Below are 285,103 nucleotides of genomic sequence, written 5' to 3'. Positions count from 1 at the left end.
GCTTCTGAAACATTCAGCAGTCGAGACGTTCGAAAACTGAGGTTCCACTGTATCTGAAACACTAGAGCATGCCCTCCAACATTTCTCTGATGAAAATAGAGATGTCCTATTCCATCATCATAATAATAATTTTACTGCTTATACCCCACCCATCTGACTGGGTTGCCTCAGCCACTCTGGGTGGCTTCCAGCAAAATAAAAGGGTAATAAAACATGAAACATTTTTTTAAAAACTTCCTTATACAAGGCTGCCTTCAGATGGCTTGGGGGTCAGATAACTCCATACCCTCCAACATTTCTCCAATGAAAATAGGGGCGTCCTAAAGGAAAAGCGGGATATTCCAGGATCAGATAAAAAACTGGGATAGCTTCTGTAAATCTGGTACCATCCCTGTATAATAGAGACACTTGGAGGGTCTGCTAGAGAGCTGCTGTGGAGCAGACAACAGTGAACTACAGAGACAAATAATTTGACTAGGTATAGGACAGCTTGTTATTTAATATCTGAGCAGGGAACAGACAGGAGAGGTCCAAGATCACACCATGAGTTCCATGGCTAAGCAGAGATTGGAACTTTAGTCTCCCAGATCAGGGCCTAGTCCAGCGCTCTAACCACTACACCATCCTAGCTCTTTGCTGAGCATCCAGACAAGCCAGAGCCATTATCAACATTCTGGGGCACATATCAGCCAGGTAAAAGCACTTGAAAAGAGTGCAAATCAGAGCCAATGAAGGATGTGGCCAGAAAAATTTCAAGGGCCACAGAGAGAGGCCTGAAGGGCCGCATTCGGGCCCACGGTTTCCCATACCTGATTGTAAGATAAGGGGACATTCCAGAGGAAATCAAGCAAGAAGCTTCCTAGACAGATTTTGGAAGTGAATCTTGCCATTCAAACTGGGATAACTTCCCAGATACGTCTTCCTGGACCGGCAAGAAATCTTCCTTGGAAGATTTCGCCTGCTCACTAGGCCAAGAGAAGACATCCTTTGCCTGAAGGAAACTGTATTTCCATAGCTTAACTTGGTTTCTCTTTTCTTTCTTTTGCTTTTTGGTTTTGGCCTTGAATTCCTTTCCCTCTTCTGCCCCAACAGCTGCTTGTTTTCCTCTGCTCTTTCACTAGTGGTGCATTTCAAACCTTGCGTTTAGATTTTACAAATGACAAACACAGGGGACTGCGTAGCTCTTCGCGGGTGGCGGGGAATGTGAGTGCTTCCTTTGCCTTGCTTGTTTATGAATTTAATTTATACTAAAAATGAAGACCCCAGGGGTTGCAGATTAGTAATAGATTTAGAGGTTAGAACTAAATGAACATAATAAAGACTGGAAAATGTAAACTCTTAACAGCAGGGGGGAGGGGGAGAATACTGCAGGAAAGGGAAAAAATGACTACCCAGCAATGGGGATTGGAGATGGATGCTGGAGAGACATGCATTTGAATTGCAAACATCTGACGTAGTTTGGTCAGATATTTAATGCAGCTTGCACGTGCACACGCAAACTGTAATATCTGTATCGGGATGGCGAGCCCAGTTGTGTAATGGTCCAAGGTTGTGAGGGGAGGGGGGCATCAAAGTCCTGTTACTATTTGTGCAGCGGGGTCTGTGTATCCAGCATCCTAGAGCCATCCCATCAGTGTGAAAGGGGACCTTTTTAGCCACCCTGAGTTCCAAAACTAAGCATTTCAGAACACTGAAAACACAGAGGCTTCAGTTTTAAGAAAATGATGTGCAAGTTCTGTTATGTACAGTGGAAGACACAGCTTAAGTCACTCCAAAAGAAGGTAAGGGAGCACTCCATATCATTTGCCCACGTATGTGCATAGAAAACGGTAGATCTAGCTGAAAGATGACATGTGGATCAATGCATCGATAATAATAATAATTTTATACAATGGTACCTTGGGTTACGAACTTAATTGCTCCAGAGGTTCATTCTTAACCTCAAACCGTTCTTAACCTGAGGCACGCTTTTGCTAATGGGGCTTTCCGTTCTCATCCTGGGGCAAAGTTTGCAACCTGGAGCAATTACTTCCAGGTTCGCGGAGTTTGTAACCCGAAGCATTTGTAACCTGAGGTACCTCTGGTTAAGTACTTAATTCGTTCCAGAGGTCCGTTCTTAACCTGAAACTGTTCTTAACCTGAAGCACCACTTTAGCTAATGGGGCCTCCTGCTGCCGCAGCTCCAGAAACATCTGACCAAATCAGAGCACCTTGTTTCTGGGTTGCTTTAATCTGTTTGCAAAGAAGAGGAGTTTGGATTTGATATCCCGCCTTTCGCTCCCCTTCAGGAGTCTCAAAGCGGCTAACATTCTCCTTTCCCTTCCTCCCCCACAACAAACACTCTGTGAGGTGAGTGGGGCTGAGAGACTTCAGAGAAGTGTGGCTAGCCCAAGGTCACCCAGCAGCTGCATGTGGAGGAGCGGAGACGCGAACCCGGTTCCCCAAATTAGGAGTCTACCGCTCTCAACCACTACACCACACTGGCTAGTGAAAAGAGGGTTAGAGGTCCCCCTTTCAGTGTCAATTTTGCCACTGGTAAAAGGTGAGGTGATGGCGGTGCTGGGCTGGGAAGAGAGCCCTTAAAAGGTTTTTTTTTTTGTCCCTCTGATCTGCTTCTGGGGCTTGGGGTTATTTTTTTCTATTCCTGAGAAGTTTGAAAGGGTGGGGTGGGGTGGGGTGGACCTTGAAAGGCTTTCCATAAGTCCCACTGCCCCCATCCATGCTAGAACTCTAGATCTGAGTGGGGATGATAGGGTAAGGTAGTCTCTGTGTGCCCATGTGGCAAGCTTGTGGTTTGAATAGTATGCAGCCATTAGAGGATTCAGCACAATTCTTGGGCCCAAGAGGTTAGGCCCCTCTGATCTATGGCATAATCGAAAGAGGGTGATAAAAACATGTAGCTGATGATAGCAAAGGCAGGAGTAAACAAAACGACCTGGCAAAATCTTGCTAACAGAAATGCACAGATTTATCGTAGCTTCACAAAACATGGTGCTAAGTTGGTGCAAGGCATAAACAAGTTATGCCAGTCACAGCTGCTGCACGTGGCTGAAATGGCAGTCCACCAAAACGTCATTGCAATAGAAGTGGTGCTGGGAAACATGCAGAGACATGTTGGGAAGGGCGAAGGCTACTGGAAACCCAGTTGTGACGTACAAAGCTGGCAAGTTGGAGAGAGGCTTTAGAGTTGCAAGTTCTGTCGCAATGACTGGGGTTTCCCAGTAGGTGTAGGAAAGAGCATAGGATGCGGACTTAAACTAGGTCATGTTACTTGTTGATTAGGCTCAGTGGTGTCTGCTCTGACTGGCAGCAGCTTTCCAGGGTCTTGGGGAGAGGACTTTCCTTATCATTTAGTACCTGATCCTTGCCGCAGCCATCGTAACAAGGGCAAAGGGTTAAGCTCACTTGCACTCGCACCCAAGGCCCAGTCCAAGGTTCTCTCTCACTCTCTCTCTCTCTCTCTCTCTCTGTGTATGCATGTGCACCTGCCATTTACTTAAAAACCACTAGATCAGTTGCTCCTTGTGTGAATGTTCCTCAGTTAGATCACCTCCTGTAGACCCTGGTATTCTCTCCTAGATGTCGTAGGTCAGGGGTCAGCAACCCGCGGCTCCGGAGCCACATGTGGCTCTTTTACACCTTTGCCGCGGCTCCGGGGCGGATACTAGCGAGGGGAGGAGGCGCATTGTGCACCCCGACACTCCCCACTGTGGCGGGTGCTGTACTGGCTGTGACGTCACATGGGGGTGGTGCGTGCGTTAGTCACGCACCGTCCCGACGTTACCTTCCCGTCTGCTACATTGTAAGGGGCATGTATGCTGGTCACTGCATTGAAAGGGGGCATGTACGCTGGTCACTGTTTTGAAGGGGAGTGAAGAACACACACACACACAAAAAGGTAACTTGTTAATGTTTATTTCTATGAGGAAGAGTAATTCTGAGGGGTCAAACAAAGAAATAATTAAAAAAAGTGACAAAAAAGTTATTTTTATAATGACGAGTTTTGCGGCTCCCAGTTTTTTTTCCCTTCGGAAACGGATCCAAGTGGCTCTTTTTGTCTTAAAGGTTGCAGACCCCTGACGTAGGTAATAGATCAGGCCAGTGGCGCATCTAGTCTAGCATTCTGTACTCACAGTGGCCGATGAGATGCCTTTGGGAAAACCACAAGCAGAACTTAAGCATAACAGCCCAACTGCCCTGTTTTAAGTGGGGCATCCTGGATTGACAGAAGCCACCCCGGCTTCTGATTCTATTCCCTGATGTCCCGTTTTGGCTCACCTTGTTCCTGCGCACCACCCACTCCTCTTCTTCTTCCGGACCCAGATACCTGGAAGACCACCTCCTCCCCAACTGACCCCCTTCAGGTGTTTGGATCAGCAGAAGGGGCCTGGTTTTGACCTGCAGCAGAAGTATATGCCATACAAATGGACTTAAGTCAGTGCACAATGATATGCCCTCCAAATAGATGCCACTGAAAAGGACTCCATGAGTTCGGCAAGTCATTTGGAGCACATCCTCTGTAACCATTGTTCATCTTTTGGATGGGTGGAAGTGTTGCTGAACATAATCTGCCTGGGATTTTGGAAATTTACTGCTGGTTGGAATTGTTAAGACTTAGGTGGATGGATTATAAGATTGATGTGGTGTAAGGCAACTTCATAGATCCATCTGAAGTTACTGGTACACTTTGTTTTTCCTAAACCTCTTTTTTAATTTTGGTTTTTATTGCTTCCTATCCTCCTGGTTAAATATAGATGTTTCTTATTTATAATCTCCACTTTCCAGAGAGGAGAAGCCAAGTCTAAGCAAGAGCAAAACTTGCTTCTGAAACTATATAGTGATGGTTCTTGGCACATATGAATTGTCTTCTATCTGGGCCGGTGTCTCTGATATTTATGTGGTTTCTTAAAAGAGGAACACCATACTTTACATGGGCCAGAAGCCTTCTGGTTGCTCTGTAGCAAAATAATAATAAAACAAACCAAGAGATGGATAATTCTGGTGCGAACAATGTCTCTTATGAAAATAGAACAGCTTTCAGTCTGATTTGCCTCATTTCCCTTTTTGGAGTTGTGAAAAGATTAGAGCTGCAATGTTTAGTAGAGCAATTGGATATATGCAGTGCTTTTTTCTTAAAAAATGTTTAGGGGTACTCTCATTAGGACTCAAGAAAATCACCATTTTATAGTTCAGATCGGGGAAAAAGAAATACGAAGTACAATACAAAAGTACAAAGATTCACAAAAAGTTTAGGGGTATGCGTCCCCCAAGAAAAAAAGCACTGGATATACCAATGTAAGAAACAGGCTGCTTCAGAAAGTGGTAGTTTCTCTTTTACTGTAAATATTTAAGTATCCACACCATATGTTCAAAACATCATACGTTGACTCTTTCTTATTTTTTTATAGACAAAAAAGATCCCTCTGTCATTAACAGAAAAAAATTACAAATATCCAACACAGGCAGGAGACAATGTTATATTAGAGTCAACGGCATAAACCTCAAAACTTGCGCATTTCAACCACTGTCGACCTTATAAAGAAATGTATACGGTCACAAAAAAACCAGTCAAAATAGCATTGTTCTTGGAGAAGCAATTCACGCAGTAAAATATACATTATGCATTGAAGGTTATTTATTTTATTTTAATTCTCATTATTTATAATTTATAATTCATTAGTTGCCTAATATTGCAACATCTGGGTCCGTGCTTCCCAAACATTTCTGGGGCACATTCCAGCCAGGCAAAAACACGCAAGGAGGATGTGAAGCAGGGTGCATGGAGGGTGTACCTTGGGGAGAGCCCTAAGGGGCTCCTAGAGAGTCCTGGAGGGCCATGTCCTGCACCCCACCCCAGAGGTTCCCATCTTTGACTTAGGGGGTCTGTGGGAGTGTACAGGCTGCTGTGCTGAGCTAAGCCAAGGTTTGGTTTAGCACAGGGGTCAGCAAACTTTTTCAGCAGGGGGCCGGTCCACTGTCCCTCAGACCTTGGGGGGGGGGCAGACTATATTTTGAGGGGGGGGGATGAACAAATTCCTATGCCCCACAAATAACCAAGAGATGCATTTTAAATAAAAGGACACATTCTACTCATGTAAAAACACGCTGATTCATGGACCGTACGCGGGCTGGATTTAGAAGGCGATTGGGCCGGATCTGGCCCCCCGGCCTTTGTTTGCCTACCCATGGTTTAGCCTGTTTTCTGAACCAGGGCTTGCGGCTAAGCCCTTTCCTCACTAACCATAAGCTGTAACCTTGCTCCTCTTGGGGAGCCTGCATACTTCTGTATGTCCCACTAAGCCACTGTTTGGCTTTGCGTGATGTACAAACCAAGCCAATATAAATGAAGATTTAACATGCCTGAGCAAACAAGGAAGCCTTACCTTGGCGCTGAAAAGACTGTAATGTTGGTGCCAGTCTTCTGAAATGGAGCCTGTTGCAACATGCATGCATATCTAAAAATAAGTATAGAAAAATAAGTATTTTCCTCTTCTTCTGCACTACAGTATTGGTTTATTTCTTCCAATACAGATTTAAGCAGAATTAATCATAGGCACTTTAGTGAATTCATCAAATACGGCTTTAATCAAGTGATAGCTCTAGGAAAGATGGCTCATAACAACTTGATTCTTATTTTTTAAGGAAGAGGCTGTATTTGGCTTGATTCTGACATGTGCCAGTGGTTTTCTCCCCATTGAGTTAAATTTGTGATTGACAGCACAGTCCCAACCATGGCTACTCAGAAGTAGGTCCTATTGAATTCAGTGGGGTTTGCTCCCAGCTGATTGGAATAGGATTGCAGACTAATTCTCTTAAACCAAGGCGGGGGAACCTGGGACTCTCCAGTTGTTGCTGGACTACAAATCCCATCACTCCTAGCCATTGGCCGTGCTAGCCAGGATAACAGCACCTGGAGGGCCAAAGTTTCCCCGCCAGGAGACATTTGCAGGGAAATCGCAGCCGTCACTTTTGCAGCTGCCTGTATCTGGAGACCTTGAGCATCGTCTTGGCAGCATCACCAGATGCTGCACTTCATTGTACATTTTGTCAGAATAAGTGCAGCAGGCGCTGCTGCCCTGGCACAGCCGCACGGCTCTTCGCCTGCATGACGTGTGTGCACCTGTGAAGGGCAGATGGTTTCCTGAGGATTTTGGTTCCAAGAACTCTGGAGGCTGTTTTGGACCAGGCACATTCTGTTGCTATTAAGGCGGGTGGAGGGGAGGCCGTATGCATTTCGGAAGTGCAGTTTTCACATTTTATCTTTGGCCCATATGGTGAGCAGGAGATAAGAGACCCTGAGCTCATTCACATATGCCTTTAACCAGAAGTGGAGACAGATGGGTCATGCAACTGAGATTCTGCTCTGGAAGAGGTGTAGCTCAGTGCTTTGCATACAGAATGCCCCAGGTTGCATGCAGAAGCCCTCTAGCTTCTCCAATACCTTAGTCTGAAACCTTGGAGAGAGATGCCAGTCCGTGCCAACAAAAGCAAGCCAGGTGAAACAATGGTCTGATTTAGGGCTTGTGCACACTTTTGCTTTTGTCCTGAGCTTAGAAAGCATGGGTCTGGTTACGGTATTTTTCTGAGCAGTTTCCCCATGCTTTCTAGGCATGGATCTGAGTGGTTCTGACTTTGCCACACCATGCCATCCCCCCCCCCCGATAAACCTGAGATTCAGGTGCTAAATCAGAACAAATGATGATCCACGGAAAACTTGATTGCCATTTGTTCCGATTCAGCACTAAAACGTGGGTTTTCCCCCTAGGGAAAGTAGCGGTGGAAGTGTGGAGGAGCCCTTAGTGAACCAGGGCTCAGCCAGATCCCTTTGCTCCCATCTTTGATACTGCCCACATTTTGATATGATGATAAACCATGCCTACTCTGCCTCCTTCCTCCTTGGCATGACTGCAAGGCGGGGTGTGATGTTTAATTAATTACACGTGACAAACTCTGGTTAATGTTAATTCTGTTCTGCTTGAAAAAAGTCCGCTGTAGTTGTGAAGCTGGCTTGTTTCAATAAACTGTAGCTAACGTTAACCACAGTTTGAGGTGTGCATGTAACACTAAAATGTGGCTAGTTAAAATTACCTAATCCTTATGTAGCCAAAATGAGGCCATCCACATAGAAAAGGGGGAGATATTGTTTTGCAGAATTCAGAGGCGAAAACTGAAAGGTGTGGAAAATGCAAAAGCAGCCAATAAGGATTGTTCTTGTTGAGTGGCCTTGGAATGCTGATGGACTATTGGTGGGAGAGGTAGATGGAGTTGGAATGGGAATGGAATGGAGTCTCCTGGAGCCGAGCTTGGAAAGTTGATACCCTGAACAGGAGCTTCCCATCCTGCAATGTTTTGAAGGTCCCACTTGAACTCTGAATTCTCTTTTCTGGAGGGTAAGCTGCTGGCAAGGGCTGTCTTCACCTTGTTCTGCCTGTGAGCTTCCTAGTGGTATCTAGTTGGCCACTGGTGGAAGAAGAGATGGACACTTGGTCTGACCTCTGCAGAGGCTGTTTGAATGCCTCCTGGCGACCAAATGCGTAAGAGGTTTAGCTGTGCGAAATGAGCATCTTTGGTTGCTTGTTGAAACTTTTCCTGCCCGAACTGAATTGCATTCCTTCCTGGTTCTAGTGTGCTGTGAAAGAACATGGCAGCTGTTCCTTATGGTCCTCATTGCCTCCTGTCCTGACACCTGTTCTCTATATTGCTCATTGCAGATTGGCAGCCTGGAAGACTATTACCACTTTCACCACAGCAAGACGATTAAAAGGTCAACGTTCAGCAGCAGAGGCCCACACAACTTCCTCAGAATGGATCCAAAGGTACAGCAGGAAGCTACTGGTGTCAGGTCTACTTTGCAGACTTGTCTTGCATTAGCAAGGGGAAGTTACAAAAGGCAAAGGGAACTCGGTGAAAGCCCAAAGTACGCTTGGCGGGAAATCACCTTTTTTATTTAACTAGCTTTTGGGTGTGTGGGTATGTGTCCTTAAAACCAGCAAGATTAAATATATGATTACCATAATCCCAGAGTTAAAGGTAGGCAGCATGAAATGATGATGGTATATATCCCCAAATATATTGCCTATGAAGCCCCTTAGGCAAATGCCATCTTGGCAGGGGCATCATTGGGTCAACCTTGATGGGCTACACCAATGATAGTCAACATGGTGCCCTCCAGGTGATGTTGGACTCCAACTCCCATAAGCCCCACCTCACATGGCCAGTGGTCAGGAACGATGGGAGTTGTAGTCCAGTATCTTCTGGAGGGCACTGCTTTGGCTATCCTTGCAATATGCCTGCCTGCAAACTATACTCTCCAGAAGTCCGTGCAAATGAAAGTCAAACGAAAGCTTAACCCACCATAATGGCGGATGTTTTGCTAGACTATAAGATTGGGATAACAGTGGGCCCCTAGGTTTTGCAGGGCAACTTTATGTGGGGTTTACTTTACGTCATTTATTTGTATTTGCTTCAGTTTGTAGTACAGTGCTGTAAGTTGCCTTGAGGGGACATTCCTCTCTACAAAAGCCCTTTTAGTTGGCAGAATGAAAGCTTTCCTCTGGGCCAGAACCATTTTAGTGGATGATTAAAACTGGGGGCATGAAACTTGTGTACAGACATTGGGCCTACCCTGAAACAGTGTCATATAGAATGCATTTTGTTCCAGTGTGCTGGCTGGGCCCCATTTTTATCCAAGGTGGCAGGCTGAACCTTTCGAAACTGCATTTGATTTTTTGATTCTGCAGAACACTGATTATGAAGGCTGCTGGTCTACAATACAGCAGAGAATGGTGCTCTCCGACCAATTCCGTATTGCCAAATGTAGCTTCCAGACGTGTGCACATACAGCAAACAAATCAACCCATGTGCCTTCCCATTCAAATATTTGAACTTATTCGCTCACTGTCTAACAAGCTGTAGATAATTCTTGAATGTGCGCCCATATTGCATCAATAATAGTTGACGATGGCGTGGGATTTGGGGGGTGGGTGGAAGAAAGAACAAGAATAAACAAACTGCAAGTGTCTGAACATCCCACCAATTGCGAGAAAAACGGGTGGCTGGTGGTTTTTTTGGTGTTCTAATTAAGTTTTTGAGCCCTAGGGGAGCTAGGGCGAGGGAAGGGTATGAATCTATATCTGAAATGGAAAAGCACGCATTTTAAATTAGTCTACTTGATGCAAACCAAATGGTTTTTTTAAAATTTAGTCTATTTACCTAGTCGTATTGATTAATACGGCATGCATACCAGACATTTAAAGACCCTCCCCCCAAAAAAAAGAATAATGGAGAAATGTGATTTCTTAAGGGTGCTGGGAATTGTAGCTCTGTGAGACGTAAACTACGGTTTCCAGGATTCCTTTTTTGGGGTGGGGTGGGGATGCACTTCAGATGTATGGCATGTATGCAACCTAACAGTTTTCAAAATAGAGCACTGCTGTATTTTGGGCGCTTGGAGCTAGGCTGGATTCGTAATCCATGCCTTGGTGTTCTCCCTTAGCAGATCACTTGGGAAGTGTTTTGCTACTTGACTGGTATACCTAATGTGTATGCATGAATATGCTAATAGTGGTGCTAAAGCAAGCCTTTAAACAAGTCATGCCGCCTTGAATTTAACTGGAAAAGATGGAACTGCATAACTTAGCGATTTGGGGGGGTGCGTGCGTTGTTTTTAAAAGTTTAAAGCTCCTAGTCAACTAAGTGACTTGGTGCTTTTAAAGCTGAAAACTTCTCAAGTTTATTTTTGTTTTTATATAAATCTGTATCCTATTTCAGAGGCTCCCTGAACTGGGCGATCTTTTGCCAATGAAACTTGGTAGATCAAGTGGCTTTTCCCACAAGCTTTGCAGTTTGTCTCTTTCAATTTACCTAGACTTCCTTGATGAAGGGAGGAGAAAATGTTCTCAGAAATGTGTGGAACTTGTTAGCTTTAAAATATTAGGAAATGTCTCTAGTGCTACTTACTTCTTTTTTTCCAGGTCAGTTGAATCAAGTTCTGAGGGTGGGGCACGGCATCTATATCCCACAAGTTCTATTGTAGGGCCAAGCTGTTGCAATACTGCATATAGACACAGAAAGCAAACACAGTTGGGGATATCTGTTAGGGCAGCTGATCGTAATGCTAAAAAGCACCAAAAACCTTCAGATTTCTGACAGGCGTGATGAAAAAAGAAGAAGAGTTTGGATTTGATATCCCGCTTTATCACTACCCGAAGGAGTCTCAAAGCGGCTAACATTCTCCTTTCCCTTCCTCCCCCACAACAAACACTCTGTGAGGTGTGTGAGGCTGAGAGACTTCAGAGAAGTGACTAGCCCAAGGTCACCCAGCAGCTGCATGTGGAGGAGCGGAGACGCGAACCCGGTTCCCCAGATTACGAGTCTATCGCTCTTAACCACTACACCACACTGGCTCTCAAGAAGAGGGAACTAGGAGGGAAGAGGAAAGCAAGCAAATACTGGTATCAGTTATTAGAGCAGGGGTGGTAAACCTGTACACACCATAGGTCAATATTGGGCCCGAATTGGCCCATGTAGCTATTTCCCATAAATCATGCCCACCTGTCCACTGCTGGGTGACATCAGCTTCACCAGCACATTCCCTGCAGCCAGCAGGATTGAACCCTCCACTCATACTTGTTCTAGAAAATCTTGCTCAGTTTGGCTGTGCCCTCAGGCACCTGTAAATTGTGACCCCACCCCCAAGGGTGGAGAGATAAGAAGCTGACCTGCAGGCCAGAAAAAGTTTCCTGCCTCTATAACTGATCTTATAGTGACCCGCTGGAATGGCCACCCAGATGACGGGAGACCAGATGACCACTGGCCCCAGATGATGCAACGGGTCAGCTTTGCTTGCAGATGGAAGCATTTCTGGAAGAGCTATCTATTACTGCTCTTTCTAGTAATGATCTCAGCTGGTGAGTGGCAATGGGAAGCCGCCCAGAGCAGCTAGGGCAACCCAGTCAGATGGGCGGGGTACAAATAATTTAGCCAAAAGAAGAGTAGGATGTAATAAGGCATTGTTTTTCCATCCCGCCTTGTGGTCTTTGGATTCAGTGCTGTTTTCGTTCCACTGCATTTAGTCTTCTGCCAAAAGCTACATTATTTGTCCCGCTGTTGGCCATGGCAAGATTACATCATTATGTTACCCTATCCATGTCAATGCAAAGAAAACACCGTGAACAGATTGTTTGTGGACTGAAAGGGACAACAACTGATCATATTTGCTGGATTAATTTTTGTTCTGGACATGGGGGCAATTTCTACTCCTGTTTCCATTGGAATTTTGCAGCATCCCTAGTGAGGAGAGTGGGGGGTGGAACTGGTGTCCTTTTCCTTTCCCCACCCCCCGGAGAATTGTGGGAAGAAAATAATGCCCAAACAGCCATCTTTCCCTTGTCATTTACATGCAATGAATTGCAAAAGCCTAAAAGCATCAAATCGGATGATCGTTCTACATGCTATTCTGCTGCATCTTCTGTGTTGGAAAATCATAACAAATAAAGACATCCCAAAGGGATACCCTTCATTAGCATTACATCATGATGAGGGCATCTTGTTTTAATGACTAGGCTGAAGTTTTAGTCAAGGTTCTGGGTTGGATCGGCTTGGCATTTTCGTTGTTTTCCCTCAAGTGAATTGAATCACTTTCCTGGTTTATACGTGTCTCGGCCTGCGTCTTGCAACATTTAGGCAGGGTTGGAAGTAGCCCAATAAACCAGCATGCCAATTAGCAAAATGCAATTAGCCATGCAAGATTTCGTTCACTTCCCAGTGGGCGTCGCTACGGATGCATCTGGAGGCAGTGCCGGATCTACACATTTTGCCGCAGGGGGCAGAAGTCTGTACGGTCTGCTACCCCTTCTCTTGCAGATTCACATCCTCCCCTCCATCACCCCTGCGCTGCCCCATGGGATTCTGCCACCCAAGGCAGCTGCTTCAGCCTGCCTCATGGGCGATCGGCCCCAATGGGCACCAGCCTCCCCTGGAACTCTCTCCCTATGGAGGTGCATCTTGCCTCACCTTTTTATAGCTTCAGGCGTCTGGCCAAGGCTCGTCTTTTTGGGGGGACATTTTGAGGAGGAGATATGAGGTTGTCGCTGCTGTCAGTAACTGTCAGTCAGTGTGGGCCTGCTCAGTCTTCCTTACACACAACAAAATTCAAAGCCACCATCTCTTGTTCTGCATTTATTTACAGTGGTACCTCAGGTTAAGTACTTAATTCATTCCGGAGGTCCGTTCTTAACCTGAAACTGTTCTTAACCTGAAGCACCACTTTAGCTAATGGGGCCTCTTGCTGCTGCCGCACCGCCGGATCATGATTTCTGTTCTCATCCTGAAGCAAAGTTCTTAACCCGAGGTACTATTTCTGGGTTAGCAGAGTCTAACCTGAAGCGTATGTAACCCGAGGTACCACTGTATTACATTTTTACCTTGCCTCTTCTCCAAGGAGCTCAGAGCGGCGCACACAGTTTAACTCCTCAACTTCACGTTTATCTTCTCAACAACCTTATGAGATGCTTCTTAGGTTATGGGGTTATAATCCAAAATGCGGCTGCCAGATCAGTGACTGGGAGCGGCCGCCACGGCCATATAAAACCCATCTTGAAAGACCTACATTGGCTCCCAGTATGTTTCTGAGCACAAATCAAAGTGTTGGTTCTGACCTTTAAAGCTCTAAATGGCCTCAGCTCTGTATACCTGAAGGAGCCTCTCCGCCCCTCTCATTCAGCCTGGACGCTGAGGTCCAGCTCTGAGGGCCTTCTGGTGGTTCCCTCGCTGCGAGAAGTGAGGTTACAGGGAACCAGGCAGAGGAAGGCCTTCTCAGTAGTGGAACCTGCCCTGTGGAATGACCTCCCATCAGATGTCAAGGAGATTAACAACTATACAACCTTTAGAAGACATCTGAAGGCAGCCCTGTAGTGGGAAGTTTTTATTATGTTTCTGTAATTTATTATGTTTCTGTAATTCTGTGTTTATTATGTTTCTGGAAGCAGCCCAGAGTGGCTGGGGCAACCCAGTCATATGGGCAGGGTACAAAAAAATGGAATTATTACTATTATCAGTGGTAGTATTCATATTATTAGTATTATAAGGTAGTGACTAGCCCAGTGTCACCCAGTTGGCTTCATGGCTGACTGGGGATTTGGACCTGGGTCTTCCTAGTCCTAGTCGATCACTGTAACCACTACGTCACACTGCCTCTGCTTTGTTGTTGGACATGAACCCCACTCCCTATCTGTGAAGCTGGTACCCAAGGGGTGTTGGGCTGAGAGAAGGTTTACGTAACGTATCCACCGCCTCTGGCCAAATGGAAGAAGGGGACAGCAGTAAGTCCTAATAGGTCAAGTGGTTTTCCTTGCCAAATAAAACCTTCTGGGTTAGGCTTGTATGCTAGGCCTGATTAATTAGACAATTGTGAGTGCCTTTTAGCAGACTTCAGACTGCCTTTGCTTTGTACTGTACTAACCATCAATTTTCCCAGTCCCATCCTGCTCCCCAGCTTGACAGGAGCTGTGTGTCTTGGCAGGAAATAACCTAGACAAGTGTATTATGGAAATACTATATTATTCTCATCATCTTAAACAACATTAAGAGAGAACCCCCAAACCCTGCTTTTAACGCCCCCCATCAATCCTTTGAGGTTTCTTATATTTCTAAGCTTCTGAGGCTTGAAGGGGTGAAAGTGCCGATAATCCTTTAAAACAATAACTCAAGAGTTGGTTGAGCACATTAAATGTGTGGTTCACGTTGTTTCTCAGCTCTTGTGTTTCAAAAGGTCACAACCGGCCTTCCCCCACCCAGGGATTCCTATTTATTATTACAGAAACTTTAGGCTAATCCGTGTGTCGGAAATGTTCTCCCTTGCTGAGAATCCACTTCAGATCCTTTGACTCCCCTCGGGGATTCTTCCTACCTTGGAGACTAATCCCAGATTTTCATGACTCCATTCCTTGATGAAACTGTCCTTGTAAGAAGCTGGGGATGTGGAGGATTAATTCTCTTATGTACTTGAGCAGGGAAGTTTGCATTAATTCAGTGGAGTTGTATTATAATTCCGATCTGTTCCGATGAATAAACATTTGCTTTAAACCTCATACTTTTGGTATACAGCATGCCTATAATCTAATTTATCTTGTTAATGTTCTGTGGAGGGGTCTGTACAGCTGTGGAACATCTGCTCTATCAAAAGCTACTTCAGAGCAAAGGGGAGCATTCTAGAATTTTTATCTCGACTTTTGTTATCAAAACTCACTGAGGCCCTTTTAACCGACTTTCATTTTTCTTCTGTGGCGTGTGTTTGAAGTAGGGTTTTTTTGTTTTGTTTTTTGTTTTGGCTCTAAGCACCCGCTGCTCTAAGAATTACGTTGGTGCTTCTTTGTACTGGGATTTGTTTAGGTTTAAGAAGAGAAACCCATTAAAAAATGGCAAAAACCAGAAAAAGGCAGACGGTTACTTAGAAAAACAATATTCACAGGATGAGGAATTATTCATGTGCTTGAAACTGCTTTTAATTAGATAAATGGCCTTGATGTCTAGTGTCATTCTGATGAGGTTAAGATAGGCACCTCAATAAAATGGAAAGGCGTTTTCATTCCAGGCAATGAAGGCAAAGGAAGAGAGCACTTTCTGTGGCGAATTTTTGTAGAATTCCCTACCTCTAGTAGGCCCACCAGACCTCTTTTGTTGTTTTGAACAGATTAGTAGCAAACAGTTTTTGGTGCTGTTAGGGCTTGTGGGTAGGCATGAATAAGTTAGGCTTTGTTAATTAGTTAGGTTCATGAAAAGAAAAGAAAATTCTCGAAGGTTTATTGCTCGTAGCATAAGAGTACAAGAATAGTTAAATCAAACAGAATAGAGAAAAGCCTGGGTCGAATTATTCCCAAGAACAATACAGTATTAAGATAGGGAGATTAATGCAACAAAATTATATCTCTATATATTTTGCTTGCAAAATCGTCATACTGTACACAAAAAAAGCCTATAAGTCTAGACAAAGTCAAGTTTCAAAACAACAGATACTGATTAATTCAATTGGAGAAAATGTTGTTAGTTCGTATTGAATGCTTGTTGGGTGAAAAAAGATGCATATTAGGTTGTTAGGTTCATTTTTGATGTTTTAAGGTTGTGTGCATTTGTATGCATATTATTACTTTCAACAACCTGGATGATACACAACGTTAGTGAGAGTCAGAGTAGACCTAATGTAGAGGGCATTGATTTCAATGGAACTTCTTTTGATATGATGTGTTTTCATAATCTGGGCATCCCATTTTTCTGATTTGTGCCGCCTTGTTTAATTGCCAGAAAGAACAATTTGAATGCTTCCTTTATTGTATTTTTAATGTTACAATTTATTCTCTTAATCTTTGTGAGCGTATGTTGTTGGCTGGTCGTACAAACAGAGTTAATAAGCAATTTGTGAGCCATATGGCAAGAACTGGGATTTAGATGTCAAAGCAAACAAATATTTTCTTATTGATGCTGCTGTTAAAAAAACCCAAGCATTCCTGTGAAACACTGCTATTTAAATTTTTTTTCTAGGTAAGGTGGCTGCAACAACAGGAAGTTAAACGAAGGGTCAAAAGACGCGTTCGGCGTGACCACCATTTTGTTTCCTTCAATGACCCACTCTGGCCTGAAATGTGGTACATGGTAACTATACATTCACTCTGTGTGTGTGTGTGTGTGTGTGTGTGTGTGTGTGTCTGTTTGTTTGTTTTCGTATTATGCATATTTTGGGAATCTTGTAAAAGTCTTTTGGCATCACAGAATCACACATTCCCTCCACCCCCTTCCTCTGCTTTTCAGGAGTGGCAAGACTGTGAGGGTGAATGTGTGTCCTAACGTGGCCCTCCGAGCTTCTGTATCTGGCCCTTGCAACTCTATACCTCCTCTTCCCAGTTTGTGCTGCATTAACACGGCAGTTTATTCATTCTTACTTGATTCCAGAAAAAGTGGCTATTTATCTTTAAAAATATATTTTATTCATTGAAAATCAGGATAGTGTATACAAAATACTCTAGATCAGCAGAATGCAGTCAATAAATTCAGCCTGATACAATATCACACTTTATACACATTGCCTTTTAGAAAAGATACAAAGAAGAAAAATAAAAAAGGAAAAAAAACTAACAAATAAAACTACCGACATAGTAAGCAGGCTTAAGTACAAATTAAAAATAATCGTAACGTAAATGTCGACCCAGGTCAATTTCCCATTTTGCTCATAGTATTTCTTATATATAATAATAGGATGTGAAACCTAATCTTAGATGCTTCAAAATGCTTAGATTTGTGTGCATTAAGTTGGGTTACAAGTTAAAAACCTAAGCAGCTGGTTTTGAAGACTTGGCTAGTTGCTGTTTACAAGGCTGACTTCGATTGATGGACAGAGCACATCACAAGGCTGGATGAGACATTTAAACCTCCCCTGAGCTTCTAGGAGTAGCCTTGGCAAGAATGACCAATCCACTGAATTTGGCTTTCTGCCCAGGAAGCTGTCTTACACTGAGTTAGACCATTGTTCCATCTGATTCAGTACTGCCTACACTGACTGGCAGCAGCTCTCCAGGTTTTCAGACACGGTTCTCTCCAAGCCCTACCTGGAGATGCCAGGAGTTGAGCCTGGGAGCTTCTGCATGCAAAGCTGATGCTCCACCACTGAGCTACAGCCCTTCCCCTATCCTAGCTTTTAAACTTGCTTGTTTAGCCGTGCGGAGTGTTGCTTGCTGGTCTGTGTGAGGAAGAAACGGCTAACCGACTGCTGCCTTCGCCCTCAGCACTGCGAAGACAACAACAGCGACTGTAGGTCAGAAATGAACGTCCTAGCAGCCTGGCAGAGAGGATATACTGGCAAAGATGTCGTGGTGACCATTCTCGACGATGGCATAGAGAAGCACCACCCTGATCTTGTGCAGAACTATGTAAGTAAAGCTAGAGACCTTTGGATCACCTCTTTTACACTAGCCCTCAAGACCACAGTCCTATACAGTGGTACCTCAGGTTAAGTACTGAATTTGTTCTGGAGGTCCGTACTTAACCTGAAACTGTTCTTAACCTGAAGCACCACTTTAGCTAATGGGGCCTCCTGCTGCTGCCGTGCCGCCAGAGCCGGATTTGTGTTCTCATCCTGAAGCAAAGTTCTTAACCTGAAGCACTATTTCTGGGTTAGCGGAGTCTGTAACCTGAAGTGTATGTAACCTGAAGCGAATGTAACCTGAGGTACCACTGTACAATGGTGTTTGGAAGTGAGTCCTATTGAATGTGCTTCTGAGCAAAGGTGGCCTCAGGTGGAAATTGGTAACTTGGGCTTTGATTTGATTTTAGCTGGAATGGCAGTTATTGCTTTGGGATGGAAAGAAAAGGCCAAATGGAATATGGAGAAATGGAATGATTATGTTTTTGAATACGTACAATCAGAAATATTCGCACAGATAGTGGCAGAGGATAGATGAGAAAATAAATGTCAAAGAATCACAAATAAATGGGCATTTTACAGGAACTGGATAGAAAGAGGGGAAGCCAACCCTAACATACAAACTCGAATGAACAGACTGTATACATGGATAAAGATATGAAGAAGGAAGGCCTGACTGGAGGTGGGGAGGGCTGGAGTGGGGAGGGAAAAAAGTAAACCGGATGGTATTTTGAATTGATTTTGTTATGTAAGCCTTTTTTCAAAAACCATATATATCAATGTTATGTAGTTATGCATTGTAGTATGAATGAATTTTGTTTTGTATTCTTTGTTTTATAGAATACATATAATAATGTTACGTTACTAAGCAAATTTAATAAAACAGAAAAAAAACCTTGGGCTTTGATTCAGTTATGTTCTGCATTGACAGCAGACTGCCTATGGGCCACAAAGAATCATAGAACTGTAAAGTTGGAAGGGACACTGTGGATCATCTAGTCCTCCAACCCCCTGCAAAGCAGGAATACGCAGCTGTCCCATCCAGGGATCGAACCTGCAACCTTGGTGTTATCAGAACCATGATATTTGAATAAATCAAGGGCATGGGAACCTGTGGCCTTCCAAATGCTATTGGACTCCAGGGGTCAGCAACCTTTTTTAGCCATGGGCTGGTCCACTGTCCCTTGGACCTTGTGGGGGACCAAACTATATTTTGAAAAAAATATATGAACAAATTCCTATGCCCCACAAATAACCCAGAGATGCATTTTAAATAAAAGGACACATTCTACTGTCCTTTTACACGCTGATTCCTGCACCGTCCGTGGGCCAGACTGAGAAGGCGATTGGGCCGCATCTGGCCTCCAGGCCTTAGGTTGCCTACCCCTGATCTAGATTATCAGAAAGACTGACTTAAGGGCATTAAGAAAGGAACCCTGTTGGTCTTCCCAGGCACCCTCCAGCAACACCCTCCACCCTTCAGAAGCAGAGAATAGCCATTGTAGCCACCGATGGCTTTATCCTCCATGAAATTGTCTGATCCTTTTTTAAAGCTCTCCAAATCGCTGGCCATGGGAGCAAGTTCCACAGCTTAACTATGCATTGCACAAAGAAGTGCTTCCTTTTCTCTGTCCCAAATCTTCCAGCATACAGCTTCATCGGATGTCCACAAATTCTAGTGCTATGAGAGAGGAAGAAAAACTTTTCTCTATCTACTTTTTTTCCACGCTGTGCATTATTTTATAAGCTTCTGTCATGTCACCTCTGGCTCACTTTCCTCTCAACTAAAAAGTCCCCGTTGCTGCAGCCTTTCCTCGTTGATCATTTTGGTTGCTCTTTTCTGAACCTTTTCCAACTTTGCAATATCCTGCTTGAGATGAGGCAACGAGGACTGCACACAATATTCCAAATGCAGTCACGCCATAGATTCATCTGATAGGTATCTCTCCAAGTACAAAATAAGGGAGTGGCTCAGAGGCCTCTGTGTTATACATGGGCCCTCCAGAGCATAATCTCATTTCAGGATTTTTTTTTAAAAAAAATCAACTAACCAACTAATTTAATAAATAAAATGCCACAGCCCTAAATGAATAACTCAAAACAATTTCCTCCCACCCATACTCTAAATGCATTGTATTGTCTATTGGCTTCCATAAAGGAGAAAAAATATTCTGTGAGGTGAACTAAGCCGCTGAGGAGAGTTGGGTTTTTTTTTAAAAAAAAAACATTTTGTTGAATTTGCACGCTTACCTGCTTTTAGAATTGGGCTGGACATCTGTGAGAGCACGATGAAGTCAGCGCTCTGGAATTGACATTTGCTTGATGCTTACTGGCTCCTTATAGCCTCAGATGAGGAAATGTAAAAAAATAGGAATGCCCGGTTATCAGATTGAATCCCTGGCGTTTCTCATTAGTGTTAATGGGGCACCTCAAGAGGCTTGTGGGCTCTTCATTAAAAGTGCTGTTGTGCTTTGTTTGGAGAGCCGAATGTGCTTTAAAAGCCCCGCTTGAATTTGTTTCTTTCTGGGCAAGCCCTCTTCATCACCTAGAGCAGAGATGTCCATGTCAGCCCAAGCAAGCATAGCCAGTTCTCAGGAGTGGTGGGAGTTGTAGTTCAGCAACATTTAGAGGGCCACAGGAACCCTACCCTTGTCCTAGAGTTTTGCTTCCTTTTCAGGCAGAAAAAGAGGCAGAATGGGGGACCTCATAAGAAGCTACCTTTACATCAGGCCCAACCTTTTGCCCCATACAGTGGTGCCTCGGGTTAAGTACTTAATTCGTTCTGGAGGTCCATTCTTAACCTGAAACTATTCTTAACCTGAAACACCACTTTAGCTAATGGGGCCTCCTGGTGCTACCGCGCCGCCGGAGCACGATTTCTGTTCTCATCCTGAAGTAAAGTTCTTAACCCGAGGTATTATTTCTCAGTTAGCGGAGTCTGTAACCTGAAGCATATGTAACCTGAAGCATATGTAACCCGAGGTACCACTGTATAGCCTAGTAATATCTGTTGCAACTGATAGTGACTTTTTATTAATTTAATAACATTTAGATCCTATAAACTGTGTTGTTTGTAAGAACCTCTGTCCTGCCAGAGTGTCTCTTGTCCTGGTACAAGCTTGTTCCTGGCAATCACTTCTTAGTTTTTCTAACGTGAACAACTCCCTCTGTTTCTTTCAGGACCCTCGTGCAAGCTATGATGTCAATGGGGATGACGAAGACCCAACTCCACGCTATGATGCCAGCAATGAAAACAAGTAGGCCTGTTTTTTAACACTGACTTAATGCTTTAAGGGGTGCGGTCTGCACTTAACCTGAACCAAACACCAGCTGCCACCTGTGCTGTATGACAGCATACGGGCACTTTGCCAAATTACATTTTGATATAGATTATAGTCCTTTCTGCACAGATTTATAAAAAGAATGGATGGAATTCAGCCTTGAGCTAACATGATTGTTCCATCAGTGCAGGCATTTTTGCTTTGCTAGCCGAAACAATCTCCCCTCTCCTTCCCCGCCACATGTTGCTCTGGAGGTTCTTTTGACCCGCCAGAGCAAGATGGGATCGTGCAAGAGTGGGGAGGGAGACCATGTTTCACTAGCAGGAATTTGGGCTAATATGACAAATAATTGTGCAGCCTTTGAGTATATTTTTGTCCTTTCAGAGTCTGCTTTCCCCATTTCTATAAAGAAAATTGGCCAATTATCTTAACTTGAAAATGAGTATTAAAATGATATATACAGTCGTACCTTGGAAGCTGAACGGAATCCTTTCGACTTCTAAAATGTTCCGGAAACCAAGGCGCGGCTTCTGATTGACTGCAGGAAGCTCCTGCAGCCAATCGGAAGCCGCGCCGAACGTTCGGCATCTGAAAAATCATTTGAAAACTGCCTTCTGGGTTTTGATCGTTCAGGAGCCGATTTGTTCAGGAGCCAAGGCGTTTGAGATCCAAGGTACGATTGTATATTTAGAGGCCACTCATCTTCTGAGGCCCTAAGATGTTGTTTGCTTAACGTGTGTGTAAATCTGGCACTGAGAATTATAGTGGAAAACACCTGGGGCCATCAAGGTGCCAGGAAGATTGTGGCCTCTTTGAAGGCAGGGCTCTGGTGCCTGTGACAGATCTCCAGTGACCGGTTGCTTCCTTTTTGTGCTGGCAGCAGCTACTTCTGCCTTTGAGGCTCTGAAACCCCCACTAGAAAAAAGGTCATAACCCTATCCACACCTTGCCCCTTTAAAGTTAGTGATCCAGTACAGACATGATCTGACAGCTGTATGGTTGTCGCTGCTGGGCCATCTATAATACATGGTACATTACAAAGAACAAAAGTACTGGTCCCTTACCTGAGGGGCTTGTGAAACAGAGGAAGTGGAGAGAAATAGAGGCAGGATAAAGAGTGGAATAAAAAGAATAAAAGATGGTTCTAGTTACATGTGCTTAAACCCAAACCCCACCTGCACTGTATATTTAAAGTTACAGATAGGTAGCCGTGTTGGTCTGCCATAGTCAAAATAAAAAATTCCTTCCAGTAGCACCTTAAAGATACCTGAAGAAGTGTGCATGCACACGAAAGCTCATACCAAGAACTAACTTAGTTGGTCTTTAAGGTGCTACTGGAAGGAATTTTTTATTTTGTATATTTAAAGTAGCTGAATATACTACTTTATTTTTTTAATAAAGTATTTTATTGTTTTTTAAGAAAAATACAAAAAACAAACCAAGTGCATTCAGGCCTGGAATACAACTTATGGTAACCATACAATCTTGTGTATCATACCACTTAAACAGTCCTGGCTTCTCCCCAAAGAATCCTGGGCACTGTAGTTTAAGGGTGCTGAGAATTATTAGGAAGACTCCCATTCTGGTCACAGAGCTACAATTCCCAGAGTGGTCCAACAGTCTATCCTTCTTCCTAGGGAACTCTGTAGTAGTAGTAGTAATAATAACAACATATCTGAAGGCGCCGAAAAACGCTGCATTCCCCTCCCCTTTCCAGATAACTTGACCAGTGTTTAACACCTATAATGCTTCTGATTGGAAAGAAGGGCGGGATAAAACTGTTAACCATAAATAAAAATGAATAAATAATAATAATCTCCACTATCACGTGGAACTCAAACCATGGTTTCAGCTTCCAGATGTAATGGCAAACCATGGTTTATGGCCACATGGTTTGCTTTGCGCTCCAGCTTTAGGCCAAAACTGCTCAGTCAAACCAAAACTAAGCTTTAGACTAAACCATTAACCATGGTTTGGTGTGACATCTAACTTGGGATGCTATGATGGCTACATCAAGTGCAGAGCTCCAGCTCCAGCTCCACTGCTGCATCCCACCTGGTATGGAGAGAGTTGCCTGTGATTCCCTCACAAGAGCAAGTTGTGTGGTGGAATTCACAGATGGCTGGCTGCAGTGCAAAATCAGTTTCCAAACCGGCAGAATCCAAGCCAAGAATTCATTTTTATTTGTATTTATTATGGAGGCCTTCAGTGAATTTCTCTCTTTAATGACACTAATCCTCTGAGCACTTCATTAATTCGGGGGATTAGTTACCAAAAACTCCTGCACACTTCTGAAAACTCGCAAGAGGCGAGGGTTTCCATACAGAGTCTCTACTTCAACACAGAAAATAGAAGGGGTATTTTCATCATGATTTTTGATAAAGAACTTTCCCACTCTAAAACACTGTAATTCCATTAAGGTCAGGGTACGTATATTAGGCGTTCACAGTGTACAAACTGTGTACACAAGGTGGTTTAGCTGTACACTCATACTATTATTCACATGTAACGTTCAACTAGCATACAGTCTTGTGTACCTGTGTACACAATATTTGAGAGATACAAATCAACAAATGTATACTCTTTCACTCAAACACTTGTATATGTGCAGAGATAGCATTCTTCAGAATGGAGTGGTAAAGCTTTTTCTGAACTGAATCGCTTAAAGATGAAAATCAGGCTGTTGCATATTTCAATGCGTACCCATTTTTATTTTTATTTTAGAAAAAAAGACAGTTCAGACACCACCATGTAATTTTGAAGTGGTCTGGAGTCATGGCACTATATATATATATATATATATATATATATATATATATATATATATATATATTTGCTTTCGTAGATTTTCACGGGTACAGGAATGCAGGTTTTGGTGTCTTCGGGTGTCTTCCCGTGTAAGAGTTGGGGTGTCTAGGCGACGTTTCGACGAGGTCTCACTCGTCATCTTCAGGCTGGTGCTTTCGGCTTCTTGTTACTGGAACAGAGCAGGATCTCAGTGTTTGAGTTCCTATAAATACTGTTGAGGGGGTGTGGTGTATAGCCTCCAACGTTCTGGGCAGAGAGGAAGTTCCCAGGTTAGTGTGCCTTTTCTTCTTTTGTTCCTTAATTACTTGAGGGATATCTTGAGTGATTTCTTGAGTGATATTCTGAGTACCACTTAGGTGGGTCATTAGGTGTGGATTAGTTGCTAAAGCTTTCGTGTCTTGACCTCTTGAGCTTGTGAAGAGTTTTTCTGAGAAGATGGCTGTACTGCACTTAGTTGTGCTCTGGCTTGGCTTCGTGTATAGGGGCGAGCTGTGGTTTTGTGCCCTGTGCCAGCCAGATCTGTGTAGGGATTGCAGGGGGGTGCAGCATCCGGAGGTGCCACTATGGTTTGGCTACTGGATGGTGTCTGTAATTTATCTGTGGAGAGGGTCTGGGTTTGGGTCTGGTGTGGTTGATTGGTGATGGCGTTCTGTGTGCCTCTGGTTCTGGTGTCGGTTTTTGTGGGGAGGGCTAATTTCCAGATGTCTGGCAGGCGGGACGTGTCGTCACGCTTGTTCATGTTGTGAGGGTGTTTCTCTATCTCGATGGCTTCCATGATTATTCTCTTGTGGTGATGTTCCATGTTAAAGAGCAATTTGGAATCTGCAAAATTACTCCAAGACCCTACCTACCAACCTATAAAAACAGATCCCACCACCTATCTGGAAAAAACCACCAAATCCAAAATAAAAGCCTCTCCTATCAGTGAAGAAATCCAGCTAAGAATCATCCCCAGAGAAAAATCATCCAGATGCCCCAAACTCTACGGTCTCCCCAAGATACACAAAGAAGGAACACCACTCAGACCAATAGTCAGCTCCATAGGCTCACCTCTACAAAATCTCGCTAAATTTCTCGCTAAGCAACTTCAGCCCTATGCAGAATCCATCGCTTCACACGTTACAAACTCCTTCCAGTTCATAGAAACAATAAAGAAGCAAAACCTACATCCCGATGACCTACTTGTGAGCTTCGATGTTGTATCTCTCTTCACACAAGTGCCCATTAATGAAGCCTTGACAGCCATTCAAAACAAATACAATCCCCCCGAATACATCCTGGACCTGACCAACCACTGCCTAACCAACACGTACTTCATCCACAATGGACAAAGATACAAACAGATAGAAGGAGCACCTATGGGATCACCCCTCTCACCGGTCATCGCAAATTTGTACATGGAACACTTTGAAACCAATGCTTTAGACAAGTCAGAACACAAACCCAAACTTTGGCTCAGATATGTTGACGACACCTTTGTAATTTGGCCACACGGGAAAGAAAAACTAGATAGCTTCCTCACACATCTCAACAGCCTACACCCCAAAATACAATTCACTATGGAAATAGAAGCCAACAACCAACTTCCCTTCCTTGACGTCCTAATCTACAAAAAACCTGATGGCTCACTAGGACACACTATCTACCGGAAAAAAACACACACCAACCGCTACTTACATGCACAATCACACCACCACCCTGCACAAATAAACTCCGTAGCCAAGACTCTCATCTCCAGAACCAAACGCCTGGCTGACAAAGACCACTTGACAACTGAGTTACAGAATCTCTCAAATGTGTTAATCGCCAATGGATACCAGCAAAACAGGGTTACGAAGCTAATCCAAAAAGAAACACCCCCCAGATACCAAGACACAGAAGAAAACAATGGCATGGCCCTCCTTCCTTATATCAAGGGCACTACAGATAAAATTAGCAAAATCCTCCATAAACACAATATCAAAACAGCCTTTTGCACCAACCAAAAAATAGCCAATATCCTCAGAAACCCCAAAGATAAAATCCAGTTGGAAAACCAAGGGGTCTATGAAATACCCTGCAAAGTCTGCCCAGCCACGTACATTGGACAAACAAACAGACGAATAAATGCACGTATCGCAGAACACAAGAATGCCGTCAAAAAAGAAGAAAAAACTTCCTCTCTTTTCCAACACATGAAAGAAACAGGACACGAAATTAATTTTGCAGATTCCAAATTGCTCTTTAACATGGAACATCACCACAAGAGAATAATCATGGAAGCCATCGAGATAGAGAAACACCCTCACAACATGAACAAGCGTGACGACACGTCCCGCCTGCCAGACATCTGGAAATTAGCCCTCCCCACAAAAACCGACACCAGAACCAGAGGCACACAGAACGCCATCACCAATCAACCACACCAGACCCAAACCCAGACCCTCTCCACAGATAAATTACAGACACCATCCAGTAGCCAAACCATAGTGGCACCTCCGGATGCTGCACCCCCCTGCAATCCCTACACAGATCTGGCTGGCACAGGGCACAAAACCACAGCTCGCCCCTATACACGAAGCCAAGCCAGAGCACAACTAAGTGCAGTACAGCCATCTTCTCAGAAAAACTCTTCACAAGCTCAAGAGGTCAAGACACGAAAGCTTTAGCAACTAATCCACACCTAATGACCCACCTAAGTGGTACTCAGAATATCACTCAAGAAATCACTCAAGATATCCCTCAAGTAATTAAGGAACAAAAGAAGAAAAGGCACACTAACCTGGGAACTTCCTCTCTGCCCAGAACGTTGGAGGCTATACACCACACCCCCTCAACAGTATTTATAGGAACTCAAACACTGAGATCCTGCTCTGTTCCAGTAACAAGAAGCCGAAAGCACCAGCCTGAAGATGACGAGTGAGACCTCGTCGAAACGTCGCCTAGACACCCCAACTCTTACACGGGAAGACACCCGAAGACACCAAAACCTGCATATATATATATATATATATATATATATATATATATATATATATATATATATTTGGAGGGGGGATAGAGGGAGCAGATTGCATGTGGAATAAAGCTCAGTGTTCCCTACACATGCAGTCTGCTCCCTCTGTCCCCCCTCCAAATAGATATAGATATAGATATAGATATAGATATAGATATAGATATAGATATAGAGATAGAGATAGAGATAGAGATAGAGATAGAGATAGAGATAGAGATATATCTATTTGGGAGTTGAACATAATCCATTCCAGAAGTCGACTTCCAAAACGTTTGGAAAACAAGGTGGAAGCTCCTGCAGCCAATCGGAAGCTGTAGAAGCCACGCCGGACGTTTGGGTTCCAAAGAACATTCGCAAACCGTAACACTCACTTCCGGGTTTGCTGCGTTTGGGAGCCAAAACATTTGACTTCCAAGGCGTTTGACTTCCAAGGTATGACTGTATTTGTTTTCTGAAAGAGAAATAACATTCTCTGTATTCTTTCCCCAGGCATGGCACCCGTTGTGCCGGGGAAGTGGCAGCGTCCGCAAACAACTCCAACTGCATAGTGGGAATTGCATACAATGCAAGAATTGGAGGTAAGGAAGACGTTTCTGCAATCAGTGGTCTGCAATCAGCTTTTCTGGAGGGTTGATTTGAGAAAGTAGCACTGAGTGTTGGCCCTCATCACACCTTTCCGAGGGCTTCTGGCTAACCCCCTGGCTAACAAATATTCCTCATCCACAAGTCTCTTTTTTGCCTCTAAATCTGGCATTTGGGGGTGGGTCCTAAATTTTTACCTAAGAGACACAATTCTCTAAGCTCTGCTATAAATCCTCCATGGCTTTTTCTAAACCACCCTGGAAGTTTTGCTGGAGGGCAGTATATACAGCTTCCCAATAAATGAACATAGAACAATACCCACAATTTTAGTTTCTACAGGTTAAGTCCTCCTCTGCCTACACCATAAGGTCCTTAAGTAACCTCAAAGCTTTCCTCATGCTGTAAAATCCCTTATTAGGGCATTTTTGTTCTTTTCCTGTGTAAGAATTGTGTGCTGTTCTGGTCCCTTTCTTGTGCATTTTAAGTTTCGTAAAGATGTCTGTATTTTTTTCCACAGCAATTCCCCCTAAAACAAGGCATTTCTGTGTGCTGTTTTCACCAACATGTGCATTTTTATGGACACTACCTGTATATTTATTTTTTGCACACATCACTTGGCTGGAGAATTGTATTGCAGAATTCAGAGTAGTGTGGATTTTGAAGGATGCTTGTTTTTCGCTTCTCACATTGTTTTGGAAAGTGTGGATTATGTAGGTTCACCTTTAAATTCGAATTCACTTGAATTTCTCCCCCACTGGTAGTGGGAGTGCTTTTGTGCGTTAACTGAATACGAAATTATTGTATTTTTGCAATGCTGAATTCGCTTGCTCTTAGATCTTTTGCACAGTAAAGGAAATTGAAACCTCTTCTGTTTACATCTGTTGACTTCCACTGACCTCTCATTCCTCTCTTCCACTGGACTGGGAACATTTTGGAGGTGCAAACTGGATGAATGTTGACAGGGAAGTTCCCTTCCAGCTAGGCAGCTATCTAACTTGTTGCAACTGAATAACTTCCGCCCCTATAATCCTCTTGTTCCACTGCACAGTGCCAGAGGAGGGGCTGAAAGGGCATGGTTGCGCCTTGGTGAGAACTCTGAGATGGAACTTGTTTGATGTATCCAGAGGAGGATTTGTGTTTCTTACTTGCTTTGCGTCTTAGCATTTGCAGTTGCATGCTCAGCAGAAACTGCATGCAGAACCCCTGTTGGAGCAGCACACTTTGCCCTGGATACAATCCCACCAAGTCTCTGGGTTTAGGAAAATAAGAAAGCTATGTTTATTAATGGAAATACATCTTTGATAGGAAATAGCTTAGTTCCGTCTAACAATGGTAGAGATGCTTTGGCACATGTTTCCTCTTGCATCTAGAGAGCTTAAAGTATGTCTGCTCTCATGAGGGAGGGAGGTGTGGAGAAGAAGAAAATAAATATGAAGTCAGGTCAATTGTCTAACACTGAAGGAAGAGCTACAGGTCAGCACAAGGATGGTCTAGGAATCTCAGATGTTCCTCTATCTCTCCTTTCTTATGAAGATGCATCAACTTATATGAAAGCTGAGTTGCACACTGGCAATCCAGAGCATGTTGAGCTACAGAAGTAGCCACTGCAGGCAGTTTTCAATCCCCTTTTCAAACAGCCTTCTCAACCTGTTGCGCTCTGAAAGCTCTTATATGATTTTGCTTGTCCTGCCTGTTTCCTGCAGGAAAACCAGTTGTTTACCACTGATTTGGAACACACATCAATTGGACTTTCTGCGGGTTGCCATTTGCTCCGATTCATTGGTAAAGAGCAGGTTTTCCTGGGGAAAGTGGCATGGCAAACAGAAAACCCCTCGGATCCATGCGGAGATAGGGTTGCCATATTTCAAAAAGTAAAAATCCAGGACCCCCCTCCCCCCCCAAAATGTTGAGTTTTTTGTTTTGTTTTGTTTTTTGCAAAAACACCAGACAAACAGGGCAAAGCGCCGCCTTTCGAAAATTCATCCTGTACGTCATTTCCGCCTTTGAAATCCCGGTAATGTCTGGAAAAATTTGGATGTGTGGCAGCCCTATGAGTAGATAGCATGGGACAAGTAGGATGCATCCTGAATATTGCTGGACTACAACTCCCATCATCCCTGCCCATTGGCCGTGCTGGCTGGAACGGATGGGAGTTTAAGTCCCACAACATCCAGAGTCCTCTAAGTTGGGGAAGCCTGTTAAAAAAATAATAATTACCCAGCCAATTTATTTATTTTTAAATAGTGATTTTTTTTAAAGGGGGCATGGGGAGCATTGTACATTTTGTGGATTCACCAGAAGCGAATCTAAATAGATTGCTAAAAACTACAGCTGGTAAGAACTAGGCTTGCCAGATCAGCAGCATACCAACCCTGAGATATTGGGGCTGAAACGTGAGACGTAGGGTGGCCCCTGGTGACTGGGGTTAATTGGGAGAGGTGAGCACAGGAGGGCAACCCCAGCCCAAGTGTCTACACTATAATTTATAGCCAGGTCCTGCTGGGCTAAAGCTGGACGCACAGCGCCTTCTTAATATATATATAAATTGAAGGCACCCTTGGGCACCAGCAGATTCACCTGGAGGGGACCAGGCAAACTTGGAGACTTCAGGTCAGACTGGTAGCCCTTGTGAGGATTGTGCTCAGCTTGACGGGGAGTCCTATCTGCCACAGTCCAATTCTTTTTCTTTTACTTTCCGATCTCTCATTGCCCTTGCATTTCCTTCCCTCTTCTTTTTGCTTCTGCCGAGGGCACAATACATTTACCGCTCAATAAACAAAAAGGGGATGCCAGCCCATCTTTCTTCCTCACACTCCCTCCTTTAAAGCTGTGCGCCTTCTGAAGCTTTTATTGCTCGCACCGTGGGAAGTGGCTGATTTATTCCTTCTCCTTCCCATCTCCTCTCTTTAACCTCTACTTCACTCTGACAACCTATAGATTCCCCCCGCAGTTTGGGCTTCTACTCCGGGCTTTGATTGTTGGCTCTGCTAACTGCGTCGGATGTTATGTGCTTGGGAATTAAGGTGATGCTTTTCTCGCTTTTATGCGTGCCCCTGTTAACTTTAATAAGCCTGATTCACAGGCATTGGCAGGTTGATTCAGAGAAAGAAAAGTCGGGAGTGTGGGAGGGGTAAGGCAGCTAGCCACAGACCAGTTTTAAACTGGAATACTTGAACTGAGCCTTCACCAGACATGCAAAAGAAATTGTGCTAGCTTAAAGTAGGGTCCTAATGTCCCTGGGTACACCAGATCCTTTCTTGATCTTTCAATGTTATTTATTTCACTGCTTGATTGTTTTGAAGAAAGTCCTCAATGTGGTTCAATTCGCAGGACTGAATGTGGATTCTAGCTATATTCAGCTGGATCATGGCTAGAATCCTTCCCAGGATTGGGAAAAACCTGCAGTCAGGGTTTCCAATTGAAGAGAGGATTAGGTACATAGGAAGCTGCCTTATACTGAGACTTCGTCTATCTAGTTCAGAATTGCCTGTACCATCCTTTCTCAAGCTTGAGCCCCCAGAGGTTGTTGGACTACAACTCCCATCATCCCTGACCACTGGTCCTGCCAGCTAGGGAAGATGGGAGTTGTAGTCCAACAACATCTGGGGACCCAAGCTTGAGGAAGGCTGGTCTACACTGACGGGCAGTGGCTCTCCGGGGTTTCAGGTGGGACATACCCAGCCTTACCTGGAGATGCCTGGGACTGAATCTGTGATCTGCTGCATGCAAGGCAGATGCTATACCACTGAGCTGTGTCCCTTTCCAATGCAGTTAGAATCCTCCCTGCAGTTCAGCCCACAGGTCAAGAGAAGAGAAGATAGGTTTGGAGTCAGTGCACGTGTCCCAGTTCTCTCTACCCAACTTGAGCCCTCATGCTTGAAGCAACTTCCATTTGCTTTTAATCCAAGATAAATTTGGGCCAAACTCTGCTAAAAGTCTCAAAATAGTTAAAACAGCTATGGATTTGTCCTGAATAAGTTCACATCTATGCTGCTGGGAGAGAGTTGAGTTAACCCTTCCCCTTGTGCTGTTTTCCTGATCTAAATCTCGCACCTCCAGCGCCCAAGCAAAAGCACAGCCTGGTGGCAGTGCAACCGATGTGGGCATTCCTAGCCGCTTGCTGAAGCTCACAGTGTCCTAAGTAATGGCACCACCAGCCCACCCATGCCAAATCCATATCCTGTTATAAAGCTTCTCTCTTTCTAAAGGGACTTCCTGTAAATAGCTATGAAAGCAATCGGTGGTGTCTGGATCTGTGAACACAGCCTTGATCCACCAAACACTCAAGGCCAGAGTGACTGAAATGGAGGTTTCATCCTCCCAGGTGCGTATCTGCAAGTCACTTTCAATGCTGAGTGCATTAGCACCGCCTTTCATGAAGAATAGATGTTCAATCCCTCATTAATGTCAGCAGTGGACTCCTTCTCTCAGGTCAAAAACAGTAGAGGGTGGCCATCAACATTTTGGAAGCATTTGGCTGGCAGATGTTGGCAGTAGAAAGCTTAACTAAATGAACCTTTGGGCTGATCTGGCGTGGAAATGTTTATGGTCTGGCTTAATTGGGTTTGTAATAGCATAAATGCTTTGGCGAAAGGATCAGACATTGATTGATTTGGTTATTTCCTTCTGTCTTGCTCATGTGACTTTATCCCCCTCTGGAAATTCAAATACCACTCCTCTTTGTTTTGCCCTCCTGTTAGGACCGGGGTGGGGAACTGGATCTGACTGGTCAGTTGGGTCCTTATCTCCTGCACACCCACCCATGGACCATGGGCCAAGTTTCATAGGTGGGTGGGGCCAGCCACCTGTTTATCACCTGATGTCAGGTGACCCGTTTTTGCCTGTCTAGACGATCAGCTGATGGTTGGAGAGCTACAATTCTCAGAGTGGTCTAGGAGTCACTCTTTTCTCCCTAGTGAACTGTAGGGTTGCAGCTCTGTGAGGGGAAGGGTGTGTGTCTCCTATTAACAGTCAGCACCCTTAGCAAACTACAGTTCCCAAGATTCTTTGAGGGAAGCCATGACTGCTTAAAGTGGTATGATGATGCTTTAAAAGCATAGTGCACATGTCGCCTAACTGAGGAGATCTGTGACCTGCCACAGGACCATCTCAGCAATGGCTGCCTGGTAATCGAATTGCCTCCCCAACCTCCTGCTGGTGCCAACTCATGTCTGTTTTCTGGCACCAGTTGAAGGCAGTTCGATTCCTCCAGGCCTTTGAGCAGACCTGCATCTGAATATTTGCGGACTTGAGACAGATGGATGTGTTAATGATACGTTTTGCGTTTTATTCCCTTTTTATGTTTCCTTTTATATTGCTGTGATCTGTCCCTGAGCTCACTCATGATGAGTGGTCAAATACAAATTTAATAAATAAATAAAATGTGAGAGGAATTGTTTTGAGAGCCAGCTTGTGCAATAGATTTGTACATGACAATAAGAGCTTTGAAAGAGGCAAAGGGATAGCTCACTCTGTAGAACAGGAGGCCCTTAAGGTTGTGGGTTCGAGCCCCACGTTGGGCAAAAGATCCCTGCATTGCTGAGGATTGTGCTAGATGAACCACATGGTCTTGTCAGGAGCCGGAGTCAGCAGTAGGTCAGCAATAAAAAATACCGGTGTGGGTGAACTCAACTCTTTATTCAAATAAACAGTGCAGGCCTAGTGATCACTGCAACTCTTCCCAGTAGGTCTTGCCCCAATGTGGTCCCCACCGCACCCTAAGGCTTCTCCCCTGGTTCCTTCTTCAGCTCCTTCATCTTGTCTCTCTTTGCTCTGCCTTCTTCATTTCTCTGTGTGTTCTAGGAAACCAGGGAGGAAGGACCCTGGTCCCAGAAAGAGGGGGAAGTTCCCTGGCTTCTTCAGCAGCCTGCCCCCACTCTGCCCCTTGGTATTCCCCGCCCCGCTGCTGCCTCTCAATCTGGACTGCTGTCTGCCACAGCCTCTTCCTGCTCACTAAACACTGTTTCCTCTTCAGCTTCGGACACCTCCTCCCCCCAATCTGCTTCCTCCTCTCCTTCTGACCACTCATTGTCGTCCCACCACCAATCCCCAGGCTGTGAGCCTTCTTCCCCACCACTCCTCTGCATTCAGCCAGTCTATGACATGGTCCCTTCCAACTCTATGATTCTCTGTTTTGTCTCTGGTCAAACATGTGGGTTTGTAAGAACATAAGGAGAACCCTGTGGGATCACACTGCAGACCTATTTAACCTTTCCTTTTAGCAGGCACCCCCAAACTCGGCCCTCCAGCTGTTTTGGGACTACAATTCCAATCATCCCTGGCCACTGGTCCTGTTAGCTAGGGATGATGGGAGTTGTAGTCCCAAAACAGCTGGAGGGCCGAGTTTGGGGATGCCTGCTTTTTAGCCTACCCTTTTAGAATTTTTGCCACCTGTTTTTCTAGTATATATTTGTTACCATGAGACCTTGAAACTTGTTTAAAGTAAATAAATAAATTGCAAAATGTAGAATCTTCAGAATGCTACTAAACTCCCAAATGCATCACGTGTATCTCCCAACTGTTGCAGCGGTCATGGATTATAGATTTTTCCATCCCGAGTTTGTGCAATCTTTCTCGTATCTCCCTTTTCCCTTGACCAGCTGTTCTTGTTAGGTGGCAAGGCCCGGCAATGAACTTTTTGTATCAATAAACTTGCTGGGAAATGCTTCTGAGAATTCAGCTCGAGGGGAGGTTGTTGCTAAACAACCTTCTCCATTCCCATTATATTTAAGAGGTATCTTTGCGAGCAGAGAATAATGTTAGAAAGGAAATCCATTTAAGTTGACTGCTGTCTACCACGTAGCCGCAACCTTAATTTTATTTCTGTCTCTCGATTTTTGTTTTTCTTAAGTAAAAACGTACGAAAAAATAGATACGTCACGAAAAAAGCAAAAGAAAGGAAAAAAGGCTCCTTGCCTTGCTATATTAAGCTCTAAAATTATAATCCACTGTGCTTCCTTTTCTGCCACCCACAGTAGCCCTCTATACAGTGATAAATAATCAACCTTTCCTCTTTACAAAAATGATGAGTCAAATGTCCCAAAACCTTAAGATTGCCTCATGTGCATATGAGAGTTGTTATATATATATATATATATATATATATATATATATATATATATATATATATATATATATGCTTTCGTAGATTTTCACGGGTACAGGAATGCAGGTTTTGGTGTCTTCGGGTGTCTTCCCGTGTAAGAGTTGGGGTGTCTAGGCGACGTTTCGACGAGGTCTCACTCGTCATCTTCAGGCTGGTGCTTTCGGCTTCTTGTTCCAGTAACAAGCTCTGTTCCAGTAACAAGAAGCCTGAAGATGACGAGTGAGACCTCGTCGAAACGTCGCCTAGACACCCCAACTCTTACACGGGAAGACACCCGAAGACACCAAAACCTGCATATATATATATATATATATATATATATATATATATATATATATATATTCGAGGTTGGGCACTCTGCTGTTTGTACTTTTGTCTTCCTGTTTGCTTGGCTGTATTTCTGTCTGTTTGAAAAAATATTTTCAACTGCAAGTAAGATTTTGGGTGCAACCCAACACGAGCAGCTGCTGCATGAATGCCATTCATTTTGATCAGGCTTGCGCTGGAGGCTTCCCAGCGGATCGTGCCCCTTCTCATCCTCATCCAGGGGAGCTAGGGCCAGTTAATCGCTTGATCATGTTCAAAGTCAGCCTCAGAGATTTAGACACCCCCCCCCCCCGGATTTCACTAACAAATGGCTTTAGCCCCCTGTAGAAATTCCATAAATCTTTTGGTTTCCTAAATGAAGGAATGTATCTTCCCGCCACCCCCAGCGATTTCTTGTTTATTCTAATTTTTGAAGGCGTTGCCTGAGGCATACCAGAATTAGGGACAAAGCCATCGTCTTTTCAAGTTGCAGATATGGCCAAATTGCGATTTGCCTGTGGTTATTTAAGAACTGGAAATCTTATTACTGGGAAGCATTTTATCTGAGGCCCCTTCTCAAGACTGTGTGGAAGCTGTATCTGGTCCAAATTTCAGGCTGTGTCTTCTATCTTATCATTTTCTCTGGAATGGTCATTGTTAGCTCACTCAGTTATGGTTGGTTGACTTTTATTATTGCGTCCTGTAGACCAAAACTAGGAACATTGCGGTCCCTCCTAAAGCCCTGTTCATTGAGCATTCGTCCTGATTTGCTTGCACAAAGCTCATGCAGGTATTGGATTATATCCGGTCTTTATTAAGCATCCGTTCTGATTTGTTTGCCAGGCAGTTGTACAACAATGAACATTCGTCTTGCATTTATCCTTATTTGTTGGCAGGCCGGTTATACATCTTCTCCTTGGACATTCATTAATCCCACACTTTTCAATGCTTTTCCCTGTCACTCTCCAAGCCTGATTCTTTTAAAAAGAGGGTTTTTTGCACTAAGGTGCCAGGCAGAGCCCATTAATCCACTTGGAACTGTACAAATCTAAAATTCTGGTATGTGCTTGAATCCCTCCTACAAAATAGTGACAGTCTGGAGGCACCCTGCAGTTAAAGATACAACTACTGGCCTTGTTTGCATATGGTTTGTTAAGCCTCAATGTTTGTTTGAATGACTGAACCCAACCCATCAACTTTACTGTAGTTTGTTTTCCATCAACAAAGCACAATGTGAAGTTTTTGGCCTATGAACCATGGCTTGTCAACTGTGGTTGGGCCAAACCCAACAGCCTTGCTTAACCGTGGTTCGTTTTGCTACCCCCATCCCAGATGCTCGCCAAGCTACAGAGCAACAAGGCAGCTAGAAAACAAAACTCAAGCGTTGGAGAAATCAGCCATGCTTTGGTTGCTTGTATTTGTGGCAACTTATGGTTTGTTGAACTAAACCATGGTAAAAGCAACCCACCCTGCCTACATGGCTGCCTGCAAACTTTCCAACTTGCTTCTGAGCTGCCAGCCCAGACAGTTGAAGGCAGTGGTGAAATGCCGATTTTGGGTGTAGAAGACAGCAATGTAGTAGTTGCCATTTGAAGAAGAGTTCTGTGTCACCTGGAAGTGGCTTTCATAGTTTTGAAAGAAAAGTCACTTGCGTCACTGGCTTTGTGTCGCTTTTTCCTGTTGTGCCAAGAAAGCTACTTCCAATATGCAGTTGAATCAGGAACTCTGGGGGGGGGGGGGGAGAGAGAGAGAGCGCATCCAAAACAAGCTGGCAAACTGAGAGCACAAGTTGCAATTGTTTTGGGCTATTCAGGATTGAAAGCATCTTTTCATGCCTCAGAACAAAAGCCTTTGATTGCAGTCCTCCAGCTCTTCTGGAAAAGAAAAAAAAAGAGGGGGGGGACCTTGAAGCTCTAACGCCTGATACATTTTATTTTTTTAATTTGGGGGGGTGCTTTTAGGCATTCGGATGTTAGACGGCGACGTGACAGATGTGGTGGAAGCAAAGGCGATTGGCACCAAACCTGAATACATCCACATCTACAGCGCAAGCTGGGGCCCTGACGACGATGGGCGGACAGTCGATGGGCCTGGCCCTCTGGCCAAGCAAGCATTTGAGCAAGGCATTAAAAAGGTGTGGGGGAAATGCAGCGCATTGTGCATAACCTTCTTCTTGGGTGTTTTTTGTTTTTGGTCCGCATTTCGCATAGGGATCTTAATGTTTCTGGCTGCTTTGACAGGGGGTTGCCAGCCGATTCCTGCCTTCTCCAACCTCTAGTCAGCAGCTACCAACCACAGTGACGATGCCTAGCCTTCAGAGGTGGTATGCCTCTGAATACCTCTGGGCACAGCTCTGAATCCCTCTAGGATACGCAGGAAGGCAGAGCTCTGTTTGGTCAAGTCCTCCTTGAAGACTTTGCATGATCACTGTGAGAGCAGGATGCTGGTCTAGATGGGCTTACTTGATCCAGCAGGCTCTTCTTACGCTCTTCTGTTCATGTTCTTCGTATCCTCCAGGTGTTTTGTGCTATAACACCCATGATGGGAGTCAAAAACACCTGGAGCGTCTATTCAGACAGTCACTGAACGCTGTGCCCCTAGCCCAGAGTTTGCAAAGTGGTCAACTTTGGGTTAATTATTGGGAGGGTGGTGATAGCTCCACTGCCCCCAGCCTGCGGCGAGTACACCCCTCTGAGCTTGGGAACCCCTCGCTCATTGAGGTATAGGTCCTAGAAAACCAGCCGCCAGTGGAAAACATACTCTGCCGCAAGCCTGCGAGACAAAGTTTTGAGGCGACACCATACTGAAGCAACCACGTTGAAAGGCAGGAAAAAAACCAGACAGTTGTTAGTAGCCCTTATTTTCACTGAGAGTGACCCCCCTTGTGGCAACAGTGGGACCCACAAGAGGGAATGGGGCCAGTCATTTCCTGATCCCTGAAGTTGCGGAAGGAAGTTGTGGAAGATGCATCCTTCCAAAACTTAAATCTTGCGGAGATGTAGGAATCCAGGCCAGCACCAGCCAATGAACGTATTGCTTTCCATTTCCATTTCCTCACTCCAAATACTCAGGGCCGTAGAGGAAGGGGTTCCATATTTGTCTGGGCCTCTGGGAATGGCGGAAGAGAAGGGGACCACTGCTCTTGCGATGGATACACCAACAGCATCTACACCATCTCCGTCAGCAGCACCACGGAGAACGGGAACAAGCCGTGGTACCTAGAGGAGTGTGCCTCCACCATTGCTACCACCTACAGCAGTGGGGCTTTCTATGAGCGGCAAATTGTAAGTAGACAGTGCAGCCAGTTGACTGCCTGGGCTGTGGGAAACCTTACCCACCCCCACCCCCAACCAAAACTTGGGATGTGAGTTCTCCAACTCAAGCGTCCCTGAGATTGACTACAGACGTACCTTGGAAGTCGAACGGAATCTGGTCTGGAAGTCTGTTTGACTTCCAAAACGTTTGGGAACCAAGGCGTGGCTTCCGATTGACTGCAGGAAGCCCCTGCAGCCAATTGGAAGCTGCGGACGTTCGGGTTCCAAAGAACGTTTGCAAACCAGAACACTCACTTCCGGTTTTCGATTGTTTGGATTTGGATTTTTGGATTTGATATCCCACTTTATCACTACCCAAAGAAGTCTCAAAGCGGCTAACATTCTCCTTTCCCTTCCTCCCCCACAACAAACACTCTGTGAGGTGAGTGAGGCTGAGAGACTTCAAAGAAGTGTGACTGGCCCAAGGTCACCCAGCAGCTGCATGTGGAGGAGCGGGGAATCGAACCCAGTTCACCAGATTGCGAGTCCACCGCCCTTAACCACTACACCACACTGGCTCTCAGTGGGAGCCAAAACGTTCGGCAACTAAGTCATTCAAATTCCAAGGTACGACTCTACTGGAGTCAGAACTAGGAATTAGGATGGAGCAAATCCTTCATATTTTTGAAGGCATGAAGTTCACCAGGTGACCTTGGGCCAGTCACTAACTCTCACGCTAACCTGCTTTGCAGGGTTGTTTTGAGGATAAAATGGGGAAGAGAACTATGTATGCCCCCTTGAGCTCCATAGAGAAAAGGTGGGATATAAATGTGATCCATCAATCAGGAGATGGTCAATGTCTACCTTGTAAAATCTTGCTCTGACTTACTCTTGAGGGCTACAGACTGCCTTGGCCTTGGCCAGCTGTACAGAAGCTGGGCACAATGGAGGTTGGTCCATTATGACAAATGGGTCACTGCCCCAATAAGTTTTAGTCTGCCTTCAGCCAGCATCCCCCCAAGTGCCCACCTTCCTTTTTTCATCCAGTCCAGAGGATGGCACGGACTGTCAGCTTCACCCTCCTCCTTAGTCTCAGGGTTGCACTTGTAGAATTCAAGCAGGGAGCAGGGTGCAGACAAACCTGGAATGAGCCGGCCCTGCTTGACATTAGCTCTGGCGCCACCTGCTGTTGACCTCCCCACCTTCTGGCCTTCCAGTCCCAGTGGGCCTGAATGTGAACCGCTCTGTCACCTCCACTCCCTGCTAATAGCTGCACTGACTTTCTCCTTAGGTTACCACTGATCTGCGAAAACGTTGTACAGATGGACATACTGGCACCTCTGTGTCTGCCCCCATGGTGGCAGGGATCATCGCTCTGGCTCTGGAGGCCAAGTAAGAGCTCCGTTTCTTTCTCTGACAGTTTGTAGATTTGTTGTTAAAAGCAAGAGGCTTCTCTGGGGAGCAGGACACAGGGGAGATGGAACGTTTGAGGAAGGCAGCACAACAAACCATTGGTTTTCAAGTGTGCTGCTTTCCATGAATTGCATATAATTGCTTTCTGAAGTTATGTACAAGAGCACAAGAAGGAGCTGCAGATTGAGACTCTCGTAAGCCTGCCCTCCAGATGTTTCAAACTACAGCTCCCATCTGGGCAGTCTAGGGCCAATGACAGATGTAGCCCCAAACATCTGGAAGGTACCAGGGGAAGGTTCCTGTGGTGCCTTAAGCAGAAATGAACGGTCTCTGATGCTCTGGGCCAGTTGGAGCATGCCAAGCTGTCACTGATGAAGTTTGTCTGCAGCCTGGGTAGCTCAGTTGGTTAGAGCATGGTGCTGATAACGGCAAGGTTGCAGGTTCGATCCCCATATGGGACAGCTGCATATTCCTTCCTGCGTTGCAGGGGGTTGGACGAGATGAACCTCAGGGTCCCTTCCAACTTCACGATTCTATGATTTCGTTGGTTTATTTTATTTCACAAAATTCATATACTGCTTGATTGTAAGGGGCAAAAAAACTCTCAAAGCAAGAAAGAACAATGCGATGAATTCATCAGTAAAAACAACAATTTAAAACATCTTTTTAAAAAATGATTGAAATCAACGATAAGCTAAAAAAAAAACAAGATTACGACATATGTCAACATTCTACGTGTCTGGATGGACTTGCCTAAATCGTGAACCTCCTCATTGAGCAACACACCTTCCCTGGATAGGCTTGTGTGGAACCCCTGAAAAGCACTGCCCCATCTTCCACTAAGGGGGCAGGCATCAGCTTCCATAACTTTGCTGCATCTTCAGTGCCACCAACCTGGATAGCTTTCAAAGTGTGTTAGAAAAAACCCTTGGAAGATAAGGCTACCAGCAGCTCCTTGTCGTGATAGTGATATGCTCCCTACAGCATCAGTGTCTCTGGGTGTGCCTCTGAGTACCAGTTGCTAGGAGTCACTAGCGGGGAGAATGTTGTCGCACTCGGGTCCTGCTTGTGTTCTTCTGGTTGGCCACGTTGAGAACAGAATGCTGGACTCGATGGGCCTTCGGTCTGATCTGGCAGGGCTTTTCTTAAAACCTCTCTCCCTGGTTTCTTTTGCATAGCAATAGACTTTTTTCCAGCTTTGTTTTATTTTTAGAATTAGGAGGGGTGGGGAAAATGAACCCCCGAGCTCAGACTGCTGACTACTTTTAATACTCCCATGCTGTGAATTTGGCTCTCGTCGCTAATATATTGTCGGCTGCTGTGAGCTCACAGCGGTCGAGACGGTTAATTTGTTACATTATTGTGACTGGGGATGTGGAAGTGTCTTGCCAGCACAAAGAGAGCTGGCAGCAGTGGCCTCGCTCCCCACGCCCTGCGTTTTGGGGTGGGTTGGCTCAATTCTTAAACACTTGTGTGAACGCAGTTTGAAAGGAGTGCAGTGTTCGTGACCAGTACATTGGAGAAGGTTAAGCCTGTAAATTTTGGAATTGTTTAGCTCTTGACATAAAATGCACCATTAAGTACCCGGGATCAGGCGCGTTAAGCGATGCTGAGTGCTGAGACGTTTCCTTTTTTATTGCCGGGGAGCAAATGAATTAACATTTTCCTGTTGCTAAATGCTTTGCTATAATTACAAATCTGTCTCTCCAGGTCAGGGAATGGGGAAAACTTTTCACCCAGAGAACTGCATAGGCAGTAGTGGAGCGACCCAGGGTCACAGGAATCCAAAGAGCTATTGCTATTTCTGCAGCAGGGTCCCCGTCTCCAGCATCCTAGAGCTGCCGAAGCATCGTGACAAAGGGAGCTTTTTCAGCCACTGGATGCTCCAAAGCTAAGAATTTAGGAACACTGAAAATACTAGGGGCTTCAATTTCAAGAGAATAGTGTACAAGTTCTTTTAAATACTCCGTGGAAAGCACAACTTAAGTCACCCCGGAAAAAGTTATGGGAGCACTCCGCATCATTTCCTATATGTGTGTGCACTGATAATAGTAGATCTGGTCAAAAGGCAACACAAAGACCTGCACTGATCATTGCAATGCATCTCCAATGATTATTGTATAGTTAACAGATTATTGTATAATCTTAGCAGGGCTGATAGGGCTGATAGGGATAGTTCCAGAGGCTGTGTGAGAGCACAGGGTGGGGCCAGAGGCAAAAATGAGTGCAACGTTGGATGTGACTCTGACCTTTGAATGGAAGCTACATTCAAGCCTTGCAAATGCCAGAGGTTTCTATGCATGCATGCATACCTCTCTCTCCATCTAGGCAAGCAAGAGGCATTGTCACAGCTGAAGGATGCATTTTGGGTTTCGGACCAAGCAAAAGCACTTGAGGAAGGCATGGAGCGGAGCATTCCAAACTGTGTGTCATGACACGTTTGTGTGTGGGCTGCTGTGTGTTGGTGTCATGCGAACATTCCCCACAGGGCTGGAAAGGGGTTAGTTTAACCTCTGGTTTGATAGTAAAACTGAATTGCTGTGTCACAAAATTACACATGTCTAAAAAGTGTGTCGCCGACATGAAACGTTTGGAAAGCTCTGGCATAGAGGGCCAGGTAGGAAAGAGGGGCTGTGGCCTAGAGAGTGTGTCCAGAGGGCCGGATATAGAGCGGATATAGGGCCTAAGGTTCTCCATCCTTGCTCCAGGCACTTTAAGGAACACCTGCTGGGCAAAAGCATCACAGGACCATGTGACAGCTTGTAACTGGAATTCTTCTAAATATTTTGGCTTATACACACATAAACACATTCTCAGAGGCAAATGTTTAGGGTAGCTAAACTACTTAAATCAAAAAGGTACATACCAAAATCTTCATACAAACTGCACTTATCTAGCTGATATAAACAAGCACTTCCATTTTGAACCCATGACAATGGGTTATTTTATTAGAAACCTATTCTATTACTTTGATATTCCTCTATACCAGGGGTTGCCATCCTTTGGGGGTCACTGGACACATTTGGAATTTGGATCAAAGTATAGTGTGTGCCAGTCACAAAATGGTTGCCGGGGGCGTGGCACAACACAAAATGGCTGCCACATCCAGAACAGCAGAAAAGAGACTGGACCAGAAAATGGGTATGGTCGTGCCCCATCAGTAGGGAAAAGATACCTACACCGCTGCCAATGTACACAGAAGGAAGCTCTTTGCACCCCTTCTCTGTTCAGAACAGATGGGAGAGTGGGTGTGCAATCCTGATGTTCTATGGGGCATATTTAAGGGGGTAAATTCAGTGTAGGAGAGACTGAGCCTGTGCAAAAAGGAACTGAGTGGGAAGAGCAAAGAATCTTTTGTGAAGTCTGCATTTTTGAGAGGATGTTTACTGAGACCGTTTCATGGGCACCGTAGGAGATACTGGCAATGCTTGCTATATATACTGACTGATGTTAGAGAGTTTTCTGCTGTTGCCTTAGCCGTAGCCTAGCCATTTCAAAATCCTACCAACAGAACAAGAGAGATGTTGTCTTATCCTTGGCTTGTTCTTCCTTCCTTGACTTTTAGCCCTTTGCTGACCTGGCGAGACGTTCAGCACCTTCTCGTTAAAACATCTCGACCAGGACACCTTTTGGCCCCCGACTGGAAAACAAATGGAGCTGGACGTCGAGGTGAGTTAACATGCATGCTTGGGGGCTGGGTTTGGTTTCTGCATTGCTGAATGGAGGTGTGTCAGTCAACAAATGGGGACAACACTCTGCAATAGCTGCAGTCTATGGATCATCTTCAAGGAACAGCCCAATGTAGAACACATTGCAGTAGTCTAAATGTGAAGAAAGCATTTATCCTGCACCTGCCTGACCTGGCCATTTGAAACTAGCATTAAAAATGGCAAAAGTTCTTTCTCTGCTGTTGAAGCTCCATATTTCCAATGGTTAACAAGATCACCTACAAAGATCGCCTTGTGGGTCCCAAGTCTGTGTGCAACACATTCTCAGTTAGGTTCCTTCATCTGAATGTTCCAGCCATATCAGTTGCAGTCTATGTACACTCCTACTTTTTAGAGGAAAACCTCGCCACTAGGTGATAAACCTGTATGATTCTTCTGTTTCTTACTCTTAGCAATGAATCTCCCCATATGGCGCTTGTGGGATTAAGTTATAAATCCAAATCAATATCCACAGAGATTTCTGAGCTGGAGATCTCATGTATCCATTTCAAACAGCTCCTTCTATTACTTGCCCCACAGACCTGCCAAGAAAAATGATTATTGGTTGTTCGGAGGTCTGATAATCCCCTTAGAAGCCTTTTTTATCAATGGGTATTTGCGAGCTCCTGTCTGTTTCAGGAGACAAAATCCAAGCAGCGGTGACAGATGCAAAAGGAAATAGCATTTTGAGAAGGCTTAACTTCTACTGGATTGGAATAGTGATTCGATGTGGGAAATCCTGCCTTTTTCTGTTTTGTTTCATTTTGTTTTCTTAGTTGTGACAAAAAACTATTGCCAAGGTGCAAAACAAGCCTGGGTCAAAATTAAGTTCTACCTCTGGGATTTCCTTTCAGTGACTTTAAAGTAATCCTTACCGTAAGACTGTTGGTTACTTCTGAAACAAAATAATCTGTAGGTTCTATGTTATTTTTCCTCCCAGAAACTGTTTTTATTAGGGATGGGTATGTATGCAAAAGGAAGGACCTTTCAATTGTGTGTGTGTGTGTGTGTGTGTGTGTGTGTGTGTGTGTGAGAGAGAGAGAGAGAGAGAGAGAGAGAGAGAGAGAGAGAGAGAGAAAACCAGATAACAACACTAGTTTTCCTTTGCAGTTTTACAGTCAAACTGAAAATCCTCAGGTTTTATCACAGATACTGGTTAACTTCTTTAATATAAAATACATTACCAAAGTCTGATTTGGACACATGTTGCAGATGTGATTCCATTCCAGTCCTCACAGGTTAATAGGTGGGCTGAGTCATATATCAACTATTGTGTCAGTTCAGTGGCCCAAATCATTTTATTTGTCTGGCCTGTAGGCAGAAGAGCTTGTATAAACATTTAAGATGGGCAAAGCAATGCAAACCTCATAGGAAGTTAACACACTCCACCTTGATTTGACATTAATTTCAACCACATAAAAAAAAACATTGAAGAATCAATTATCAACCCCCCGCTTCAGATGGTTTCCAATGGTCTCTACGCATTACAGCACAGCTGAAACCTCAAAGTAATTATTGAGAAATGTGTAGGTTTTGAAGCCAGGAATGTAACAGCTAGAAAGCCTTTACAAACTTTTTCAAAATTAGCAAATGTGAAAACTGCACTTGCAGTCTTGCATTTGTGGAATTCCTTGCTCTGCACCTTGACTTTAGTTCTGATTCCTATGGTGTTTTGAGCATTGAAGCTGTTATGTTTTTAAACGTGTTGTAAGTCACTTGGAGACCTTTGGGTAACAAATGTCTAAAAAGTCTAAATAATAATAGTAGTAATTAATAATAGGGCAATATGGGATATTAGAGACAAGTCTATGAGGCTGGCTTTATCTTTTGCATTTTGCCTCTGGATGCTGTGCATGAAGTTAGATATCTGGTTCTGTTCCCCATTTTTATTTTAAATGCTGTATTTATTTCTATCAACAATTTATATAACAGTACTGTGGCTTCTAAATCATGTATCCAAATCATTGATACAACATCATTTAAAACTAAAGCAGGGGAGGGATCAGAATATCTAAGCTGATGGCACAAGTGGCGCAAAATACACAACGTTTTGTTGGTTTTGAATGGAGGAAAATTAAAGCTGTTCTTTTGTGAAAGCGTTGCACAAACACATGAACAAAGCCCACAAGGTGCTGGGGCAGGGGAACAGTTTTGAGAGGCTGTGAAAAATAAGGGTTTGTTTAATAAACCAGTGAATCTCTGAGACACCTGTCTTTTCAGTTAGCCATTTGTATGGATTCGGCCTGGTGGATGCAGAAGCGCTTGTTGTCGAGGCAAAGAAGTGGCGAACAGTCCCCGCTCAGCACATTTGTGTTGGGACCTCAAATAAGAAGCCTTGGTGAGTGTTTAAATGTGTGCATCAGAAGTGGCTCGTCTGGTGGGGTGGAAGCTATGCTGGCTTCCTGGTAAGTAGCACACTGTTGCTTACCTGTGGAAGGGGAAGAGGGGAAGGGAGGCAGTCAGCTCAGTGCAAACAAAGTAGTGGAACCAATTTAGTATGCCCCACTAGTGCGTTTGCACAGTGTCGACCTTGCCCTTTTGAAGCCATCCGAGTTGGTGGCAGTGTCTGCTTTCTGTGGGATTTTGTTTCATAGTTCAATAATGTACTGCATGAAATAATTTCTTTACGTGTCCCAAATCTTCTGCTTTATTGCTTGTCTATGAGTTCCAGTGCTATGAGAGAGGGGAGAAAAAATACTTTATCTACCCATTTTCTGCACACCATGCATAATATTATCAATTTCTATCATACCACCTCTTGCTCGCCTTCTCTCTAAACTAAAAAGTTCGAAATGCTGCAGCTTTTCCCTCCCTCCCAGAAGATGTCAAGGGAGGGTAGGGAGCACGCCACACTGCAACATTTTGTTGCAGGGCCCACTTGTCAGTAATAAATCTCTCTCTCACACACAAAACAGGGTACGTTTTAGAATGGAAGTCCAATGAGTCTGAGAAACACTGGCAAGAGATGAAAAGCTATATCACCCCTGCTGTGGTTTAACAGGCTTCCTTGTGTGCTTTGGCTCATTTGCAGTGTTTATAATCACCCAGTCATGGAGTTGTCTGGAGTTTGTTAGTACAGTTTAATGTGTTTACTCCTTGTGAGGCTGCAATGACAGATCCATTCCTAGATCTCCTCCAGTATTTCTTCCCTTCACGCATTATGGTGGGTTTTTTTTACATTTCACCCCCCCCCCCTTTTAAAAGTTTGTTTGCTGCTGGTATAACTTGGTGTGGCTTCCATGTTGACAACTGTTTCTAATTACTGAACTGCATAACCTTTTTCTGAACCTTGAGGATGACTGGAAGTTGGTTCAGTTTGGCCTTGATCCCTCTCTTTCCCCTTCCACCCATTTTGGGGTGGGGATAGGTTACAGCATAAAACACACACACACAGAGAGAGAGAGAATTTATAAATATTGCCAAAAGGTTCTGATTTCTGTGATCCTGAGTGAGTGTTGCTTAAGTATACGTTCACAAGCTGTGGCAAGACTACAGAGCCAGTGTGATGTCATGGTTATGTCACAGCCCGTCCCAGTTAAGGAAGACATGTGTCTGATAATTAACACTTTATTGGCAAGAGAAACACTTCCAGCAGCTTCCATGGTGCTCTGGATACACATGCACACATGCTTCTAGTCTCTAGGTAGCCGGCCACAGGTCTGGGCCCCTTGGAGCAGTTGCAGCAACAGTGGGACCCCTCTCCTCCTCTGGGTTAGGTACCCTCCACTGACAGCTTGCCTGCCCACAACCTGAGGCTTCTCCTGCACAGAAGTCATCACTGCTGCTTAATGATAACAACAACAACAACAACAACAACAACAACATATGCCGCCCATCTTACTGAGTTGCCTCAGCCATTCAACAAAAAATAGTAAAAACATAACATCAAACACTAAAAACTTCCCTGAACAGGACTGCCTTCAGGTGTCTTTTAAAAATCACAGAGCTGTTTATCTGCTTGACATCTTCTGGGAGGGAGGGCACAACTACCAAAAAGGCTTGGTTCCTCTTTAAGCCCCTCCTGGTTCTAGGAGACATTGGGGTGGAGGAAGTGAGGAATCTACTGACCTGTCGCTCGTCCCTTTTACCTCCGCCTCAGACTGCCTTGACTCTCCCGCTCCCCTGGCTTCTCCCTTTTGGGTGGCATCACACCCCATAAATCACTGGTCCCCTCTCCTGGGTCACTCCCCTGATCCCCTGCCTCATCCACACTCTCTTCGGAGCCCTCCCCCCAATCTTTGAGAGGTTAGTGTTTCAGATGAAGAGTGGGAAGACCTGGCTTCAAATCCCACATCAGGTATGTAGCATACTAGGTGACTTTGGTCCAGTTACTGTCTACCTCACAAAGTTGTTGTGAGGATAAAATGAAGGGAAGACCCTGTAGGCTGCTGTGAAGAGAAATTAAAATGCAGTTAATTGAACCTCCAATAGGTGGAGGACCAATACCCATTTAATAATAATAATAGTTCATTAATAAAGCACCTAAAATTGTTTGGCACTGTATAAAAACTAAAACTAACACTGGCTCAGTCTACTGGTTATGGTCTAAAGCCAAAGTAGGGAACCTCTGGTTCTTCGGATGTTGTTGGACTACACCTCCCATCATCCCAAGGTAGGATGGCTGATGGTAAAAAATAATAATGATGATGGGATTTGTAGTCTAACAGCATCTAGTGGTAGAGGGACACAGTTTTCCCACCCTGATCTAAAGAAATACTTACTGTTTATTAGAATCCTGCTGTTCTGCTCAGAGCATCCAAACCAATGTTTAAAGCATAAATAGATACAATACACAACGAAATAAATGACAGAAAGTTGCATGTTGATAAATACAACTTTAAAAGTGGCCATCTCAGTCTAATAACAGCAAGCAAAATATAGTATAAATTAAAACAGCATTTTACACATTAGTGTTTGTAAACCTTATAACTGTGGATACATTAGCATCACTAAACTTACAGTATGTGTACATATAACACACATTATCTCAGTGATCATTACAACAACCCTGTAAAGTAGGTCAGGTTGGGCTTGAGATAGTGGTTTGCTTGTGTGTGTGTGTGTAGATGTGCAACTGGGTGTATATGTATATGACTTTGGCCCTGCCCACATTTGTCGTTCGTCCCACTCACTCTTGGTATGTGCCTCCTGGAAGGTTAACCGCATGGAGATGCAAGCCTTGGCTTGAAAGTTGTCCCCCACCCCTACAGTAACACATCTCCAGCTTGCCTTGTGTTGACTAAGGGCATCTGGAAACTGGTGTTTAACATTTGCTGGAATCTTACAGTCTGCAGCTGGTCAATGAGGATAACCTAATTTCCTATCCTCCTCCTCTCCATTTCTCCTACCCTGTGTCAGTATTTTCCCCTGTGGAGTGAGGTGGTTGAGGACTTGGGTCTGAGGCTTAATTCAAGCTGATACTCTCCAGTGGAACTTGTAAAAAGAGGATGGAGTTTATAGCCCAAGCAAGTAAAGGAAAAGGGAAAGGGACCTCTGACCATTAGGTCCAGTCGTGACCAACTCTGGGGTTGCGGCGCTCATCTAGCTTTATTGGCCGAGGGAGCCGGCGTAGAGCTTCTGGGTCATGTGGCCAGCATGACTAAGCCGCTTCTGGCAAACTAGAGCAGCACATGGAAACACCGTTTACCTTCCTGCCGGAGTGGTACCTATTTATCTACTTGCACTTTGACATGCTTTCAAAATGCTAGGTTGGCAGGAGCAGGGACTGAGCAATGGGAGCTCACCCTGTTGGGGGATTTGAACCGCTGACCTTCTGATCGGCACGTCCTAGGCTCTGTGGTTTAACCCACAGCGCCACCCGCGTCCCAGCCCAGGCAAGTAGCTGCTCAATAAGAGGCTGTCTGATTGCCATGATGATGATGATGATGATGATGATCATTCATTCCATCTCTATACCACTTTCTATTTTAAGGAGGGGAAATCCCAAAGCGGTTTACAACACATTAAAACTTCAAATAAAACAATCCAGAATAAAACAAATTCAAGCTTCAAAATATTTCAGATCCTTCTCTAAGTGACATTTTGCTTTCCCCACTCCTGGACCAGATCCCATTGACCCAGGTGTCTGATGAGCAGTCATCTTGGATGGATAAGCGTCTAGAAGCATGTTGAGTTAGGCCACCAGGGCGACTCCAGGCAGGTGTGGAGATGCCTTCATTGCATCCTCAGCCATAAGAATGAATGTTTCCTTTCACAAAGACTGGAGCAGGAGGAAACGGGCTTTGGGCTAGGATCTGGGAGGACTCCATGCCAGTTGTAGGTGGGGCCAAGAGCAAAACTGTGGAGCCATAGATTTGGAGCCATAGATACAGACAAATAAGAGGTTTCTGTGTACAGACGTCGTTCCATCCTCCATCTAGGCAAGGAAGAGGTGTTATCGCTGTTCCGGGAGACATTCCAGCCAGGCGAATGCAGTCAGTGAGAGTGCAGAGCAGGTTTGGTGAGGAGTGTAGCTTAGGGAGAATCCTGAGGGCCACACAGAGAGGCTTGCTATGGGGTATTCGGCCCCAAGATTCCCCACCCCACAGCAGGTTCACATAGAAAGAAGATTTTAGCTGAACTTTAGGAAGCATTCCTGATGGCACAAGTTGTTCAGCAGTGGACCAGACCACCTCGGAAGGTGGACTCTCTTTTGTTAGGGGACCGTGCAAGTCTCTGCTTAAAAACCTCTATCGGGAATCCTGTAGTAGCCGGCTCCCTGTATAGGCTGGGGGTTGGACTAGATGACATTGGAGAGACTCTTCCAACTTGATTATTTTAAGCATTACGAGCCAGACAGAATTCACTTTGTATGACATCCTAATGGTGAAGTACCGGTATATTGTTTTCCTGAGACTCCCTGAGGATAGATTCCATTATATTCATGGGGAATCTAGGTATTGTAGTGGCTAAATAGTAAGATGGATACATCAGGCAGAAGAGGTAGCTGTGTCGTTATGTCCCTCTCAAACACTTTTGTCTGGCTCTAGCAATCTGTTTTATTTATTTAAAAATCCTCTCCTCCCTTCCCCTCAAAGTTGTGATCTTGAGGTAACAGCAAGTCATAAGAACGGCAGGCATATAGCAGTAAGTTTGCCTGTAAATGGAAGAGAAAATCTAAAGATGTTAAAATGCTGTTCAGTGAAGTTAGTATTAAGAGCAAATAAAATGGGCTGTCAAAATAAAAATGTCTTAATCTGCTCTCAGAACAATGTAAGTATTACTGTTGCCCGCTTATCTTTGGTAAGGGTATTTCATGAATGAGGTGCCACCACTGAGTAGACCCTGTCTGTTTGCCACACCCTTAATCTCTCCAAATGCAGGCACTCAGAAGAGGGTCTCTGAAGCAGAACTTAATTTTTGGGGAGGCTCATTTGGGAGAAGACTGTTCTTTAGATGCTCTGGTTGACCAAAGCTGTCTTTTAAAATTGGTTCCTTGAACTAAGCCCAGAAACTTACTAGAAGCCAGCACAGATCTTTTAAGATGGGTGATAAATATTCAGATACAGTGTGCGCATGGGAGTTGTGATCTACACACAGAGAAATCTTCATTGTTCAGATGTCCCCATTCCTTTTAGCAAATGAGTCAACCTGTATAGCAGGTTATCAAAATAATCTTTGATCCTCCAGATGCTGTTGGACTCCAGTTCCCATCATCCCTAGCCAGGATGATAGGAGTTGTAGTTTGGCAACATTTGGAAGGCCACAGGTTCCCCATCCTTGCGTCACAGGCTTGTGCTTAAGCGCTCCGTTGTTCCAAAGGGAAGTCCATGCATTCAGGAACATATGGGGCTCCAGTTCTGGAGGTAAGCCCCGCTGACTTCAGTAGGAAATATTTCCACACAATTGACTGAGAATCTGGCTGAAAAACATTGCTTTCTTGGCCTTATGCGATTTGTCGGTGTTTGCGATCAGGACGCTAGAGCTGACGCTTGCTTAAACTGAAAGTCGGGAACATTTGGCCAAAACAGCTTCTTTAAATCAGTTCATGCTGCATGCAAATAATGTTTTGAAGTCCCCTTGTAAAAATCCTGTTCTCCCCGGGAAATGACATCACTGTTTATAGCTTTCATCGATTCTCCCTTTATGACTAAGGCAAAATAAAAGACCGGCGATGTAATCCCCACGAGTCTCTTCCACCATATGCTGAGAAGCGTCCCTAGAGCAAGTCTGGGGACTGGTGAGCAGCTTCCTCCCAATAAATTAGACATTAACAACATGCTCCAGACCCTGTGCTGGGAGTTGGTTCGTTGCTGGTGGGCGGTGACTGTGTAGGAGAGACGATGGTCTCTGAAAGCATGAAATCCTCAGCTGAACGAGATCCAAGACTGCTGTCGAGATTGGCTTCTCGCTTCAAGAAGGCTGTTAAGAGCAGTTGTAGGCTGACCCGATTTTTTCTTGTGAACTAAAGTGGCAGTACCAAGAACCAAGTCGTCAGCATCCCCACCTGACTAAGGTAGCATTCCCAGGGGCAGGCCAACATACAACTTGGTCTCATGGCACCAAATGCACCCCCTTTGCTGTAGCTAAGCAGGTCATGGTCTGGTCTGTGCTTGGATGGGAGACCACCAGGGAACGCTGCCTATGTGACCGTGAGTTCCCTGATGGAAGAACAACAGGATATATATGCACTTACTAAATAAATATAAACACGTTTTTAAAATCCTCTAGGCTGCAATACAAATTGTTATTGGAGCAGCATGTGGTGGAGTTTGGCTAACTACCAAAATGTGCTGGTCCCGTGGGTTACCCGAGAGGCGTGGTCCAAGTCCGGTCCGTAGTCAAAGGTGCAACGTGGAGGCAGTCCATAGTAGCTGAAGCTGGGTGCAAGGCAGGGAGTCGGGTGAAGTCAGGAGCAGGCAAGCAAGCAAGCAGAGAGCCAGGGCAGGTCAGGAGCTCTGGCAGAAAAGCAGGACAGGGTTCAGACAGGAACTATCAACCAACAATATTGCTCCCACAACTTGGGACTGGGGCTGGCCGGCTTTTATCTGCCCCGAGGCATAGGGCGGCCCCGATCCTCTGATGACTCTCCTCTCCTGGCCTGGAGGCGAGCACTCCTCCTGCGGGAACTTAGTTCCCTCTGCCCTGAGCCTCTGTAGCTCAGGAGAGGCTGGAGGGTTACCGGACCCAGAGACAACCTCTGCTTCTTCTGACGGGGCTGAGAGTGGAGCACCTGCAGGCAATGGGTCCTCCATCACCTCAGGAGCCAGAGCAGACTCAGCACCTGAGGACCCAGCACAGGTGAGGACCCTTCCGGCTCATGCCCCAGCCCCGGCTCAGCTGGTTCTGGAGGCAGGGAATACTGTGCAGGCTGGGATCCCTCAGGTTCAGCATCCGAGTCCAAATCCCAGGCCATCACACAAAATGTCTAAAGTGTTCCACTTTGACTTAGGGCAAGGCTGGGGAACCTGGGGCCCTCCCTTCCACATGTTTTTGGACTCCAATGCCCATGAGCCCCATCCATCATTGCTGGTAACCAAGGATGATGGGAGTTGTAGTTCAGTGTGATTTGGCAAGCGAGAACAAGTTCAGCTCCAGCTCAGAACGAATGCTGCAGGCTTCCTTGGCCAACGAAGGAAGAAAGGAAAGCATGGTCTGGATATTATAGCTGTTTTTCCAACAGAGAATTGGGAGGTAGAAAGAGAAACTGGCGAACCACCAGAGCTGGGTGCCACCTCTCTAATGCGCCTCGCCATGTATAAAAGAGCTGGAAAAGATAATAGAAAGGGGCTGTCTAAATGAATGAAGGCTTGGAGCCCATTTCATAGGCTGGGGATGGGCAAGCTGTAGCCTTTCTAGTGGACTCCTATGCCTATCAACCCCAGCTAGCATGGCCAGTAAGCAGGGATTATGGGCAATGCCATTCAGCAACATCTGGAGGGCCAAAGATTCCCCAGCCCTGATTTAGGGTGAACCTATTCTGCCAGGATTCTGGACTGCTGACCTCTGAAGGCTTCCCTTTATTTCCCGTTCTCTAGGTTCATCCCCACCAACAAGACGGTGCGGACGGCAACTCTAACTAACGCCTGTGTGGACCACCCTGACCATCACGTAGCCTATCTGGAGCACGTCATCGTGCGGGTTTCTATTGCACACCCGCGCCGGGGAGACCTGCAGATAAACCTCACCTCTCCCTCTGGTACGAAGTCCCAGCTCCTGGCTAGAAGGTAAGCCGTCACACAGATGCCCTATTGAGAGTTTGTAGCCCAGCTGCACTGAGGTTGAAAAGGCATTCTGGGTCTGCTCCTCATGAATGCCAGTAGGTGGTACAGGGTGAGGACAGCTTGGATTTTGCAGGTGGGATTGCAACTCTACTAGGCCTGCCCATTCATATGCCTATTTTTGGCATTAAATGGTATGGGTTGTATTTAGTTGGGGGGGGGGGGTTCTGAGAGGAGACCCATTGAAATTAATGGACCTAAGTTAGTCCTGGCCATTAATTTCAATGGGTCTACTCTGAGTAAAAGTTGGTTGACTGCAACCCTATGTAAATAAATAATATAAAAGCCTTCCCAAATTACTCAAAAATTTAATAAATATATTATTATTACATTTATACCCCACTTTTCCACCAAGGAGCCCAGGGTGGTTCTCTCCCTCGCCATTTTGTTCTTCACCCAGTGAGCTTCATGGCTGAATGCGCATTTGAACTCTGGTCTCCCGTCACGCTAACCACTACACCACACGGTCTTTCTGCAGTTTTATTTTTTTATGTTTTAATACTCTTTTCTTCATCTGTATTATGCACTGTATTCTTGTTATGTACTGAGTTGAATAGGATCCAAACTGCAGCAGTCTGATTGATCCTAGAACAATAGGATCCAAATTGCAGCAGTCTGATTGGTCCTAGAACAATAGGATTCAGAATGCAGCAGTCTGATTGGTCCTAGAACAATGCAGCAGTATGATTGGTTGGCAGGAACCACCCAATCATGCTCCAGATATAAGTGAATCCACAACCTGATTGGCTTACAGTAGAATTCCGGGATTAGCCAATCATGTGCAGCCCATTGTGTAAATAATGTATATAAAGCAGATACTTTGAGGGGACCTTCATTCATTCCTCCTCACCACTATGAGCTGAACAAAGAGCATGAAATCACTTTGCGACTCTGAGTATATTTCAATTCTGTTTCTGTATTTCATCTTTTATGCTGGTTTATTCTTTAGTGGTTTGCATTTTGTTGTCAAGCAGAGTTGTTTCAAGGTTAGAGATTGTGAGTTGGTTTCTGGGGGGAGTTCCTCAAAAAGCGGGGTAGACATTTTGCTCTTTAAAAATAAAGAACCAGGCAAAGGATTGAGAGGGAGGAGAGTGGAACGTGACCTACCCCAGCAAGACTGCAAGCCCATGAGCTTCTAAAAAAGACCTGGAGTGCGTGGGTTTATTTATTTCACTGAAAAGTATTTCTTAACATTAAAAAAAAAAAATTCTAAGCAATGTGCGATGACACAAAACACAAAAACAATTTAATTACAGTGAAAATATTTTTTTAAAAAACCACACAAGTTCCAGTCTTATGCAGGAAAAGCCTGTGCAAAAACAGCCTTATGAACAAAATGTGTTCTCTGGAAATCATTCGTTAGGTGAGCGTTTGCATAATGAGTAAACAATTTCTGTTCACAATAACAAGTCAACAATTTCCACTGATTCCTATTGATTCCTGGCCACAGAATCTGCAGTGTGTACAGTCATACCTCTGGTTGAAGTAGCTTCAGGTAAAGTATTTTCAGGTTGCGCTCCGCGGCGACCTGGAAGTAACGGAGCGCGTTACTTCCGGGTTTTGCTGCTCGTGCATGCGCAGGCGCTCAAAAGGATGTCACGCGCATGCGTGGAAGCGGCGAATCTCAAGACGCGCAGTCACGGGTTACGCTCTACTCAGGATTTGAATGGGGCTCCAGAATGGATCCCATTCACATCCAGAGGTACCACTGTACATGTAAGGAGCTTTGGGTGCTAATTCCTTGTGTTCTGATAAATGAATATTTGCGTAGTGAGCATTCGTAAAGCAGGACACGTCTGCCTTTAAAATTCAGAGGTTTCTACACACACACACACACCTCCATCTTCCATCTAAGCAAGCAAGAGGTGCCACAGTTCAAGAGCATCTTAGAGCCCTGCAAAGGCACTTGCTGGGCTGGTGAGGGGTGTGATGTTGAGGGAGGGACTTGGCCTGGAGAGAATCTTGAAGGCCAAATAGAGTCTCAAAGGGCCACTTGTGTGGCTCCCACATCCGATGTCCCTCACCCCTGCTGTATAGAGAGCAGGAAGCCAGGTGGTTGCTGGAAGATAGGCAAGGTAGCCATAAGGAGGTTGGGAACCAGTCAAAAACCAGGGAGAACCTCCCTCCTGACCCCTGGAGGACAACAGTAGAACTGCACCCTTTCTCCTCAAGGCTGAGGCTCTGGGGAAGAATCCCATGGCAGTTTCCTGGTGCCTCCAAGATCCGGTCCCCCCACCGAGGGCAATGTAATCAAGACCAGGTTGCACACTATGTCCACACTACACAATCATAGAATCATAGAATCATAGAGTTGGAAGAGACCACAAGGGCCATCGAGTCCAACCCCCTGCCAAGTAGGAAACACCATCAGAGCACTCCTGACATATGGTTGTCAAGCCTCTGCTTAAAGACCTGCAAAGAAGGAGACTCCACCACACTCCTTGGCAGCAAATTCCACTGTCGAACAGCTCTTACTGTCAGGAAGTTCTTCCTAATGTTTAGGTGGTTATAGGTAGCCACTGAAATCCACTGGCACTTGAGAGCTGGCGTTCATCATTTTACTGATACCTGCCCTCATTGGTCTCTACTTCCAGTTGGACCTGTTTTGCATATTTGCAACAGGCTTTTCGGCCATGCTGCTTTCTACTTTCTCCCCTCCTATTAGCACTAGGTGATTTGGAAACCAGAGAGCCAGTGGGAAACAGTGCATTTTCGGGGAATTGCATGTCCCTCTGCCAGCTGCAACTTCACGTACCGTGAACACGAGCAGGAGGCCGTTACTGTCCTTTTGGATTTTCTTTTATAAAGATGCTGACAGGGCTTGTGTTGCCAAGTCAGGGTCTGCTAATCCGGGAAAAGCAACTGATGCCCTCTAGATACAAGCTGCTCTATGGCAGCGGAGCTGAATCAAAACAGTTAAACATTCCAGGATGCATGCTGGCAGAAAGCAGCCGAGTGTGTCCAGAGACATGCATGCTGAAATAAGTGCTCGCCTAGATATCTTCTCCCACCCCACAACTCCTCCTCTCCAGTTTTTTATGGCAGATATTAATTCATTGTTCTGTCAATGTGTAAAAGGTTAAGGTAAAGGGACCCCTGACCATTAGGTCCAGTCGCGGATGACTCTGGGATTGTGGCGCTCATCTCGCTTTATTGGCCAAGGGAGCTGGCGTACAGCTTCCGGGTCATGTGGCCAGCATGACTAAGCCGGTTCTGGTGAACCAGAGCAGCGCACGGAAACACCGTTTACCTTCCCACCGGAGCGGTACCTATTTATCTACTTGCACTTCGTGCTTTCAAACTGCTAGGTTGACAGGAGCAGGGACCAAGCAACAGGAGCTCACCCCATTGCGGGGATTCGAACCGCCAACCTTCTGATCAGCAAGCCCTAGGCTTTGTGGTTTAACCCACAGTGCCACCCGCTGTTGAATGGTTTCTTTAAATGTAAAGGTTCATCATTGTTCCACCCGATGTGTATGTCTTTAAGGGGCCACAGCAAGGGCCAGAGCAAAATAACGAGACCCAGCTTTACAGCTGTGAAACATAGCAGGTGCTGCTGAGTTGTATTGATTAAGCTGTGTCAGCAATTGGGTGTAGTATATAAGGAGCAGCACCTGGCTCTCCCATTACCCTGGGGGATGGGTTGGTGGTTGGGTCATGTTTGATGTATTTAGTGTAAATGGAGTTTTTGTTTTTGTAATTAAAACCTTGTTTAAGTACTTTTTGAGTCCCTCTTTTAATGCATGGTCTCCCCAGCAAGCTCTCTGCAGCACTACCAAACTGCAAAAAGCCAACACCCGCATCCCTCTGTTGATGTGTAGATGTTCGCAAATAATTCCTATTCCTTTGGTGCCAAAAAGGAGAGTTTTCAGGGTCAATGGCAAAGTCGAATTTGGAGTTCTGTTCTTAGCTTTAGTATAAATGGGTAGAATCCAACCAGTCCTACTTAGAGTAGGCATGGGGAACAGGGTCGGATTTAGGGTTTGATGAGGCCCTAAGCTACTGAAGGTAATGGGGCCCTTTATATGTCCAGCTGTCCTTTGTCAACAACAAATTGTCGCTGTTTTTTGTGTTGAATATATGCTATATGGTAATTTATTGACCAGTCCATGCAGAATGTAGGCACCCTATATATAGATATGAGCAAACCAGTGATATTTTAGGGAGCAGGCTAGCAGGCGGGGCCCATTACTTACATCATAGGAGCCTACTCAACACAAAACACTGTTGCTGTATGTAGGTTTTATTTTATTTGTTTTTTATCTTATATTTTGGAAATGTACATCCAGTTTCCCCCCTTTAATTTTTTGGGGGGCTCCCAAGAGAGTGGGGCCCTAAGCCATAGCTTGTTTAGCTTATACGTAAATCCGGCACTGATGGCAAACCTTCAGCCTGTGAGCCTAAATTAGGTGGTTGAACTAGATAGCCCACCAGTTCTCTTTGCCACCTCTTGGTGTGACCTCTTGATGTCTGTCATCCTATTAACAGACAGCACGATGATTCTAGTAATGGTTTCAAGCACTGGGAGTTCATGACTGTCCACTGCTGGGGAGAAAGGGCTGCAGGAGAATGGACACTGGAAATCCAGGATAAGCCATACCACGTGCGAAACCCAGACATGCAAGGTAAGTGCCTCTGGATTGTGTCGTCTCTTGCGGCGAGAGGCCCAAATGTTTGGTGCAGGTGAGACATGTGACAGGCTGCCACCCTACAACTCCCTTCCCTCTTTTCTCACCCCACAGCCATGAAAACGTGAAAATCAGCACATAAAACTCAAGCTTCCCTGCAGTGTTTGCATTGGCAATGTAGGGATTTCTTTTAACGCCTCTTGCGTGCTGTTTTTAGCTCTGGACGGGGCTGTTCTGTAGGTTGCGTCATACGGTATAGATCTATATTTATTTCTCGCCGACTGAAGCTTTGCAGTGTTACAGAGAGATGACATATTAACAAGTGACGGTGTGTGTTTTTGTGCTTGGTACGCAGGCCTCTTCATTCCTTAGGAGTCGCTCCTTCTCCCTCTCCAAGATTTCTGGCCCCTAGTCTCTCCCCCAACCCCCAACCCATCCTGCTCCCGGTTAGAGTCATGAATGGTGTTCAGAAACATTTCCCCCCTGTTAATACAAGAGGAGACAGTGTTCTCAGGAACTGGCTGCAGTTTGGGCAAAACAGCATGAAATACCTCTGATACAAATGCCATTAAAAGGCCTCAAGTTGACTTTTAAACACTGAACAACGCATGTCAGGAGTCTGTGCCTTTACAGCAGGGTGTAAAGGGCTGGCGTAAGGACAGGATTCTTGTCCTTTTCTTTCCTTGGTGTGATTCTGGGTCTCCAAGCCTTGGCAGTGAAATAAAGGGGCACAATTTCCTCTCCCCCCCCCCCATGTGACCTTTGCTATAATTTTCCATTGAGGCTCTCACAGTTGACATACCAGCTTTGGCTTAGCTTTGTCGAAGGGCTGAGAATATTCAGGTTATTTGGGTGTAGAAATAAATGGCAGTGCTGCAGAGGGGAATATTGCCACCTGGACAAAGATGGGAGTCTTTGTCAACGTTTGGACACCAGGCACCATTTTGAATCAAGATGGCGGTCCAAAACGTGACTTCACCCTTCTTTTGGCTTAGATTCTGCTGCTTCTGGATATATCCTTGCCAAACTTTGCATGAGGGTTTCCAAAGTAGGGTGCAATGGTTTTCTTTGATGCTTGGGTGCTGGGTGCCATTTTAAATCAAGATGGCAGACCAAAACACGACTTTGGCCTGATTTGGCCTGATTCTCAACCCGACAGTTCAAAATGCACAAATTATGCTATTCATTTTAAAAACACAATTTTTTTTTGGTTTATTCAAATTCCTGGGCTGCTCCTGGCACTCCCTGCCACTTGTAAATAAGTGGGAGAATTGTTATTATTATTGATCATTGCTTTATCACTCTCCTCCTAAACCACCATCTGAAGGCAATTTGCACATCATATAATTTTAAAAAGTTAAACACAGAAAAACAACGCACACATTTAGAACAAAACAGATGTGAAACTAAAAGACTAACATGGGGCAGAAGCTCCCTGTGATGTTCAAATGTGTGCCCCTCACGCTTTCCATGACATTTTGGGATTCCATAACATAAATTTGATGGATTGAAAGTCATGATCATGTGAGAAGTCGGTAAAAATAAGATTTAAGTTTTAAGTTTTTAAGGTTTTCTATAAGATAAGATGAAAATAGATCAAGCTAATGTAATGACAGAATACTATGAAATATGGAAAGGATTTGCTGCATAATTATTAACCAGGATACAAAAAAAGGGAGGAGGAGGAGGTCATAGAAAGAAGGTAATGAGAGTTGAGGATTTGAGAATGATGGATTTATTTTTGTTTGTTTGCAGTGTATTTTTGTTTTTTGAATTTGTATTGTTGGATGTGGTTTGTTTTTTCTTTGTTTTTTCTATTTTCTTTTTCTGCTTTGTTTTTTCTTTGTAATTTCAAAAATTTTCAATAAATATATATATAAAAAAAAAATGAAAGCCATGATCATCTTGCACCCAACAGTGTTACATTTCTGCACTCGGTTTAAGCAAATCAGTGCAACGTAGTCTGTTTAATGCTGCACAGGCATGTTAAATGTGCCTGCTTTGCTGCTCTTCAATATTTACATTTTGTCGATCTGGAATGTGATGTTCCACCACCAAGAAGCACTCTGGAAGCAGGAGGACAGGTCTGGGCCAGGGCTGTAGCTCAGTGGTGGAGCATGCTTTGCATGCAGGAAGGTTTAGTCTCCAGAATCCCTAGGGTGGGCTGGGAGAGCTCCCCGTCTCCTAGTCTGCATTGCTGCGCCGGCTGCAAAGAAGTGGGGTTGCACCAGGGACACACAACACACATTCTCTTCCAGCCACCTGTGGCCCTTCCCCAAGCATCTACCTGCTAGACTTGGAATGGTCCCAATCCAAGATCTTGGAGAATTGTTGCCGGCCAGTGTGGACCATATTGAGCTAGTTGGAACAATCGTCTTACCTTTGTGTAAGGCGGCTTTCTTTGGAAAAGCGACAGCCAATGGGGCAGATATGAGCCCCTTAAAGGAAAGGAGAGATAAATGGCGTACCTGCAACTTAAGTTATGTTCTGGGGATCATGCCTAAAGCCAAAATTGTGCATAGTCAAAATACATTGAGTGCAATGGTGGGTGGGATTGCCGAAGTCATTTTTTCCAGATGCCTGCCCTCTTTTCTCCTCCTTTTTAATTTTTTTAAATTATTCTGCCTGAATGTGCGTAAGTTGCAGGCTTACTGTAAATAAATAAAATAAATATAATAATAATAATAATAATAATAATAATAATAATAATAATAATGTGCTCGTTGTGGGTGCTGCTTATGATCGCTGCACCCACTGGGAATGAGTTACTGCAGCTTCTTTTCTGAACGCCTCCCAACATATATTAACCACGGGAAGCAGCAATAAATCCCTGAGAACAGATTCCTCCTCATGCCCTTCCTGGAGCTCTTTAGAGCAAATTTGTTCTGGGCTCAGGTGGATTACTTCTAATGCCCTTGATATTTGTTTTGTTTTTTATAAAACCCTCAAAGCCCACCCCATTCCCGAGCTTTTATTGGAAAGGCAGCCCCCCCTTCCCCCCCTTTTGCTTCTGTGATACCATTGCAGCACAATCCTAACCATGTCTACTCAGAAGGTAAGTGGAGTTAGGATTGCGGACTTGAATCAGGCTGGTTGATACGTTTTAGGTTTTTTTCCTTTTAACAACAACAACAACAACAACAACAACAACAACAACAACAACAACATGCTTATGAAAAGAATGAGCAAAAAACAAGGAATTGTACATGTTAGCAAATCTTTAGCCCCCTCTCCTGAGAATGATTTAGTGCTTCTGCTTCATAACAAATGTTTAAATGCTTGAATAGCCAGCCTTTTTGAGGGCCATTTGTAAATCTTGGACACCAGATCAAGTTGCAGTCTTTACACTGGAGAAGGGTGACCGCACAGACTTACAAACTGTCTTCCAGGAAGTCCTGAAGTCACTCAAAACTTGTCTGGAACTCCTCCAATTAAAACAAAGCTTGCCAAGCTTTGGGGGCACATTTGGAATTTTGAGAAAGCACTATGAGCACGTGTCACAAAATGGCTGCTGTGGGAGTGTGAGAACACAAAATCTGGTGGGCGCACTGGTGCTCACAAGCACCACGTTGGAGATCCCTCAGTTAGAAGACCATCAAAAGCAGACCAGCAGTTTTGATAGACAGCTTTCGGGCCACTACTGATCTTCCTCAGCAATGTACATCCGCCAGGGAATGAATTATATTTATGCTGTGGTGGAAGCGTTGAAGAATATGATTCACCCTTCTGTAGTTTTAAGCACTAAAGGCCATTCAACTGTCTCATAACTCTGCCACCTCATTCTGAGGTATGTGTCAATGAGGTCTTAAAGGATGAAGGAGAAACTAAATTGTCAATCCCTGCATTCCCTTGTTATCTCAAAAAGTCACTTATGTGTACATTAGTTTCCTCATAACCAGTGTTGCTTGGGAAATATTGGAAACAAAAAAATCAGTGCAGTTTTGAAAGGTTCAGTCCACCATCTTGATTCAAAATGGCATCCAGGTGTATCCAAACATAGATGAAAACCTGCTTCTTGACCTCAGGAAGCATCATGCAATATTTGGTTAGAGTATCTTAAGGTACTCCAAATTGGTTCATTCCAAATGTGCATGGAATGAACCAAGAACTTTCCAAAACATATAGTAGACTTTTGTAATTTTCACACTTATTTAATTTGAATTGATGTCTCAACCACTTTATTTGAGCATTCAAACATTTCAAAAGAGTAACACATTTACCAAGATTTCATTAAGCACTCATTTCAAACGTAACTGCCAATTTCCTCTTCCACGTTCTCTTTTCAGAGTCATCAAGGATCAAATTCATTAAAACAGATCAACATCAGAATAGGATTAGTTCTAGCAAGACTTTTACACATCTCCCTTTTGGAGCGAATATTTACCTGAAATAGGGATCATTTTCGCAAGAAATCACCCTTGAAATTAGGATGCAAAGCTGCCTTAATTTGCATAGGTGTTTTATCCATTTTAAGTAATTGTGTCCATTACAACCTTGTCAAATAATCCATTAGTAGGTGGTACCGGGGAGCATTTCCATCAGTTAAGGCAGATGACTGATTATTAACAGTTAATAGACTTAATGACCTGGATCATACATAATGCTAAGCGTTGGTTCATTTAAGGCAGCCTTCCCCAACCTGGTGCCCTCCAGATGTTTTGGACTATTAATTCCCATCATCTCTCACCATTGGCCATGCTGGCCTAGGATAATGAGAGTGTAACCCAAAACATCTGGAGGGCACCAGACTGGGAAAAGCTGTTTCAAAAATTGTTTAAACTATGGTTTGTTTAACAAAGCATGAGTTAACCATGATTTGTCCCACAGACAATCAAACAAACAAACTATGGTTTGTTCCTCCAAACTTGGATTGTTTTTTAGCTGCTCTTGCCTCGTGCTTTTATAGCTTGGTGAATACCTGAGTTGGGGCGGCCAAGCAAACCATAGTTAAAGAACAGTGCTAGGTTCACACTTCAATGCCAAGTAATCATTTTCAAAAAGTTGTAAGGTAACAACAAGCTGTGGCTTACGATTGTGGTTTGTTGGGAGTAAACAAATCCCTGGACAGGCTCCAGACTATCATATAAACCATAGTTTAATGCACTGTTGCTTAGTATTAATGTGCAAACCAGGGCAATATTTATGAATGCCGAATCTTTTGCAGGAAAGTTAAAAGAATGGAGCCTCATTTTATATGGAACAGCTGAGAGCCCATATTCCAATTCCAGCTCCCATCACTCCAGGTCAAGGATGCTGGAGATGCCATCTTCTGACATGGAAGCCTCAAAAGCAGCTTTCTTCCAAACTCAGATGGAGATCCTGGAGGATGAAGAGGAATACACAGGTAAAGTGCCCAAATCCCATTTCTCTGTCTGTCCCTTCCTCCCTACCCCGCCTCAAACTCCACTTCCTTATGCAAACAACCGGAGCTGTCACTCCCCTCATCTTGGAAAAACTAGGAGATTGTTTGTAATCCAGTACACCAAGCCGTCTTATTGCCATATCCACCACAAGTACTATGAACAAAGATGGTGCTCCATTGACTTCCAAAAAAATTGACCCTATCCCAAACTAGTACAATGTTTTGTCCATTCTCCCTTGGTGTTCAGCGAGTACAAGAATCCGTTCAGATTCCTGAAAACATTGGGATTTGGTGTCCATGTTTCTAATTCCAAACTGGTTAATCCCAAATGCATGATGCGGCCCCTACTAGCATAAAGGAAATTAAAACCACATTACAACAGGAAGTTTCCAAGCCTTTTGAGGTTATACAGATAAACTTCTGACAGGTATGGACAATGCCTGTTAAATTTCAGAATGCAAATTGATTTTGATTTATTGTATTTCTATGCCTCTGTCCATTTGAATGAATCCCAGAACAGTTTACAAACAACTAACAATAACATCATAGAACATCACAAAGGCAGCATAATTAATATAAAATAATTGACGACCATCAATAAAACAATTGCTGTCTATGAAGCACTGTTAACAAAGCAGCAACTAAAAATAAGCTGAGCGTCACAATTACAGGAAAAGTCATAATATATGATTAACAAATCAATGTGGTGTTCTACAAAACAGTATTAACAACATTAACAGATTAGCAACTGAAAAGATAAGCCCTGCTAAGTTTATGCACACACTCCCCACACCCCCATGACTCATTATTCAGTTCATTAAAGTACACATGAATACATACATATAAAGTGGGGATGCAGAAAACCACACCACCAGTCCTTCCCCTTTTTCATGACCAGGGCATGGCAAATCTCTCAGTTTCATTTTCTCGGTTTTTCAGTGTTATGCTCAGTTCTCCACCTCAGCTTGCTTTTTCTTTTTTAATTATTATTCCCTCATGAAATTTCATCAGTATCGTGTTGCTAATTTATCCTAATATACATAGATCTGTATGCAGTTTGGTGTAATATGCACAGTTTTGCAAAGCAATTTCTCCTCCTCGTAGAAAGCATTTTTGTATGTTATTTTCACGCCTTTTTGCAAACTGTAGCCTATACCTTTTAGTACACATTTCTTCGCTAGAGGACTGCATAGCAAAATCCAGAAAAAGTGTGAATCTCGAAGGATGGCTGCGTTTAAGTTCCTGTTATTTGCTTTGTAATGGATGAATTATGGTGGTTTGTCTTTAAATGTGAACTGAATCAAATTTACCCCATATCCCTTCCGGTGATTGGCAGAAACCAAAACAGAATGTTTTGGAAAACAGTACAAATGGCAGAATGAGAACCACAATACAAATGTACTTAATTTGGCTATCTCCTACAGAGCCCAGAATTAACAGAGGGGATCTGGCTGTGCAGTTTAGGTTGCTTTAGCACAGATTTCTGATTTGTATCTCTTTGTGGGGTGGGCTCATGCACCACCCTGCGAATTATGAGGATATAACATCATGCAGCAAAGCACTATCGTATGATATGATAACTCCACACTGCATGTCAGGGTGCGCTGCTAAGAAGGACTGAAGTGTGCCTTGAAAAGTGAGGGATATTTTATTCATGTACTTATTCCATTTCTTTCCTGCCCCTCTTGAAGGAGCCCAGGGCAGCAAGACATCTGCTACTCCATTCTGTTCAACATAGAGAGGCGCCATGCAGTTGATGCCTACTATCTCCGCCAGTATATTGGCAGTGCCATCATCTCAAAGATGGAGTAAAAATGCAGTGGGATTCCAAAATGCACCGCTAAGCTATAGCTGACCCATGCTTCAGGGGGGATGACGCAGAGGCTTCAAGAAAAGCAGAGTTTCGTATCAGTGTCATGATGGACCAGGTGATGGAATAGGAGTAGCCAATGTGGTTGGCATCCAGATATTGTTGGACTAACTCCCATCATCCCTGACCATGGCCCATACTGGCTGGGGCTAATGAGAGTTGTAACCCAACAATATCTGGAGGGCACCACTTTTACTACCCCATGTTAGAGTTAGTAACTTTCCTGTAGTTTTGCTGGATCTTTAGAACCCTCCCCAGGAACGTTGGCTTAACTGCTTTCCTCTCAATCTTCAGAAAACCAGAAATGCCTGTCTTGTTTCAGAGGGGTCCCATGCATCTGTGATCCCTCTCCTTTCTTTGAAAATATGTGGGCAGCAACCTCATCCTAAGTGAGGGGGATAAAGATGTGCAGCAGCTGACACAGCCTTGCTCAACACAGCAGGGTTGAGGATCTTGTGGCCTTCCAGCTGTTTCTGGGCTACAACGCTCATCATCCTTGATCCCTGGCCATTCTGGCTGGAGCCAATGGGAGCTGAAATACAGCAGCACCCAGAGGACCACTGGTTCCCCGTCCCAGAACTACAGCATGACAGGTGTGAAGCACCGCCATTGCCTAGAAACCATTGCCTTGATAGTCCGGGAGTACAGAATGCCCAGGAGGCAGTATTAACTTCTGTGTTGGTACGAGGAGCTACTGGAGCTGCTGTTGCTGCTGGTTTCACTTTTGTGTCTCTATGCCTATCTTTCTATATACATAAAAATGTAAGGCTGTCATCACGCAGCCCTTGTTGGAGGATTTGTAGTGGTGCATCACAATCCTAGATTTCATGAACTCCGAACAGGAGGAGGGAGCAAAACAGAAGGAAGGTTTAAAATGGCAGCTTTGAACAACAGCAGAGGCTGTGAGGAGATATAGGTTAGGTGAGATGTAAAGGGAGAGGGGTGGGGTTTGGTGGGATTGGTAAGCAACACAAGCAAGGGTGGCAGTCCCTAGTAAATTTAGATGCATCTTTAGGGCTGAACTGTGTCTCCAGTTTTAATATAAGGGGGAAAACGCAACCACCCAACATCACGGATACCAGAAGTTTCAGAAATGCGCATGCTTTTTTAAATGGACACCTCCTTGAGACAATTAAGTTGACAAGCTGTATTTCCAGGGCAAGACATTCAATTGGCCTGGTAGCTCCACTTTAGGCCTTGTAACTCTAAGCCCCATAAAGAAATGAGCAAGAAATGTGAGTTGCTGCTGCTGGCTTGGCTGATATCCTGTATACTAATATTATGGCTGCGAGATAAATGTTAGGCTCTGTTTGACTCTTGGTTTATACAGCCTCTTCCTGTGAGCCGAGAATTCAGGAGTAGGTGAATGGGTTTCTTTGGACAGAGCCCACTCCTCCTGTTAAAAACCGGCCGCAGATGCAGCTTTGTTGTCCTTCCAAGCTCTGCCCACCCCTCCCCAGCGCTATTAAATTATTCACACAAAATTTATTGTGGCATTTGGAGTCTTTTTCCAGGTGGTCTCATAAACGTTGGCAAAACCCTCAAAAATGTAGAATCGTACACAGCTGCATAGCTCAGCTCAGCTTTGAAACCTGTCCCAATATTGGACCTCTGTGTTTTGTGGGACATGCAAGTTCTTCCGCTCATTTATGTCATTTTGGGCTGTGCTTGCCATACTACCCTTGACACTTTTTGCTGGCAGTATCTGGATTCTAGAAGTAAACAAAACCAAGCTTAAGGGTACTTATACCTCTGACTGTATATATCAATACCAATAAAATCTGGACCCCAAACGACATTTTCACAATTCAGGGATGGATTCCAGACAGACCAAAGCATTTGCACAGGGACAGTGAAGGGTGTGGCCTGGAGACAGTCCTGGGACTCAGCTATACAGCTGCAAATAAAACGTTTCCATGCTTTGGGGGCATTGGGGGGCACCTGGCCCCTACCCCCAAAATATTGGGGAAGGTCCAAAGGGCTCGGCCCTCAGGAGCTGGTGGCCCTTCCTCCGTGTGTTGCCTTTCAGCTAGATCTACTATTTTCTCTGCATACGGTAAAGGGACCCCTGATCATTAGGTCCAGTCGTGACCGACTCTGGGGTTGCGGCGCTCATCTCGCTTTATTGGCCGAGGGAGCCGGCGTACAGCTTCCGGGTCATGTGGCCAGCATGACTAAGCCACTTCTGGCGAACCAGAGCAGCGCACGGAAATGCCGTTTGTCTTCCCGCCGGAGTGGTACCTATTGATCTACTTGCACTTTGACGTGCTTTCGAACTGCTAGGTTGACAGGTGCAGGGACCAAGCAACGGGAGCTCACCCCATTGCGGGGATTCAAACCACTGACCTTCTGATCGGCAAGTCCTAGGCTCTGTGGATTAACCCACAGCACCACCTGCGTCCCTATTTTCTGTGCATAGACATGGGCAAATGTTTTGGAGTGGTCTGTATCTTCTTTCAGAGTGACTTAAGTTGTGTTTTCCACAAGGTTTCATTGTTTGCAACAGAACTTGAATGCCATTCTCCTGAAACTGAAACACCTTGTATTTTCAGCGTCCGCAAATGCTTAGCTTTAGGAGCATACAGTGGCTAAAAAGCTCCCCCTTCATGCTGATTGAGCAGCTTTAGGGTGCCAGAGATAGGGACCCTGCTACAGAAACGGTAATGACACCCTCCTGACCACTAAACCACCGATCATGGTGCAGTCTGAAGCAGAGCACCTAAAGGAGAGCTAAGCCATGGACCCCCTTTTTAAAACCTAAGTCAGTTTCGTGCTCCTCGTGCCAGGCATACACCAACTGAAAGAGCCTTGCTGGCTTTTGGCTCTCAGTATGATTATGGTAAACCTTTGGGGTTGGGGAAGGAGGGAAAATGAGTGCAAAGTATTCCCATCATTTTTGGGTTGGTTGTTGTTGTTTTTTAATCCTACTGGTATGTGGTACACTTGATAGACTGTACACCGGATGCAATTTTGTGGGTTGAACTAGGAGGAGTTTTATATCTCTTCTTTCAGCAGAACTGTCTGTCTCTCTAAGGTCCGTGCCATACGGAATGTGGCGACAAAGGATGCGACGGCCCCAACGCCGACCAGTGCCTGAACTGCTTCCATTTCAGCCTCGGGAGCCTTAAAACTGGCAGGTAAAGTGGACAGAAGTCTTATCGCACATGTTAGCTTTCCAAAGGAGCAGGTGCAGTGGTTTAGTGGTGGGAGAGCTAGGTCCAAAATTCCCACTCAGCCCATGGGTGAGTGACCGTTCATTGTCTCTCAGCCTAACCTACCTCACAGGGTTGTTGTGTGAAGCTGAAATAGGGAGGGGGAGAAACAAGTACACCACCTCAAGCTCCTTAGGGGCAGGGCAACTGGGATATAAATGTAAAAAAACAAAACAAAATATTCCCATCATATCTATCTTTTCTAAAGTTAAGTTGTATTGATTTTTTAATAGTAGATAGGTAGCCGTGTTGGTCTGCCATAGTCAAAATAAAAAAATTCTTCCAGTAGCACCTTAAAGACCAACTAAGTCAAAATAAAAAAATTCTTCCAGTAGCACCTTAAAGACCAAGCCGTGTTGGTCTGCCATAGTCAAAATAAAAAAATTCTTCCAGTAGCACCTTAAAGACCAACTAAGTTAGTTCTTGGTATGAGCTTTCGTGTGCATGCACACTTCAGGTATCTGAAGAAGTGTGCATGCACACGAAAGCTCATACCAAGAACTAACTTAGTTGGTCTTTAAGGTGCTACTGGAAGGAATTTTTTTATTTTGATTTTTTAATGGATGCGAGCTGCAGGCCTGGGTGGGTGCTTGTCTCCCTAACTCTTCCTCTTCTGTGGCCCCTTCTGTATATTATTGATATAATAATAATATTTTATTGTTTATACCCCACCCATCTGGCTGGGTTTCCCCAGCCACCCTGGGATGCTCCCAACAGAATATTAAAAACGTGATAAAACATCAAACATTAAAAGCTTCCCTGAACAGCCTTCAGATGTCTTCTAAAAGTCAGCTAGTTGTTTATTTCCTTGACATCTGGTGGGAGGGCGTTCCACAGGGTGGGTGCCACTGCTGAGAAAGCCCTCTGCCTGGTTCCCTGTAACCTTGCTTCTCGCAGTGAGGGAACTGCCCGAAGGCCCTCGGAGCTGGACTTCGGTGTCCGGGCTTCAGTTTGTGGCCTCCCAGGAGGTTTCCTAGAGGGAATGTGGTCCTTGGGCTGAAAAAGCTTCCCTGCCCTTGCTATAAAGCAACAGGACCCGATTGGCTTGATCCAGCAGTCTCTTATTTTGTCTCCGGAAGCCACATGTTGGCAAAGCAAACAGGTGAATGGGCGATCAGAGAACCATGCAACATTTAGATGGCAGGAAAGAACTGTGATGCTCACAATGGAGACAGGACCATAACAACTATGCTGGTTGTGCTGCAGCCTCTCACTTTCCTTGTGTTTCTATCCCCCCCCCCCAGGAAGTGTGTAAATTCCTGCCCCCCTGGCTACTTTGGGGACACTTCGCAGCGGAAATGCCGCAGATGCTACAGGGGCTGTGAAGCGTGCTTGGGCAGAAGCCAGAACTCGTGCACAGCCTGCAAACGCGGCTTCTATCACCACCAAGAGACGAATACGTGTGTGATGCTGTGTCCAGCTGGATTTTACTCTGATGAGGGTAAGGAAAGTAAATGCTTCTCAGCTAAGGGCTGCTAAGCAATTGAAGGTTTTTGTTTTGTTTTTACCCAATATAATTGTCTCTGTGTTAATTGATTTCAAGTTGTGCATACTGTCAACCCCTCATTGTAGGTTCCCATCTTTAAGGAAAAATATTGAAGGGTAAGAGCACCTACAATTTGATCAACAGATACCAACCCCCTTTGTTAGAAAGAAAAGCTTTAGAAGTATTTTCTTTTTCATTCTCTCTCACAGTGACACGGTATAACCAAAACAGTCTCAACAAGTTCATAATTATGAACTGTTCATAATTTGCAGCACCAGCTGTTAACATTTGTCCTTGCCCATTAAAAATATACAAGCTTTTAATTATTATGCTGTTTTAATTCTTCATGTTTTTCCCCAAAACAATGAAGTCTAGAAACTTACTAATTTAAAGTTGAAGCTGATAAGTTTTGTCAGTTATTCTTTTGTCATAAAAACTAAGAATATGTTTCCCACTTGGTCTAAAAACAATTATACTCTTAGTATTAGATTATTGTGAATTTGACAAATAAATTGCAAGAAACTGAAGCTTATAAACTCTAATATCTGCAACTGATCATCTTTCTGATTCCCCTTCTTCCCCAATAAAGGTCAGAGACGTTGTCAGAAATGTCATCAGAATTGTAAGAAATGCGTTGGAGAGATGGACAAATGCACTGTCTGCAAAGATGGATTCAGGTAAATTGCTAATGGGGAAAAAATTGTGCTAGGCTTTCAGAATGTCTTCTGAAGAAACTAACATTGAATTTATCAAATTATTTAATAGGGGAAATGGGTCAAAACTAGGCATGTACAGTTGAGCCCCCTGCTGGATCAGGCCAGACAAGGGTCCATCTAGTTTGATATCCTTTTTCCCCCACAGTGGCCAGTAGTTTGTCGCTATCACCTGGCACACAGAAATTCCAATTTACCAGAGCTTTGTTCTCCTCATCCCTACCCATGCACACCTGTAATCTTGCGTACCTGTGCAATCTCTTGTAGTAGAGTCGGCAAGAATTTGGGTTGCTGGGCATTGTAGCTCTGTGAAGGTTCAGCTATAGTTCCCAAGATTCATGGGGAATCTGCTTGTTATAAGGCTTCAGCCCTCCTTTTCCTGGTATACCAGCGGTGTTGTTTTTATTACTTTATTACTAAATGGACGCGGGTGGCACTGTGGGTTAAACCACAGAGTCTAGAAGGTCGGCGGTTCGAATCCCCGCAACAGAGTGAGATCCTGTTGTTCGGTCCCTGCTCCTGCCAACCTAGCAGTTCGAAAGCACATCAAAGTGCAAGTAGATAAATAGGTACCGCTCCGGTGGGAAGGTAAACAGTGTTTCCGTGCGCTGCTCTGGTTCACCAGAAGCGGCTTAGTCATGCTGGCCACATGACCCGGAAGCTCCCTTGGCCAATAAAGCGAGATGAGTGCCGCAACCCCAGAGTCGGTCACGACTGGACCTAATGGTCAGGGGTCCCTTTACCTTAATAAATGTATTACCCACCTTTCACCAGCAGGTCCAAGGGTGGGTATAACAATTTAAAATTTAAAACAGTTAAAACAGGAATAGAGTGAGCCCTGAAAGCACAAGTCTCAGGTGTCGAAGGTCAGGATAAAGGGGTGCATCTTCCGCATCCGCCGCAAGCTGCAAGGTAAAAATGTCAGGCACGCATCAGTCGGGAGGGAATTCCCCAACTCAGGGGCTGCCACAGAGAATGCTCTCTCCCAGGCCACCCCCACTCCAAGTTTCTGAGGGAGGTGGAACTGACAAGAGGACCGCTCCACTGATTTTAACACATGGGAAGGTCTGTAGAGAAGGAGGCAGACTTCCAGCTATTTGGTGCCTGTGTCATTTAGGACTTTAAACACTAACATGAGCACCCTGAGTTAGGCCCAGAAAGGAACTGGCAACCATGTGCTTACCTGCATCTTAAATTCAAATTTCCTGCGGTAGATGTGTTTGTAAAAGAAGAGGGTGCAAGCATCCTTCAGGAGAGGGAGGGCAGAGGGAAAGCAAATAAATATGTTTATGTTGAACTTTATAAAACACACATTTTTCTGCCTGGTGCCTCCTTCAGACCTGCCTAGGTCAGGCTGTGTGTGTTGCGTACTGTATGAGTTATTATTCCAAACAAGTTGTGTTTACTTAACATGACTGGTCTTGATCTGTACACTTCTAATGAAGGCGTGTCTAATATACCTTACTGAGCATGAAGATTCACCCTATAGTTTTTGCTCTGTGCTGAAACTGACTGCTTAAGAGAACAGAGGGCTCACTCTGACTTCTGATGGTCCCACCACTTTCCTCCAGGGAAACCCACTCTTTAGTGCTGAATCGGAGCAAATGTCAGTTGGGTTTTCCGCAGACTGATGTTTGCTCCGATTCAGTGCTAAAGAGCAGGTTTTCCTGGGGAAAGCAGCAGGGTGAATGGAAAACCACCCGGCTCCGTTCTTTCTAAGCATGAGACAAGCAGAAGCCAGCACGAGTCCTGAATGAGGATCTTTCAGAAATGATTTGAGAAACTTTCCTTGATTAGCCTTGGCTAACTGATTGAGCTGCAAACATTTTTACTCCCCCCCCCCCCCAAATCCACCATGTTGCTACAATATAAATAGCATGATCCCAGAACATATTTTATTTTGTTAAAGGTGATGTAGGGGAAGTCTAGCAATCAGCTGTGCAACCTTGGTTTAAACCAGTGTTTCCCAAACCTGGGTCTCCAGCGGTTTTGGGACTACAGTTCCCATCATCCCTGACCACTGGTCTTGCTAGCTAGGGATGATGGGAGTTGTAGTCCAAAACAGCTGGAGACCCAGTTTAAACCTGGGTGCTATTGGGTTTAAACCTAAGTGCTATTGGGAAGCTGGGCATCTAGTTTGAGGCTTTTTAGTTTAGAGAAAAGGCAAGTAAGATGATACTGTATAATATTATGTATGGTATGGAGAAAGTAGAAAAAAGTCTTCCTTCCCATCTCAAAATACTAGAACTCACTGGGGACAGCCAATGAAACTGAATATTGGAAGATCTAGGACAAAGAAGTTGCCAGATGCAGTAAATAAATAAGAGCTGTAGATTCATGGCTAAGTACAAGTTAATACGTTGATCCAACGAGTGACACAGACACCCTGCCCTGTAACTTCTTTTTGAAGAATGGGCAGGCATAGAACTTAGTACAGCAAGCGGCCCCGTCCAAGTACTAGCAGACAGACACTCCTTTAAGTGGGTTGGGCTTATCCTTGTCTCTGTGTCCTTGGAGTTGGCTCTCAGGTATCTCCTCCTCTGAAGGAAGCCCCTTACGGACAGGAGGAGGTGCCAAGGGTTGCTTCTCAGTAGGATTCATTTGACTAGGGCTGTCCAGCACCACAGGAGAAAAACACTCCTCTGCCAACTTGCTTGGACCTTCTCTTAGTCCCAACTCTCCTTTCCCCAGACTACTGGCCTCTTCTCCAGACTCAGGCACGTCTTAGGGTCCCAATTCCACTCTCCCCATTCTGCCAGGACCTCTCCCCAGGGTCATCCGGAGCCCCTCCTCCTAGACAACTTCACAGGACTCACAGCAATACCTCCCTCAAAATGGAATCTCTATTGAAAGATTAGTTTCTTTATAATCCCCATTGGGTTTTCTTCTCCCTTACCTTCTCCAGTAATAAAGTTCCATCTAGCCTTCATGAGGAAAATGATACATGGCGACTCGGAGTGGATTTAGGAAGATGGGTCCCACTGATAGGTTTCCCCCCGGGAAAGAAGCGGAACTTAAAATGTCAAACACCAGAAGCTTTATCTGAACAATTTGTTCAAGCGGGAGCCCCAAGGCCACCTCAAGCAGCTACACGTCTGTGTTGCTCCACTGCAGAGCCCAAGGCCTCCTTGCCTGATTCATTTATAGGGCAGTAATTGGTCTGAAGTGACTGCTTCAATAACGGCACTTTGGCTAAAGTGGAAAATTGCAAGTTGCCTCCAAAGATTATCTACTTCCTAGGAAAGGGGGGAAAGTATCTTTTTATTGTCCGCTAACTTCCTTAAGCTGCTCCCCCAAAATCATGGCTTGTCACCTTGAAGAGCATTTTGCCAGCAACGTTTCTGTCTCTGCTTATTAAAAAAAGAAAAATCTTCCAGGGTGAAACCAAGAGATGTTTACAGGGATGGTTCAGCTGTAAATCAGGCTCACCGAGGAAGTGCAGATGGACTTGAGGAATCGTGTCTCCATATCTCTATAAAGTAATGATGGCCTGGTCTTGAACTTGATCATTCTGTAGAGTTTGGGCCTTTTTGCCTCAAAAACATCACTTTATTTTTAAATGGCAGGATGGTGTGATGAAAAACTTCGACCAGATGTGGGGTACTTTTTGGCCCTACAACGGTTTCTGAACTACAGCTCCCAGCAGCCCCAGCAAGCATGGACAGAGATGATGGGAGTTGTGGTTTTGCAACATCTAGAGAGCCAAAGGTTTCCCACACCTGGCTTAGACCAAGGACGAAAGCTCTTCATGTGGTGGATATTGTGTGAGACTGGAGACAGACGGGATCTGGGTTCAAATCCCCTCTCAGCTGTATGTGTGACCACCAAGAGTGGGGCTAAATGGTATAACCCCATTTCCCCTTCATGGATTGACAGAAAGTATGTGGCATTCATATAACTCAGTACTGTCTACACCAGGCATAGGCAAACTCAGCCCTCCAGATGTTTTGGGACTACAATTCCCATCATCCCTGACCACTGGTCCTGTTAGCTAGGGATGATGGGAGTTGTAGTCCCAAAACATCTGGAGGGCCGAGTTTGCCTATGCCTGGTCTACACTGTCTGGCAGTAGTTCTCAAGGGAGGGAGTTTTATCCCAGCTCTACCCGGAGATGCCCAGGATTGAACTCTGGACCTTCTGCATGCAAACCAGATGTTCTACTACTGAATTGCAGTGTTTGCCTTGGGATATCTTTCAGGGATACCTGACTCCTAGCTTGTGCCATTGGAGCATGTTAAAGTGTTGAGACAACTACACAGCCTTGATGAGATCATAGCTGCTAAAAGTAATCAAGAAGGGGGCGTTTCTCACGCAATTCATCATCTGCACAAATATATGAGTGCATGGCTAGGCGCAAGAGTCTTAATAAGTATTGGTCAGTGAGTTTGTGCTGGTCAGGCTGATGGGAGTTGGTCCAAAACATCTGGAGGGCATCAAGTTGGTGAAGGCTGGTATATGGACTGTGGCACCTAGCAAAAGTGCAAGCAGCACTGCAGAAATGGTTGCATGCTACACAGCGGCATTGAGAAAATAAGCAGGCCTTTGCACGTGATGAAGTACTCCTAAGGACCAACCTACATATAACACAACGAGGAGCAAACATTTGCAATTGCCACTCCTGTTTCGGTTTTGGTTGGAATTCTCCGACATCTGTATGGCTAACGCATCATGTAGCTCAGCTCTTAGCCAACCAAACACTGCCAAAGAACATGCACTTCTAACAGTAGGGCACATCCGTTGGTTCAGGAGCAATTTTCCATCACCCCAGGATTGTTCATGACTTCATCTGTGTAGAAATGATCACATTTCGTGGGGAGAGGATAAGTGAGACTGAGTCCACTGGGCATGCCCCAAGCAGCACTACCAGATCTTCATATGCTGCAGATATATAAGCAGAGCTTGTTGTTCGGTTTGGGTAGATAGGTAGATGTTGCAGGATGGACCTTTTGGCCGTGATCCTATTCTGTTTCCTTGCCTCCATTTCTCCATGGGTGATAGCTTTCCTTTATCTGTACTCAGTGGCTTTGCCAAAGGAACAGTTGACCTCAGCTGGATGTTAGTAGCTCCACTAATGAATGGTTGGATGAAATTCCATGGTCTGCTAGGTTAGATGACCTTGGATGGTTTAAAAGTTATTCAAGGGACCTTTCTAACATTTCAGCCCCAATCACATCAAGGCACAGCAACCTCTTATGTAAGAAAGGGTCACTGCTAGAGAAATTACAAAAAAGCAGCCAAAAGCTAGGAACCATTTATTACTAGTTTCTGTGGGTTGTTCATGATGAAGATCTTCAGAGAGTCAGGCTTGACTGCCCAGATACGGATAAAACATTGCCCATTCCTCTAAGTTTGAAAGTTTTTTTTTTTTTAAGGCAGTAGTTCCTCTGCTCCCCAAAAAGGAAATTAATTTCTGTTGTGCTGCTAGCTTTGTTTCAGCTGCCTCTAAAGACACTGTCAGCATGCTCTTCAGAACAGGCAGCTGGCCATTTTTGTGCCCACCCACTCCCCACCTGTAATTGCACTTTAAAAATAAAATCTTTATTGCTTTGAGTTGGGTAGGTTGAGCTGGGCAGAAGAGGCAATATTGCAATAGCAGGTAGAGAGATGTCCAGAGACCCAAACCTTAATAGGATAGAAGTTGTACCGGTTCCTGCAGAAAAAGCAATTGTCGCCTGCCAGAGCCAGTCTGCCTTTGAATACCAGTTCCTGAGTATTACAACTGGGGAGAGTTGCTGTTGCACCTGGGTCCTGCTTGTGGGCTTCCCATAGGCATCTAATTGGCCTTGATGAGAACAGGATGCAGGGAGTGTGTGCATATTTCTAGGCTTCAGTGCTAGTGTGGACCCTACTGGACCCTTTGGTCTTTATCTGGGACCCCCCTCTAGGTGCACCCTTTAAGGGACAGGGCCTTTTCTGTGGTGACCCTGCTTGTGGAATGCTCTCCCCAATGAGGTCTGCCTGCTACCACCATTAGCATCCTTTCAGCGCCAGGTAAAAACATCTCTCTTCTCCCAGACATTTGACTGCTTTACAGTGATTTTGCTGACTATTGATTGTACATTTTGCTGCTGTTTTATTGACCTGTTTTATGTGTTATTGTTGTATGGCCTTTGTTGCAATGCATTGTCTTTTATTTTACATTGTGTTTTGCACTCTTAAAATTTTGTAAACCCCCCCCCCCTTGGGCACTCCTAACGTGCCAGTCAACCACAAGATTGAAATGACATTGATGATGATCTCCACTGCTTTCCTCCACAGCCTTGTAGACAATAGCTGCGTTACAGGATGCAGGCCGGGCATGTACCTGATCAAGGAGCCAGTACGATGTGAGGGATGCCAGTCAAACTGCCGGACATGCGTGGGTATGTTGTGTGAAGTAGTTACAAGAGGCAGGTAGTACGTGGGAAACATCAGCTTGTTGATCTGAATTGTTGCAAGCTTTGCATGTCCTTCACTGCAGAGAACGACAAAGCCAGCCTGCAGGAGTTGCAGAAATGAAAGCTACTGGATGTGCGGCTCCACCAAAGAAGGAGAGTTGTCCTGATTGATCCTTGGTTTGGGCTGATTCACATATGATCCCAAACCATGGTTTGGTTTTACCATGAGCCAGCCTATAGGCCCATGCTTTTTCTGACTCCCTGGGTCATGGGCAACCAGTCCCTTGGCTTCCATTTCTTGTTTGGAGTGCAGGCACAAACCATAGCTGATTAAATGTAATGGCAAATGTATGGTTTGCTGTGGACCAGGAAGCTAGCTAGGGCTGATGGGAGTTGTAGTACAAAACATTTGGAGGGCACCAAGTTGAGGGGAGGCTGCTCTAGTGCATATGTAGGAAGGAGCTGTCCTTAATACATTGGGCCAGTTGGAGCACGTCAAGCTGTCACTCAGAATTTTTTGTGCTGGCTGGGGTTGTAGACCAAAACATCCAGAGAGGACCAGAGAAGTTGCGGGAGGCTGTTTTAGACTGAAAAGCCAATGGGGTTTCTAAAAGGGGAAATAGGTGTCTGTCTGTGGAGCATTGAGCTCTGTATCTGTTTTAAGTCTGCCTTCAGATTCTTATTTCTAAGGATTGCATCAAGCTAAGATATACTCAGAGTAGATTAACTGAAAATAATGAACCTAAGTTAATCATGTCCATTAATTTCAATGGATCTACTCTTGAGTAAAACTAGGATTGGGTACAACCCCAAAGAGTCCTAGGCCCTCTTCACACACCTTCTAGTTTGCCAGCTCACAAGGAAAAACAGCCAACTCCATATTTAAACCATAGAAAATTTCCACAATCCAACTGGATTTTGCTCTGCCAGGGCCAGCATCACACGTGGGCATGGCTGGGCAGAGGGGCCACTGACAAGAGCCCCCTGCACCTGTTGCAGTGTGAATGTAGACTCACTGGGGAATAAGGGGGAGGGTTGTGCTGCCCAAGGGCCCACCGGAACCTACTCTTTGTTGTGCAGTTTGTAAATCAAAAGGTGTGTTCAATGTAACATTACTTGAACAAAGCTAAAAAAGTTCATTTATATTTTACTAATGACATGAGTGCCTGAGACAGACAGCCTCCTTTCTACTCCATCACATATTCTGGATGTGTTTCAAGAAGACTTTAAAATATATATATGTGATTGGAGTATTGTTGTTTGTATTCCTTCTGCTTTAAAGATAGAAGCCTTACCTTTCATGGGACTCAAAGGGAGCCATATGAAAAGCCTGTAAGAAGCACAGCACAAGAGAGCTTTTTGAGTACATAAAAGTGTCAGTGCTTCAAAATCTGTACTTTGCATGGGAAGCTTGTGCGGTGTCCCACTGAGAATTTGCTTCGGTTTCCAGCTTGTTCTGCCCCAGACCAGTAATAATTCAAGAGCAAATGCACTTTTAAAAAAACCAAGCAGATCTACAAAACTCAGAGTGAACACAAAGCATGTGCTGAATCCTTTTTTTTTCCTCTGCTGAAAGCCGGGCAATCTCCCCTTTCCAGAGCGTATGGCCACGATCCAAAGAGCTACTTTATGTATGCCCAAGGGCTTGCGTGAACTTAAAGCAAATTGTCACGCGTTTGAACAGCAGAATTCTGAGCCATGTCACAATTGTTGAGTTTCAGGTGCAAATTTGTGGAGCACTGGGTGCACTGCATCCCGGAGTTCTGCTGCTCAGGTTCCCTATTCCAGCCTTCCCTTCCAAATGTTTTTGACTACAACTCCCATCAGCTCCAGACAACACAATATCAGTGATATTGAGAGTTGTAGTTTTGTGCCCCCCAGAAAGGACGTGTCAGCATTTCATGCTGGGATGCTACCACCACAGACCATAAACCTCCTTTGTCCGATCCCAGATTGCCAACCGCATACATGCCAGCTTTGAGGGAACGCAAAGCTCAACTTCGCTGGTATGTTCATATACACTCTTTTTATGGCCTGAGTGGCTCTGCTACCCGAGTCCTACAATTTGGAGTCCCCCAAGTCATTTGTTCCATGCCAGAAACATTTTGTCTTTGCAGCTGCCCCTTTAATGGCCTGGTCTGTAGCCAAATCGCAATTGAGAGAGACTTGTGCTTTTTCCACGAAATGTACTCGGAACGAGTCAGTCTGTCCCTGCCTGTAAAATGCTTTCTCCTGCAGTGCCACCAGCCACGCGGGACTCTGCCATTGGCCACATGTTGTAATCAAGCCTCTTCAACTTATATATCCCAAATGGCTGTTGGTCTCCAGACAGAATGCTCAAGTGCAATTCTCAAAATTTGCGAAGTTGAAGGATTTGTGGTTCTTTACAAGGTGCAGTTGATTCAGTCTGCACGTCTTTATAATTAACCTCCTGCTTTCTTCCTCCCCACCCCCCTTTATGAGTGTGGGGAACAGTTTGTAAACAGCAGGTGGTTAGAAAGCTCTCTCTCTGTTAGAGAGCCAGTGTAGTATAGTGACTACAGTGAAGGAGCAGTACTGGAGAGACCCAATTTCAAGCCCTCACTCGGCCATGAAACTCTCAGTGAGCTTCCTTCAGCCATCTCTCAGCCTAACCTACCTCACAAGGTTGTTGTGAGGATAAAACAAAAGATGGGAAGAACCATGTGTGCACCATCCTGAGCTCTTTAGGAAAAGAATGAGAGGTTCATTATATATATGTATGGTGAGATATGATGATAGAGATGAAATAAGACTTGAATAACACACAGCCTGAACTTGTGTGGTAAACTGAAGGTGGCTATTGACCACAATTCAGTTATGCTGTTGCCCTTTCCCTGTCTCTCTCTATTGATAAGCTCAGCATTAGCAGCTAAAAGAGTGACAAACAGCTTAGGAGTGAAATTGCCAAAGAGCAGGTAGGTTTCTATGACCCAGAAGCTTGGCTCCTTGAGTGCTTCAAGACGTTTGCAGATTAATGGCCTGCTTGTGTTCAAACTAAGCTCTACAAGGGCTAGGAACATCCTTTTCTTAAAGAACAAATCTGAGGAATCCAAATTTCTGCTTGCATGAAATGGCAAAAGACGCCCTAGCAGTAGCTAGCTGGTATGTAAGCTGTAGATTTTTTGCATTAGGGTGTCCTTGGAGAGATGAAGCTTCTCTGGTTCATGTTTATCTTCCTGCTGGAAGGAAACCAAAGCAGATTCATCCTGCTGTCTTGTTAATGTCACATTATTTTTTTTAAAAAACACACACACAAACAAACCTCACAATGATAGCAGCTTGTACTTCCATTGTATGTAATCTCACAGAAATTCATATGAATTCCTCCTCCGTTTACGTTTACTCTTTTCAAAAGACCCCGAGTACTTTGCCTTGGGTGATAGTCCTTGGCCACCAGCATGAATCACACCAGATCCTCCATTCTTCTAAGCCATAGAAATTCAAAAGTGATTCATTCACACTGGTATCCAAGAACTGTCGTCTGTTGCACATTAACAAAGGCAAAATGATGAGAATCTTAAGGGCTCTAGCAACTCATTTCTCCTCCCTTAGGAGTAGAGCAACAGGCTGATTCCTTGCCTCCATTATCCCCCGGTTTGCACCCGGTACAGTGTTTGTCTTACCAAACTGGTGTGCTTGTTTTCCCCATGCTCCTTAGGGCCGGGCCGAGAGGAATGCATCCAGTGCGCCAGGAACTCGCACCTGCACGAGTGGAGGTGCGTCCCAGCATGCGGCGAAGGCTTTTACCCCGAGGAGTTGCGTGGGCTCCCCCACAAGGTCTGCAGAAGGTAGGAGAGCAAGCAGTTTTGGCAACCCGGTTCTGACGATGAACGTTGGAAGGTTCGGGACAGATAAAAATGCTACTTCAAACTGTGCACTCCCACAGGCGGCTGTAATGGCTATCAACTTGGTTGGCTTTAAAAGAGGATTGGACAAATGGATGGAGGACAAAGGCTATCAGTGGCTCCTAGCCATGATGGCTTTGCTCTGCCTCCATGGTTGTTGGAGGCAGTAATGCTTCTGAGTACCATTTGCTGGAAACAGGAGGAAGGGAAAGTGCTCTCGTGCTTGGGTCCTGCTTTCAGGTTTCCCACAGGCATTTAGTTGGCCACTGTGAGAGAGGTGGGCCATTGGCCTGATCCAGCAGATTCCACTTATGTCCTGGTATCCTTTTGTGAAAGTAGCGTGGGAGCAAGCGTTAACCCTTGCCAAGCACTCTGCTTTGGCATAATACAAACAAGGATCTCTCTTCTTGACTCAAAGCAGCTCTGTTGTGGTCAGATTTAAGGAGGAGATAATTGTCAGAATCAAATTTATTCCTCTTCGTCTACCACGTGTATACCAGGTTTATATTGTCCTCTTTTAACCTCCTGCAACATCTCTTTCCACAACAAGGAAAGAACTGGGAGGTGAATTCTTATTAAATGGCATTTAGCCAAGACCCCTCACACGCCTCCCCTTCTCTCCAGGAACCAGGCTCAGATACTGAGCATATGTTACGCATAAAGAGTCACAAGTTCAAACCCCCACATCTCCAGAAAGGTGTCTTAGCTCCCTCCCAGACCATGACAATGGAGGCTCTTCCTTGAGAGTAAGGAAGAGAGATCTCTATTGAAGCAGAGGAGACATACAGACTCAGCAACAGGTAGTCATGGCAGCCACGGCCCTCAGGCATAGAATTATAGAATTGTAGAGGTGGGAGGGATTATGAGGGTCATATATTCCAACCCCCTGCCATGCAGGAATCCTTTGCTCAACGTGGGGCTCAACCCACGACACCATGTTTTAAGAGTCTAGAGCTTTACTGACTGAGCTATACTAGGAAAGATGAGACTAGCCAAGCTAGAAGCAGTGGTCCATGGTTAAGGAGTCCCAAGATCAGGGCAAGGAGTTCTGGACTACACAGGAGCAACAGAACTGTCCTGGTGGGTTGGCATGGCTCTTGTGCTGGATACAATGCAGGGACAGCAACTGTCTGGATGGGAGACCTCAAATTCTCTGTATAGGAAGAGAGTTTTGGTAGGGCTGTGGGATAAGCTAGTGGTCAGATATGTCTACCCTCCTTCCATCTGTGCCAAGGATGGGAAACATCTGTGACCCTCTGCATGTTGGCTGGACTCCAGATTCCTTAGTCCCAGCCAACATGGTCAGTGGTTGGGGATGATGGTAGGTTTGTTGTAGTCCTTCAAAACCTGGAGGGCTGTGGGTTCCATGCCTTAGTTTGGATTATGGGCTACTATGAGCTACTAGAAAGAGTTGCCTTTTTCATCTCTTCCTCAGATGTGAAGATAACTGTTCAAGTTGCGACAGCTCAGGAAGAAAATGTCTCCGGTGTAAAGAAGGCTTTAGCTTGCTTAGTGGCTCGTGCATTGCTAGCGACAGATGCCACAATGGTATGTATTTGCATGGACGTTTATTAAAGATGGGCAGATCTAAACCATACATTTAAAGCACAGCCAATGCACATTTGAAGCACATGACTTCCTCCAAATAATCCTAGAAGCGTTTTTGGTTAAAAAGTTTGTGCTGGGAATTGTATTGCTGTGAGTGGGAAACGAGACCTCCCAGGATCATGCTTTAAATGTGCATTGCATGCACTTTAAATGTTTGGTGTGGCTCTGCCCAAGTACCCACATAGTCAGGCAATATAACACACACCTGACTAGCCACTGATACAGCTGCATCCACACCAGGCACTTAAAGCACATGGCCTCCCCCAAAGTATCCTGAGAACTGTATACACCCCACAGAGCGACAATTCCCAGCACCACTAACCAACTACAGTTCCCAGGATTCTTTGGGGTAGATCGTATGCTTTAAATTATACTGTTAATACAGCCTCTGCCCCCCTTTGCTTAGTTCCATCAGAGCAGTTGAAAGATGATGCAGCTGGGGAGCAAAGGGGGGGGGGGAACCCCGTGCAGCTCAAATGGAACTAGATTTTAGTATCAAATTGGAGGGCATCTAGGGAAGAAATGTGATGGGACTTTAGGAGCTAACATTTCGATTGAATCATTACTAGTTCTGCATACCTACATTCCCTAGAATCTCATCCTTGTCTTCGGCCAGATGTTGCTCATTCTTCACTCCCTTCTTGCATCAGGAACTTGCCGCAATTTTAATTACTTTTGAGGTTGAGATTTCATATTTATGGAATATATAATGAACTTTACTGAAATTTAACTTTGGGGCAGCAGGCGGTAGAGAAGAATCAGTGACCTGAAAATGTGCAGGTAAGGTAAGTAAGAAAGAAAATTCCTGTAATTTCTGCTGGCACAGAATTTGCATGGAGCTGTTTTAAGAATCGGCTGCTGAAGGATGGGAGAAATTGGCATATTCCAAGTCTATACATGATGCTGCTGAAAAACATTTTTATATCTCTTTCTTAAATTCAGCCTGTCCGTCATTGCACCCTTTGTCAGCTGTTTCAATGAGAATATTGGGAGATATCCCTAAAAAGGGACAGATTGACCAAGCTTTCCTTACCCACCTCAGGGTTCATCCACACTTCCTGTTTGTTCCACTGCTTTTCCCCAGGGAAAGCCACTATTTACTGCTGAATTTGACGCCACTCACCTTTTCTGTGGAGTTACATTTGTTCCAGTTCCAGCGGCAAAGCTGGGCTTAGGGTGCCCCCTGCCAAAAACCCTGGACAACTGCTGCCAGTCAGCCGAGACCACATAATGAAAGACCTACACTGGCTCCCAGTATGTTTCTGAGCACAGTTTAAAGTGTTGGTGCTGACCTTTAAAGCCCTAAATGGCCTCGGTCCAGTATACCTGAAAGAGCGTCTCCACCCCCATCGCTCAGCCTGGACACTGAGGTCCTCCTCCAAGGGTTTTCTGCTGGTTCCCTCCCAGCAAAGGGACAAGGAACCAGGCAAAGGGCCTTCTCGGTAGTGGCGCCCGCCCTGTGGAATGCCTTCCCATCAGATGTAAAGGACTTTAAAAGACATCTGAAGACAGCCCTGTTTAGGGAAGTTTTCAATGTTTGATCTTTTATCGTTTTTAATATTTTGTTGGAAGCCGCCCAGAGTCGCTGGGGAAACCCAGCCAGATGGGTGGGGTATAAATAATAAATTATTATTATTATAGACAGTACTGAACTAAGTGGACCCAGCAGTCTGACGTATATGGCATCTTCCTTTGTGGTGTGGGCACAATGGACAGCCAGGGTTCAGAGCTGCAGTAACTCATCCCCACCATCCTTCAGTTTTTCCATATTATCCTAATGCCGCGTGAGGCCATTTTGTCACTTTCTTTTCCCTTCTTGCTCATCCCCTTGTACGGCTCAACTGTGTTGGTGCATCTGTGCAGTACTTGAGCAGGAGAGTGTTGTGTAGTGGTTAGAGTGTCAGGCTGGGACCTGGGAGACCAGGGTTCACATTCCCACCCTGCCATGGCCAATCACTGCCTCTCGGTTTAACCTACCTCACAGCATCATTGTGAGGAGTTAACAGAGATGGGGGAGAACTATGTACGCCATTTTGAGCTCACGGGGGGAAAGGTTGGGATATAAATATGGTAGGTAGAAGGATTAGATAAATATTTCCATTCTGAAGTCTATGTATGTGTAAGAGCTATGCTCATGAAACGCACATGGCTCTCCCCATCTCGAAACTCTCCAACAGATGGATGAGCTGCTTTTTTCCGTTATCTCTCGTGTAGCAGAATAGCTCTTGCTGTGCTTTTTCCAGTCCTACTTTGTTTGGCTAAAATGCTAATCCAATTTCTTCCCCCCCTCTCCTCCCTCTTTCCAAATGTCTGTACGCTCTCCCAGCTGATGAGGTCTTCTGTGAGATGGTGAAATCCAACAAACTCTGTGAGCGCAAGCCATTTATACAGTTTTGCTGTCGGACGTGCCTCTTGGCTGGCTGAGCCGAAGATTTAAATATCCGCCCTCTGGAGGCCCTGTTGTGCCAGTTCCCTAGGACAAAGTCTCCCTTCTCTTCCCTCTCTGCCCCTACCCCTACCCCTCCCCCCCCACACTTTGGGAAGCTTCACCCAGCGCTGACTGAAGCTTCGGCTTGCAACTCGGACCACTTTAATATTGCCTGCCAGTCTGGTTTCTACAGTGCCACACGCCTGGTTAACACCGAAGCCTAGGTAGCATCCTTGTTTTGCTTGTTGCATCTTAAAAAGAAAAAAAATAAATAAATAAAAATGCAGATGGGAACACAAATCCTTCTTGGACATGTCTTGCAAATGGAAAGTGACACCAAAGTCCACATGCCCAGCTTCATTCAAAATAATCAACCCTCCCAAATAGTATCCAGGCGGGTGACTGGGCAGATTTAAGGTATTTCTGCACTTTTGAGAAGAAAAGGGCACCTTTTGCCCACCCATCCCAAAAGAATGTACAGCCCTTTAGCTGTACAGTGATTGAGTTTTCTTCCAGTGCAACCCTGGCTTGATGCACTTCACCCCAGCAATGTTGTGGTGAAAAATAAGGACAATCCCCAGTTTCCTTTTAGGAGCAAAATTGGCCTTAGCAAACTTGCAACTTGGCAGTCACCAAAGAGGCGATCCCAGAGTTGGCAGGAAGAGGTGAGAGCGGTCTTTGTCTAAGCCCCAAGTGTCCACCTTTACTGCAAGCTGTTCTGAGTAGCCAAATCCTTCCTAAGTGACTGTCGGGAACCCGGTAGCCCTGAGCACCCTGCAGGATTGAAGCCTTCACCGTGAAATTGCTAGGAATAAATTCATCTCTTGTCTGCAGACACAGACCAGAATAATTTCCTCTCCGCAACAAAAGATTATTTCTGCCCTCCTCCCCTCCCCAAATGTTTGCATCTCCTAGCTTTTTCAGCTTTGATTGATGGCTTCATTTTTCTGGCCTACCACAACTTGCTGACAAAACCTTTCCTGTCTAATGACAGCTCAGTGACTTTAGTAAGCAATCCCTTCCAGGAGACGTTCTATTTAGCCAGCCAGGAGGGAAGGGAAACAACCAATTGTACCGAACGGCGCTATACAACACATCTGAATGTATTCACTATACATATAAATATATATATATATATATATATATATATATATATATATATATATATATACATATAATAATATATATTTTTTAGTTTGTTGTGTGGTGTTTATATAATTGTGTTTAAATATATTTGGCTATGTTGTCTTACAGAATTTTTAAAAAAAGTAACTTATACAGTCATTGCCTTTATTCACAGAAATCTTAAATTATTTTTTACAGGGACAGACCTTTTTTTATGTGTCTCCTTCCCTTCCAGTGACATCTTTGTAAGTTTCAACAAAAATGTCCCTTTTCCCCCTCTTCAGACATATGTAAACAACACTTCTCTTTTTTCTTATAATGCCTGTTCTGATTCGCGTTGTTGGCTGTTTTATTAAGTTAAACCTTCAGTCCATGAAATTGGCGGTAAAACATTAATTGGCTCTTAACAAAGTGAGTTTTCTAAGCTTTTTTTTCCTGGCTAAAATTAACTGACATGACCGTACTGCTTTAGACCCATGCGCTCTCAAACTTGGCTTGAATGAATAGTGAAAGCCAACACAGTGTTTCTGATGTGATCAATGGCAAGAAGTTGACAAGGCAACCACACCATGAATAAAATGTTTATAGTCCTGATGAGTTATTCTGTACTTACCCCACCCCGAAGCAACCAAAGTAAATTGCTTTATTTTACTATGAATATCCTATTTCTGTGTAGTCTTTTAATTACCATCTGGAGGGGGATCAACGACCTATATTTATTGATGAGATGCACACACAAAAATCCATTGGGATGTGATTCATCTTGTAGATTATTCCCAGTGAGTGAGCTAATGACCCTCAGCATGATTCAAGGTGCCTCTAATTTAGGGATGGGGAATCTGTGGCTCTACAGATGTTGGATTACGACTCCCATAATCCATGGCCATGCTGGCTGAGGTTGATGGATTTTGGAGTCCATCATAATCTGGAGGGTCACAGGGTCCCTATGCTTGCTCTAACAGGTAAAAGGTAAAGGTACCCCTCTAGGGTTGTGCGCCTATCTCACTCAAGAGGCCGGGGGCCAGCGCTGTCCGCAGACACTTCCGGGTCACGTGGCCAGCGTGACATCGCTGCTCTGGTGAGCCAGAGCAGCACACGGAAACGCCGTTTACCTTCCCGCTAGTAAGCGGTCCCTATTTATCTACTTGCACCCGGGGGTGCTTTCGAACTACTAGGTTGGCAGGCGCTGGGACCAAACAACGGGAGCGCACCCCGCCGCGGGGATTCAAACCGCCGACCTTTCGATCGGCAAGCCCTAGGCGCTGAGGCTTTTACCCACAGCGCCACCCGCGTCCCTTGCTCTAACAGGGCAGCTGGTCTTAAAAATATTGTTGATTATTTCTAATGTAGGAATTTCAGAAGATACTTATGGGCTTCCCATAGGCATCTGGTGGGCCATGGAACAGTGCGCCAGATTCAACTAACTGACCCTCCCAGCTGAAGCCTGTGCAGTGACTTCCACTAGCACAATGAGGCTTCCCTTCTCTCCTCCCACTGTTCGCCCCCAGGAGGGTGGGGGGTTCAGGAGAACCCCCCAGAACAGCATGTGTGAGGAAAAGAAAAATCCATCCATCCGGCAAGAAGAAATGCTTGCTCCCATGGACCATTTTAGCACAACGTTGACTGCTGCCCAGAATCCCGGACTAGATGGGCTTTTGTCCTGATCCTCTTATTTCTCAGTCAGGAGAAAATACCTCTTCTGAGGTCCTATAAGCCGGGGTAGCTGCTGTGTTTCAAGTATTGGTGGGCAGTATCTGGATAGCAGGTGACACATGTACATTATATATATATGTGTGTGTGTGTGTGTGTGTGTTCCCCCTTCAGAACTGTTCCTGTTCAAACGCTAATTTCATACCCTCCAACATTTCTCCGATGAAAATAGGGACGTCCTAAGGGAAAACGGGACATTTGGGGATCAAATCAGAAACCGGGAGAGCTTCTGTTAATCCAGGAATGTCCCTGGAAAATAGGGACACTTGAAGGTGTCTGTATTTGGTCCATTAGCAGCTTTATCAAAACTAGGTGCAAGACCCTATCATGAATACCTCCCTTGTTCTCTTAGAACGGCAGTGGCACCCAGCTCAGAGATTCTGGAACTGAGTTCCAGCTGAAAGAAAGCCCTATATGTATATAGGCCTCCTAGTGGCAACCCATAATACTGATCGGGCCTGCAGCCACTTACTGTATTTACGCAAATCTAATGCGCCATTGAATCTAATGCACACCCTAATTTTTGCGATGTAATTTGGCCAAAAAAGGTGTGCATTACATTTGAGTAAATACAGTAACTTTGGTGACTATGGACAGGCCTGTATCACCAGGTGCTCCTGCGCCATCTGCTAGCCCCAAAGTAACTTCTGCTTGTCAGCTGCTTGGACAGGAGACCATGTGGGAACCATATGGAAGCTAGTCAAAGCTCTTCAAAGTGTAAGCACGGCTGATAAATAAAAATAAATCCCGATGAGAAACCCTGACATCTGGCCTGCGCGCTTCATAATCCACGGGGCAAAAATGCAGCCCATCAGCCATTTATGGTGGACCTTGGAAAATCTGGCACCCTGCTTGGAATTACAAAAATGGTGTGTGCGCGATTTGTGTTCATTTGACAACTGAGGGAGGCTTGACCTGCCGACGAAGAGAAAGGATTGTTTCAGAAGTATGCCTGTGTTTAAACTGAAGGGAAGGCTGGCTGCTCAATTTGCGTTAAGCTCAATAACAGGAAAGTACAGTGGTACCTCGGGTTAAGTACTTAATTCGTTCCGGAGGTCCGTTCTTAATCTGAAACTGTTCTTAACCTGAAGCACCACTTTAGCTAATGGGGCCTCCCGCTGCTGCTGCGCCACCGCCGTGCAATTTCTGTTCTCATCCTGAAGCAAAGTTCTTAACCCAAGGTACTGTTTCTGGGTTAGCGGCGTCTGTAACCTGAAGCGTATGTAACCCGAGATACCACTGTAGATACAACTATTTTTATTTCTTTTTAGTTACAGAAACATTTTAGTTTCCTAAGGTTGCAGAGAGTTGTTCAGAAACCCTTATTCCACTCCTAGAGTGGTTTAACAGTCCATCTGTCTTCATAGGGAACTCTGGAAATTGTAGGTCTCTGGGGGGTACCGGGGCCTCCTAATAACTCTCAGCACCCTTAAAAAAACTACTAGCTTGTCCCTTGCTAACTGTGGTACAAGCAAGGGTCCTTGGTAACCACAAGGAAGCATGCTTTTTTGTCTCTCAGGGTCACAAAAACCCAGCAGCAGAGGAGAGTGAATGTGGGGGCCTGTGATTTATACATTCATTTCCTCCCTGACCCAGAGCTGTAATTATAATAATGTCCTATCCTGTCATCAGCATGTCCAGAACTTCCGTCTCCCAATCTCCGCAAACAGGAGCGGTGGTAGAAATGCCAGCACACTCTCAGCAAATACCACAGGGGCAAAGAAGTTAATAGACACCGCATTTAATGCACGAGCAACTCCCGGTGCCGAACACAGCTGCAATTAGCAGCAGGGAGAGGAATAGCGTTACCATTTACTCTCGCTCCAGTGTGCTCCCACTGCCGCTGCTTCAAGCTGTGCGCGCATGACGTTAGCCACAATCCATACCTATCCTGTAATTTCTTGAGAAATACAACTGTCTGGTGTGTCTTTCCTCAACCCAGCTTCTGCACAATTTGAAAACATAAGCCACACTAACTTCAGAGTTCTTATTATTTATTAAACTTATTCGTCATTGTTTTCCTACCATTATAACCCAAGGTGACCCACAACAATAAATAAATAAATAACAGTAAAACCACCATAAAACAAAGCACAGAAGAAGCAAATTTTTAAAAAGCAGAATTAAAACACCCCACCCATTGAAGGGGACCACAGATAATTAAAAGCCAAAGGCCTGGCAAGAAAGAAATGTTGGCTAGGGGCATTAACTTAACAAAGAGACTGCTTTGACAGCTTCAGCAGCCTCTTTTACAACAAGGGTGGGGGATACCAGTCTTGGCCCACTGCAGGGCTCAGGTTAGCATGTGAGCCCATTTTCTCTAGCCATGCCCACAGTCCATCAGTTTATAGGCAAGAGGGTTGGGCTCAGTCCTGCTGGTACTTGGGACACTGCATCCCCTGTAAGGAATCCGTTGTCAAAGCAGATCCCTGCAGCCAGCAGGGTTCAGGGGCAAAACTAGGTTTTATTTCAGCTGGGTCAAAGACACAGTTTGGCGCACACACACCCCATCTGCAAATTTGCTTACACACACACACACACATACACACAGGCTGGGGGCCTCAATGGCATCCCTCTGGAGGGCAAAAATAACCTGGCTACCCCCCGCCTCCCCAGGTACTGCTCTGCAGGATTGAATCCTCCTCTCATCAGCTGGATAGCGGAGTGTTCAGTCCAGCTGGGTGCTGCTTTGCCAGTGTGTTCCTGGTGGAGACTACTCTGGCAAGGCAGATGCCCTCCCCTCCAGATAATTGACAGGTGGGTGGCTCTGTGGGGGTTCAGAAAGATTCAGATCTGTCCTGTTCTGCTAGCTGCCCAGTGGCGTAGCGTGGGGGGTGCAGGGGGGCCCGGCTGCACCGGGCGCAACATCTGGGGGGTTGGGTTAGGGGGCGCAAATCCACGGGTTAGGGGGCGCAAATCCACGGGTTAGGGGGCGCAAATCCACGGGTTAGGGGGCGCAAATTACTTGCCTTGCCCCGGGTGCTGACATCCCACGCTACACCACTGTAGCTGCCAAAAAGCTTCCTCTGTTCTACATAATCCCCTCTTGCAGATATAAAACCAGAGATTTGGAGGACACCTAAATATGCCCCTCCCTGTCCTATAACTTTTCTTTAGGGTTGGGCCTTGTACAGTGGTGCCCTGCAAGATGAATGCCTCGCAAGACGGAAAACTCGCTAGACGAAAGAGTTTTCCGTTTTGGAGGTGCTTCGCAAAACGAATCTCCTATGGGCTTGCTTCGCAAGACGAAAATGTCTTGCGAGTTCCTGCGGGTTTTTTCCCCTCCCCCCCTTTTTCTAAGCCGCTAAGCCGCTTATCAGCTGATCCGATAAGCCGCTAATAGCGCTAATAGCGCTAATCCGTCAATGGGCTTGCTTCGCCAGACAAAAAAACCGCTAGACGAAGAGAATCACAGAACGGATTCTTTTCGTCTTGCGAGGCACCACTGTACCTGGCTCTTAGTTCATCTTGGTTGTACACAATAATAATTTAAAAACTCTTTCAGGCAACTATTAATTCTTTTCTTTTGTATAAAATTTTCACACTCGTGGGTGACCGTCTGGAACCAGAAAAGCTCAATAGTTTTTTTTTAGTAATCAGCTTTGGCAGAGTGTGGCACAGTGCAGAATAATTTACTGCTGTATTCATTGGCAAAAATGTGGGCTAGCCGCAAATTGTGTCCGTCTTTGATAGTGATGTCTGTTACCTGGATCTGCACTGCCATAAAATTAAAACGTTTTTCTTTTGTTAAATAGCTTGCAAATGGAATAGTGAAGAAGTGGAAATTTATTTGATGCTAGTGTGCCACCATGTGGTCTTCAGTGAAAGAAATATAAAGATTTTAAAATTATGTATGGCAGAGGAAATAGCTGCTGTGGCTTGTCTAGGATATTTTGGGTTGCATCTACGTGGTCCGTTGGTTGAATTTCCATCCTGATCTGTTTGCCCAAAGTTTGCAGGGAGATTGTAAGAGGTTGGCTGCTTATTCATTTGACTTATAGTTGCCATATTTTGAAGAGCAAAAAAGTGGACACATTGGCCACCTTCTCCTATTAACTATGGATCACTATGACGACTCTCATTTTAACATACCCATGAAAAACAGGATGTGTCCTGGAAAAAGAGGACATATGGCAAGCCTATTTGTATGCAGGTCACCTGTTATCCCACACTTTCTAGTAGTACATTCCCCACTGAGTTCCTTACTGCAAAAAGGGCCATTTTTATTTCATTTTTAATGTTTATAGCACAAGAACAAATCCAATTTAATTGTGCCCCCTCAATTCATTGAATTCCACCAGCAAAACTGCTACAATCAAGACATGACATAACATTTTATGCTATCAGACCAATAGTCCATCTAGCTCAGGATTTCCTCTGAATACCAGTTGTTGGGGATCACGACTGGGAAAGGGATTTTCGTTCTGCCATGCTCTTTGTGGGTTTCCCAGAGGCATCTGGATAAGCAATCTAAGAACAAGATGCTGGACTAGACGGACCATCAGTTTGATCCAGCGGGGCTATTCTGGTGCTCGTTACTCACCAAATGACAAAATAAGGATAAAACAGCAAGAATTCATCAAGAGCAAGGACTACAAACCAGAGGTCAGTTGGAACATTCAGTATGTGTGGAATTGTACGTGTGCTTAATTAGGAGCAGCCTTTCTGAGCTCAACAGAACCTGCTTGCAAGTATGCACAGAATTGTGCTAAAGGAATTTGGTGGCAAGTATGCACAGAACTGTGCTAAAGAAATTAGTTGTAAGTATGCACAGAATTGTACTAAAGAAATTTGGTGGCAAGTAGATAAATAGGTAGGGACGCGGGTGGCGCTGTGGTTTAAACTACAGAGCCTAGGACTTGCCGATCAGAAGGTCGGCGGTTCGAATCCCCGCAACGGGGTGAGCTCCTGTTGCTCAGTCCCTGCTCCTGCCAACCTAGCAGTTCAAAAGCACGTCACGTGCAAGTAGATAAATAGGTACCGCTCCGGCGGGAAGGTAAACGGCATTTCCATGCGCTGCTCTGGTTCGCCAGAAGCAGCTTAGTCATGCTGGCCACATGACCTGGAAGCTGTACGCCGGCTCCCTCGTCCAATAAAGCGAGATGAGCACCACAACCCCAGAGTCCTCCACGACTGGACCCAATGGTAAGGGGTCCCTTTACCTTTTTATGCACAGAACTGTGCTACAGAAATTGTAAGTTGGCACAGAATTGTGCTAAAAGGAATTTGGTGGCAAATATGCACAGAACCGTGTTAAATGCATGTTACTTAACTGCGTCTAACCAAGCGGGCACCGTATGCTTCTCTTCTCGAGGGTAAGCGCAACTGGACCCAAAAGCCTCTGCAGGCCTCCCAGAACTCAAAGCGTCGCCATGGCGACGAGCAAGCGTCTCTCCGAAGGCGCCGCTCGGCACTCGACTTACCCTGTCTACGTGGCTCGGCGACTCGGCTCTGCGGGCTGCGCGGCCGGCCGGCGCATGCGTATTAATTCGGCTCCCCCGTCGGCGTGCCGCTCAGGTTTTCTTTTGGTGTGCGGCGGCCGCGGGGAGCGAAAATGGTGAAGCTGACGGCGGAGCTCATCGAGCAGGCGGCGCAGTACACAAACGCCGTGCGGGACCGGGAGCTGGACCTGCGCGGTGAGGAACTCGGCCTTGTGGTGGTGGTGGCGGCGGCGGCCTGGGAGCTGGAAGCGCGCGGCGCTTGCTTGGCCTTAGTAGGCCTGAAGCGCGGGGGCAGTAGGCAAAGCGGGAGGGGCAGCTGAGTCGGGGGACGGTGGCTCAAGAGGGTCACGTTAGGTGGCCCACGTGGGTCGCGCCGCCCCTGTCCTGGAAAGGGTGTGGTTGGCGTACCTGTTGCAGCTGGTGGTAATAGGAGCCCAATGCCGCAGAGGTCACCTGGGCCTTAAGGAGCAAAGTTGTTTCGGTGGGCACCCCCAAAATAATGGACAGGTGCTAACGTAAGAAGAACCCTGTTGCATATACAGTGGTACCTCGGGTTAAGTACTTAATTCGTTCCGGAGGTCTGTTCTTAACCTGAAGCACCACTTTAGCTAATGGGGTCTCCTGCTGCCGCTGCGCCGCCGGAGCACGATTTCTGTTCTCATCCTGAAGCAAAGTTCTTAACAGTATGCCCCACGGAGAGCGTCAAGGTCCATAAAAAGCAACACCCTAGTGGTCCCGGGCCCTAAGGAAGTTAGATTAGCTTCAGCCAGAGCCAGGGCCTTTTCAACTCTGGCTCTGCCTCATGAGACCAGGGCCCTGCAGGATCTGATTTCTTTCCGCAGGGCCTGTAAGACAGAATTGTTCCACCTGGCCTTTGGCTTGGAGCCAATTTGATTCCCTCCCCCTCTTTCTTTTTTCTTTTCCTTTCTCCTCCTGCGATGAGGTTTCAATATTTTAATGTTGTATTTTAATTTTGTTTTTAAGTTGTATTCATTCAATTTGTTTTTATTATTGCTTGTTAGCCGCCCTGAGCCCGGCCTTGGCTGGGGAGGGCGGGGTATAAATAATAAGCACTATTTCTGGGTTAGCGGAGTCTGTAACCTGAAGCGTATGTAACCCGAGGTACCACTGTACTGTAGATAGGTAAAGGGACCCCTGACCATTAGGTCCAGTCGTGGCCTACTCTGGGTTGCGGCGCTCATCTCGCTTTATTGGCCAAGGGAGCTGGCATACAGCTTCCGGGTCACGTGGCCAGCATGACTAACCTGCTTCTGGCGAACCAGAGCAGTGCACGGAAACGCCGTTTACCTTCCCGCCGGAGTGGTACCTATTTATCTACAGTGGTACCTCAGGTTAAGAACTTGATTCGTTCTGGAGGTCCATTCAACCTGAAACTGTTCTTAACCTAAGGTACCACTTTAGCTAATAGGGCCTTCTGCTGCCCCTGCACCACCGCCACACAATTTCTGTTCTCACCCTGAAGCAAAGTTCTTAACCCGAGGTACTATTTCTGGCTTAGCGGAGTCTGTAAGCTGAAGCGTCTGTAACCCAAGGTACCACTGTACTTGCACTTTGACGTGCCTTCGAACTGCTAAGTTGGCAGGAGCAGGGACCGAGCAATGGGAGCTCACCCCGTCGCGGGGATTTGAACCACGACCTTCTGATCAGCGAGCCCTAGGCTCTGTGGTTTCACCCACAGCGCCACCCGCGTCCCGTTGCATATATATACAGTCTCTAATAAGAGGCCATCCACACAGTTCCAGGAAACTCAAAAGGAGCTAATGAAGACCATTACACCGTCATGTTTAGTATTCATTTTAATTTATTAAATCTCTATATCACAAGGCAGATCACAACATAAAAATGCAAAATGGGAACACAGAATACAAACCAAAGCGAAACAAAAACACCTAATAACCCTCCCTCCCACAAGTATTTGGCATCTAGAGTGATTTCTTAAGAATAGAGCTTTTACCTAATTAGCTGTTGCAGCTGTTAACTGTTGATGGAATTTCCCTCTGTGAGCCTGCTTTTTTAAAGCAATTTAAGAGAATGGCTATTACCACAAAGGAAGCTGTCATATACTGAGCCGACCATTGGTCTATCAAGCTCAGTGTTGCTTCTACATTGACTGGTAGTGACTCTCTAGGGTTTCAGACAGAAGCCTCTCTGAGCCCTACCTGAATTTTCCAGATATTAAACCTGAGACCTTCTTCAAACAAAGCATGTGCTCTACCTGTGAGCGAAGGCACACCCATGACTTAACATGACTTGTAGCAGTGAGAACTACAAATTAGTATTGAGTGCTTTGAAGTACTATTTTTTTCTGCCTATCCTAAAACTGCTGGCACGCAATTTCACTGAGTAACCCCAAGTCCATCCTCTCAGAATTGTCAGGATAGTTGTAAGAAACACTGAGGTGATAGTTTTCTTTCATATGTCGTCTAATGCATAACTGAAGTATATATTTCTCCTGCACTATAGTTTGTTTGTTTTTGTCCCGTGTTGCATCATCAGGATATAAGATCCCTGTGATTGAGAACTTGGGCGCTACCTTGGACCAGTTTGATGCTATCGATTTCTCCGACAATGAGATTCGGAAGTTAGATGGGTTTCCTCTGCTGAAAAGACTGAAAACATTGCTGATGAATAACAACAGGTTAAGGTGAGTGTCTTTCCAACTTCAATTTTGAGATCTCTTTGGCTGCAGTTCTCAATACTCTACTTCTTGTACCACTTATTCAAGTCTAAGCTTAAAAGCAGTTGAAGTTTGGGGAAGAGGACTTACAACTTCCAAGATAATAATTATTCTGATGGCTCCCCCCCCCCCCCCATTATTTTTTTTAGCCGAATAGGTGAGGGACTTGAACAGTCGTTACCAAATCTCAAGGAGCTCATTCTTACCAACAATAACATCATGGAATTGGTAAGTGAAATAAAGGATGAAAGAAATTGGAATGATTGAATGACATACAGTGGTGCCTTGCAAGACGAAAAGAATTCGTTCCGCGAGTCTTTTCGTCTTGCGATGTTTTGCGTCTTGCGAAGCACGGTCCGTCGCAACTGCGCCTCTTCAAGCGGCTTTTAAAAAAAAGCGCAAGACGTTTTCATCTTGCGAAGCAAGCCCATAGGGAAATTCGTCTAGCGAAGCAACACAAAAATGGAAAACCCTTTCGTCTAGCGAGTTTTTCGTCTTGCGGGGCACCACTGTACATGTAATCACTAGAAAGGCCCCAAATTTTCTAAGATAGGGTTTTCTTGCCTTTTTTTGATTACATGTGGCAACTTTCTCAGTGAAGATTTTACCCATTCTGACTTCTTGAGAGCAGTTGCAATGTAGCAGATAATACCAGTGAAATGTTACTCAGAATATTGTTTCTATGTTGTTGCTTAAAATAAAGAAATGGCCCAGGTTTGCACACAACATTAAACCATGGTTTTGTGCTACATGCATGAGCAAGATGACCCTGAACAACACTGCTCTCCCATTTCTTCCTTCCATGCAGCTGGGAGTCCTTGGCAGCAGTTAAATTTTGCTTTCAACTGATCACAGCTTATCATTGCGAATGACCTAGAGATTGTGATTTGTAACAAATTTTGCTAAGTTTAATCAAGCCAGCTGCAGAAACAACAGTTTGAAGCTTGTGGCCCTCCAGATGTTAATGGACTCCTGCTGCCTTCAGTCAGCATGGCAGTCCTTTGATATCTACCATCAATCTTGGCTGGTTGCTTGGTCTGAAAATAAATGGCCATAAAGGCTTGTCTGAGCTTAGGAAAAGCAGAGTTAAACAAATAAGCTCTATGATCCAAAACTACCTGAAAAACCTGAACTTAAAATTATTTCTTAATCAGACACTGTATTTTGTTAATATGCAATTTTGTCATTGATATTTGTACAGTGGTACCTCGGGTTAAGAAATTAATTCGTTCTGGAGGTCCGTTCTTAACCTGAAACTGTTCTTAACCTGAGGTACCACTTTAGCTAATGGGGCTGCCCCACGATTTTTGTTCTCATCCTGAAGCAAAGTTCTTAACCCAAGGTACTATTTCTGGCTTCGCGGAGTCTGTAACCTGAGGTACCACTGTATAGGAAAATGGTGCACGTGTTGTCTCCGTATAAGATCACAGATTTTTCTTTTGGTGCATTTATATGTGGAGAGAAGCAATGTCCAATTGGAAATAGCATCTACATACAATATGGTTGGGTGTAGTAAGCCATACACACCCTTGGAGAAGAGCTCAGTAACCAAGTGAAAAAAATCAGTTGAAAATAAACCATAGAATGTAAACTGACCCCATAAATAACTTTTGTTGCTTCTGTTGTGGGTGAATTTTTGAATGCAAAGACACTAAGGGTTAATTGTCTTGCTTTTACAATGTAAAGCCATACAACTGAGGCAAATGTGTTTAACATGTTTCACATAGTGAGTTAAGCCTAACTGTTCTTAAGCTATAAAGTTTGAAATGCATGCAATGATCCTCATTTTATAGTATAATTAACTCTTGGTTAAGGGGCCTCAGTGTGAGCTGGAAAACATATATTAACATAGCTTTAACTACATTTGTGTTTCTCTTATTCAGGGTGATCTAGATCCTTTGGCAACTGTCAAATCACTAACATATCTGAGGTATGAGATAATTCACCTTTGTGATCAAATATTATAATATGCCTTCCTTACCAAACATCTGTCCTATAAATTAAGGTTGGCAACATGATCTGCCAAATATTTTTTCCCCCGAAGCCTTCAACACTTAATAGACCTAAGAGGGCTTGCTTTGTTTTCCAAAAGCTCTCTAGGGATTTCCGAGTGTGGAGTTGTGGTAAGAATTCACCTCTACACCCCCACTGTTTGTTACCCAGGTGAGGGACCACCTTTTAAATGAACCACAGAACCAAGGAAACTGTTTCAAGTCCAGCATCCAGATTTAGGGACTCGGCGTTTTTATTTATTTTATGTATCTATTGCAATAGAACTCAACCCAGAGTGCCAGTTGAGAGGGTTTGCTCTGAGCTTATATAGTAGTTCAAACACAGCAAACGAAGAGTCATAAAACATCTTCACATACGTCAGGGAAGGTTACAGGTCATGAAACAGAAAAAATGTATGGCCTTTTCCTGCTTTCCACTCCCCCTGCTGTCGCCTTGTGGTTGACCAGCAGTGCCTAGACCTTTTGCCCATTTTGGGTATTGGATGTCCCACATTGCCCTGGCAGCCTAGTCTATTATCATTCTTTGCTGACGTTTCTCCATCTATCTTTCAGGAAGCTTCCAAGGATTTTTGATTAAGACTCTGGTACTAACTCATGTGAAAACATCCTGCCATTTGTGCTGCTTTCAAGGTCAGATAAGGAGAGATGGAATGCAGCGTAGGCGGGAGAGACTCACAAATGAGAACACACAAAACTCAAGCCTAACACATTCTGTCTAACAGTTAAATGCAAAGAAAGTGAAACGCTGAAACATTATTAAAATAATAAAAATGTACACCTGGGGTCTTTAGATGTGAATTCTTACCACAGAGTGATGCTTCTTCACAAGAGGAGAGTATAATAAAAGTATGATGAGATAAATAATTATATATTGAAGAGATCCCTGTTTATTTTATGTAATTAACATTTGCATGGTTCATTTTTTAACATTTTGCTGAGGCTTTTTCAGAATGAAATGAAAATATTATGCTTCATATAGTTATCAGATAATATTTTGATTCATAGGTGGCACTGGATAGCATAGGTCTTTGAAAGAAGTGTCACGTCTTCCTGTCTCTGTTTGTAATGTTTGCATAAACCTTTATGTTCATGAGCATCACAAACAGATATACATTAACACGTAGCAGATTAGTAGGTCCTGCCTCCAATAAAATTAAATTTGAGAGCAGTTCTGGCATCAGTAACCCACTAACGGTGACAGCAATCAAAGCTCTTATTCTTCGTCAAATCGTGTAATCAGTTTACTTTTGGTTATTAATCTCCCTTTAATTAGTCAAGCAACTCGGCTTTTTACCTCGGTCCTCAAAGTGGCTGGTGGACCAAAGCATGGTTAAGAGGTTGGCAGGACTAGGGTCTTGCCATTTGGTCTGGCCTCTTAAAAATAATTATTCCCAACACTGGTAAGAACCTGGGAGATGAAGGGGAAAGACACTTGGCAATAGGGAATGTTGGGCCAAAACATTCCTCTTCAGCAGTGCCTTTGTTTGAACTGTGTAAATATGTTTCTCCTTTTCCTCCCTTCAGTATTTTAAGGAATCCAGTGACAAATAAGAAGCATTATAGGTTGTATGTCATCTTCAAGGTCCCACAAGTCAGAGTCCTGGATTTCCAAAAAGTGAAATTAAAAGTAAGTGTTTTGGCAATTGTGAAGAATTTGTCTTTTGAGAAGCTATACATTTAAATGTTTACTACTTGTGTTTTCTTTTCGTGCCTATAGTACAACATAATTTCCCCATTAAAACGCATTTTCAGACTGTGACATTAGTTTATGGCTATGGCTCTGCAAATGTAATTCTGAATGCCTTTCTCATGACCGTACAGATATCATGAAAACACATTTATGAATCTGCAGTCATAAGCCTGGAAGCTTTTTTATTTGGAACTGTATTTTAGATTTGAATCATTATTAACATAAATACAGGATTGCCTTCTCCTCACCAATCAGCAAATGTTAGCCTAAATGAAAGCTTGAAGCAGTTTTCAGACGATAAACATGCTGAAGCATTTTAGTCTGTATCTTATTGTGTGTTCCATTTACTTGAAATAGTTTCTGTGAAGGTAGTTCCTAGAAATGGGGGGTGTCTGTTCCCTGCCCGCAGCTGTGGCTGGAGGAAAGAAAGCAGAGTCTTATCAAATATGCTTTGAGATTAAATGTTAGTTTCTTGTGTAACAAATAAACTCTAGTTTGCCTGCTGGCTATGACTTCAATCAACTTCATACTGTTTTTGAAGTGAAATTAATGGACAGGAACTATTGCGTGGTGGGGAATATCTCAGTGGACTCCCTTGCCATCTGAGCTAAATGGAAAATAGATCTTTCTTGTGAAGGGTTATAGGTTTCACTAGGGCCAACTTTTAAGGCTTCATCTTGATGCCACCTCGTTTTTTCAAGAATTGCACCTCACCGTGCCATTTCTTTTTGGGAGACAGGAGCTATGCACCGTATACATGCTTCTATTGAATGTTGCATTAACTCTGTGTGTGTGGTATCGCTGTAGGAGCGTCAGGAGGCAGAGAAAATGTTCAAGGGCAAGCGGGGTGCACAGCTTGCAAAGGATATTGCCAGGAGAGCAAAAACGTAAGATACAGATAACCACTTTAAACTGGCAGTCTCCTTCAGAAACACCACAGCCAGTTTGTAAATACTCTTGGGCTGTAAGAAAATTGAGTAGTCGGTGTGCTAGTTAGCACCAAAATTGCCTTGTTGATGAATGGCAATCATTGCCTCTTTTTCCCGACAAGTACATTATGAACCCTGACAGTTTTAACATCCAAGCTAGCAGCTTGAACAACACATCTGATTGATATTTTTTTTCATAAAAGGCTCTAAAAAGGGTGGGATGTGGGAAGGTCACTCTGCTGGTGTTTCTGAAGGAGCTATTACTTGATTGTATCAGTTTGTTAACAAAGATAAGATACTACACCTGATTGAAATTGGTGCTTCCGGAGACTTCTCTTCGGAAGCTTGAGAAGCATGACAATAACTCTTTGACTTTAACAAGGCGTCTTTTTTCCTTCTGAAGTTTCAACCCAGGTGCTGGCTTGCCAAGTGACAAAAAGAAGGTGGGCCCTTCCCCAGGAGATGTGGAGGCTATTAAGGTAATGTTTTTCAGGGAGGAATCTACCAAGAAAAACATTCACTGTCATTTACTTCCAGAAGATAGATCTATCTGTGTGTGTATTGAGTGTGCCACATTGCTTTGTTTTTCAGGTACTGACATAGTTTGCATAGCTTTCTTTTGCAAATAAAGAGTTCAGATTTTGTAAACATACTATAACTGTCTTGCACCTTATTGCAAAAATTCAAGTTTCTAAGTGGCCAGATCAACACAGTCTGATAGCTAGGGGTAGATATCAGTAGGTTAAATATGTATTTGTCTAAGGAGGAACAGCTAAAATGTAATAGGTAATAAAATGTCACCCTCTAGCTGGAATTGAATTGAACTCTTCTTGACATGCTGAATCGTTTTCAGAGCCATTGTGGTGTAGAAGAAGAAGAAGAGTTTGGATTTGATATCCCGCTTTATCACTACCCGAAGGAGTCTCAAAGCGGCTAACATTCTCCTTTCCCTTCCTCCCTTCCCTTCCTCCCCCACAACAAACACTCTGTGAGGTGAGTGGGGCTGAGAGACTTCAGAGAAGTGTGACTGGCCCAAGGTCACCCAGCAGCTGCTTGTGGAGGAGCGGAGACACCAACCCGGTTCCCCAGATTACGTGACTACCGCTCTTAACCACTACCCCACACTGGCTCTACACTGGTGTAGTGGTTAAGAGTGGTAGATTCATAATCTGGAGAACCTCCACATGCAGCTGCTGGGTGACCTTGGGCTAGTCACACTTCTCTGAAGTCTCTCAGCCCCACTCACCTCAGAGTGTTTGTTGTGGGGGAGGAAGGGAAAGGAGAATGTTAGCCGCTTTGAGACTCCTTCGGGTAGTGATAAAGCGGGATATCAAATCCAAACTCCTCTTCTTCTTCCTTGGTGTTCAGACCAGTCTTGTTAGCACTGTTGTAATAGGCACAGTTCAATTGTTGTGAAACAGGCATTGAATTTAATGTTAACAGTGTTGCATAAGTGACCTTTGATTTTCCCTTTAAGAATGCCATTGCTAATGCCACAACACTTGCTGAAGTAGAGAGGCTGAAGGGTCTGTTGCAGGCTGGTCAGATACCTGGCAGAGATCGTAAAGCAGGTAAGGAATATCTTTGGAACCCTTATTCTTGCAGGACATTTAGAACAGAGGTTGGACTGCCCCTTTTCTGTCGCTTTCTTCCTCTCCACACAGGGGAGTTGGCCCTTGCCAGAAGTCAACAACAACACACCCACCCACCCCTGCCACCAGCCAAACAATACCCCAGCCCAAGAATCTGTTCAGCAGCCTTGGCTTTTGTAGCTGGAGTCAATCATAGCCCTGCCCTCCCAGGCCAGGTGGGAAAAGGCCTGCCAGGCAGGGAGCAGATCTTCCAGGACTCACAGCCAAGATGGTATAAGGCAGCTTCTGATTTTTAGACAGAAGTTTTAAGAAAGCTAGGATTTTCCATAGCCTAGAAAAGGCCACTATGCAAAATTAAGTATTTCTTGGCAGCAGTAGTTAGTAGAATAGCCATTATTGCAGCTTGAGGAAGCAAATAAGTTAAGAACCTGCAAATTCACTTAATGCTAGTGAGCTAAATTTGAAGCATCAAAAGCCCATCTTTGGAATACTTCCATAGAATAAAAAAGCAGACCTGTACAGTCACTCCTTATCATCAGCTTCACATTTGTGGTGGATGGAATGATTAAAATATTAAGAAATTGTGCTCTTTTCTTTAGGCCCTATGGATGAGGCTGAAGAAGAGATGGAGGAAGATTCAATTGCCAATGGATCCTAAAATGCATTTTTCTGCATCTGGGAAGTCTACAGAATACTCTGTACCATTGTCTGTCAAAGCCTTTTGATTGATTGCTGAAGTGGAATTATTATTTTTTGTAGTTTTTGTTCAGAATCACTCTTGTTAATTTTTTATACTGTACATTTTGAAGTAAAATTAAAACTTTTTTCCTAAACGCAGCATAACATTTGGTGCAATCAGTTGGTTTTAAAATAGTATTATTGCAGCCTTATGTTCCGTGTACCACCATCCCACCTCCATGTGCATGTGTTGGTGCCATTACATCTAAAGTTTCAAGCCATAGTTTGCACTTGCCCTCCATACCAGGAGGTTACATGTGAACTATTGTTCATTTAAAAACTTTCCTTTTGGAGAGATACAGTTCACTTTCAGAGAGCCATGGCCACATGGTTTCTTGTTTGTTCCAGAAATCACAGAGAAGAAAGGGTTGGAGGAGAGGCCTCTAAGATACAGTTACCAGATTTTTTCAATGAATCCGGGGACACTTTTTTTTTTTTTTTTTAAGCTGAGTAGCAACAGGGAGTCAGTAGTGGGGATGGTGAGGCAAAAGACCCTGGGCCCAAGCAAACATTCATATTGTATAAAGGTGCAAAGCCCTTTTTTTCCACCTTGTGAAACATAAATGCACAGAGTTTTTTAAAAACTGGGCAACAGCATGCTGCACGTCCGTGACTCCTGAGCTTCCCCCCGATCTGCCCCCCTCCTCCTTTGTTTTGACTGATCGGGGAGTCATGGGTGGGTGGCTGTTGCCCAGTTTTTTTATTTAAAAAAACCTGCGCATTTATGTATCACAGGGTTCAAAAGAAGGGCTTTGCACCTTGCCTGGCAGAGAAACCACGCACCTTGCGCCCCTCCTGGGCAATGCCCGCCCACCCATGACTCCCAAACCTCCCCTGTTCTGTCAAAACAAAGGGGGAAGGGGGCAGGAGATCTGTACCACTGGACGTCCCTGGTTCCCCTTCGGCAGTGGCGGCAGTAGCGAGCAGCTCCTGAAGCCAGCCAGAGCCAACTGCGCTACCAAGCTGGCTCCGGGCTACTGAGGCTGCCACTGCCACATTTCCAGGGGACAGATTTGCAAATCCGGGGACGACTGGTAACCCTACTCTAAGAGCCTGCTAAGCCACACCCACACTGGCAACTTCATCTCAGGGCTCAGGTTAGGCCTTTCATGCACACAAGTGTGAATCAATAACTATACTACAGCAGTTATTACCTCAGAGAAGGTAAGGTTGACCCCTATTTTGACACAAATGTCAGCCAGAACGTCTGCATTGCTTCTGTTACGTGCCTTGGTGAGTGTTGGATGTGTCACACCTTATAATAATCCACCCCCATCATTCAGCCCGAACACTTTTTTGTGGAGGTCCAGATTCCCTTAGGGGGGTGTTTTGTGGGAGGTACATTTTGTTGGTGGACCAGGGCTGTAGCTTGTGGTAAGTGGAGCCAGAGCTAAAAGTGGGCAGGGTTTTATGTTACTTCCTCTGCACCCGGGAAGCTGCCTGGAGAGAGACAGATCATTCTCAGTGGAATTCTGAATTGTTCCTTCTCTCCTCCATTCGCCCCCACCCCATGTGAAATCAAGTCAGTGGCTGCAGTTTCCCCATTTTTAGTGTCTAAGGGCCTGCCACTGCCACCCTTTGTTTATTAGCAAATGCTCTGGGTATGAGCGCACTAACATTGCAAGTATTTCTTCTTTACTTGCTGCGGGAGGAGCCAGTTCTTATTGATGGGACTCCCTCAACCATTAGATCTCTGGGCTTCTTGTGGCTTGACCTAGCTGCTTCTGTCCTGTCTGGGATGGGGCTATGAGCCACACACAAAACCTTCCATCTCTTGCTTCTGTGTAGTAACACCCAGGGCCAAAGCCTAGAGCCATGTAGCTACTCTACACCCACCCATCCTGTGATCACCCAAAGAGTGGCAGGTGATGGGAGGCACTGGCAAACGGATCCTGCATCAGTATCTAGGTCAGCAGGCTCACGCCAGGCCCCACAAAGGTTGCCATTGGTTGCCACAGTATCCCCCCCCACAAAGGATGGAGGTGATGACTAGTCATGTTGGTTACGGTCTACCTCCACTGTTGGAGGTAGGATGCACTGGAGTAGTGCTTACTGGGGTTGCAGTGATTGTGGTGATGGTCTCTGGTCACAAGAGCGCCTGGACTAAAATTGTCTATCAAAAACTTGACTCTTGTGGTTTATCACCTCAACAGCTACTCTGAGTTTTAGTAAAGCAGTCTAATTTGTCAGCGCCTAAATGATACCGAGCGTCAGAACAACTTGGGCACAATTAGGAAATTTTGCCCATGGTATGACTTTCACCTTCCCATTTCAACTCCCTGGCACCCTATCTACATAACCTAGCAATTCTGAAATATAGACACACTTTTACTCTCGCAAGATTGAATGTATTGCCCTCGGCTGTGCTCGAGGAACAATTCCAACAGATTCCACATGAAAAACACTTATGTCCCTGTGGAGATGGCAGTACCGAATTGGCGCATGCCCTTCTAGCTTGCACTCTTTATAAAGACTTGAGGAATGAGATTATCACCCCTATTTTATTGTCCATTCCGGGTCGCCCAACCACTGCCAGTGTCCTTTCTCTTGGCAGATCAAGATGAGCAAGTGACAGCAAAGGTTGCAAGGTTTTTAGTTGGGGCACTCAGAATAAGATCCACTACAGTGGACGCTCGGGTTGCGAACGTGATCCATGCGGGAGGCATGTTCGCAACCCGCAGCGCCGCATCTGTGCGCACATGGGTTGCAATTTGGTGCTTCTGTGCATGCACAAAGCGTGATTTAGCACTTCTGCGCATGTGCGGCCACTGAAACCCAGAAGTGACCCGTTCTGGTACTTCTGGGTTTCGGCACATCCGTAACCCCCCCCCCCAAAAAAACCCAACCTGAAGCGTCTGTAACCTGAGGTATGACTGTATTTGACTATTGATTCAGAACCCTAAAATGTATTTGTGGTGATCACACAGGGTCCCCGGACGTTTGACGGTCTATTGATCCCTGTGCCACCACTGTGCTCGCTTCCCTGCTGCCACCAACCCATTACTCTCGGGTACACACTGAGTCCAGACAGTTAAAATTAAACCAAATAAGTTTATTTTATAAGCATTTACAAGTTTATGGTTTCTCAGATAATTTTCTTGTCAGTTTCTTAACCTTAGTTTCTTTACCGGCCTATACCTTCCTAATACCGTCTGATTATCTCAACTGTTTGTCTGACTCCTCTTAACAGATTCTCTCACATCAGACTAGCCCAGCCCACAGACTTATCCTCCCTCTCTCTTCTCTAACTCCAGACTGACTTCTTAACAACTCGAACTCGAACTCGAACTCCTCCCCTTGGGTTAGGCATTTTACAATTAGTTAACCCTTTCCTTAGGAACCCAGTATGATGTCACACACCTAGGAGGGCAAACGCCACAGTATTTTATATAATTGACTTTTTATTTCTATTCTTTGTATATTGTATTGTTGTTTTATTGCTATGGCCGATGGCTGATGCAAATAAGGATCTCATTCATTCATTCTCTGCTCCTGCCTTTGGGCTTCACAGAAGCATCTTATGGACTAGATAGGTCTTTGGCCTGATCCAGCAGGGCTTTTCTCATGTTCTTGTATCATGGTAATGTTTTTATTTTAAATATATATTTGTTTCTACAAACAAAATGTGCATGTTCCCAGGTACGTGTGTTTAGCACCAGACTTGTAGCGCCAAAAATTCCTGGACCCGTGAAGGTGCTATGATTTCATGTCTTGTTTTTTTTTGTTTTGTTTTTTTCAGTTTCTGTGTGCTTTTTCATAGTATTGTTTTCTTTTCAAAAGGGTTGGCAAACTTTTTATTTTGTCGTAAGACATCAGGAATGTAGAAGCAGTTGCACAGCATGGAATAAGAGAGGTCTGCTAATTGCATACTTTTGCAACTGAAGTAATACCTAATTAGGGATTGTTTTTGATTTTTAAAGAAATCCTGCTCCTCTGCCAAAAAAAAAAAAAGACTTCCAGGGCAAGTTACAAATCACTAAAAAGAAAGTTTTTATCTCTTAATGACCTCAGACATACCATCTGAAAAACACAACACAAAATGAAAATGGTTTGCAGAATAGAGGAGAAAATAACCAAATACCCTTAGTTTTCACATGCTTTTTATCAGAAAAAATACAAAACGGAAAGGCACTGGTGAAAAGCAACAGTAATAATAGACTTGCAGAGTTGGAAAAGAACCACAAGGGTCATCTAGTCCAACCCCCTGCAATGCAGAAATATTTTGCCCAGCATGGGTCTCCTTGACAGATTAGGAGTCTCGTGCTCTACTGACCGAGCTACGTCAGTAGACAAACTGTTTGGCAGATTACACAGATCTCAGAGAATCGACAGTCCAGGCATCTGTTGCTCCAGTTCTAGCATGCAGTCGAGGCTGAAGTTGCAACCACAGCGGTAGAGCTTGCGCAGCCCGCCCAAGCCCCGTCCGATATAAGCCAGACTTGCGTCTCCCAGAGTCTCGCAGCAGGTAATGTTCAAGGTTGAAAGGGGCAAGCACCCCCTCGACAGGTGCCTAATTCCCAGGTCGGTGATATTGCAGTAGCTTACTTCGAGGATGTTCAAGCTCCTCATGCCCGACAGGAACAGCAGCCCCTCGTCCCTGATCTTCTCACAGCAGCAGAGTTTGAGGTGGCGCAAGCAGGAGAGGCCCTGGGCCAGATACCGACAGGTGAGATTGGTGAGCCGCTCGCATTCCTCAAGGTCGAGCTCCTCCAGCTGCAGGCAGCCGCGGCTGGTGATGCCCGCAAGGTGCCCAATGCCCGCGTCGCTGATTCTCTGGCAGAAGCTCAGGTTGAGGCTCTTCAGCCTGCTCAGGAGCGACATGGACGGCAGAGCCCCATCCCCAATATTCCCACAGAAGCGGAGGCTGAGGTGGACCAGGCGCGGGAGGCCCTGGGTCACGTAGCGGACGGCATGATCGCTGAGCTGGCTGCAGCCCGCCAGGTCGAGTTCCTCCAACTCCAGGCAGCCGTCGGCAGTGATGCCCGCGAGGTGCCCAATGCCCACGTCGGTGATTCTCTGGCAGAAGCTGAGGTTGAGGGTTCTCAGCCTGGTCAGGCGCGACAGGGGCACCAAGGCCTCATCTCTGATGCCCCCACAGAAGCGGACGCTGAGGTAGCGCAGGCGGGGGAGGCCCTGGGCCACGTGGTGGAGGGCAAGATCGCTGAGTCTGTCGCAGTTCTCTAGGCTGAGGCACTCCAGCTGCAGGCAGCCCCTTGCCGTGATGCCCGCCAGGTGCCCTACGCCCACGTTGGTGACCAGGTTGCAGTGGTCCAGGCTGAGCTTCTTCAGGTGCAGCAGCCTGTTGCTGAGGAGCAGGAGGCCCGAGTCACTCACGTGCCTGCACCCGAACAGCACCAGCTCCTCCAGGCCTTTCAGATGCTTGCCAATCTGCGCCAGGCTCCTCTTGGTGACGGATGGGCAGCCGGTCATGTTCAGCGCCCGCAGGGAGGGCAGCCCGGCCCGCAAAGCCCGGCACAGCTCGCTGTAGGTTTCGGGGGTGCAACTTGCGTGGCTGACGAAGCCCATGGTGACACAGGGCGTCATCACGATCCGCACCCGACGGATGCCCCAGGCTGCCATGTTGGCCAGCATCGACGGGTCGTTGCGGAGATGGCACAGGGACACGGGGGCCTCCGAACGCCACCACAAGATCTGGTAGGAAGCGGCTTGCCAGTCGCGGCACACCTGCGACACCTGGACCTGGTCCTCGTCGTCCAGGTACTCGAAGATCTTGATCAGCAGCTCCGGAGGCAGGAGAGAGATGGGCGGCGGCGGCGGCGGCGGCTCCTGCTCGGAACCGCTGCTGCTGCTGCCGCCGTCATCGTCCTCGGGTGGGGGCGCCTTTCGCTTCCTCCCGCCGGGACCCATTGCCTGCGGAGCCCGGCTGCAGACGAGCAAACTTCGCCTTGCGTCTGCTTAGCCGCCCGGCGCTGCTCGAGACTAGCTGCTTGCTGGACCCGTCCTCCGCTACTTGTGCCTGAAGCCCAGCCCAGCCCAGCGATGGGGCGGGTGAAGCCAGAGCCCCCGCCCCTTCCAGGAACATTCTAAAGTCATGTCTTGCTTCCATGGGCGTAGCCAAGGAAACGGGGAGCAGGGGGCAGCTGCCCCCCCCAAATCAAGTAAATCAATAAAAATACTTATCTGAGGTTCTGTCCCCCTGACATGAAACTTGCCTCCCCCATAAATCCTGGCTACGCCCGCGCTTCCTCCCCCAAAATCTTAGGAGCCAGCTCCTAGGGGCCGACGTCCCCCCATAAAATATTTGAGGGGGCCGCCCCCAAAGTTGGTAGGCAGTGCCATTCAAATAGGGCGTGCCTGTGCCGTGTTATGTGATCGATTATGCGGTGTGGGCTTGCCTGCTTCCACTCCACCCCTTCCCCCCAATATTTCTTTCAAGTTGCCCCCCTTGCCCAACATGCTACCCTCCAGGTGCTGAACTACAATTCCCGCGAGCGGCGAGCTAATCAGCATGGGAGTTGCGGTTCAAAGCTTTCAAGGGGCGCCAGGTTGGCGAAGGCCGGCCTGGATTGACCCGGCTGCGCTCCTGCTGCTGCTGCTTCGCAGAATTTGGGAGGGTTGAAGGTTTTTTTTAAAGAAAAAATACAATCAAGTGCTATTTCAGTTTTATGCAGTAAGTATGTCGCAAACATACTTCCCAGTAGTGATGTATGGAAGAGAGAGCTGGACCATAAAGAAGGTTGATCGCCGAAGAATTGATGCTTTTGAATTATGGTGTTGGAGGAGACTCTTGAGAGTCCCATGGACTGCAAGAAGATCAAACCTATCCATTCTGGAGGAAATCAGCCCTGAGTGGTCACTGGAAGGACAGATCCTGAAGTTGAGGCTCCAATACTTGGCCACCTCATGAGAAGAGAAGACTCCCTGGAAAAGACCCTGATGTTGGGAAAGATGGAGGGCACAAGGAGAAGGGGAGGACAGAGGGCGAGATGGTTGGACAGTGTTCTCGAAGCTACCAGCATGAGTTTGACCAAACTGCGGGAGGCAGTGGAAGACAGGAGTGCCTAGTGTGCTCTGGTCCATAGGGTCACAAAGAGTCGGACACGACTAAACGACTAAACAACAACAACATGTCGGAAGCGCCGCAGCCAGAGTTTTTGCAAAGGCTTTGTGCTGTTTCCCGTGCAGGTCTCCTCTGGAGTAAGCCCCGCTCCCTGCCATAGACCTTATTCCCTAGCAAAGCGACGGCTGCCTTCGCTTTCAAAACTTTGCCCCGTCATCTTAACTTTCGCTCCTCCCCCTTCTACGGATTGGCTGTAGCTCCTCCCTCCTGTCGCCTCCACTTTGCTCGAGGAGCACCGTTTTCCCCCTCCTGTCTCTTCCTGATTGGCTTAAGCTTCTCCACGCCCTCATTGGCTCGGAACTGGAGTTCTGAGCGGCGGTTTTTTTCATTGGACAGTTAACGAAAGGGGCGTGGTGATTACGGCTAACAGGACCCGGATGTTGCCGCGGAGGAGGGTCAGTTGCAGTTCCGGGTCTGCTGTGAGATGGATTTGGGGGCAGCGCAAGAGGGGAATCCGCCCCTGGAGCGGGAAGGGGTCCAGTTCCTTCAGCAGACAGGTGAGGGGGTCTCTGTGGGGGGGGAGGGGATTAGCATATGGCTTTCTTGAGGCGGAGGGGCCAGGAAGCGGCGGCCCTCGAAGAGCCTCCATTTTCAGGAATAGCCTACTTTAAAGCTGTCAGGTGCTGTCTGGGGGCAAAGTAGAGGGGTCGTCGTTGTTTATCGGTGTTAAAGCGCCTGCCTGTCGATCTGTAGAGGAGCAGCTGCGTTTTGTGGCACCTTTTCAAAAGGCAGGTGAATTTATAGGTCTTCTCAACGGCCTAATCTCGCAATCTGTCACAGGGGGAGGTCTGTAGCTGTCAGTGGTAGAGCCTCTGCTTCGCGTGCAGAAGGTGCTCTCCATCTCCCAAGCAAGGTTGTGAGAGAATTCTTGTCTGAAATCCCAGCGCAGTGAACACAGGCCTGGATGGGCCAACAATGGTCTGACTTTTTGTAAGGCAGCGTCCTAAAGCCTATGTCGTGATAAATAAAAACTGGTTTGGCTTGCTTGCTGTAGTATTCTAAGCGCTCCGCGGAGGTTTGCAAAGGTTTACAATTGGATAGATATGATACAGGAGGGGAAAGGAATGGAGAGGGAGGAGGGAGGCGAGAGAATGCAGGTACAAGTAGAGCAGGCATCCCCAACCTTCGGCCCTCCAGATGTTTTGGACTACAATTCCCATCATCCCTGACCACTGGTCCTGTTAGGGATCCTGGGAGTTGTAGGCCAAAACATCTGGAGGGCCGCAGGTTGGGGATGCCTGAAGTAGAACAATGCTAATTCCTAATCCTGTATGCGGGGGTGGGGGTGGGTTAGGATGTGGCAGAAGTCTCCATTGCACCTGCTGGAATCATGGGCAAGCAATATGGCAACCTCCAATATGGATGATTCTGCTGTACTAGCTTGGATGTAACGCTGCAAAAAGCACCAAAGTAGTTGCCACTGCTAGCACCTCCAAATGCAGCAAAGCCTCCACCATCTCATTTATCCAAACCCTCACTCAGCCATGAAGCTCACTGGTTGACCTAGGGCCAGACAGTGTCTCTCAGCATAACCTACCTCACAGGGTTGTTGTAGAGTTTAAATGAGGAGGGGGAGAACCATGTATGCCACCTCGATACATGCAGTATCAAGCAACCTGTAGGTGCTTCTGCCTGTTTTTTTATTTTTAGTGTACTAAGTATTTGTTTAGTTTATATCTTTGGTTAATGGGATTTTGTGTTCCCAGGCAATCCCCCATCCAGGCTCAGATGAGACCTAGACAAAAGTGCCACATCATGTACTGTGTGTCACATGTACTGTGTAATATGGCATTGTACCTATGGCCTACTTTTCAGCCAAGGGTGGCTCTCAAAGTGACGTGCAGCAATCTACAAATGGCACCTTACAGTGGCTACGATTTGTTATGTTTATGATTTATTTGCTTTGTTCATATTAAGGGCTGGAGCCAACACTGGGCATGTGGCGTTCTGCTCATGCAGTGGGACTTCCCCTTCTTCTCCTCTCCCTGCATAGTTTCAAAATATGCTCCAGGCATTCCACCATCTCTCTGGGGTAGATTTTGGGGTAGGGAGCAGGGGTTACAGAGGAGAGTAGTGGAAAGTTCCCTTGCACAAGTGGAAGTCTGCGCTAGCAGAACAGCGCTTTGTATCATGCTTTGTATAGCTGTCTAAAACAATTGACCAGTTTTATTATTTTCCCTGCCTCTCGGATGAGATTCTTGCCTTTAATCCAGTGTTTCCCAACCTTTTTTGGGCAAAGGCACACTTGTTTCATGAAAAAAATCTCGAGGCACACCACCATTACAGCCCCGTGACGTCAGCGCGCAGCGTCACGCCGGGAGGGACATGAATTGCTAGCAAATTACATAATCACCTCCTTGAGGGCTGGCTCATCTTCTCCGAAGGCAGAACCCCATTAATTAACAGCACAGACTCACACCATAGCCAAGACAAGGGGGGAAAACCTCAGTCATGCACAGTCATGCACATGTGGGGGCTAAATGAGGACGAAGACCGGGCAGAGAGCAGGGTTCAAATCACCCCACCTGGCCAGGACAATCCCTGGGTGCTCCCTTGGGCCACTCGCCTGACCCACCTCGCAGGGCTGTTGTTGCGAGGATAACACGGGGAGAACCACGCGCGCCCCTTGGAGCTCCTTGGAGGAGAAAGCGGGCGATGAATGCAATGCACGAAATATATGAGAGGCGACCAGGTTTTGCAGGTGAGGGGCCCCCGCCAGCCTCCGCTTCCAACACCCGGCGCAACGACGCCGAAGTTTCCCCCCGGGCTCAGCTCGGGGAGCAGCGCTGCTCCCCCCCCCGGCTCCCCTTCGCCCTCCCGGCTCTCTCTGCCGCCCACTGGGGACCCCCCTCACCTGCCAAGTCCGGAGCGCCGGTGGAAGTTGCATGCATGCATGCAGGGCGCCGCGTTGCCATTGCATTGCACTGCACTCCATGCAACGCCTGCACGCATGCATTGCTTTGCACGCCCGCCAAGGGGTCTCCCCGCGGTCCGATGCGTCCCCTCCGGCACGGATGCAGCATTGCAAAAATAACCCCCCCCCGACGCAGCCCTACCTGGGGGGCAGCCTCCGCCTCCGCCGCTCCACCTCCGCAGGGATCCCCGGGCTCCATCCTGCCACCCGATCTCCGCGGGGGCGCAGGCAGGCTGCGCGGGGTCTGCGCGGAAGAGCCCCTGCCCGCCCGGCCGCCGCCGCTGCGCTCATTCCATGGCCGGGAGAAGAGTGCTTCAAACAAAATGCCCGGCCCGCCAGGCCACGCTGGGAAACGTAGTTCGCGCACCCCGTGCGGGCGCGGAGCCCAAGGGCGAGGGGACTACGGATCCCGGCAGCCCCCGCGTCGGGGACGGAGGGGGAGAGGCCGGGTGCAGGGATGGAGGGACGGGTGGGCGAGCGAGTGAGTGAGTGAGTGGCAGCCGCCAAGCCTTGGCCGAGAGCCAGGAAGGGCCTCCCCGGAGGAGGAGGAGGAGGAGGAGGGAGGCGCAGAGCGGGAGGGAGGGAGGGAACCCCAGGGGTCATCTAGTGACGGCGCCCCAATCGAAAATTTGACTTAAAAAAAAAATCTTTCGAATTTTTTAATTTTTCCCGCGGCACTAGTGTGCCGCGGAACAGTGGTTGGGAAACACTGCTTTAATCTGTTTGATAACTTGCAACTGCATTCAGGTGTTCTAGATCGCTCACATGATAAAGGAGAGCAGGCTAAATTCACCCCACCTTCTACACGTCAGAGAAAACTTTTGCAAGGGCCTTTTGTACTCATAAGGGAACGCTGTGCATTTTAGACTCCTGGTTTTCTAGCAAACTACCGTATTTTTCGCCCTATAAGACACACTTTTTCCCCTCCAAAAATGAAGGGGAAATCTGGGTGCGTCCTATGGGGCGAATACAGGCTTTTGCTGAAGCTTGGAGAGCGAGAGGGGTCGGTGCGCACCGACCCCTCTCGCTCTCCAGGCTCCAGGAACACATCCGCAGCCTAGGCAGCCCTGCGGGAGGTCCCGTAGGGATGTCTAGGCTGCGGATAGCAGCCTGCCGCCCAGCACGAGGGGCGCCCTGAAGCAGAGCGCCCCTCGCGCCGGGCAGACATCCGCAGCGTGGGGAGCCTTGCAGGAGTCCCCCGCAAAGCTCCCCACGCTGTGGATAGCAGCCTGCCGCCCAGCACGAGGGGCGCCCTGAAGCAGAGCGCCCCCCGCGTCAGGCAGACATCCGCAGCATGGGGAGCCTTGCAGGAGTTCCCTGCAAGGCTCCCCACGCTGCGGATAGCAGCCTGCCGCCCAGCGGACGGGGCGCCCTGACGCAGAGTGCCCCTCGCGCCGGGCAGACACGGGCCAGCCCCACAAGCTCGGAGGACAGCAGGGAGGCGCAGCGCCGCCATCCCGCTGTTCCTCGACCTGGTTCTGTTTCCCCGACTTGCTTTGGGGGGGGGGAATAAAGGAAATTTTTTCCCCCTTTATTTCCCCCCCAAAAAACTAGGTGCGTCCTATGGGACGGAGCGTCCTATAGGACGAAAAATACGGTAAATGTTTCTTGTGGGGGGGGGGGACATGCAGAGCAGGCTCCTCACTTCAGAAGCTATCTCTCCAGTTTGTGGATTAGGTGTGTGGAACTAGCATGCTTATCATCCTTGCTCTAGACTAATTTCTAGCTGCTGTTTTTCTTTCTTCCCACCCCCCTTTTTTGAGTCCCAGTGAGTAGGGAGTTCATGGTTTTGTGTTTTTTGTGTTTATTAATGTTATGCTATGACACTTTGTAGCCAAGATGGCTGGAATTCATGTTTAAAAAGTAGGATAAAAATGTTGAAAGCAAAATAATTTATTTCATTTATGAATTTGCTTCTTATGAAGTATTTCAAAGTGACTTCACAATACCGTAAAATTATATTCAAAACTATTGCATATCTAAAAATGGGGTGTATCCAATGTAGCACTAAGTGAAAGTCACTTAGCGTAGTTGTTCCACTGGTGAAACATTGTTGCACAAAAGAACGCAGGAGTAGATGACTGCTAAATATGTTGCACAATAGCTTGTGCTGTCTGTTCTGCAGCGTTAAAACTCACCTGTTCTCTAATACAAGAGGACCTGCACTACAGACAGTGTTGGCTACAGCTCAGTTAGAACTAGTGCATGTATAAGAATCTTGACTTATAAGGCTTTTTTGGAAGAGGAAACAGACACAAAAAACTATAGAGATGTCACTTTTCTGATATGTAACAAGAGGAAGCTCCAACAGGTAAGTACCACCACATAATATGTTGAATAGACCTACTGATAAGATGGTATCTGCAAGTTGCCCTCTCCTGCAGAACGCAGTGATCAATTGGGTATTGAATGTTTGAAGCTATCTTTAAGTTATACTGCGATTGAGTCAGTCAGGAATTTATTAAAGTCACCTGAGCAGGAGGCAAACTAGAAATTGCACAATGACACATGAGTGAATGCCTTGGCTGTTTCTGCTCAGGTGTGTGCCACCACCAACCCTCTGAACCAGATCTTGGTGGTGTGCAGGAGGCTGCAGGCAGAGCTGCCGACTCCTTCCCACCAACTGTATCTGTTCAAATTTCGAACGGGACACTTTGGGTTTTGGCCAAAATTGCAGCCTCAAATCAGTTGTAAAAAATGACCAAAGAGCTGACTTACTTCTTGTAACAAAATTATTTGTCCCCTTGAGGAAGAGGCTTGGAAGCTTCTCTAAAGAAGCTCAGGAAACTGTCTCATGAAAGAATATAGTAAGTGTTAATAATAATAATTTTATTAATTAATACCCCACCCATCTGGCTGGGTTTTTCCAGCCACTCTGGCCGGCTTACAGAATATATAAAACTTAATAAAGCATCAAACATTTAAAAAACTTCCCGATACAGGGAAGTTCTCTAACCCCCAGTAACTACAAGAGTACACAAGAGACTGTGCGCCTCTTTAGTGGTTGCTGGACTTCACTTCCCATCCCTATCCAATGGACATTCTGATGGGGACAGATGAGAGTCCATCAGCATCGTATGGGCATTACTTTGGCTCCTGCTGCCCTTCAGCCAAGCCTAATTATTGTATCTCTTTGTGTTCTCTTCCAGTGGGCTCACTTTTTGCGGACTATGGGTGGTACATCCTCCTCAGCTCCGTTGCAGTCTATCTTCTTATACAAAAGCTCTCGCGAAGCTTTCGAGACAAGAGGCGGCCCCGCTTGGATGCAGCAGCTGTTGGTTTGTATGGGATTGGGAGAGGATGTGTTGTCTTGCACTGTTTTGCCATACAGAGTGACTTACACACATGCCATAAAACTTCACACAGCTAAATCTGTGTGCATAGCTTACGTGTGACACACACGCAGGCCATAGTTTCTCCTCCTAATGATATTCATGAATGAGCTGGGATATAAGGGCTAAGGTATCCTGGACCTGGAACAGCTTGGGTCCAGGGTGTCTTAAGGACCATTTGAATGAATGACATCCCAGCTCATTCACTAAGATCACCCCAGAGCAGCACTGTTAGTTGTTCCCATCACAGAGGTCTGATGGATCACAACGAGAAGGCAGGCATCTACTGTGCCTGTTCTCCCCGACCTAACAGCTGATATGCAGGGTAGCACAGCAGCTGTTTTCCTGCGTACCTTCTGGCCTCCAGCCAGCCCCAGAGCTTCAATTCTAGTTGTAGATATTTTTGGATACCGTATTTTTGGTATGGATTGAAGAGAAAGCGGCAGAGAGGGTGTTTTAATTGTGTTTAGAGGGTGCTCCCCACTTTACACAATTTTGCTTATGCACATGGGGACCCGGAACGTAACCCCTGTGTAAAGTGGGGAGTCACCTGTATCTTCCTGGCACACTTGGGCCTGGGTGGGTGTTTTGCCCCTTCAGCCAGGTGATTCTTTGGAGGGTCCCCAAATGCTTTTGGGGTTTGCTGTAGGAAGGGGACCCAGGAGGTTTTCAGAAGTGTGCAGAAGCAATGCCCCTGTTCTCTAGACAGCAGCCGGCATCTGGTCTTCCTGCAAGCTTTGTTAACAAAACAAACATCTGAAAGGGCCAGAAGTGACTCTGCAATTAGTGAATTGTGGATTTCAGTTTGACTATTCAGGTGAACCAGTCAAATAATGTAGAGGGGGTTAACTAATTATTTCTGAATGGTATTGCAGGAAAAGATAGCTAAGTTGGGATTGGCTTATATTGGAACGGTTGGATCAATCCATCAACCTCTGGTGGATGATTTAGAAGGATTGGGTCCGGCATCACTTTCACTGTGCATTTTGTGCCAGTATCCATACTCAGCAGAGTTATATCTCAACACAGCTCCTGCCCTGGAATCGTCTTTGGGGTTGAAGGTACACACAGTAGGCAGTAAACACTCATGGACGCCATAAAGATTCAGTCAAGTGTAGATGTTTACTTGACAGGCATAAAAGCATATTGGTGGCAAATATATACAGACATTCACCACTGCCGTAGTCAAGGCATGCTTAGAGCCCAGCAAGAGTCCAAGCCTCTCTGTCTTCTTCTCTCACCGCAAGACGCAAGCAAGAGACACAACAAATTCCACAGAACCATTGTTATCAGTACTTCCTGTCCCACTCTGCATGTACAAAGAACAGTTCCCATGAAAATGTCCTTGCACAGAGAAAATAATCTCAGCCTTATGTTGCTTCTTGAAACTTCTCTGTTTCTGGAAAAAATGTTTCTCTCTCACACAGACAGAGGATATCCAACAGAAAGTAGCTCGAGCCTCTTTGGACTACTTTGTGATCTCAGCTTTTGATAACTCTTTTCTGTGATTGGTTTAGAACCCGATGCTGTGGTGAGAAGACAGGAAGCTCTGCTCGCAGCCCGTCTGCGCATGCAAGAAGAGTTGAACGAGCAAGCGGAAAAATTCAAAGAAAAACAGAAGAAGGTAATGCTGTTTGAGCCAGGTAGCCTTGTGTTTGACAGTCAAACTGATGTTTGGTAAAACTATGCTGACTCGTGGGCCTGCCAACTCCTTGCATTCCAGGGAAAATAAGCACCCTATATTGAGTTGGCCTTTTATGTACTCCTTCCCTCCTGCGGGGAAAAAGAACTGGTGAACCGTTTGAGTGCAGTCTCTCGCTGCCCAGCCAAGCTACTTTTGCCTGTCCTCTGTCATCCCCTTCTCCTTGTGCCCTCCATCTTTCCCAACATCAGGGTCTTTTCCAGGGAGTCTTCTCTTCTCATGAGGTGGCCAAAGTATTGGAGCCTCAGGGCTGATTTCCTTAAGAATGGATACGTTTGATCTTCTTGCAGTCCATGGGACTCTCAAGAGTCTCCTCCAGCACCATAATTCAAAAGCATCAATTCTTCGGTGATCAGCCTTCTTTATGATCCAGCTCTCACTTCCATACATCACTACTGGGAAAACCATAGCTTTAACTATACGGACCTTTGTTGGCAAGGTGATGTCTCTACTTTTTAAGATGCTGTCTAGGTTTGTCATTGCTTTTCTCCCAAGAAGCAGGCATCTTTTAATTTCATGGCTGCTGTCACCATCTGCAGTGATCATGGAGCCCAAGAAAGTAAAATCTCTCACTGCCTCCATTTCTTCCCCTTCTATTTGCTAGGAGGTGATGGGACCAGTGGCCATGATCTTCGTTTTTTTGATGTTGAGCTTCAGACCATATTTTGCACTCTCCTCTTTTACCCTCAATAAAAGGTTCTTTAATTCCTCCTCACTTTCTGCCATCAAGGTTGTGTCATCTGCATATCTGAGGTTGTTGATATTTCTTCCGGCAATCTTAATTCCGGCTAGGGATTCATCCAGCTCAGCCTTTCGCATGATGAATTCTGCATATAAGTTAAATAAGCAGGGAGACAATACACAGCCTTGTCGTACTCCTTTCTTTATTTCTCCTACTTTATTGAGTAGGATTGCTTAAATAAAAAAAGGTTGGGGTGTTTTTTAGCAGGAATGGAAAACAGTACAGTGAAGACACCGGCCTCTTATCAGTAGGCAGGAAGCTCCAGAGATTAGCTACTGCCACATTCCTTGCAACTGCAGAATGAATGTTACATGGCGCTGATAAAAGTGCCAATTCTGCAGATCAAAGCAGTTGAGTTGGCACATGCTAGATGCACATTCAGTTGGGTGGCTTATCCAAGTTGGTGTAGGTCTGAACTACATTTTGTTATCAGGCTTTTTAAAATAATCTAAAATAAATCTGTTGTTTCTCCTTAGGCTGAAGAAGAGAAGAGAAGGCAGAAGATTGTCATGTGGGAAAGCATGCAGGAAGGCAAAAGTTATAAGGAGACCCTGAAACAGAATCAGGTTGGTTTGGTCTTTTGGGAAGGGAGGGACAAATATGCAGGGGTACCTCGATTTTTGAACATAATCCGTTCTGGAAGACTGTTCGATTTCCAAAACTTTTGAAAGCCAAGGCTCAAATGGTGGTTTGCAAATTCAGTTCGGCATTAACTTCCAGGTTTTCAGCGTTCAAAAATCGAAATGTTCGACTTCCGAGACGTTTGAAAACCGAGGTACCACTGCTTTCAGAATTGAGAATGAGCTAAAATTGCTGAATTAACTCTTCCTCTAAACAGCAGGAACCTGAGCCTGGAGCACCTGCAGCGGCTGTTGCCCCAAAGCCAAAACCCAACAGGAAACCTTTGCGAGGTGCTGGTAAGTTCCAAGTCTGTTTAACAGCAAACAAGGTTTGGGGTCTCACACTTAGTTCTGTCCTCCTGCCGGGTGCTCCCTGTGACTGGTTCAACACAGTATATGCAGCTTAATGGGGAAAGTATCTGCTGATGGGGAAGTCCCACCTAGGCCTTGCAGTGTTCACAACACATTGGAACAAGTTTTGCTTTGTCATAAGAAGAGCCCTACCAGATCAGACCATTGGGCATCTTGTCCAACATGCTGTTCTCACAGTGGTCCACTAGATGACCGTAGGAAGTAGGGCCTGAGCAAACAGCGCTCTCTCCCCCATGTACGATTCTCTGCAACTGGTATTCAGAGGCTATGCTCAGCTTAATGGCCTAACTCAGCACCGGCTAGTTTCCTGTGCCCTGAATCAGCTTTACCAATGGGAATTGTTGTAGACCATAAGAACATAAACACACTGCTGGATTTGACCAAAGGCTCAGATGCACATGTGAAGCCCAAATACAGGACCTGAGTGCAATAACCTTCTCCCCTCTTGTGATTCTCAGCAAGCATTACTGCCGCCAACCATGGAGGTGGAGCATAGCCAGCATGACTAGGAGCCATTGATTGCTTTATTCTCCACAAATTTTTCTAATCCTCTTGTAAACCGTCCAGGTTGGCAACCATCACTACATTTTGTGGGAGCAAATTCAATTGTTTAACTATGCACCTTGTAAAGTGCTTTCTTTTGTCTGTCCAGATTTATAGTGCAGAGGGATGATGATGATGATGATTATTATTATTACTATTATTATTATTAATTTGTAGAATGACCTTCATCTCATCAACTCATTCCAGGACAGTTTCCAGCATAAAATGCAATAAATTCAAGTGCATATACCATTGATTAAAAATAACCAATCAATCAATTAATGAGAATACTAATTTAGCCTAAACAGAGCCTCACATGGCTATGCTAGTATTCCTACATGTATATACAGGCAAACCTGATTCTGTGTTACCAATTACTAAGTTGGAGGTCACCATTATATCCTTTTTTAAAAACAACAACAACCCCAGACCTCTTTTTATTGTTTAAATCAGATTACAAAGCAACATATGCAAACATGAAATGAAACGTATAATTTCAAGAACCATTCAGAGTGTTTGAGCCAGTGCTTTCTTGAGTTAATGGAGGATAGAAACCATGCTCTTTGGTTGTAGCATATTGAATAAACACGAACCAATTCATAGAGAATGTGTCTTCTGTAGTTTGATTACTTCTGGTCCGCATGTGATGGAGTAGTAGTTTCTCCATGAGGGACAGGCTCCAGCTTTGACCATGGCAGTGCTAAAAACAAGTCAGCTTCCAATGTTCTTCTTGTAGTGAGTTTGGGTGCAATTAGTAAAGAGGAGATCCCATTTGGGATTTGGCAAAAGGTTTTGTCCCATTTTACTCACAATTTCTATGATCCAGTTCACACCAGCACTTTTAATTGGTCAAGCTTTTAATTGGTTGATCTTGCTTAATAAGTAGGATGACATGTAGCAATAGCAGACTATCTTTAGGAGGTTTTCATATACCCAGATTAAAACTAGCACAGATGGGGCGTTGTCCCAAATGTTAACCCATGCAGTGGGAGAGCTCACCTAAATCATGTTCCCAACAAGTCCTTAAACCATCATAAGAGCCAGCCTTATTTGATTCCAAGATACAATATATCCAGGATATATTCCCTTTGTCATGAGCATATTTTTTTTTGGCACTATTGAAAGTTACAAAGGGGAATAATGAGTGTTGACTTGACTCTCAATTCATTCAGTGTAATAAAATGAAGTATTTTGTAGGCCTGTAGCCTCAATTGTTGCTATTTTGTCTGTAATGGCGCACTTGTCAATGGAACTGAATTCTCATAAAACTCACGCGTGATATACAGTGGTGCCTCGCAAGACGAAATTAATTCGTTCCGCAATTCTCTTCGTCTTGCGGTTTTTTCGTCTTGCGATGCACGGTTTCCCATAGGAATGCATTGAAAATCAATTAATGCGTTCCTAGGGAAACCGACTTCAGACCAGGTCCGGGGACAGTCTGTCCCCGGACCTCGTCTGAAGGCTGGGGGGGGGGGACAAGGGCTTTTCTTCCCACCCCCAGCATTTTAAAAAACCCCGGAACAGCGGAGGACTTCTCCGCTGTGCGGGGCGATCTTAAAATGCTGGCGGGCGGCATTTTAAAATCGCCCCGGACAGCGGAGGACTTCTCCGCTGTCCGGGGCGATTTAAAAGCCCCTGGGAAGGCAGGCAGGGGGGACAAAGACTTTTGCCCCCCGCCAGCCTTCAGAAGAGGTCCTGGACCTCTTCTGAAGGCGGGCGGGGGGCCAAAGTCTTTGCCCCCCCCCGCCTGCCTTCAAAAGGTGTCCCCGCGGCGGCGGGAGGTGTCCCATGCCCCCCGCCCGGCTTCGGAGCACCGGGAGAAGCGATCTCCCTTCAGCCGCTTGCAGCAAAAGATGTCGGGGGAAGCGGGAAGCGAAGCGCTTCGCTTCCCGCTTCCCCCGCACCTCTTCTAAAGCAAGGGGCTGGGGGGAGATAGCGATCTCCCCCCAGCCCCTTGCTTTAGAAGAGGTGCGGGGGAAGCGGGAAGCGAAGCGCTTCGCTTCCCGCTTCCCCCGACATCTTTTGCTGCAAGCGGCTGAAGGGAGATCGCTATCTCCCCCCAGCCCCTTGCTTTAGAAGAGGTGCGGGGGAAGCGGGAAGCGAAGCGCTTCGCTTCCCGCTTCCCCCGACATCTTTCGCTGCAAGGGGCTGGGGGGAGATCGCTATCTCCCCCCAGCCCCTTGCTTTAGAAGAGGTGCGGGGGAAGCGGGAAGCGAAGCGCTTCGCTTCCCGCTTCCCCCGACATCTTTCGCTGCAAGGGGCTGGGGGGAGATCACTATCTCCCCCCAGCCCCTTGCTTTAGAAGAGGTGCGGGGGAAGCGGGAAGCGAAGCGCTTCGCTTCCCGCTTCCCCCGACATCTTTCGCTGCAAGGGGCTGGGGGGAGATCGCTATCTCCCCCCAGCCCCTTGCTTTAGAAGAGGTGCGGGGGAAGCGGGGAAGCGAAGCGCTTCGCTTCCCGCTTCCCCCGACATCTTTTGCTGCAAGGGGCTGCGGGGAGATCGCTATCTCCCCCCAGCCCCTTGCTTTAGAAGAGGTGCGGGGGAAGCGGGAAGCGAAGCGCTTCGCTTCCCCGCTTCCCCCGGTCTTTTGCAGCAAGGGGCTGCAGGGAGATCGCTATCTCCCCGCGGCCCCTTGCTTCAAAGAGAAGATCCGCTGTCCCCGGGGCAAGCTTCGTTTTGCGAAGCAAGCCCATAGGGAAATTCGTCTTGCGAGGCAACTCGAAAACGAAAAAACCTTTCGTTTTGCGAGTTTTTCGTCTCGCGAGGCGTTCGTCTTGCGGGGTACCACTGTAAAGGGAGACTTTTCCCCACCCCCTAAATTGTTGAAATCTATTGATATAGTAGAAAAGTGAGTGGAACGTAGTTGTGCCTTGGATCCCAAATGCCTTGGTACTCTTCTGTTTGGGCTCCCGAATGCCGCAAACGTGGAAGTGAGTGTTCCGGTTTGCGAACGTTCTTTGGAACCTGAACCTCCGGCGGGGCTTCTGATTGGCTGCAGGAGCTTCCTGCAGCCAATCAGAAGCCGCGCTTTGGTTTCCAAATGTTTTGGAAGTTGAACGGACTTCTGGAACGGATTCCATTTGTCTGGACCACATTTTCAAGTCACTCAAGAGACTGCGCTGTAACTCCCTTTCTTTTCCTTGAACAGTCATGCTACGGTTTCTCTCTTGCTTCTCTCTTCTCCCAGGTTACAACCCCCTCTCTGGAGAAGGTGGCGGGACTTGCTCGTGGAGACCAGGGCGCCGCGGGCCTTCCTCGGGTGGATGAGGCTAATTCTGCCGGTGCTGTCCATCGACACCGGCAGGCATTAACTTAACTCCACAACTGTGGCTGTCTGTGGGCTGCTTGGCACAGGGACTTTGGGTGGGGGGCTGTTTTTAGCACTGCAACAGGTGGGATTCAGCTACTGAATCCTGTCTGCAGAAGCCCTGAGCAGGTACTTTTAGTTTGCACATTGGGGCATTCCTCCCTCTCTTCCCTCCTTGTGCCCCTTGAAATTGGCTAGGGGGAGGGGTCAGGAGAACCATAGGAACAGCGCATGGGGGGTGGGGAGATCATTGCATCTGGGAAGCAAAAATGCTTGCATTGAGTGGAGGAGTGCAACGTTGAATTTCCAAAACATTTTAATGTAGCCAAGCTGCCCAAAATAAATTGTGAGCGTTGACAAAAAGCAATGCTCGCGGGACGGGGGAGGACAGTTCCTTTCCTTTCCCAGAGGCCTGGTGGCCATGGCTTTGCACTTTAGTCTGGATGACGGGCTTTTCTTTTGAGACGCCTTTTCTGTGAAATGGGGATGTTGCCCATTCTGCCTTGCAAGAGGGCTTGTCGAAGACCTCATAAAGGGACGTTAAAATATGAAAATCACACAACTTTAACATATGCCAAATTAGAATATATGGTACTTATATAGACCAAGGACAGGAACAAACCACAAATTAAATTAACAAGATAGTCTTTTATGAGTCTCTTGCAGTTTAAAAGAGATTCAGCACCAGTTTCCATTATTATTCCATAACGAGGCCGAATACAATTCGAATATCATTCCTGGGTATTTTTAATAGGATGAGAGTAAATAATCTGTTATGATCATCTCTGTCAAAGTTGCATACAAAAGCCCCAAGCATGTGTTAATGTTTCTGTTGCTCCATCTCTCCTATGTAAACAAGGAAAGTATTGTGTGAGAAACGCATGAAACCAGCCTTCCCAATCCTGATGCACTCCAGGTTTTCTGACTCCAACTCCCATTCAGCCCCAGCCATCACAGCCAATTGTCAGGGCTGATGGGAGTTGTAGTCCAGCAACATCCAGAGGTCCACAGGTTCCCCAGCCCTGCCTTTGGGAGTTTTCAACGTCCACAGTTATGGATGCGATTGTCTCTGTACCAAGCAGCCTTGAATGATGCAGTCCTTATAAATGGTGAACGTACCACTAATGGCTGCTGAAACTAGACAGCAAGTGGAGAGTTTTTGCCATTTCCTCTTTTTATGTTCTCAGCTTTGTATGACAAATATATATATACTGTAAATAACATTACAGCAATTTCTGTAGCTTTTTTCTATAGAGAAGTATGTATTCTAGCTTAATAGATGTGTCTCAAGCAAGTAAATTGGTTGTGTGTGGCTTTTCCTGAAGATCTTGCTTCCCCGCCCCTCCCTCCCCGCTCAAAATATTGCTAATTAATAAATATTATTTATATAGTGCTAGCAGCGTACAGGAGTCTTTGCAGAGAAGCATAAGGGAGGGGAGGAAACATACCCAGAACAAAGCAGGTCTTGCTAAGGGAGCTTAGCTTGCAACCCAAAATTTTGCTGGAGAGGAGGATATTATCTGCATATGTTTGAAATACTTTGGACTCCTTCTTTGACAAAAAGGAGAAATAAAAGAGGCTTGCAAGCAGTGCAGAAATAAAGACTATCATGTAAATAAAACAACTGGAAACGAAACATGAAGCTAGGGCTGTAGTCCTTGTACATGGGGGAAAGCCAATATGGTGCTCTCTTGATGTTGGCTGGATTACTAACTACTATTAGCCCTAACCATTGGCCTTGAAAGCCAGGGCTGGTGGGTCTTGGAGTCCACAACTTGAGGAGGAAATCATGTTGGTGGCTACTGCTGTACACACTTAACTTGGGAGTAAGCCCCGTTGAGTGTTGGCATTATATAGGATTGCCCTGTAAAGTACAGCAGACTAAAACAAGTCGTGGGAAGAACTCACGAGAAAATATCTTCAGCAGCAGTCCCCAAGTCTGCCACGGATGTGATCCTCTCAAAAGCAAGTTACATTCATCTCAATGGAACTTATTCAGAGAATCAGAGAACTATGGTGTTGGAAGAGTCACCAAGGGTCACCTAGTCCCAGCCCTCTGCAATGCAGGAATCACAAGTAAAGAATCCCTCATCAATTTTTGTAAAAATTTATTTAATCATTTTTTCAATAATAATAACCACAAAAAACACATGCAACAAAAACCGCAACAACACTAATAATTCAATTTAACATTTCATATTTGAGTACTGATATACCTATGACTACACCTTTTTAACAATATTTCCCCACCTCTCATCCCCCTACTTCCCACCACCATCTGCCTTATCGCTTAAAGATTCCTTCCAGATTTTTTTATATTTAATAGAATCATAGAATCATAGAGTTGGAAGAGACCACAAGGGCCATCGAGTCCAACCCCCTGCCAAGCAGGAAACATTTATCCATTCTTAATTTGCGTCGACATGCAATTCGTTCATATGTGGCTAGTCTGCCCATATTGTCAATCCATGTGCTCCATGGAATCTTTTTGCGGCTCTTCCAATTCATCAGAACAAGTTTTTTGGCTTCTAATATGGCACGGTACATCCATTTTTTTGAACCCCTCATCAATGGCCATCCAACCTGTTTAAAATCTTCCAAAGAAGGAGAGTCCATCACCTTCCAAGGTCGTCCGTTCTGCCGTCAAACAGCTCTTCCCGACAGAAAGCCCTGCTTAATATTTACTCTTTAATCTCCTTCTTTGTAATTTGAATCCCATCGGTTTGGGTGCTAACCTCTGGAGCTGCAGAAAGGTGAGTAGAGGATCTCAGCCCTGCTGTGGCTGTGCAGGCTAACACACATCTCCGTGGGTGAAAACAGTTGCAAAAGGCTCTTGCTACTTATCAAAAAAACGTTTCTCAGGCCGAAGCCTTGACCAAAGCTCCTTCCTGGAAGGCGGATTTAATTAACATGGAAAGATTTTTATCCTGCACTTAGCTGCTCTGCAAAGGAGTCTTAATTTATTAAAGTTAGGGCCCAGGTGACATGTTTTTTTAAACATGGGGAGGATTTTTTTTTTGTGGGATCCTTTTTTATGCCAAGTTACGTATGCCAACTTTTACTCATGCTGCGATCTACAGAAATAAACCAGAGAAAAAGTTTTTGATTTGGTTTAACCCCCCCGTTACACCAGTGGTGAGAGCACACTGGAGGCGAAGTTAGCAGGAGTGTGTACACAGCCCAAATGCTTTGAAAATATTGGGCAAGTCAGCTTAAAGCAGTGGTGGCCAAACTTGACCCTCCAGCTGTTTTGGGACTACAACTCCCATCATCCAGAGCTAGCAGGACCCAGTGGTCAGGGATGATGGGAATTGTAGTCCCCAAACAGCTGGAGAGCCAAGTTTGGCCATCACTGGCTTAAAGGTTTCAGCTGAGCACTTGCTTGTCCCTGGGTCAGTGGTTCCTCCCTTGGGTTGTAGTCAAAAATCAAGAATACACTGGATGGTGTGATCCTGTTAGAATTGCATGGCTGGCAGATGAACAGCATAAGAGTTGAGAGCTGCACTTCCAGGTCCTCTTTAAAAAGCCTGAATTGAGCGACGGTGTGTGAAATGTTGGCCGAGTGCCGTGCAGCTGGAGGGACATTTCCCCTCAAGACTTTGCGAAAGCAAATCACTCCTGGATTTTGGAATGGGAATGGAAAATCTTAGCAGCGCCCAGAGAGGGATCTAGAAGCTGCACGATGAGTAAGGCAAAGTGGGACAAGCTCTGCGCCAGCTTCAGTAAAGCATAAAGTTACTGCTCACCGCAGCCAAGCTGTGGGCTTGCCCTTACTGTAACTGGCTTTATGGGGAGGGCTGCAGCATCTGCTTTGCATGCAGAAGGTCTCTGGTTCAATTCCTGGCAGCTCCCAAGAAGGATGTCCCCTGGAAAGCTGCTGTGTAGATTGTACTGAGCTATGTGGATGGCCTCAGGATAAGCCAGGGCACGAGAACCAGCTTTTTGGTTCATCTCTGCATTGGCAGGTTTCGGCTTCAGTTGACAGACCCTTGCCAAACCCAAGCAATTGCACAGCCTCACCTGACTCAGACAATAGAGAGAAATAGCCCCAAAACAGCACCATCGGTGCGCAAGGGAGGAGGTAAAAGCAGGCTTGCAGGGAGGGGGGGGGAGCCAAGTTTTGCAGAGGGACATGTGTGTGTTTTCTTTTGGGTGGGGTCGTGGTGGAGGTGACCCAAAGCAGCTGAATGAAGGCACAGCAGAGTGGAAGTAGAGTGCTGATGGTGGAAGGTGGAAGTCTGGTGGTGGTGTGTGTGTGTGTAGAATTGGACGGAATGGAACATCCTGAAAGAGGGTATAGCTCACGGGGCTGACCAGATGCACTCCACGCTGCAACAGTTTGTTGAACGTGCCACTTCTTGTTCTGCATTTGGATGATCTCTCTGGGATTCCTGAGGATTCAATGGGGGGTGGGTTAGGGAATATGGCCTTCCATGCCTCTCTGCTGCCCCTGGACCTCTGCCCGTGCCACACCCCTCACTAGCCCTGCTTCACACGCCCAACTGTTTTTCATAGAATTGTAGAGCTGAAAGGGACCCAAGGGTCATCAACTCCCTGGAATGTGTCCCCGAACACGGATTGTGCTTCTTGATTGTTGGGATGGAGGATCAAGAGGGCTCTGTGAGTGTCCGTGGAGAAACTAGCCTACTGTACGAAGGTAAAATTTGCTTCTGTCGCTCTTCTCACTTTTCCTTCTGTCCCCTTCCCATGGCTGGAAGGTTGCAAATGTGGCTTTCTGGCTGAAAAAAGGTTGCCCACTTCTGGCTTAATGCAATAAGGCACACACGCACTCTGGGATGGGCTGACTTCAGATACAGAGCAGCAGCAACACACCATCCCAAGGTATCAGAAGTCACTGATTTAGTTTATCTCTCTTGTCTCAAAAAGAGAAACGTCTGTGGCCTTCGCTCTCGGCTCGCATGTGCCTTGCTGTGTGACACCCTCTGGAGGGCAGCATCGGTCTGGATTTTGAATGAGCCGCTCTACACATCTCCACAATGGCTCATCCAAGGATATGATTAATATTTGCCTGACAAGATGAAGTGGGGATGCTTTTAAACATCTGGAAATCTGCAAGGAGCCAGGAGGTGTCTGTGCTGCCCAGGGAGAGAGAAAAAGAGAGTTGTTGGAAATAATTCTAACCCAGACAAATGCTCCTGCTTGCCCAGTTTAGTTTTTCCACGATGACTCTGTTACCTTGAATATGCAAAAGGGGTGTATTCCCCACACCCACCCTGATTGCGTGGTTCTGATGGGCTGGTTGGGGTGCCCACTTGCAAAATGGCAATTTCAGGCCTACTTTGGCTTCAATAACTATGAATTAGCTTCATAACATGGTTCCTTCCAGACACTGTTGAACTTCCAATGCCAGTCAACTCCATCAGGGATTAATGTATAGGTGTCCACATACATTTGGAGGGCACCATGTTGGCTAACCTGGGACTAGGTGGTCTACAAGATGTCTCAAATTCCATGGTTCTGATCTGTATCTGTTACTTAACTGCATACCCACCCACATTTCTTCAATGAAAATAGGGACATCTATTCTATTCGATGATAATAATCATAACAGATAATAGTTAATAATTTTTTTATTTACACCCCACTCATCTGATTGGGTTGCCCAAGCCACTCTGTGGCTTCCGACATATATAAAAACATAATAAAACATTAAAAGTTTAAAAATACAGGGTTGCCTTCAGATGTCTTCTAAAAGTTGTATAGTTACTTATTTTCTTGGCTCAGGGATCGCATAACTCCGCACCCTCCAACATTCTTCCGATGAAAATAGGAGTATCCTAAGGAAAAGTGGGATATTCTGGGATCAAATCAGAAACGGGGCGGCTTCTGTAAGTTCTGACTGTCCCTGGAAAATAGGGACACTTTGGAGGATCTGTAACTGTAATTAGGACTCTCTTTACATTAGAGAACTTTTAGGTGATGGCTTGCCTTTTCATGCTTGATTGATGGCATTCAAATAAAACTGCACATTGCCAAATCCTCCCCAGAAGCGCCTTTTTGAGATGCTGAAGGAATGTAAGGTAATTTCAAAACTGTGCACTTCTATAGATGTCTGCTCAGAAGTGAGCCCCACTGAGGTTAGTTGAGCTTACTTCCTGGAGAGCTGCTGCCAGTCCGTGCAGATAGTACTGAGCTAGATGGTTCAATGATCTGACTCAGTATAAGGCAGCTTCCTATGTTCCAAGATTTGAGGCAAACTGCTAACTAAGGGCTGGGCCTATGTCTCCCCAGGTATTGTTGGACCACAACTCCCATCATCCCTAAATATTGGCAGGAGTTTATGGGTGCTGGAGACCAACAACTGGAGGACCACAGCTTCCTCACCCCTGTGTTAATCCATCACCTTTATGTGAAGATGTGAGGGGTTTAATCTGGACCATCCTGTGTGGCAGCCACATGTTTTCCTATTTTTTATTTTAAAGGTTTTGTATTTTAAAAAGAGAGAGAAAGATGCCAGCCTACCACTCATTAGAAGTCCATTTGTTGATACTGCAACACACAGAAGTAGGCTTGACAAAAAGAACACACTTTAAGCCCCAAGTATTAAAATTTCTTTCAGTAAATGGAAGTTGTCCCCTGCAGTTAATCACCTAGAGGTTTAATTGATTCATCTACTTAAAACTGTCTATGAGATGTGTAATTAAAATTGCTTATTGACTAGAAATAAGCTTAAGTGTGTGCATGTGTGTGTGCACATGTCTATCTCATGGTGAAAAAAGCCTTTCTCTGTGTCATTGCTTCTTATGAACCGCCTTATATCAAGCCATGCACTTGGTCCACCTAACCCAGGCCACATTCACGCCACCCATTTAAAACACTATGATACCACCTTAAACAGCCATGGCTTCCCCCAAAGAATTCTGGGAAGTTGTGAGGAAACCGTTATTCCCCCTCACATAACTACAATTCCCAGAGTGGTTTAGCAATCCCTCTTCCCAGGAAACATGGGGAACTGTAGCTCTGTGAGGGGAATTGGTACCTCTCAGCAACTCCCAGCACCCTTAACAAACCATACTTCCCGGGAACCTTCCCAGCCGCGGCTGCCTTAAGCAGCATCATAGTTCTTTAAATGAGTTGTGTGAATGTGGCCCCAGACTGGTAGCAACTCTTCAGGGCCTCAGACAGTGTAGTCCTTCACATCATCTGTAATTCACAATTCTTTTTGACTGCAATAACAAGGACTGAATTGGGAACCTTCTGTATGAAAAGCACACACTCTACTCAGCTATGTCACCTCCCCTTAAAATTTCCTGTCATGGAACCCAAGGAGGATGAGATCCAGCTCCATTCTTGACAGGGTCATTGATATAATGCCCTCCATAGACCCCTTCCTGCTGCTTGTACCATCCTCAAGTGGTGTTGCAACAATGAGCCACCATTTTATATTCCCCCATAGTGCCTCAGGTACCCTAGTAAAGAGCCATTTAAAACCCCCTTAATGCCCCAGAGTGGTGCTCTAGTGCATTGTGGGAAATTTTAAATGTCAGTGCATAGTTGGTGCCTGCTGACCAAGAAGCCTAGGCAATCTTTCAAGGGTGCCATGGACCCTATGAATCCCTGGCCAGGTCTTTCATGGAGTGTGAAGCTTTTGAGACCACGTTCTTCTCCTTGCTTGACACCAACCACATTTAGGCTGCTCTGTTCTTTTTATCCTAAGGATTTGGAAAGCCGCTCTCTCTCCCTGTTGCAGTGCTAAGCCACTTGGAGCTTTGTAGCTCTGTAGCCAGAGTGCTGCTTTTCACCCATATTCACCTTTGAAAAGTTGGATGGTAACAGAATCATAGTGGAATACAGCTGGTGGCATGCTGCGTCCCCACCCCTTCTGCTGCATGCTATTTTAAGGTTTTGGAAGGAAATAAATAATATACACTATGGGCAAAAAACCCCCGAAGTCACAAGAAGCCTTTGGCGCAGTGACAGCTCTATCCATCAGTGTCTTGTGCTGCTTCTGATCTCATTTCGTTTTCAAAAGCAATGATTCCCCACAATGCACTCCAGCTGGGGGCAGTTCGAATTGAAAAGTCCAGGGCTTCGTTATGTATTTGTTTGCCTAGGGAAATGTAGGCACGTGTACAGCAAGCCCCATTTCTTTTTCTTCACCCCTTTCCTGTCCTCTCTTCATCCCCTCCGGCTGCCACCATTGTCAAGTAAAATAAGGCAGCTCTGACAGCTGGGTTGTTTTTTTTCCTACGGGAAGGAGCCAGTGGGTCATGCGGCAATGCCCAGCCACTTCCTTCGTTGCATCAAAAACCACACTGGCTCCTGGCTTTTCCTGTCAGAAAATGCTTGTGATTTTAGGATATGTCATCTTTCCCTGGAATCAGGAGAGGTTTTTTCTTCTTCTTCTCTTTAATATTGATTTAGCCCCTGGTTTGAATTATACTGCCTTTTGAAATATACGCAGATGCACTTGCCACATCTCTCTCGCAGCTTGTGAGGAGAGAGGAAAACTTGCTCGGAGCTCTTTGACTCAGGAGGCTGGAAAATAATAATAATAATAATAATAATAATAATAATAATAATAATAATAAAAGTGTTCTTTTCCCATTTGCTACAACCTCATCTGCCCCTCGTGGCAATACAAGGGTGTTCCTGGTAGTCTAAAGCCCTGGCTGCATCTGTTGGCTGAGGGTTTGCTACAGCATATTGACTTCTTCAATTCATTGCTAACCTTTAGGTTCATTTGGATTTAGCTTCTACCCATTGTTTTCAGTTCTTTCTCACCAGTTGGAGGATCTCTAAGCTATTTCCACTGAAGTTCCTGGACCTTGGGGTTATAAAGGCAGTAATCTGGCTGGCCAGACTGTGAGCAAGTCAAGATACCAATTAAATGTCCCAGGTCCAATCCCCAGGTAGGGCTGGGAAAGCCTCCTGGTGTCTAAAATCCTGGAGAGCTGTTTGTGGTCAGTGTTGACAACACCGAGTGAGATTGAGCAATGGGTCTGACTCAGTATAAGGCAGCCTGTGTTCCTGTCTCCTTAATTGTAGTCCATCACATCCCTCAGGAACAGCAAACAGGAAGCTGTCCTGGTCCAGCAAAAATTTGGACGTGGTTTCTGCACAGAATAGTCGTACCTGCAAAAGAGGGAGAGGAGAGCACTATCATGGGAGCCTGGCAGCGTCCTTCTCACTGTTAAAATGTTGCTCAAGTTTCTCTGTTTTTAAAATACTCGCCAACCTTTTCTGCAAACCTAGCCGTCTGACTTGCACCATGCAGGCCTAGCTTCATTTCTGGGTGACGGCTTTCATTTTCGTTAATTTTAAAAAGCATTTTTAAAAAAGAATTGGTTGGCTGTTCTCTTTCTGAGACTCAGGAACAAACGGGACCTTGTAGCTGGCAGGGAAAAGTGTGGTGCTTGAATGGAAACTTTGGCCTCATATTCACAGAGAGGGCCAGCCTGGAGGCTGTACCACTTCGGACTGTAGGTGGGGAATGCTCCTCCATATAATAAACTCTCTGCAAACAGAAATCTAGCCTGTCAGGGAGTAGAAATTCTAATCCTAGCTTGCTTCCTGATGTGCTGTTTTTCTTTGCAGGGGGGAATGTTTTTGTGTGGAGCGAGCATTCAATCAGGCAAATTGAGATGACTGAATATTTTGTTTCATCCACATTTTTTAAGCAAACAAACCTGATCCACACTCCCCAGACTAACACACAGATTGGAATGCAGTAATTCTTCAGTTTTTCTGATTCAATTCTCAACCCAATAAATGTACCCAAACTCCATTATTTTAGGTAAAATGTGTATTTTTAGGGGGAAAGTGGACAAAATGCATATTTTAGAGGAGTCCCCAAAATACATTTTTTTTGTGGAAAAAAATTGTACAAAAATAAAGGGGGAAATTTGTTTCAAAAAGTTGACCGTAAAGATCAACGATAGAACCAACTGCAACATGGTTTGTGTAGCATACAGTAAGTGAGTACAGTGGTACCTCAGGTTAAGTCCTTAATTCGTTCCGGAGGTCCGTTCTTAACCTGAAACTGTTCTTAACCTGAAGCACCACTTTAGCTAATAGAGCCTCCTGCTGCTGCCACGCCACCGGAGCACGATTTCTGTTCTCATCCTGAAGCAAAGTTCTTAACCTGAAGCACTATTTCTGGGTTAGCGGAGTCTGTAACCTGAAGCGTATGTAACCTGAAGCGTATGTAACCTGAGGTACGACTGTATACGTACCAGGAATGAAAAATGTTCTGTGGTCAAAAAAAGCCAGCAGACTGGTCTGGAAGTGAACATAAAGAAGAGCCTGGCTGCTGGAACAGGCCAATGGCCCATCTAGTTCAGCATGCTGTTCTCACAGTGGCCAACCAGAGGCCTGTAGGAAGCCTGCAAGCAGGACTTGAGTACAGAAGTGCTCTCTCCACTTGCAGTTCTCAGAACCTTGTATTCAGAGATATATCTCCTTCAATACTGGAAGGTAGTACACAGCTGTCATGGTCACCAATAGTCTTCTCCTCCATTTGCCTGTTCCTCTTTAAAGCCATCCAAGTTGGTGGCCACCACTGTCTCCTCTGGTTTAATGATGGTTTACTGATGTGCTGCTCAAAGTACTGTCCTGAATCTTCCATCGTTCAGCCTCATTGAATGACCACAAGGACACAAGAGAGGAAGAAAAACTTGCCTCCGATTTCTCCACGCCAATGACGCCATGAATAATTGTGTACCCTTCTGTTGCTGCTTGCTCGCCATTTATCTAAACTAGAAGTCCCAATATATGGGATTTACAAATGAACATATGTGAAAGTAATAGAGAGCGGAGACACGACTGCTCCATCTATCTTCTGCCCCACCCTCTGTCTGAAGCTCAGCCTAGACATAGGTTTACCAACTCAGGGGGGAAAATAGGCCTTAAGAGACTGTTGTTTGGAATGTCATCTGGTGTCTGACTCAGTATGACCTGGACACTGCTGTCCGTGCCATTATAAAATCTCTACCTACCAGCCTACCAAGCAATTAGACGAAGGAAGCTGCCCCATCACTCAGCATTCATTTTAGGAAGGTTTTGTAAGTCTTTGCCATACGATTCTAGGGCACGTCTTGTGCCACACGTCCTCATGGAAAAGTTGCATCTTAGCCCAATGCCTATTTTAAAGAGATGTTTTGCCATTTTGGCCTTGTGAGGTTTTTTTTTTCAGGGAGCATTTGAGCTCTCTTTTATAACAGCACTCTGTTGGTCTCCTTCGGCCGAAAGAAAGTTGCCTGAACATTAAAACACTACTACTAAAAAAATATTGTATTATATAATAATGTAGCTTTGAGTGTTCCAAGTGCTTCCTGTGCAGTATCTTAGTCCTTACAACAACTCTGTAAGGCGGGGTGGAATTGAGGCTGAGAGATAACAACCTGCCTAAGGCAACAGAGTGAGTTGGCTATATTGGGTGACCAGGTGAGGTTTGCATTCAAGCACCGCAGCCTGAATTTCCAGTATTGAACTAGAAGCCACCGCTGGCTGTAATTCCCTGTGGGTGGGCAGAGGGGCTCTGTGGCTCTTCCTTTGCATCTGTTTAGTGACAAGAGTTTTGTTCTCCAATCTGTCCACCCATTCATCAATATGGCACCTTCATGGGGGTGCCATTCATTCGGGGGAAACAGTGCAGGAGAAAAGGGTTAAACGCCTTCACCCCCTGAACATCAGACCCCTCTTGTGCACCTCACCCTTGTAGCTGCTTTAATCTTTTTTTTTATGTGGGAAATTCTGTTCCTAAATTTCCTGGGGGGTCTCACATCTAGTTTAGCACAAAGCCCATTGCTCTGTGCCTGTTTTCTAGCTTGGGACCTCTCCTAAAATGCAAATCATTTATACTAAATAGTGATTTAGTTCTCCAAGTACCAGTTCTTTTACAGGCAAAACTGTATGACCCATGCAAAACAGAATGGTAGCAGCAGGGCTAGGGGAACCTTGGGGTTTGCAGAAGTACAATGAATAGTTTTTTGAAAGGGGAATTTTAGGGCTTACCTAAGGTCCTTCTGCTGCCAAAACTGTATCAGCCATGCAGAATAGGAAGACAGCAGTAGGCTCAGGGAGATCTTGAGTTTTTCAGAAGTACAATAAATTTCCAAATGGAAAATACTTAAGGGGGGGTACCCCTCTGTCCCTCAACCCCATAACCCAATGAGATCAGAACATACAGTACTTAGCAGACAACTGACTGACTGTTAGGGGGTGGGAACCGACTACTGAAAAGGGGGCAGCAGAATGCAGTGGACTGCCTGGAAGCAGACTACACTGCAAAATTTAGATGCAGCTCTCACTCCTCTTTCCTATTTTTAATAACAACAAGGAAATAATAGACTCTTTGACCATGTTGCAAAGGGGAAATAAAAATAAACATAGATTGGAAAGCCCTGTGGGAGACTGAGACAGCTTTGCTTGAAGGTAGAAGTTGAGTCACATTATATAACAAAGTTGGATTTCAGTGGATTTTACATCACATCCCCTGTGTGTGTCTCCAAGAGAGAGGCTGCTCTGAGAGCAACTTGGAAATGAAGCTGGAATGACAATGGTGTGCTTGTGTGTGTGTGTGTGTGTGTGAGAGAGAGAGAGAGAGAGAGAGAGAGAGAGACAGACAGACAGACACACACACACAGAGAGACAGAGAGAGGAGAGTGTTGTGGATCTGCTCAAAGGACAGGAAGACAGGCTACTGTTTTGAACACTCTTCTCTTTGCTGGAGTACACTGGTTGTGTGATTTTCCTTGAGCTAAACAAATGAAAGATGGCAAGGGAGGCAAGGTGCCCTCCTTGACAGCGGACAGCCATCTAGCCATCTTTTATTCCAACGACTTTTTAAACTTTCTTGCAGGGTTTCACAAACTGCTCTACATTCAGAAAATACCCAAGTGATATGCAGAGGTAGAATATGAAACACAATGCAGGTCATAAAACAACACTGAAACATAAAAACCAACAAGAATTAAAGAACTACAGAACTTTTTTTTAAAAAAGCATTTGAAGAGCTGTTCTGGGCCAAGTCTAATTTGAAAATGAAATGAAGAACTGTAGGAAGGGAGGTGAGCAGAGGCCTTGAAGTTGCCCAGGTTAGAAAGGCCTGGGGAGTAGATTGAGCAACATTCAACATAGGCCACCTGGCCATTGTTTTCTTTTTCTTCTCCTTCTTCTTCTTCCCTGCTTCTGAGTCCCACCAACTGGTCTTCAGAGGTATACTGCCTTCAGCAGTAGTTGTAGAACAGTGTCATCATGGCAAGTAGCCATCAATATGCATTCTCCTTGAATGTGTGCAATTTTCTTTTGAAGCCATCTGGGTTGGTGGCCCTCACTACCTCTTGTGGGAGTTGGACAAGATAAACTAGATGGGCCTTTGGCCTAATCCAGCAGATCGCTTAGCAACTCCACGTTTTCTTCTTTATTGTCTAGGTCAGCCTTTCTCAACCTTGGGTCCCCAGATGTTTTTGGCCTACAACTCCCATCATCCCTGACCACTGGTCCTGTGAGCTAGGGATCATGGGAGTTGTAGGCCAAAAACATCTGCGGACCCAAGGTTGAGAACCACTGGTCTAGATCATGGGTAGGCAAACTAAGGCCTGGGGGCCGGATCTGGCCCAAACGCCTTCTAAATCCGGCCTCTGGATGGTCTGGGAATCAGCGTGTTTTTACATGAGTAGAATGTGTCCTTTTATTTAAAATGCATCTCTGAGTTATTTGTGGGACATAGGAATTTGTTCATTTTTATTTTCCAAAATATAGTCTGCCCCCCCCACAAGGTCTGAGGGACAGTGGACTGGCCCCTGCTGAAAAAGTTTGCTGACCCCTGGTCTAGGTAGCCTCTTAGCCAATCAGAAGGCTCTGCTATCCACCTATCTTGAATAAGCTTCAATGTTGACAGTCGATTTGCCATGATTGCTGGGGCTGATGGGAGTTGTCATTCAGAAATATCTGGAAGCCTAACACTGCTGTAATCCAAGACAGCTTTGTGAGGGGAAGGGAGGCCTATCAGAGGCTCAGGCTGCTGTACCCTATGCCCTTCTTTTGACCCACATTGACCATTGGTTGCTGACCAGGAACATAAGAACGTTATCATTCCTCCACATTGTAAACTTCAGATAAGAGTACTTCACTGATAAAATACTCAAACAGACCACTGGCTGTGTTTCAATGCCTTGGGTTCGGGTTGGGCTCAGGCACAAGTCGATTCAAGGAGTGGGAGAAATAAAATTGGCCACCTCAGAGCATTCGTGAAAGCTGCTGCCTTATGGTCGTACATTTTGTTCTGGAGTTCCAATCTCCAAGTGGAAAATATATGAGTTGAGTAATAAAGTAATAAAGAGGCCGCCTGTATCATCTGCAGTGTTTATACGAACATACAGCATGAAGCTGCTTTATCCTGAGTCATCCATCTAGAGCTCTGAACTGTCTTACTCCAATTAGCAGCAGCTCTACAAGGTCTCAATGGAATTCCCAGTTTTGATCTCTCAGATCCTTTTAATGGGAGATAGTGGTGAATCTGGGATCTTTGGCATGCAGTGCCTGGACTCTTTATCTTAGAATTGTGGCCTTCACATAACTTTCCCCATTGAAATACTTGCATCCAGTGTACCAGTCTTCCCTTAATTACATGCAAACCTTAAATTAGAGGTGGGCCACATTCCCTTCAGAGCAATCTTCCAGGGGCAAACCAATGGGCAGATCAATGGGTAGATCACTGCCAGTTTATTTATAGTGGGAGTAGATCTCTTGGAAGATCAGTCCCAAGCAGTCTCTTGGAAGTTTGACACCCCTGGCCTAGGGGATGGTCTGATGGTCTGATGAAGGGATTTAGTCTAGGGAGAGGGTGTGCATGGCCTGGGGGCCAGTCCCAAGGGCCAGATAAAAAGGCTTGGCAGGCTGCATTTGGCCCTCAGCCCCCTGCTTTAAATTGCCATGCATATGTATTATGTCCTCAGGTATTGGAACCAGAATAATGGGACACGGGTGGCGCTGTGGGTTAAACCACAGAGCCTAGGACTTGCCGATCAGAAGGTCGGCGGTTCGAATCCCGCGATGGGGTGAGCTCCCGTTGCTCGGTTCCTGCTCCTGCCAACCTAGCAATTCGAAAGCACATCAAAGTGCAAGTAGAGAAATAGGTACCGCTCCGGAAGGAAGATAAACGGCGTTTCCTTGCACTGCTCTGGTTCTCCAGAAGCGGCTTAGTAATACTGGCCACATGACCCGGAAGCTGTACGCCGGCTCCCTCGGCCAATAAAGCGAGATGAGAGTCGCAACCCCAGAGTCGGTCACGACTGGACCTAATGGTCAGGGGCCCCTTTACCTTTACTTTATTGGAACCCGGATACAAAAGATAGCCCTGAGAAGACCTGCTCATTTTGGGGCCACATTGAGGCTCATTAATCTACAAAGTCAGAGGCCAACTGTCCCTCTTTTGGGTGGGCCTGCAGACACAGAACGTACCAGCCCCATCACGAGGCACAGTGAGGCAGCTGCCTCTGACAGCAGATGCTGAGAGGTGGCAAAGAGTTGACAGAGTCCTGTGCCTCCTAGGTTTGCTACCCTCAGGTGCAGCGGAGGGTTCCATCTTGTTGCCAGCATTGAAGTGAGATTCAATAGCCAGCCTCATTGGCTGTTGTACATGGAATGGGGAGGATTCTTGGGGGAAGCCATGACTATTAAAAGTGGTATGATAGCGCTTTAAAGGCATAGTGCAGATGGGGCCCTAAGCATACATTGGATCACTGATTAACTTAGAAATACAGCCCACTGAAATCAATGGCATTTCGAACCAATTAGCTCCGAGCATCTGAAAAAGGACCAGGTAAGTCTCTGGCTATTCGCCACACTTAAGGTCAGGTGAAAAGAACCTCCATGTCCAGATGCAGTCTATCTCTGTATATGCACCAGATGTGGGGGCCATCAGGACCTAGAATGCAGGACTAGTTCTGGCTTCCTCACTTTTACTCACAGCAAGGGATAATCACTTCCAAGAAGAATCTGGCAGGGAATCTTTGGGTGAATATTTCTGGGGCTCCCTCTCCAGCTCTTTAGGATGACAGTTCCCATCAGATGATGTCCAAAACAGCTGGAAAGGTGGCCCCAAACTGGCAAGGGCTGGGCTGGAGATGGCCACAAATTTGGATTGCTTTAAAAGAGGATTGGGAACTTCCATGAAGAATGGCTACCGATGGCTACTAGGGATGGTGACTACTGTTCTGCCTCCACAGTGGAAGGCAGTAATGCTTCTGAATGCCAGCGTGCCCCTGTGCCCAGGTCCTGCCTGCACCTGGTCGGCCACCACCATGCTGGACTAGGTGGGCCATCGGCCTGATGCAACAAGCTCTCCTTATAAATACAGGGTGAGTCTTTAAAGAGGTTCCATGGAACATGTGTACTCTGCATCCACGGGGCCTCTTTTAAAGGACTCACCCTGTATTATTTATTATTATTTATTGAATTTCTATACCACCCTATACCCGGAGGTCTCAGGGCTGTTCACAGTACAAAATCTAAATATAGAACCACAACATATATAATCAAAATAACAACAACCCGCTTTAACGCAGCAGAACTTTTGTTCTTAGGGGCTAGTAACTTGCCCGCGTTCTTATTTGCCAGGCTGGGCCGGGCGAGGCGAGGCGAGTCGTCATTCAAAAAATCTCGATTTCGAGCCTCCCTCCCTCTTCCCCTTTCCTTCCTCCCCGCCGGCCTTCCCTCTCCGGGGCCCCCCGGCTTCCCTGCCAGCAGCCTCCCTCCTCCCTCGGCCTGCCAAGTGCGGGAGAGACCCCCTTTTCTCCTCGGAGCCCGCCGCTGGCGAAGAGCGAGCGAGCGAGCGGGAGAGGCCGAGGGTTGCGTCCGGGACGCGCTGCGCTGCGCCCGGGCTCCGTGCGCCCTGAACGGCGGCCGGGCCGTCTGGCTGGCAGGCGGAGAGGTGGCGGCCAGGGGCTGGCTCGCCTCCGCCTCCCCGCTCCGCCCTCTTTTCCCCCCGCCCCGGCGCGCCATGGCGAATTGAGCTGTGTGGGGATGCGCGGGCAGTATCCCCGGGCCGGGCAGGAGCGGTGGCGGCGGCGGCAGGAGGAGCAGCAGCCGCGGAAGCAGCAGCAGGGCCAGGCGGAGCCCGCGGGCGCCCGGCGAGCAGGCGGCGGCCCCGGGCTGCGTCCAGGCGGCGAGCCACGGCAGCACTAGCGGCCGCAAAGGAGGCGGAGGGAGAGGAGGAAGAAGCGGCGGAGGCGTCCGAACAAAGCGCGCTTCCCCGGCACAGCAGCACAGCCGCCGCCGGAGGAGGCGGAGCGGGAGGCTCCCCCATGGCCGCGGCGCTCTCGGAGACGCTGAGCTTCCCTTCGCCGCCGGGGCAGCCCAGCCGGGCCGGCTAGGAGCAGGAGGAGGAGGAGGAAGGGCCGGGGGCGCGGGGCGCTCCTGGGCCGGAGCGAGGAGGTGGGGGTGTCCCAGCTGGAGTTGCGGGAAGGAGGCGGCCAGGAAAGAGAAGGGGCGGCAGAGAGATAAAGAGAGGGCTGCTCTTTTTTGAGGGGGGGGGGCGTCCTAAGCAAGAAAGGGGGAGGCAAGGCGGCGCTTTCCCTTTTTCTTTTTGCAGGCAGCCGATTAAGCAAGGCGCGGTGGGGGGAGGCGCAGTTGGGAAGAGTGCAAGGCGCAGTTGGGAAGAGTGCTTAGGTTTCCTTTGGGGAGGGGGAGTGGTCAGTTAGGTTGTGGGGCGGCGGAATCCTGCTGAGTTGGTGGGGTTTGGGAAGAAGGGGTACAGAAAAGCTCAGAACTGAGGTAGGTGGCAGAGGACTGGGATATCTGGGGAGGACAGGAAGAGGGAGGCCTCAGAAGGCAGAGAGGGGTGCAGGAAACCCCCCTTTCGGATTCCAGAGCTCAGACCTACCCCCCCTCCACGCACTACTCTTGGGGTGCTTCCTGTTTTGGGGGGAGCTCTAGTGTGTGGCCAAGGGACGGAAAGAGAAGGCGCCCTGTTCTGGAGATCTGAAATTGAGGGGTGTGTGTGTCTGTTTTGGGGGGCCCTGGGTGTGCTGAGGCAGGGGGTGGGGAATGGCTGGCAGAAGCCGCCGCTCCTGGCTCAGCGTGTTGCTCGGTCTGGTGCTGGGCTTCATCCTGGCTTCCCGGCTCATCCTCCCTCGAGCCTCGGAGCTGAAGAGAGCAGGGCAGCACCGGCGGAAGGCCAGCCTGGAAGGGTGCCGGACAAAGGCCAGTGGGGGGCTGCTGCACCGAGACTCCCGGGGGGCCTTGCTGTGGCATCAGGACCCTGCCGAGCACCAAGGCGAGATCCTGCCTGCCAAGAACTTCCTCTTCGTGGGGGTCATGACGGCTCAGAAATACCTGCAGAACCGAGCGGTGGCGGCTTACAGGTGAGGACCTCCATTCTTTCCTCCCACCCACCTTCTGAACCGCAGACTTAATTTACCCTCTGTTGTGTGGCTAGGAAGGCTTCTAACACCCATTTGTGGGACAGGACATGGCTCATTGCTGCTGCGCCTGCTTTGCATTCAGAGTGCACTGCAGGTAGGGCTGGGAGAGGCCTCTACCCTGGAGAGTCACTGAGAGAGTACGGGCCAGTGATCTAAAGCAGCTTCCCATTCCAGTCAACTTTTTATTCAGGACAATGAGGACTAGAACCTTAGATTGTTAGGAAGAACTGTGGTCCAGTGGTAAGGCATGCAGAAGGTTTGGGGTTCAGTCCCCAGAACCTCTAGGTAGGACTGGCAGAGGCCCCAGTTTGAAATCGTGAAGAGCCACTGCCAGTCCCCCTAGACAGCCCCGTGCTAAATGAACCCAGTGGTCTGACTCATAAGGCAGCTCCCTGTCTCCCTAGCTTTTACCTTGCAATTAACTGCTATCCTGCGTCTCTCTTCCGTGCCCAGCGATGCATGTGGCAAGGCCTGTCTCACTGACACCCCATCACCTTCCTCCCACTCTGCACAACCGCATGGTGCATGTTAAACGGGTCTCTCTTTCCACTGCGCATGGGAGATGGGGAGAGAACCCTCTCACCTGTCCTCCTCTTCCAGGAATTCATTCCCAGGGTTTTCTTTTGCCTGTTCCTTGCTCTTCAGGGATGTGAGAGCCACTCCTCTCTGGCGGCCCTCTCTCACAAGAGAACAATCCCTGGCATAGGGAATGCGGCTTGTAAGTTCTGCCAGTTAGCTTCCTTGGCATGATAATTCTGTATGTGAAAATACATGACACACCCTCCCTTGGTTTTGGAGATCTCTGGAGCGGAGGGGAGAGAGATTGAGACCAGCTTGCTTCCTTTGTATATGTGCTGCTAGCTTCCCATCTGTTAAGAAGATAAAGGCTTGCATTAGAGAGGAAGGGAATCTTGTTTTATTTCCCCTCCTCCCTCCCCATAAGCATCTCAAACCTGCTTCATAATTCCAGGAGGGGGGGGGGGGTGTCTTGCTGAATACCTGCTGGCTTCTCTTAAGCACTGACAGATGGGCACTGGGATTGACCAGGGAGGCCTTGCCTGTGTCCTGATGGGCAGCCAATCTTTATAACAGCTTTGTGTGCCTGCTGTTGTGATCGAAATCCCCCAAGAGGGCATCTCATCTCTATCTCATTTCTAAAGCTTCCTGCTCGGTGACTTGAAGAAGGATCCTGCTGGACAGTAACGGGGGTTTATCCTATAAGACAGGTGGGGTGAAATATTTGCCCTGCATCTGTTTAAGGAATGAAACCAAAACAGCTTAATTTGACCAAATGATTGAAACCCGAGTTTTGACTCTGCTCTTCCCCCATGGCTGCAGGCAGTGATGCTTCTGAATGCCAGTTCAGCAGGGTGGTGGGGTCAGTTCTCTTGCCCTTTGGTCCTGCCTGTGGGTTTCCCATTGGGGCATCTGGTTGGCCACTGTGAGAACAGGATACTGGACTCAATGATCCACTGGCCTGATCCAGCAGGCTCTTATGTCCTTAGTTGCTTACACGCAGCCACATGCAAATAATTTCAGATATAGACTACCCAGAGACTTTAGGCCAAGCACTTTCTGGCCCGTATGAATTCATGTTTTGATGTTCTTCGAATGAACACAGGCAGCTGCCTTACACAGAGTCAGCTACACTGGCTAGCTCAGTGTTGCCTGCATTGGCAGGCAGCCGCTCTGCAGGGTTTCTTCAGGACATAGTGGGGATTGAACCACGGACCTTCTGCATCAAAAGCAGATGCTCTACCACTGGGCCTCCTTGCAGTTTCTTGTTTCTTCGGTCTGAGACTCTTCCTCTGCTTGTTGCAGACACCGCAAGAATTACTAAATCAAGCTGCATAGGTAGGAAGTGATGCAATTGGGTAGACACAGAACAGCCTGTTGGCGATGGTGGACTTCCCAGCTTAATGGCTCCTCTGCAAGGGGAAAAGAAAAGGAATGGCCAGGAGTGTGATGCATTCTGCAGGTTGAATATCCCCTTCTCTTTAATGCAAGTGGGCAGTCTGTGGCCCTACAGATTAAGACTCCAGCTCATCACCCCAGCCAACATGGACCATGAAGAAGAGGCCAGTGGCCTGTCTGGTCCAGCATCCTGTTCTCACGGCGACCAGTCACATGCTTGGGGGAGCACATTAGCACTCTCTCTTCCTGTGGTTTCCAGCAAGTGGCATTCACAAGCACTGCAGCCTCCACTTGCCAAGGCAAAGCATAGCCATCATGTCTAGTAGCCGTTGCTAGTCTTGTTCTATCACTAATACTTTTAAAGCCGTCCAAGTTGGAAGGCATCGCTGCCCTCTGGAAAGTGAGTTCCATAGTTTAGCCATGCATTGGGTGATGGGAGATGTGGTCCGATGGCATCTGGATGGTCACAGGTTCTCCACCTCTGCTCTGCAAACTACAAACGTATTCGTGACCTTTTGCTTGGAAGGGGCAAATCCAGTTTTCCGGGTGCGTGTAAATAGCCGTTTGCTTTGTTTTACATTAGCCAAAGTACTATTAGATTTGATCAAGTGTGTGGCAGGAACGCGGGGGGAAAGAGTTCAAGTCCTTTCTTCAACCCCTAAAGCAGACAAGCTGGCCTGACTTCAATTCTTTCAACAGTGTTCTGAGAGCCAGGTAATAAATGTCTGCCTTTATGAAAGGCGTGAAGGGCATATGATGCCTATATGCGTGAAGGGCATATAGGCACCATATCCACTTGAGGTGCATGCTATCAGATGTTAGGCCATTCAGTGTTAGTGGTGGGCAACTTTAGCCCTCAAACCGAATCAATGCTTGCAAATGTAATGCCTTTTGGATTTGGGAATGCAATGCTTCTGGGGAAGGTCTGCAGCTCAGTTGTAGAACATCTGCTTTGCATGCAGAAGGTCCAAGGTTCAATCTTTAGCGTCTCCTGATAGGGCTGGGAAACACTTTCTGCTTGGAAGCCTGGAGAGAGATTGCCAGAAAGTGTAGACAGTCCTGAGCTGGATGGACCAATGTTCTGACTCCGTACAAGTCAGCTCCCAATGTTCCGGTGCTTCTCCATATGATAGTAGAGAAAGGGGGCAGTCAGGGATCTTGGGGAGGATAAAGGTGAAGGGATCCCTGACCATTAGGTCCAGTCATGACCGACTCTGGGGTTGCGGCGCTCATCTCACTTTATTGGCCGAGGGAGCTGACGTACAGCTTCCGGGTCATGTGGCCAGCATGACTAAGCCGCTTCTGGAGAACCAGAGCAGCGCACGGAAATGCCGTTTACCTTCCTGCCAGAGTGGTACCTATTTATCTACTTGTGCTTTCAAACTGCTAGGTTGGCAGGAGCAGGGACTGAGCAACGGGAGCTCACCCCGTCATGGGGATTCAAACCGCCGACCTTCTGATCGGCAAGTCCTAGGCTCTGTGGTTTAACCCACAGCGCCACCCGCGTCCCCTTGGGGGGGGGGATAGACAATATCCCCTTGAGGGGGATAGACAATAGCTAAATCTCTTCCCTGCACCTTGGGACCCAAAAGCATTAAGAACCAAGCCTGTCCTGGCTGAGTGTATAGTCAAGCTTTTTATACCCACCGCCCCCTAATGCATCTTTCTTGATGGTAAAATTTCCTTACCTCCCACCAGTGCTTAATGGAAGGAGGATTCCACTTGTGCTGTAGAACCCCCTACCGCCCACCTAGAATCCTGAAACGCCCACTAGTGTGCGGGAGGGACCAGGTTGACAACCCCTGGTGTAGTGGGACGTTAGGAGAAAGTGACAGGATATTGCAGGCTCTTTAGGTGGATTGCTTTTCACAACAGGGGGGCTGACCTTCTGCACTCAGCTATACTTAGGCTGCATCCATTGCACACGTTTAAAACACTTGTTATACTGCTTTAACAGTCAGGGCTTCCTCCAATGCATTCTGGGAGCCACAGTTTGGTAAGGGGCTGAGAGTTGTTAAGAGGCCCTTATTCCCTTCACAGAGTTGGAATTCCCAGTAAATTAACAACCCATCCCTCTTCCCAGGGAACTCTGGAAATTGTAGGGGAGTTCTTGGAGGGGAATAGAGTTCAAACAACGCTCAGCACCTATAAGAAACTGCAGCTCCTAGAATTATTTGGGGAAAGACATGACTGCTAAAGTGGTACTAGAGTACTTTAAATACATGGTGTATTATTCAGCAAAACTGGTGCCTGCAATCCACCTGAGAGCCGTGATTTAAGAGGCTTCCTTCGTTCGTGGCTCATCTTTTTTCCTCCGAATCATTTAGGTGGCATCGATTAAGCACCCTTGTTCTCAGCGAGGCTGTAAGAAGCTAATGTTCATGTACTGAATTATAACTTTTGGCAAGGATTCTGGCACAAACGAGCCCGTAATTGAAACCAGCTCATTTTCTTTCCCCCCGCTTCTAACGGAGTGGAAGCTTTTAAAAATGTAATTGATTGATTGGGAAATTATTTTATCCCACTCACCCCCCGCCCCGACCCCTTTACCATATACAGAAAGTTCAACTTCCAGGGAGCCAATAGTTTAGCTGATGGTGGTGGGGTTTTCTTATGGGCCTATGTGAAGATCGCGAGGGGAAGTGCTTTTGTTAACTAACACACAGATATATACACACCACCAGAGTGTTGGCCGTACAATACATAGAGATCCAAAGCAATTCATTGGCTCAGTCAGTTTTCAATAAGGTGGTACCTCAGGTTAAGAACTTAATTCGTTCTGGAGGTTTGTTCTTAACCTGAAACTGTTCTTAACCTGAAGCACCACTTTAGCTAATGGGGCCTCCTGCTGCCGCCGTGCTGCCGGAGCACGATTTCTGTTCTCATCCTGAAGCAAAGTTCTTAACCCGAGGTACTATTTCTGGGTTAGTGGCGTCTGTAACCCGAAGCGTCTGTAACCTGAAGTGTCTGTAACCCGAGGTACCACTGTATTATAGCCAGAGATCTTTTTCAGTGTTGCTACCTGGGTTATTTTAACTGGACATATCAGGATGCTGAGCATGGGACCATCTCCTTTTAAATGCATGTTTCCTTCCCCTGAAACATAGCCCTTTGTAGGCTTCATAAGAAAAAGATCTTGGGGGATCAGACCAATGGCCTATGTAGTCCAGCATCCAGTGGCCAACCAGATGCCTGTGAGAAACTGTCAAGCAGGATCTGAGCACATAGGCATTTTCACCTCCTGTCGCTTCCAGCAACTGAAGCATTGCTGCCTCCAACCTTGGCTAGTAGCCATCATGGCTAGTAGCCATTGAGTCATAGCCATGTTGTCCTGGGTAATTCACCAGGCTTTTAAAACTCCAGCCTATTATCCCTTTTTTGAGGACCTCCCCCCCCATGCGCAAAACTCACATAGGTGACACCAAGTGTTGCATGTAACGAAAACTATCCTTTTTGATAACTTAACTCTCTTGATTTGCTGGAATCATAGAATTGTAAGAACTGGAAGGTACCCTGAGATACCTTCATCTAGTCCAACCCCCTGCAATGAAGGAATTCAGAGGAGGCTTCACTGGTTTGCTTATACTGGTATATAGGTAGCCTTCACTTGGTTGCTTTGTTCAGGTGTGCACGCATGCGTGTAACTCATAAGCTTTGCAGAGTTTTGTAGCAAAAGCAAGTTGCAGCCACTTCCTTGGCCTCACAGAGCTTGCAGTGGTGAAATTGTCAATGGGGAGCCCAATAGAAGAGATGGAAGTGGAGAGGCGGGCGAGAGCGCCGACGTGAATGTTTGCCAAGGTTACTATTTGCAATTAAGCATAACGTGTCTGTTGGTTGTGTGTGCAGCAAAGATGAGTTTTTGAGGAACATTTTGAGGAAGAGAGGTGGTTTCGCATGCACTTTCAGAAACAACAAGAGTTCAAGGCGTAAGGGCAGTAAGTGAGAATGGGAAGAGTATTTCAGGATGTAGGGGTGTGTTTGGCCAGCTCAGGATGGTAGAGTCAGAGGAGCAAAGAGCGGGGAAATACCGTATTGGACGTACCGGACCACAGGACGCACCTAGTTTTTAGAGGGGGAAATCAAGGAAAAAAATATTATTCCCCCCCCCAGCCCCAAAGAGTAACGGACAGGCTGTGCGCTTCCTCTTTAGCCTTGAGCAGCATCTTTAGCCTTGCACAGCGGGATGGATCATGCCCGCTGTCCACCGGGGCTGGACTAGATGACTCCTGGGGTTCCCTTCCAACCCTGCAATTCTGTGACCTCTGAGGTTGTTGGGGGTCTCCACCACTGGAGGCTTTTAAGCAGCGGTTGGGGGACCACCTGCCTGGCATTCTTTAGCTGTGATTCCTACATTGTGAGGGGCTGGGCTAGATGACCCTCGGGTGGCCCTCCCAACTCTATACAGTCCTACACTTCTGCGGCAGGAGATCCACAGCCACTTCACACAATGCCCACTCCCAATTTTCATTGGAGAGACATGTGGCTTCACTGTCTAGGTAGGTACCCCCCTACCTGCCACTCTTCCCTCACCCCACTTAAGCCGAGGGAATTCCTGTCCAGAGAAGCTCCCAGGTGAGGCAAGGGTTAAGATCTACCTCTGGTAAATGGCTTTGTATCCTCCCTCTTTCCCTTTTCTCTTCTTCTTCTATGCTAGTTCCTTCTCTTGTGTTTTGTTTAATCTGTTTTTATTGTATACTAAAATAAAAGCTGCAAAGTTTCCTTTTTTATAATATTCCCCCCCTCCAAACTAAAACGTTAATCTAGATAAAAACACTGATCCAGAGGAAAATAAGGGGGTGGAGAAAGGACGAAAAAAGAAAAAGAGGTAGAGATAGAGAGATTTTTTAAAAGTTGGCTTCTTTAGCCTTGTGCAGCCTCCTGCGGCTGGAGAGGCGCGCACGGCTAAAGAGGAAGCCTGGGCAGCGAGTGCGATCCATCCCGCTCGCTGCCCGGGCTTCCTCTTTAGCCTTGCGCAGCCTCCCACGACTGGAGCGATTGCGCAAGGCTTTTCTAGAGGAGGGAGAAGAGACTGACTGGCCGCGTCAGTCCCTTCTCCCTCCTGGGGAAAAGCCCGCAAGAGCCGCGCGAAGCTTGTGTGTGGCTCTTGGGGGCTTTTCCTGCTTGCCTCCCCCCCTGCATTCGCTCCATAGGACGCACAGACTTTCCCCCTTAGTTTTTAAGACAGAAAAACTGCGTCCTATGGGACGAAAAATACGGTAAGTACCCATATACAGGCTGGAGAAATGCTGCAGAGGCCTCTAAACAACTTGTGACCAGGATAGCTTAAGGACCGCCTGAGCCCTTACTGTACATCCCAGCCCCATCACCGTGATCATCCAGAGGAGAGCTGTTTGTTGTCCCCTGAGTTGCAGAGTCCCGACTGGCATTAATTGTAAGCTGGGCATTTAGTGTCTTTGGTCCTCTGCTGTGCGACACTTTTCCAACAGAGATGCAGCAGAGGCAGCCTTGCTTTTTATTTCCAAGTTCCTCTTGGATACTTTTTTTTATGCCAACAGGCCTATTAAATTTTTTCTTGAGTAGCCAGTCATTTTAACGACTCTCTTGTATTGCTTTTAATTTTTTTTTTCAAATGCTGCTGTCCACTATCTCTCATCTTTTATGAAAAGGTGATATATAAATGCTGTCTGTCTGTCTGTCTATCTATCTATCTATCTATCTAATAGTAAAGCTAAAGACGAGGAGATTAAAATTAGATCCAGAAGGCAATGGGAAGCCAGTGTAAGGGTTTTAACCGCAGGAGGAGTGCATATATAGTCTGAAGCTACACATGCTGCAGAATGAGGTGGTAGAGTCCTCTCAAGGTAGTAGAATGGACTGTACCACTTCAAACTGCTGGCGTCGGGGTGCAGTGTTTGAATACTCCCCTCATGTAAGAAGCAGCCCTTCTTACATGATGGAAAACTAGCCCAGCAGGGAGTAGGCTGGGCTAGAACCTTAGGGTGCTAGGTTTCTTGTAGACAATTCCTCGTTGCTCCCCACACTGGGAGTGTACAAACGCTATCTTCTACTGCAGACTCTTGTGATACAATTCCACCACTAATTTCTGCTACTTTGTAGGCCAGGCCTGAGTGAGACACTTAAAGCAGCAGCTGGGAGAAGGGCCATAGCTCAATGGTGAAATATTTGCCTTCTCTGTAGAAGGTTCCTGGTCCAATTCCTGGCATCTCCTGGTAGGGCTAGGAATGTCCTCTGTCTGAAACAGTGGAAAGCCGCTGCCAGTCAGTGTCAACAAAACTGAGTTAGGTGGATCAGTGGCCTGACTTCATATTAGGCAGCCTACCTGTGTTGACTGGCTGAGTTTGCTTTTTTAGTTACAGTATCGATCACCAGATTTTCAATGTCTGTTCCACTGAGATGCTAGTGTCTTAGAGATGTTTAGTACAGTGGTACCTTAGGTTACATACACTTCAGGTTACATACGCTTCAGGTTACAGATTCTGCTAACCCAGAAATAGTGCTTCAGGTTAAGAACTTCGCTTCAGGATGAGAACAGAAATTGTGCAGCAGCAGCAGGAGGCCCCATTAGCTAAAGTGGTGCTTCAGGTTAAGAACAGTTTCAGGTTAAGTACGGACCACCGGAACGAATTAAGTACTTAATCTGAGGTACCACTGTATCTCAGCTGTAAATGTCCACCCTCCATAAATCTTGTTTGTGTGATCAACATTCTGCAGAAAACAACAACTCCCACGTTTCCTTTCCAACACGTGGTTCTTTATGTATTTTCTTTTAAAAATTTGCCAATGTTAAATTAAAACCCCACACCAAATTGATTGGGAGATGGTAAATAGGATGGTAAGTAGAACCATGCAGGATCAATCCAATGGGCCATCTACGTAATTCAGCATCCTTTTCTCACAGTGGCCAACCAGGTGCCTATGGAAAGTCCACAAGGAGGGTAAAAGCACAATCAGTCTTCTCTCCCGTCCATGTTCTCCAGCATCTGGTATTCAGAGGCAGTGCTGAGCTAGATGGACCAGTGGCCAAACTAAGCATAAGGCAGTTTCCAGTGTCCTAAATTAGACTTCCCTGTGGTAGTGGCTGTAGAACAGTCCAAAGGCCCGTCCGGTCTGGTAACCTGCCTTCACAGTGGCCAACCAGCTGTCTTTGGGAAGCCTGGAGGCAGGACTAAGATTATTGTTGATGAACTGGAAACTTAAGAAGATGCTTCACTCTAAAACCATAAAAAACAGTGACAACTCTTAAAATTATCCAACTCTTAAAATTATTGAAATTACAATACAGCTTCACTACTGAGGAACCTCTACATGTCTTGACATTGAACTGCACATCACAGAGGGATTTGGGTCACACAAAGTGCTGGCTGGGTCCGTTGGTCTGAGGGAAGCTGTAGTCCCATGGATACTAATCTGCTGAAGGCTGAGATAATATATCTATTTGGTGTAGTTCAAATGCCCGCAAAACACTTTAAAGAATATTGGCAACGTTCCTCTTTGCCTGATGAGTATCTGTCAGGCATCCTACAGGCTCATTTTATTGTGCACAGTATCCAGGTGAATATTTATTTCATCCACTGTGGAACCCAAGGTGGTGGTTTTCTTCCCCTGTTTTGTTTCATTTATTTTGTTTTTATTTATTTACAAGGTTACTCTAAACTACCTCTAAAGAGCTCATCATCATTCACATTCTTCCCACTCCCTTATCATCTCAAAGATACTCGGAGTTGAGAGTGGATTTCATTCTCTTTATTCAGCTCATAGTGGTGAGGAGGAATGGAAGTTCCCCCAGAATGTCTGCTTTATATATATTATTTACACAATAGGCCCCATGTGATTGGCTAATTCCGGGATTCTCCTGTAGGCCAATCAGGTTGTGGATTCACTTCCACCTGGAGCTGGATTGTGTGGCTCCTGTGGACCAATCTGACTGCTTCATTCTGAATCCTATTGTTCTAGGACCAATCAGACTGCTGCATTTTGGATTCTATTCAACTCAGTACATAACATCATCCCAACAACCCTGTGAGGTAGATTAGGCTGAGAGTTCTTGTCAGGCCCTTGGGATTTGAACCCAGGTCTCCCAATGCGGCACTCTGAACACTGCACCTATCCAGGGTCTTGTGACCCGAGGTGCCAACTTGAGAAGAGTAACTCAAAGGAATTCCTCTGCAGATTAGTGTCTGTGGAACTGATTCCTTGAAGGCAGATGCTTAGAAAAACCACTGCCTTAGGTGTAGCTCGTCTTTTGTACAAATGAAACTGCCTGCCTGTATTTTCTGGCAGTCATGACTGGGAGCAGTTAATCTTTCATGGTGCAGGGAAGCAAGTAAGGGAATTAATTGGCTTTTGTAAAGGGAAGTCATTAAACAGGAGTAGCTGGGAGAACCTAATCTTGCCACTTTATCAGATGAATCTGCCTGGAGTGGAGTGGGGTTGGGGTGGGGGAGGGGGAGTGCTTTTTATTAATCAAGGGTTCCTTCATAATGAAAGCAAGAACAGGTTTTTTTTGGGTTTTTTACACACACAAAATCCCACATACCAAATGCTTAACTTTGTGGCCTCTGAACAACTGCAGATCCCTACAGTTTCTGCCTTGAGTTTCTGTATTCCTGTGACACTCAGAGAAGGGAAGAAACCCAAAATTAATGTTTGTTTATCTCTTTCTGGCTTTGGTGGTTGTGGGGAAGAAGCTGCTTCGGGTTGACTTTTGTTTAATTTTAGGGAGGAGAAACTTTTGTTTCCTTGATACGATCTCTAAAGAATGAATCAAATATGTTCTGTGTTTGGCTGTTTTGAAACTTCTTGCTCACAGTAAGCCGTAGTTGTGTTGGTTTGGGCTTAAAAAAAATGAATTGGCAAGGTGAGAGAAAAGGATAAGGGGCAGAGAAGAGTGGTCTATCCCCCTCCCCAAAAAATGCAATTGGGAGAAGCAATTGCTGGATCTGCCTTGTGGCCCATCTAGTCCAGCATACTGTTCTCACAGTGGCCACCCAGATACCCCAATAGGAATCTCGCAAGTAGGACTTGAACACAAGACCACTCTCTCCTCTTGCGGTTTTCTGCAACCGGTCTTCAGAAGCACACAGGCTCCTGACAGTGGAGGCAGAGTAGACATCATGGCAAGCAGCCCAGAAGAAAAGACCCTTTTTACAAACGGCCTGTCGCGTCATTTAAAAAAGAGGAAACGCATCACCGAGAAAGAAGACATAAGTGGGCACAGATTTGCATCTGCTAACTTATGTGTGTCGATACACTTTTAGAAATAATTACTGTAATTGAAACAGTAGGAAGGGACTGTGATCAGGTGACCCGAGTGCCTGCTCAGTCTGTGCTGCTAACTGTTGATGAGCAGCTTCAAGATCCCTCTTGTTCTCCTTTCTTGGTGGTGCCAAATGTCCAAATCTAACCTCTGTTCTTTTTTATTTTTTTGACTGCCTGCTTTTACTGTAATGGTGCTCCGGCTGAAGCAAACACCTCCGTGAGTTTCTGTATTCGCAGAAGGGCTGGCTCATCTCTGCTCACAGAAGTAGGATCTCAATAGATTCCCTATCTTAAATTGTGCCTTCTTATTTTCTAATTGGCTTGCCAGATACTTTGCATGTGCCTGGACAGCAAAAGAGTTTAATAGCCTAAATTACACTTAACATATATTCGTTTTAATGGACATTTTATTTATTTTCTGTCAGATTTCATTTTGTTGTTATCCAGTCCATATCTGTAGGACAGGCTAGGTTGATAGAATTCTGATAAATTAATCCACTGTGCTGACTTTAATACGTATTGGGCATATCAACAGCAATTTTTCTGCTCCTCCTGACTTTATTATGCTGGAAAAAAACCCCAAACCACTTTCATCTGTTTCCAAATAGGCTGGTAGTTTAAGTATATGTAAATTACTCTAAAATGTGTGAGTATTTTAAATTCTAATGCCACATAAAATAGTCAGCCTTTCCTTCCTTTTCTTAGTCATGTGTGAACAGATCAGTTGATTGTCTAAAACTATTGGTGAGCCTCCAGTATAAAATAAGAAGAACACATTTAAAGAGTGCTTTATTTTTGCACCTCTTGAGTGTTTTCAGGTCAGATTCTGAACATCGATAATGTCTGGAACAAAGCTGTCTAACATAACTAAAAATGTTCTACCTTTGTGCAGGGAAGGAAGAAAAGGTGACGGCTATAAAACTATCTGGTTACTGAGCAGAGACTTTCCCCCCTCATCTTTTCCTGCCAAAAGCACACTTCTTGTAGGTAGAAATTATAGGTGGAAATTTGAGAAGAGAACATTGGGTAGTCTAGACTTCATGGTCTTTGAAAGCCTGGAGCAGACACTGAATGTGTATGTTGGCCATAATTGTCCCTTGGGTGGCTCTTGTTTTTTGGGTCTGACTTGAGAGAGACCTGCAACAGAAACCTTGCATTACAGTGGCGACGGCAGTCTATGTTAAGTCACATTCTTCACACCATACATTTAAAGCACCATGATGTCGCTTTCAACAGTCATGGCTTCTCCTAAAAAATTCCTGAGAGTTGCAGTTTGTAAGGGTGCTGAGAGTTGATAGGGCACAGCTACTCCCTTGCCTGAAGTACAATTCCCAGAGTTTCCTGGGAAGAGGGATTGATTGTTAAACCACTTTGGGAACAATGTATGGTTTTGAGTGTGGCCTTGCTGTCCAGATTAGTTTGGTTCTGCCATAATGCACTGTTGAGGGGTTCTGAAGAGATTTGCAGTGTGCCCAATCATTGCTGCTTGTGACTGTTAAAATGATAGAATCTCACACTGAAATGCGTACCTGGTGGATTCAGACAAACACTAAGACAGTCTCTCCCGACTTAGTGCTCGCCAGATGTTTTGGCACCACAACTCTTTATCAGTCTCACCTGCCACGATTCAAAAGCCTCTTAGAATATCAACACACACGTAGATGAGGATGTTCTCCTAGACATTATGTGCTTGAACCTCCATAAAGCATTCAACAAACTCCCTTGCAAAAGGTCCTTGACCTTACATTCATGGGCTGAGCGTACACTGTCAGGAAGGGGCTTCAGGTTTGATCCCCAGCATTATCAGGTAGGGATGGGAATGTCCAAGAACTTTGGCTCTGACTCAGTATAAGGCAGCTTCCTACGTTCATTCAAAGAATGACAAAATGTGAATTCATATGGGCCAGAAAGTGCTTGGTCTAAAGACTCTGGATTGTCTATACCTGAAATTATCAGCTTATGGTCATGGGTATGTATCTAAACGCCTAGGTTTCAGTCCTTTGGTCAAAAGAAGTGATGTGGGTTAATTTCTTAGACGGCTGCAGGACAAGTACTTCACCCCATCTGTCTTATCAGAGAAACCCTCTTACTGTTCAGCAGGATCCGTCCTCAGGGCAGCAGGTAGGAAGCTTTAGAAATGAGATATAGATGAGATGCCCTCTTTGCGATTTTGGTCACAATAAGCACAGCTCTACAGCCAGGGCAGAGGGCTCTTATCAATACAGTGAGTTAGACCCATTGGTCTAGCTAGCTCAGCATTGGCTACACTGATTGGCAGCAGCTCTCCAGGGGTTCAGATGGAGTTCGCCCCCAGCCCTATCTGGAGATGTCAGGAATCGAACGTGGGACCTTCTGCCTGCAAAGCAAATGCTCATCCACTGAGCTGGGGGCATTAAAGATCGTGTGCCAATCAAAACACAGGCGAGGCCTCTTTGGTCATTACCAGACCCCACCTGTCCAGTGCTTAGAACAGCAGAGCATCTGCTTTCTCCCCAAGATCTTCAGGTAGGACTGGGAATATCGCCTGCCTGAACCCCTGCAGGACAGCAACCTGTCAGTCTGTGTAATGCTGAGCTAGATGGACCAATGGTTTGACTTCGTAGAAGGCAGCCTCCTATGTTCCTATAGTCTCCACAAATATGCAAACAGCGCGGTTTTGCGTAACTGGTTTTTGGTCTTCTACTCTGCAGAACGTGGTCCAGCACCATCCCTGGCAAGGTTGAGTTCTTCTCCAGCGAGGGCTCAGACACCTCTCTCCCCATCCCCATTGTGCCGCTGCCTGGTGTGGATGACTCTTACCCACCCCAGAAGAAATCGTTCATGATGCTCAAGTATATGCATGACCACTACTTGGACCAGTACGAATGGTTCATGCGGGCAGACGACGATGTTTACGTCAAGGGGGACAAGCTGGAGAACTTCCTTCGGAGCTTGAACAGCAGCGAGCCCCTCTTCCTTGGGCAGACGGGTCTGGGCACCACGGAAGAAATGGGGAAGCTGGCCTTGGAGCCCGGGGAGAACTTCTGCATGGGGGGCCCAGGCGTCATCATGAGCCGGGAAGTCCTGCGGAGGATGGTCCCTCATATCGGGGAGTGCCTTCGAGAGATGTACACGACCCACGAGGATGTGGAGATTGGGAGATGCGTGCGGAGATTTGCAGGAGTGCAGTGCGTCTGGTCTTACGAGGTATGTAGCTGGTATGGTCCGGGGTAACGGTGTGTGGGAGGAGGGGAGTGTTGAAGACTTCTTGCTGCTTCTGCAGCAGGGTCCCTGTCTCCAGTATCCCAGAGTCTCTCAATCAGCATGGAAGGTGGGAGCATTTTGGCCACTGTGTGCTCCAAAGCTAAACATTTAGGAGCACTGAAAACACAAGTTTCAAGAGAATGGTTTGCAAGTTCCATTGCACACCATTCTCTTGAAACTTGTGCTTTCGGTGCTCCTGAAACTTGTGTTTTCAGTGCTTACATATAAAGGGAATTCATGGAAAACACAACTTAAGTCGCTCAGAAAGAAGACATTGGAAGACTCCAAATTATTTGTCCATGGAGATCAGCATTGATGATTCTAGTGCCTCCTTTTTATTTATTTATTTATTTAATTCTAAGGTTGTTGTATAATCTTAGAAGGGGTGTTGCTGTAGCCATTATGAAGGGACCCTGAAATTCTGAATCTACCACTACACTAGTGCTGATGGGGAGAGCTTTAAATGTTTTTTAATACTTCTTTTTTAGCTCATATTAATGAAGAACTGTTGTGCTTTGAGAAAAATGCAAATTTAGGTGACATATCTGTCTGGAAATCTCTCTTGCTGTGTGTGTGTTCTCCCCCCTCCCCTGAGCAACCCACAGCATATGGGCTGAAAACTAGTATTCCTCAAATTGTGTGCGATCGTTGGAGGCCTTCCAGGAAATCTGCTTTCAGATCTAATGGTTTTGATTTTGAGGAATTTCGGTTAAAATTTAATCTAGGCAAATATTCATCTCTGCATTGTGTGGCGGGGTGGGATGGGGGGGCGGATGAGAAAATTTTGGCGTTCAGTACCCTTTGTTACATTTTGATTATGTTTGGTTTATGTTTGGTTCATTGCAGTTCAGTAAGTCCCTAGCTTGCCTTAAGCTCTTTAGCACTGAGGCAAAGCCCAGAGGATAACTGAAGGAGAAAATGTGGTTTTCCTTTCTTCTCTTATGGACATCTTGCTGAAGACAGCAACTTGGCAAACTACCTCCCAAACTCAGGATGTGCGTGCGAGAAATCTTAAATTGAGACAGGAAGTTAAAGGTGTGAGACAGGAAGTTAAAGGTGTGAGACAGGAAGTTAAATTCCCATTAGGCAATACTCCGATGTTTGGCTTATATAGATCTTAAATCTTCAGTGTTGCTAGGATAATGTTTAACAGAGCCTTCTCCAACCTGGTGCCCTCTAGGTATTTTGGTCTACAACTCGAATCAGCTGTATGATGGGATGATGGGAGTTGTAGTCCAAGATATCTGGAAGACTCCAGGATGGGGGAGGCCGTTTTCTTCAGCTCTCTTCTTTATAAGGAAAGGTGGCCAAAAAAATAGCATTGTTAGTCATCACTGCCACCATCTCATGTGTTCTAATTAGTGCCAGAGGCAGATCTAAATACAGTGGTACCTCGGGTTACAGATGCTTTAGGTTACAGGCGCTTCAGGTTACAGACTCCGCTAACCCAGAAATATTACCTCAGGTTAAGAACTTTGCTTCAGGATGAGAACAGAAATCGTGCTCCGGCGGCACGGCAGCAGCGGGAGGCCCCATTAGCTAAAGTGGTGCTTCAGATTAAGAACAGTTTCAGGTTAAGAACAGACCTCCAGAATGAATTACAATGGTACCTCAGGTTACATACGCTTCAGGTTACAGACTCTGCTAACCCAGAAATAGTGCTTCAGGTTAAGAACTTTGCTTCAGGATGAGAATAGAAATCGTGCTCCGGTGGTGCGGCGGCAGCGAGAGGCCCCATTAGCTAAAGTGGTGCTTCAGATTAAGAACAGTTTCAGGTTAAGAACGGACCTCCAGAACGAATTAAGTTCTTAACCTGAAGCACCACTGTAACCTCTGGCATTTTAAATTTATTCCGAAAGGGTAGCAACCGTTGCTTCTTTGTCAGTCTGTGGTGCAACCTGCGATCTTTTTGCACCATGCAAAAGCCAACCAGTTTGCAAGAGCTTCCTGAATCACCTTGCAGATGGGACTTTAACATGCCCTGTGCCAGTGACACCCATTCCCCCCCCACTCCATTGCATTCCTCTTTCCCCTTTTTATTTTTTAGTGCTGAGCTTGAGGGAGAATACCCTGAAACCCGAAAGCTAGCTTTGGTATGCTTAGTTGACTGGTCTGTATTAGAGAGGTTATTCTGAAACTGTTCACATAAACTCTTACCTTTTCTCCCTGATCTCAGTTCCTGACTGATCAGAATCACTCTGTATTTCATCTTCCTGTTTCCATACACATTCTAAGTCGCACTCTCTTTCTCTCAAGCTTTGAGAACCCAGATAGTCAACAAGAGGGGAAGGTTAAAACATGTACCTGCAAAATATACTCTTGTAAGAAACCAAACAACCCCCTGAGGAAGGAATTCAGTGGTCAAGCATCTGCCTTGCATGCAGTAGGTCCAAAGTACGACCCCTGTGCCTCCAGGTAGAGCTGAGAGAGAGAGAGATTTTGTCTAAAATCCTGGGCAGCTGCTGCCAGTCAGTGTAGACTACTGAACTATATGGATCAGTGGTTTGACTCAAGTTCTTAAGTTCCATGTTTGAGCACCTGACTCACCACTGAGAGCTGAACAAGAAAATGAATGGGCTGTAACCATCCACCTACAGTGGTACGCTTCAGGTTACATACGCTTCAGGTTACAGACTCCGCTAGCCCAGAAATAGTACCTCGGGTTAAGAACTTTGCTTCAGGATGAGAACAGAAATCGTGCTCCGGCAACATGGTGGCAGTGGGAGGCTCCATTAGCTAAAGTGGTGCTTCAGGTTAAGAACAGTTTCAGGTTAAGAACGGACCTCCAGAACGAATTACGTACTTAACCCAAGGTACCACTTTATTTGCATTACCCATTTTTAAGGCAGGAGTTTAGAGAGTTGGGGTTACTTTATCAGTAAAAAGGGCACAGAAACACCCTCCCATGTGACCCCTAGTCCATTGCTCAAAACACTTTCCTTCTTTTTGACTCTGGAAGTAAACTGAGACGATAGAATAGTGTTTGCTGTTCTCTAAGAGTTGAGGAGATACGTTTTGATTTAGTTTTGTTTCATTTGTATGCCGCTTTCCCACAGTGAGCCGTGTCCAAAATAGCTTGCAAGAAACAAAATGCAGAACTTTGAGGGTGTGTGTACGCGCAGTAGAGAAAAACCAGTTTGCAAAACGTACCTATACTGTACATACATAGAGGACGAAAACATGGAACTCACTGCCACAGGAGACAGTGATGGCCACCAACTTGAATGGCTATAAAAGAGGGTTGGGCAAATTCCTGGAGGGTAAGTCTATCAGTGGCTACTAGTCATGGTGTTTATGCTCTGCCTCCACCTTGAGAGACAGCAGTGCTTCTAAATACCAGTTCCTGGGAACCACAGGAAGGGAGAGCGTTCTTGCACACGGTAACTACTTGAGGGTTTTCCATGGGCATCTGGGTGGCCTTTTTGAGAAACAGGATGTTGGACTGGCTGGACCATTGATCTGATCCAGTGGGGCTCTTCTTATAGTCTAAAAGTAAAGGTAAAGGGACCCTGACCATTAGGTCCAGTCGTGACCGATTCTGTGAGAGAGCCAGCATACAGCTTCCGGGTCATGTGGCCAGAATGGCTAAGCTGCTTCTGGCGAACCAGAGCAGCGCACGAAAACGCTGTTTACCTTCCCGCCGGAGTGGTACCTATTTATCTACTTGCACTTTGGCGTGCTTTCGAACCACTAGGTTGGCAGGAGGAGGGACCGAGCAACGGGAGCTCACCCCATCATGGGGATTCGAACCACCAACCTTCTGATCGGCAAGTCCTAGGCTTTGTGGTTTAACCCACAGCACCACCCGCGTCCCTTTCTTAGAGTCTTACAAATCAGCTGTTTAGCAAACACAGAATAAATTCATTATTACGAAAAGTAAAACAATCTAGTCACAAATATATAAGTACAGAGCAAAGAGAAAGCTAATGTGCAATAAACTTCCAGTTTGCTGAAAGAGTCTCAGCAGACTGGTTTAAATAGATTTCAGAAGGGAGGGGGTCTTCCTTACCAGGTTGGATGATTTAACAGCTGGCTCCAGAGGAGGCCGACAGCTGCAAAAGGGAAATGCTTGGTGGGGGCGGGGAGAGACTGATGGCAAGTCCTCTTCCTTCGCCTCCCAGAAGTTCCATTTGCTTGTGGCAGTCCACATTTCATTTACTGTTAAGCTACAACGCACAGACCCCATTCTATATGTGCATGGCATGTGTCATGTGTATATATCAGACATGTTCAACCGGTCGACTGTGATCGACAGGTAGATCGCCAAGATGCTGCAGGTCAATTGTGCGATTGAAGAAATTGATCACTTGCATGCTTCTGATCGGTAGCTCCGTGCCCCATGCCCTGCCCCCGGTGCTATGTACTAATTCCGCTGCCGCTGTGAAAGCTTGTATTCACTCCCTTAGCGTAGTGTTGTTGTAGAGTTTTTATGCACCCCCAGAAAAAAATAGCTCAACAACTCTTGGCAATGACAATGGGTAGATCATTGCCAGTTTTATTATACTGGGAGTAGATTGCAGTCTCTAGAGAGTTGGACGTGTCTGACATATATGAATGAAAAGAGGCCACTTTTGTGTCTCATTTGGCCCTATTGTAGGCTATTTACCAGGTCAAACCCTGAAAGCCAAGTGAGAATCTATTAAAGGGCATCTGTAGCCTGCCTTGAACATAATGTGGGCAGATGGCAGCTAAGCGATGGCACAGAAAGGTAATCTCTATGACACCCCACGATACTACTCGCCGGTGATTGTGCCCAGCTTTGCCCTGAGAAAGTAGCTTTCTTTCTCTTTCACCAGAGATTATAAAAGGAATTATGCAGCTGTACTTCTTAAAAAGACAGGGCTACGCTAGTCTGGCTACGCTACTTTTATATCCTGGTATCTTCCGAATGACCTTCATCGGGTGATAGTAGAGAGGAGGAGACAGGGTAGACATTGCAGCTGCTTTGTATATATGGGTTGGTGCCTGGGAAGAAGGGGAGGCCAGCTTTCGTGAGAAGATGCGCTGTTAATCTGCTTCCAGTTAGTTAGAATGACCTCTCCTAAGGGAGTAAGCTGTTGGCTGTTGAAACTGATAGGGCATTGGCGTGCAATGCAGGCGATGGCAAGCTGAATGGGTGGTTGTGTGGGGAAAGGACCTTACGGTGATTTGTCTTGGAAATTTCATTTGTTCTTTTCTTAAGAACTTTATGGCTTGCAGCCAGAAGGCCACCGTAATCTAAAAGCAAAATAAATTGGGCATCCATAAACATAGAAACATAATAAAGTGAAAAGGTATATTATGATAACATCACAACCTCCCATTCAAGTTAAAAGCAAATACAATAAATCCTCTCTTTATCAAAGTCAACAACAAAATGTTTTAAACTCGAAAGTACCTCTGACATACTCAGTATCAAAAAAGATGATCAAAAACTTGGTGCACTCCATATGCTGGTCTTGAATTTTCTTTTCTTCTAACAATAGGCATTTCATAGTGTTGTAAAGTCATGGAATACTCTGTGTTCTTGTTTGCAATTGCCCTTTAAAGGAAGGGAGATTCTGGGTCTTTATGAGCAAAGTTTCTTCCTCTTCCCATTGAGTTTTTAAAACTGAAAGTGGGTTTGTTTCTTCCTGTTTCTGCATCTTGCAAGTCTTAGCAACTTATCCTTGTGAAAATAACACACACACCCCAAAGTATTTCTGAAGTTGGAAATGAAAACAAAGGGCTGGTGGGGGGAGCTGCCCAAAATAAACCTCTGTGTGGTTTACAAAGGTGCGAGTGATGGGCAAGCTTCTCTTTTGCACAGAGTATTCTGGGTTCTGGATGGGCACCCCACCGCAAAAAAATAGCTCCTGCTCTTCCTTTACCAAAGTGGAACCTTATGACTTTGATGGAAACTCTTGTGCATGGTGTGTCTCCTGGCAAAACGGCACTAAGGCTGCCAGAAACAATCCCATCCACCGATCTGCAGCCTTCTTTTTTCATCAGCGCAGGCTGCATTAAAACCTGGCTGCTGTCTTGAGGGCTGCAGGAACTATGATTCCCTGGACTGCTGCCCCTGTAGGGCAAGCAGGCCAGGGCAAGTTTTTCTAGGACCCATAATTGCTCTCAACTCCCAGGCCAACCCTTCCCACCCCCAGCCCCATGCTCAAAGGCTTTTGGTCAGACTAGAGCTTTCCCCCATACAATTCTTTCCTAGAGCACTGGTCTTCAGAGGGTGGGTCTTGTCCTGATCCAAGGTGGGTTGCAACAGGAGCACTCCCACAATACAAATATATATTAAGAATGGGGTCCTCAGATGCATGTCTGTGTCAAACGTGAGTCCTGAGTCTGAATAGATTGAAGATATGTGGCCTAGAGGTTCCTGGTTCTTACTCCAGAGCTATCTTAGACCCAGCACTGATAAGTTGTTCTCTGTGTGCTCCAGGTAATGCACACAGCTATGGTAAGGTCTGAGCTCAGTGGCAGAGCATCTGAATCGCGTGCAGAAGGTTTCAGGTCCCAACCCCAGCACCTCCACATTGGAGTGGAAGAAATCCTGGCTGTGAACTGGAGAGCTTCTGTCAGTATTGTCTGTAGACAATACCGAGGTCAATGGACCTATAGCCTGACCCAGGGACATAGGGCACTTCTTTATACCGTACCATATGTTTTCCCAATGTGGTTTAGAACATAAGAAGAGTCCTGCTGGATTAGGCCAGTGACTCATCAAGTCCAGCATCCTGTTCTCGCAGTGGCAACTAACGGGAAGCACACAAGTAGGACCTGAATGCAGCAGCTCTCTTCCCTCCAGCAGTTTCCAGCAGCTGCTATTCAGATGCATACCTCCTCAGACAGTAGAGGTAGACCATAGCCATTGGGGTTCGGGGCACAATTCCTATGTGTCATTCCCTTATCCTTTGTTGCGTCTTTTCTTGCATTGCTGCAGGCTTTTTTTTGCTCACAGTCATGTTCTTGATTGTTGCTGTTATGCAGTTGTGCGGAACCTTTTTTACCCAAAGGACTGGATTTGCCTATGGGAAACTTCTCAAGGGCAACATGCCAGTGGCTAGCAGGTCCAGAGGCAAGAGAACAGAGGGTAGATCTGTGGCCGTAGCTCTTACCTTTGTACTGTAGGCTATTTTTTATTTTAAAAAAGACTTTATTAAGTAATCAAAATATTTTACGACGAAGCAAAGTCTACATTCGTTTTTAATTAACACACACTACGTACATACAGGGACGCGGGAGGCGCTGTGGGTTAAACCACAGAGCCTAGGACTTGCTGATCAGAAGGTCGGCAGTTCGAATCCCCGCGACGGGGTGAGCGCCCGTTGCTCAGTCCCTGCTCTTGCCAACCTAGCAGTTCGAAAGCACGTCAAAGTGCAAGTAGATAAATAGGTACCATTCTGGCGGGAAGGTAAACGGTGTTTCCGTGTGTTGCTCTGGTTCGCCAGAAGTGGCTTAGTCATGCTGGCCACATGACCCGGAAGCTGTACACCGGCTCCCTTGGCCAATAAAGCGAGATGAGCACTGCAACCCCAGAGTCGGCCACGACTGGACCTAATGGTCAGGCGTCCCTTTACCTTTTCCTTTACGTACATACAGATAATATATTATACACACAAAACCCACAAGTGGTGTAAATCATTGCTCAGAGGCTTACACAGTCATGCCTAGCAATAGCAGTAAGTTCTGTTTTGATGTTTGCTTTCCTTCCCCATCCCTAGGTTTGACTGTGCAGATGGGCAATTGCTTTTCAAGACCAACAACCAAGACTATCCATAATTCAGGTTTTCTTCCACAGTGGAAGAAAGGGGGGAGGAGTTGATAGGCTTCTTTCATTTGTGTAGGTTATGAAGTCATACAATAAAAGTGTACGAAACAGAAGAAAAAGTTCCACTCCCTTTAACAGAATACAGCTTCAAAAAAAGAAAAGAAAGAAAGACATAGTTAAGGCAAAATGAGGTTTTTTGCAAACATGAAAATAATATATTTTTATTCCATAAGATAAAATGCACACTACAGACAAATGTTAAGAATGCGCTATTGTCTTTGCTTATAGGCTAAATGCCAACTAAAAGTGAGTGCTCCTCAGATTTCCCAGACTAGTTTAACAGTCAGTCCCTCTTCCCAGGGACCTCTGGAAATTGCAGCTCTGTGAAGGAGAATACAGGATCTCCTAACACCTCTTGGCAGCCTTATCGTATTACAGTCCACAGGATTGATATCGCTTCATATGTGTGGTGCAGAGGGGACCTCTGAAAGTGGTGCAGGTTGTGGGAAACATAGCAGTGAGACAGGGTTCTTCCTCTTACTGTTGTGATAAGACTATCAGTGGCAGCAGAGCTGCTGCAATAGAGAGTAAGAAAGGAATAAGGAGTGTCTGGCACACCTGCCAGACATGGTGGTGCTTTAGACTTGCAAGCAATGCAAGGTGGGGTTCCTTGTTTGACTGACATTTTGCAAACAAATCTCCGGAGCTCTGCAGCTTCTCAGTTGCCAGGCTTAGCCTTAATTGAGCCTTAAAGCAGTCTCCAGCATTTTTAGCAGTAAAAGCTTTTCCGAACCCCCTGATGGTGTGAACTTTCTTGGCAGCCAGCTGGAGCCTCTCAAAATCTTGCCAGGAATCCTGATTGTCTAAAAGAGTAGGGATTATCTCCTTGCCCAGGCTGGGACAAAGTGACCTTTAAAGTTTTTGCTTCCCAAGCCCAGGGACGTGGCACAGAGTACCAGTCTGTCGTACTGCTAATATGGTTTGAGCATTTGAGGAAGTTTAAATGGCTCGTTGGTTTTGTTTGGAGTGAAACAATGAATTTCTGCTACAGTTGTTTTTTTATTTTTTAAAAAGAAGATTTTCTGTGGCTATTGCCACTTTAAATCATCTTTATTGTCAAGGATTTGCTGTGTGGTTTTAGCAACAATAAAAAGAGAGAGTTTTCTATTGTCCTTAGTGTTGGAGGACTGGATAGCTCTGGCTCTGCCAATCTCATCACAGCTCAATCTTTTCTCATTGAGCAGTGAAGAATCTTGGAAAAAACTGCCTTTCCCCCCTACGTCCTTGGCAGTAGCTATTTTAAAACTTTTAAAATATTTAGTAGGCCAGGGTATATTGTCTTAAATTGCTTTCAAAATAGCTGGGTGCTGCCCTAGGTAGAGTTGAGGGCCTGTTTAAGTGCTTAGCAGAATCAAGCAATGGGAGAGAGAGAAAAACTCCCCTCTTTGGATTATATTCAGGGTGCAAGAGGGAAGGGGAAATCTTTAAATAGTCATCTATCTATCTTTTGCACATTCAAGTCTAGCCTTAGAGGGAGTACAATTCCCTTTCAATCAAGCTACACTCGCCCTGAATGGGAAAATCTGTGCATGTTCTTATGTGTGTTTTCTTGCAAATCAGGGGTGAGGAAACTGTGGCTCTACAGATGTTGTTGATGGACTCCAGCTCCCTTCAGGCCCAGGCAGCAAGGCTAATAGTCAGGGGTGATGAAATTTGTAGTCCAGCAGGCCACCGGTTCCCCATGCCTATTGTAAACAAATGCTCCTCTTTTTCCTGTTTTCTTCTGTCTATCAGTGGCCTCTCCTTCATTACCCTTCGCCCATCCTGTTCGGGGCCATTTTCCAAATTGTGGACTAGGGATAAGCATGTGAGGTTGCCTTATGCTGTACCCAGATCATTGGCTCCATCTGGCCCTATGATGCCTGCTCTGACTGGAAGCAGAATTCAAAGCTGAGGTCTTTCCCAACCCTTCCCATCCTGAAATGCCAGGGATGTTATGTTTTGCATGCAAAGCATAACTCACTGCATTACAGCACCTTTCCAAATGACGCAGAGCAGGTGCTATGGGGGGCCTTTGGCCCTCCAGGTGTTGCTGGACTACAACTCCCATCATCCCTGACCATTGGCCAAGCCGGTTGGGGCTGATGGGAGTTGTAGTTCAGCAACGTCAGGAGAGCCAGTGGTTCCTCACAGCTGGCCTAGAGAGCATGCCCTCCCAGTGTTAAGGCTGCTTCTGAAGTCATTTGGTTTCTTGGAAAGATTCCTGCACTAATCTGGTGTGTGTGTGTGTGTGTGCGCGCGCGCGCTGCCTGGCTTGTTGTACAAATGCTCCAACATTGATTCTGGCCCTAGCCCTGCATTCAGGGTGAATGCATGTAGATTCAAAGTGGGACAAGGATTCCTTCCAATCCCACCCCCCTCCAAGAACCTTATGCACGCCAGCTTTCTGTCCCACTTTGACTTGTTGAGTGTGAATTTCTGAAAGGGCATTTGAAGTGTGCTTGGGTGAGTGTGCTTAGAAGTCTCCCTCCAAGAATCCTGATTATCCAGAGCTTCTGGATGCAGGGAGGTTTCTAAGAGTGACCAGCTGAAGGCAATTAGAAGATCCCTTTGGACCTTTGCACTCTGTGCAAAGGTTAGAGAGGTGGAATGCACTTGGCATGCACTTGGGAGGTGGGGCTTGCACACCCTCCCCCTCCTCTCTTAAAGCCCATGCCTGTTTGCTCCAAACACATAAACAGGGCTTCTGTTAATTAGGCTAGCCTTGTTCCAACCCATGCCAAAGTCCTCTTATCTTTGGAAAATGTTAAAGGAGGGGCACAGCGGCTCTGAGACAACTGGGAAAGTCTCACTGGTGCTTAACAACAAATTAGCAGCTCTTAAATAACAGCTTATGCTTGGACAAGAAACTGCACCTATAACCTAATAGGGTCGTAATGTTATTTAGATAAGGCCAGCTCTGTTGGCAGTAGTCATATTTATTTATTTTTATTTTTAAATAACATTATTCTGCCAAGCCAGCCAACTCTAATAGTTTTCGTGTGGGCTTCTGTTATTAGCCCCACTGCAGCGGTTTGTGAATGCAGTTGGAAAGTAAGTCAACCCTACAGAGAAAATGGGCTGCATGTAAAGTCTTGAAGGCTTTTTCTTCTTTTCATATCGATTGCAATATAATTCCAGAAAAGCAACCCCTGCTTTATTAGCTTTTAACAGGTGCACAGCTCTGAATGTGAATGCAGGAAGTGCCTTTTGGTTTTTATGTGTGTTTTAAAAAATTGCTTCTAATAATAATCTTTGTTCATCCAAGCCCTTCTGTCACAGTGCCTTCCTGAAAGGAACAAGTTTTCTTTTGTTGAATAACAGTGAAAGTTTTCCAGAGAGAGAGTGTGTGAGTAACTTAGTATGGGCATGACCGGCAGGGATATTGCTGTTCTGTGAATAGCACTTCCACACTAATGAAGCATTGCAGCGTTGGGCCGTGATTAATTACTTGGCAACAAGCCCTTGCAAACAAAAAAACAACCTTGAAGCAGACCAAAATGCTTTGGCTGTGTGTATCGCCCTATCAAGTTGGTGTGGAATGTTAACGGGAAGGCATTGCGTGAAGCTGCGACTGTTATGTTGACTTCTTGAGAGCATAGTGGTATGAAAGCACGTCAGAGTGCAAGTAGATAAATATGGCGGGAAGGTAAACGGCATTTCCGTGCGCTGCTCTGGTTCGCCAGAAGCGGCTTAGTCATGCTGGCCACATGACCCGGAAGCTGTCTGCAGACAAACGCTGGCTCCCTCGGCCTATAGAGCGAGATAAGCACCACAACCCCAGAGTCATCCGCGACTGGACCCAACAGCCAGGGGTACCTTTACCTTTACTTTATCGCCCTGTCAAGTTGGTGTGGAATGTTAACAGGAAGGCATTGCATGAAGCTGTGACTGTTATCTTGACTTCTTGAGAGCATAGTGGTATGCATTTAAATGGCGGCTCCTATGTGATATTATCATTAATAATAATAATAATAATAAAATTTGTATACCACTCTATACCCCTAGATCTCAGGGCAGTTCACAACATAAAATCACAATATAAAAGAACACAAAATGCGTAATAAAAACAAAGACAATCCAATAATCTCCCCTTCCACAACATATTTTAAAAAGCCACCAGATGTCAATCAGCTAAAGGCCTGGTTAAAGAGGAACGTTTTCGCCTGGCGCCTAAAAATGTGTAATGAAGTCAGCAGTCAAACCTCCCTGAGGAGCGCATTCCAGAAATGGGGAGCCACTGCAGAAAAGGCCCGTTCACATGTTGCCACCCTCTGGACCTCTTGCGGAGGAGGCACATGAAGAAGGGCCTCAGAAGATGATCTCAGGGTCCGGGAGGGTTCATATGGCGAGAGGTGGTCCTTGAGGTATTGCGGCCTAGGTTTTAAACAAGCCTCTCTTGTCTTGTTAGCAGGATTCTCCCCATACCACACACCTTAGCCTAGGCCTCTCTTCACACCCTTCTTGAGTGTCTTTGCCTGGCTGGAGAGCGTCCTTGTCTTCCGATACAGCTTCTTTCTTGCCTGGATGGAGGATTAAAGAAGGATGTGTAGAAACTAACCCACTGTATAACAAGTAAAAACCTGGATTCATTGTGTAGGGTTTTTTTTCCGGGGGCTATGTTTCTGAACGTTCTTTTGTATGTCAAAGGTCTATATTATTATAGCCTCTGAAGGGACTTAAGGGAATGGCACATAACATAAAGCTCTCCAACATCGAACAGGAGTACTCAGTTAAGGATTTTGCATAAATGATATAATTTATGTAAGTGTCACAACATTAATAAAACCAAGCGCTGTCCTTCTGAAGTTCTGTGCCACCACAAAACCTCTCCCTGAAGCTTGGTCTTTCTTCTGGCTGGAGAGGAAATTGCCTCATCTCATTCACCTCAGCTCCAGAGCAGTCTTCTCAAAAGGGTTGGCGTTCAGGAAACTGAAACCTGCAGCCCTTCATAACGCAAAGGATATCCACAGACAATGTGGAACTGGGGGAAATTTCACCACTCATTTTAAAACTTTAAGGGGAAACCTCAGTATTGACTTGCTCTTATGAAAAGGAGACCACAGGCACAACCCCAACTGTTCTGAGGTAAAAAAAAGCCCATAATGGTGGCTACTCTCTGCCTCAACTCTCCCCCTGCACATGAGCACTTTTTGCTCTGGGTCTGCCCACTACTGGCATGTGGCCCTCAGAAGATTGCCTGGAAGGAATGTGGCCCTTGTTTCAAACCACAGACTTAGGTTGTTGGGCCATCAGGGTGTGTTGTCAGCTTAATAGTAACATAGGAATCTGCCTTATTCCAGCTCAGGTTATTTGGTTGCTGTAGTACTGGCTTCTTTAACTGCCTCTCTAGGGTCTAGGGCAGAGGTCTTCTGCTGGAGCCTTTAGTGGATTTATTTTTACCTTGCTTTTGTTCAGTGCTTTGGGTCTGCAGAGGAGGTGGGTGGGAATTACAGTGGTACCTTGGGTTACTGTGTATGGACTTGCTCGCTTCTTTCCTCCCATCATTCCCTCTCTTAAGAGACTCAAAATGATGCCACTAAACTAGTCTTTCTCTCAGTGTTACTCCTTTCTGTCAGTCTCCATAATGGTTTCCAGTCACTTTCTGTGTTAAAGCTCCTGGTCCCCCCATGTCACCCCAGATTCATCGTATTGTCCCTTGCTTCTTTCTTTAGATATGCTTCAGGTGTTAACATCAGCATCGAAAGTACAGGATACGCAGCCACCTATTATTTTTCAATATTTCTCTGCATGTCTGTCTTGTATGAAATGGATCTTTTGCATCTCTCTGTCAGTGAGGAGGTGTGTTATGCACTCGGTTTGCAATTTGGAGCTGTGTCACGAGACTGAAAGCACGAGCCAGCTGCACTTCCTGTTTGCACCATAGCCACATCTAAAAGCATGCTTATCACACAGTGTGGCTGGGGGTAAAATGTGCCTTGGAGCACCGTCTCTTTCTATTCACATCCAATCCTCCCAACCTTGTTGCATCTTATATGTGTTCTAAAAAAGGAGAAGTGGTAGATAGGTTGCTTGGCTCAGTGAGCAAGTGTTTGTAAGTGAGCTTCATTTTCTTTCCAATAGTTCTCTGTTGCAAATGTATTTTTAAATCCAAGACCCAAGAAAATGGACCCTGCTCAGAAAAAAAAATATCATTTTTTTATATAAAATAAATTAAGGCTTGCTCAGTGACCTTCTTATGGTTTATGTAGGCTCAAAGAGGGCTGAGAGAGAGGGGGGTGGGAATTCTAGCTTGTGCTGGAACAGTCTGTGAAGCCTGATGCTAAGATGAGCCTGATAGAATCTCCAAGCCTCATCCTCTCACATCTGCCCTCTAATCGTTTATGAGAAGAGGTAGTCTGAGATCGTATCTCCCCTGGCCAAAAATAACTCTGTAGCATCTCCTGGCTGTATATGCTCGTTTTTTTTCAGCTTGAACATCTGTTGAGCGAGAAGAGAAGATGTTCTCCCTACCGCAAAAGAAACAAGTTTTTCTTTTCGGTGTCTGAGACCATAATCCTTTGCTTTGCCATGCAATGGCAGCACAGCAAAGCCTCACCCACACTGTAAATTTAAAACACATTTATACCACATTAACAGTCGTGGGGAATCCTAGAAACAGTTGTTTGTTAGAGATGCTGGGAACAGTAGCTCTGTGAGTTTTACCACCTTCAGTTTCACTTCCCAGGATTCTGCATGGGGAGCCACAACTGTTAAAGCGGTGTAAATGTCTGGGGTGGATGCGACACAAATGTGACTTTCCGTTCTTTCCCTCCAGTGCAAAGAAAGATCCAATCCTCCATCCGTATTTGATGTAGTCTTGCGCAAGAGACATTTTATGGGGTTGGGAAGGGAAGAAGCGCACGGCCAGCCAGTGAGGTCATAGGAGGATTGGTAGCCCTGTTGGTATTTAAATTTGATTGCTACTGTAATTGCTGGTGGATTTTGAAAGCGTCTCAGGAGCAGTTCAGCCGTTTGAAGCAGGTTGAGCTATGTCATTGAGTCCTATGGAAGGCAGTGATGGACACCATCTTGGATGGCTTTAAAAGGGGATTAGGCAAATTAATGGAGGATAAAGCTAACAATGGCTACTAGCTATGATGGCAATTTTCTACCTCCATAGATGCTGCGTTCAATGGGCCATTGGGCTGATTCCAGCAAGGTCTTCTTATGTTCCTATGAACATGGTGGTTAATAATGGTACCTGCCACAGTGATGGGTGGGGTTGAGTGCCCTCCCAACTGTACCAGTTTAATCCCCTCCCAAGCATGAATTGCAGGATTTACTCCCATACGGTAGAAAAGAAATGGATGTGTACCCAAAAGAAGCACGGCTGGATTGGTGATTTAGTTTGCTCTGTGCTCCCAAGGGTGACTCAGCTATTTGCCCTCTCGTCTGCATCACCCCAAGTTCTGTTCCGCTTTCTTGGGCGTGCACAGTGTGATGGAAATAAAATAGTTCCCTAGGAGCCAACTTTCACATAGATTGTTACAGCTCTCTATGTTTGCATTTATTTCTGTGGTTTTCAAAGAATCTAGTTTCTACCGTGGGGTAGTTCAGTCGGTAGAGCATGAGACCCTGAATCTCAGGGACATGGGTTCGAGCCCAGTGTTGGGCAAAAGATCCCTGCATTGCCAGGGGTTGGACTAGAACAGACATAGGCAAACTCAGCCCTCCAGATGTTTTGGGACTACAATTCCCATCATCCCTGACCACTGGTCCTGCTAGCTCTGGATGATGGGAGTTGTAGTCCCAAAACAGCTGGAGGGTCAAGTTTGCCTGTGCCTGGACTAGATCCTCCTTGGGGCCCCTTCCAGCTCTTTGCTTCTGTGATACACAGACACACCTCTTTCTCTATTCTCCATGCAGATATGTAAGAGGTATTATCAGCATTCAAGGACACATTCCAGTCAGCAGATCTAGTAAGAGAAGTGGCCTGTGGAGAGGGAATGTGGTTTGGCAAAAGCGCCAAGAGCCACATAGAGTGGCCTGGAGGGCCACATTTTGTCCACGGGGCCTGATGCTCCCCACTCCTTGCCTATAGCAAGGGATGGCCCAGATAATTTCATTGATATTCTAGCTCTATATAGGGGCAGACGGTCTTTCAGGTACCCCCACCAGCTTTGCCCCAAGGTGGTGGTTACCTTCCACCAAGCAGTTCTTGTCCCACGCCTAGCTGTCACGTCCGAACAATACCCAGAAGACGAAGAGTTAGGTGTTCAATATAGAGCCAAGCAAAGTTGAAGCCAGTGAGCAGAGGAAAAGGAGGAATTCTAGAGGTAGTGTTAAAAATAAATAAGACAGTTCCCTGATCAACTCTCTGTTTGGGCTATCGAGAGGCATATTTCCCCTGCAGAAATAGCCATGTTCCTCCGGGACTGACACAAAGACTCTTTTGTAGCTGCTCTGCCGCACATCTGTTTTGGCTTCGAACCATTAAAGAACTGCACCCCCCCCCCGGAGAATGATTCCGCACCCCCAAGCAGATTATTTTGTAACTTTGTCTTGCTGGGTGTATGTGTATCATATTTCCTACCACCCCCCACTAAACATACACACCTGACAATAAACCCCAGGCCATAATTCAGTTCCCACACTGCAGTTTGCAAATAGTTACACAGTGGTCTCACCATGGGTCCCTCCCCACCTGTATGCTCTGTCACAGGGCTGATGTGTACACTGTTTGGCACTGTATTAGCTAGACTGGTTTAAAATGGCTCCCCTGGGCTTCCTGGTTTGTGCCTAATAACATTTACACATTTTTACGAAGAAGTGCCAGAAAAGTCCAGCGGTGCTTTGTGGTGTCACTTCTGAAAATGGCCTCAGAAAGTTTCAGGGAGTCTAGGTGAGAGCGCCAGAAAGTTCAGGCATTAGTCTCTTTTCAGTGATTTCTTTGCGTTAGGCCTCAAGCCCACCGCAGTGGGACTAGAACCTGAAATAATTGTTGTTGTTATTATTAGATATACAGTGGTGCCTCGCAAGACAAAAAGAATCCGTTCTGTGATTCTCTTCGTCTAGCGGTTTTTTCGTCTTGCAAAGCAAGCCCATTGAAGGATTAGCGGATTAGCGGCTTTTAGCGGCTTATCTGCTGATCGGATTAGCTGATAAGCAGCTTAACGGCTTAGAAAAAGGGGGGGGGGAGGAAAAAAAACCAGCAGGAACTCGCAAGACATTGTCGTCTTGCGAAGCAAGCCCATAGGAGATTCGTTTTGCGAAGCACCTCCAAAACGGAAAACTCTTTCGTCTAGCGAGTTTTCCGTCTTGCAAGGCATTCTTCTTGCGGGGCACCACTGTATTTCCCAACTTTCCTCCAAGGAGTTCAAGATGTTATAGGCATTCCGCCCTGCACATTCTATTCCTACAACAACCCTGTGAGGTAGGCTAGGCTGACAGGCCCAAGGTTGAATGTGTGTCAGGTGTGGGATCAGTCTCTGTACTGTCACCAAATTCACCGCCCCTCCAAAAGTGCCAGAGATGCTGATGAAACTCATCAAGGCATCCTCTCTTAAGATCTGTAGGCCAGAGAATGGTTTTGGTCTTAGGAAGATGCATTTGAGCAGGGGTCAGCAACCTTTTTCAGCAGGGGGCCGGTCCACTGTCCCTCAGACCTTGTGGGGGGCCGGACTATATTTTGAAGAAGAAGAAGAAAAAAGAATGAATTCCTATGCCCCACAAATAACCCAGAGATGCATTTTAAATAAAAGTACACATTCTACTCATGTAAAAACACACTGGTTCCCAGACCGTCCACAGGCCGGATTTAGAAGGCGATTGGGCTGGATCCGGCCCCCAGGCCTTAGTTTGCCTACCCATGCATTTGAGTGTTGGGCTAAGGCCTCAGAGAACATGGTTCAAATCCCCACCCAGCCACGAAGCACATTGGGTTACCATGGGCTGGTCGTTGTCTCTCAGTTTAGCCTACCTCACACGGTTGTTGTGAGGAAAGAAAAATAGCAGGGCAGAGACTTTGCTCATTTATCCCAGCATTGTCTAAATCAGATGTGGGCAGTCTATGGCCCTCTGGATATTGTTGAGTTAAAGCTCCCTTTATCCCTCCCCCAACTTCTTGATCTGTTACGTTCTGAGAAACTGAATTCAACCTTTACGGTTCACACACAAAAATGTTAAATGGCTGAGGTAAAGAAGAATCCGAATTCTGTACATGTTGAGGCAAAGGGTGGGCGATAATATGTCCTGTAAAATACAAAGCAAGGCATCCCAGGTCAGTGAGTTTTGTTGTTTAGTTTTCTTCCTGCATTTAGTGTCTAGACTTCATGAGTAGGAGGTTTTTGAAGCTTCAGGATACTGTACAGAGTGACCTTACTTAGAGTGTGGGTGTTGAACCAGAAGGTTTTAAGGAAAGCAAACTTTGATAGTGATTTGGCAGTTGGCAATTCACACAACCATTCATGCATGAGGGAAGCAGGAGGGGAGTGGAAGGCATCTGCTCTGAAGTTTTAAGTTTAGAGCCTTCCCCAACCTGGTGCCCTCCGGATTCTTTGGACTATAACTCAGCTAGCTGGGAGGATATGGGAGCTGTAGTCCCAAACACCTGGAGGGCATCAGACTGGGGAAGGCTGAGTTAGAACATCAGCCAAACAGAAGGCCTAACTAAAGTCTCATGCAGGGTTCAAACCCCAACCCTTTTAAATTAATTAAAAATGCTGTTTTTTAAAATAGAATTTATATCCCATTCTTCCTTTCCAAGAAGCCAGGGAGGGAAACAGATACGCTGTGTAGAAACAAAAGCAAAGTAGACACTTTCTTAAGCAGATTGAAACCTTCTAAAACCAATAACAATTAAAAACTGCTATAAAAGCAGTTACAGTTAAAAACTTTCCGAAAGCCATTACAGGCACCCCACATCCCACTTGCGTGCAACTGTGTTTACGTGGGTCGTCACGAAATAAATAGATTGACCTTAATAAGTGGATAAGATAGTTATCCACTATCTCTTTTCATATTTCTTTATCTTCCTGTTTGATTGCAAGGCAGTGTGATCCACATGAGAGATAGAGCTGGACTCCAATCTCCCGTTTTAGCTCTCAGCTGACTGGAAACCTTTGGGGCTGAATTAATTTCTAACTTAAGTTTCCCATCTGTACTGTTGGATGACTGATTAAGACTGTAAACCTCTGGAAAGGTTTCATTTTTTGTCTTTTGCACAGGGCATAGTTCATGCTAGGCATGCGATATTTTTATTACTACCATTTACTTCACACAATACTGTTGATGTACGCCCCAATATTCACCACATTTAAAACTAACGAGGCGTCTTGTGAAACCAGTGTGTAAAAACAGCTTTAAACCCTGGTGTTAAATTTTGGTTAGGCAGAAGCCCCAGATAGCTGTAATTTTGTGATATGCCAATTTAGTGCTTAACTGTGGTTGAAGCATGAGTGAGGAATGCATCTGTATTTATTTGCTTCTTGCAAGGTTTATATTCTGCTTTTCTCCTCCAGCTGGAGATGTCCAGTATGGCTACTCTCAACTAAATGAAAAAGGCCGAATAAACAGTAGAAGCCTGGCAATTCTATTAAAAATGACAAAACCTGAGCAGCAGGAAAAACAGCGAGGCTGAATTATTTTCCAAAGGGGTAGCAACATTAGTTTGTAACAGAGTCTTGTGGCACTTAAAAATGAACACATTTATTATGGCCGGCAGGGGAGCTTTTGGCCTTCCAGATGTTGCTGATCTTCAACTCCCATCATCCCTGGCCATTGGCCATGCTTGCTGGCACTGGAGGGAGTTGTAGTTGAACAATGGTGGGCCAGCGGTTCCCCACTTCTGATTATGAAATAAAGTTTTGTGGACTACAGTCCAGTTCATCAGATGCATAAACTGTTAATCTGAGTTACGTGTGTGCATGTGCATATGTGAATACACATGTGCACACATGATTGGGATGGGGATAATTGTAAGCAGTAAGGGCAGAAGAAAAGGAATGCAGAAAAATATAGATGGCGATAGGTAAAGGTAAAGGGACCCCTGACCATTAGGTCCAGTCGCAGACGACTCTGGGGTTGCAGCGCTTATCTCGCTTTATTGGCTGAGGGAGCCGGCGTACAGCTTCTGGGTCATGTGGCCGGAATGACTAAGCTGCTTCTGGCAGACCAGAGCAGCACACAGAAATGCTGTTTACCTTTCTGCAGGAGCGGTACCTATTTATCTACTTGTACTTTGACGTGCTTTAGAACTGCTAGGTTGGCAGGAGCAGGGACCGAGCAACGGGAGCTCACCCCATCATGGGGATTCAAATCACTGACCTTCTGATCGGCAAGCCCAAGAGGCTCAGTGGTTTAGACCACAGTGCCACCCAGATCCCTTATAGATGGCAATACTTACTCTATTAACAGTGGCCATTCACAAAAAGAAAACCCTGCTGTTGATAGACATCCTAGCACATGCCAATGAGTGTGTGCAGCATTATAACAAATATTTTACCCAAGTTCAATTAAAATATGAAATATGAATGCAAAAGACATTTTAAGAAAAACCAAAAGCTTTCTGGATCAGTAGAATTTTATGGAAGGGATAGGTCCCTATGCAATCTTGTCTGAGGTGTTAATTGTTGTTCTCAGAGTATGTCTGCAGTGGCCCTTGTGAGGTGATTGGAAAATGGCATTATTTATTATTATTATTATTAACAACAACAACCCCTTCACCTGAAGGGCAGGTGACATCAATTAAAAACACTGTTAAACACAGTTTAAAACAACTTCACTGTCACACCCAAAAATACATCTCATGTATCAAAGGCCAGGATGTAGACGATTGCCTTCAGAATTTGCTGAAAGCTGTATAAAGATGATGCCAGGCACACTTTTGTGGGGAGGGAGTTCCACAACTTAGGGGCTGCCCTTTTCCTGGGCTACTCCCCCCACCTTGAGTTTCTGAGGGTAGTACCCCTGCCAGTCTTAACACCTGGGGTGGTCTGTAGGGAAGGAGGTGGTCTTTCAGATATTTGGGGCCTGAGTTGTTCAGGGCTTTAAGCACTGGTGTGACCATATTCACTAAATGAATAAGCAAAGCAACAAAAAGCAGAACTGAAATGGTGAATGAAGGAAGTGTGGGTCTCAGCGGAGGGAGAGGAGGCCTGTCATTGATCCCCTGCAGAAAACTTGAGCCCCAGAGCTGCAAGCGGATACAGCTTGCGATGCGATTTCTAGCTAACTGATTTCTAGGAAACAGGACACAAAGGAGCCTTTGTCTGTGACGGCTGCAAAGTCCTCTCTCAATGCACAGTCATGCCAGCCAGTCGCGACGACCCGGGTGATGTGTAAGAGTAACAGATCCGTTACTGTGCAGAACTCCCCGCCGTTTCCCCCTCGAGCTGGAGCAAGCTCTCTACTGAATTCTGAATGAATTATAGCTCTACTGACAACCAGCCCTCCTTTATAGGGAGAACATGTGACTGGGTTTTGGGGGATGGGGGTCCTGCTCTTCATATTGGCTCTTCTCTCTCCCCCATGTTCTGGTTGAATATTTAGTTGACTGCTGTAAGGTTTCAATACAATCTGATTGATTTCTTTAAAAAATAAAATGTAAATATTGTCTCATCTTGAAATTAAAATACAGTGGTGCCCCGCAAGACGAATGCATCGCAAGACGGAAAACTCGCTAGACGAAAGAGTTTTCCGTTTTGGAGGTGCTTCGCAAAACGAATTCCCTATGGGCTTGCTTCGCAAGACGACAATGCCTTGCGAGTTCCTGCAGGTTTTTTTTCCTTTCCCCCCTTTTTTCTAAGCCGCTAAGCCGCTTATCAGCTGATCCGATCAGCAGATAAGCCGCTAAAAGCCGCTAATAGCGCTAATCCGCTAATCCGTCAATGGGCTTGCTTTGCAAGACGATAAAACCGCTAGACGAAGAGAATCACAGAACGGATTCTTTTCGTCTTGCGAAGCACCACTGTAATGTGCTTTTGAAAAGCTTTTGCAAAATATAAGAAGTAAATCAGCACCATTTGTACACACACACACACACACACACACACACACACACACACACACACAGCTCCTCTAGCCTCTGAGGAGAAGTATTCTGGTTAATTCATCTCAAGGGTTGGAAAAAATAAGTATTATTTCCTTAGCAGAATTAAATTACCAGGGTGGGAAAATTTAATTAGCAGATCAGTACATTAAAACTATAGTTAGTTAATTGATGAAGCTGATAATTAAGGCCAAAAAAGTGATTGTTTTTCACATCTATTTAGGGAATGAAAAAAGCTGTTTAGCATTTCTGAAGTGCCAGCTTTTGTTTACCAAAACCTCCATGTACAAAGACAGTATATCTGAATGCTGCGAACACACGACTGCAGAAGTCCTTTGACAGGTGAAGATGATAAACTTCCTACTTGCAAACACTGTCTGTTGCTGAAAAGCAGAATTTGGGGAACTTTGACCTCACCCAGGAATGCAGTGGTTATGTTTGATAAATTGCTGATTGCCTCACCCTTCCTTGTAGGGAGGGACTGTGGCTCAGTGGATGAGCACTTGCATAGCAGACAGATGCTCCCAAGTCTCATCCTCTGCTTTTCCAGCTAAAAGAACCAGGTAGAAAGTGATGGGAAAGGCTGGAGAAAGCCAGTGTAATACTGGTCTAGATGGACAAATAGCCTGACCAGATAAAAGGTAATTTTCTGCAAAAAGACAAGTCCTGGTGGATCTGGCCAATGGTTCATCTAGTCTAGCTTCCTGTTCTCACAGTGACCAGCCAGGTGCTTACGGAAAGCCTACAAGCAGCACCTGAGCACAACAGCACCCCTTCCAACTTGCAGTTTGCAGCAACTGGTATTCAGAGGCACTCCTGAGCTGGATGAGCCAGTGGTCTGACTTAGCATAAGGCAGTTTCTTGTGTCCTAAACCAGCTTTCACCATGGAAGTTGTTGTTGTTGTCCACAAGGACATAAAGATGAGGCCTGCCAGATCAGACCAATGGCCCATCTAGTCTGGAGTCCTGCTTTCACAACCAGGTTCTTCAAGGAGAAGATGAGCAATTGCAGGCGACTTTGCCCACCGCTGCTCATCTTTCCCCACAGGACACACATGGAGAGGAAGCTTGGGTGTGTTTTTAAGGGGGCTGCCTCAGGTGATGCTGAGGGCCAGCAGTGTCCCCCTTCAAGTCAGGGATGGGGAACCCTTTTTCAGACAGAGGGCCACACCTTCAAAGGGGCACACATCAGTGGTGGCCAGAGCCAGAAGTGGATGTAGCAATCAATGTAATTTTTTTACATTGTACAGAAGGCTAGTTTCTAGACCTACATATCCCTCTGTCTTCAGTCCAGGCAAGTAAGAGGCATTATTGGCCTGGAGAGAGAAGGTGTAGCTGAGGAGGTGGTGTAGCTCAGGGAGGGGCAGACTGAGATGCCTAGAGTGCTATATTTGGTCCCTGGGTCTGATATTCCTCACTTTTTGCCCTATAATGTATCCCAAGCAATCTTGGGAATGCTCAGTTGACAAATCAGTGTGGACAGTGTTCCCTGTATGTAGAAACAATTAGTTTACATAGGCAGGTAAAGGTAAAGGGACCCCTGACCATTAGGTCCAGTCATGGCCAACTCTGGGGTTGCGGTGCTTATCTTGCTTTATTGGCCGAGGGAGCTGGCGTACAGCTTCCGGGTCATGTGGCCAGCATTACTAAGCCACTTCTGGTGAACCAGAGCAGCACACGGAAATGCCGTTTACCTTCTTGCCAGAGCAGTACCTATTTATCTACTTGCACTTTGATGTGCTTTCGAACTGCTAGGTTGGCAGGAGCAGGGACCGAGCAACGGGAGCTCACTCCGTCGCGGGGATTTGAACTGCCGACCTTCTGATTGGCAAGTCCTAGGCTCTGTGGTTTAACCCACAGCGCCACCCGCGTCCCTTTACATAGGCAAGTGACTTCAATTAAGAAATGATGTGTCATTTTTGAATTTGAGCATGACCCTTCAGTTTAACAATTCTCTTTCCCTGTGTTCTGAGTTGTTCTGAGTGATAACTTGTAGCATCAGGCAAGAGGAATCCTAAGGTTGGTTCAGGCACAACCACGACATTTAGGCTTTTTGCAGGAGGTCAAGCTTTCTTCTGTGCCCCCACTTACACTGAAAACCTTTGCACCGAGGCTGTGTGTGTGAGAACTGACCCCTTGTCAATTGGATAAGATACCTTTCCATGTTGTATGTGGACAGGCTGGCTTCCAAAAAATAATTATTTTGCAAAGAATGCATCTTATGTCAAGTTTAAACTTCTGAACGCAAATACTAGTTCCGTTTGTGGAATCATCTTTGGATTCAGTAGTGGGATTTAAGACAACCGACACTGTAACATCATGTAACAGTTGGTTCAGGTTATGATACTTTTTTATTTGTTTTGCTACAGTTAAACAGATAAGTTTGGTGGAAAGTGTTTATTGAAATGGCAAAATATGTCTCAGTAGTTTAATTACTAGCAGATTTTAGGCATTTGGAAATAATAATTTAGGGGTACTATTTTACCTGTTTGGTCATTTTTTCATAGAAGATCACTAGCCCTGATGTATGTGCATTGGTGGGCAAGCTTTGGTTTCGTTTTAAATTGAAATTTCCTGTGATAATAAAAAAATCTGTCTCCTTATGTGTGCTGGGGAATGGGTATAGCTAAAAACAAACATCTGTATTGGGGGATGGATACAACTAAATACAGATATATTTCACACACCCCCCCTGGATTATTCTGTGCTTTGTCTTAACCTCTCTTGTGTTTTCTGTTTCTTTTAAAGTTGAAACCACAAAGGAGAGTCTGTCTGATGTGCTCTTTTTTCATTTTGTAAAGGCTAAGCCATTTCCTGCACTTAAAAGGGTTTTGTTAAATCTTTCTCTTCTTTTTTGGAGGTTTTATGTCAATCTGCACAACTTGTTCACTTTCTGATGTGGGGGGGACCCTTTCAGAAAACAGAATTCCTCATTTTAAAATTTTGCCTATCGTGAAGTGTGTGACAGTTATATAATCTTACCTCTCATCAGATAATTTGGTCTAAGAATCACACTTCACACCTCTTATGTTTATTGAACACAACAACTTTCCGTTGTTGGGGAGAAAAATTTCATTTATCACCTTGTCTTTCCCTGCTTATCTTCCATTTCCTCTGGCCTCTTTCCCTCTTCACATCCATGAAATCTAGTTTTTCCAGTTCCCATTCTCCTGATCTCTGTGCTATTGAGAGCCAGAGATACCTGGGTTGAATTCCCCAGTTAGTTATGAAGCTCACTGGGTTTCCTGGGGGCAGTCAGTAGATCTCAATCTAACCTACTTTGCAGAGTTAAGATTTTTGGGGAGGGTGGGGTGGGGACCTGGAAAAAATGCTTTGGTCTTTATAAGCATCTTTGCTTTATTCATCTTCACTAGTAACCATAGCATATCTGCAAAAATTGGTCAGCAACAACAGAATTAAACTGGCAGAGCAACTGTGGCAAGTAACTTCTGTGACATCAGAGCAGCTTAGCCAATGGCTAGAGACAAACTCACAAACTTGACAACTGTTAGAACTTGCTGGGGCTGGGGGACTTTCGGGTTTGCTATTGTAAGTGCAACTTGAAAATGCTCCGATGCCATGAAGAATTAGGTTCTGGTCTCTTTCTGCCCACCCATGCTGGCCGCAATGGACAGGAAGGGGGATGAAAGGCTTCCTGTTTGGACTGGAACCTTGCCTGAGCAACAATATCTTCTTTGCTCTGGTTTTTCCTGTGCATCTCTTGGGTCTAACTCCCTGGATTAACTTCTGGCCCACTTCTGACAGCTGCTTTGTGGCTCAGCCTTAACAACAATAGCCAACCTGTATTAACTGGCCTAAATTCAATGGACCGTAATATCATTTGGGGCGGGGGGGGGGGAGCATAGGAAAGGCTTTAAATCTGCCACATAATTAGAAATTTAGCTGAAGGGTTTAGAACCATTAGATTATCAGCTCAAGGCTGGGGTGTAGGGTTAGCTTGGTTGTTTCATTTTGGAGGAGGAGACCATTCATTTTGTATTTATTAATTACTTCTGCTATAGTTTACTATTTTTGCTGAAACATTTTAAACCTATGGCATAAGCCAGCCTTGTTTCCTCTCAAACCTCTTCTCCAGCTTTTGAGTAGCGGGCAAGTGTTTCACATTAAATTATAGTTAAACCTGGGCCAGGTTGGTGGAGAGGATTCTACCATGTCACATTGCTAGTTCAGGGTGTCATTTTTCAGAGCAAATGTTTGCTTCAGGTAGAAAGCTAGCAATGTAGGAAGAGAACTTGGATACAGCTGTTGCCTCTCTGTACTAGTTGCCCTGCAGTGAGATATGTTGTGGGGGAGCGTTAAAAATGGCACTTCCTCACATTCCATTTGACCACCTCATTCTGTTCCATGTGCATACTTGGAAATTGATAAAAATCCTAACTAAAAATTCTGCTAAATTATGACTGTTTTAAATCGTTCAGTACTTCTGGTTTGTTTGTTTTTAAATGAGAAGTGGTATCATTTATTTCAGCACCTAATGCATCCCTATTTTCATTTAGGAACCCAGTGATTATAGTTGCTTTCTTTTTGATTTAAATCATTTGCATCCGTTTTAGCCAGTGGTATTTGAAGCCTCAGCCACAGAGGATGAGGTTTTAAAAACTTTTTAAAATCAATCAATCTCAGTGTCTCTCATGCATTCACCCCCCCCATCTTTCCCTTTCAGTCAGCTTGTTTCTCTCTATAGAATACAGAATAAAACTCACAGTGGCAAGTATGTGGCCTAATAGCTCTTTATTATGCTGTTTTGGGATGTTTAAAAACTCTGCTTGTGAGAAATTTCAGTGACAAAACAAATGCCTCTCATGAACACTTGCATGGACATTGGTCTGTATACTCTGTCACCTGGCCTTTAAGGCAGTTTGGGGTGGTAAAGGAGACAACTGTCTGTCTGTCTGTCTGTCTGTCTCTCCCTCAACAATTGTGTATTCATTTGCACATAATCCGTCTTCTCCCTTGCTGTTGGTTAGGTCGGTCTAGTTCTAATGGATGCATCTTGAGAGGAAACCATAAATCTCCTTTTTTTTTTCATCCCCAAAGCCTAGGACAGTGATTCCATCCATTTAAAAGTGGTGACTTTATTGCCTGGTATTTGTGACTTTTATAGGGTTCTCCCATAGTAATGTGCTTTTCACACTGAGAAGCAGCAAGAGTCTCTGTAAATGGCCAGTACATCCATTTAATGCCACTGTCGACAAATATGTGGAGAATCTGTCCTAATCTGGAAGCTTTTAGAATCCTAGGATTGTAGAGTTGGAAGGGGACCTGAGGGTCATCTAGTCCAACCCCTGCCATGTAGGAATCTCAACTAGATCATGCATGACAGATGGTCACCCAACATCTGCTTAAAAACTTCCAAGGAAGGAGATTCCACCACCTCTCATGGGAGTCTGTTCCACAGCTTGCTACCTAGGGATCTTTGGTGGTGTTGCTGAGACTTGAAACAATGAGCTTCTGCGGCTGCTCTGCTGATGGGCTTCTGAGCCCTCCCAGTCTAATCATATGTTGCATTCATCCCAGTTTCATTGTCATGGATTCCTGTAAAGCTGATACAGGAAAACAGTGCCCATCTGGATTGTTGCTAAACTCCAGCTCCCATAAGGTTCTAACAAATCCGAGGAATTGCAGTTTGAAGACACCTATTAATATTCCAAATCCCCCCTCCCCAAAACAATTCCCAGGAGAGAGGGAATGACTGTTAATTCATTTAAAGAACCCATCTGCACTGTACATTTAAAACAGCATTGTGCTATGGTTTGTTAAGGGTTCTGAGAGGTATTAGGATGCTTCTATTCTCATTGCGGGACATGGGTGGCGCTGTGGGTTAAACCACAGAGCCTAGGACTTGCCGATCGGAAGGTCGGTGGTTCGAATCCCCACGACAGGGTCAGTTCCCGTTGCTCAGTCCCTGCTCCTGCCAACCTAGCAGTTCAAAAGCACATCAAAGTGCAAGTAGATAAATAGGTACCGCTCCGGCGGGAAGGTAAACGGTGTTTCCGTGCGCTGCTCTGGTTTGCCAGAAGCGGCTTAGTCATGCTGGCCACATGACCCGGAAGCTGTACGCCGGCTCCCTCGGCCAATAAAGCGAGATGAGCACTGCAACCCTGGAGTCGGTCACGACTGGGCCTAATGGTCAGGGGTCCCTTTACCTTTTTTATTCTCATTACAGAGCTACCATTCCCATAGTTCCCTAGGAAGAGGGATCAAATGTTAAACCACTCTGGGAATTGTAGGTCTGTAAGGGGAATAGGGGTCTCCTAACATCATCTTTGGGTGAAGTCATGACTGTCTAAAGTGGTATGATACTGCTTTAAATGCACAGTGATGATGGGGCCAAGTCAATGGGCCCAAGTGTTCAGTCTGACTCCTTTTTATCTGCTCTTTTTTAAAAAATAAATCCCAGAAATCTGCTATGATCTCTCTGTTGCCTGCAAGGGGAATATTTTGTGTGTGATGTCTCAATCAAAACCCTTTCCTCTCTTAAATTCAGACTCTTAGGCATAGCTTCAAATCCATCAGTCACTGTATATTCTCTCTCTTTTGAGGTCATTACTACATATTTTCAGTTTTCTGTGTAGCAGATTCCCCCTTTAAAGCCTGTTCCTCCATTTATTCCACTCTCCATCCCACCATGCCAAACTGTCACAAAACAGATAGGCTTCTGTCCAAGTCGCTGCCTCTCATCAGACAAACAAGCTTCTTATTATAAGAAGATACTCTTATCGTTGACTATTCAGTCATCTTCTTTGAAGAAATGTCCGGCTTATCTTGAAAACAGGAAAAGCTATCTTGAGTAAAAGACATTGAAGGATCCAGAAAAGTTTATTTCTTAAAATCAAAGAGACCAACAGTAATTCTGGCAACTTGTGGCTCAAAGGCTGCTGCTGTTCATTCAGTGCTAAAACCTCTTCCCAAATCTGGAACAAATGCAGTTTTCAGGTTGGACTTCTCTGAATAGTGGTTTTGAACGATTTTTCCAGCAGGGGTGTGCAGAAGGTAGATCAGGATGTACTGATAGACCTTGGAGTGATTTGCAGTAGATCAGTTGTTTAACAATCACAATAACAACAGACTTTCCCCACCTAAATTAGGAAGGATTGTGAACATGGTTCAGTTCTGGCATTGAAAACAAGACTAATAATAATAATAATAATAATAATAATAATAATGTGCTCAGAGGTACCTTGCTTTTTAATTCTTAACTGTACGTCTTGTTCTGGCTTATATATTTTGGAGTTCTAGTAAAGAACAAGGTTGATTCAACAAGCATGAAGACAGACCATCTCTTTGTTCATAGCACTGATTCCCCCAATTTTTCTTCTTCTTATAATTTTGTTACAAAGTTATAAAGAGAAATTCTTAATCATCTGCTACAGTGAGAGACGCCTGTTTGGATACATTAATGTATCTTTAACTGAAGGAGTTTTAAAACAAAAAAACAGCTGTTTTCAGTGTTAGGCTGCTGTCGTCTTCCCAGACATGCATGTTGCCTTTTTTCCGCTAAAAGCTGAACATTTTGGATAAACATTAAGTGTTGCTTAAACATTTGAAAAATGTGGAAGATAGCAATTTTGAGTTGATTGGGGGTTGGGGGAAAGGAGTGAGGACTCATTCCTGCTTCTGAGGGAAATGTTGAAGACTTTGTGTGACTTTGCCAGATCTTGCAACTTAGTTGCTTGCCTGCTTGACATTTTGGCAAAAGCTGCAACCAGTAAGTAGCCTGAGGGTAAGTTTTCAAACTTCCATAATCAGAAGCCTTCGGAGTGTACACCTGTTTGGCAGTCTTCACTTTTTGGCCCTTTTAGTTCCTTGAGACTCCAAATTACTGGCTTTCACTCTCTGTGTACACCTAGAGGGTGGCAGTTTGTGAAGTTACTATGTGCTGCAGGTTAGGTTTTGCATAATACCTGATGGGAGCGGAAAAGCAAAGTACAACTGCCCCCAACGCACAAAAATCATGGTGCCCAAGACTGGCCAAGTGTACCAGAGGCAGTATGCACCTGAATATTAATTGATGGGAATCACAAGTGGGAAGAACGCAGTTTTGTGCAGGTCCTGCTTATAGCCTTCCTATAGGGATCTGGTCGGCTACTGTGAGAACAGAATGCTGGACTAGATAGGCCTTTGGTCTGATCCACCAGGGCTCTTCCTATGTTCTTTGGCACCTGAGTCAGAGACTCCTGTAACTGCCTCTTCTTTCCCCCTGCAACCTGGGAACAAAAATACAACAATTATAATGAATGAAATAGCTAACAATTTACTTCCCTTTCATGGCACCCAAAATCAGCTGCCAGAGGTGGTCACCTCCCAATGGCTAATGTTAGGGCTGGCCCTGTGTCATCGGTGTAAATGGTCAGTGACATAGTTTCCTAAGCAAATAAAGAAGAGAGAGTTCCCAGCCCCAAGGAGCTTACAAACTAAAACGGACACTGGAAAGCAGACAGCAGAGACCGGGGAGGGGGAGACGAGGGCAGTGAAGGGTGAATATTTGCAAATGCAGCTGCATGCTGTCACAGTTGGGAATGGGGATTAAGGGCTTAGTGAAAGGTGGAAAGGTCAAAACCCATCTTCTCCCTCTGCAGTGAGCTGTCATTAGTTCACTGCAGCTGGCTTAGTTCCATCCTAGTCACTGAGGAAAGGGATCTCCTTCTTCCATGAAACTTGAGTGAACTGGTGGAGGAAGGAGAGAAAGATCTGTCCCTCTTCCTCCAGCCTGCTCACTCGCTTGCATGGAACTCGGTGTACTCTCCTGTGGTGAATTCCTGGTCTCCCGTGGTGACCAAGCAGGTCTGTAAAGGTAAAGGGACCCCTGACCATTAGGTCCAGTCGTGACTGACTCTGGGGTTGCAGTGCTCATCTCGGTTTATTGGCCGAGGGAGACGGCGTACAGCTTCCTGGTCATGTAGCCAGCATGACTAAGCTGCTTCTGGCAAACCAGAGCAGCGCACAGAAACGCTGTTCACCTTCCCACTGGAGCGGTACCTATTTATCTACTTGTACTTTGACATGCTTTCAAACTGCTAGGTTGGCAGAATCAGGGACTGAGCAATGGGAGCTCACCCCATCGCGGGGATTCGAACCACTGACCTTCTGATCAGCAAGTCCTAGGCTCTGGACCGTGCCACCCAAGTCCCAAGCAGGTCTGTATTACTGCCCAATTGGGACTGAAGCAAGGGAAGTGACCTGAATCACTTGTCCTTGAAAGCATACGTGGCACAGACCCTTGCAGACCTGTACCACGGGCACAACCACATTCCACACATTTCTCCAAATGGCGTTCACTGTGGGAAGAACTGCACCTCTGCCCTATGGATATATTACGACCCCAGGAAAATGTGCCTGCAGAAGCATTTCCTTAAAGGAAGATTCCTTGCAAGGAGATCAATATATAGGCTTGTAACTCATGACACTGTCTTTAGCAGCTTGCTTCATGGTTCTCAGTCTTATGTTATTTCAGTTTTATCAGCGCAATGGGAAGGATTAGATTAAATAGGGACTGCAGTTCTCTAGATTCTTGCAAAGGTTTGAGGCATCATAAATGGCATTTGCTTGTGTGTTGGATGGGAGAGTGCATGTTGCTGTGTGCCTAGCTTCAGATCTGGAATGCTTCAGATACCTGCAGCATCAAATTTTATTTTTTTCCAGGTTGTTTTGTTGCTGTTGTCAATATCCTGTTTCGGTCAACTTATCCTCAAAGAGCTGTCATTGCTGTAGATCCTCCTTTCGTTACAATTGTTCTGCTATTTTATTGGTCTCTTGCTTGCTGTGTAAAGTTTGGATCTCTTTGAGGGTTGTTTTTTTAATCGTCATCCTTCCTCTTCTAGAATTAATTACCCAGATCTACAGTTCTAATGATGGACAGTATGAGGATAAGTTAATACATGCTTTAAACCCAAAACATTTTTAGTGAGCAGGGCTCTCTCTCTCTCTCTGTCTTTCCTCACCCCTCGGTAAAGTTCAGCCGTAGACGTGTTTCTGCTTGAACATGATTATACCATGGAAAATTAATTATCTGAGCTGATTAGCTCCACTAAGATGGAGTTTGACTTCCTGTGCTTTATGGGTGTTCATCTGCCCTGGGGCTGTTAAGATCTTTAACAAGGCCTCTCCTCAAGACCTTTCCATCCTGCAAATGGCGAGCAATTGGGGACAAGTCTGGACAGTGGATGAAGAGGCTGACTTGCCTGGCTTTGCAAAGGAGGTCCTAAGAGATAAGATTCCCAAATAGCTCTGAAGTGGAAGGGCTGAATTCAGCCCTTCTGCATTGTGTTGTTGTTGTTTTTAAAGAACAATCCCTATTGTCCAGCAACGTGTGTTAAATTTACAAAGCAAGAATATTCCCAATCTCATAAAAAATGTATTATTACATTTGGTCTAAACCACAGAGCCTAGGGGTTGCCGATCAGAAGGTTGGATGTTCAAATCCCCACGACGGGGTGAGCTCCCCTTGTTCAGTCCCAGCTCCTGCCCACCTAGCAGTTCGAAAGCACCCCAAAAAGTGCAAGTAGATAAATAGGTACCACTCTGGCGGGAAGGTAAACAGCGTTTACGTGCGCTGCTCTGGTTCGCCAGAAGCGGCTTAGTCATGCTGGCCACATGACTGCAGACAAACGCCAGCTCCCTCGGCCTATAGAGTGAGATGAGCGCCGCAACCCCAGAGTCGTCTGCAACTGGACCTAATGGGCAGGGGTACCTTTACCTTTTATTGAAGATTCTCAGCATCTGAATGCCTCTCCTAACATTTTTACCCTAACAACAACCCTATGAGGTAGGTGAGGCCGAGAAATGGCGAGTGGCCCAAAGTCAGCTAGGGAGCTTCATTGTTGAGTGGGGATTCGAATGGTGGTCTCCCAGGTCCAGACGCTCTTGGTCACTGCAATCACCGGCTCATCCATGTTAGGAGATGCTTTTGCTTAAGAATATAAGAAATGTCCTTGCTGGACCAAGCCCTTGTTCCACATTCTTCACAAGAATCCTAGTGTTGGGTTCATTCATTTATGTAAAACATTTTTACTCACTTTTCAGTTGAAAAGGTTCCCAGAGTGGCTTACATATGATCAAAAAAGGATAAAAATTCCCTGCATGCAGACTGACAATCCAAAAGACATGACAGGGGATGGGGAAGGAAGCAGGGCCTGGTGGGAATTGTAGTCCAAAACATCTGGAGGGTGCCAGAGTGGGAAAGGTTGCAGTTTAAAATACTGGGGTAGATGAACCAATAGGAAGTAGGATTTTATTATTTTTATTATTGTTAAATGTCAAGTTGACATATACAGAGCATTTATACATAAATTCTGTCAGCAGCGTAAACTCTCATTTTACATAATTTGCAGCTAAAACTCAATAAAGAAGAAATAAACACAGAAAGAAAGAAAGGGGAAAGAAGCAGGAAAAAATGAAAGAATCTTGCATTTATTTAAGCTTCACCTTGTACTCATGTTATTTTGTTTAATGGAAAGAGTGAAGTGATATAACATTTAAGATTTACAGACAGGCAAAATAAAAGATGACTAATGATTAAGTAGGTTTGGTCTTCTTAAATGTATGCCCTTATAAAAAGTTGTCTGAAAGCCAGTCAGGCTGGAGATTATTATAATATTATAATACAGATAATACTGATGGGGTTTTGTTGTTGCTGCTGTTATTTTTTGACAATTGGCCTTACAAGTGATATCTCAAAATCTGCAGTCCTTAAACTAGCATCCTACCTTTCTTTGAACCCACCAGATTTCCTAGGATACGGTTTGAAAGCTTGGTAAGGAAAGAAAAGGCACCAATCCCTCTGCTTCCCACCCCAAAAGAATTAGCTCACAAAGCAAACTAAAAATTGCTCAAGGCATCCACACTTATTCCTTTTGAACATGCCCTGTGGCTCCTGGACATTTGTAGCCGGCATTCTCTGAAATTCTTGATTGCCGGAGAGCAGAGCGACAATCTAGAGAACAAGGAAATTCTGAATGGAAACCTCTTCTATATTGAAGTCAGATGCTTGACATTAATCTCCAAGCAAAGTCTTGTGTTTGTTCCCCTCCCCCCCCCAAGCCTGTCAGAATTTTTAAACACCCTTGGCATATTTGCTTGCCTTCCTTGCAAGGTTGGTGTCTCTTCCACCCCTTCTTATTTAATTTGCCGCCTTTCCCACACAATTTAACAACAGGACCAGGATTTTCTTCCAAGTGTTTCTGAATGCAGTTCAGAGGCAATCTATGTAGCAGTTTGTACACACCCTCTTTGTTTTGGCAGGAGGTTTTCCCAGCTAGACTTGAATGGCCTTGTAGTGCACTAATGGTGTCTGGCTCCAGACTGACCTATCTTGAGAAATGCTGTAGCTGAATGGTAGAGTGCTTGCTTTGCAAGCAGAAGGTCCCAGGTTCAATCCTCAGCATCTCCAGGTAGGACTGGAAGAGATCTTGTTCTGAAATCCTGGAAAGTCCCTGCCAGTCAGTGTAGTCAGTACTGAACTAGATGGATCAATGGTCTGGCTCAGTGTGGCAGCATCCTGTGTCCGGTAGAAGGATACATTTGAAATTGCATTCACATGCTTCTAAGTTATTTTAATGATAACAGTAAAAGAAGCCCCAGCTGCAGATGTTCTTGTGCTTTCACTGTACAGTCCCTTCCCAGCTGACATGTTTATAATTTTTCAAAGAGAGAAGGAGTTAGGGAGTGCTCTGTTAGTAGACCTTGCAGCTTGGGTGAGTTAGATTCAAAGGCTTTATTCATGCAGGAACTATTTAAAGGATGAGTGGAGATAGGAGAGAAGTAGCAGACATTTTGTCTAGAGAGGACAGCAAACAAAAAAACAGGTTTTAGGGATGGAGTTAACTCAGACAGAGTGGCTTACAAATTGCTAGGTTGCTACACAAACAGTGCCCTCATGTAGTTTAAACCAACACATGTATTAACTACAAACTCAGGAGAAGGAATAATTTGCTTTTCTACAACACACTCTTCCTGTTTGAGATGGATGCAAAGAGGAGGTGAAAAAGGAAGTGGGAGAGAGCATCACTCTTCCAGTTTCCAATAGGAAAAGGGTAGGGCTGGGCAAGATCCAGTGGAGAGCATCTGCCAGTCAGTATAGACAATACTGAGCTGACACACTATACAGCAACTTCCTATGTCACTGTCCCATGCAGTGTGCAGTCCTAGAATGGTGGGCTTGTTCTTTCTCTCCCAGAGGCCTGCAGCCTCCTTAGGGAGCCTCTGTTGTGAACCATCTGTTCCACAAGGGCTGGTCTGGAGAGAATTAATTTAACCCTAAACCTAGCTATTTTTTGTGTGTGATGGCAAGGACGTTAGAGCAAGAGTGGGCAACTTTATATAGCTGGAGGGCTGCATTTGCTTCCGGGCAAGCTTTCAAGAATCACATGCCAGTGGTGAGCAGAGCTAGAGGCAAAAGTGGGTGGAGCAACAAATGTAAAGCTTACCTTTGCACATTGCACCAGCTTCTACCCTTCTCTGTCCTGCATCCAGGCATGCAAGAAGCTTCATCAGAGTGCAAGGGATGCATTTCAGCCAGGCAAAAAACCACGGTGTGCAATGCATAACTGTTGAAGGGGTATGACCTCAGGAGAGTTCTGACGGTCAAATAGAGGTCTGGAGGGCTGCATTTGGCCATCAGGACTGATATTTCCCGCCTCTGGGATGCAGGCATCATTATCTGTTTATGCAGAACCACAGAAACCTAAGTACAAGTTGTTTAATGCATTTAAAGACATCTAATATATAGATTTAATAGTACACTTAAAGTTTTAAATACAGTTTAAAATGGAAAGGTTTTCCTGCTTGATTCAGTAGATTGCATAAACTGTTCCCATTCTGTAACAGCTGCCACATTCCACAGAAAGTTGTGTGATTGCAAATTCCCTTAGGATGCTGTCTCCTGTATTGCTTAGAAGGCATTTTTTCCCCAAAGCCAGCCTTGTTTAACAGCATTGGTGAACTACATTTTACCCCTGCCTTCTTGTTGATCAGCCTTAGCTGGGAGTTGCCAACCTGTTTAGGCCTGAGGGCACATTTTATTTTTTGAGTGAGCACCACGGGCAACACCCTCTGGGTCCACTTCCCTTCCTTCAGATCAGCCTCCCACCCGAGACAGAAAGAGTGAAACGATGCATTCATGTGTTTCACTTTTCCAAGCTGTATCCAGTAGAATTAATCTGAACCTCAAGAAGCACATAGACCTGAAAGAGGAAGTGGGAAAGAAGGCCAGTCTTCCAACTCGCTCCTTCAGCTCTAAGTACAGTGGAAGCTCGAGTTGCGGATGTAATCCATCCTGGAGACACATCCACAACTTGAAGTGTTCGCATCCAGGAGCGCCGCGTCTGTGCACGTGATTTAGCGCTTCTGCACATGCGTGAGCGGCGAAACCCAGAAGTAACCTGAAGCGGATGCAACATGAGGTATGACTGTACTTGTTATGGGAGGAAAAAAAATAACCGCCCTCAACAGCCTTGTGGCCAAGAGGACAGTGAATAATAATAATAATTTATACCCCGCCCATCTGGCTGAGTTCCCCCAGCCACTCTGGACAGCTTCCAACAAAATATTAAAATACAATGGTCTGTTAAACATCAAAAGCTTCCCTAAACAGGGCTGCCTTCAGATGTCTTCTAAAAGTCAGATAGTTGCTTATTTCCTTGACATCTGGTGGGAGGGCATTCCACAGGACGGGGCCACTACTGAGAAAGCCCTCTGCCTGGTTCCCTGTAACCTCACTTCTCGCAGCGAGGGAACAGCCAGAAGGCCCTCAGAGCTGGACCTCAGTGTCCGGGCAGAACAATGGGGGTGGAGACACTCCTTCAGGTGAAGGATGGTTGGGGAAGCTCAGAGGCTTTATGGGTGGCAGGGAAGACCTCAAGGGTGTCATTGCATTCAAGGGTGCTGTGTTGGCGACCCCTGATCTGCTTCTTCCCTAAGACACAAATGGACAACCCGTGAGCAGCATGTGGCCCCTGGACTCTCTCTGCATGGCCCACTAAGTCCCAGGAGAGCTCTGCCCTTCTTTCCCAGCTGAGTAGCTGATTAGCTATCTGCTGAACAGTGGTGAAAAGAAAAGAAAGGAAGACCCCAAATACACCACAAAACATGATTTTAGGTCTATCAAGAGCTGATAGTCATGATATAGAAACTCAATGGATAGCTGAAGCTCAGACCACCTTTGCTGCTGAAGAAAAGCATGAGGAAGTGGTTAGAGAGAGCCTTCACTGTCTTCTTTAAAAGCTGCTGGAAGCATCTGGCTGACTGCTGTTGGAAACAGAATGCTGGGTTAGATGGATTTTTGGTATGATCCAGTAAGGCACTTCTTGTGGTCTCCGCAACTCCCTCCAAAATTGTGTGATATGGTGCAGAACGTTTCAGTGGTCTTTCAGTTTTGATTACTGAAAACATATTTCATCTGGAAGCACAAATAGGATTGGTAGGCTGTTAAATGTCCTAAACCAGATCTATGTTTGATTCCACCCCTCCTTTCAGTACAGGCTCCTTTCCTTTCCTTTCCTTTCCTTTCCTTTCCTTTCCTTTCCTTTCCTTTCCTTTCCTTTCCTTTCCTTTCCTTTCTCCTTTTCTCCTTTTCTCCTTTTCTCCTTTTCTCCTTTTCTCCTTTTCTCCTTTCTTTTTCATTTTGTGATCTTGAGGCCTTTTCATAACCGAATGCAACTTAAAATTTCCCCCCATACAACCCCTTTACGTGAATACATAGATTTGCTGTAAGTAGCCAGCCCCCTCAGATGGCAGACAACTTATTTACAGTTCGTGAGTTTGGATTTGTGAGTTCAGAAAACAGCTCTACTGTGCAAGGCCATTCCTGATGGATTGTTAGGAAAGTGCTTGGTCAATTCTAATAAATCTGCCAGCAGCCTTAGTCATATTCCAGAGAACGAAGTTCAGTGAAAGCTTAGATATCATCTTCAAGATATACTGGGACACTTAAAGAGTTGTCTTGATTCAATGAGAAATGCCACATAGATCAACTGCGAAAGCTGCAGCAGACGCAACTCCACTGATTGCTTAACCATGGTTAAGCAATCAGAACATTCCCCACTCTATTCCAGAGCACAAATTTCTCCTTTGGGACCTAAGAAAGAGTTCAGCACTGTATCACCAACTGTGTTAACTACAACTAGGTCTCACTATGTTGAGCCTTAGCTCAGTGGTAGAACATGTGCTTTGCACACAGAAGGTCCCTATGTTCAGTTCCCCAGCACCTCCAGGTTATCTCCCTTAGACCTTCTGCCAATCAGTACAGAGCAAGGCTATGGACCTGGGTCTGGTCAGTGGGCCAAGGTGATCAGGTAGGTGAAGCCTTGCACTTGTCAATCACCCGTGCCATAGGGAAGTCACATGACTTCAGAAGCCCCTTTCTTGTGCAGTGCTTTGAAAGGGGCTTCTGAAGATCCCATAAATCAGCTGGCTGAGCCAGCTTTTTACCTTCTCCATACCTGACATCATGTATGATGTCAGGCGTAGGGCAGGGGGGCGAGGCTTGGCTGAAATGGCTTTATGGGCCAAATGGGGGAAGCCTGGTGGACCTGATTAGGCCCGAGGGCTGGATTTCCCCTACCCCTGGAGTAGACAACACTCATCCAGTGGTCTGATTCGGTAGAAGGCAGCTTCCTATGTTCTTGGAGTCTCCACTTAACCCAAGATTGGAAGCGATTGCTTGACATTTATACAGTGCTTCAGAGCGTTCGAAGCTCTTCACATATCTTACCTTATTATTGTATTTGCAACAGCCCTGTACGGTTGGCCTAAGGCCACTTAACATGTTCACAGCAGAGGCAAAAACCTCAACTTCTTCTTAGTTTTCTTCTGTGTTCTAATTGTGTGTGTGTGTGTGTGTGTGTGTATGTAATTGGTTTATAATCATAAGAGGCGTAGAAGCCACTTGGCAATTAAGTGAGAGACTGAGCAATAAATAAATAAATGCAATTTTCATGTTCTATACTATCGTTCCTTCTCTTTACTCTGACTAATAATGCATATGTAGCCAGAATGGCATCACCTGCCCACCAGTGCAGGAGGGATCAGCAAGACTAGGGAAGAACCCAGAAGTTTGCAGATGCGCAATAAAATAAAATAAATATCATTTGGGTGGGGGACCTAAGTGGGTAGGAGAGAGGAGCCAAAGCAGCCAGATAAGGACTGAGAATACTTCACAGCCTTAGAGTGCTAACTGACTGTTTGGAAGGGAAACTGAACATGGTGGAATTGAGTGGCTGGTATCCTGCATGCAACATTTTGTTGGAAGCTCCCATTTCAATAATAATAAATAATAATAATTTATTTATACCCCGTCCATCTGGCTGGGCTTCCCCAGCCACTCTGGGCGGCTTCCAACAAAATATTAAGATACAGTAATGCATCAAACATTAAAAGCTTCCCTAAACAGGGCTGCCTTCAGATGTCTTCTAAAAGTCTGGTAGTTGTTGTTCTCTTTGACATCTGGTGGGAGGGCGTTCCACAGGGAGGGCGCCACTACCGAGAAGGCCCTCTGCCTGGTTCCCTGTAACTTGGCTTCTCGCAGTGAGGGAACTGTCAGAAGGCCCTCGGTGCTGGACCTCAGTGTCCGGGTAGAACGATGGGGATGGAGACACTCCTTCAGATATACTGGACTGAGGCCGTTTACTGTGCTGCACTCTACTGTACCACTAAACAACATCAGCGCATTCAGCTTTTCCTTTGCGTAGATTGTTGGACTGTGGCAAAATGTTTATTCGAAAGGCAGCCCAGAGTATTTGATGTGTGCTTTTTCAAAAAATTACCGGTATTGTTGAAATTCTCTTGCTACAGAGACTGGAAGCCTCTCTCTCCTGAAGTGCAGATTTAGCAACCTTTGGAGGTTTAACTGTTTCACTGTTTAGAAACCCCATGAAGCAATTAATGGTTTCACGGGGAGCTTGTCTGGTATTTCTAATCTTTACAACCCTGCTGGCTCAAATATGACATAATTCCATAAATGCTTTAAGAACACAAGGCTGATAGCTGACGGTTCACTTATCTCCTCAAGTTCCCTTTTTGCACGGAATGCTTTTGGGGTTGCTGTGCCCCAGGTAATGATTGATCTCCTTTAGGCATCACGCACGTGCGCACACACTGAGATCGTCCGGGGAGAGGTTGAGTGTGGACCTTCGCATCCACATACAGCGGTACCTCGGGTTACATACGCATCAGGTTACATAAGCTTCAGGTTACAGACTCCGCTAACCCAGAAATAGTGCTTCAGGTTAAGAACTTTGCTTCAGGATGAGAACAGAAATCGTGCTCTGGCGGCGTGGCGGAAGCAGGAGGCCCCATTAAAGTGGTGCTTCAGGTTAAGAACAGTTTCAGGTTAAGTACAGACCTCCAGAACTGTTTAAGTACTTAACCTGAGGTACCACTGTATTCCCTCCTTTGCTTTCCCCCTGCACCACTGCTCTCCCAGCAGGGGGAAGCGAATGACCAAACAGGATATTTCATGGTTCCTTGATTATTGGATCTCCTCTCATCCTCCACAGGGGGTGGGGAGTCTGGCATGGTGGTGGTGGGGATAACATTTGAACAGGCTTTAACCAGAACTGTAAAAAGAAAGGCCTAGCTATTTAATAAAATTCTGCTTTGCCCTTTGCCCCAAAGAATTTATTTGTAACCTCCCAGTTCTGTTTAAAGGAGGCTCACAAAAAGATGACCTTATAGGCAAAGTGGGAGGGGGGGAACAAAGTGAAACAACAAAATAGATATCCAATAAAAAAAATATTTGCATTGCTGAGCTATGTTGCTCTATAAATGGCCCTGAGATAGCAGCACACCCGTAAAAAAACAACCCCTCTGCATATCTCGAAAAGCTTTGATAGTCTGGCATCAGCTGAAGTTGGCCTAATAATAGATAGCACCTTAACTGTTTGTTTCACTGTGTGATTTCCACCCCCCATGCAAAACTGTGTTTCAAAAGTATTTTCTCTTGCTTTCGGTAGTATGGTAAAATGAATAATTCTAATGGAAGCACCAGAAGGAGGAAGACTTGGGATGAAATGGAACGTGTCCAGAGGAGGGCAACCAAAATGGTTAAAGGCCTGGAAACGATGCCTTATGAGGAACAGCTAAGGGAGCTGGGCATGTTTAGCCTGGAGAAGAGGAGGTTAAGGGGTGATATGATAGCCGTGTTCAAATATATAAAAGGATGTCATATAGAGGAGGGAGAAAGGTTGTTTTCTGCTGCTCCAGAGAAGCGGACACGGAGCAATGGATCCAAACTACAAGAAAGAAGATTCCACCTAAACATTAGGAAGAACTTCCTGACAGTAAGAGCTGTTCGACAGTGGAATTTGCTGCCAAGGAGTGTGGTGGAGTCTCCTACTTTGGAGGTCTTCAAGCAGAGGCTTGACAACCATATGTCAGGAGTGCTCTGATGGTGTTTCCTGCTTGGCAGGGGGTTGGACTCGATGGCCCTTGTGGTCTATTCCAACTCTATGATTCCATGATTCTATGAAATATTGAAGTGGAGTCAGACCCTTCAGCCCACCTTGTCTTGTTCTGTGTACCCCAGCCATATCCAACCTGGTGCCCTTCTGATGTTTTTGGACTACAATTCCCAGCAGTCCTGCCAGACGTGGCCATTGATCAGGGATGATTAGTGTTCATTATCCATTGGTCCATTTAGCTCAGTACTGTCTGCACTAACTGGCAGCAGCTCTGCTGGGATTCAGGAAGGAATCTCTCCCTGTCGTATCGGGAGATGCTGGGGATTGAACCTGTGGCCTTCTGCATGCAAAGCAGATGCTCTGCCAACTGAACTATGGCCCTTCCCATGCCGTTTTAAAACTGGATTGAACCTGCAGTCTTCTGTGTGCCAAGCATGTGCTCTGCCACTGAACTCCAGCCCCCCCCTCCCTACAGAGTATTTTCTGCCTCTGTCTATTAAACCTAACACTCCTTCAGTTCCCTTATGTATGACCTTCAGGCAATTTTGTTCCAGTTCCAGCCAAGAAAAACACTTTTTTTGTGACTTGCACATGTGGGGTATGGAAAAGACTGGAGCATTAACTGGAAGAGCCTTATTAAAACCAGCTCTGTTTATATCAATCTGGAATGGAGCTGCAAACGATGGAAGAAATATATTTATATGGGGTTTTATCCAGTGCTAGTTCTACTCCAGGGTAGGACTGAACTGCTTCAGGTTCATTCATTTGTTAACTGACACAAAACTAAAACACTGCATTTGGTGTGGCAATACTATTTAACATTATTTTTAAAAGCTGCTGGTTGGATACGTTTCTGGGCTGCTACCCTTCATACTGGTGGTTCCTGTGATGGAATGCTTCTACATTTTAAAGAATTCCTTGCATATAGAACATTAGCATGTTAGAAATCCTTTCCCCTGACACACTAGCTTTCTGTCTGCAGGGAATGCTTTTGTACGGAAGAGTGTTCCATCGCAGAAGCTCCTGTCTGAAATGGTATTGCCCAGACACAAACTTTCTGTCTCAGGGAAAAATAAATATTAGTTGGAAGAGGGGAACTTGGATGGGCTTGCTCTTAACTGGACTCTTTCTGCCCTTCTGATCATTTCTAACAAGTTGCAAAATGAAGCATACATTTATTCTTTCTCCCCTTCCTCTCAAATTCTTCCTAAATGTTTATGTATGGACAAAATTCAATTGTACCTCTAAGGGCGTTCCAGAGCTTCAGTTCCTTTTAGGGACTTTTAGGTCCCTTGGGACTTCCCTGGGGATTAGCAGTACCTTGGTGAATAGCACACATGCGTTGCATGCAAAATATCCCAGGTTCAATAGCCAACACCTCAAGGTCGGGCTGGGAGTGTCCAGTGTCTGAGCCATTGCCAGTTAGTGTAGACAGTCCTGAGACAGATGGACCAATTTTATTTAACAAAATTTATATATCGTTTGGTTGAAGGAAACTTCTAAGCAGTTTATAAGAAACATAAAATAAAACATTAAAATTGTTGATTTAAAAACGGGTATTTAACTGTAAAGAAATAAACCACATTTAACTTCTACATGTCTGGATGCACTTGCCTAAACAGAAATGTTTTAAGCACGCACTGAAAAGAGTACCGTATTTTTTGCACCATAACACTCACTTTTTTCCTCCTAGAAAGTAAGGGGAAATGTCTGTGCGTGTTATGGAGGAAATGCCTACGGGTGGCATGCCTATGGATTTTCCTCCTCTAAAAACTACATGCGTGTTATGGTCGGGTGCGTGTTATAGAGCGAAAAATACAGTACATTAGAGGTTCCTGGTTGATGTCAACAGGCAGGGAGTTCCAAAGTTTAGGTGCTGCCACACGGAAAGATTGATTTCTTACAACTGTGGAATGAGTATTATGTGGCACCTGCTCTTCTTTGCATATGTGAGCAGCTGATATGACTGTGCGTCTTAGGTACTTTAAAATTTCAAATTACCGGTAAATTCTATAGTGTGTGCAGATTAAGCAGGTGAGGATTATTATTTTTAAAATCTTGCATAATTTATAAGGCCTTTTTTATTATTGAGAACACAAAATACATAATAAAAACATAACCCCGCTCCCATTTCTCTGGAATATATGCCCAGCCAAATGCTGCTGCTCATTATTTGTGCTCACCTATTAATAAAAAGTACCAACTTAAAAATGTTTGCATCCTTAACTGGTAACACAGAATCAAGTTTGCCTGTATGCACCTGTATAAATGCTAACATCTGAGCTTCTGTTTGGAGTAAATGAGTAAGACTGCCCTTCAGTTTTAGCATTCTCATTGACTAGCAGAATTGATTGATTGATTGATTGGTTGGTTGGTTGGTTGGTTGGTTGGTTGATGGTTTTTAATCAGTGGCATGTACTTGCATTTCTTGTATTTTATGTAGTAATAGGAAACCGTCCTGGGATGAGTTGACGAGATGAAGGGCAGTCTACAAAATTTAAAAAATAAAAAAAATCCCTCTGAGCTTTGAGATTTAAGCAGGCACTACCCTTTCAGACATGCCTTTGCAGCCATGATGACTAGAAGTCTGGACAGACGAAAGAAAGTATATTACGAGGTGCATCGTTAAAACAATGGAATTTGTTTCCCCAAAATGGGGTAAAGGTAATCAACTTGGATGGATTAGACAAACATGTGGAGAATAAGGCTATCTGATGGCTACTAACCATGATGGTTATATTTCACCTCTGCTGTCAGAGGCTCTGAATACTGGGAGTCACAAGTAGGCAGAGTGCTGTTGCACTCATGGGCAGGCCTAAGGCAGGCATGACCAAAGTCCGTTTTGGTCTAATCCGGCCCCAGCAGCAGTTTATTTCCTGGGGTAAAATCCTAAAAAAACCTGAACAACTTTGGTTGGCCCTCACAGCCCTTCCCTTCATCAAATCTGGCCCTCTTTGAAAAAAGTTTGGACATCACTGAGCTAAGGCATCTGGTTGGCCACTATGAGAACAGGAAACTTGACTAGATTGCAGCTCCTTCCATGCGGAAGGCTGATTTAGGACATAGGAAACTGCCTTTTGCTGAGTCAGACCATTGGCCCATATAGTTTGGGGTTAGCTCTGAATATGTGGTGCAGGAAGAACAGGATGCTGGACTTGATGGGCTTTCTTGGCCTGATCCAACAGGACTCTTCTTATGCCCTTGGTCATCTTCTTAACCTGCACTTATATGGAAGACAAGATTCCCTGGCCTCTGAATTCTGCACCCCACCCATGTTGCATTCTCTGGGATTTCGGCTCGCCTGTGAAATCACAGCCATATAGGCAGCCCTGGAAATCCATTGGCTTTGGAACAGGAACAGTACAGATGGCTGTCTGAATGAAAAGTCATGCTTGGCCTTGTGCCGAAATGCTTGAAAGTCAGAGATAGAGACCACAGAATGAGCAATAACTTGGATTCTTAATAGGTAACGTCAGCGCCTAGAAAATCTCCTGCAAGAAGCAAGTCAGTCTCAAATTTTGGTTATTTTTAATTTTCTCTCTCGTTATTTTTGGATCTTTGTACTAAAGCTTTCCTGGCAGCTTTGCCCAGTGCTTCAGTTGTCACTCTTCTCTGGTGATTATACCCTTCCGATGCTGTCATCCTTACCCTATACCTCAGTTACCAAAACTGTACCCTTCCATCTTTTCTCTCCTTTCCCCACTCTCTCTTTTACATGATTTAGGTTTGCTGTCCTGCTGTTAAGCCTGTAATAGCTATACATCAGACCTTATGCTTTGGCCTAAAACCACTCTGCTGAGCAACTTGTATCCTCACTTCTCACTCACAGATGTATCAGTTGCAGATTTTAATAGCAGCAGCCTGGACTAGCTACAAAGAAAATACATTTTGTGGAGTGACACCCCAGCTATAGAATAGCCTCCCCAGATTAGCTCACCTGGCACCTTCTATGTGGTCCTTTTGGTACCAAACGAAGACCTTTCTATTCCCCCAGGTTTTTATAAATCCTGTTTTAAACCCAGGTTTCAAGCTGTTCATGCTGTCTTTGCTACAAACAAAGGGTGATTGTGTTTTTTGTTTTTGCCTTAAGTTACTGCATATGTATTGACTTTTAAAGCTTGTCTTGCTTGCAAGTCACCCAGGGAATATTTTTGGATGCATGGATAGATAAATAAATACATACATAGATATAATAAATATAGTTCCATCCATAGGAGCCTCCTAGGGGCCGAGGGGTCTTCAGCCCACCCAATAAAATAATGCATGCCACTGAGTTGTACAGCTCAGGGGCCTGCAGGACTGCGCCACATGTTCACATGCTGCAGCATACAGGTGGAATGGTGCCAGAATGTCCGGGTGGTGGGTCAGATGTAGCCCTTCAAGCCTCTCTGTCTGGCCCTTGGAACTCTTCCCATGCCCCCCTCTCCCCAGAACACACTTCTCTGCAGTCTGTGCCTTTGGACCAGGGGTGCCAACTTGGGCCCCAGGTTATGGGTGCCCAATGGCACCTGCATCATAACGTGACGTCACGATGTCACGTTACATCAGCATGCTGCAGCGGTGCTTCTGAGGCCTAGCAGGGCCTCGGACATGCTCTCCAAGGCCTTGGGGGCCTCGAAGATCATGGCCAAGGCCTCACGAGACCTCGGACATGACTTCCGGTCAGTGGCGTAGCATGGGTTGTCAGCACCCGGGGCAAGGCAAGTAATTTGCGCCCCCTAACCCGTGGATTTGCGCCCCCTAACCCGTGGATTTGCGCCCCCTAACCCTAACCCCCAGATGTTGTGCCCGGTGCGGCCAGCCCCCCCTGCACCCCCCACGCTACGCCACTGCTTCCGGTATAAACTGGAAGTCCCCCCCGCTGAAGGCCTGGCAGGACCTAGGACATTACCTTGGGGGTTGTGTCAGGCCTCCAACATGACTTTTGGTGGAAGCTGGAAGTCACATCGGAGTCTGTGCTGTGGGTGCTGAGCACCCACAAATTTGTTTTGTGGGTGCCTGGGTCCCCAAGGGCCCCTATAGTTGGTGCCTGTGCTTTGGACCGTGGTAATAATCTCTTGCTTTCCTGGGCGTGAGATGTGCGCATGTGCAGAAACCTCTGGCTTTTGCACAGCTGGATTGTGGCCTGCTGTACAGACATCAAGAGTCACAGTTGTTGCTCCACTCACCCTTGTCTTGTGCTCTCGCCACCATCACCAAAAAAGAGGAAATGTCCTATAAGGGAATGCAGCTCCTGGACTGGAAAAAAGTTCCCCACCGCTGCTCTAACTGGTGCTTGTTTCAACCAGACCCAGAACATACGACATCCCCATTTTTTTTTGCTCATATGGAAAGGGTGCAATCTTGCCAAGCATTCTTGCTATGTAACAACATTTTGTGTGGTTTGCAATGGAGCAGTGCTCTGTGGGTTGTGTTCAAATTAATAGCCTTGTTTAGCTTGAAAGATGAGCTCGTCGTCTTCTTGTAAGTGATCACTGTGAAAGGTTTACAAAGCAGTTCTTGATTTACAATGTGCTTTCCAGTCTTCTTCTTCTTTTGAGGTTGAAAACACACACTAAGAAATCAGGTTGCATCTCTATGTCAGGTACAGCAAACCCAAAGCTCTTTCTTCAGGTCCCAGGACCTGAATCCAAATTGCCCTGATCTGAGAGCCAGGCCCACTCTACACAAATCTATTGTAAAACAGAAAATTCCAAAAGGATTGCATTGATTTTTGGCAACCCTTCGGAAGACAACGAGGACCATAAAGCATGGACAGAGCTGACATTCATACTGGTTCAGCTTTTTAGTCTTCTAGTTGCAAATTAATGGTTAACAATTGCCCTCTATGCAGCAAAACATCCTGTGCAATTGCAAATGGCTGTTGGTACCATATAAGACCACCCCTAAAAGTTAACCAGATGGAACAAAGCACCTCAACACAAAATAAAAATAGTTTACTACAAACTACGTCAATGGTTTGATAAACAATCTGCTGATAAATGCAACATCCAGTCAAGATAGTTGATGCGTATGACCAGATGGTAAAACCAATGGTAATAATTTACCATCCATTGATTAGCATAATCTGTTGGTTATGCAGACTTCTCTTCAGTCTGCAAATATTTCAGAGCCAGCTGCCATTAGTCTGGACAAATTTCTGCCCTGGTGTTATCTGCTGCAACGCCCTGCAATGCAGTTGCTGCTTTCACAACATTCAAAAGAAAAGTCAAATAGTTCTCTTTTTTCTTCAAAAAAAGAAAAAAGAAAAAAAGAAAGTCCGCCAAGATCTTCTTCAGTTTAGACTGTCAGACCCAATGCCCTGCAGCCAGTGGTAGATTGGAATTATATAAGAAAAGGGTGTGTTCTAGTTTTCCTCAGGCTGAAAGTAAGTCTTCACCTCTTTTTAAGGTGAACAAGTCAACTTGGATGAGAGCTGTGTTCTTGAATTTGCAGTGATCTGCTCTGTGTTTCTTGGAAATATTGGTATTAATTAAAACGGTTAACCGAAACATCAACTTTTTGTCAACCTTGGCTTCCCAAAAGAAGTAAATTGTCACCAATTTTATCTGCCTTTAGGATTTCCGAGAGAAAGCCTAGTATTAATGGGCATTAACAATACTGGTGGCCTACTAATTACACTGTTCATTAAATAGCCTTTAAGTTATGTGTTGTTGTTTTTTAAAGAAAGTTGCTGCAAGCAGAAACCTGGGTTCAAAAGGCTTGTTTCTACTTAATAACAGAAAGGGTGGGGAAAGAAAGAGATCAATTTCAACAGTGGAGATGGGGAGTTGGAATAGTTAGGTCAGTGGTGAGGAAATTCTTCACCCAATGGTGAGGAAAGCAGCCCTGGTCTGGAACCTGTGGTCCATGGGCCAAATTAAGTGCGGGGGAAATCTTAATTAAAATAACAATAATTTCAATTAAATGTTAGTTGTTATGTATTGGGAAAAACCGACAATCTGAACATCCCCCTTTACCCAGCCTGAAGGCATAGTTCAGATCTAAATAATAGTAGTAAAGTTCATATGAGCACTGAAGTGGAGAGTCCAAAATTTGGTGATGTCAAAGGAAGTTGTTAAAACCACCATATATTATGGGATGTGGAAAGTACTGCTTGTCCGCTAGAGTCTTTGTTCCAGTCTGCCATAAAAGATGGTTTTTTCCCCTCTCTAACCACACAAAGTTTTTGCATCAGTTTCTCAGAAGGCGCTGTACCCCCAAATTACATTATACAGTTTTTTGTACATTTAAAAAACCATTTGCTTCTTTCCATTTTCTAGCTGTCAGTATTCCTGCTGCCATTAAAGAGTAACCAATGAAATGTTTATAAAATAACCTTTGGTTGCCTGTACTGAGACAGGGTTTGTAAGGCCATATTCCCTAAACACCCGCCCTCTTGCTCCACATATACATGGCATAAGCTGAGAATCAGCACCAGTTTTAGTGCTGGTGGAAATGGACTAACCGATAGTCCAAAGATAGATAGAGTTACAGGAGGGAGATTGTGGGGCAGGGGAGACCTTCTCTGTCTTCAGAGACTGATTTTGACTGAGTTTTTGTGTTGTCAAGAAGACCTTGTTTGCTTTTGCCTCACCCCCAGTATCTTCTTATTGTATTTATTTGTTTATCCTTGCCAATATTTATAGGACACTTTTTGCTACAGTTTATACAACATTCAGTCAAGCAACTCATCAAGCAAACAAATGCTGTGTTTTAAACAAAACCAAACAAAACCCACAGGGGCCCCCAAAAAATCCCGTAAGTTTCATAAATAGGCAAAATAAGACTTCCAATGCCAGATGAAATAGAAAGGTCTTTTTCAAAGACCTGAAGTTTGACAGGGAGGTGGGCCTTTCTGGGGAGTTTTTCACAGTGGGGTTTCTACAGGGTTGGGCTCACAAGACTGAATGTCTGGCTCCTGAGGGATTTGAGGCATGCATCTGAACCACGAGGGACTGGCAACAGAGACACACACCCCAGAGATCTTTGTGATCAGGTAGGGTTTATAAGATATCAGATGATCCTTAAGGGTATCATGGATCCAAGTTGTTAAGGGCCTTACAAATTAACACACGAAACTTGAATCTGCCATGGCAGTGTATGGGCAGCCATTGCAAACTTTTAAGCACCAGAATTGAGTCTTAACTGTGTGCTTGTGTTCTTCTGGGAAAGCTTGCCGTTTTTGTGTCTGACTCATGATGAAGTAGCTTTGTATGTTCTTTCACCTTTCTCACTTGGTCCTGAGGGTGAGGATTTTCCTCAGCAGGATGTGAGTCATACTCTTCACCTTCTTCTTCCGGACTTAAGAATCGTAGCCAGCAGGGTTGCGGTGGTAGATAATCACACTTTTCTTCTTTGCAATTTTCTCATCACGTAGAGCATGCTTCTTGCCCTTGCTGCAACTTTTCTGTGTGCGGTCTCAAAAGAGAAGGGACTGGGGCATGCAGAATGCTCATACGAGGAAGAAACTGTTTAGTGCAGGTCTTGAAAGCAAAACAGCAATGAAGAAAAGCAATTGCTATAAACGCAGCAAATTGGCCGTAGATCATCCAAAGCTTAGCTGATTCACTTAGCTGATTCACTTGATCTGAGAAACATAGAATCATAGAATCATAGAATCATAGAGTTGGAAGAGACCACAAGGGCCATCGAGCCCAACCCCCTGCCAAGCAGGAAACACCATCAGAGCACTCCTGACACATGGCTTTATGTGTTCTGTTAGCAGAACATTGAAGGGGAACCCCTTTTAAAGCTTGACTTGTCTGCCAAGGACCCCACACCCCTACCGTCACCACACATGAGTCATGCATGAGCCATGCACTGTGGAGGCTTCCTAGTGAAGCCACATAACCCCAGGGTTTTTGTGGGAGCCCTGGGTCAGGTGTGTTGGGCCTCCTCATTATCTCTCATGACTTGGAGAGTCCATCCTAGACTCAGGGATGGAGATGCTGTGGTCCTCCAGGTGTTGTTGGACTTCAACTCCCATCATCACTGGCCACTGGCCATGCTGGCTGGGGGCTGTTGGGAGTTGGAGTCCAGCAGCAACTGGAGAGCCATAGGTGGAAAGGGGAAATTAGTATTTGCTGGTGGGCTAGCTGTCTTTCTGTGAAGGAGCCTGTCCTGATTGGAAACTTTGGTGATGAAGGGGTATCTAGATAGAAGAAATAACAAATGCTTGGTCTCCTCTTTGAGGCATCTTGGTAAACTTTTGATGAATCCTAGGGTTCAACAGAGCACAATTTGAAAACAATGGGATTGGCTAGGAGACTGAGTATTACAGAAATAGTAATGTTTGAAGGCTGGCTCATTTTAGGCCCTGTGTACAATGTCTTGATTGCCTACAGTAACAGGCAATAGGAAAGTTGTAGACAGCAATATGGTCTCTGGGATAGAGAGATCATTCTCTTCTGTTACAATGGAAATGCCACCTTTAATCTCTGAACGCCTTCCCTTAGTTGTTGGAAGAGAGTCTTAATTGGCTGTCATGCAGCTTGACTCCCATTGCCAGCCTTCTTCTTGCAGAACCCTGATAAGCTTTTGCAGTGTCCTGTATTTGTGTTTCTCGGAACACAGTTTGCAAACTACTGGTATAAAGGCTTACAAAAGACTAGTGTTGTTTGTCTCTGGCCTAACGTCTGAGATGGATTGAAAAAGAGCCCATTTTGCAAGAAATCAAGGAGCGGTTGTCTATAAACAGCTGTTCCTTTTGTACCAGGCACCGTGCTGTTTGGAGATGTTGGAGGTTAAAATCATTGTGGCGAAAATTGTATAAATGTGTGAAATGGCCACAACACACGCCCCACTCAGTTTCCATCCAAGTAGCTTGAATAATACTTAGATGTTCTACTTGCCCATCGTGTGTTAGATGCAATCACGACACAGCTTGTAAATAGCCACTTGCCTGTAGCAAGTAAGGTGAGCAAATAGCATTTTTCTTTGTAAACTGGTTGAGAATGAGTTTCTCTACCTGTCCCCATTTCACAGATTGCTGAAGTGCCACAGATAGCTTCCATACAGTATAGGAAGCTGCCTTATACTGAGTCACACCGTTGGTCCATCTAGGTCAGTATTACAGTGGTACCTCTGGTTACGTACTTAATTCGTTCCGGAGGTCCGTTCTTAACCTGAAACTGTTCTTAACCTGAAGCACCACTTCAGCGAATGGGGCCTCCCGCTGTCACCGTGCCGCCGGAGCACGATTTCTGTTCTCATCCTGAAGCAAAGTTCTTAACCCGAGGTACTATTTCTGGGTTAGTGGAGTCTGTAACCTGAAGCGTATGTAACCTGAAGCGTATGTAACCCGAGGTACCACTGTATGTGAGAACATAAGGGGAGTCCTGCTAGACCAAACTCAAAGCCTATCTGCTCCAGCATCCTCTTTTCCACATTTCACTATTGGGGCAAATATTCTGCCAAGTGACTTTAACTTAACACAATGTTAGATATAACCCTTAGTCTGTAAGGTGTGAGTTAAGGTCACTTTGCTTAGAAATGCAGATCACGAAAAATTCTCATCCATCCATAATGCTGTCTCTGATACCCTGTGAATTTGCATAATCTTATACCCCATAATTTTTTCTAATCCCATCTTTTCTCAATTGATAACCAACATCTTATCCTTCTGGTAGTGAATTGTATCATTTTAACGATGCTTCCTTTGCTGTCTGTCCTGAATTTTCTACAATTCATCATCATTGGATAACTGGATTCTAGTAATATAAGAGAGTGAGAAGAACCTTTTTGTATCCACTTTCTCCACACAGTTTGTAATTTTATACACCTTACTCGCCTTTTGGGACGCAGGTGGCGTTGTGGGTTAAACCACAGAGCCTAGGACTTGCCGATCAGAAGGTCGGCAGTTCGAATCCCTGCGACGGGGTCAGCTCCCATTGCTCGGTCCCTGCTCCTGCCCACCTAGCAGTTCGAAAGCACATCAAAGTGCAAGTAGATAAATAGGTACCGCTCCGGCGGGAAGGTAAACGGCGTTTCCGTGTGCTACTCTGATTCGCCAGAAGTGGCTTAGTCATGCTGGCCACATGACCTGGAAGCTGTACGGCGGCTCCCTTGGCCAATAAAGCGAGATGAGCGCCGCAACCCCAGAGTCGGCCACGACTGGACCTAATGGTCAGGGGTCCCTTTACCTTTACCTTTACTCGCCTTTTATCTAAACGAAAAAGCCCCTTTCTCAAAGGGGAGTTGGGGCTGACCCCATATCGTTTGAGCTTGGATTGCCCTGATCCAACATCCTAAGCACTGTAGCATTCTGGTTTGCACTGGTATGCATTGCTAGTGAGACTATAAAAAATGCACGCAGACCCTTTTGACTTATGCATATCTTTTTGACCTTTTTGCAAGACAGCAGTAACAACTTAATTTGGAATCCCGAAGGGAAAGGAGCTGAATTTCTTTTTTTATAGTTAGGATCTCTTTGCATATGGCACATTTAATTTCCTTGCTCCAGACAGTGTCTGCTGCCAAAGGGATTAAGCGAAATGCTCATAACCCTGCTTGCTCATGGTACAAATGCATGGGGTGCGCTTGTGTCTGGAATGGATGGAGAAAATTGCTCTGCGGTTAAGCAGTTTAAAAAAGAAATGCAGACCTGTATGAAGTCTCCCCACCCCCCTTTGTAGCAGTCCAGTTTTGATCCTTCCATCCTTGCGCTTTGGTGGTTTTCTATGATTGTGTGAACCTGCCCCACAGGTGGTCTTTGTCCACCTGTATTTGCTTTCATTCAGGCTTGGTTGGATCCCATCATCTCTCCTCCTAAAACTTTTTATCTCCAGGGGCCTCATTCAAATGCTCAGTTGTATATACCTCCATCTGTCATCAATCCCCTTCCCAACATACACAGGACAAACAGGTTAATCTTTGCACAGAAGAACAAAGAGAACATAAACCTACCATAAAAAATGGCAATGTTCAGAAATGAGGGGGAGAACATCTCTCTCCTGTGACTCTGTTGCTGATCTCAAAGACACTGTACTTCGGCAAAGGAACTTGTGAAGGAGATTGCTGCATTAAGTTGATAGCAAGTTACATTCTGCTTGCTTAGGACTCGATTGCTGCCAATTTCTCACTCAAATATCATAGCAAAGTTAGGAAGACTGTGGTATCACCAATCCCTTCTGTTGTGCTTTAACTTAGTGGGCTAGTGAACCTAGGCCCTCAGCCTAATTTTGTGTGGCCCTCTGCAAGTGATAAATTTAGGCCTGTGCTGTGTGGCAGTGGAGGGAAGCTGAAAAGACCAGAGATGGGAAGGAAGGAAAGCACTTGGTGGGTGTTGGTGAATGGGGTGGTGCAGAAAAAGATCTATACCTTACCACAGGGCTCTGAATTCCACCCATTTGGGGGCCACACTGTGTTCCACATTGCGAGAAGTGAGGTTATAGGGAGCCAGACAGAGGGCCTTCTTGGTAGTGGCGCCCGCCCTGTGGAACGCCCTCCCTTCAGATGTGAAGGAAATAAGCAGCTATCTTCTCTTTAAAAGACATCTGAAGGCATCCCTGTTTAGGGAGGTTTTTAATATTTAATGCTGTATTGTTTTTAACGCTTGATTGGAAGCCGCCCAGAGTGGCTGGGGAAACTCAGCCAGATGGGCAGGATATAAATAATAATAAATTACTACTACTATTATTATTCCACCATCACTGACTTTGTCTAACATCAGATGTGGCCCCCAACTAATTTTTCAAATCATTCAGTGGTCCTTCATAGGAAAAAGGTTCTCCATCCCTGCTAACTTTCCCAGCATTGGACAGAATTGCCATATCCTTTTGGCCCCACAATTTATATCCCCCCCCCTTCCCGCTTTTAGTGTCTGTATGCCAACTTCCTGCGTTTGAGGTGGACGTTTGTACACAAGAGCCAACTTTTATTCTTACTGCTAGGTGGGAAATAAGCATCTTTTCCACGATGTTGGATGGTTTTTCCAGAGAAGAAAGGAAGGCTGCAATCCTATGCATCCTTTTTTGGGCGGGAGTGGGAGGGAAAGTCCCACTGAATAAAGCAAGGCTTCTTTCCAGGTGAAGATGCAGAGGATTGGGATGTTAATCTTCCAGTTCTGTCAGTCTTCCAGTTCTGTCAGTCTTCCAGTTCTGTCAGTCTTCCAGTTCTGTCCCTTTCTCTGAACGTTTTGGGATGGAAGTCTAGACGAAGAAGGTGAAGGATTTCCCTCTGAACACAAGAAGCTGGAAACATTTCAGTGGGAGAGGTGGATGCTTCAGTACTGTAGCAAGTTGGCAGCTTTTCCAAAGCAGTCGCGAATTTTAATTCTTCTGAAGTGAAAGCTTTACATGGGTGTAACTTTTAAAACTTATTGGAAGCCAAACTTCTCATTTCCAGATGATAAAACAAAGGAGAGAAGTCGTTATATTCCATTTCTTCTTTCGTGGGAGACGGGGATTATGTCAAAATAGCCAACTTCATGGGTAAACAAAACAGAGGCTGTCGGGTTTTCGGTCTTCTTAGAAGTGAAATGGGTTGAAATTCTTCAAATGTTCAAGCCTGACAAGTCACCTTGGTGAAAATTGGGCAGTGACTTGCTTTGTCAGATGTGAAGTGGCAATTCTTGGTAACCATCGTGACTGTAAAAAACAAAAACAAAAAAAAACTTATCTACGGTCTAAGTCTGACTTTTTGCTTAACACTATCCTTTTGTTCTTGGTTTAAGTACAGGGCCAAGCCACAGAGGTTGATTGTGTATGTCTCTTCAGAGAAAACAACCCTGTGAATTAATACATATGGAAAAGTTACATTGCAGTGAGCTATCCTGGGTAACCTTTCCCGAAGCAGTGCCAGCAGTGGGGATCTTGTAATCTTCAAGTTGGGCAGAGAAGTGGAGGGTCTTCAGCATAAGGATTGTTAGCTTGCATTGGATTTGCAGAGACCCACATGTTTGGTTCACTTTGGTAGCCAGCCATTATTTGTGGTTGCCCCTGCCTCCTCCCTTCTCAGGTCCTGTTGAGCATGCAGATGACTTGGGAAATAAGCATTTTCTGCGTGTTCCTTAGCTAAGCATTTAGGAACACTGAATACACAAGGTGCTTCGGTTTCTAGAGAATAGTGTTCAATTCTGTTACATACAAGGAAAACTTCAAGGGAAACACAAATAAGTCACTCCAGAAGATGACAATGGCACACTCCAAATCCTTTTCCGAGGGACGTGCTCAGAAATTAGTAGATATAGCTGAAAGGGTGCACATGGAGATCTGCAGTGATCATTCAGTGCACATGCGTATCATCTTAGAAAGTTGTGTGATCTTAGAAGGGGTGTTGCTGTGACTGTCATGAAGGGATACTGTAGTTCTGAATTTACTACAACATTAGTGCAGATGGAGAGAGCTTGAAAATACACACACACACACACACACACACACACACACACACACACACAGTGGTACCTTGGTTCCCAAATGCAATCCGTTCTGGAAGTCTGTTTGACTTCCAAAATGTTCGCAAACCAAGGAGTGGCTTCTGATTGGCTGATTGGCCCCGGAAACAATGCCGACAGCCGAAACAGACTTTCAGCTTCCAAAAAACATTCGCAAACCCGGAACACTTACTTCCAGATTTGCGGCGTTTGGGAGCCAAGCCGTTCAGGAGCCAATCCGTTCAGTAACCAAGGTACCACTGAATACTTTTTAAAGGTCATGTTAATGAAGAACTATTGTGCTTCATAGAAATGCAAATTTAGCTGACATATCTGTCTGGAAATCTGTGTTGCTGTGTGTGTTCTCCTCTCCCCGCCCCCTGATAACCCACAGCATATGGACCAAACCAGAACTAGTCGGCTCCTCCTATCGTTGGCTCTGGTTCTGCCACTCATTTGCTTTGGCTTCATCAACAGTTGGCCCCTCTGCCTGCTGCCCTACCAGTCCAAATGGGCCCCAGCCTCTGCTGAATGGGACTCACTCCTTCTATAAAGGGACCTTCAAATGTACCACTTAACCTCTCCCGACTGTGCCAAAAGCGGCATTCCAGCTCCTGCTGTACAGAAAACCTGTGTCAGGGAAATATATATATATATTTCCTCTTGGCTTATATAGAGCGATTTTAATGTCTTGAAGAAAGGAAAAATTAAGCTGCCAGCTGTTTCCTTGTGCAAATGGGTTATTCTAGTCCCCGAGTGCACTTCTCGCTTCCCTGGTCTTATTCTGGTCTGTGAATCACCAGCAGGCAGAGTGGTAATTTTGGAAGACCAGCAGACACAGCAAACTGCCACTTTGGCTTTGGGGACTTGCCCGCAGCCCAGCTGTATGTGAAAAGGATGAATTAAAGACAGGAATAGAAGTAAAGTGCTTCTTCCCCTTCCCCCAACCCAGAAAAAAAACATATAATCTTCCATATTGCCGACTTCGGCTGCTTTGAAGAAGTTGGGGGGGTGGGGGAGAGCAACAGAGATTGCTTGGGTATGTAAAAGGTAAACATTAAGAAACCCTCAAGTTTTTAATGGTTTGTCCAGTAATAGAAATAAACGATGAGTCTAAAAGCCACAAGTGGCTTGGTACAGAATATATGCATAAATCTTTGACTTTCTTGGAAAGAAGTGGATGGGCAAAATCTTGCAGAATGCCACAAGTTATTCCTAGTGCCTGCATCATTGCCCCTACCCATCATCATCATCGGATGTGGTGGAGCTGGAGCTCCTGCTCTAGATGCTCTCAAATGGAAAGGAGAGTTGTTGTTATTGTGCAAGCAGTACCTTGTTGGAGTTGGAGTCTGGCTATAAGCCTTAGCTACTAGCCACAAGGGTTCTGCACTGCCTCTACGGTTTGAGCCAGTAATGCTTCTGGATATCATTTGCTGGGAACCACAGGGGGGAGAAGTGCTCTTGTGCTCAGGTCCTGCTGGTGGGTTTCCCACCAGTGGCTGGGTGGCTACTATGAGAACAGGACGCGATGGGCCACTGGTCTGGTCCAGTAGCCTCTTTCTACATTTTTAGAATGACCTAGTCTTTTCCTTCTTCTTTAGTGCTGCAAAAGCAGACAGCAGTCGCTCAAGAGGACATTGGGCCACCAACTGGAGAGCTAATTCCTTAAAAATTCTCAGCACCTTTAACAGCACTCCAGGATTCTTTGGGGGAACTCATGGTGGTTTTAAGTAGTATAATAGCACCTAATTGTATGGTGTTAATGTAGTCCGGTGTCTCTTAAACTTGGGTCTCCAGCTGGTTTGGGACTACAACTCCCATCATCCCTTGATAGCAGGACCAATGGTCAGGGATGATGGGAATTGTAGTTCAAAAACAACTGGAGACCCAAGTCTGGGAAACACTGAAGGAGCCAATATTGGGGTGTAGTGGTTAAGAGCGGTAGTCTCGTAATCTGGGGAACCGGGTTTGAGTCTCCGCTCCTCCACATGCAGCTGCTGGGTGACCTTGGGCCAGTCATACTTCTTTGAAGTCTCTCAGCCCCACTCACCTCACAGAGTGTTTGTTGTGGGGGAGGAAGGGAAAGGAGAATGTTAGCCGCTTTGAGACTCCTGAAGGGGTGTGAAAGGCGGGATATCAAATCCAAACTCCTCCTCTTCTTCTTCTTCTTCTTCTTCTTCTTCTTCTTCTTCTTCTTCTTCTTCTTCTGGGGTGCCATAAGCCTGATGTAGAATCTTCATTATGAAGGAGGCCTTTAGGGGAAATTCCAGTCAAGAGTTCTAAGGTGGTGAGAGCCATTGAACTTTTCCATTCTCCAAATCCTGGGAAGTGTCCAATCTTTGACCTTTGTTGGGCTGCTGGACCTTTCTTCTGTCCCCATCCAGGAAACATGTTTCCTGAATGAGTTGTCCCCAAGTAAGATATGAGAGTATCTTTTTGCCCTCAAGGAACATAATTTTGAAACATGTCTGGCAGCTCTCAAATAAGTTGCTATTTCTGAGCACCACTCTGAGGAGGTTTTCTCTCTCTCTCTCCCTTTTTCTTGTTTTTCCTCTCTTTTTCTTGCTGAGTCAGGCCAAATGACATTCTGGTCAAGCACTAACTCTGCCACAATGTCCAGTCAGCCAACTGGACATTGGCAAACAGGGCACAGAGGTCATAGTCTTTAGCTGTTCCTTGTCATAGCAATGTCCTTGTGAAATTAACTCCATTTTTGCCCTACTGTACAATGGAAAATGGTGCAAATGCACTTCTATTGTGTCATTAGGGCTAACAACAACAACAACAACAACAACAACAACAACAACAACAACAACAACAACAACACTTTGGCAGCCACGGCCTCAGTACTTGGCAGATGCTTCCCAAGTTGAAATAAAGGTGCCATTATGCTCATCACCTGTATAGCCACTTCTTCCAAATTGGGTAGCCTACTGGATGTTCTCTTTTGTCTTGCATCCATTTATAAGATTCAGTGCCCTGGCACATGGTTTGTGGGTGTCTGTGCAGCACCCAGCATTGTGTTGGTATTCAATGTTAAGCATCCATCATACTGTCCTGACTCCCACCCAAAACATGACAGAGGTTCTTACTTGTGAGTAAGACACAGATAGTTATTCAGGCAAGTAACAGTGCAAGCATAGCAGCAGGAGTCGAGGAGCTAAGCAAGAAGCTCAGAACTGTTAGGACAACAGAGATGTCCTAACAAGTTTCCACACCTTCCTGCCAAGCTTTCTTGCGAGACTGTCTTTCTTCACGGGAATGTCAGGTTCATAGACACATTGCCTGTCTCTCTGGGTGAGTCTGTGCTTATGCTTATGTATGGAGGCAGTGCCCTCCCCTTCTGACACCTGAAGAGCTTCTTCTGCCTCTTGCTCAGTCATGTCTGGTGGCTGGTCTACACCCTCCTCTGCTCCTGAAGAAGGCGAGGACTTCCATCCTCAGTTCCCACAATTGCCCCCACCCTGTCCTTCTGAACTTATTAAGCCATGCCTGATCCTGACAGGTCTGGGGGGCTCAAGACTACTTTTAGATAGAAATCCTCATCTTCTCTTCACCGAGGGAACCTTTCTCTGGTTTCTAAGCAGAAAACTTGTGCTAACCGTATTTACCGGTAAATGTGGATGGAACATAGATCCCCTTCAGAAAAAACAGTGCTTCTTTCAACTGTGAATTAATCTTCTTTCAACTTGGAGCCCATATCCTATTTCTTGGGTTATCTATACTAGTTTTTCCATCATGCAACACCCATCAAAATAAATATTTTTAATCCTCTGAAATCTGGAATAGTATGCTTTTTTCTGCTGTCTGGGCAAGAGACCGAACACAGTGACTAAGTAAGCAGCAATCATTTCTTTGAACCTGTTCCAGAGTCGTGTCTCCCTCGGGGTATTAATCTCTGCTTTGTTACTTACCACTTACCAGCTACTTACTTCAGGCCTGATTAGTATCTGATTTGGACTTAAAACACTCTATGGGTGGCTAACTTGCTTTTCCAACCAATTTTTTTTTTTTTTAGCATGACTACAGCATTAATATTTCAAGCAGAAGGATAAGATTTTTTGGGGGGTGGGGGTTAAAAGAAAAAAAGGGGGGCACTTTTAAGGTATAGCCTCTAACCCCAAGCAGAGTGAGGTCTAAGGATCTTTCAATTTTAGTTCTCTCAGTTTCTCATTTTTTCCAATCCTAAATTCAGTTCTTCAGCATTTCTACATCAGTTTGCAATTTTTTTTAAAAAAAGTCCTCATGAAAATTCAGCTGCTTTTAAATGCAAATTTATCCTAATGCACATATATTTGTATTCGTTTCCCGCTGGTATACACGTTTTCTCCTTACACAATGCATGTTTGTATGTTATTTTCACCACACGTGCATTTTTATGCTTACGTTAACCTAGTGTATGCATCGTTGTACAAATTACTTGGTGGGAGAACTGCACTGGAAAATTCAGAGGTGTCAAACTCTGAAGAATGGCTGTGTTTTGGTTTGGAAAGTGCAAAATAAGTGGTTTGCTTAAAAATAGTGAGAATGTAGAGAGGACCTTTTCAAAAACATCTTTGTTTAAATTTATGTGTGTGTTTTTAAAGTTGCCTGATCCCCAGGTTCTTTAAAAATGATGCCGTTTTTTTACCAAGCCAGTAAAAAGGTCATTTTTTTTAAAAAAATGTTTTGTAAGATCGTTTGAGGCCAAAAACTTACATCTAAATGTTTTATTAAAATATACAATCCTCTCTAGCAGAGACCTGCCTACAAGTTGTATCAGTCTAAAAATTATCGCTTCTCTTCCCTTAAGTTTGGGGCAACTTCAGACATTCAGGTTACCTTCCATTGATCTTACTGTACTGAATTATAAATATTAATGAAGCCCAGGCTAGATAAGGAACTCTCCAACCCGTACCTCTCTCTTTCAATCTACAACTGTTGCTGTCTTGCTTGCAGAGAGGGATAGCTGGCTTCCCCAAGGGTCAGTTTCATTCTTATCTGCCCTGAATTACAGGGCTTAATTTGTAGCCAGTGTTGAGATCAAATGGTGAAACTTGAGAAGAGAAACAGATCAATGCAAAGTATTCTGTGGTTTGATTTTATTTTGCTCTTCCTGCATTCAGGGACTTAGTTTGTAGGGTCTAAGATCCAGTGTTGATGACTGCAAAGTGAGGCAATGCGTCAGTTATTCAAAATTTGGCCCATCAGGGTGGAATATCTTCAGGTCATATGAGCTTAAATTGAGCCAGGATGTATCTGGGCTTAGCTCCAGAAACAGTAATTTGTGCAAAGGCTCAGTCCTGAATGTGTGTAGAAATATTAATGCCCCATTGATGTTCTCTCGGATAAGTGTGTACAGGATTGCACCAGGAGTGCATGCTTTCTACGTGGACTTCCTTACTCTCTTTGTAAGTTAAAGTGTAAACCCCATAGATGTCCTTGTTATAAATTAAGCCCTGTCAGAAACTATGTATTATGTATAATATAGACAGGGCTGTTTGTTACTTACGCTGGACAACTCAGGAAATTGTAACTCATTGATCAGAGTTCATGCTTCGCATGCAGAAAGATTGCAGGTTCAGACACTGCTGTCTGCAGGTGGAGCTGGGGGGAAATGGTCTGAAACCCTAGAAAGTCAGTGCAGACAGTATTTAGCTGCATGGAGGTGGTCATTTGAGGCATTATAAAGCAGCTTCCTCTGTTCCATTCACATTACTGGTTTCACATATGCTGTAAATCGGTTTTCTTTCTTTTTTTGTAGTTGCAACCTACCATATTTTTCGCTCTATAAGACGCACCAGACCACAAGACGCACCTAGTTTTTGGAGGAGGAAAACAAGAAATAAAATATTCTGAATCTCAGAAGCCAGAACAGCAAGAGGGATTGCTGCGCAGTGAAAGCGGCAATCCCTCTTGCTGTTCTGGCTTCTGGGATAGCTGCACAGCCTCTATTCGCTCCATAAGACACACACACATTTCCCCTTACTTTTTAGGAGGGAAAAAGCGAGTCTTATAGAGCAAAAAACATGGTATACGTTAGTCATGAAGTGCATCTATTAAAAATGAATTTACAATGTATGTGAAACCAGTAATACAAAAGGAATGTTAAGAGCTGCCTTAGACTGCGCAGGGTTCCCAAAGGGTCAGGTTGGGTTCCCACGTCTCTGCGGATCTCATCACGAATACGGGAACGCCGCAGGGGTGCGTGTTGAGCCCGCTTTTATATACGCTCTATACAGCTGACTGTGCCCCCAAATACCCCAGTAATAAGATCATTAAGTTTGCAGATGATACAACAGTGGTTGGTTTAATCACAGCTGGAGAGGGGGAGGCGACCTATTGGAAGGAAGTTGAGCAGTTGGGGGAGTGGTGCAGGAAAAACAACTTACTCCTTAACTTAAAGAAAACAAAAGACATCATTGTGGACTTTAGGAAATGTAAATTGAATATTCAGCCACTTATTATTGAGGGGAAGTGCATGGAACAGGTCTTAGTGTTTCGATTTCTGGGAATGGAGTTGAGAAATGACCTAACCTGGGGAGAAAACAGCAAAGACCTGGTGAAGAGAGCACAGCAGAGGTTATATTTTTTGAGAATCCTCCAGAAAAACAATCTCTCAAAGGACCTGTTGATGGCATTTTACCATTGCACTGTGGAGAGCGTACTAACTTATGGTCTGTGTGTATGGTTTGGGAGCTGCACGGTCAGGGGAAAAACAATGCTATCCAGGGTTGTAAAGACTGCAGAGAGAATAATTGGGTGCACTCTTCCCACCTTAGATCAAATCTATGCTGCTAGGTGCCATAAGAAAGCGGCAGAGATAGCACAGGATAGTACACACCCCGGAAATGATCTCTTTCAGCTTCTGCCTTCTGGAAGAAGGTATAGGGTTATAAAGGCCAGGACTAGCCGCCTGAGAAACAGTTTCTATGCAAATGCAATTCTGGTTCTAAACGCAGCATAAGGGGTTTCTACAGTATAGTGTATTTTTAAATAGGGTTTTAGAGTTTTTAGGGGTTTTTGAATGTTTTATGTCGTTTTATGTAGTTTTTATGTAGTTTTATGTAGTTTTGCAGTTTCATTGTCCTGCATGGGACAATGACAATAAAGATCTATCTATCTATCTATCTATCTATCTATCTATCTATCTGTCATGGGTCCATTTTCAACAGCCTGCATGAAAATGCCGGCCCTAGAACTTGCTGCACAAATAACCACTGTCTGTAAGTGATTTCATGCCATCATCATATGATAGTCATACGCCTGCCTCTGCTCCCGTTTATAAGCAAAGCAATCAGCATCCTTTAAAGGAGTTAACGGATTTACTGGAATTTGTACAAGATTCTTTTTTGGTATGCTTCAAATTAGGTTCTGGTGCTCCTTTCTTAGGCTTCATTAAGCTTGTGATCTGACAATGCTGTGGCGCTCACTGCTAGCATTTAAAGGAGGCTTACTTTTAATATCCTGATCTATATTTCTTAATATCCTGCAAAGCATTTTTTGGGTAATGCTAATGCCAAACAGCCTACGATGTATCCAAAGGCCTCAAGCTACATTTTTCCTCCCGATTGACACGGCAGATTTCATCTTCGCCAGTCAGTTTGCAGTCGGTATATGTGTCCCTTTGCAGTTAGTGTACAACCCATGTTTCCATTACAGTGGTACCTTGGGTTAAGAACTTAATTTATTCTGGAGGTCCGTTCTTAACCTGAAACTGTTCTTAACCTGAGGTACCACTTTAGCTAATGGGGCCTCCTGCTGCCACCGCACCACCGTCACGCGATTTCTGTTCTCATCCTGAAGCAAAGTTCTTAACCCGAGGTACTATTTCTGGGTTAGCAGAGTCCGTAACCTGAAGCATCTGTAACCCAAGGTACCACTGTACATATTCAGGGTTAGGAACTGACAGAAGGAATATTATTATTTAGGGCAGTGGTTCCCCATTAGCTAACCCCCTATTTCTGAAAATGTTGATATCTCTGTGGCAGTTTTCGGTAGGTGAATAGTGGCACCTTCCAACATGTCCCAGTGAAAAACCAGGACATGCATCTTCCAGGCTGTGCTCTTGTTCAAGAGCACAGCCGCCCCAAACGGGAAGTCCCGGATGGTTGATAGATATATACCCAGGACCTCTGGGTAGGTTCTGCGGACTCCCTGCTGTCCGCAGACCACCAACTGGGAACCACTGATTTTGAGCATTTGTACCCCACTCCTCAGCCAAAAAGACTTCTGGGGTGAGTTACATACAATCAATTAAAACAATCCCATCCCTATCCACATGCTTACAGTCTAAAACAAACAAACACACACAGGCACAACGCAAGAGAAAGAGGGCAGGGAGGGAAGAGGAAAAGAATCAAACTCAGGCACCAATTCTTAAGCAGTTGTTCTTATAACAACCAGCTGGCACAGCTCAGGGGCAGGAACTACCTGACAGAGCTGGCCTTTTGGCAAAGCTGATGCAATGAGCCCTGCTTCCCGTCTGTCCCACTGAGGCAGTCTGATGGAATGACTGCCCGCAGATGACAGCTGAGGTAGAGGAGGCCTGGTGGAGCTGGTTTTCCACAGAGCTGATGCAGCAAGTTCTGCTTCCTATCTCATGCCAACGGGCTAGTTCATGTTCCCGATGCCAGATCCCACAGACAAGGTGGCAAAGCTGTTGGGTGAAGTACGGCAGGGTGAGCTTGGAGGAAAGGCAGGCCAGACATTGGCAGGACCACAGGTGACTCAAGAGTGAGCCATGTGCTCTGACAAGGGTTAGGAACAGACTGTGGCCTTCTCCAGGCTCCACCCCCTAATGGAGAACATCAAGGGCTTAGAGGGCCAACCCTCAGGTCTGAAGATGAGCACTACTTCTCCTGAGGCTCTCCCTGCACTGCTGGACTAGTGACGTGTAGTAGGAGCCATCGTGTTCCTCAAATTCAGGGGAAAGCCCTTGTCTGGGCTTTTGCCCTGGTAGTCCAGGAGGTTCCTCTCAGTTTTATGTCTGCCAGCCTCAGTTGCTGTGGCCCCCTGATCTCCATCAGCCAGCTCAGAGTACATGAACTTCATATCTGGTCCCTTAGGAGGTGACTCTGCAGCCTCCGACTCCATGTCTGGATTGCTGCTAGATTCAGGAGTCATAACGCAATGTTGCTTTGGTCATTTTTTAATAGAAAGGTGGTGTAAGCTTTAAAAGTAACAGACAAAATGGATCCTGGCATCCCTCCACTTGGGGAGAGGTATAGCTGAGCGGTAGAGCAGCTGTTCGGCATGCACAAAGTCCCAGGTTTAGTTTCTTGCACCTCCAGTTGAAGCAGGGCTGAGGAGCTTTTTCTGCCCACGGGCCAGATCCTTACCACCCTACACTTCCTTGACCAAATCTGACACATGGCTGGGGCAACATGGCGTGGCTCATGATAAGGCAGTTTTGTACATTGAATGGGTGTAGTACCCATTGGGTCCATGGGATCACGAAGAGTCGGACACAACTAAACAACAAGAGTACCCATTTTGTGGCTAGAGTGGTCGAGCCAGGGTGATAGAGTGGTTAGAGTGTAAGACTGGAACCTAGGAGACCAGGGTTCAAAAATAATAATAATGGGATATGTATGTGAAAAAGAAAATTCCGAATGTGAAGGAGAAGTGACAGACACTTGTTCATCCCAAGACCCACTGAGAAACAGTGTGGTGGCTAAGAGACTGATCTATGAAGTGCCTGCTTTGACTCTCACCTCTCTCATGAACTCACTAGGTGGCCTTAGGGAAGCTACTCTGTTGTGTTCTCAGTCATCCTATGTGCAAAATGGGTATGGGTGGGTGTGCATCATAATATGACAAGCACTTAAACCACTTAAAAGCTCTATAATGGGGAAAGTCAATGTGGTGTCCTCCAGTTGTTTTGGATTACAGTTCCCCTCATTTCCAGCTCTTGGTTATGATGGCAACTGGAGCCTAAAGGCAAAATTTGCAGTTCTTGCTCTGTCCTCTTTTGCATCTGTCCCTTGCACTATACTAACGTAAAGCATTATTATACTTTCATTTCCATTGAAGCAAAGAGAAATGTGTGGCTTTCTGCCTTTCCCTTTCCAAAATGTTTGCATTGCTTTGTTTGTTTTTTATTTAGAACATTGCTCAGACCTACTTTTTAGAAACAATAACCCCAGACTTCAGGTGACTCATCGGAGGAGAAAAGCAGGTTGTGAACATCTGTGTTTGGTCTGGCGGGATTTTATTTTATATTGGCCCACTTTTATAGTTCCTGTAAAGCCAGCTTGGGGAAGCGGCTGCAAGTAGATTTACAGTCGTTAGTTGTGGTGTATCATGTTCAGTTACGAAGTGAAAATAAATTAATATCCATTGCACACAGCGCATGGCAAGTTGCCATTTGTGACCCTCTGCAGGTTCTGGGCACCATTTTGTATTTATACTTTTATCAGGGACCTTTTACTAAAAAGAAAAGAAAGGAAAGATTGAGTCAGTGTCCCAACAGTTTTAACAAGCAATCGCAACAAAACCTTTATTGAAAAGGCCATAGTGCAGTAGTAGCACATCTGCTTTGCAAACATGAGCTTGATGGGCCGGTGGTCTGAAGGAATCATGTGAGAAAGGGCCAAACTCAGTGGTAGAGATCTATGGATGAAGGGCAGTATACTACCACCACTACTACCACTACTACTACTAATAATAATACCTGCCTGCATAAAGTTCCAGGTACAATCCACAGCAACTCCAGTAGTGATGGGAGTGACTTCTGCCAGAAACCCTGGAGAGCAGCTGCCAGTGTTCCGGTCATGAATAATGTGCATTTCTTCATTTTCACCCTAAACCAGGGGTTGTTCCTGTCTTTATCCCCCGCTCTCCTAATTTTGCTTCCACACTTTTAAAAACAAGCAGTTTTTCTGTGGACAGTTTGAATTCCAAGCTATCTTGACACCATATAAAAATTGCAATTTTCACCCATCTTCCAGTTGAAGCCGGAAACCTGCTATGCCTTTGCATTGTTGCTATAAGGCCAGCCATGCTCTGAATGAAAGATCTCACTGGGCAGGTGGCAGCAAAGTGTGTGACTTCTTACAATGCAAAGGATGTTTCCCGGATAATGAGGAAGCTTGTGTGGTTTCTGTATTGCTGTTCTCTGCTGTTATCAGGCAATGGTTTATGGCAGATCTCATGTGTAGCCCTTTAAATGTACACTCCAGAATGCAGCCCAGATGCATGTGATTGAACTGGTAGCGCATGTCAACGCTGGTGATGGAGCACCACACAAACAGTCTCCAGAATACGAAGGCCTTGAACTAAATCCCCATCCCTATCCTCAGATATAGACATGGATATATCTGGTTCCAAATGTCTGGATATGGAAAGTTAGCTAGATTGGTGTAAACTGTGCAAGCCTTCAGGCTACTCAGAATTCTGTATTAGATCAAATGGGAAAGCAACTCGTTTTTAGGTTGTGTAGGCACTTTAATAGACAGAGTGTATTGTGGTTGTACACATCATAGAAGGTAAATAAAAGGTAAAGGGACCCCTGATCATTAGGTCCAGTCGTGACCGACTCTGGGGTGGCGGCACTCATCTGGCTTTATTGGCTGAGGGAGCATCCAGGTCATGTGGCCAGCATGACTAAGCCGCTTCTGGCGAACCAGAGCAGCACATAGAAACACCGTTTACCTTCCCGCCGGAGTGGTACCTATTTATCTACTTGCACTTTGATGTGCTTTAGAACTGCTAGGTTGGCAGGAGCAGGGACCAAGCAACGGGAGCTCACCCTGTCACGGGGATTCGAACCACCGACCTTCTGATCAGCAAGTGCTAGGCTCTGTGGTTTAACCCACAGTGCCACCCAAAGCATTTTGTTGGACCCATTTAGTTACCATAGGCAATATTCAATTTTTTAAGTTTCACAAAGCTATTTTATCAAGCACAGTGTGGTTGTTTGGCAGCTGTGTTTAAAAGTAGGCTGACAATTATCAGTCATTTGTGGTTTTTTCTGACTTCAAGTGTCTGGGTGTGTATGTGTAAGTAAGAAATGGGAGCTTTTAAAAAAATGTATTCTCAGTCTTTCTCCTTATAAATCCCGGTTCCAAAAGATAGCTTCTAGCTTGGCACTTGGAGCAGAACGAAGGATCTTGCTTCTGAAAGATGGTGTAGGGTTTATTCCCCCCCCCCAAATGCAAGGGGGAGTGGGGGTGAAAATTCTGTTTTAGTCTAATTAGTTTCCCAGTAAATATAAATCTCACGGCTTTTCTGCTGATTGGACGAGGGGAAAAAACATCGCTTCATGAGGTCATTGCGTAATAATGTAAATGAAAGATTAAACTGGAGCCCGTTCAACTTTTCCAATTCACAGCTGGGTTTGAAATGCCTTGGGAATTGAGTGACCTTGGGCTTCCCTTACTGTAAAGTTTCTCTTCAGAGAGCTGGCTTCCTTCTTAGAGCTCTCTGTAGCTTCATCAAGCTCAAGGCACCGCAAGGAAGGAAATTCTGGGACCCTTTCACAGGCACCAAGAAGAAGAAAAACACCAGCAGCACCACTTTATAGCCCACAGTTAAAAGCTGTTTATTCTGCTAGATACAACTTAGCCCTTCCAAACACCACCAAATTTGTGTTTGTGTAATTGGTTGCTGCACAAATTGGTATGTGTGTATATCATAGTCTAAAACCTTTTTCCTATTTTATGTATCACAAATCTTTCTGAATCTTGCTCTAATCAGCTGTGTCTCCCAGTATTTGAGACTTGTCTTCTGGTGGGTGGAATTGGGGTTGTTGTTGTTGCTGCTGCTGCTGCTATTATTGTTATTGGTTTTCAAATATTATATTGGAGAATCAAAGGTGAAATACAGAGAAATCACAGGGAACTTTAAAATACAGAACAAAACAAGGGGGGGGGGGATACAGAGCTGAGAGCACATAAATAGGCCAAATCCTACAGCTATATCAAGTCTGAGCATGAAAGGAAAGGATGCTAAAATGACAGTAATATAAAGGAACATTTGTTAGAGCATGAACACATATGGTTAATAACAAATAAAATCGTTTTTCGCAGTAATGTGCCATCCACGTATGCCAGAAACGTACATCCACCAAGTGGATGCAAAGTCCATTCTCTTGGCTGTTCCCCTATTTCCTTGGAGAGAAAACCTTATTTAACCAAATATTTGAAGGAAAACACGAGGCCTCCTTCCACCCCAGGCTATAATGAAATGAGGAGCAACCTACAAGTAAATTGTCAGAAGTTTACACACAAGATCTGCATTAAAATAATCAAAAATAGACAATAGGCATGACTTGAGTCCATGGTGACGGGCATACCAATGTATTCAGCAAATTGTTACCGGTATCAAAATAATATTTATTTGTTCATTTCGTTCATGAAGCCTTACTATGGTACATCTGAAAGGGATTTCACAGTACAATAAAAGCATATATTAAACAGTTGCATATATTAAAAATGTCAGGAGCCAGAGTCAGGGGCAGGTCAGCCATAAAACACCCAGTGAAATTCAAAGAAACCAAAACAGCGCAGGCCTAGGGATCACACCAACTCTTCCCAGTAGGCCTTGCCCCCAGTGAGGAAGTTGTGATGACTGAAGGTCCCTGCCTTCCCACTGCTCTCTAAGGTTCATCCCCTGGTTCCTTCCCTGGCATTCTTCGTCTTGTCTCTCTTTGCTCTCCCCTCTCTATTACTCTGTGTGTTCTGGGAGACCAGGGAGGAAGGGAGCTGGTCCCAGCAGGAGGGAGAGATTCCTTGGCTTCTTTGGTAGCCTGCCTGCATTCTGCCTCCTGACCCCTTTCTGCTGCCGCTTCTGATTCTGCACTGCTCTCTGCCAAAGACTCTTTCTGCTCACGAAACCCTGTTACCTCTTCAGCTTCCAGCATCTCCTCCCAGTCTGCTCCCTCTTCTCCCTCTGACCACTCATTGTTGTCCCACCACCACTCCCCTGGCTCTGAGCCTTCTTTCCCCCTGGGGGTACCCTTGGGTGCCTCCCCAGCCGGTGCCTCCCACCACTCCTCTGCAGCCGGCCAGTCCATGAGAAAATGAAAATAAGATCCAATTCAAAAACCGACTGGGATAAAAGCTATGGTACATTGTGACCTTACTGATCAGCCCTCATGCAGTCTTCCACTTTGCTCTTACCTCCCGCCACACTCGCGCCTGCTCAAAAAAACCCCACAAATCCCAGAGCAGGTGGGGGCTGGGTTTGCCCTCACTGGCTCCCATTGAGTTCTATAGGGGAAAATGAATGGGCTGCAGTCTGGGAGGCAGCTGAGGACAGGAGGTGTTTCCAAAAACAGCTCCCCGGCACAGCTGCACACATGGATATGGCTCCCAGGACATTTTGAGAATACTCTTTTTGTCAAGGAAAGAGTTTTATACTGCTTGGCAAAAACTGTTCAAAGCAGGCCCTAACCTTAGCAGTTTTTACAGATAAAACACACACACCTGCAAACAGTATAACATTCCCCCCCCTTCGCAAATGTCTTCCGTGGAGTACGCTGGGAACCATATTCACCTGTGCAGTTGTGTCTTTGTGTGTGTGTCTTTGCGCCAAGAGCTGCTCTTTCCTTGAGTGACCTGGTCTTTCCATGGGGAGGAATGCCTCTCTGAAAGGCAGCTGTAGGCTAGCGGTGGGAAGGGGGAGCCCTTCTGGACACTTCCTGGTTTGAAAGGAAAGCAAATGCAGTGTGGGGATCTAGAAGCCTCAAGCTCAGTGGCCTCAGCTACAGATGGGAGGCTGGGGAAGTGGGTCTCAGGAAAGGCCTGGCTCTCCTTCCCATCAAAATTGGCGGGCCTTTTGGATAGTAAATAAACCAGAGAGAGGAGCACGAATCCACATGCGGTAAGTTAAACCACATGTGCTTATTGGACGCCTTTTTCCACATCTGGACCTAAAGATGACAGTATAGTTTCTTCTTGTCAAATTCCATTGCTACATTGTCTCTTATGCAAACACAATAAAAATGAAGATTTTTCTCCCCTCCACCCATCTTAAGTTGCTGTGCCCAAGCATCGTTGACTGTCTTTCTCCTTGCTCAAGTAGCTTTCCCTTTAACCTACTAGCAGGCTAACCTGAAAACCAGATATGGTTAGTAAGACTTTTGGATTAGCCTGTGGGGACCCAGTGGCAAATCAATGCCAATTGTTTTATTGTGATTTATCCCCCCCACACACACACTATAACCAACAAAATCCAGGTGTTTGCCTGCTAGCAAATCACACACCCTTTATCTGGACATGGTACAAACCTGTCATTCTGCTTTGGCACCAGTCATTTCCCAGGTTGCCTGGGGCCTGTAGTACTGACCCTACCTGACCAAGCAAGGGAGAGAGTCGATACCCTCTTATCCATCACTTTTTTTAAAGGCTACCAGTGTGTCACATCTGACTCTGTACCATAGATACGAGCGGGACAGTTTATATTGTGATTCAAAGCAAACCTTTTGAAAGTTTCAGTAGTAGATAGGTAGCCGTGTTGGTCTGCCATAGTCAAAATAAATTTTTTTTTTCTTCCAGTAGCACCTTAAAGACCAACTAAGTTAGTTCTTGGTATGAGCTTTCGTGTGCATGCACACTTCTTCAGATACCTGAATCTGAAGAAGTGTGCATGCACACGAAAGCTCATACCAAGAACTAACTTAGTTGGTCTTTAAGGTGCTACTGGAAGAAAAAAAAAATTTATTTTGACTTTTGAAAGTTTGTAAATGTGCTCAAAACACCAGCTCATCGAAAGCTGCTTTTTAGACACTGCGTTCTTTTTAGGAAGAAGGAGTTAAAATATGGAGCTGCACTATAGGGCTCCTGTTCCAGGGGTATTCTTTGGCTGTCTGCTCATCTCAGTATAAACTGACTTTATTTCCCCACCCCACCCCCAGCAGCTGTCCCCCCCCCCATGCACTGAAATGGCAAAAAAAATTGAAAGCTTGCAAAAGGGGGAGGGGATTTTGCATTGGAAGTGAATGTAACACAAACTTTTCAGTGAAAAGTATTTTGAGCCTGAGCCAAAGGTTCCTACAATGACAATATTCAGTTTCCAGTGAAGGGGAGATACATCCCAGAGAGAGAGAGGGAGGGAGGGAGGGAGGCGCTCTGGTGGGTTAAACGTAAACATTAGGCCAGTGGGTCTCAAACTGTCTCTGGCAATCCTCAAAAGCTTAGGGGTTTCTCAATGAGAAAGGCATATTGCCTACTACAAATGCTGAGCTGAAGTATCTCCTAGGAAGAGGTGTTGAGCTTGTTGGGTAGGCTATGCCTCCCTCATGGAAGAACTTCATGCCATGCATTTAAAGTGTAATTCTGTGCAGTTTCTACTCTGAAATAAGCCGTGCAGAGTTAAGGGAGGCCTGTATAAAATAGCAGTTTAATTCATTTCTTCTGTGGCTGTAAACTCTGAAGCCATAATGGTCAGCTTCCTTGTTGCTGTTGATTGGCACCATTTTGTTCTAATTGCTCTGCAGTATTGCAGCAACACAAGGCAGCGAGGGGTTCGCCCCACTGCTCAGGCAAAGCGTGGCCTCTTCTTGGTCTTCTTACCCTGAATTGCGGCACAGCAGTGGAAGATGCGAAGTTAGTTCTGCAGAACTTCTCAGTGGCTTTTGACAGTTTTGGCCATGGTATCCTTTGGAGATGGTAGCCCAAAATGAGAGTTATAGGCACTTGTGTTGTGCTGGTTTCAGTCGTTCCTGTAAGGCTGGTTCCAGACAGCAGGACTAGGAGATTATTGTTCAACCCTATATTCTTTAGGTTTTAGGATACATTAATACTCTCCTACATTTCTCTGATGAAAATAGGGATGAGATGTCCTATTCTATTATTATTATTATTATTCCCTGCCCACCTGACTGGGTTGCCCCAGACACTCTGAGCAGCTTCCAACATATATAGGAACATAATAAAACATTCAACATTAAAAAAACCTTCCTGTAGTGGTTGGGAGTTACTCGTGCGTAAACTTTCCCGTTTGGAAGCTTGGTTGCATGGGTTAAACCATCTTGACTGCACAGCCCATCTCAGCGTGGCTGCCTCAGTCGCTAGCAGAATCTGTCTCTGGGCGTTTCTTAAACCTTTGCCAGCATAAAAGTTGTTTGACACCCAATTGTCTCCGTCTCTCATTGCGCGGAAGTCTTCTGCGCAGGGAGGGCGTGGGTAGTGGAGGACCAGTGCTCTCCTCACTGACTTCCAAGGAAGAATCCCGGAGCCCTTCCACCTCCTCTGCCATTTGCTCTCCTGGACCCTTGGTGTTACGCTGATTTCCTTCCCCCTCTATCAAGCTACGTCTCCCCCTTGTGCTGGTACCTTCCCCTGCAGAATCAGAGAGCCTCGCCTTCTCCTGTTGCTCTGATGTCAGTTCCCTGACACTTCCCTATCCTTTAGATCAGTGTTTCCCAACCACTGTTCCGCGGCACACTAGTGTGCCGCGAGATGTTGCCTGGTGTGCCGCGGGAAAAATTAAAAAATTCGAAAGATTTTTTTTAAAAGTCAAATTTTCGATTGGGGCGCCATCACTAGATGACCCCTGGGGTTCCCTCCCTCCCTCCCGCTCTGCGCCTCCCTCCTCCTCCTCCTCCTCCTCCGGGGAGGCCCTTCCTGGCTCTCGGCCAAGGCTTGGCGGCTGCCACTCACTCACTCGCTCGCCCACCCGTCCCTCCATCCCTGCACCCGGCCTCTCCCCCTCCGTCCCCGGCGCGGGGGCTGCCGGGATCCGTAGTCCCCTCGCCCTTGGGCTCCGCGCCCGTGCGGGGTGCGCAAACTACGTTTCCCAGCGTGGCCTGGCGGGCCGGGCGTTTTGTTTGAAGCGCTCTTCTCCCGGCCATGGAATGAGCGCAGCGGCGGCGGCCGGGCGGGCAGGGGCTCTTCCGCGCAGACCCCGCGCAGCCTGCCTGCGCCCCAGCGGAGATCGGGCGGCAGGATGGAGCCCGGGGATCCCCGCGGAGGCGGAGCGGCGGAGGCGGAGGCTGCCCCCCAGGTAGGGCTGCGTCGGGGTTTTTTTATTTTTGCAATGCTGCATCCGCGCCGGAGAGGACGCATTGGACCGCGGGGAGACCCCTTGGCGGGCGGGCAAGGCAATGCATGCGTGCAGGCGTTGCATGGAGTGCAGTGCAATGCAATGGCAACGCGGCGCCCTGCATGCATGCATGCAACTTCCACCGGCGCTCCGGACTTGGCAGGTGAGGGGGGTCCCCAGTGGGCGGCAGAGAGAGCCGGGAGGGCGAAGGGGAGCCGGGGGGGAGCAGCGCTGCTCCCCGAGCCGAGCCCGGGGGAAAACTTCGGCGCCGTTGCGCCGGGTGTTGGAAGCGGAGGCTGGTGGGAGCCCCTCACCTGCAAAACCTGGTCACCTCTCATATATTTCGTGCATTGCATTCATCGCCCGCTTTCTCCTCCAAGGAGCTCCCGGGGGCGCGTGTGGTTCTCCCCGTGTTATCCTCGCAACAACAGCCCTGCGAGGTGGGTCAGGCGAGTGGCCCAAGGGAGCACCCAGGGATTGTCCTGGCCAGGTGGGGTGATTTGAACCCTGCTCTCTGCCCGGTCTTCGTCCTCATTTAGCCCCCACATGTGCATGACTGTGCATGACTGAGGTTTTCCCCCCTCGTCTTGGCTATGGTGTGAGTCTGTGCTGTTAATTAATGGGGTTCTGCCTTCGGAGAAGATGAGCCAGCCCTCAAGGAGGTGATTATGTAATTTGCTAGCAATTCATGTCCCTCCCGGCGTGACGCTGCGCGCTGACGTCACGGGGCTGTAATGGTGGTGTGCCTCGAGATTTTTTTCATGAAACAAGTGTGCCTTTGCCCAAAAAAGGTTGGGAAACACTGCTTTAGATGTCTTCTAAAGGTTGTATAGTTACTTATCTCCTTGGCTCCGGGGGGGGGGGGTGTCACAGAACTCCATACCCTCCAACATTTCTCTGGTGAAAAAAGGGATGTCCTAAGTAAAAGCAGGACCTTATGGGATCAGAAACTGGGATGGCTTCTGTAAATCTAGGACTGTCTCTGGAAAGTAGAGACACTGGAGGGTCTGTGCATCACAATTCCATCTCATTGCCCATGCTATTCAGCATCTACATGAAACTCCTGAGAGTGGTGGTCTGGAGGAGTGGTTTATAAATACGCGGATTGAACGTATGAAGAGCCCTTCTGGATCAGACCAAGACCCATCTTCTTCAACATCCTGTTGTAATAGTAGCCAGCCAAAATACCTATGGGTCACCTGCAATAGGGACCTGAGTGCAACAGCACTTTCTTCACTTATGAATCTCGGCAAGCGGTATTCAGAGACATACTGCCTCCAGCAGTGGAGAGTGAACATAGCCATTATGGAGAACAAAGCTATCAGTGGGTACTAACCATGAGTCCTATGTTCTGAGGCAGATGAATCATTGTGAAGTCCTTGCATATTCTGCCTTTGAAAACCACCCAACCTGGGAGCAATGAGGAATAGTTTTTCATTGTATCTGTGGGCTCTCTGCAACCTTCTAGGTGGAAACCTACGCTTGGTTGTGCTGATGACCATGGGACTCTATTCTAAACATGCATTTCGGAGAAGTGGGTTCCAGTAAATGTGTAGGGCTGGAAAATGCATTGTGCTAGGAGGGAGAGAGGGTCATCCGAAAGTTTGTGGTGTGGAGGTGGAAGGCATTTCACACTGTTGAATGTTTCCTGCTGGACCTGGAAGTGGCCAAATGTGTGTTTGTGGGGTGGTATTAAAAATCAACACCACTCCTTTCAGTAAAAAGAAAATACTTGCGTATATGAAACTGTAAAGGACTAGGCAGGTTTGCATTTTCAGGACTTCTGTCTTTTTTTAAAAAATGTTCTCTTCAAATACAAATGTTAAGCTCTTGGGACATCAGGTGTGACTAGGGTGTGTGGGTGGGTGTTCACATATGTGTGCTGAGGAGTGAAGAAAGTGATATAAGTCTCAGAATTCAGCTCTGTGACAAACTCAGTTAAATAAAAAAGCAAGTTTCTAGCACATATGGTTTTAAATCTATGAGTTTTACCTACTGAAAATTCAGAGAGAAGTGGCTGGACAGGATTTCCAGGACTTGAGGGGGGTGGAGTTCCGCATGATTAGCAAAACCAGATTATTGCATTCACAACTGTAACCCTTTCAGAATGAATTATTTAATTTCTGCAGTTGGCAGAATTCTGGTTTTCTTGGTGCAGAATCTTCCATGGGCTCTTTCTTGGGAACACATATTGTTTGGACTCAGCAGGCTCTGTTTGCAGCTAAACATGTGTAACATTAATGTGCTGTGTTTTTGATTGATGGTTGAAGCCCAATTCCAATTGTATCAGCAGCAGTTTTCAAGAATGTACAACACTGCAATGGTAGCTCTTCTTCACAACCTTGTAGCTGTTCTCTGGGTTCTGGAAGGAACCACTATTATGCAGGATGATGCTTTGCCGATATTGCACAGCGAGAAGGACTATTCCTCTGGGTGGCTGATTTTGTCCCTCTGTCACTGTCTTACTATTGATGTCCAACCACTAGAGAAGAAGGATGAGATCCCACCCTTCCTCCTCATTCCCCAGATCCTCTTGAACTGTTCATGTGCAAAAAGGAAAGTTCATTCCTGAAGGCCACACTTGCCCTTTCTTCCCATGTGGTCCTGCTCAGTGGTTGACATTAGTCATTCATAAAAAAGCAGGCTAGCTGCAAATAACCCATACCTAACCTTGCAACCCTGTGTTTCGTAACATCTAGACTAGACCATTGGTAGCTTGTTAAAATGCAGTTGTGTAATCAACAAAGTGTGTTGGCTTCTATTAATTTCCTGTTGGGGCTGTTCCATACTCTGTTGACTGCTTATTGGATGCAGTGCCTCAGGGCTATGGAGGGTTTGGTTTTCTGTTCACGTCCCGTCCCCACCACCACTTACTTGCTTTATTTTCTTATGCAAACCATGAATTGCATTTCAAAATAAATCTTAGGCTAAAGTAAAAGTTGCACACGTAATGCTGCTTTTGAAAATAATGAAAGTTTTGCTTCGAGGGATTGTATGGTCCATACAGACCCTTTCTTGTTTCTTCTCTAGCTGGTTTTGTGGGCTGCTGTAGTTATTATTATTATTATTAAATTTTATTAAGGTTTATAAAGAAAAATACAAAACTTAATATCTTCCCCCTTTTTTAACCAAACCAAGATCATTGATTGATTTTCATATGTTTTTATTTAGTGCCATCAGTCTTACAATGTATTATATTACTGTTATTAATCTTGCATGCCCTTTGCCAGCAGATCTCAATTTAAAATTTAAAACAGTTAAAACATAAAGAGGGGGCAGCCTAAAATACATTAGTCTAGGTACCCAGCAAGCCTCCCCAAGAGAGGGTTCCATAGGTTAGGTGCCATCCCCAAAAGACCCCGTCCCCTTGTCACCATTCTCCTTACGTCCCTGAACCACCTGACTCCGCCCCTGCCCAGTCCAGACTTGGCCTGACTCCACCCATTGATGCCACGTACTTATCAGTTCACACCCTGGCAACCTTGTCTTCCTGACACTTGATGCATCTCGGCTGTCCTGCCTGGCTGAGCTAGGTGGCTGTGACTTTGCAGGTGTTTGAATTCATTTAGCCATAAATATTTATGCCTGCCGAGCTTAACTTGAGCCCCCATGTTTATCTCCTGCCATCAATATTGTATGGCTTTGAGATGCCTGCACTTCCCATGGCTGTTTCCCGATACCAGTGGAAAGTACTTGATACATCTGAATATAGGACAGAGACTGCGGCTGTTTCTGTTGCTTTGGTATCTGAGACCCCCTCAAGCAGACTCGCCTTTGTTTTCCTCCCAGCCTGTTCCTGGCCCAAGTCATATCATTATCCCCAAAGCCATCCTTTTAAAGGAAGCCATTGGCTTACGTAAGCCAGTGTTTTCCACAATTCTGATAACGGGGCCCATGCTTTAAAAGCAAAGATCTCAACTAAAATTGGAGGCCATTTTTGCCCCTGAAATGTGTACCTAACCAAGTATTGTCTGCTTTGAGATGAGAACAGTAACTCATGCAGAGATTCAACACACAGTCTTATATGGGGACAGGCATTCTAAATAAAGGAACGCACTAGAAATGCCTGTCCCCATATAAGACTGTGTGCTGAATCTCTGCATGAGTTACTGTTCTCATCTCAAAGTAGACAATACTTGGTTAGGTTGCAGCGATCCAGTCACACTTGAAGTTATACGGCAACACACACACACACACACACCTTATGCAGCAACAGAGAGGGAGAGAGAGAGAACAGCAGAGACCAGTTAGGAAGAGGCAGAGCACAGAATATTGCAGAGGCCTAGCAGGCAGCCTCCTGATGGATGGGAGGTGGATAGTTTTATCTCAGCTCACCCACAATTTAGATGAGATTTAGTACAAGGCAAGACTGATAGAGGGGAATTGGTCATATTGAAAGCCCTGCTGGATCCCTGTTTGGAGGTGTACAATCTAAAAGACATCACAAAAGGAAAAAGGGGTGAGGAGGAAAGAGGAAAACAAGCTAACTCTCAGGAACTGGTGATTAGTTAGTTGGTTTAAGTTACATAGTAATTATTATAATGCCTAGCTTGAATGGAAACAGTGCAGGCATGGCCAATCTTGGCCCTCCAGCTGTTTTGGGACTACAATTCCCATCATCCCTGACCACTGGTCCTGTTAGCTAGGGATGATGGGGGTTGTAGGCCCAAAACAACTGGAAGGCCAAATTTGGCCATGCCTGGTTTAGGGAGAGGAGGAATCCAACAAAGCTATTCTTTTCAGCAGAGCTAGTGGAATGAACCCAACTGTCTCATTGGTGGATTGGCAACTGAAAGGTGACTGTTCCTTCATAGATGGCTAATTTTTTGGTCAGCTCATTTCACTGTTTGCAGGAAGAAGGACGCATTTTACTGTTGCTTGAGGGCAAGATTTTTTTTAAAAAATCATGATACAGTACTGGATTTAAAAGACCTTTTGCCATGTCATATGCTTCAGAAATATGCCTGGCTTTTTAGTGTAGAAGATAGGACAAAGATGGCTATGAGTAGTAAGAACAGAAGAAGTGCATTGCTGGATCAGACTAACGTACCATCCATCTAGCCCATCATCCTGTTCTCACAGTGGCCAGGAAGATGTCTGTGGGAGCCCGAAAGCAAGACCAGAGCACAAGAGCGCCTCTCCCCTCTTGTGTTCCCCGGCAGCTGCTTTTCAGAGACACACTACCTCCAACAGTGAAGGGAAAACATAGCCATGGTATCTAGGAGCCATTGATCACCTTATTCCACCATGAACTTCCTTTTAGAGTCATCCACGTTGGTGGCCATCACTTCCTCTTGTGGTAGTCCATTGTAGTGGCATGTTTACTGCTTTAACTTCTTTTCCTTTTCTTGTCATGAAAATATATTTACGTGTACTAGCAGGAAAGGCTTCTTGCATGGTCCCTTGGGAAGACAGTCTCAATGCAATTGGTGGAAAAGGTTATGCTAATATCTGGACTGTAGTAGATGTTTGTTTCTCACTGGTCTACAATCCATAATCCTCTTAATTCCTTTTGAGTAGCCGCTGATATTGCTAAAACCTATGCTTAAAGAGCAGGGAAGAGCTTATCTTAAAAGCCCTTCTATTCATGTAAGCAAATGTGTAGGGTGATTGGCTATTTTATCCATTCTTACATAGTAACATATTCTCTCCCCCCACCCCTGTTTTCTTAGATGCAGCAGCTATTTTACGAAAACTATGAGCAGAACAAGAAAGGTTACATCAAAGACCTCCGTAATAGCAAGATCCACAGGGCCATCACCTTGCACCCAAACAAGAGCCCACCCTACCAATACAGGCTCCATAGCTACATGCTTAGTCGCAAAATAGCAGAGCTGCGCTACCGGACCATCCAGCTGCACCGAGAAATCGTCCTCATGAGCAAATACAGCAGTACGGAAGTCCACAGGGATGACCTTCAGCTGGGCATCGCGCCTTCCTTCATGCGGTTTCAGCCGAGGCAACGAGAGGATGTTCTGGAGTGGGAGTTCCTCACAGGGAAGTACCTTTACTCCGCTGCAGATGGGCAGCCACCTCGTCGAGGGATGGACTCCTCTCAGCGCGAGGCGTTGGACGACATTGTGATGCAGGTCATGGAGATGATCAACGCCAATGCCAAGACCAGAGGGCGGATCATAGACTTCAAGGAGATCCAGTACGGCTATCGCAGGGTGAATCCAATGTACGGGGCGGAATACGTTCTCGACTTACTGCTCTTGTACAAGAAGCACAAGGGGAAGAAAATGACGGTTCCCGTCCGCAGGCACGCATACTTGCAACAGACCTTTAGCAAAGTCCAGTTTATGGAGCACGACGAGATAGATGCCAAAGAACTGGCCAATAAGATCAACCAGGATTCAGGGTCTTTGTCTTTCCTCTCCAATTCCCTCAAGATGTTTGTCCCATTCCAGCTGAGTAAGTCGAAAGCGGAGAAGAAGGAACCCAAAGACAAGAAGATCAACATCTTGATTCCTTTGTCTGGGCGCTTTGACATGTTTGCTCGCTTCATGGCGAACTTTGAAAAGACCTGCCTCATTCCTAATCAGAACGTCAAATTGGTTGTCCTGCTTTTCAATTCGGACTCCAACCCTGACAAAGCCAGGCAGGTTGAACTGATGAGGGATTATCGCCTGAAATACCCCAAGGCAGACATGCAGATCTTGCCGGTGTCTGGTGAATTTTCCCGGGCTCTGGCGCTAGAAGTTGGGTCCTCTCAGTTCAGCAACGAGTCCTTGCTGTTTTTCTGCGATGTCGACTTGGTGTTTACGGCAGACTTTCTCCAGCGGTGCAGAGCGAACACCGTTTTAGGGCAACAGATTTATTTCCCAGTCATCTTTAGCCAGTACGATCCAAAGATTGTCTATAGTGGAAAAGTTCCTAGTGATAATCACTTTGCCTTCACCCAGAAAACCGGCTTCTGGAGGAACTATGGCTTTGGGATTGCCTGCATTTACAAGGGTGATCTTATTCGAGCTGGTGGTTTTGATGTCTCTATCCAAGGTTGGGGTCTTGAGGATGTCGACTTGTTTAACAAAGTTGTCCAGGCTGGCCTAAAGACTTTCCGGAGCCAGGAGGTTGGAGTTGTCCATGTACACCATCCTGTCTTTTGTGACCCCAACCTTGATCCAAAACAGTATAAAATGTGCTTGGGCTCCAAAGCATCAACTTATGGGTCTACGCAACAGTTGGCTGAGCTGTGGCTTCAAAAAAATGAGCCCAGCTTTGGGAAAAACAGCATTGCTAATGGTTCCCTCAGGACAGCCTAACATCCAGCTATGCTGGGAGAGGAAACAAAAACAAAACAAACAAAAACTACCTATTGCGTTTTTTTTATTGCCCTAATTTATTTTTTTGGAAAACTTTTTGATAGTTGATTTTTTAAGAAAAAGACCGCACAAGGGTATATTTTAGAAACCATCGTTTTCTTACAAGGACCTTCTGAGCGTTTTTCTGAACAAAACTGTGATCAACCTTTGCCTTTTCGAACGAGCGTTTGTGGCTGAGTATTACAACTTGCCTGATTTCTGACGACTTGAAATAAATTACCTTTTCCTGATAAAACAGACTTTTTAAAAAAGAGAAAAGAAAACTTCCCTGCCCCCCTCTTATATTCTTTGAGTTTCCCCAGGAGTTATCCATTGCTAAGTGGCACAAATGATTCCCTTAATATTTCTTCCCTCTTGGGATTGGTAACAACGTAAATGGATTCTTCCTTGTATTTTTTTAAAAAATTGAACAAAGTAAACAAGAGTGGCAGTATTGGTTAATTCATGTACAAGAATCTTTCAATCTGGTTGATATTTCAACCATAAAATGTACCATTTTTTGCTCATTGTATTTCGAGCAACTGAGGGAAAAGGGGAGATTTGAGCACAACCTTGATAAATGTGTACCTTCGCTTAACAAAACAAAACAAAACAAAAAGTATTTTCTTTCTTGGTCCACATGTGGATCTGATGTTTAAAAATTTCCACAGCAGGTGTTGCATTCTAAATTGGATCTCTTGTGTAGATTCCTTGATGGCAAAGAACAGTGTTTTAGTTAATGGGGGGGGGGATATGACATTTCTTTGCCATAAAAAGCAACAAACTTTAAACCGAGACACTCGAAATTGAATGTGTTGGGGAAATATCCATCCCCCCCCACCAGTTACAGTATTTCGATGGGAACAATTTACTATGTTTCCTTTGCTTAATTAGTTTGTTTTTTGCTGTCTGTATTGGGTAGGCCTTTAATTTATTTAATATACTTTGTTCTAGATCTTCTGTCTTTTTATTTTTAATATCTGCTAGTCATTAATATTTATGTATCTTAGGAATGTATTGCATTTTCATGCTGTTAAAGGTAGCGTACGTCTTCTTACTTTGCAGTAAACTGATCTCCAAAGATTCTTTCTAAAGCGTTCTCTTTCATTTTCCGAAATCACTTTAAAAAAAGTAAAAATAAAAGTAACTGGAACCTTTGGATCTAACCTCTGATGCCTCCAAATGAGGAAGAGAATAGAAGCTGGATTTGTTTGGGTGTTTTGGATAACCACAGATGAGCAAAAACTTGTAAAATATGTGCACATGCTGGACACATGCACACACATGCACGCACATTGCAAAATAAAATGCATCTGATTGAATATAAACAAGTAGTTTGGCATTGAACCTTACAAGGGCACACCAGAACTTGTGTTCAAAGCACAATCGTATATTGGCACCTCATTTGTAACAAATTTTCTCTCTCTTTCTCCTGCTGGAAAAAATAAAATGAATTGAGTAATATGCATTACTCTGTTGCACTCTTCAGCATTACGCCTTCTCCTTATTCCTGGTTGTGCTTCCCTCTCTCATAAATGCTAGAATTCAGGGTCATCCAATGAAACTGAATATCGGGGAACTCAGGACAGGCAAAAGGAAGGACTTCTTCACACAGTGTATAGCTCAGATTACAGGATTTGCTCCTGCAAGAAGTAGCGATGGCCACCAACTTGGAAGGCTTCAAAAGAGGGCAAGACAAATTCATGGAGGAGAAGGCTATCAGTAGCAACTCATCATGATAGCTAGGCTCTCCCTCCATGCTTGGAAGCAGCATGCATCTAAATAACAGTTGCTGGGAACTGCAAGTGGGGAGAATTCTTTTCTGCTCAGGTCCTGTTTGCAGGCTTTGCATTGGCATCTGGTTGGCCACAGCGAGAGCAGAATGCTGGACCAGATGGGACCATTGGCTTGATCCAGCAGCTCACTTCCAATGTTCTTGTGTCACTTGTGGGAGCAGAGGGGTTGAAAGAGCTACTGGCATCCTGAATGTGACCTTTAACGTCTGGCTGAGTAGATTCTGGGGGCAGGGCTAGGGGGTACACTCCTGTCCCAGACAGAACCAGAACGAATAATCCTGAGCTATGTGAACCAATGGTTGACTCAGTATAAATAAGAGGTTTTATGCTCAGATATTCCTTTGCAAATCAGTGACAGGCTCAGTACAGGCTGGTCCATTAGCGCAAATGGGGCACAACTTCAGACTGCTCAGGCATCTTCTGCCTGCCTGCTTTCCACTGTCCACTTCTGCCTCCTTAGTCTTCAGTGTTGTTCTTCTAGAACTCAGCAGGGAAGAAGAGGAGGATGGGGCAAAACTACAATTAGTTGGCTCCCCCTTCTCTTGGTTTCCCTACCTGGGGCCAACTCTAAAGGTAAAGGGACCCCTGATCATTAGGTCCAGTCATGGCCGACTCTGGGGTTGCGGCGCTCATCTCGCTTTATTGGCCGAGGGAGCCGGCATGCAGCTTCCAGGTCATGTGGCCAGCATGACTAAGCCGCTTCTGGAGAACCAGAACCGTGCACGGAAACACCGTTTACCTTCCCGCCAGAGCGGTACCTATTTATCTACTTGCACTTTGAGGTGCTTTCAAACTGCTAGGTTGGCAGGAGCAGGGACCGAGTAACGGGAGCTCATCCCATCGCGGGGATTCGAACCAGAACTTGACCCAGAAGCTGTATCCAGGTCCCTCGGCCAGTAAAGCGAGATGAGTGCCACAACTCCAGAGTCAGCCACGACTGGACCTAATGGTCAGAGGTCCCTTTACACTTTACCTTATGTTGATAGTAACACCTTGAACCCAAACTCTTACCTGAGCAAATTGCTTCTTCGTTTATATAGAAAAGACGCTTCTCAGCCAATTATTCGGTTTAGAGATAACATGTTTAGGTTAGTCCAATTAACACCAGCCGGAAATTTCCAGCCATTCTTTTTATTGTAATAAGCCTTCAAGACACATCCTTAGTCACTTGCTTATGTTTCCAAATTCTGCTTTCAGAATCAGTAAATACCCATTATTTAAAGGAAACAAAAGTTCTGCTTAGACCAAATCCCATGAAGCAGCCTGTTTAAGAGCATCCGCTGGAAGAGATCTGGTGTTGCTACAGCAGGACAAACCTCCCTCCATCCCATGCTAGCCACATGGGATTCAAACTGTTGGTCCGCATTGGCACAACACCAGCACTTGGTGCAGCTGCAGACACTCAAAGCGGATCTCTTCCATCAAACGTGGCCTTTGTTGTGCAAGAAAGAGGGTAACAGAGAGTCAGAACGGGTAGGTCCATTCTGGCCCATAAAACCTCATTCCCCCTCCCACAGACAGGCTGCTTCAGTGGAAGCTGCCTCCTTGTCACTGACCACAAAAGCATTTATGACCTCTTTCCTGTCCATTTATGTAAACGGCTCCAGAAATCTGTTTAGTGCAAAGGCAAGTGTTTTTGTTGATGGGGAGGACCTCCAGTGGCGGATGATGCAACCCTATTTAGAGCAGGAACTCCCAAACTGCATGCTAAGCCAGACACTTGTGACACAAGGAATGGGTTTAAATCAGGCATAGGCAAACTCGGCCCTCCAGATGTTTTGGGACTACAACTCCCATCATCCCTAGCTAACAGGACCAGTGGTCAGGGATGATGGGAGTTGTAGTCCCAAAACATCTGGAGGGCCGAGTTTGCCTGTGCCTGCTTTAAATCATCGTCGTCGTCATCATAATCAAACCTTTCCATGAGCCCCAAAGTCTCCACTCATCCAGGAAACATGAGGAGTCTCTGCATGATTGACTGCTCTGGGCTTGCCTCTTACTGATCCACTTCGGTTTGGCATAGGGGTGATTCTGCCACACCTTTTCATCAGTCATTGGCTCACTTAATCTCTCCCCCAACAGTTACTGACCTTTAGGCAGTCACTCTAGACTAGGGACGGATGGATATCAAACCTAGTTCCTCGTTTTTCCAGTCTTAAATGCAATTGGCACAAGTTGGGAAGGCCCTTTTGTTGCTGCTGTAAGACAACTAGGAGCCAGAATCCTTACTTTTGGGCTTCCTGTGGGCAACTGGTTGGCTGCTGTGGCAAGATGCTGGGCTAGATTAGCCTTTGGCCTGATCCAGCTGAGCTCTCCTTATGCCACTCAACCAGTAGATCCCAATGTACCAGGGTTGCCAAGCTGAATAAAATATTGCAGGGGCCCAGATAAGCCCAACCTGGCATCACATGATGCAGTGAACGCACACCATTTGAATGGCAATGCCCATCAACTTGGGGGGGGGCAGCCCCCTCATATATTTTATTGGGGGGGGGGCAAAGCCCCATCAGCACCTAGGAGTTGGCTCCTATGCATCAACCTTCTGTCCACCCCTAATTATATAAAGCAACCTGGATGAACTGATCTGAAATAATTACTTGTTCTTTGGTTTGACTGGACCTCATGGTCAGGGGTCCCTTTACCTTTTTAATGAGACTGATATCCTAATTTCCTCAGTAATCCTGCAAATAAAAAAGTACAGAGAGAGACACCAACTCTCTTACTACCCTTAAAACAGGTGGTCTGCCTGTGAATACTTGTGGACTTCAGGGTCAGACCATAGCTCACTGCTAGAGCATCTGCCTTCCATACAGAAGGTCCCAGGTTCAACCCCAAACATCTCTAAGTTACGGCAGGAAGAAACCTCAGTCTGAAACATTGGGCTACAACTCCCATCATCCCTGGCCACTGGCTAGGAATGATGGGAGTTGTAGTCCAACAAAATATAATATCGAGACAGGCTGGTGTAGACAATACTGAGCTAGATGGACCAATGGTCTGACTTAGTATAAGACAGGTCCCTGTGTTCCTTCATGGACCTATATGCCTAGCCACAGCTGGAGTCAGGATGCTGAACTAGGTGGCTCCTTGCTTTGATCTTGCAGGGTTCTGTTCTGGATAGACTCTTATGTAATAGCTTCCCTTCCTCCAGCTGTTTTTTCCGGATGTTGCAATTTTCCTGAAGGGTACCACTGTCTTGTGGCTTCTGGTACACTGGTGGCAGCGGCTAGCTTTTGGTTTTGTGTTCCTTTAAATCTGTAGACCCAAACAGAAGCAAAAATCTAAAGAGTCGCCTCTTATTTTTAGCCTGACAACAACCCACTAAGCCAGCCATAATTTTCTGCCCTCAGGCAGCAAACTTGTGACAGGCTATGGGGTGAAGGAAAACAACATCATAAGATCCCAGGACTCATGATGTTTGCTGTGTATCCAAATTTTCAGTGGGCTCTTGAAGTCTTTTATTATGTCATCTCCTTTTTGCAAAAGTTACTTTCTTTATTGTTAATACCAATAATTATTATTTTATACTCAATGTTTTGCTTCAATTTATAACCATCTACTACCCTCTTCTTTTTAAAAAGGAATATTATTAAGCATGTAAGCTGTGAATTTAGAAGTCACAGATTAACATCTTGCCATTATCATAAACCCAGCTGCCCTTTAGCAAGCCGCACTCTCAGTACGCAAGCTGGGTGCGACGGCACATCCCAGCCGTCAGCTCCTGCTTCTCAGACACGTACTGCCTCTGAACATGGAAAGTCTATTTATCTGCGTACAGCACCTATAGATCCTATCCTCCTTGACTTTGTTGAATCCTTGTATTACCCACATTTTGAAGACATGGGTACCCATTTCTTGCAGTGAGCGAAATGCACACTCAAATGTTTGTGTAGGACATTGCAAGGTAGACAGTGACATTGTCAAGAGGGAAGCATGAGCTTTTTTAAAAAAAATACTTAAAGGATTAGGAGGATTTTAAGTTTTGATGACTTGCATTTCTTAAAATCTATGTTAACATCCTTCTGGATTAATCGTTTGATGTGCTGTGGTGCCGGTTGCCTCCAGGGCAGATTTGGGTGGCTGGTTTCAGGGTGGAGAGGGGAAGAAAATGAAGTCTTGTTATGTGAGAGGAAGTCTGCTGGTGTGATGCTGGATGTTGCTCAACATCCTTTATATTTAAATATATTATTCCTTAAATACAGTGGTACCCCAGGTTACATACGCTTCAGGTTACAGACACTTCAGGTTACAGACTCTGCTAACCCAGAAATAGTACCTCGGGTTAAGAACTTTGCTTCAGGATGAGAACAGAAATTGTGCTCCAGCAGCACAGCAGCAGTGGGAGGCCCCATTAGCTAAAGTGGTGCTTCAGGTTGAGAACAGTTTCAGGTTAAGAACGGACCTCTGGAACGAATTAAGTACTTAACCTGAGGTACCACTGTATATATTTTGTTCTACAGTTTATATAAACAAAAGCAGGTGTTTTATAGAAACCAGGTGTAGGGAACATGAGGTATGGGGGAGGTGAATGTCTATCTGGGGAATTCTCCACAGACCACACCCCCTACCAACAGACCACACCCCTCACAGGCTCTGGTTTGCACTTTCCTTGAGTGTTTTTATCTGGCTGGACTGCATCCTTGAACTCTGATTAATGCTGCTTGCTTGCCTGGGTGGAGGACAGAGAGGGATGTGTGAGGATATGGGTAGCCAGCTGTACAAAGATAAAATTTATATTCATTGCTCTGCCTACTTTTTCCTTTGGCCCTGCCCACCACTGCAGCGTGGCCTCTGGAAGTAGGCTTGCTGCCTTTGGTCAGGCAAAATAAAGAACAGGTCAGGCAAAATATGGGACCGATTGGGGATGGGGGCCTAAAAATTACATCAGAGCAATCCATTACAATGGAACATGGGGTCTGACCAACCTGCCTCTGCCTGCACAAAAACTCTCTCCCTTCCCCCATTCTCCACCAGGGCCATGCAAGCCTCTTCTTTTGCTCTCTGAGTCTGACCCACCCCTCCCCCTCTGCCCGCACCAGACCAGACCCCTTGAAACGTCCTCTCGTGCTCTCCACCCCACCCGCCACCCCACCTGCCTGCGCAGATTGTGAGACTCTACCAGTGGCGTAGCGTGGGTTGTCAGCACCCGGGGCAAGGCAAGTAATTTGTGCCCCCTAACATGTGGATTTGCGCCCCCTAACCCATGGATTTGCGCCCCCTAACCCTAACCCGCAGATGTTGCGCCCGGTGCGGCCGACCCCCCCTGCACCCCCCACACTATGCCACTGGACTCTACCACTCTCTTGCTCTCCCCAGCCCACCTTCTGCATGTGCATAAACTCTCTCAAATTCCTCCTCCCGGCCCTCTGTCCATGTCTTGTACAAACTCCCACTCAGGCTCGCACTCTCCTTCTCCCACTGCACACACCCTCTGGCCACACAGCTTTGAGGATGAGCGTGAGCATGAATACTTGAAAAAAAGGTGTCCCGTTTGAAGCCAAAACAGGACAGGGGACACTTTTCTCCAAACAAAAGGGTGATCACTTTTGTCTAGTTTTGATGAGTGGCAACCCTATCTGGAAGCATTCTCAGAAACAAACGAGGCCCTTGGACGGAAAAATATCACCCACCGCTGATATAAGATGTCTGGTTAGACAAAGCTTTGTGTCCTTGGGTAGGGATGTAGGAGAATTCTTACAGAAACGAGAGTGGATATTGCTGGCGTTTGCAATTTGATGGGAAGAGGAATTGTTCGTCAAACCGCTCTAGGAATTGTACCTCTGTGTGATGAATAGAGGTTTTGTAACACCTCTCAGCACCCTTAACGAACTACAGTTCCCAAGAGGTTTTTTTGGAAGCCATGGCTGTTAAAAGTGGTGTCACAGTGCTTTAAATGTTTAGTGCAGATGTGGCCTCTGCGCTAGAATTCACTCAACACCCTCCTGCAGTGATGCAGTGGCTAGTTGTCTTCCAGGGAAATTTATCTGCTATTCTTGCTCTTTCTGCTGAGTGACCCTTGCTCGGTTTTTGAGGCACACACAGTTCCCCAGTTTCACAATTTGGGAATAGTGAACAGTTTCACTATTTGAAAACTGCACTCCTGGTGCTCAGCCTACCTAAGCTGCTGTTTCTATCGCCGGAACTTCGATGTGCCTTGGGTGCTATTCTGAAATGCTTTGCCGCTGGCATCGAAGAGAAAGAAAAAAGCCCAGAGACGTGTCACTTTTCCAGCGCATGTTTCCAGCGATCAGTGATAGATGGCCCAGCCACCCGTCAGCCCCTCGAAAGGGTTGCCACCTGTTGTGGGAAACAAAAGCAGGCCCTGCTAATCTGCATATCTGTGCGTGCTAATTGACGTGATGTGGGAAGCGTGCCAAAATGCCAGGGCTGCTTCCTAACAGCAATCCAAACAAACAAGGTAGCAGATGTGACCGGTGAGTCTGAAGCAGCCCAGGCTGCCAATATTCTGCTCAGTATTCTGCTCTTTCCTCCTGGTGGTCCTGTCAGGTGGTACGGAGGTGGCTCCAAAATGAAGACCACAGCACAACTACCTTTGCAAAAAAAACCAACATGTATTGTGCTCTGCGGCATCTGATGGCGGAGTGGTTTCTTCTTTGCATTAATTAGCCAACATTGACTAGGCAGCAAAGTGGGCACAGTATCTCTGCTGTTCTCACTTCAACAAAACGATCCACACAGACAATTCTACACTTTTTCAATTCTTCAAAAAGAAGCAAAACAAACAGAACCCACACCAAACTTCAGCCTGCAACCCGCCTGCCCAGAACGAGTTTACACTTCTGCTGTACCTTTGAATGGTGCACAACTGAATCTAGAACAATATCCACTCTTGAAAGAAGAAAGTCATCGAGAGACGTTGAAAGGACAGTAGAGATTGTGCCTGCCTGATATGTAGCAGAAGAAAGTTTGAAGGGGTCAGTGCCACCCCACTGCTGAAGGGACCTCCATATGTGATGGTCTCATCAGAAAGTCCTTTCCTGAAGAGCTCAGTGATCATCTGAGCATATAGGAGCTAAGACTATCTTTTAGGTATATATTTTAGAAATATCAAAAACACCCACACTTGTTTTATTTACATTTTTAATACCATCCTTTCTCTGAAGAACTCAGGGTAGCTGTCTTAAAATGCACACTCAAAAGAGGTAGAGGCTGAAGGTACAGTTAGGCTTGTCTTTCCCCCCCCTCTCTTGTCTTGTAAGTTTCCCTCCCACAATCCTTTGGGGATTTCATTGATCTCCTCTGGCCATCGCACTCATGTTTCTTTGGCTCCTCTCCTGCCCTTGTGGTTTCGCATTTACTTGGCTTCTTAAACAATGAAACCGAGCGGAGAAAAAGAGCCCTGCCTGCACACAGTAACTGATGGTGTCCGTCCGCGCAGACAGGGATGGCTTATGAATACTAACGAACCCAACAAGGTAGCATTGACGGCTTCTCAGGACTCGTTCCTAGAAAGGCCGTCTGCGAGCCAGAGCTCTGAGACAGACCCTCTTGTGCTGCCCTCTCAGTTCCACAAAAGCTTCCCTCCTTTCTCTTTTTCACTGGGCAAGGAAGTGGAAACACAAAATGCTCTGGAGGCCTACTGTAGAGGGTATCAGCTGTTTATACAACTGGGTGGGGGGCAGAAAACAACAGACCAGGAGGCCAAATCTCTATCTAGCCCTCAGGAGTCTCTGCAGGCCATGCCCTTCCCCATCAGTGGCACCTAGGGTTGCCAGATCTCCAGGGCTAGATCTTCCAGAGACGCTTGAATCTCTGCTTTATGTTGGGGATGGGGGACCCTGTAGTGCCCTCCATATGTTGTTGGACGCGGATGGCGCTGTGGTCTAAACTACTGAGCCTCTTGGGCTTGCCGTTTGGAAGGTCGGTGGTTCGAATCTATATCAAATCTATTAAACATTAAAAGCTTCCCTAAACAGGGCTGCCTTCAGATTCCCAGCACCCTTAGCAAACCTCAGTTCCCAGAATTCTTTGATGGGGGAAATGTGTTTCAGCTGCACAGTGTATGTATGATGCCAGTGTCTGAGGACAGGTGAAATTTTGTGCATTTTGATTTGGGGGCGGGGGAGAATTGGAAGTGGATAGTTGTATCGTAAATTACTCCCTCAAATGTAGATCAAATGACTCATGAAAACCAGTTCCTGGTTGACTCAGCAGAAGGGCAGACATTTAGGAGCTAGCTTGAAACAAAGCTCTTATGTTTCTCCAGCTGTTCAATGAAGCGTTTGTTCTTCATTGGACTTCCCCTTGAAGGCCACACGCAGGACTCCAGATTTAGGCCAGCTTGCGTGAATCTCGAGATAATGTAGGTATGGGATCCCAGAGAGTTCTATTACAATACTTACCAAGTCATTTGAAGGAGTTTTGCAGCATTACAAAGCTGCCCAGGTCTTAAACTCAGCCTTAATGGGTACTATTCTATGGTATCCCCAATCCATATTTTAGGTGTGTTCGAGTTCACCAGGGTTTCAAGCACTTCCAGTCCAGATCTTACACAAAACTCTAAAAAAACCAGGCCTCGAGGCAACTGAGAAGATTTATGGTGGGCTTTTCCAGTACCTAATGGTTGTTTTGAGTTTGTAGTAAATAAGTTTGTGTGAAGTGTACATCTACACACACACACACACACACACACACACACACACACACACACAGAGGCTGCTCTGTATTGATTTAACTGCGGCTGTTTAATACAATAATAACTTTGATTGTGGTTTTATTGCTTTGTGATTATTCAGAGAGCACTAACCTTTTGGGACCGGTTTTCACATCTGGAATTTTGGGTTAAGTGATATGGGTGTCAGTCATGAAATGGCTGTCTGGGGATGTGACATAGCACAAAATGGCCACCACATCCAAAAGGGCAGAGGCAGATCCCCCACCATGCACCCCAACATTGGGGAGGGGGGGGAATTAAGGCAAATATAGGTTTCAAAACTCACACAGAGATGGGATAACAGAACCTGGGTAAAAGCCAGGCTGCTGCACAGTGGATCCCAGAATATTTCTCTAGAAGCATATTTTTAAAGGTTTCAAGATCTTTCAAAGATGCAGCCTGGTGTCTCTCCAACCACAAGAGGTCTCAAAGCAATACTAGCACACCTTGTGCTCACTAGATGTTGTTGGACTACACCTCCCATCATCCTTGACCATTGGCAATGCTATCTGGGACTGATGGGAGTTGGAGTCCCACAACATTTAGAGGCCTGCAAGATAGTCATTCCTATGATGCAAGGATATTAGGACCTAGAGTAGGCAGGATGCCCTCCTGACTCCCAATACTGTTGAACTCCAACTCCCATCAGCCCCAGCCAGAATGGCCAGTGTTCAGGGATGATGGGAATTGTAGTCCAACAACAGCAGCATGGCACCACAATGGCTATTCGTGGTATAGAAAGTGCCAGAGCATTGGGAAAAATCAATTTCGGGAGCATGGGAACAGAGAGCAGTGTCTCAGAAACAAGACTCCATCTCATGACGTAAGTGAAGTTTGTAAATCAGCCTCTCATCTGGAGGGAAGATTTACTGGAAATTAGTCAGAGAAGCTTTTTGCACAGCAGTTCTTTTGCAATATTAGGCTGCATTAAAAGCAGCGGCTTAGAGATTACGACAAAGTCCTTTATCATTGCAGCAACATTGCTTTTTGTAATTAGCTGGAATCAATTTATGGTTTCCACAGTGCACTTAATTTAGCACTATGTTATTCAGCAATGCACTTTCCCGTGACAAAAACCCTTATATAATGCTTACACACAAAACTAAATCCCATTCCACAAAGGTCTTTTCCAATATTAATTAAAAGTTTCCTGTTTGCAAGTCTTGCCTGTTTTATTGGTTCCTGTTGAGTGTGGCTAGGGCATTAGTAATTACTATCCTCTTCATTGCTCCTTAAGAAGCTTGTCTTAAGCATGGGATGGATGAAAGAGACATTAATGACTGGTTTCCTTGGGTTTAATTACTGGTTACACTAATCCCCCAGCCACAGTCAGCAGGAAGCAATGAAACAGGCAGGATCTGAAAACAGGAAACTTTTATTTAAAGGCACAGTAATAATGAAAAGTCTCAGTAATGTTTTATCTGTTCAATATGGTTCTACAGCTGTGTTTTATTTTACCCTTCCCCCAGTAACAAGTATAGTCTGAAAAAATCTGGTAGGACTGCAACAATTTGACGACAATATCACCAGTGTGTTGTTGTTTTTTTAAAGCAAATGAACAAAGGTTCGACATTCAAGAAAAGTGGTTATGAAGAATCAAAAAAGAAAGGGGCCTCAAGAGCAATATATTGGAATCCAATGTTTTTTTAAATGATAAGACTCTTCCTCAGAGGCAATTGGCTTATGCCAAAAAGATAGACACCTATGATCGAATTTCCCATCTACAGTGGTACCTTGGGTTAAGTACTTAATTCGTTCCGGAGGTCCGTTCTTAACCTGAAGCTGTTCTTAACCTGAAGCACCACTTTAGCTAATGGGGCCTCCCACTGCTGCTGCTGCTGCGCTGCCGAAGCACGATTTCTGTTCTCATTCTGAAGCAAAGTTCTTAACTTGAGGTAATATTTCTGGGTTAGCGGAGTCTGTAACCTGAAGTGTATGTAACCTGAAGCATATGTAACCCGAGGTACCACTGTATTTACATTTTGGCAAAACGCAAATTGAGCGCTTCAAACTGTGCTTGGAAATGCACTGGACGTCTCTAAAGTTCTTTGCATACTGGCGGCAAGATATGTTGCCACTGGCACTGACTGGTCCCAGTCACAAAGTGACTGACATATCTGAGCCGAAGGGTCATAGCTCAATGGCAGAACATGTGTGTCTCGTGACATAAAAGCCACTGGCAGAGGTTTAGCATTCATTTCCATGTTACTTGCTTCCAGGGAAAATCTGTTTGCAACCCCAGTAACCCGGAAAATCACAAGAGTTTTGTGCCATAACTTTCCCATGGTTTTCACAGATCATGCTGCCGCCACTCACCTGTCAAAATTTGGGACGGTATTCTGGCATACATTTCTTTCCCACCATTTTCATGGGCAAATTCTAGGAGAGCAGAAACATGCATGCACATAATGGGTGGTGACATGCCCAATGATGTCCGCTGTTATGGGAAATTGCATTCATGGGTGTGAATGGAATTAAGTGCAACATGGTGTCATCAATCGATCAAACGCTACCGTTTAGAATTGCCCAAGAAAGATGTTAAATTATTTTTGTATGCCACAACTGCTGCTCGAATTTTACTAGCTAAGAATTGGAAAACACAAGAAATTCCAACAGTGGAAGACTGGCAGATGAAGATGATGGACTTTTTGGAGCTAGCGGACCTGACCGGAAGAGTCCGTGATCAGAAGGAGGAGGGCTACCAGAAAGAATGGACAAAATTTAATGACTATTTAGCTAAATATGTTAAGTTAAATTAATTGGGAAAGCTTGCAAATGCCACATAGGCTTAGGATTTAAATATGTGATGTGATAAATTAATATGATGAAATTGAGATTAGGAAAGAAAGAAAGATGTTAAGTGACTAAGTTAATTTTATGAGAATACAGGTTTTGGAAAACTGGTAAAATGATATACACTGAAATTCAACCAAGGGGGTACGAGGAAGTCGCTTAACAATGTTAATAAGATTGGTTTTAATAAGGTTAGGATTTACGTTTGTTTATTTGTTTGTGTGTTTAAAATTTGTGGAAAACTAATACTTTTTTTTGGGGGGGGGAAACAAAACAAACACTACCGTTCCATAATGCAACAGGAAATGCAGTGTAAAAAGGAATGTTAGGACCTGGGACAAAGTGATAGCATTATAACCTGGAAAACAAATGCAGCAACTCCCAGATCTCTATGCACCCACAGGCTAAAGGGTGGGTAATGAAAATAAACCCATTAAATCCATATTCCTAACTTCATCAGTGGCTGTGAAAAAGTAGCTCCTGCAAAGTGACAGGCATATGGAAACACAACATTACAGCTTCTATAGTTATTTTATAGTGCTGACAGTAAAGGTATTTGACCCCAAAATGTTGAACAATACTTCACTGTTTCACCAGCAAACAGACTAAAATATATAAATTATATATATTTTTATAAGCTGCAGGTGCTGCATAATTTGCTTTGAACATATTCTCTTAGTATTTGATGGTATAATTAAAAATAACTACTTAATTTACCAATTACCAATTTAAGCTTTTGCAATGCTTATGTACAACAAGAAAGTTCTATTCTTCTTGGATATGGGGAAAGCAGATTGATAAATTGTGACGAAGTGTTATAATTCTGGTTAGTTAATCCCGTCTCTTACTCAGGCAAGTGGTGAATGAAATGCTTCTTGAACAATCCTTCTTTTCTGTGGTGCTTAGACTTACTTGCTGAGCAGTAGATCTTGAGATATATAGTAGACAAACCACAATTTGAATTGGACCTGTTGGTTTTCCCATCTCAAGACATACTTACAGGTTAATTTGGTTGCTATGTGTCCTGTTAGCAGCCTCATACCTGGCATTGCTCTGGAATGGGAAACAAAAAAGCAAAAAAAGCAATAAAATTAAATAAAATTAAAATCCATGGTCCATTCACCATCTTGATTCAAAATGGAATCCAAACGGAGGCATTGAAAATCTGCCCCTTGATCTCCAGAACCATCATGAAAAAACTAATATTTCAAGAAGTGTCCAAATACAGAACAAAAAAAACAAACCTGGAAATAACCAAACCTGGAACTTTTGCGATATAAAAAGTTGCAAGATTTCAGCAGGAAGTTGTAGGATATGCACACCAATTGAATGCAAACCCCAAAACCTTCGTAGGCACAGATGGTATTGCTCACTTTTTTAAAAAGCAGATTTGTTGCTGTAGGGTGTTGGAGCACTTTAACCTACTTTAATTGTACCAACCCAAATTTCCCAGTACGTGTTTTAATCCTTCCCCCAAAATACTGACAGTTTGGAGACCGCCTCAAAATGAAATTAAACAGTGGAAATATAAACACACTTGCACAACAAATGCCACAATTAGATTCATTGTTGGCAAATTTTCAAATACAGTGGTACCTCGGGTTAAGTACTTAATTCGTTCCGGAGTTCTGTTCTTAACCTGAAACTGTTCTTAACCTGAAGCACCACTTTAGCTAATGAGGCCTCCCACTACCGCAGTGCTGCTGGAGCACGATTTCTGTTCTCATTCCGAAGCAAAGTTCTTAACCCGAGGTACTATTTCTGGGTTAGCGGAATCTGTAACCTGAAGCGTCTGTAACCTGAAGTGTATGTAACCCAAGGTACCACTGTATCAGACAGTACTGACATGTGAGTACAAGGTAATGTCAAGAAAATACGTGCAGAGGTGTTTCAAATTCACACAAGTGAATTTCCATCAGCAAAATGTTTTGTAGGGGGCAGGCAGGGACTTCTGTTGAGTTCCAGCTGCAGGGCTGCTTCCCCCTCCTCACAAGCAGACAAGATACGTCTATACCTTATTAGCTAACTAATAATAAGGTAGTGTTAGGCCTCTGCTTGACATCAGCCTCTCTGAGTTAAGTCACTGGTTAGTGAGTGTATAAATAAACAGAAAGGAAGCCAGCTGGCTTAGGGAGACTTAGGCTGCGGCAAGAGTAACAAGCCAGGCTATTAAATCGCCTTACCAGAGAGATGTCGGCCAAGGGAGGCAGCAGCCTGATAAGACCATCAAGCTCAAAGCAGGGTTGAAGTGGATTCTTGGGTACAGCACAAGATGTTTTGGACCAGAAGTGGGTGCTGGACCTGTAGCAGCAGAGATCATGCCATATGCAACTCAAGGGTTAATTTGTGGACTGCAGGGTGGATATCCTTACTCACAAACCTAGTACTATGTGGTGCAGTACTTAGAGCGTTTCCCAATGTTATCAGAAAGTCAGCTGATCAAGAGCGGGTTGGTTGTGGAGGTGCTGCTTAGCAACTAGGAAGAATGGTATGAGGCTTACTGAGGTGGCCCGTGGCCTGATTGGCTGTGTAGTCCTGAGGGAGTGTTTCTCTGTGTGTTTGGTTGAATGTCTCCTGCTATGTACAAGGCCTGGAGTAGGACTCAGGAGGGTAGCACATGACCCTGGGCCTGACTGCTTTACCTGGCCCTCAGAACTACTGCCATTCCACAACCCTGCTCCCAAGGCCATGCCACTCACTGGTCCCACTTCGCACCCTCCTCACGTGTTCTTGCCTTGCTGGAATGTGCCATGAACTCCAAATGGAGGATAGGGAGGGGTTTGCGACTATGTGTAGAAACTAACCTACTGCAAAAGGTAAAGTGCCGTGTGTTCCTCTGCCCACTTTTGCTTCTGGCCCCACTGGCATGTGGCCCTTGGAAGGTTGCTCAGAAGGAAATGCGGCCCCTTTTGGTTAAAAATATTCTCTACCCTGACAAAAAGGATTGAAGGGTGACTCCGATTGTTTTAAAATGGTTAACCTGCATTTTGACTTCAGTTGGGCTCTGAAGGCGGCTCATTAAAACAATGTATACAAATTATAGAAAGATTCAGCACAGAGATGTACTGGCAACAAAAGATGCTAAAATGTCTAACCATCCAACCTCAAAGGCATATGATATAAAACGGTTTTAATCAGCTTTTCATACACTGAAAGAGAGTTGGCCTCGTGTCCTTCCCTGGGGAGAGGATGGGCAGATATTATTTTTCCATTCCCAAATGCTCTATTTCTCAAGCCATGAGAGCAGAGAATGGTTTTGTTTCAATTACACTCCGTGTAATATTCCGCTGGAAATTGAAGCAGCTCTTTGTTCTGTTGTTGCAAAGGATTCGTAGGCTGGCTAGGCCTGGATTTTTAACGGTAAACGAGGATTTACTCCTTCTCCCTTCGCTTCACAAACCTCTCTTTTGGCAAGTCAGGCTGGCTCATCACAGATTCTCTCCCCCCCCCCCCCGCCTCCTGGGCAATTTCAAGGATTAAATTCTACCAAAGCAAATGGATTTTCAAATCCCCTAATTCCGAGTCACCTTGGCTGGGTGGAAGTGATTTTTCAACATGTTTGCATTGTCATCTTCCAGTGGCGTGGCAGCCGCCGCTTTCCAGCTGCTGGTGGGACAGACTGGATGCAAAATAAAATTATTCCCTCTGCATCAGCCCTTCCAAAGTATCAGGATTTTTTTTTTTAAAAAAAAGAGGAAAGGATTCTACCACCACCTCACGGGCAGAGCAAAGCTTCTTTTTGCACTAGAGGCCACCAAAGAAGCAAGCTCAACACCATTTTCTTTTTTAAGGAAAAAAGGTGGCGGGTGGCGCTGTGGGTAAAACCTCAGCGCCTAGGGCTTGCCGATCGTATGGTCAGCGGTTCGAATCCTCGCAGCGGGGTGAGCTCCCGTCGTTCGGTCCCAGCTCCTGCCCACCTAGCAGTTTGAAAGCACTCTTAAGTGCAAGTAGATAAATAGGTACCGCTTTATAGCGGGAAGGTAAACGGCGTTTCCGTGTGCTGAGCTGGTGCTGGCTCGCCAGAGCAGCTTTGTCACGCTGGCCACGTGACCCGGAAGTGTCTCCAGACAGCGCTGGCCCCCGGCCTCTTAAGCGAGATGGGCGCACAACCCCAGAGTCGGTCACGACTGGCCCGTACGGGCAGGGGTACCTTTACCTTTACCTATTATTATAAAGGCTAGAAGCAAAGAATCCCCACATACACACAAATACAGTAGGGCCACACCTGCACCAACCATTTAGGGCACTATTCTACCACTTTAACCATCATGAATCCCACCAAAGAATCGTGGGAACTGTAGTCTGCTAAGGGTTCTGAGAGTGGTTGGGAATCCTGTGTTTCCCTCCCAGAGCTACAATTCCTAGCACTCTTGACAAACTACGGTTTGAGGAATTCTTTGCTAAACACTTTGGGAATTGTATGCCTGCCACGCAGTGGGTTGGCAGCAAGAGGTTGGAGGAGAGTGAGAATCATAGCTGTCAACGTTTCCCTTTTTTAAAGGAAAATTCCCTTATTCCGAATAGGATTCCTCGCAAGAAAAGGGAAAAGTTGACAGCTACGGTGAGAATGCTTAGGTCCTCCAGATGTCGCTGAACTACAAATCCCATCATCCCTAGCCATTGGCCATGCTTGCTGGGGCTGATGGGAGTTGTAGTTCAGCAACATCTGGAAAGCACCACTGAATAATAAACTGGTGCTTCTAACCCCTCCCTGTGCCTTAAATACCGTATTTTTTGCTCTATAAGACTCACTTTTTCCTTCCTAAAAAGTAAGGGGAAATGTGTGTGCGTCTTATGGAGCGAATGCAGGCTGTGCAGCTATTCCAGAAGCCAGAACAGCAAGAGGGATTGCTGTTTTCACTGTGCAGCGATCTCTCTTGCTGTTCTGGCTTCTGAGATTCAGAATTATTTTTTCTTGTTTTCCTCCTCCAAAAAGTAGGTGTGTCTTGTGGTCTGGTGCGTCTTATAGCGTGAAAAATACGGTAATACTATGGCTACCTTGCTCACAGGAGGCACAAAGGAGACTGACTTAGGCGCTTCCTCGTTTCTGTGTGGCCTGGAAATAATGTGTTGGTTCTTCCCCCATGTCATGGGCCAGGAGTCAGCTTCACCTGCTGAACAGCAGCCTGAAGGGAGAGAAGGCAGAGTGACTCCACCTGCAACTGATCAGCATTTAAGGACACAGAGGAGAAGGAGCTGATGAGAGCCAGCTGGCTTCAGCCTTCTTAAGCAGAGCTTCCAGTAGCTGTTAGATGCTGGTAACAATGCTTATAGTTCCTGGTCCGACCTTGCTGTTTCCTGCTGGTCTTGATCCCATGATCATCAGATTCCCTGACCCCTGGGCCATCTGACCATGTAGTTTGCTGTTTGCCCGTCCCTAGGACTGGACCCGACTTCGGATGCTGCCTCTGCCTCCAGGCAAGTACACCTCAGAGATTCTTCTAGTTGGCTGGTCTCCCACTCCACTGAGCTCTGTACGTTGTTGCTCAGCAACAAGACTACAGCACCCCAAATAATAGTTCTCCTCACTCCCTACCTCTGGTTCATCCTCTGGCAAATCTTGCCATCTCCACCCCATTCAGATTGGCACCATGGGACTCTCAGTGCTACTCAATGGTAGGGCCCTGGTTACTGTAGTCCAGGTGTGGCTTTGGCTTCCCAGAAGTTCCTGGACTATGATGCCCACCATACTTGGTCTATGGCCATGCTTGCTGGGGGTGGTGGGAGTTGTAGTTCAGCCATAGCTGGAGCCAGATCCCAAACCAAAGCCCCCTGATGTTGGTGAGGGAGAAGGATCACTCCAACAAGTCCTGCCCTGTGAGGATTCTTACTGCCATCAAGTCAACTGATAAAGGAATCATATGGCAGGACAGGATTTGTCCACCTGTCTGAGATGTTGTTGCCTGCTCTACCCCTGGATCTGACCAGGTGGGGAAAGTGCTTCTGGAGAGGTTAAGATGGCCAGAACCACCACTGTTTCCCTTAGCAATGTCTGAAGAGCACAGGTTGACCACCTACTTTGCTAGTTTAATCCATCACTGCATAAATCTGTACTGTGGTAGTAAATTCAGAGGTGCAAGGTCCCTTTGTGATAGTCACAGCCACACCCTTCACAGCCATATTCTCTTCTAAGATGATACAATAAACTTACACAATAATACTTATGGGTGCATTGCAACGATCAATGCAAATCTTGGATGTGTTGCCTCCCAGCTTAAATATGCTATTTTCTGTGTACAGTGGTACCTCAGGTTAAGTACTTAATTTGTTCGGGAGGTCCGTTCTTAACCTGAAATTGTTCTTAACCTGAAGCACCACTTTAGCTAATGGGGCCTCCTGCTGCTGCCATGCCGCCACACAATTTCTGTTCTCATCCTGAAGCAAAGTTCTTAATCTGAGGTACTATTTCTGGGTTAGCGGAGTCTGTAACCTGAAGTGTATGTAACCTGAAGCGTATGTAACCCGAGGTACCACTGTATATACACAGTGTTCCAATATCTTCTTTCCTAGTGACTGAAGCTGTGTTTCCCTTGAAATTCTATTGTGTGTAACAGCAATGCCTTGGTGTTCTTCCCACATGCCTTCTCCAGAGTGACCCTATGAGCCAATCCTCAGTGGCTGGCTCCCTTCCTTTCACTTTGATTGGCTCCAATCAGCACAAAGGGTGAGAAGTCATCTCAGTGGCTAAAAAGTTCCCCTTTCATGGTGACTGGGCCACTCTAGGATGCTGGAGACGGGGACCCTGCGATAGAAACAGTAATGGGTATCTCACCACTCCAGGTCACTACACCTCTGGGGCAAATAAAATCTTCTTTTTTCATAGACCAAACCCAGCCATGATTCTGTGTGAAGCTCAGGGAGATTTATCTGGATCTGTACCCATTTTCGTAGTTTCTGATATCAGATATGTTTGGGAACGCAGCCCAATCTCACAATTACAAAGGATAAAATTAAAGCCGTGATATTTGTCAGTGATAAGCATTATTACAATTCAGGTCCTTAAAGAACTGAAGGAGAAGCTATATATGTAGCTTCCCACTGAGCTGAGTCCCATGAATCAAGATGTTTGAAGGCTTACATGTACACTGTTAACTGCACCCATTAATTGTGGGCAAGAAATTAAAGGCCGGAGAAAGCCCCTTCAGAAATAACTCACTAGATCCATTTTCTTCTTCACCCCCTTTGACTTTCTTGCAACCACCCCTCACCCCTCTGCTGTTTTAAGATGGTTGGTTCATCAACTGGGACATTTTAAACAGATTAAGAGAAGCCTCTAGGATTGTCCCCACTTACCACTACTTCTGAGACTAACATTTTAAAGTGGAGAGTAGGGATGCGATGGGATTGGGCCACCAGCTGACCAGGAAATAATGGTCTGGTCTGCTCATGTGCCTTTAATGAAAACTTGATTAGCAAAATCAACCGCTGAAGCTTGTCACCGTATGGGGATATTAAGCTTTATATGAGTTAGGGGTGTGTGGTACCACTTTGCGGTGGTTCCGGTCCTACTTGGATGGTCATTTCCAGAGGGTGGGTGATGCCTAGGAAGAGCTTTTTGACCCCATGGGGTTCCTTGAGGTTCAGTTTTATCCCCTATGCCAGACATGTTCAACCAGTCAACTGCGATCAATAGGTAGATCCCCAGTTGACCGTGGTTGATCACGGGAGTCTTATTGATCATGGGCTTAAAAGAACTGGGGAATGAATGTATCTACCCCCTGTCCCGTCGCCTCCGTTCCTCCATTGCGACAGGTTGGTGGTGTTTGGGGATTTCTGTTGGCAGTTGGGAATATGGTTGGCTTTAGTGCTGCGTGTGTTTGTTAGCGGCAGAGTTCCAGCCCAAGCTCAATAATTGTGGCCTATCCTCCCCCCAAAAAACTCAACAACTGTGGTCAATCCTCATTGACAATGGGTAAATAACTGCCAGTTTTTTAATACTGGGAGTAGATCGCAGTCTCTTGGGAGTTGGATGGGCCTGCCCTGTGCTATTTAACATCTACATGAAGCCACTGAGTGGAGTCATTTCAAGTTTCAGAGTATGTAAGCAGTGCTATTTTTCTAAGAAAAAGAAGGTACCGCAGGGGCTGGTGGACCCAAGAGCTGCCCTGATCACGATTCCCCGACATGGAGAATCAAGTGACATTTTGAGCACAGGCTGGTGGCTGAGGCACTTGCTGAAACCCTTGGTGACTGAGTAAGCAGAGAGCTTAATAAAAAGAGTTCACTTTCAAAGCACCTGGCAAAAAATAATAATCCCTGGCTTCTACAGAGTTGAAACACCTGTAGTTTTCTGCGTCAAACACAATGTTGGGTTTGTTTGTAGCCATATGTACTTCAATTAAAGTTTACATTTATTTGCAAACAGAAGGCCTGTGTGGCTTCGGCCTTGCCATCCTAAGCCCACTGTGCTTCAAACCTTGCCTCTGGACTTTTAACTCTCACATTTCAAGCTGCAGACATGACATTACAGCAGCAGGTAAAATACTAGGACTCTGAGCCTGCCTGCCAAGTCCTCATTTCTACATTAGCACCCTATAAATCAAATCTCCCACAAGCTGTGCCAAAGAGCCATTTCCAATGACAACTTGGAAGGCTCTTGAGGAGCAAGGCTCGTGGTTTCATGTGGGTTTCCTCACCTCTATTAAAACTTAATTGAGACCATGTGGGCCTCTGGAAAGAAATGCTGGGCTTGGGGTGGTGGAACTTCTGGATGGTATCTACTTGGGGGAAATTGAGGAACCTGAACTGTTCCTACTTCCATAAGAACATAGGAAGAGCCCTTCTGGATCATACCAAAGGCCTCTCTTGGAGATGGGGAACCTCAGGCCCATGATCCAACTATGACCCTCTGAGTCTCTTTATCTGGCCCTCAGGAGTCTTCCCAGGCAGAGAGTCTCACAGCCTCTACTCTACACCCTCTTCTGGTCAGTTGCTTTTTCCTGGCTAGAATGTGTCCTTGAGCTGTAATATGCTCAATGCTGCTATTTCAGGAGGGTTTCCCTTTTTACATGTTTCCCCAGTATTTTTGTTTCTACAAATATCTCATCCCAGAACTGGCCAACTTTGGCACAGTCCCACCACACATGTGTGAAGGAACCTTGAGCTGTACATCCCTTCCAGCAAGCAGGAGAGTAGGATTTCCATTCCTAACCACAGACAAACACACGAGTTTCTATGAAATCCCTACTTCCAATGAAAACATCTTTCCATAGGTGACCATGACTGACTGTAGGTTTTATTGCATTGTCTTGCATATTGACATACATGTGATAAAACCAGTACGGGCACCTTCCCCCCCCCCCTAGAAAAAAGGCACTGAATAAAACAATACTGAATTTTGTGAAAGTAATTTTGGTCCTGATTTGTTGTTTCTTGCGTGGTTAATTTTCCCTGCTAAAGCTATTTGCCGTACTTTGCTCTATTAGAGATCCACGCGTAATGTGTCTTAATATTTTTCCAGTAACTTGCATTAAGCCGCCCTGAAACTACCCAAAGAAAAATAATCAGACCCTTATGTAATGCATCCTTAACTTTGACATTGCGAAAACAAGGATCCCACGGTACCCTTTGCTGAATAATCTCATTTATTCAAGCACCAAAGACCTGAAACATTTTGTCTTCCAACACCCCCAACTCATGTAATAGTAGGAACCTGCTTCCTGACACTTCCTCCAACGTTGGGAATGACATAGGAACGTCGGACGAGCCCTGGCTCATCTGGTCCAGAATCCTGTTCTCACAGTGTCCAGACAGATGCCTCTGGGAACCCTGTGGATGCTTACATTGTTTTAAACATCTGCTGAAAACTTGTGTGTGTTTTTTCCAGCAAGCCTGCCTGGGCATAAGTATTTTTAAAGATTTTGCTGATTTTATCTGTTTTATTGATAATTTTATCTGTATTTTATTGGGCTTAACCCTCCTATACTGGAGGTAAAACACAGCCATCATGGCCAGTAGCCACTTGTAGTCTTATTATCCATGGATTTGTCTACAGTCATACCTTGGAAGTCGAACGGAATCTGTTCCAGAAGTCCGTTCGACTTCCAAAACCTTCGGAAACCAAAGCGCGGCTTCTGATTGGCTGCAGGAAGCTCCTGCAACCAATCAGAAGCTGCGGAAGCCCTGTCAGACATTCGGGTTCCAAAGAACATTTGCAAACCGGAACACTCACTTCTGGATTTGTGGCGTTCGGGAGCCAAAATGTCCGAGTCCCAAGGTGTTCGGAATCCAAGATACAGCTGTACTCATCTTTTGAAGCCACCCAAGTTGGTGACTGTGACTAATGCCTATGAAAGCAAATTCCATAGCTTAATTATGTACTGTGTGAATTGAGGGCATTCTCAAAAGTTCTGCTCCATATTTTGTAGGGTTAGCATCAGCTAAGTCTCCTTAGAACCTGGCTAAAATGTTTCTTAGCGGTTTGCCCATCCATAACTGGATCTGTTTGCAATAAAAACCCCACTTCGGTGTACACACCAACTAGCATGCCACATCCAGTAATGGATGTCAAATAAAATAAAGATACATATAATAATAATAGTAATAGTGCCACTGTATTCTGCTCTGGTCAGACCTCACCTGGAGTACTGTGTCCAGTTCTGGGCACCACAGTTCAAGAAGGACACTGACAAACTGGAACGTGTCCAGAGGAGGGCAACCAAAATGGTCAAAGGCCTGGAAACGATGCCTTATGAGGAACGGCTAAGGGAGCTGGGCATGTTTAGCCTGGAGAAGAGGAGGTTAAGGGGTGATATGATATCCATGTTCAAATATATAAAAGGATGTCACATAGAGGGGAAAAGGTTGTTTTCTGCTGCTCCAGAGAAGTGGACATGGAGCAATGGATCCAAACTACAAGAAAGAAGATTCCACCTAAACATTAGGAAGAACTTCCTGACAGTAAGAGCTGTTCGACAGTGGAATTTGCTGCCAAGGAGTGTGGTGGAGTCTCCTACTTTGGAGGTCTTTAAGCAGAGGCTTGACAACCATATGTCAGGAGTGCTCTGATGGTGTTTCCTGCTTGGCAGGGGGTTGGACTCGATGGCCCTTGTGGTCTCTTCCAACTCTATGATTCTATGATTATTTTTTTTAGAACTAAGCACATAGGAACAAATTTCCATACCTAAATAGAACACGATAAATTAATATCGCAAGGTTCAAAGGAACACAAAATGTTTTATAGAATCATGTTACCTCATTACTGCAGAACATTATTAAAAGATTCAATTTCTCAATAAAGACATGCCATGCATTTAAAGCACATTATTCCCCCCCCCAAAAAACCCCCTGTAGTTTTTAAAAGAGTGTTAGGATTAAAGCTATGTGAGGGGCAAACTACAGTTCCCAGAATTCTTGCTGGGAAACAATATGCTTTGAAATTTGGTATGTGCACAGTCTGAGCTTTTGCAATAAAAACAGGATCTTAGGGGGCTGACTCCTGCTGGCCCCATGTAAAAACTAAGGCTGTGGCGTGAGCTGCTGCTCGATCCCTGGCGAGACAGACAAACCCAAAAGCCTGACATATGGTTTTGCTTTAGGAGGTGGTTCCTCCAGCCAAAGTTCTGTATCAGCCCTGTTTGGTTTGGGTGAAATCCCATCCTCTTGGGTTCCAGAGCTACCATTTCCCATACCATTTCAATGGCACACGAATGGTCTCCGCTCCGAAGGGCGAAAGCTGATGCCTTTTAATAGATGCTTTGCATCCAAAATGCTGATTCCCGAGCATTTTAAAAGAAACCTTTTGCAATTAAAAAGTCATTTGGAGGGTGAGGTCTCGCGAGCCGCAGTTCTGCCACTCCAGCATATATATATTCACTCTTTGTCAGCCAGCAGTTATAAAGCCATACATCTCCTGCCATTAATCAATCACAGTTTGCCTGGGCAAAGGACAGATTTTGAACTTTCTGGAAGAACGAAAAGGGTCCTTTTGAAAAGCTTTAATTGGTGGGGGGAGGGATAACTTTTTATACCTTTAACTCTCTGATCATCCCTGGCTATTGGTCAAGCTTGCTGGGTCTGAAAGGAGTTGTAGCTTTGTGGATGTGTACCTCTGTGGATGTGAGTTCTGGTCTTGCAAAGAGCCTTTAAGGACAAGGATGGGGAACCTGTGGCCTTCCAAACTCCAACTCCCATCAGCTGTAGCCAGTATGGCCAATGGACTACATCTCCCATCATCCCTGACAATTGGGTATGCTGGCTGGTGCTGATGGGAACTGGAGGCCAACAACAACTGGAGGGTCAAATATTGCTAGAAGAGTAACAGCTGCCTATCCTAAAAGGAGCCTGCTTGTCCGTATTTAATTAAGAGCCAGTGATCTGAGTCCAGACCCTCCAAGTCCCTCTATTTACCAGGGACAGACCTGGATTTACTGAAACCGTCCCAGTTTCTGATTTGATCCTGGAATGTCCCACTTTTCCTTAGGACGTCTCTATTGTCACTGGGAAAATGTTGGAGGGTATGGAGTTTCGTTGGCTCCCTGAGCCAAGGAGATAAGTAACTGTACAACCTTTAGAGGACATCTGAAGGCAGCCCTGTATAGGGAAGTTTTTAAATGTTAAATATTTTATATATGTTGGAAGCCATTGAGAGTGGCTGGAGCAACCCTGTCAGATGGGCAGGGTATAATAATAATAATAATAATAATAATAATAATAATAATAATAAATAAATAAATAAATTAATAGAATAGGACATCCCTGTTTTCATCAGAGAAATGTTGGAGGGTAGGTGAGTGTGCAGGCAAACCCGTAACTCATGCAGAGATACAGCAGGCAACCTCCTCTATGTGCAGACAGTTGTACTGCATGGGGCATGATTGAATGATGCCCCCAATGGATGCCAGTTAGGAGGCACATTCAGGGCAGTGAAGCATACAGAGACACAGCGGGCCGCCTCCTCTGCGGGTGGGGATGACTTTGAGATCACAAAGCCTTCAAATTAATTTATTCTTCACTGCATGCTAGCAGCTCTCTCACACGCCAGATTGTGAATAACAGCCTTAAGATCAGATACTGAGAGCTGGTATTTGGCCCAGCGCCAAAGAAACTGCTCTTTTCTCCATATGTCATCATCATGATTACTGCCGTCCTAGTAGAAAAATTGCTAATGCATCAGCCTTCTCCAGTTTGGCTGCTCCCAGCCCAGCGCGTAATAAATCATGCCATTGATATTCTTCCCACTTAATTCTGCTGGATGTAAAGGAAGAAATAATTTCCTCACAGCCACGGCTGTTTCCAACCAGATGGTCTCCTTGCCTGCTTGCCTCCATCCCTCCAACTCTTCCTCTCTGCCAATTTGTATCTTCAATGTTCCAAAAATCTTAGATTCCTTGGGTTTTGCCCACAAAGGGTGGTGGATGGAAATATGCCTCTTTGGGATGGATTAGGCTCTCCAATAATTTTTTTTATAAAAATCAAGGGAGAGCTTTCCCCCACTTTCTGGAATCCCCTGCTCCTGGTTTCAGGACTGGCCCAAGGCATTTTGCTGCATGAGGCAAAGGGCAAGATGGCGTCCCTCAAATAACAAAATGGCTGCCTGAGGCCAAGGCAAGTTGGTGCCCCCTCAAAGGACTAGATGGCACCCCCTCAGTATGGTACCCCTTTGCCTGAAGCAAAAGACAAAATGGTGCCCCCTGACTGGGTGCTATGTCTGCTCTATTTAGTTCAGCAATACATTTCCTGTTTGGGCATTAACCCACCCACTTTATTTTCTCCAGAATACCATATTTAGGGGCTGCCCATTTTGACTCATGACTGAAACAGGGCTTTTTCAGTGGCAGCTCACTGTTTATGGAATTCACTCCCTTTTGATCTGTATCCTTCATTATTGACTTTCAGAAGGAATTATTATTATTATTATTATTATTATTATTATTATTATTTATTAATCAAAAGCCTAGGCACTCTTCCTGGCAACTCTGAGGTCACTGGTCAAGATAATGTTTTCAGAACATTTTGAACTGCTTTTTGAAATGCCTTAAAAAACACACCACAGGTTATTAAAATGTGTTTGCTGCCCTGGGCAGCAAGAAGGAAGAGTAGGATATAAATTTAATTGATCAGTTCATGATCTGATTAATGGAAGCAGATTAGTTCTGCAAAACGAATCACTCATGTACTCTTTATCTGCATCAGGTATTTGTGAAAGCAGAATTTAGAAGTCTGGTGCAGAATATACACTCAGCTGCTGATCATTCCAGAACAATCTTAAAAAGCAAAAAAGAGAAACACTTCCATGCTCACAAAGCCTGGCTGTCTTGACTCAGGCCTTATTTTAGCATGTTATCACATGCCGTATTTGTGTAGGTGGCGGGGGGGGGGGGAGGAGAGATAATCTGACTTCCATTCCATGGCAGCCGGGTCCATCTGTACTTATTACAGTGAATGGAAAGAATCATTGGTGCCTTTGTTTGCAATGCACACCTGCCGGTAGCAACTAGGCCTCTCCTAGACAAGCGAAAGCTTGATGAAAGGCCTTTTCATGGGGTGATTCTGGCCCCAAATAATTCTCCTGAAGTACACCTGCAAGTTCGTTCGTTCATTTATATTTATCTAAGTCATTTCTAAAACCTTTAAGCGGTGTACAAAAAGCTAGAGCAACCAAAGGCAACTTATTACAGTATACATTTTTATTTACATATAAAAATGTTACATTCATACAGAATTGCTAATACATATACTGTAAATCAGTATCAATTCCTTCTCTACCACTGAGCCGCAGCCCTTTCCCTCAAAATAAAGTTGCTAGTCCACATGGACCATGATTTAAATAGGAAGCTGCCTTATACTGAGTGAGACTGTTGGCATATCTAACTCAGTATTCTCTTTCTCTTATAAAAAAAAATTATTGATTTTTCACACACACACACACTTTACAACCGTATATAATATATATAATAGACCGTAAATTACTTTAGCCATTGACTTCCCATCCTCTCGTAGTTTCCATATTTACCCTTGAATGCTGCATATTTCATATATACTTTTCAATTCATCCATTTTAACCTATTTATCTAAATAATTAATGCTGTTACTTATATTTAAAATCCTGCTCGTGTTTTCATCTCACTTTAGTAGTTCTTTAAATACTCAATAAAAGGTCCCGTCCTCAATAAATTTCCCATCATTTTGGTTTCTAATCTTTGCTGTCAATCTTCCCAGTTCCATATACAGTGGTACCTTGGGTTAAGTACTTAATTCACTCCGGAGGTCTGTTCTTAACCTGAAACTGTTCTTATGTAGCACCCTGCTTGTGGTTAACGCTTAGCTGGAATGAAATATTCAACGCAGCAATAGAGAATTTAAAATAATTATTTATTTGTCAGACAAATAAATGAGAGGCACAGTGGTATATGGTTACCAAGCTCTGGCCTGCCCTCCTGCCATTATGGCCAGCACTTATATTCCCTTAATCCAGCCCCCTTTGCTCCTCCTTGGGCTGCCTCTGTCCAATCAGCCTGGTTGGATTTCCTATTGGCTGATTGCTATATCCAATCCTAAAAGATACACCCACATCCTCCTGTCCTTATATGGAACACAAACAGCTATATATTGTTACATCTATAAATGACAAATAAGTAGTAATATATCTTACATGTGTCTCAACAAGGAATCTTAATTACCAGCTCACCTCTTGCCCTCCCTGCCCTATTGCCTTCTAAAACAAATGGTTAATCTTAAATTTTTATCTTAAACATATGTCAAGGATCTTGAGTTTCACATCAACATTGAAAGATATCCTTCATTTGAAGGTTTCTAAACAAATGTCTGACAGCTAATATATCAGGACAGCATTTGATGGCGTCTTCCTGTCTGGCAGGGGGGCTAAACTGCTGGCTGACTTAATTCCAGGATAAATACAACTCTTCTAGCATTTGTTAAATCCTTTGCATAATTACATTTAAGCCAATATATTTAAGCTAATATATTTCATACATTATCATAGGTAACCTTTTAAAAGAATAAAGCTTCTCAAAGTAGAAAGGAAGGAACTCAGTTTAAAACAGTTTCAGAAGAAGCCTCTTCAGTTTACATCCCCCCCCTTCAGCAAGCTGCTTTTCCCATTATCTGTTTAAGGAAGAAACAGCTTTAAAAAGACTTCCCAGCTAGATGCTTTAAAAAGACTTCCCAAAAAGCCTCTCTTTCTGTCAGCTAGATGCTTCTCCCCATTTGCCTCTGGCCTTAGAAAATACAGCTCAAGGTTTAAGAGAGGCCCATGGTATCATTTTACTATTTGCCCATTCCTAATTATGTTTATCTCTGCTTTTTTATCTTCTGTAACATGTAGGGTCAATGTCCTGCTTTTAGTCTGTAATTTCAGCTTTTACGACTTTGAGAATTGCTTTCTGCTATCAATCAAAAGGGGCCCCTTGTCTTAGGAGAATGGCCAAGGTTTTCTCTGCCTGGCATGAAACATTTGAAAATCTACTTTTGAAAATCTAAGCCCTCTTTAATATACAAGTCCTGATCAAACATTAATAAAATGCAGGCTTATGCCTGATGCCTCATTCCCCCCTTTCAAGCTCAAGGACCTTCATCCCAAGTGTCCTTGATAGCTTGACCTTCATCATATTCCTGAGGTAAAGCTCTGTATAGGGCCATGATATGAGGTAGAGTTTCATTTGAAACCATCTTGCTAATTGTACTTCTAAAACATGAAATGATACATGGCATCATACATAAAACCATTACCACTACTGTCAAGAAAAACAAGCAAGACAATAGTATCCCTTTGAGTCCTGTGACATTAGGTAACCAATTGGTGAGCCATCCCATATCCCATCCTTCCCATGTTTGTACTGGGACATGTGCTATATTCTCCATCTTTGTGGCCAACACACGGATTGCCTCACCATTATCTGAAATGTTAAAGCAACAGGCATTCCCTGTCAAGTTCAAGACTCCACATAGGCCTCCCTGCTTGGCAAGTACATAATCCATTCCCATTTTCAGCTGCAAAATGGCGGCTCTACTTTCATCCAATTGTTGTGCAATAAGTCTCAAACTCCGGGCCGTTGCATTGGTTACAAGTTCCACTACTGCTTGCAATCGAATTATTCTGTTTAGATTATAAATAGGATCCCGTGCCCCTTGTATGAGCTCACCAGGATTCCAGGAGGCAGGATCATAATAGGCTATAATGCGCTCTGGTGGCCAATCATCAGTACCGCTCCAACTTTGGGTACTTCCTCCTGCTATATGAGAAATATCAGCGTTTCTTCGTGTACGCTTGGCCAAATTAGTAGGCATAATCCACATTGGTGGTAATACCCATCCCAGGAAACAAGTCCCACTCCATTTGGAGGGGAGTTTCTTGTATGCCCATTCTCCACATATCCACCACAACCATCGTGTCTGAGGTCTTTGGTACGTGGAGTACAGAAGGCGAAATAGCAAAAGAGGTAGAGAGTTCACAGTGCAGTATGTTAGATTGCCTTTTTCTGTCACAGTTATGTTCCATACCACTTTCCATGCATGAATAAAAGGAGGTGCACAGGGCAAGGCATCCCGAGTTCGATAGGTAGTATCGTGTGCCCAGGTATTCTTAATATTATCCCAAGTATAGTGACAATGAGAAGAGCCTATCATGGTAGAATCAGCTGCATCTGATGATTTATGTACACAGAATTCCCCTTGTACAGGTATAACTCGTAATGGTTTAGTTGAGTTCCATCCGGGGAAATTCTGTACTTCTGTTTGGTGTGGTATTTCGCTTACCATACCAATGGCATCTAATGGTATCGGTAATAAGGGCATACCTCCCTCTGAATCATCTGGCCCGAGAGAGCAAACAAGGCAATTGGTCCTATTTGCAACATTGGCTACCATTTCAGCTAAACCTACCCACATATTGTGGTCATGGTGGAATCCATATTTAGTCAATTTGGCCAGATTCAAGGACCCTTCCCCTTCCCAAGGGATCAGGATTAATAATAGAATCATGTTGATGTCTAGCATATGCATTCCTTCCACAAAAGATTACCTTATAGTGATAGCAAATAAATATTAGTCCCAATATAATTCCCCCAGTGACAGAAATGGGGAACCACCAAGACCAAAACATATATCCCGAGGATCCCCAATGAGTAATATCTCTGATAATTGTTCCACAAGGGGGTGGGCAGTCAATTAATTGTATAAGAGAATCTTTCCTTTCACAATCGCTGGTTCAGATGCTCCTCAAGCTTCAGGCGTGCGCAGGTCAGCCAGCTTCCAGGTTGTGGCTGCAGCAGGCCGGTCGTCTAATGTTGCCCGTGACCTAGCCCGTTCCCGGTAGGGCTAGATACAGGGGTTTTTGGAGAGAGTCAGTTTAAGAGGATTAGAGGGGTCACCTTTGCACGTCCAACTGCCTTCGGACTTCTTCAAACGAGAGTGATGAATCCAGGGGGTCACCTCAGCTACCTTCACCGCTGTTGGAGTAGAGAGCAAGACGGTGTAAGGTCCACGCCACTTAGGTGCAAGTGGATCACGTTTCCACTCTTTCACCCATACGCTATCGCCAGCCTGGAACTGATGAATCGGCTCGGCAATGCTGCACGGCGTGCGCTCGAGGACCCACCTGTTAAGAGAAACAAAAACACGGGAGAGAGATTGCACTTGTCCCTGTGTCACATGGTCTCCTATTTGTTTAAGATCAGCTGGAATATCCTGAACAAAGGAGGGCGGTCTCCCATACAGGAGCTCAAAAGGTGACAACTTAAGTCTTTTTGTGGGTGCACACCGAACACGAAACAGTGTTATGGGTAACACATCTACCCATCCCAATCCCGTTTCCTGGGTTAATTTTGCCAATTGGGTTTTCAGAGTCCGATTCATTCTTTCAGTTTTCCCTGAACTCTGAGGCCTATAGGCTGCATGCAGTCTCCATTTCACTTGTAAGACTCGACATACTTCTTGTACTACTTGATCAATGAACGCTGGCCCATTGTCACTTCCAATGCATCTAGGTAATCCAAACCTCGGGATCAATTCAGTGAGGAGTCTCTTAGTTACCTCTCGTGCCTTTTCAGTTCGGGTGGGAAAAGCTTCAACCCATCCGGTAAGAGTATCTACAAACACAAGGAGATACTTGAATCCCTTAGAAGGGACCAGCTCTGTGAAGTCCACAATTAGGCTTTCCATGGGGACATATCCCACATGTTGGATTCCAGGAGGTTGTACCGGTCCCTGCCTGGGATTGTTTTTAGCACAAAGAACACATTTCTGTGAAATGCAAGTTGCTAATTGTGATAGGTTAATAATATACAACTTCCGACTGAGACTCTCTCTGGTTGCAGTACCACCAAGGTGAGTAGATTCATGATAATTTCTTACAATTGTGCCTGCTAGATGATGAGGTACATAAATCCTATTGTCTGGCAGGATCATCCAACCGTCCTTCACAACTGCTCCTTCCTGTTCAGCCCACTTCCTCTCTTCTGGGGTATAGTGAGGTTTAACTTCTTCTGGAGCTACCTCTGGTATGAGGGCTGCTATAAATCCTCCCACAGGCTTTTGGGCTGCCTCTCGAGCTGCTTTGTCAGCAGCATGATTTCCTCTGGTTATTGGATCCCTTCCTCGTCCATGACCTTTGCAGTGCATTACAGCAATCTGTTCTGGAGCCCATACTGCTTCTAACAGGATTTCTACTTCAGGTCCATATTTCAAGGCCTTCCCGTGGGCTCCTATTAGACCTCTTTCTTTCCATAGAGCACCATGTGCATGCAGGGTTAAGAAGGCATATTTAGAATCAGTATAGATGTTTGCCTTACATCCGGCTGCCAATTGCAGAGCTCTAGTTAAACCTATAAGTTCAGCTTTTTGTGCTGAGGTGCCAGCAGGCAAAGCTTCAGCTTCCACAACTTCCTCATTGGTGACCACAGCATATCCTGCTCGTCTGGCACCTTCATGCAGGTAACTGCTACCATCAGTATAATATACAACATCTGGATTTTTCAATGGTTCATCTTTCAGATCGGGTCTACTGGAATAAACTTCATCCATTATTTGGAGACAATCATGTGATTCTTCATCATCTACCTCTGGTAGAGGCAGCAAAGTCGCTGGATTGAGCATATTCACTACTCGTAGATGAATCCTGGGATTTTCACACAATAGGCCTTGGTACCTAGCCATCCTTGGGTTCGTTAGCCAATAACTACCCTTATATTCCATGAGTGTCAGAACAGCATGAGGTACATTCACATACATTGTCTGGCCGAAGGTAAATTTATCAGCTTCTTTGACAAGGCTTGCAGTGGCCGCTACTGCCCTTAGGCATGGAGGCCATCCTTTTGCTACTGAGTCCAATTGTTTTGACAAATAAGCTACTGGACGGTTCCAACTTCCTAATCTCTGGGTCAGGACTGCCGCTGCAATCCCATTCTGTTCATGTACATACAGCTGAAAGGGTTTTTCCGAATTAGGCAGTCCAAGGGCTGGGGCCTCCATAAGTCGTTGTTTGATAACTAAAAAGGCTTGTTGCTGCTCAGGTCCCCATACGAATGGGTCCTTTTCTGCACCTCGAGTGCTTTCATGTAAGGGCTTGGCCAGACTGCTGAAATCAGGTATCCATAGTCTACAAAACCCTGCTGTTCCCAGGAATCCTCTGAGTTGTTTCCTTGTGGTAGGTTCCTTGATAAGGCAAATAGCTTCTTTCCTCTCTGGCCTCAATGCTCGTTGTTGGTGTGAGATGTCAAAGCCCAAATATTTGACCTTTTCTAAACATAACTGTGCCTTTTTCTGGGAAACTCGGTAGCCAGCTTGCCAGAGCAAGTGGAGCAGTTCCTCTGTACCTTCTTTACAGGTCTCAAAATCCTTTGCTGCTAGTATAAGGTCATCTACATATTGCAGAACCACCTTTTCTCCAGGTATTGAGGGGTAACTTGTTAGATCCTTCGCCAAGGCAGTGCCAAATAAAGTTGGGGAATTTTTGAATCCCTGGGGCAATCTCGTCCAAGTTAGCTGGCCTTTTGTTCCTGTTAAAGGGTCTTCCCACTGGAAGGCAAATATAGGTTGGCTCTGTGGTGCCAGCCGGCAACAGAAGAATGCATCTTTCAAGTCCAATACAGTAAAAAATGTTGCTTCTGGTGGGATCAAACTCAGCAGGGTGTATGGGTTTGGTACATTTGGGTGCAAGGTCTCGATAGCCTGGTTTACGAGCCTCAAGTCCTGCACTGGCCTGTATTCATCTGTCCCAGGTTTTTGAACAGGCAAAAGGGGTGTGTTCCACTCTGATTGGCAGGGCTTAAGCAGACCATATTTTAATAGGCGGTCCAAATGTTTCTGGATGCCCTCTGCTGCTCGCCGGGGTAAAGGATATTGCTTTACAGATACAGGGGTAGCCATAGGTTTTAAGGTTACTACAATTGGAGCTATATTCTTGGCCATTCCTGGTGGGCTATTTTCGGCCCATACTCCTGGTGGCACCTGTAGAGTTCGGAGGAGCTTGTTTAACTCTGTATCCAATGTGGGTTGGACTTGCAGGGCTGACATTAGGCGCCATGATTGTTCCTTAGGTACTGAGAGGGAAATTATTCCTGCTGCCTTTGATGGCAGTTTCATTTCTGGACCTCGAGGAGTGAAGGTGATTTGGGCCTGCAATTTGGACAGCATATCTCTACCTAAGAGAGGTATTGGACACTCAGGTATATACAAAAACTGATGGGTTAAACGATGTCCCCCAATCTGGCATTCCAAAGGTTGGAGGAAAGACCTCTTAGCTGACTGACCAGTGGCACTTTTAATGACTACACTTTTGGATGCCTTTTTCTGCAATAGTTCTGGGAGTACTGAGTATTCAGCCCCAGTATCAATCATAAAGTCTATTAAATGGCTTCCTAGTTGAATCGTGACCGTGGGCTCCTGGAAGCCTAACTTTATGGAGTCCGGTCTTTCCTAGTCTTGGGTAAAATCCTCCTCTGCCAGTCCAATGACATTGTCCCTACTCCGTCCTTGTCCAGGTCTCTGATATCTTCCATCTCGGATCATTCCCCGTCCCCGTCCCTGGTTTCTTGGGCCGGAGCCTGGGCCTGGGCCTGGGCCTGGGCGTACTTCTTCCAACCTCAGGGGTTCAGGACATTCCCGCTTCCAATGACCCTCCTTCTTGCAATTTGCACATTGATTCCTTCCCAGTGGTGGATTCCTTCCCCGCCCTCTTCCTCCATTTAAGGGGCGGTAGTCTTGCTTCACTGCTGTGGCTAGCATTACCATCTTTTCCTTCTGCCACTTCTTCTTCTCTTGTTTCTCAGCCTCATCCCTATTCCGATAAACTCGGCGTGCAATGGCCATAATTTGGCTCATCAGCATCCCTTCCCATCCTTCTGATTTCTGAATTTTCTTACGAATGTCAGAAGCGCACTGGGCCACAAATGTAGCAGTAATCATTCTGCTGTTTTCAGGGGCTTCAGGGTCAAAAGGAGTCCATATACGATAGGCTTCTTGCAGCCTCTCTAAAAAGTCTCCTGGACTCTCATTTGGTTTCTGTTCTACTTCTGAGACTTTAGACATATTAGTGGGCTTCTGGCATGCCCTGCGGATACCTTGCACAAGCGTCTGGCGGTAGGTGGTAAGTCTGGCCAGGTGAATTACATTGTTTGGATCCCAATTAGGATCTTCCAAGGGAAAGTTGTCTTGGAGATGACGGTCAATATTAAAAATATTTCCCACTCTGGCCTGCTCACGCAAATATATCTGTGCCTTTTCAATTATGTCTCTCCTTTCCTCAGTGGTGAACAGAGTATTCAGGAGCTGGCGGCAATCTGTCCAAGTAGGACTATGAGTATTTATTATTGAAGTCACCAAGTCCATCATAGCCTGAGGTTTTTCTGCGAAAGATGGGGTGTGTGTTTTCCAATTCATCAGATCTGTAGTCGTGAATGGAATATATTGCAGGGTCGAAGTTCGAGGTGGCCTTGGTCCAGGTAGCCCGTTAACCAGCACAGGCTCCTCAAGTGCATCAAATACTCTTCTGAGAGGGGCTACTACGTGATCTTTCTCTTCGCTTTGCTCTAGGGGCCTCAAATCATAGGGGATGGTATTTGTCCCAAGGCGTTCTTTTAGCAGCTTTATACGCCTGGCTGTATTGCTTGCTGACCGATTAAGGTCTCCCTGTAACTTCTGTAATAATTCTCTAGGATTTGGATGTACAGGAGTTTGGGGTAGGCAATCAGTTGTTTCACTAAAAGAGACTGTAGATGGAGTTCTACTGGGACTCACAGATGGAATAACCACTTCTGCTTGGGCTTTATTATAGGCCTCCAATGCCTCCTGAAGATATTTATCATAATCTATCAAGGAATCAAGTTCTGTGACTCCAGCCCCATTATTCATTCCACTTTCTTGCCTTGGGGTTACAACTGGTGGAGGGTTTGGATTAGGCTCCCTTCGATGTGGAGCATAAGGTGGAGGTGGAAGCAGCTCTTCCTCTGGTCCCTCAAAAATGGGTTTGAGTTTATTTGGCAAGATTCCTTTCCTAGCTTCGGCTTTTACAGCCAATAATTTGCATCGTTGGACTTTGCATTCCCTTATCCATGGAGGATTTTTATTTAATGTGCTCAGCCAGGAATCTATATATGAAAATTGTTCTGGGCACCCTCCAATTTCTTTGGCGATGTTGGACCAAAGTTTGCTTACTAAATTTATATCAAAAGTTCCCTGAGATGGCCATCCAGTATTTTGCTTCGGCCACTCTAATTCACATAACGTTCTCAGGCGCTCTGGCGTCATTTTGACTCCATACGCCCCTGAGAAGGCTTTCTTAAAATTATTTAACATACATTCAAGAGGTGTATTTTCCCCTTTTGAACCCCCAACTCCCATTGTATGGCCCTGTGAAGTATCCACTCAGTCACTCACACACACGCTTCGTGGGTTTCCTTGCCCAGATGGAGTCGCCTCACTGGGAACCGAAGTACTACCCACTCCACACTCAGGTCAGCTACAGATTGCTCTGTACTTTCTCACACATACAATGCGCTAGATACTTCACCACACACTACCTCCCATTCTTCCCTTTTCCCCCACCAGACCACCATCTGATATATCCAACCACCTAGCGTACTCAGTTCCCACTTACTGAGACGCAGAAGTTTGATCAAGACTTCTCTTCCTCCCAATTAATTGGAGGGCCAAAAATCCCTCTGTGCACTTACCCCTGGTTGGTTCCGTTTCCCCCCGGTCCGTCGCCGCCAGTGAGCAGGGTATCAGACAGACGAGACTTCTGCGTTCCCCCTGGAAAAATTTACCAGTGCGCGCTTGGGTAAGCAGTTTAGAGATCCTCTCTCTTGTACCCTGCTCAGTAGAGCGAAGGGGCTGCGTTCCAGCAGACCACTTATCCGAGTCACGGCACCATAAAATGTAGCACCCTGCTTGTGGTTAACGCTTAGCTGGAATGAAATATTCAACGCAGCAATAGAGAATTTAAAATAATTATTTATTTGTCAGACAAATAAATGAGAGGCACAGTGGTATATGGTTACCAAGCTCTGGCCTGCCCTCCTGCCATTATGGCCAGCACTTATATTCCCTTAATCCAGCCCCCTTTGCTCCTCCTTGGGCTGCCTCTGTCCAATCAGCCTGGTTGGATTTCCTATTGGCTGATTGCTATATCCAATCCTAAAAGATACACCCACATCCTCCTGTCCTTATATGGAACACAAACAGCTATATATTGTTACATCTATAAATGACAAATAAGTAGTAATATATCTTACATGTGTCTCAACAAGGAATCTTAATTACCAGCTCACCTCTTGCCCTCCCTGCCCTATTGCCTTCTAAAACAAATGGTTAATCTTAAATTTTTATCTTAAACATATGTCAAGGATCTTGAGTTTCACATCAACATTGAAAGATATCCTTCATTTGAAGGTTTCTAAACAAATGTCTGACAGCTAATATATCAGGACAGCATTTGATGGCGTCTTCCTGTCTGGCAGGGGGGCTAAACTGCTGGCTGACTTAATTCCAGGATAAATACAACTCTTCTAGCATTTGTTAAATCCTTTGCATAATTACATTTAAGCCAATATATTTAAGCTAATATATTTCATACATTATCATAGGTAACCTTTTAAAAGAATAAAGCTTCTCAAAGTAGAAAGGAAGGAACTCAGTTTAAAACAGTTTCAGAAGAAGCCTCTTCAGTTTACATCCCCCCCCTTCAGCAAGCTGCTTTTCCCATTATCTGTTTAAGGAAGAAACAGCTTTAAAAAGACTTCCCAGCTAGATGCTTTAAAAAGACTTCCCAAAAAGCCTCTCTTTCTGTCAGCTAGATGCTTCTCCCCATTTGCCTCTGGCCTTAGAAAATACAGCTCAAGGTTTAAGAGAGGCCCATGGTATCATTTTACTATTTGCCCATTCCTAATTATGTTTATCTCTGCTTTTTTATCTTCTGTAACATGTAGGGTCAATGTCCTGCTTTTAGTCTGTAATTTCAGCTTTTACGACTTTGAGAATTGCTTTCTGCTATCAATCAAAAGGGGCCCCTTGTCTTAGGAGAATGGCCAAGGTTTTCTCTGCCTGGCATGAAACATTTGAAAATCTACTTTTGAAAATCTAAGCCCTCTTTAATATACAAGTCCTGATCAAACATTAATAAAATGCAGGCTTATGCCTGATGCCTCACTTAACCTGAAGCACCACTTTAGCTAATGGGGCCTCCTGCTGCCACTGCACCGCTGGAGCACGATTTCTGTTCTCATCCTGAAGCAAAGTTCTTAACCCGAGGTACTATTTATGGGTTAGCGGAGTCTGTAACCTGAAGCGTATGTAACCTGAAACGTATGTAACCCAAGGTACCACTGTACTCCACTCTGTGTTTTCTACACTGGCCGGCAGTGGCTTTCCAGGGTTTTGGAGAATGGTCTCGCCCAACGCTACCTGGACCTTCTATAGGCAAAGGATGTGCTCTGTCCCTGAGACGCACCGCTTCCCAAAGACACCACTGTGTCAACAGTTGGCTTTCCATGCAGATGTGTGAGTAATTCTGCCCTGCATAGGACTTTCCAAAGCCGCTTCCCTCTCTCTCACCGCTTGCATTACAGCGCCCGTCTGGTGCACAAAGGCCTGTTGTTGTTGCATGCAGCCGAGTTAACCATTTTGCGGCTCCCGCAGTCTATAAACACTGCAGCCAACAAAGGCCCTTGTTTGAAACATCTGCCGTCGGCAGGGAGATGGCAGGGAGAGGAGGAAGTGGCCATAATTTGCGGAGGGTTGGGGGCTGCCATTCCCAGGAGCGAGCTAATGGAGCCCCGAGCCATTCCCAGCTGCCAGCCGGCGTGTTTCATAGCCCGTGGGAAGCAGCGGTTGCAAAGGTCCAGCTGCAGGAAATTTCTGGCTTCAAATGAAAGCCACCTTGGAAAGGGCCTGCTCAGAGGTGGAGGCCGGCCCAGGGATGGTAAAGGGCAGGGAGTGAAAACCTGGGCGAGATCAAACCAAGCTGGCCAGAACTGCAGCTCCAGCATTTTGGCCTGTCTCTGTGAAACAGGAGAGGGGATCAAGCTGATTTCCCACTGCTATTTCCTGGAACAAAAGTGACTTGTTGTCAGCAGGGCATTGTGAGATAAGAAATGAAGACTCCCTTCGTTGGATCAGCCAGCAAGGGGCCCCTTTCAGATGTCCTTTTTTTTTCTTTCAAAAAAATTATTGATTTTCCTAACAAAATTTTAAAACAGACAGACAAACAAACAAACAAACAAACAAACAAACAAACAAACAAACAAACATTAATCTCAACCATCTTTAAACCAAACTTGCTAACATTGTTAAGTGACTTCCTCGTATCCCCCTGGTTGAATTTCAGTGTATATCATTTTAACGGTTTTACAAAACCAATATTCTTATAAAATTAACTTAATCACTTAACATCTCCCCCCCTTTCCAGTTCAGCATTAAACATATTAATTCATCACATTACCTATTTAAATCCTAAGCCTATCTATTATCTGCAAGCTTCTCCAATTAATTTAACTTAACATATTTGACTAAATAATCTTTAAATTTTGTCTATTCTTCGTGGTAATCCTCCTCCTTGTCGTCACAGACTCTTCCAGTCAGGTCGGCTAGCTCTGAAAGTCCATCATCTTCATTTCAGATGTCCTTTTGGTTGTGCGTTTCTGATTATTTGTGCTCATAATGTTATTGGGGTGGCTATATGCAACCTCTACCCTTTCAATGTTTGTTAGCATCTGCAAAGGTTTTGAATTGGACAGGCTGCTATGCTTCCAAGCAATGCATGTTCTTTCACTTTCTGTTGAAATCCTGTATCTTTGCAAACTCACAGGCAGATTTAGGCAGAGGTGTAGTGTGGATTGCAGGTGCCCAGGGTGGGGCAGGTTTTGCACCTTGGCTGACAGCTGGGGGGGGGAGGCACATGCCTGGGTGCAGGGGCATGCATGAAGTCCATAAGGCACATGGCTGGCAGCGCTGATGCTGCTGGTGATGGTGGCCACATGTCGTCTTGGCTTGGCAGCTGAATCTGGTTGCACCCCTCTCTCAGAATTTTGTGCCCAGGGCCACTGCCCCTCTATCTCCCCATTACACCACTGAATTTAGGCCAGCACAACAGGTTCTGTTGCACTGGACACCAAGCACAGAAGAAGAGGAGGAGTTTGGACTTGATATCCCACTTTCTCACTACCCAAAGGAGTCTCAAAGCAGCTAACAATCTCCTTTCCCTTCCTCCCCCACAACAAACACTCCATGACATGAGTGAGGCTGAGAGACTTCAAAGAAGTGTGACTAGCCCAAGGTCACCCAGCAGCTGCATGTGGAGGAGCAGGGAATCAAACCCGGTTCACCAGATTACGAGTCTGCCGCTCTTAACCACTACACCACACTGGCTCTCCATAGGGGGTGCTGCAGGGCGTCGCAACTATGATGCAGTGAATTGAGCAGGATGGGAGGTGAGAGGTGGGAGGGGAGGCACGCAATTTTGTCCTTGCACAAGGGGCCCCTGAAATTTGAAAGACCAAAGTCCACCCCGGTATACACCAAATGTTCCGGTTTATTTTCTGTCCCTCTTTTTGTTGTGTTGCATTGCAAGAGTACCTTTCCAGTGAGCCATTCAGATGCGGGGGATAGTAATTTAGGAAAACTAATGGGGTTGCAAATGGTTTTTTTTCCTGGAAGGCAATTAATATGGAAATGAGCTCTAAACATCGCACAGATTTCGCTATATTTCCAGAAGTGGCTTTTATGACCTGTGGAAGCTCAAATATAACATGGAAATTAATAGGGAATCAGAATAAACTGCCATGTGAATTTGTCCTAAGTGGCAAGAATGTGGTAACATTGGGGAAGCATTGAATAACAACTAATAAAGCAGGATTAGGTGGTTGATTGATTGACTGAGTTTACTTATATGCTGCTTTTCCACAATGAGCTGTGCCCTAAGTGGCGTACAACAAACAAGAACATAAAAATACAACGGAATACAGAGCATGTCAGTGAATTCAAAACTGACAAAAAAACAACACCACAATTTGACAAACACAGAATTCAATATTACAAAAAACCACAAAATATCTAGATTTAAGTACACAAAAATGAAGCAAACCAAGAGTTAGCTGACAATAAAGTTTATGGTACTGATCTTCCTGCACTCCGAGGAGCCTGGCTTAAATACAGTTCAGAGGTGAGGGGTCCTCATACGAGGTTAGATGACATGCAATGGTACCTTGGTTCTGAAACTTAATCCATTCTGGAAGTCCGTTCCAAAACCAAGGCGTGCTTTCCCATAGAAAGTAATGCAAAATGGATTAATCCGTTCCAGACTTTAAAAAACAACCCCCAAAAGAGCAATTTAACATGAATTTTACTATCTAACGAGCCCATTGAACCATAAAATGAAAGCAATAAACAATGTACTGCAGTCACACAATCAATCAATCAGTAGCTGAACAGGGTTCCACACCATCACACAAAAAAATAGCAACAAAAACGCAAAATAGCAAAAACAGACAGACATCAGCATAACACTCAAAACGGAAGTGTGGCACTCAAATCAGAAGCGTAACACTCAAAACGGACCACGTTCAGCTTCCAAAAAAAGTTCGCAAACCGGAACACTTACTTCTGGATTTGCAGTGTTTGGGTTCCAAGGTGTTTGAGTACCAAGGTGTTTGAGAACCAAGGTACCACTGTACAGCTAAATCCCAAATCCTTACTTCAGAGGAGGCTGGCATCAGTGAAAGGCGTATGATGGCCAATGTCTCCCCCAGCCTCCTGGAAGTATCAACTGGGGTGCAGTTCTTATTGTGGGCAGTCCAGTATGAATACACCACTAATGCATGTTGTGCCAATGACATGTTGCACAAGACACTTTCAAAACATTGCCTGCCCCCCCAGCCTTAGTCCAGCATCCTGCCTCTTCCATCTGTAGCCAGACAAGAGGTGGCTGGATGTTTTTGCCCTGAGCTTCCCTGGTTGCAGAACTAGGGATTTTCGTTTCTTTCCCCACCCAGCGAGTCTAGATTTTGTGAAGGACATGGAACTATTCCATTTATGCAGATTAAAATCCCCGAGAATGAGTCTTGGCAAAAAAAAAAGGGGGGGGAGGGAAAAAACCACCCTTGTTAATACAAATCAAATTATCCTTTCTGTTCTTTTCTGTTCCCCTGCTATCTCGAGTTTGGATTATCAAGCGCGATACAAGAGATAATAACATCCTTATAGCATAATCGCATTAGAGGCATTTGTGGGAAGCAGAGCGGAACCCAAAGTTACAATGAGGCTAAATAACGGGATTACTGGACAAAGGCACAATAATAGCAGATTTTAATCTGCCCACTCCCTCCTACTGCCCAAGATGTGGGCAGAGACACAGCAGCCGCAACTGCTTAGGAGGAATGTTGGGAGGAATGGATCTGCCAGTTTTGGTCTCCCTCTCTCTCTCTCATTTCCCCCAAGTTTAAATTCAATTTGCCACATTGCTGCATCGAATTATGATTTATTTGTCATGAAAATAAACCAGCAATGTAGAGTACATGTCTGCATGCAGTTTTGCCCAGTACAATGCATTTGGGTTTGTTAATTTCAGCAGTATGTGTAAGGGTTGTTGGTTTTCCATTAAGATGGGGAGAGAGAGAGAGAGAGAAAAGGTAGCTCTCCGGATGTCGCTGGATTCAAACTCCTGACATCCATGACCATTGGTCAGGCTGGTTGAGGCTGATGGGGCTTGGAGTCTGACAAGATCTGTAGGGCCACATGAGATTTCCACACACACACACACACACACACACACACACACACACACACACGTGTGTGTGTGTGTGTGTGTATGGTTGGCTTCTAGGTTTTGCTATCATAAAAGAGAATAAAAAGCTGGGCTTATTACACCATTTACAGTGATACCTTCGTTCTCAAACACCTTGGTTTTCAAACAACTTGGAACCCAAACACTACAAAGTGTTCCAGTTTGCGAACTTTTTTCAGAAGTCGAACGTGCTCTGCTTTGAATGTTATGCTTCTGATTTGAGTACCACACTTCCGTTTGGAGTGTTACGCTGAGGTTTGTCTGTTTTTGCTATTTTGCGTTTTTGTGGCTCTTTTTTGTGTATGTGACTGTGTGGAACCCATTTCAGCTACTGATTGATTGCGTGACTGCAGTACATTATTTATTGCTTTCATTTTATGGATCAATGGGCTCATTAGATAGTAAAATTCATGTTAAATTGCTGTTTTGGGGGTTGTTTTTAAAAGCCTGGAACGGATTAATCCATTTTGCATTACTTCCTACAGGAAAGTGGTCCTTGGTTTTGGAACGCTTTGGTTTTAGAATGGACTTCTAGAATGGATTAAGTTTGAGAACCAAGGTACCACTGTATATAATGCAGAATTTAGGGTCCGGTCCTTGAACTCTGATGTCTTCTTGGCTGCCTGGATGAAGAATGTGTGTGTGCATGTGTGTGTGCAGAATCTAGGTAAAGGGAAAGGGACCCCGACCATTAGGTCCAGTCGTGGCCGACTCTGGGGTTGCGGCGCTCATCTCGCTTTATTGGCCGAGGGAGCCAGCGTACAGCTTCCGGATCATGTGGCCAGCATGATTAAACAGCTTCTGGCGAACCAGGGCAGCGCACGGAAACACCGTTTACCTTCCCGCTGGAGTGGTACCTATTTATCTACTTGCACTTTGATGTGCTTTCAAACTGCTAGGTTGGCAGAGCAGAGACCGAGCAACAGGAGCTCACCCCGTTGCGGGGATTCGAACCGCTGACCTTCTGAGCAGCAAGTCTTAGGCTCTGTGGTTTAACCCACAGCGCCATCCGCGTGTGTGCAGAATCTAGCCTACTGTAAAAGTTTCAATTTACATGTATTGCTTTGTCCGCTTTTGTCTCTGGCCCTGCCCACCACTGGCACCCAGCCCTTGGAACATTGCCTAGAAGGGAATGTGGCCTGCGGGCTGAAAAAGTTTCCTCACACCTGATACACTACAGTGCCTTGAATCTGTGTACAGTGGTACCTCAGGTTAAGTACTTAATTCATTCTGGAGGTCCATACTTAACCTGAATCTGTTCCTAACTTTAGCTAATGGGGCCTTCTGCGGCTGCTGCACCGCTGGAGCACGATTTCTGTTCTCATCCTGAAGCAAAGTTCTTAACTTGAAGCACTATTTCTGGGTTAGCGGAGTCTGTAACCTGAAGCGTATGTAACCCGAGGTACTACTGTAGTGCTTCACAGAATAACCATGAAAAGGAGCTGTCCGTACCCTGAGAAGCTTGCAGTTTAAAGCTTGCCATCTTGGAGAAACTGAAGATGGCTGGGAGATGCCAAGAACTGTAGAATCTAGAAACAAGAAATGTAGGAAGGAGCGTTCACCTATGCAGTTTCCTTTTGACTGGGGTTCGGCCAGCTCTGTCCAGGTCTTCTTTGGCCACGCCCACTTTGGTTTTCGCTCCACCTGCTCCAGGCACTTGCTCCCCCTCCATATTAAGTGAACAAGAACCTTCCTGTTCTCTGGCTCTTCGTGGTTAAAAAACTTTAAAGGTTGTTGTAACTAAAACTGGGTCTTGGGGCTGAATGCTGGACTTGGCTGGATCTTGAGTCTTGAACTAAACTAGGCCAGTTTGGGCAGAAGCGGGCTTTGGCCAAGATGGATCATGACAGCTCTGGTTTGCCCAGGTTGTGCTGCCCAGAGTGATCAAGGGCCGTCAAGGGGCAGGAGAAAGGAGGAGAGATGGGCAGCCTCTGTAAAGGACGTACAGCTGTTTGCAAGAGGGCTTTTAAACAGCCCCTGTGCTTTGGCCATGTGTGTGTTCCCATCAGGGGAGCAGCCCAAATGTGCAGAATTTAACCCTCTGCTCACAAGCGGATTAAAACATTACATTCGCCCCTGAATAAGTGTGGGGCTGAGTTGTCCCTGGACCAATCCAACATCCCAGATCAGGCCACAGATTGTGAACCAGGGAATGTGCAGAGTCCTCCTTAACCACTTGAGAGCTATTGCATCATGGAATCTTTAGGAGAAGAAGCTCACTGCTACTGGGTGGAAATTCGCCTCTACTGGGCAGATCACTTCAGCATTCTGCTGAGGTGGCAGAAAGGTTCCCTCCTCTCATCATCTCAGCTTCCCTGTTGTCTGCTAACCCTCTGCCTTAAGCTTCTCCTTGCTCCCATCTGCACCTCGACAGCTTTCCTGCTTACAGATATTCTTGCTCTGGTTCATCAGCCTCACCCTCCTGATGAACCTTAGGGGGCCTGGAAATCATCTGAAAAGGATTATAAACCAGCCATTACTGGTGAAAAAGGTCACACCTCACAAAAACAGACTCAGCTCGGGGATTGTTTGATTGTGGTTGGTGGAGCAAACTTTCATCATGCTCATACCAATAGGTGAGAGTAGAGATGGGCAATTGAACTCCAAGGCACAGCCAAGACCAGAGAGCACTTCAGATGCAGTCATGATATTCACTTGCTCCTATCTTCCTCCATTCCCCTCCCCTCGGCCTGCTAGTTTTGGGCCCCCTGCCATATCCCGTACCACTGCCTGCACTTTCCAGAAATATCTGGAGACATTTTTGTTCTGACAGACTTTCGCACCTAAAATGAGTATGCCTCTTCCACGGAGGTCTACTTGGTATTGCTTTTAAATTTATCTGCTGTTATTAACTGTGTTGTTTTAAACCATTTTAAAGGTTTTTATGGCGTTTTGTACATTGCCTTGAGATGTGTGTGTGTGTGTGTGTGTGTGTGTAAGGTGATTATAAATAAATAAAACTTAGGGGAGGGCTTAGGAGAATGGGGCTTTCCTTCCATCTTAGTGTTTCAGAACAAATGCAATTATTTCTCAGGAACATCTATATTTCTAGGTAACTTGCTGGTTCTACATGATAAATGGCTTTCATTACAAACCATTTAATGGACCTGCATCTTAGTTGTGGGTGTTATATATTTCTATTATTTGTTTTCTTCATTGTTATTATTGTTTATCATCATTAATAACCACTTAGGTTTGACTCTTCTGTTGCAAAGATACAAGACAAGGTTCTGACAGTGGTCTCCTCAGATATAGTCCAGATTCAGGCCCATAGACAGGGAATCTGTGGCCCTCCAGATGTGGGAACCCAAGTTCTATTGGTCCTTCCAAAGACCAAAGGTCAAGATTGTTGAGTATGTCATACAGAAACATCTGAAGGGCCACAGCCCACGGGTTCCTCATTCCCATTCCAGCTGTTTCCTCCACAGGAGCTGCAGGCGGGCGCTGGGACTGGCCCATGTGAATGCCAATGCTCAAAAACAGCTGGTCTGTGGATCATCAGCCTAGTTCAGCCTTGGCCTAGTTGCAATGCTGGTTCTGTGAAGAGCATGGAGGCTGCTGCGGAATTGTTTCTTCTACTTGCTTTGTTGAGTCTGTTGATCTAGTGGGCTTTGTCTCCCTGAAGAGAAAGCGCCCTCTAGTGTCTTGGTTTAGGGACATCATGAACACCTTCCCCCTTAAACAATGCCTAATTTTGGGAGCACAATTGGGTGAGAGGACCATAGTTAGCTTCTGCCTAGAAGTCTTGATTCCCTAACCCCAATGTATGGCTTGGGGACTTGTGGGTGGAGTGGCAGGCCTCATCTTATCCAGAGGCTAGAGAAAGCTGCTCTGCATGTGGTCAGATACACTATTATTAATTGTTGTTGTTGTTTTTGATACCACCCTTCATCTGAAGACCACAGGGTGGTTTACAATATAAAAACACAAAAACGCATACCATTATAACAAACGAACAACCAAAAACTGCCCACACCCCCAGTATTACATGTCCTGGCACTAAACACAGGTATATTCTCCTATTCTATGTTCCTCTAGTGTTACGACAGAGAGATCCCTTTTCTCTGTCTGCTTTCTCCATGCCATGCATAATTTTCCATCTTATTATGTCACCTCTAACTCTCTTCTTTTCTCTAAATCAGGGATGTCCAACCAGTAGATCGTGATCTACCGGTAGATCCCCAGCTGATCCTGGTAGATCACGGGATCCTTATCATGTACAAAAAGTTATGTGGAAAAAACTAAAAAAAACCCTCTGTGCAATCCTCCGCCCCCCAAAAGCTCTACAATTCTGGGTACTTCCCTCCTAAAAAAAGCTCAGTCCACTCACCCAACG

The 285,103-nt window shown here is 45.4% G+C and overlaps 5 protein-coding genes and 3 long non-coding RNA genes across 13 annotated transcripts in view; 5 read left to right on the top strand and 3 right to left on the bottom strand.

Moving 5' to 3' along the window:
• PCSK6 (proprotein convertase subtilisin/kexin type 6) overlaps window positions 1–86,915 on the top strand; it is a 109,772-nt gene extending 22,857 nt beyond the window's left edge. For 3 of the 4 annotated variants that reach the window (XM_083475030.1, XM_083475031.1, XM_083475029.1), the window contains exons 2-21: window positions 8,712–8,816; window positions 16,537–16,647; window positions 17,775–17,918; window positions 21,092–21,168; window positions 27,485–27,573; window positions 36,950–37,122; window positions 38,060–38,272; window positions 39,534–39,634; window positions 43,221–43,324; window positions 45,583–45,700; window positions 53,340–53,528; window positions 58,071–58,207; window positions 63,375–63,554; window positions 68,477–68,579; window positions 69,899–70,095; window positions 70,730–70,817; window positions 77,112–77,215; window positions 80,910–81,039; window positions 82,532–82,644; window positions 85,031–86,915. In XM_083475030.1, coding sequence (XP_083331156.1) covers window positions 8,805–8,816; window positions 16,537–16,647; window positions 17,775–17,918; window positions 21,092–21,168; window positions 27,485–27,573; window positions 36,950–37,122; window positions 38,060–38,272; window positions 39,534–39,634; window positions 43,221–43,324; window positions 45,583–45,700; window positions 53,340–53,528; window positions 58,071–58,207; window positions 63,375–63,554; window positions 68,477–68,579; window positions 69,899–70,095; window positions 70,730–70,817; window positions 77,112–77,215; window positions 80,910–81,039; window positions 82,532–82,644; window positions 85,031–85,128 — 2,481 coding nt within the window. In that variant the 5' untranslated portion in view covers window positions 8,712–8,804 and the 3' untranslated portion in view covers window positions 85,129–86,915. Of the gene's footprint in view, window positions 1–8,711; window positions 8,817–16,536; window positions 16,648–17,774; window positions 17,919–21,091; window positions 21,169–27,484; window positions 27,574–36,949; window positions 37,123–38,059; window positions 38,273–39,533; window positions 39,635–43,220; window positions 43,325–45,582; window positions 45,701–53,339; window positions 53,529–58,070; window positions 58,208–63,374; window positions 63,555–68,454; window positions 68,580–69,898; window positions 70,096–70,729; window positions 70,818–77,111; window positions 77,216–80,909; window positions 81,040–82,531; window positions 82,645–85,030 lie in introns of all 4 variants that reach the window. The other variant, XR_014519049.1, reaches the window with a different exon arrangement.
• Window positions 2,921–5,228, top strand: LOC310693355. The gene is made up of 2 exons (XR_014519121.1): window positions 2,921–3,588; window positions 4,086–5,228. It is a non-coding gene; the product is annotated as an uncharacterized lncRNA (long non-coding RNA).
• On the bottom strand, window positions 4,082–13,415 carry LOC310693353. 2 transcript variants are annotated; one of them, XR_014519118.1, is made up of 4 exons: window positions 13,015–13,415; window positions 10,960–11,053; window positions 6,384–6,455; window positions 4,082–4,150 (listed from the first exon to the last, which is right to left on the bottom strand). It is a non-coding gene; the product is annotated as an uncharacterized lncRNA (long non-coding RNA). The 2 variants fall into 2 exon arrangements; XR_014519119.1 differs by lacking the exon at window positions 13,015–13,415 and having other exon boundaries at window positions 10,960–11,402.
• Window positions 71,367–80,897, bottom strand: LOC310693351. Its single transcript, XR_014519116.1, has 3 exons — window positions 80,875–80,897; window positions 78,526–78,560; window positions 71,367–71,758 (listed from the first exon to the last, which is right to left on the bottom strand). It is a non-coding gene; the product is annotated as an uncharacterized lncRNA (long non-coding RNA).
• Window positions 86,916–93,425: 6,510 nt separating the features above from the next.
• SNRPA1 (small nuclear ribonucleoprotein polypeptide A') lies at window positions 93,426–103,166 on the top strand. Its single transcript, XM_083475253.1, has 9 exons — window positions 93,426–93,603; window positions 95,926–96,073; window positions 96,256–96,334; window positions 97,990–98,036; window positions 99,643–99,745; window positions 100,616–100,695; window positions 101,141–101,216; window positions 102,215–102,308; window positions 102,929–103,166. The coding sequence occupies exons 1-9, from the start codon at window positions 93,522–93,524 to the stop codon at window positions 102,985–102,987; spliced, it is 768 nt and encodes a 255-aa protein (XP_083331379.1). The 5' UTR covers window positions 93,426–93,521; the 3' UTR covers window positions 102,988–103,166.
• A 3,984-nt stretch (window positions 103,167–107,150) lies between these two features.
• LOC310693194 (F-box and leucine-rich repeat protein 13-like) lies at window positions 107,151–109,164 on the bottom strand. Its single transcript, XM_083474929.1, has one exon. The coding sequence runs from the start codon at window positions 108,933–108,935 to the stop codon at window positions 107,385–107,387; it is 1,551 nt and encodes a 516-aa protein (XP_083331055.1). The 5' UTR covers window positions 108,936–109,164; the 3' UTR covers window positions 107,151–107,384.
• Window positions 109,165–110,490: 1,326 nt separating this feature from the next.
• On the top strand, window positions 110,491–125,316 carry SELENOS (selenoprotein S). Of its 2 annotated transcripts, none has more exons than XM_083475276.1 (6): window positions 110,491–110,645; window positions 116,212–116,340; window positions 117,912–118,018; window positions 119,315–119,404; window positions 119,680–119,755; window positions 123,561–125,316. In XM_083475276.1, the coding sequence occupies exons 1-6, from the start codon at window positions 110,573–110,575 to the stop codon at window positions 123,638–123,640; spliced, it is 555 nt and encodes a 184-aa protein (XP_083331402.1). In that variant the 5' UTR covers window positions 110,491–110,572; the 3' UTR covers window positions 123,641–125,316. The 2 variants fall into 2 exon arrangements, with proteins under 2 accessions (XP_083331402.1, XP_083331401.1); XM_083475275.1 differs by having other exon boundaries at window positions 119,677–119,755.
• Window positions 125,317–140,615: 15,299 nt separating this feature from the next.
• CHSY1 (chondroitin sulfate synthase 1) lies at window positions 140,616–238,760 on the top strand. The gene is made up of 3 exons (XM_083475056.1): window positions 140,616–142,009; window positions 155,914–156,409; window positions 235,641–238,760. Exons 1-3 carry the CDS (start codon window positions 141,693–141,695, stop codon window positions 237,231–237,233), a joined length of 2,406 nt encoding a protein of 801 aa, XP_083331182.1. The 5' UTR covers window positions 140,616–141,692; the 3' UTR covers window positions 237,234–238,760.
• Window positions 238,761–285,103: the final 46,343 nt, after the last annotated feature.

Source organism: Podarcis liolepis, assembly GCF_965112155.1.
Source record: "Podarcis liolepis genome assembly, chromosome: 14".
NCBI classification, from domain to species: domain Eukaryota; kingdom Metazoa; phylum Chordata; class Lepidosauria; order Squamata; family Lacertidae; genus Podarcis; species Podarcis liolepis.
The sequence above is the reverse complement of the archived record's forward strand: the minus strand, read 5'-3'. Positions and strand labels throughout refer to the sequence as shown.

What these genes read in the sequence shown, in the direction of transcription:
- SNRPA1 (XM_083475253.1), top strand. Translation starts at nt 93,522, where the DNA reads ATGGTGAAGCTGACGGCGGAGCTCATCGAGCAGGCGGCGCAGTACACA. An exon ending in CCGGGAGCTGGACCTGCGCG is followed by an intron (nt 93,604 to 95,925) that starts GTGAGGAACTCG and finishes TTGCATCATCAG; the next exon opens with GATATAAGATCCCTGTGATT. An exon ending in TGGCAGAGATCGTAAAGCAG is followed by an intron (nt 102,309 to 102,928) that starts GTAAGGAATATC and finishes TCTTTTCTTTAG; the next exon opens with GCCCTATGGATGAGGCTGAA.
- LOC310693194 (XM_083474929.1), bottom strand. Translation starts at nt 108,935, where the DNA reads ATGGGTCCCGGCGGGAGGAAGCGAAAGGCGCCCCCACCCGAGGACGAT.
- SELENOS (XM_083475275.1), top strand. Translation starts at nt 110,573, where the DNA reads ATGGATTTGGGGGCAGCGCAAGAGGGGAATCCGCCCCTGGAGCGGGAA. An exon ending in CTTGGATGCAGCAGCTGTTG is followed by an intron (nt 116,341 to 117,911) that starts GTTTGTATGGGA and finishes TGATTGGTTTAG; the next exon opens with AACCCGATGCTGTGGTGAGA. An exon ending in AGACCCTGAAACAGAATCAG is followed by an intron (nt 119,405 to 119,676) that starts GTTGGTTTGGTC and finishes TCCTCTAAACAG; the next exon opens with CAGGAACCTGAGCCTGGAGC.
- CHSY1 (XM_083475056.1), top strand. Translation starts at nt 141,693, where the DNA reads ATGGCTGGCAGAAGCCGCCGCTCCTGGCTCAGCGTGTTGCTCGGTCTG. An exon ending in CGAGCGGTGGCGGCTTACAG is followed by an intron (nt 142,010 to 155,913) that starts GTGAGGACCTCC and finishes TCTACTCTGCAG; the next exon opens with AACGTGGTCCAGCACCATCC. An exon ending in AGTGCGTCTGGTCTTACGAG is followed by an intron (nt 156,410 to 235,640) that starts GTATGTAGCTGG and finishes CTGTTTTCTTAG; the next exon opens with ATGCAGCAGCTATTTTACGA.